Consider the following 287,600-nt stretch of genomic DNA (forward strand, 5'->3'; position numbering starts at 1 on the left):
GATGGAAATGTTTACACAGCCACAAAATTCTCAGTGTAAATTGGGTTCAATAAACATTTCATGGGATGCACGCACGCATGTGAGAAGAACACGTATACTTTTTAAAAATTCATTTTATTGAAGTCTGGTTGATTTACAGTGCGATAGTTCCTACTATTGGAGAAGGTGATGGCACCCCACTCCAGTACTCTTGCCTGGAAAATCCCATGGACGGAGGAGCCTGGTAGTCGGCAGTCCATGGGGTTGCGAAGAGTCGGACACGACTGAGCGACTTCACTTTCACTTTTCACTTTAATGCATTGGAGAAGGAAATGGCAACCCACTCCAGTGTTCTCGCCTGGAGAATCCCAGGGACGGGGAGCCTGGTGGGCTGCGGTCTATGGGGTCGCACAGAGTTGGACATGACAGAAGTGACTTAGCAGCAGCAGTTCCTACCATACGGCAAAGTGAGTCAGTCAGGTGTGTTCTTTTTCACGTCCTTTTCCGTTTTGGTTTGCCACAGGATATTGAGCATAGTTCCTGGTGCTGTAGAGTGAGATCAGTTCATTTTTAACTTAATGCTCTCAAGGTGTGTGTGATGGGCAAGGAAAACTACCAGCACAGTGTCTTCTAAAACTCAGACTTGGGGTCAGCAGTGGCTGAGTTTCATCTCATCTACTCACCTTCATCTTTCTGAGTTTTGTTCTCTTAAAAAAATTTTTTTTATTGGCATATAGTTCATTTACAATGTTGTGTTAGTTTCTGCTAAGTGGTTCAGTTATACGTATATTCTTTTTTAGATTGCTTTCCCATATCGGTCATTACAGAGTATTGGGTAGACTTCCCTGTGCTATACAGTAGGTCCCTCTTGATTATCTATTTGATGTATAGTAGTGTATGGGTGTTCAAGCTGGTTTTAGGAAAGGCAGAGGAACCAGAGATCAAATTGCCAACATCTGCTGGATCATGGAAAAAGCAAGAGAGTTCCAGAAAAACATCTATTTCTGCTTTATTGACTATGCCAAAGCCTTTGACTGTGTGGATCACAATAAACTGTGGGAAATTCTGAAAGAGATGGGAATACCAGACCACCTGATCTGCCTCTTGAGAAATTTGTATGCAGGTCAGGAAGCAACAGTTAGAACTGGATATGGAACAAATAGGAAAAGGAGTACGTCAAGGCTGTGTATTGTCACCTTGCTTATTTAACTTATATGCAGAGTACATCATGAGAAATGCTGGGCTGGAAGAAGCCCAAGCTGGAATCAAGATTGCTGGGAGAAATATCAATAACCTCAGATATGCAGATGACACCACCCTTATGGCAGAAAGTGAAGAGGAACTAAAAAGCCTCTTGATGAAAGTGAAAGTGGAGAGTGAAAAAGTTGGCTTAAAGCTCAACATTCAGAAAACGAAGATCATGGAATCTGGTCCCATCACTTCATGGGAAATAGATGGGGAAACAGTGGAAACAGTGTCAGACTTTATTTTTGGGGGCTCCAAAATCACTGCAGATGGTGACTGCATCCATGAAATTAAAAGACGCTTCTTCCTTGGAAGGAAAGTTATGACCAACCTAGATAGCATATTAAAAAGCAGAGACATTACTTTGCCAACAAAGGTCCATCTAGTCAAGGCTATGGTTTTTCCAGTGGTCATGTATGGATGTGAGAGCTGGAGTGTGAAGAAAGCTGAGTGCCAAAGAATTGATGCTTTTGATCTATGGTGCTGGAGAAGACTCTTGAGAGTCTCTTGGACTGCTAGGAGATCCAACCAGTCCATCGTAAAGGAGATCAGTCCTGAGTGTTCATTGGAAGGACTAATGCTGAGGCTGAAACTCCAATACTTTGGCCACCTGAGGCGAAGAGTTGACTCATTGGAAAAGACCCTGATGCTGGGAGGGATTGGGGGCAGGAGGAGAAGGGGACGACAGAGGATGAGATGGCTGGATGGCATCACCGACTCGATGCACATGAGTTTGGGTGAACTCCGGGAGTTGGTCATGGACAGGGAGGCCTGGCATGCTGCGATTCATGGGATTGCAGAGAGTCGGACATGACTGAGCAACTGAACTGAACTGAACTGAAGTGTATGGGTATCTTAATTCCAAACTTCGAGTTTATCCCTTTTGATAACTGTAACTTTGTTTTCAAAATCTGTGAATCTTTTTCTGTTTTGTAAATAAGTTCATTTATATCATTTTTTAACCTTTGGAAAATGTTAAGGATTATAGGTAGTCATACATTTTTTTAATATTCCTGAGGTCATCCAGAGGCACAGTGAGCATGAGTTTTGCCTTATTCCTGAAATGCACACACACACACACAAAATCAAAGCCAGCTCCTCACTCTTCAGCATTATCTGTAGATGCTGTCTTTCCTTTCCTGCGTTTGCATTAACGCGTATGTCAAAGCCATGCAAATGGTTCTGAAGAAATATTTGTTGGTTGAGCAATGGTCTGTACCTATAGAAGTGTTCACTAAACATTGAACAAGGTCAGTGAAAACTTAGGAATTACTCTTATCTTTTGGAAAAGACCCAGATGCTAGGAAAGATTGAGGGCAGGAGGGGAAGGGGGTGACAGAGGATGAGATGGTTGGACGGCATCACCGACTCAAATGGACATGAGTTTGAGCAAAGTCTAGAAGATAGCGAAGGACAGGGAAGCCTGGCCTGCTGCAGTCCTTGGGGTCTCAAAGAGTCAGACACGACTGAGCGACTGAACAACAACAACTTACCTTTTGGAAGGACGCCTAGAACCACAAGAGCTGTCCTACTTTTCTGGGGTTCAGCCTGGGACCACAGAAGACTTGCAACAGCACAGAGTCTTTGCCTATCCTGTGACAGAGATGAGGGATCAACCCACTTCCGTGCCCGACTGTGGGTGCCCCGCATGGCTTTTTCTTTGTCTTGAGGCATGCAGGATGGAGAAGCCCACAAAGCTTGGAGTTCATCCACAGCATGTGTTTTCTCCCTGATGACCTGCCAGATCCTTTCCAGACAGACCTTGGGAGGTGTCCAGAGACCTTCACTGAAAGCTGCAGGTGTCTCTTTGGAAGGGTTTTGACTCAAGCAAAACAGTGTTGGTTTTGTGGTTGATGCCAAGAGATAGATCACACTCCTTGAAATCAAGACTTAACAACAGAGCTATCATCGAGTTCTTTCTCTGAGGCTCACAGGCTCGCTGGTGAGGGAGAAACTGTCTTATCTGTGTAACACGTGCCTCAGGTGCACACTCGCTGATCCAAATATGTAATCCTGTCCCCGTATCTCAGGGTTACCATTCTCCTGTGTAGAATGGACTTCACTCTTGCCCGTTCATGATAAACCATGCTTTGCTGTTGTTTAGACACTAAGTTGTGTCCGCCTCTTTTGTGACCCCCTTGGACTGTAGCCCACCAGGCTTCTCTGTCCATGGGATTTCCCAGGCACAAATACTGGAGTGGGTTGCCATTTCCTTCTCCAGGGAATCTTCCCCACCCAGAGATCAAACCCGTGTCTCCTGCATTGGCAGGCGGATTCTTTACCACAGAGCCACCTGGGAAGCCCCCTAAACGATGCATGTGGATCTTTAAAATGATCATTGTTTTCTTAGTCAATTTAGGGTTTTTTGCCTTTCTTCCTCTCTGTTGGCTGGGTCCTAAGTTACATAAAGTCATCAGGAAATAGACAGGGAGGAGCCACTGGTTCTCAGACATCACCTGTGTTATGGATTGAATGTTTGCAACCACCTAAAATTCATATGTTGGAGTCCTAACCCCCAGTGAGATGGTATTTGGAGTTGGGGCCTTTGGGAGGTGATCAGTGAGAGATGAGGTCCTAAGGGTGGGGCTTCCATAATGGGATTCAGTTCAGTCACTCAGTTGTGTCTGACTCTTAGCGACCCCATGAATCACAGCACACCAGGCCTCCCTGTCCATCACCAACTCCCAGAGTTCACTCAAACTTACATCCATCGAATCGGTGATGCCATCGAGCCATCTCATCCTCTGTCGTCCCCTTTTCCTCCTGCCCCCAATCCCTCCCAGCATCAGAGTCTTTTCCAATGAGTCAATTCTTTGCATGAGGTGGCCGAAGTACTGGAGTTTCAGCTTTAGCATCATTCCTTCCAAAAAACACCCAGGGCTGATTCCCTTTAGAATGGACTGGTTGGATCTCCTTGCAGTCCAAGGGACTCTCAAGAGTCTTCTCCAACACCACAGTTCAAAAGCTCAATTCTTCCGCGCTCAGCTTTCTTCACAGATAATGGGATTAGTGTCCTTATAAGAAGAGGAGGAGACACCAGAACCATCTCTCCACCTTTTGAGGACACAGTGAGAAGTGACTCTTCATTCCAGGAAGAGAACCCATACCTGGAACCGAAACAGCTAGCACCCTGATCTTGGACTTCCAGGCTCTAGAATTTGAGAATTAACTTCTGTGGTTTAAGCCCCCAATCTGTGGAATTTTGTTACAGCAACCTGAGCTGACTGATACATCTGTTTATGTTGGCACTTGCATCATCCCATCTGGTTGCCAGGGTTTAGGGATGCAGGGAGGGGCTGAGGGATGGAGGGATGGAGGGAGTAACTATACAGGCTAACAATTCCAGGGACACCCTTAGGGTGATGAACCTGTCCTGTTATCGACTGCAGTGGTAGTTACACAAGTCTACACGTGTGATAAAATTACATAGAATTAACTACACACACACACAAATGCATATAAAACTGGTGAAATCTGAGCAAGTCTATGGGTTGGACCAATGACAGTTTCCCTGATTTTGACCTTATGCTATCATTATGTGAGATGTTACCAACAGAGAAGTCAAGTGGAAGGTACATGGACCCGATGTATTATTTTTACAACTTCCTGTGAATCCATAACTATCTCAAAACAAAAGTTTAAAAAGAAAGTTTATTGTATCCTACATCTTTGGGACTCTAGGTGGAGGAAGAGGTAGGGAGAGAAGGGAAGGTTTTTTCCTGCTGTTCATCTGTGTGTGTGGGGTGTGGTCATTTTGTACCTCCTTTTACCATTGAAAGTGAAACTCCCTCAGTCATGTCAGACTCTCTGCGACCCCATGAACTGTAGCCAGCCAGACTCCTCTGTCCGTGGGATCCTCCAAGTAAGAATATTGGAGTGGGTACCCATTTCCTTCTCCAGAGGATCTTCCCGACCAAGGGAAAGAACACAGGTCTGCTGCATTGCGGGCAGATTCTTTACCTCTGCGCCACCAGGGATGCTCCTCTCTGGCTGTAGTCACCACCTTTATTTTTGATCTTCGTTATCAAAAATGAACAAAATAATTCTTTCTTGGCTTACTCTTATCAATGAGGCATGACATCATATCTAATAGAGAACACTGTTGGCCAATGGAATCCTACTATACAGGGTCATTTCTCAGCTCTGCCACTGATTATGTCATTTATCTTTCTAGTGGAGTATCTTTAAAAAAAAAAAATATATATATATATATATATATATATATATATATATATATAGTCATGCTTTTACCATCATTTAAATGAAATACCAGTGTCATGCTAAGACTCATGATTCTATCATGATTCTATCATGAGTCTTGCTAAGATAACTTTGTAACTGAATTCAAGAGGTACAGCCAACTTGTCTCACTTAATGCAGCCACTTGCCAGTTGACGCTGAGTGTTGTACACATGGCTTCTTTCTTCCTCAGGGCAATCTCTAACACACAGATAAAAAAGTGACTTCAGGATGGTGAGGTCCTTCGCCAGGTGACAGAGTTGGAAATGGTGGAGCTAAGAAGTCATAAATCCATGACCATCTGACCCTCAGAACAGCTCCATAGCTGGTATTTCCTCACAAGGCTTCTGTGCTTTTGTTGACTATTCCACCTTGGAAGTGAAAGTGAAAGTCGGTCAGTCGTGTCCTACTCTTTGAGATCCCATGGACTACACAGTCTGTGGAATTCTCCAGGCCAGAATACTGGTGTGGGCAGCTGTTCCCTTCTCCAGGGGATCTTCCCAACCCAGGGATCGAACCCAGGTCTCCCAAATGGCAGGCAGATTCTTAACCAGCTGAGCCACAAGGAAAGCCATCTTTGCTACACTCTAAAATTTTAAAGTCATGAAATACATCATTGAAAATGCCACCAATTATGTAGTATGATCTTGGAATGGACTCTCCTTTTATTTTTATATTGCCATGATTTTACCATTTTTTCAATAGGAATACCATTATTATCCCCTTGTACCAAGACTCTTGTTGAGATAATGTCATCACCACAGGGAAGTATCATTTGCTATGATGGATTTGTATTACTGGAGAAGGAAATGGCAATCCACTCCGGTATTCTTGCCTTGAGAATCCTATGGACAGAGGAGTCCATGGGGTCACAAAGAGTCAGACATGACTGAGTGACCAACGCACGCATTTATATTACGCATCGATGATGTTTATCCCTGATGGATGCTCCGTGAGCATCTGGACTGGTTTCCTGTGGCTGCTGTGATAGATGACCACAAACTTAGTGGCTTTAATGGCGCAAATGCAGTCTCTTAAAGCTCTGAGAGTCTGAACAGGGGGGACAGGGCTGTATTTCTCCTGGGGCTGCGGGGGAGAATTGTTTCCTTGTCTTCTCCAGATTCCAGGGGTACACGGGGCTGCCCTGACTCACGGGCCCACATCCCTCCAGCCTCTGCTCCCAGCCTCATGCCTCCTCTCTGACCCTGACCCATCATCCTCCACTTTGTCTTACAGGGATCCCAGTGATCACCTTGGGTCTACTCAGATAACCTGGGATAATGTCCTCATCTCAAGATCACTTAATCTCGGCTGCAAAATCCCTTTTGCCAGGTAAGTTACACATTCACAGGTCCTGGGGATTCAGATCTGAAGATCTTTGGGGCTCTTATTTATCCTACCACACCATCAGAAGGCTTCCTTGGTACTCTCCCTGGTGGCTCAGCAGTAAAGAATCCATCTGCCAGTGCAGGCGACAGAGATTTGATCCATGGGTCAGAAGATCCCCTGGAGAAATAAATGGCGACCCACTCCAGTATTCTTGCCTGGAGAATCTCATGGACAGAGGACTGGCAAGCTCCAGTCCATGAGATCACAAAGAGTTGGACACAACTGAGTGACTGAAGAACAACAACAACCCAAAGCCTGTGCTTTTCACTTCCAAGGAGAGAGGAGAGACGTGTCTTCTACAAAGGCTCTTTCTGCAGACACCCCAAGATCAAGGACAAAATGATACATCGTACCATGCTGCAAGATGTGTGCTGCCCCGCGCGGGTCTTAGGGAGATGCATCCCCACCCCACTTCTGTGCCCTCTCAGCCATCACCTCCTCCAGGGCCGATGCTGGGAAGACTGAGGTCAGGGACCTCTTTGGGGAAGGTTGCTGGGGGTCTCTGGCACCTCCCCACCCCAAGAGGCTGGCTGAAGCCATCTATGAGGGGAGAGGGCAGACTGAGGGGTCAGCTATATGTGGTCCGTGCATGTGGGCACATTCTCAGGAGGTATGGGCATCCCTTGGAGGCGGCTGGCCTGGGATCACTTGCTTTCCATGCACGGAGAGACACTCAACAGGACCCAGTGGAGGGACCACAAGGCAGGAGGCCAGCAGTTGAGCCAGCCACTGAGCATCTTCAGACAGACAGGCCTCTGCCAAGGCACTTGCACCTGGAGGTAACCCCAGCGGAGTGCACGCTAAGTCACTTCAGTACTCTTGACTCTTTGCGACCCCATGGACTGTAGCCCGCCAGGCTCCCCTGTCCTTGGGCTTCTCCAGGCAAGAGGAGACTGGAGTGGGTAGCCATTTACTCTTCCAGGGGATCTTCCTGATCCAGGGATTAAACCTCAGTCTCTTATGTCTCCTGCATTGGCAGGCGAGTTCTTTACCATTAGTGCCACCTGGGAAGCCCCGGGAAAGCATGCCAGCAACCTATTCAGAAGGGAAACCAAACCAGCCCCCTCCCAGAGTTCTCCCCCCACCCCTGCCTCAGTCAGGATACTGGTGTATAGAAGGTATTTTCGTGAATGCCGCTTGCTCGACTGGCTGATTATTTATAGTACGTACTTATCCACTGTTTCCGTTTCATAAGTGCAGCTTCTGAATAAGACTTAGAAGTGAATCTGTCCTCTGTATTCATGAGTTTTATGTGTTGTATGTCGGAATCAGTAGTTTTAATGTGTGGTGAAGCCAGTGTTTTTGAAGGGAACGCTGCATCGTTGACTCTGGTTATATTAGGTGTGTGGCTATGCAATGCCACTAAAGTAGAGCTCCTGTGATTATTCTAGAATGATACAGGAGTTCCTGTCTACCTACTGCCTGGTCAATGTTTTACTTTAAAGTTCTTGGTCCCCTATTTTGCACAAGGACCATTTGGTTGTTGTCATTTAGTTGCTAGGTCATGTCTGACTCTTTTTTGACCTCATGGACAGGGGCCCACCAGGATTTTCTGTCCATGGGATTTCCCAGGCAAGAATACTGGAAGGGTTGCCATTTCCTTCTCCGGGGGATCTTCCTGGCCCAGGGATCGAACTTGTGTCTGTTGCATTGCAGGCAGATTCCTTACCGCTGGGCCATCAAGGAAACCCACAAAGACCATTGTTGTTGTTCAGTCACTCAGTCATGTTTGACTCATCTCACACGACTCTTCACCATCTCCCAGAGCTTACTCAAACTCATGTGCACTGAGTCGGTGATGCCATCCAACCATCCTGTCCTCTGTCATCCTCTTATCTTCCTGCCTTCAATCTTCCCCAGCATCAGTTCAGTCTCAGTCATTTCCAATTCTTTGTGACCCCATGGACTGCAGCATGCCAGGCTTCCCTGTCCATCACCAAGTCCTAAAGCTTGTTCAAACTCATGTCCATCAAGTCGATGATGCCATCCAACCATCTCATCTTCTGTCGTCCCCTTCTCTCGCCTTCAATCTTTCCCAGCATCAGGGTCTTTTCCAATAAGTCAGTTCTTCGCATCAGGTGGCCAAATTATTGGAGTTTCAGCCAAAGTCCTGGAGTTTCAGCCAATGACAAAGAATGTTCAAACTACCACACAATTGCACTCATCTCACACACTAGCAAAGTAATGCTCAAAATTCTCCAAGCAAGGCTTCAACAGTCTGTGAACCATGAACTTCCAGATGTTCAAGCTGGATTTAGAAAAGGCAGAGGAACCAGAGATCAAATTGCCAACATCCACTGGATCATTGAAAAAAGCGAGAGAGTTCCAGAAAAACAGCCACTTCTGCTTTATTGACTACGCCAAAGCCTTTGACTCTGTGGATCACAACAAACAGTGAAAAATTCTTAAAGAGATGGGAATACCAGACCACCTGACCTGCCTCCTGAGAAATCTGTATGTAGATCAAGAAGCAACAGTTAGAACTGGACATGGAACCACAGACTGATTCCAAATGGGGAAAGGAGTACGTCAAGGTTGTATATTGTCATCCTGCCTATTTAACTTATATGCAGAGTATATCATGTGAAATGCCGTGCTGGATGAAGCACAAGCTGGAATCAAGATTGTCAGGAGAAATATCAATAACCTCAGATATGCAGATGACACCACCCTTGTGGCAGAAAGTGAAGAATTAAAGAACCTCTTGATGAAAGTGAAAAAGTTGGCTTAAAACTCAACATTCAGAAAACTAAGATCTTGGCATCTGGTCTCATCACTTCATGGCAAATAGATGGGGAAACAATGGAAACAGTGAGAGACTTTATTTTGGGAGGCTCCAAAATCACTGCAGATGGTGACTTCAGCCATGAAATTAAAAGACACTTGCTCCTTGGAAGTAAAGCTATGACCAACCTAGACAGCATATTAAAAACCAGAGATTATTACTTTGCCAACAAAGGTCTGTCTAGTCAATATGGATGTGAGAGTTGGACTATAAAGAAAGCTGAATGCTGAAGAATTGATGCTTTTGAACTGTGGTATTGAAGAAGACTCTTGAGAGTCCTTTGAACTGCAAGGAGATCCATCCAGTCAATCCTAATAGAAATCAGTCCTGAATATTCGTCGGAAGGACTGATGCTGAAGCTGAAACTCCCAGCATCAGGGTCTTTTCTTACAAGTCAGCACTTCACATCAGGTGGCCAAAGTATTGGAGCTTCAGCTTCAGCATCAGTCCTTCCGATGAATATTCAGGATCGATTTCCTTTAGGATTGACTGGTTTGATCTCCTTGCAGTCCAGGGGAATCTCAAGAGTCTTCTCCAACAAGGATGGGTGTATCAGCTCAAAATAGGTGAGCACCTTGCGCCATCTAGTGGAGTTACACAAAAAACATTTCCAGTGATTTGTTCAATCGCTTAGCAGCGTCTGACTCCTTAGGACCCCATGGACTACAGCATGCCAGCCTTCCCTGTCCTCCACTATCTCCTGGAGTTTGATCAAATTCATGTCCATTGAGTCGGTGATGCTCTCTAACCATCTAATCCTCAGCCGCTCCCTTCTCCTTTTGCCTTCAATCTTTCCCAGCAGCAGGGGCTTTTCCAGTGATTTACTGACCTGGATTTGCAGACCCACACCATCTAAAAGCCACTTTGGATAAACTTAGGAATCACAGTAAAGACAGAAACTTTGAATAAAATCAGAATCTTTCCCCCACTAAGCAACAGCTCTAAAATCATTCTTGCAGACTCTCCCAGCCTGGTGTCCCCGATTCTGTACAGCAGCTTTGTATTGAAAATACTGCGCCCCCACCATGTGTCCTAGAAGAGACCACCCTGCTTATCATAGGATCTCAGAGATTTCCTTCCTTCACTATGTGATGCAGCGGCTTCTGGCAAAGTCAGCAGTGCTGCTGGCTGCCTAAGGGCAGCTGCAGGGCATGATGGAAAATGCAGATTCCTGAGGCCTGCTCTCCTCTTGTCCGCCGCACACTTTGCTGTTGACGTAGATGCTGTTGGAATGTGTGGTTCCATGCGTGGTACAAGAGCCTCCCCAAATTTCTGCAAATTCTATGTCTCATTCTTATGGTAGCATCTGCTTTTAATCTTGCTGAACCCCCAGTCTCGGTTCTACCTTTCCTCTGCTGGTTTTTTTGGTACCAAAACGCAGCTTCCTCCTACTTCCTGGCATAGAAAGTGAAAGTATTAGTCACTCAGTGGTGCCCAGATCTCTGTGACTCTACGGACTGGGGTCCGCTGTCCGTGGAATTTTCCAGGCAAGAATACTGGAGTGGGTAGCCATTCCCTTCTCCAGGGGATCTCCCCAGCCCAGGGACTGAACCCAGATCTCCTACATTGCAGGCATATTCTTTACCATCTGAGGCTTGAGAAAGACTGCCTTTCCCAGCCCCACTGAAATGAAGCCTGGCTGTGTGCCTACCTCTGGCCAGTGAACTGTGGACGGAAATGACATATGTCATTTCCAGACATAAACATCTAAATAATGTACTCTTCCTCACTTTTCCATTCTCTCCACCACAGCCTCCCAGCAGGGTTGGTCTTGTTCATTTTCCTGCCACAGAGACTGGCTGCCTGCCCGGCTCCATCCAGCTTACAGATTCTTTGCCTGGCTTCTGAATTTTCCCTCTGTTGTGCTTTGGTATCTACATAGAACTATAACCCCATAATGAACCTCCTCTTTGGCCAGGGGGCTTCAAACTTGGATGCTGTCATACCCATTCCACTTATCATTTTTGTGCAGCTCTTTTCCTAAATTATGTATAGCATTATGCTTCATATGACCCAGTTTTCAAATCTCTAACAATCCTGACTACCGTCCAGTAGTTTATCTCTAATTTCTTAGAGTCCGTCACGCTATCTTGTTCAGAATTGAATGCAATTTTCCAGGTAGAGTCTACACTGGAGAATGCCCTGATTTACTGCAATTTACTTTTGCCTGTCAAGATGTCTTTGAATTCTCAACCTGTCTTCCAAAATATTAGGCACCCTTTCCAACAACTTGTTGTCTGAAATTTCGTCCAGCATTTCATTCAAGTCTACTTCAAGTGTGTATTTGTTTGTTTTGTTTTTTCAATCAGCGTTATTACTGAGATATAACGTATACACAGGAGAAGGAAATGGCAACCCACTCCAGTGTTCTTGCCTGGGAACTCTCATGGATGAAGGAGCCTGTTGGGCTACAGTCCATGGGGTCGCAGAGAGTCGGAAATGACTGAGAGACTAAAGAACAACAGTGTGTATACAATACAATTCACCAATTTTAAGTGTGTAGTTGGATAAATTTTAACAAATATATAGAGTTGTATAATCATACCACGGTCATGACATAGTCATGATGTTTCCATGTCGTAAAGTTAGCACCCCCTTTGCTGCTAATCCCCTTCTACGTCAAGTTTCTTTTATTTGAACAGGTTCCGTGAGTTTTACAATTCTTTTTCTTGCCACAAAATCTATTCCTTCATGTTAACATGAATCTACTCATCAGAGCTTTTCTGCTTGGGTTTGTTCAGACAACAGGTTCCGTAATGAAGGCTTGGAAAGCTCATTCGTTTTCATTTTCCACCTCGTCCATGATAAGCATGTTAGAATCCATTTGTGCTTATAAGAACTCTGGGTCTCCAGTGTAGAAACATTGGGATAAAAAGAACTGAAGTTAGTTCAATCAAGCACTGTATAATCAGCGATCCTTTAGGCAGGGCAGGAAATGGCTCTTTGCCTTCCACGAACTCACAAATCAAGGGGGAGAGTTAGGCTATGATACATGATCGTGTTAATGGATTATGTGTGTGTTACCAGCCCCTGGCTCTGCTGACAGGAGGGATGGCCCTTCAGTGCTTGGCCAGGCTTGGGCCCTCGCCTCTGGTTTGGCCTCCAGCCAACGCCAGCACTCACCTGAAGGTGGCTTGGTCCCTCCTGCTTCCTGACCCTTGAGAATGTCTTTACAGCACTCATAACTTCCCATGGTCTTCAGATCCCCTTCTGCCTCCTGTGCACCTGCCTCCTAGGACTTCGGACCTCAGGCTGGCCTGCTTTGCCTTCTCTCGTCCATCCACCCCCTGAATCCCACTCTGATTCATCACCCCGTGTGCCTCCCGCCCTATTCCTGCCCTGCAGAATCTAGGGAGCCTTAGTCATCAAACCTCTTCCACACACATAGAACCTTGTCAGACTGCTCCCTTTTCTAGTTATTAAACCCTCGTTTGAATGGTTTCATTCACTCAGGCTTTTTTTTTTTTTTTTTTTTTCAAAATAAAATCAACCTCAAGGGGCTTCCCTGGTGGTCCAGTGGTTGAGACTTCATCTTCCAATCCTGGGGTTGCAGGTTTGATCCCTGGCTGGGGAACTAAGATCCCACATACCTCAAAAAACCAAAACATAAAACAGAAAGAGTATTGTAACAAATGCAGCAAAGACATTGAAAATGGTCCACACTGAAAAAAACTTTAATAAAATAAATAAATAAAAATAAAATCAACCTCAAGCTCCGAAACCTATAATGTATAGCATCTAAACGTCTTCTTTTTTGGAAATGGAGGGAACCCAATGGGAATCCTTTACAAGCTGTTTCTCTGAAACTTCTTTTGGTTCCCTTGGCCCTTAGTCTGGGCCAAGACATGGTTAATTTGAATTAGTGCAGTGCAGCCTTATTACCACCACATTCCTCCCGGGTTTATTTCCCTCTTAATCCATTGCTTGTGCTCCTCCTGGTTGATGGTCCCATTCTAAGGAAAAGCCAAGGTAAATAAACTCCTAGTTGACTTTACTCTATTTTCCCTGGCTTCAGGCCTAGTGTTCTTCATTTTTTCCCATGTGCTCCAGACATCGTTTTATTTTTATTTGATTTTACTTTTTAAACAAAGACTAATTTTTAGGGGAGAGGGGAGTGCAACATGTGGGATCTTAGTTCACTAACCAGGGATTGAACCCGAGCCTCCTGCATCAGAAGCACAGAGTCTTAACCAGTGAACCACTAGCGAAGTCCCCCAGACATAGTTTTAAAGGTCCATTTTGGTGTTGGGATCTCTTGATTTATTCCTACTGTATAGCACAGGGAACTCTACTCAGTACTCTGTAATAACTTTATGGAGAAAGAATCTGAAAAAGAATCAGATAACTGAATCCTTCTGCTGTGTACCTCCAACTAACACAACATCATTGTGTGAGAGTTGGACCATAAAGAAGGTTGAGCACCGAAGAACTGATGCTTTTGAACTGTGGTGTTGGAGAAGACTCTTGAGAAATCCTTGGCCTGCAAGGAGATCAAACCAGTCCGTCCTAAAGGAAATCAACTCTGAATGTTCATTGGAAGGACTTATGCTGAAGCTGAAGCTCCAATACTTTGGCCACCTGATGCCAAGAACTGGCTCATTGGAAAAGACCCTGATGCTGAGAAAGATTGAAGGCAGGAGGAGAAGGGGACGACAGAGGATGAGATGGTTGGATGGCATCACTGACTCAATGGACATGAGTTTGAGCAAACTCCAGGAGATGGTGAAGGACAGGGAAGCCTGGCATGCTGCAGTCCATGGGGTTGCAAAGAGCTGGACAGGACTGAGCAACTGAACAGCACAACACTGTAAATCAACTATACTCCAATATAAAATTAAAAAAATTTTTAAGTATGACGCGTCACACACTCTAACTTTGTATTTTTGGCTCATGCAAGCTCTATCCAATTTCTAACATTTTTCTTCTGAAATTTATGTTCTGTCCCCAAATTACAGTAACCCACACTTAGGCTTGTTGTTGTTCAGTCGCTCAGTCGTGTATGACTCTTTGCGACCCCAGGGACTGCAGCAATCTTGATTCCAGCTTGTGCTTCATTCAGCCTGGCATTTTGCATAATGTATTCTTCATATAAGTTAAATAAGCAGGGTGACAGTATACAGCCTTGACACACTCCTTTCTCAATTTAGAACCAGTCTGTTATTCCAAGTCCAGTTCTAACTGTTACTTCTTGACCTGGATACAGGTTTCTCAGGAGGCAGGTAAGGAGGTCTGGTATTCCCATCTCTTTAAGATTTTTTCACAGTTATGATCCACACAGTCAAAGGCTTTAGCATAGTCAATAAAGAAGCAATAGATGTTCTTCTGGAATTCTCTTGCTTTTTCTATGATCCAACAGGTGTTGGCAATTTGATCTCTGGTTCCTCTGCCTTTTCTAAATCCAGGTTGAACATCCGAAAGTTCTCAGTTCATGTACTGTTGAAGCCTTGCTTGGAGAATTTTGAGCATTATTTTGCTAGTGTGTGAGATGAGTGCAATTGTTGTGGTAGTTTGAGCATTCTTTGGCATTGCCTTTCTTTGGGATTGGAATGGAAACTGACCTTTTCCAGTCCTGTGGCCACTGCTGAGTTTTCCAAATTTGCTGGCATATTGAGTGCAGCACTTTCACAGCATCATCTTTCAGGATTTGAAAGAGCTCAGCTGGAGTTCCATCCCCTCCACCAGCTTTGTTATCCTTAGTGATGCTTCCTAAGGCCCACTTGACTTCGCACTCCAGGGTGTCTGGCTCTAGGTGAGTGTTCATACCATAGTGGTTATCTGGGCCATTAAGATCTTTTTTGTAGAGTTCTTCTGTGTATTCTTGCCACCGCTTCATAATATCTTCTTCTTCTGCCCTTCATTGTGCCCATCTTTGCATAAAATATTCTCTAGGTATCTCTAATTTTCTTGAAGAGATCTCTAGGCTTTCCCATTCTATTGTTTTCCTCTATTTCTTTGCATTATTCACTTAGGAAGGCTTTCTTATCTCTCCTTGCTATTCTTTGAACTCTGCATTCAGATGGGTGTATTTTTTGAGAAGAAAAAAGACCTGACAGAATGATATAGTAGCATCTTGAGAAATTTAAGAAAAATAATCCTTGAAGAACCTAATGCAAAATATCTTAACCTGACTATCATTAAAAAAGGCATCTAAGTTCAAAGACGTGTAGAAAGCAGACCTGGTCCATATCACACCCCATCTGAACAAGCAGGTAAGGATCAGATACAGCTATTTGTAAGGTATATCACCTTTTAACTTAAAGTGTACTCTTTCACAATGGTAGAAATAAAACTGGATTTTGTAATTGTGTGATGGTTATCGCGACACCATTATCTAAGCTACCAAAACTTACGCTCAGAGCCACAAACCCAAGTGTATCGATGTTCCTGAGAATTCTCATTGGGCAATAAATGAGTTATTCTTTTATTTAAACATTATTAAATGTACTGAATTTTTTTTCTCTTAGATTTCCTACCGATTCTTACATCTATGGAAGTGAATATTCCTGCAGCATTTGTGGTAGCGATTTCCATATAAATCCAGACTGTGTAAGGAACAATGGATACCTTCCATTCACCAGTGACAGCCACCCAGGCCCAAGGCTAGTGGAAGGAGCCCAGGTGCAGGACCCCATGACCTGTGTACACACCTGCCATGGTAGGGAACCTGGCACTTCTGGATGGCAAGAGAGAGCAAACGTGGTGAGTTTTTTTTCATGACCTTGGAATTTGGAGATAGGTCATCAGCATAAAAAGAGAAGCCTGGCTCAGGCTGCTCTTAGCTTGACTTGTCCTAAGGTCGTTCCAAATACCAGATTACAGTCATCAAGAGGAACTGATCGATGGAAGGGGCCAGAATTTTGGAACTCATACTTAACGTTTGCAAAACGTGCAGTAAGGTCTGAATAGTCATTATCTCAGCAGAGGATGCAAAGCTGTGATGGAACTTTTCCATGAGGGTCGGGTTGAGGCATACACTTGGCTGGGAGCTCCCCCAGCCCAGCCTGCACACAAGGGAGGGAAGGAGTGGTTTTCTCACTTCCAGCGTCCAGAAGATACATCTTCCCAGAAAGTATAGCACCGTGCAATTTCTAAGGCCGAAGGGAAAACCTGAGCAGAAAAATACAGGCAACTGTCAGCTGCATGCTCTGTGATTGTATTTTACGTTCCAGGCGGGTTTTCTTTGGCCGTTCACAACAGAAGCAGTAGCGATGCAAGCACAGGACAGCCTCTCGCTCTGTGCCAGCCCCGAATCGCGTTCATTCTTGGTCTGCTCTTCCTCCCTGCTGCGCTATGACATGACGGTATAGCCCCACTTTACCAGTGAAGAAACTGATTTACAGAGAGAGGAAATCTCCCGCTGCAGTCACTAATCTAGTAAGAGATAGACTCTAGATTTTGAAGATGGTGTCATGTCCCTTTGGGGCTTCCCATGTGGTTCAGCTTAAGAATCTGCCTGCTAATGCAGGAGACTTGGGTTCATTACCTGGGTCGGGAAAAATCCCCTCGAGGAGGAAATGGCAACCCACTCCAGTATTCCTGCCTGGGAAATCTCATGGATAGAGGAGCCTGGTGGGCTACAGGCCTTGGTGTCACAAAGAGTCGGACATGACTGAGCACATCATGTTCCATTATTGGGAACTAAATAGCTTGATGCAAAAATATTTTGAAAAGGACAACGTATGAAAGGAAAGAGTTATTACTTTGGGGCCAGATCACCTTCCAAGAGTGGTTCAAGTCAGTGTTGATCCTTAAGGGTCAGTTATGTTCAAAGGCACTGTGGTGACTGCTGTATAGAGTGCCAGGCACATAGTAGGCTATCTGTAAAGGCTGGGTTTTTTAGTTTATTGAAATATAGTTGATTTACAGTGTTGGGTTAGTTTCTGCTGTATGGCAAGGCGATTTAGTTACACACATATATATATTCTTTTTCCATTATGATTTATTACAGGATATTGAATATAGTTCCCCGTGCTCTACATAGGACCTTGATGTTTATCCATCCTATAGGTAATAGTTTGCATCTGCTGATCCCAAGCTCCCAATCCATCCCTCCCCCTCCTTTTCCCCCTTGGTAACCACAAGTCTGTTTTCTGTGTCTCTGAGTCAGTTTCTGTTTCATAGACAAGTTCATTTGTGTCACAGTTTAGATTCCACATATAAGTGATATCATATGGTATTTGTCTTTCTCCGTAAAGAGCAGTGGATGCAGGTGTGTGTGGTCTCTGCACTTGAGAAAATGTGGCAGGGCATGGAGTTGTGTGCTGCAGATATGGTGATGAATGTCAGCCAGAGGAATCCGTAGCATGTTGGTGACAGAAGTCGCAGTGAAGCTGACCTTTGAAAGGGGGATGTGATGCTGATAGAGGAACATTGGAGGAGAAGGTGGGAACTGCAGGCAAGGGAGCTGTGTCGGGGAAGCCCTTGGATGAACGGTTTGGAGCTGAGCAAACCGTCTGGCTTTGTGGGGTGTAGGGCTTCCCTGGTAGCTCAGTTGGTAAAGAATCCACCTGCAATGCAGGAGACCCCAGTTCGATTCCTGGGTGAGGAAGATCTGCTGGAGAAGGGATAGGCTACCCACTGCAGTATTCCTGGGCTTCCCTTATGGCTCAGCTGGTAAAGAATCTGCCTGCAGTGCTGGAGATCTGGGTTCAGTCCCTGGGTTGGGAAAATCCCCTGGAGAAGGAAACAGCTACCCACTCCGGTATTCTGGCCTGGAGAATTCCATGGACTATATAGTCCATAGGGTCGAAAAGAGTCGGACACGACTGAGTGACTTTCACTTTGTGGTGTGTAGGTCACCTGGAGATCAGGCTGAAGGTAGTGGATTGACCACTGTGAAGTCACTCTTGGCTGGATCTTCTATAGGAAGAGAGTGGAGACTCTGGAGCAGGGAGTAACTGCTTCAGAGCGGCACCTGGGTGCTGTGTTCAGCCATGGTGTGATGGTGATGGATTCAGAAACTGTAGCCAAGACATCCTCTAGAAAACACTGCTAGCATTCCAGAAAATTAGTGAATGTGATGACAGTGGGAATGGAGAGGAAGTGGAATCCAGATCAACTGGTACGTTCCCAGAAATGCTTACCACATCCACTCTTAGCTGAGACCAAGCATTTGCGGGGCGGGGAGCGGGGTGTGTGTGTAAATTCACTACCAAAGTCATGCAGTACATGCTTAACAAAACCAAATCAGTACTATCCGGGGTCTGACCCCACGTCATCTTCACTTATAGCAAACGCTGCTCCGTCTTCAACTAATAGATTTATCTGGTTAGCTTAGACCTCTATTTTACTTAAACAAAAATAGGTGGTGTGTAAAACAAGTGATTTTCTTTGTTCTGCCAAGGTTACCTGTATTCCTTGCTGAAAATATTTTAACTGACTTGGAATCAGTTTTCTTTGCTCTTTAAATTGTTTTTTAAATGTTTAATTGTGAAATATCACAGAGGAAAATTTAAAATATACTTGTTTAATGGAAGCAAGCCAAGTGTTCACGGCAGGATGAATGGATAAAGAAAATATGATATATACATACAGTAGATGATTATATTCAGCCTTTTTTTATGTGGACCATTTTTTTTTGACGTCTTTATTGAATTTGTTACAATATTGCTTCTGTTTGATGTTTTGTCTTTTTTTGGATCTTAGCTCCCTGACCATGGATCAAATCCGCTTTGAAAGGCGAAGTCTTAACCACTTGGACTGCCAGGGACGTCTGATAAATAAAGAAGGAAATCCTGATGTAAATGACAACATGAATACACCTTGAGGATGTTATGCTAAATTAAATAAGCCAGTCACAAAAGGACAAATACTGGATGATTCCACTTACGCGAGGTATGTAAGGAGATCGTACTCACAGGAAAAACAAGTAGTAGGTGGTTGCCAGGAGCTGGGGGCAGGCAGAATGGAGAATTACTGTTTACTGGGGACAGGGTTTTAGTTTTGCTAGATGAACAATTTCTAGAGAGAGGCACTTCACAACAATGTGCACGTAGTTAATAATCGTAGATTTAATTCTCTTCTTTCTTTTATTATTATTTGCTCTAACGTCTGTCTTAACCCAATACCATCTTTGTAACCCCCATTTTCAAGTATTTAGAAAAAATAAGATAGATTTTAATGCAATCTCAACTTTCAGTCTGCTTTTGTCCCTTGGAGATAAAATGTAAATCTTAGAGACAGCATAAAGTTGAACTTTTTTTTAAAAATCAGTAAATCTTCATAATCTTACAGATAAATTTAATCCATTTGCATTTATGGTACATTTGAAGCAACACTCCCAGTTATTTTGGGCACGTGCTTGGATTTAACAAATTTGTAGTTTTTTAAAGATCATCTTGTGTTATTTGAATGTCAGTTTATCTTCTTTGGCATGGTGTTTTATTTTCTCTTTCCTTGCCTTGTTTTTGAAATAAACTTTAAGCCATGTCCCTTTAAAGCAAACCAGAAGACAGTCTCAGAAAAGTGATCTGTTTTTCCTGGGTTCACTGCAATCCACGCGGTGAGTGTCAGGTCCATGGAAAGCAGATCTAGTAGAAACAGCCCTACATCACAGGTCACACGGGTCATCACAGACTTCCTGTTTTCATGGGGTGCAAGTTCCCTTGTGTTAGTGAACTTTTAGAGAAATTATTTCAGCAGCAGCTCCCTGACCAGGTGCTGGATCAAACAACTTTGGACAGAAAAGCGGTAGTTCCATCCTGGTAAAGGAAACTGCCAGAAAAGACATGGGAGCTGGCCAGACTGGGGTCCACAGCCTGGCTGTGTGCAAGCAGATGTCTGGAGTAGAGGCTCAGGAAAAAGTTTCATCAAATAGACTGGTCACCCAGCTTGGGGACCACAGGTAAACCTTAGTGTAAATTCACACCCGGAACCCCGATCCCAGGGAGGGAACCCAGGGCGCCTCTCCTGGCACTTACTGAACTTTGATTCTCAACCTTGAATCAAGTCCCCACTTGCTGACTGTGAGATGGGGAATCAATTACCAAATCTTCTTTTCCTCCATTGTGAATGGAGATAAATGAAGTACACACCTGATATGGCTCTTTTATAGTTGAAAAGTAAAGGGCTAAAGTTAATGCAAGTAAAAGAGACTGATACCACAGAGAACTTCATGAATCCTAGTTATCATTGTTACTAGGATTCCTGACCATGAGCAGGAAGGGATTCCAGGCTGGGCTGTCCCTGGTTCTGGGACTAGGGGGAGCTGATTTTCCACCGACCTGAGTGAGGCTGACGGGAAGCAGTGGGAACAGACTCTGTTCTCTTCATCAAAGATGTTCCCGAAGCTTCCTCGCTGCAGGGCGTGCCTCCCACACTGCTTCTCACCCAGTTCTTTCATGAAATAGGTTCTCGGTAATCAAAGGGAGAGGGAGAAAAGCATTGCTCATGAGTGCTTTGCTCAGAAACTCTGGGGTTTCTTCTCCTCCTTTCCCTAAATTCCTCCTGCTTTCACTTAAGGCTTTTGTTTCCAGAAACTTTCTAACTTTAGGTTTTTCCCATCTGACTCAATTTCTCGGGAAAGTTCCTCACCTGGTCTTTCAAAGAGGATGACACTGACCTTTAGATCTCTTTGATTTTAAGATGAACAGAAATCAGCAGAAAGGGGAAAAAAAAAATACTGCACATCCATCTGACCCTGACATACTCTCACAGCCCAGGGACTACCTCTGGCTTGGCTGTTTGAATAACCTCTGGGCATCTGATCCACCCCCAGAGCTTAAGTTTGAACTCCAGAACAAATATTTATCCTGTTTGGAGCAAAGTTTGAGAGCTCTCTTCTCTTTTCTTCTTTTTAAAGCCCAACTGTACTGCTCTGCTGTGCCTCTCTGATCGTGGTTCAGGGGACACTGGGCTCCCTCCCAGACCCCGTGCCTGAGAGCTGGGCAGAGACACCCAGCATGATGAAGGGGCTCGCGTGCTTTTTCCTCTGCTTCTTCCTTTCTGAATCGAGAGGCTTTGAAATCCCCACCAATGGAATTTCAGAAGTAAGTACTTCCAGAAGACTCCTTGCTGTAGGCTCCCTGTGTTAGTTTGGTAAATAGATTGTCGCTCAGTTGTGTCTTGACTCTTTGCGACCCCATGGACCGTGGCCCACCAGCCTCCTCTGTCCATGGGATTCTCCAGGACAGAATCCTGGAGTGGATAGCCATTCCCTTCTCCAGGGGATTTTCCTGACCCAGGGAATGAACCTGGGTCTCCTGCATTGCAGGTGAATTCTTTACCATCTGAGCCACCAGCAAAGCCTATTACCTGTTGCTGTTCAAGGACTGTATCCTGTGAGGGTTAGAAATTTATGATAAAGTTCATCTGAGTAGAAGTGTTCGCTGTTGAAATTACTCAAATGTGTATTTACCCTTTAAAGCATTAATGGGCTTTTCATGAGAATTGAGTTCATGGGCTGGCCCCATAGTGTAGCATTTATGGAGTACAGCTGCCTCTCCTTATCTCAGAAACTGGGGATATTAACTGATCTGATCCAAAGGATGGTTATAAGGTTTAAGTGACATTTGTAAACTACCCAGCACAGTGCGAACCTGAGCAAGAACTTGATAATTATTAGCTCTCATAACTATTATTATGAAATACCATTATTACTCTTTTACGTAAGAGTATAAGAAAAGCCATTTTCAAAGCACTGTGGTTGAGGGACTTCCCTGAATCACTGGAAAAGACCCTGATGCTGGGAAAGATTGAAGGCAAAAGGAGAAAGGGGCAGCAGAGGATGAGATGGTTGGATGGCACGACTGACTCAATGGACATCAATTTGAGCGAACTCCAGGAGATAGTAAAAGACAGGGAAGCCTGGTGTGCTGCAGTCCATGCAGTTGCAAAGAGTCGGACATGACTTGGTGACTGAACAACAACAAACAGCTGATGATCCAGTGGCTAAGATCCGAGCTCCCGATGCATGGGCCCTGGGTTCAATCCCTGGTCAGGGAACTAGATCTTCCATGCCACAGCTAAGAACCAGAACAGCCAAAAAATTAAAAAGGACTGTTGTTTGTCACACCTAAGTGAACAGTGATTTCCAAGTTAAGGGCATTTAATATTCCTGTTAAAGGGGAAGATGGATGAGGCAGCGGGCAGAGTATAGGAATTATTCCCAAGGAGCTCAAGGTCTTCCCTTCAGACCCTTGATCATCCTCAGCATGATGAAAGTCTTGGACTGAAAGTCATATAAGAGCTATTCTGATACTAGAAAAGCCACATGTATTCTGGGAATATCCTGGAAGATGCAGCAGCTTATGATACTTACAGGGTGGATTATGTATACAAATGCCAAAGAACAAGATGGCATATTTGCAAGAAAAAAAAAATCACTCTGTCTGCCTAGAAATTATCATATTTTCCAACACTTTAGAAACCACCAGAGTGTGTTGGAAGCCTCATTGATGGAGCCAGGAATTGGAGGCAAGATTTCCAAAGGTGCTTGTGCTTTTTCAGTCACTTACTGGTATTCCTTTCATATTGACATTTCTAACATCTTATTAGACATTTCTGATGCTGCTAAGATCGACGCAACTCTTCCCCCAGGTACCTCCTTGTCATCTTCAGGCAAAGTGAAAAATGAATTCCTGCATCCACCAAGTTTGGAGATATTAACTCCTAGTTACTCACCTCCGAGATATAACCAGCAAACAAATAGATTAAAGAAATCATTGTAACAGACAGAGAAAACAACTTTTGGTTACCAAAGGGAAAAGGGGAGAGGGATAAATTAGGGGTTGGGGATTAACAGATACACACTCCTATGTATAAAATACACACAAGGACCTACTGTATAGCATAAGAACTATATTCAATACATTGTAATATTCAACCTATAATCAGAGAAGGCAATGGCAACTCACTCCAGTACTCTTGCCTGGAAAATCCCATGGATGGAGGAGCCTGGTAGGCTGCAGTCCATGGGGTTGCAAAGAGTCCGACACAGCTGAGCGACTTCAGTTTTACTTTTCACTTTCCTGCATTGGAGAAGGAAATGGCAACCCTCTCCAGTGTTCTTGCCTGGAGAATCCCAGGGACGGGGGAGCCAGGCGGGCTGCCGTCTCTGGGGTCGCACAGAGTCGGACACGACTGAAGTGACTTAGCAGCAGCAGCAGCATATATAACTGAATCACTTTGTTGCACACCTGAAATGTTGTAAATCAGCTATTGATTTTTTTTTAAAAGACATTATATGAAAAAAAAAATGAGATTGCACAGAAATATAGAAAACAAGACAAAATAATATATTAAATACTTTTTGCCTGTCACCAGCTGCCTTTTTTTCATTGATGGAAATAAACATCCTGATTTGTTTTAAGTTCGCAGACTATGGAGACCATGCGGAGTTGGCTCCAGGCAAATTCCAGTTTGTGCCAGAGAATCGGAGGTATCAGGTACAGTAAACCTCAGTTCCGAAAGGGAAAATAAATGCAAGAGATCATGAATGAAAAAATAAGAAAAAGACTGAGATGCTTTTTGCTACATTTTCTCAAGAGCTTGTTTTTCTTAGCAGCAAAGAGTCCAGTAGTATTATACTCGGGAGAAACACATTTCCGCTGAAATGAAGGGAAACCTCCACATGACTGTCCATCTCTGAATGCAGTGGTCATGTTGTTTGCTTAAACAATACGTGGCTACATGTTCAAAGCTTAAGATTATGGGATGGTTTTACTGTCATATATGGAAGAATTTCCTCCTAGGAGGACATATTTTGTGGCTTCCTTGTGGGGCCACACATGCTCCCCCACTGGTCACGGTCACTACCATTTTGGGGAGCCGCTCAGAGAGCACAGGCAACCTAGCCACGCTGGAGGCCGTCTCCAGTTGTTAAGATCTCACCTTCCAGTACAGGGCGTGTGGCTTAATCCCTGGTCCAGGAGCTAAGACCCCACATGCCTTGCGGCCAAAAAATCAAAACGTAATACAGAAGAATATTATAACAAATTCAATAAAGACTTTAAAAGTGATCCACATCAAAAAGATTTAAGAGGAAAAAAAAAGAAACCTCATAGGTAAATCCTCATGTCAGGGTCTTCATCTAAAAGACAAAACTTAAAGAGCTGTTGAGAATTGCATTCAAAGATCTGAAAAAGACCCATGGACATAGAAAACAAACTCATAGTTACCAAAGAGAAAAGGGGGAAAGGGATAAGTTAGGAGGTTGGGAGTAACAGATACACACTACTGTATATAAGATAGATAACCAGGAATTCCCTGGCTGTCTACTGGTTAGCACTCTGTTCTTCCACTGCAGGGGGCACAGGTTCAATCCCTTGTTGGGGAACTAAGATCCTGGAAGCCGGGCAGCATGGCCAAAAAAGAAAATAGATAACCAACAAGGACTTATATAGCATAGAGAAATATACTCAGTGTTTTGTAATAACCTATGAGGGAAAATAATCTGACAAAAAATAGATATGTAGTAATAACTGAATCACTTTGCTGTACATCTGAAACTAACACAACATTGTAAATCAACCTTGCTTCAATTAAAAAAAGCCTAAAAGAAGGCAACTGTTGGCCTTACTATGTCATATAACACCCCCAAAAATTTCAGCTCACCCCAAAGCAGGCAAGCTAAGCTCTACTAACCCACATCTGAATTATTACTTTAAAATCCATCTGACATTAGATGCTCACCCATCGCTCTAAAGCCAGCCCGCTTTCCATGCCACAGGACAGTCATTCATGCGGATAAATCTCTAGCATGGCAGTTAGAATACAGGATTTTCCATCTGCCAGTTACCATGTTTAACTCAGGGGCTACGCCAAGGAGAAGATGCGTGTGTTACAGCTCCCATGTTGCTGCATCTAATGGAAGAGACAGACATGCCTTCCCACTGTCTGGGTTTGAAGGAATTTTGCTGCTATGAAAACACTCAGGCAAACAGATGTTTTTATTTGAATTAATGAGGTGGTTTTTACAGGATAAAGGTGATCTGTGCTACTCAGCATGAGCTCAGTTGAATATTTTCATTTAAAAACATTGGTTTTAACATTGTATCAGAGAATGATGGGCATGCCACCAAAAGACAGCCGAGACGCTGAGACACTTACTCAGGGAAGCACCCCAGGGGAAACTAGCATTCAAGAATATTTGATAGTTATGTCTCGGCTCCAGTGAATGAATCAGAGCTCAGTATGGAAGGAGAAAATGTTTCTTGACAGATAAAACAGTTTTTGCCCTCAAAGTAGTAAGCAACACGCTTCTGAAGAATGATTTTATCCAACTTCCTTCCACAGAGAAGTATTTCTGGAGGATCTGGAGAAAGGACGGTAAGTGTACTTTGATTTTGTTAAAAATTGATGTCTGAATGACTTTTCTGTTACCTATTATTGAGAAATCAATACGGCTGCCTTCTTTGTCTTCAGCACCAAGAGTGTTTACCTGACTTTCGAAATACCTGTTTGCCCAAATCTGTTTGGAAGTGTGTTTAAAATTCAGCATGAGAGGGTGGAGTGTGTAAGCAACCAGGAGAGATGTCCCCAGGAGCTGAAAATGTTCCTTTTCTTTACTTTGGCAAGTTTTGCCAACAACACAGGTTTTTGGGTGTTTTTTTTTTTTTTTTTTGGAATAAAAACTATATATTGATTGCAACATAATGGTTTTGATTTAAAATAGGACACCTAACAGCTTTCGTGAGTGTGGAAAAGGCACTCTTAAACACGAAATCAGAGAAGGCAATGGAACCCCACTCCAGTACTCTTGCCTGGAAAATCCCATGGACGGAGGAGCCTGGTGGGCTGCACTCCATGGGGTCGCTGGGAGTCGGACACGACTGAGCGACTTCACTTTGACTTTTCACTTTCCTGCATTGGAGAAGGAAATGGCAACCCACTCCAGTGTTCTTGCCTGGAGAATCCAAGGGACGAGGAAGCCTGGTGGGCTGCCGTCTATGGGGTCGCACAGAGTCAGACACGACTGAAGTGACTTAGCAGCAAACACGAAATGGCCCGATTCCCTGAGCCGTTTGATGTACCGAAAGTCCCCTACATACAAACAAGCCCCATTCCAAGAGTGAGTTTGTACGTCCAGCAAAGTTAACCTAAGTACACAACCAACACAACCAGCTGTATGTAGCTGCACTGTAATAGGTTTAGAATACTTTTCATACAAATAATACATAAAAAAAAAACTGACACAAAAAATAATGTTTTTAATCAGACGGTACAGTACCTTGAGAAGTACAGTGGTCCAGTACAACAGCTGGCATGCAGGGACTGGCATGGGGTGAACAGGACAGAGGCGTTACTGATGGAGGAGGGAGAGGAGGTGGGAGACGGTAGGGCTGAAGGGTCGTCAGCAACAGGAGACGGAGGGCAAGCTGCGGTTTCACTCATGCCTGATGTTGATGGCACACGTTCCGGTTCCTTGCTGGAACCAGATGCTCGTTCGCATCTTTGAAAATTTGCAGCTGCACCTCAAAGGTCTGTATGTATGTAGGGGCTTACTGTAGTTCCTCCTGTGGCAGGAAGACATCAAAAGGAAAGTTGTTTCCTTGGCTTCATGGTCTGAATGGACAGCAGCTGTGAGAAGCTCTGGGTTAAGGGGGAGGAAGGACAAACAGCTTAGCCTGGGTTTTATCTTTGCTTGAGGTGAGCTGGATGTTCACAAGTTGAAAGATTTAATCTTGGATGCGAAGTTTGGGGAAAATGATACCTAGTATTGAAATAAGTAAAACGCTTTGGAAAAAAAAAAAAAGCAGAAACCAGTGGGTCCCATCACTGCCACGATCCTAGCAGTTTAGAGGCACCTCCTAAAAGATGTGTGTTTTCAGTGCTTTGTCTTTGAGCATATGGATACTGGAACAGCCTTAAATCAATAGAGAAGGGTTGGGAACCAGGTCCACAGTGCTGGGCCAATCACCGCGTCAAAATGCCCTCTGCGAGATGTTCTGTTCTTCACTCATATCCATCAGCATTCTTGTGCGTGCTCAGTTGCTCAGTTGTGTCCAACTCTTTGTGACCCCATGGACTGTAGCCTGTCAGGCTCCTCTGTTCACAGGATTCTCCAGGCAAGAATACTGGAGTGGGTAGCCATTCTCTTCTCCAGGAGATCTTCCCGACCCAGATTGAACCTGGGTCTCCCACATTGCAGGCAGGTTCTTTACCGTCTGAGCCACCAGGGAAGCCTAGCTCTCCTGTTCAAACTATATCTCATAGCTTGTTTTGATTTGGGAAACAACAGGAAGACTGGGAAAAGGTGAAATTGCAATAGATGAGGTTCAAAAAGGTAGGTAGCAGTGTGGGGCTTTGGGGACCACCTGTGTGTTCCACCCCACTGTACCCCAGGAAGTGGCTGGGTCCCCTTTCTACACTGCACACCCGCATCCTTTCCTGCCCTCTGGCCCTGTATTCAGAGTTATTTCCTGCACTTTCATAATCCAATCTTGCTTCCCCACAACTATTTCCTCCTCATATTCCAACTTTCAGAATCATTGTTAATAGACTCACAGCGCTGGAGAGGCATCTCAAGATTTCTTAAAACAAGAGTGAGTTTCTGCCTGCAGGATATCCCAAGAATTTAGGAGAATGCTTAGTAAAAGCTGAGTTATATACTTAGTGATGCCTTAGAATCTTCTGTACTGTTATCATCAAATATGCAGTGAAGTTCTGTCATTTTTCTCCAAGTACAGTTGACTTTTCTTGCCGATTTCAGGAAGATGTTGATCAAGTGACTGTTCATAGTTATAAAGTCCAGTCTACTATTACTTCTCGAGTGGCCAACACTGTTATCCAGACCAAAGTGGTGAACCACTCTCCACAGCCTCAAAATGTCGTGTTTGACGTGCAGATCCCCAAAGGAGCCTTCATCTCCAACTTCTCCATGTGAGTAACTCCCACTCAGAACCGGAAACTGGATATGCTCTGCTCCCAGGATCAAACCCCTCTCAGAGTGGACCTTTAGTGCCTCAACTCTTCATGGCTCTATACCCAGCATCTTTGTGTTGTTTAATTGCTAAGTTTTATCTGACTCTCTGCTACCCTCTGGACTGTAACCCACCAGGCTTCTTTGTCCATGGGATTTCCCAGGCAAGAATACTGGAGCAGGTCTGCCATTTCCTCCTCCAGGGGATCTTCCTTAACTAAGGACTGAACCCGAGTCTCCTGCATTGGCAGGCGAATTCTTTACCACGTAAATCACCAGGGAAGCCCAGAGTGGACCCTGCTGGTCAGCAATTCCAGGGGTTCCCGCTTTTAGAGTTGTGGACCCACTGGACATGGAGTCATCTTGCTGCTGCTAAGTCACTTCAGTCGTGTCCAACTCTGTGCGACCCCAGAGACGGCAGCCCACCAGGCTCCCCCGTCCCTGGGATTCTCCAGGCAAGAACACTGGAGTGGGTTGCCATTTCCTTCTCCAATGCATGAAAGTGAAAAGTGAGAGTGAAGTCGCTCAGTCGTGTCCGACTCCCAGCGACCCCATGGACTGCAGCCTACCAGGCTCCTCCATCCATGGGATTTTCCAGGCAAGAGTACTGGAGTGGGATGCCATTGCCTTCTCCGGAGTCATCTTGGGGTGGGACCAAATAATTTGCTTCTGTTCAGAGTAACAGAATTTGCAAAGGATTTGCTTTTCTTTTCTAATGAGTGAAAACATCCTTAAGCCTGTCTCTATGACAGTAATCTCCCACTTCCTTAGGGAGAGGCCATATGTTCTATTTTGCTTCAAAAATTCTAATCGGATGGCTCTGACTAATCATTGCTGGGACAGATTAGGTGAAAGCAAGTGAAGAGTAAGGTAGGTAGGGACAGAGATAACAAGAGAGGACAGAGTTCCCCGGGGAGATGTTAGGAAGAGAAACACACACTTGGCAGGGATCGATCAGTGCTTTTCTCCATCTTTCTTTGCTCTTTTCCACCCTCGAAGGATCCTAAATACATGGAAGAATGACCCTATAAACCACATGGCAGCCAGATAGCTAGTGGTTTATCAATCACAGCCGTAGGCACATTTGTCATTTCAAAGGAATGCACAGGAGAACAACCCTTAATCCAAAGGGTAAACCTGGAAAATGAAGAAACATTTTTTAAAATTTTGCCTTGGAGGATAGTTGACCTACAATGCTGGGTTAGTTTCAGGTGTACAGCAAAATGATCCAGTTACACAACTATATATGTCCATCCTGTTGCAGATCCTTTTCCCATATAGGTTATTACAGAATATTGAGTAAAGTTCCCTGTGCTATACAGTAGGTTATTGTTACTTATTTTATATATAGTGGTGTGTGTGTGTTAATCCCAAACTCCTAATTTATCACTTCCCCTTCACATTTCCCCTTTGGTAACCATATGTTTGTTTTCAAAGTTTGTTTCTGTTTTGTAAATAAGTTCATTTGTATCAATTTTTGGGGGGGATTCCACTTATAAGTAATATTATGTGATGTTTGTCTTTCTCTGTCTGATTAATTTCACTTAGTTTGATAATTTCTGAGCCCATCCATATTGCTGCAAATGGCATTATATCATTCTTTTTTATGGCTAAGTAGTATTCCAGTGTGTATATGTACCACATCTTCTTTATCCATTCCTCTGTTGGTGGACACTTAGGTTGCTTCCATGTCTTGGCTGTTGTAAATAGTGCTGCCGTGAACGCTGGGGAAGAAGCATCTTAAACACAAGTAACAATATGGGAGAGAAAGCTTCTGGTACAGGAGCCTACCTCATCTATCTTAAATCACACTACCAGATAAAGAAACTCCTTTTATGAAACCTGCAAATGTCTCTCTACTTGAAGGTTCCTTCCAGGTGCAAAATGATAAATAATTCATTAAGTCCACCCGGTTGGGTTGTTAGCTTGTTTGTTCATTGTGCTTCTATTCAGACCAACTGTGGCCCTTCTGTCATTTTTTAGGACTGTGGATGGCACAACTTATACTAGTTCTATTAAGGAGAAAACTGTGGGCCGAGCTCTCTACGCACAGGCGAGAGCGAAAGGCAAGACGGCAGGACTGGTGAGGTAAGGGCAGGGTCCCCATCCATTGCTGCCTGTGCTCAAGCCTATTCCCTCCATGGCAAGCCAGCCCCCAGGAAGGCAAAGAAGCTTGTCCTTCTCTGCTAGGTTGCTTCTTCGTGGTACTTCCCTGATCCCACACAATCCAACTACCCACAATCTCACCTTGCTTGTTTACCATTTAAATTTTCTAAAAATTGCTGACTGTTTTTCCTAAGGCTCAAATCACCCTCATTTGACAACCCTGCTGTTTTCTCTTTAAAACCATAAACACTTCAAGATGAGTGATCACATTGGACTTGGTGCGTACGGGAGTAAATAAGGCATTAGTGCTGGAAATACATATTCAATTTGAAATAATAGATGTCTTCTTTATGAAGACTTTTAAAAATGCAAAGAATCCCTAGAATGAGTCTTACCAGCAGTAGGGGAAAGGTGTGCTGTCCTTTGGATCATCTAAACTGGGATTGAGTTTTGACCCTACAACTGACTCGCATGTGATCTCAAGTGGGTTACTTACCCTTTATGAACCTCATTTGTCATCACTTGCTAAATGAAGGTCTTGGTGTCCATCTTTTAGAGCGGCTATAATAGCAATGATATATGTCAAGTTCCTGGCAGGTAACAGGGGATCACTAACCAGTAGCTCTTTGCAGATGACTCTCAGATCTGTAAGAAGCTCTGCAAGAAAAAGATCAGGTAGGAGAGGGGAGAGGAATTCCAGGCTACTGGAAGGAAATTGATCTAGAAGTTGCTGTTATCTCTCCTGGACCTACCATTCGTTCTCCTAAGCAGTGAGCAGGTGGCTAGCCCAGGGCAGCCTGGACGCCCTCTGCGTCGATTCTACATGTGATGACTTACGTGGGCGGGCTCGCATCTTTAGGAGCAGAGCTCTCGATATGGAGGACTTCAAAACCGAAGTGAGCATCGCCCCTGGAGCAAAGGTGCAGTTTGAACTTCATTATCAGGAAGTGAAGTGGAGGAAGCTGGGGTCCTACGAGCACAGACTCCACCTGAAGCCAGGACGACTGGCCAAGCACCTGGAGGTGAGCTCTCCCCTCTAGAGCTGGATCCCCATCTGTGCTTTCTGTTCATCTTCTCTTCATGGTGTTCCACACCGCTTGACACTGCAGGACAGGGTGGTGTATGGAAATTGACTCTGGGTTTGGAGTAAGGAAGTGCCGCTTCCTTACACATTTCAAGGCTAGCTCATCTTACTTGCTGTGTCAATTTCCTGTGGCTGCTATAGCAAATGATTGCACACAGGGGGCTTATGACAACAGAGATGTCTTCTTACACAGTTCTCGGGGCACGGACTGAAGTCAAGGTATTGGCAGGGCTCTTGAGGAGGGTCTGTCCCACTGCTTCTGTGTTCTGGAAGCGGCTGGCATTCCTTGACTTGTGGCCTCGTGGCCCATCATTCTGACCTATGCCTCCCTGATCACATCACCTCCTCCTCTGAGTGTCTTAAATCTCCCTCTGCTCTTGTAAGAGCATTTGTCATTGGATTTCAGGCCCACCGGGTTGATCAGGATGATCAGGATCCTTTACTGTATCCACAAAGATCCTTTTTCCAAATCAGGTAGCAGTTTCAGCTTCCAAAGATTTAATGTAGACATGCCTTTGGTGGGGGGTGGGGGTGGGGGACGATTCAACCCTCTGACCTTCCAACTAATGCTGATCCTCAATTTTCTCATCTGTGAAGAGTCCCATCTTAGATTCCTTGGTTCCAAGTGCGATGAGAGGTCAGCGAAGGTTGAGTTCATTGTCTTTGTCTGTTCCACGTTCCCCCCGTTGCACCCCAAGTCTCATCACCTGGAGAGCAGTGCCTGTGCAGGGCAACTTGAACTCACTTCTGCTGTAGGCTTCACCTCTCGCCTTGAGCACTGAGCTTCTCTTTTCTTGGCTCTAAACTTGTTAACATCATGTGAACGTCTGTGTAAGAGGCAGAGGAGGGCTGGCTGGAAGACACCCAGGGAAGAACACAATTCACCTGGTCTCTGTTGGACACAGACGAGGGTGAAGCAGACAGGTTGTAAACTGTCTGTAGACAAAGAAGATTCAAGGGGATGAGTGGATCATGTATAATTTTCTTATAAATAAGAATGGAATGGCATGGCATGGAGTAGAAGGAGAATTAAATTCCAGAGAAACGAAGCAATAGAAAGGGAGCACTGAGTTGCCCATAGGGTCTTTCAGCCTCCCTGGTGAGCTGCATCATATCACACAGGATTTAAAGAACTTGCAGAAGGGATGGTGGAGCCATGATAGGTCATCTTTGGGAGATCCTAGAGAGGAAAAGAGCGGCAGAGGACTTAGAATTGATAATCGTACTTCTTGCTCAAAGTCTTGAAAGGTGTTTTAATGCTTTAAGTAACTTTCCCACTTCTAGGTAGATGTGTGGATTATTGAACCTCAAGGACTAAGATCTCTTCATGTTCTGGACACATTTGATGGGCATTTTGATGGCGTTCCCGTTGTATCTAAAGGACCCCAGAAGGTACCACAAGCCGTGATGTGACAGTCTGAGTGGCCACTGGTTCGCGGGTTTTCCTCTCCCTCTCTGCTCTAGGGGATGGAAGAGTTGTCAGGTGCTGAGCTCAGGGAACGTAGGAACTGTGATCCCTGAGCAGAGTCTAGGGCCTCCCACAGGACATACAGAACGAAACCAATTGTTTCATTGCATTGTGACCCGTGTCTGTCCATTTTGAAACCCATTTCCCCCAAGTCATCCGCTGGACTGGTAGCTAAAAGACAGTCTTCACATAATATATAGAAAATTTTCCTTAATCACTGCGAGAGCTACTCAGCTTAATTCTCTCTGCCTTAATGGCCAATACTAACCACCTCTGGAGGGGTCAAAGTCCTCAAGAACCTTTTGCCAACTCTTTCTAGAGGTGGTGGCCATTTCTTCCATGGGGTGGGGGTGAGGGGGAGGGAGGAATTCTTCGAATCTCTTATAAGGGACTGAAGCCTGGCCAACAGCGCTGAAGGCTGCTAGATGCCCCTCTGGTAGGACCATTGATGCTGCTTGGGTGCAGAGTGGCCCTGGGCCTTCCCCTGTGTGCATGAGAAGGTGTTCCCCCAGACAGGGAGGGGGCAGAGACCGGGCTCTGACACCACTGCTCTTTCCAGGCACACGTTGCCTTCAAGCCCACGGTGGCACAACAGAGAAAATGCCTCAACTGCTCAGAGACGATGGTCGACGGCGAGCTGGTGGTGATGTATGATGTGAACAGAGAGGAGAAGGTTGGGGAACTTCAGGTGGGTGCAAATAACTCTCAGGGGCCAGCCCTGCCTGAGCCAAAGATCTGTTTCTTGTTGAATAAACCCCCAGGGAAATGCCCTGGGAGGTAAACTGCGGAGAGGCTGGGTCCTTTCAGAAAAGGACGGAGTGGGCGCAGGAAGAAGGGAGAGATGGACGTAGCCAAGCCTCTGTTCCCTTCTTTACGACCATCATGCCTCCTGCTCCCCGTGGTCTCCTCTCCCCTCCCAGTCCCCAGACCCTCATCCTCCTACATGCCAAACACTGGTAATGGTTTGGCTCACAAGTATGTCCTGTTTTTCAGGTATTTAATGGATATTTTGTCCACTTCTTTGCTCCTGAGAACATGGACCCAATTCCCAAAAACATCCTGTTTGTCATCGACGTTAGTGGCTCAATGTGGGGAATTAAAATGAAACAGGTGAGTAGCCCTGGGTTGCAGTGGGACCCAGGACTCCACGCCTTCTCTGATCCTCTCGTGATGGTGCAGTTGTTCGAGGCCCCTTCCCGCTAGAGCTAGTCTTAGTTCAGGCTGCTCACAAAGGAACAGAGGCTGGGTGACTTCTGAACAGGAGAAATTTATCTCAAAACTTGACTTTTTGAAAAATTTCGCCTCCATATAACCTCACTCTGCTCAGGCTTCTGCTTCATATTCCTTTGGTTCTCCTGCATGACATTTTAGACTAATATCTTGCCATTGTGCATGAATAACTTTAAAAACGTTTAATGCACAGTTTTTCTAATTATGTTGTAATTCCTTGAGGGTGATCATTCCATCTCATGTCTTCCAGTTTGGAGTTCTTCACAGGCTCCTTCAGTGTTAATGGATTAGGTACAGTTGTGAACAAGGACATTCCTAGTGCACCCATTCAACTAGTGTGAACCAACCAGTGAATCTCTGTTCATTCAACAATCACTTATGACCACCCAAGTGTTCACTACTGTTCTAGGATCCTAGAGACGGAAAAGCATTGGCCCTGCCTACCTATATCACCAGGTTCTCAGCAGTGGCACTTGTGACATTTGGGGCTGATGAATCCGTGTCGTGGGGACCACACTGTACGTTGTAGGATGTTTAGCAACATCTATTCACTAGATGCCATGGAACTCATCCTCCTGGTCATGACAATCAAAGATGTCTACAGAGGGCTTCCCTGGTGGTCCAGTGGCTAAGAATGGCTAAGAATCGCCCTTGCAGTGCAGGAGACATGGGTTCGATCCCTGATCTGGGAAGATCGCAGGTGCCGTGAGGCAACTAAGCCTGCGAACTGCAACTAGAGAAAGCCTGCGCACAGCAGCAAAGGCACAGCATGGCTGAAAATAAATAAATAAAATTCAAAGTAAAAAAAAGAATGAGAAAGAAGGTGGTCTTCTCCCCCTCCACACTTACAAAAGTGTCTTCAGACATTGTGAAATGTCCCCTGGGGAGAAAATTATCCTCATTTGAGAACCACTGCCCTAATACAGTTTATTTGTTCTTTCCTTTCCTCATTTAACAAGTATTTATTAAGCACCTGTCTTGTGTCAGGCACTTAGTTCATCACTGAAGTCTGAGACGACTGTTACACACCCATGGACATGACACATAAAGCAGGCTATTGGCTCTCCAAGTCTGGTGTCAGAAGGTATTGAGTGAGACATGCACTTAGGAGCCACCAGAGTGTAGAAGGTACTCATAACAATGAGACCAGGCGAGAACACCGAGGAGGAAGTATAGATAAGAGAAGAAAACAGACAGCGAACCTTACACTATCCCAGTAACTAGAATAATGTGGGGAGAAGAGGAGGAATCAGCAAAGACGACTACACCAGCAACTCTCCTTGTGGCCCAGGGGCTAAGACTCCGTGTTCCCAGTGCAGGTGGCTGGGGTTCGATCCCTGGTCAGGGAACTATATCCTGCACACTGCAACTAAAGATCCCACATGCTGCAATGAAGACCTAAGGTCCCATGTGCTGCAACTAATACTCAGTGCAGCCGAAATAAATACATACATTTAAAAAGAAAAGAAAAGAAAAAGCAGCCAATGAGAGGAGGAGAAAACCCAGAGCGGCCGAGGCTCTGGAAGATGAGGAAGTTGTATGAGGATAGCGATGTGACCGGTTGGTCCAAATGCTGCTCAGATTGGGTCTGATGAGATGAGAAGAGTCCATTGGATTTAGCAACAGCCTTGATGAGCATAGTTTCAGTGGAGGGATGATGGTGAAAACCTGAACGGAGTGGGTTTCAGAGAGAACAGGAAAAGAAGATTTGGATGGAGACAGTGCGCTTACAATTCTTTTGAGGAATTTTATTGCAAAGGGAAACTGAGAAATGGGGGAAATGGGTACGTTCAAGGTTTCTAAAGGCATGAAAAATGACAGCGTTATTGTATGTATGGAGATGTACCAATAGAGTGAAATGTATGATATAGGAGAGGCAGAGGACAGATACCAGAGCCATGCATTTCAGTAGCCGAGAGAGAGCCCAACCTAGGTCACCAGCGGATGGATTTGCATTAGGCAGAAATGCTTCTCCTAGGTCTTCTGCATTACCAGGCATCAGGGAAAAGTGTATGGGCACAAATCCTGGCACGGGGGAGGTTTATGGTGGCAAGGGTTGTAGAAATCTTCTTCTGATGACTTCCATTTCTCAGTGAAGTAGGATTCCAGGTCATCAGCTGAGACAGGAAGAGGGAGGTGGTGGTTTGAAGATGAGAAGCAGGAATTAATGCATGAGAAGCCTGAGTAGAGGGACTTGAGAAATACATTTGATTTTCAGGCACCACAAATGGGACATCTGAGGCTCAGGATTCTCAGTGTAAAGTCAGGCTGGTGAGACTGGTCATGCATGACAAAACAAGACAGTAAAACTTTCAGTATCAAAATGCAGACAATACGTGTTTGGACGGAATAGGAGAGTGTTAGATCTGTGTTGACAGAGGTGGATTTATGAGGTTTGTGGGAGAACTATCACTCGAGCCAGTGCTTAAAATGATGAATGATTGAGCTTCCTCATTTTTTCTTAGGTTTAGAGAGTATATAGTAAGACCCTTCTCCATTCTCTCTCGAAATAGACGGTGGAAGCAATGAAGACCATTTTGGATGACCTGCGAACTGAAGACCATTTCTCTGTGGTTGATTTCAACCACAATGTTCGAACCTGGAGAAACGACTTAGTCTCAGCTACTAAAACACAGGTTGGAGATGCCAAGAATTACATTGAGAAAATCCAGCCCAGTGGAGGTGAGTGGGTTTAGCCTAAAGCCCAGTGAGAAACTCCCACAGGATTTAGCGGAGTCCTGAGAAATATGAGAATCACTTGAGAAATATGATTCCTTACCCCAGTGGTCTTTGCCTTAATAATACAGTTATTATTAAACAGTGCATACTAAGTTCATGGTGAAAGCATAATATGCATACCCCATCCCACACACATTTTTAACCATTCTGTCCTCAGAAAACGGTGTCAGTAAGTGACACTAGCTTTCTTATGACTCACACGGTAAGAGAAAGACAAATACCATGTGATATCACTAAAATATGACATAAATGAACTTATCTACAAAACAGACTCAGACATAGAGAAGAGACTTGTGATCGCCAAGGGGGAGCGGGGTGGGGCAGGGATGGATTGAGAGTTTGGCGTTAACAGATGCAAAGTGTTATCTAAAGAATGGATAAACAACAAGGCCTGTTGTATAGCACGGGGGACTATATTCAATATCCTGTGATAAGCCATAATGGAAAAGAACACAAAATATATTATATATATATATATATATATATAAAACTGAATTACTTTGCTCTACAGCATAAATTAACACAACACTGTATGTCAACTAAGCTTCAATTTGAAAAAGGGAAAAAAACACGTAGAATAACACACAATTGTCTGCAGAAGAGTATCCAAGTATATCAGCAAGGCTGAATAGGCAACTTCAAGTTGGTGGTTAACAAAATGACTGGTGCTTTGAAAGGGTTACTTCATCTCTAAGGGAACTGTTCACTGTTAATACAAAGTGAATATTTTACTCCACTGGGGGATCTGGACCAGCCTGGGTAAAATTTGGAAAGCAGTCGAATGATTTGGATGCTGAAAGAACGACACGTGAGTCATCACCAGACAGATGAACCTGGGCTCCAGACGTGGTTGTTTCTGCGGGAAGTCAGAGTATATAACAGAACAGCACGTTCTCTGGCTTTCCCAGGCACAAATATCAACGAAGCCCTGCTGCGAGCCATCTTTATTTTGAATGAAGCCAATAACTTGGGAATGTTGGACCCCAACTCTGTCTCGCTGATCATCTTGGTGTCTGATGGGGATCCAACAGTAGGTAAGCACCCCTTCCATTTTTAGTGATACGTATGTTTCCTGTTGTTTCTTGGGAACGTGATTGGCTTAAAATGCGAACTTGAATGGCATTTGCCTGAGTGTCTAAACCAGCTTGGGCTTCCCAAGTGGCACAGTGGTATAGAGTCCACCTGTCAATTCAGGAGATGCAAGAGACACAAGTTCAATCCCTGGGTTGGGAAGATCCCCTGGACCAGGAAATGGCAAACCCACCCTGCTATTCTTGCCTGGGAAATCCCATGGACAGAGGAGGCTGGCGGGCTACAGTCCGGGGGGTTGCAAAGAGTTGGACGCAACTTAGCAACTGAGCATACATGCAGCACTAAACCAGTTTAAACCCATGCTTCCTAAAGGAAGAGTTCGTTTGACCCTGAAACACTAACCCCACTTACAACAGCCTCTAGATGTTTGGAAGGGGGATGCTGAATGCCTCAGCCTCACCTCCACAATCTGGGGAAACTTGCATTTGAATTTGAGTCTAACCTATGCAGATTGCTGATACACACTAGTGCAGGGTCTTATCTCCTCAATGTAACTACGCTGAAGCTTAAGTGCATTTATAGTTTGGATGAATTTTTGCAGAAACCGCCTTCCATGGATGTTCCCAAAACTTTGTGCCATTGCCTCCTCACTCCTTTCCTTCCTGTCCACATCAACTTTAGGTGAACTGAAATTGTCAAAAATCCAGAAGAATGTGAAGCAGAACATACGAGACAACATCTCCTTGTTCAGTTTGGGGATAGGATTTGATGTGGACTATGACTTTTTGAAGAGACTCTCCAATGACAACCGTGGGATGGCACAAAGGATTTACGGAAACCAGGACACTTCTGCCCAACTCAAGGTGACTTTGTTTTCTGTGCCTTTTTTGGTCATTGTTCACTCAAAATCATTCAACTAGCAATATCTGATGCCTAAAAGAAGATGGCTGAATTCAAGTAAAAACTGTCATTATTTCAGCTATGTTAGTGTTCAGTCCCTTTCTCATGCGCCCCACCCCCACTTGTATATCTGCAGTAACAGTGAGATGAGAGGCAGTGGTTGATGGATACAAAGGTCCCTAGTCCCTGAACAGGTCTTGGGAAGCACCATCAAAGTTTCTTGAATCTCTCCAGTCCTGCTGCTTGTCACGGGAACTATTCTTCCTTGAAAGTACATTGGCATTGGGACTTCCCTGGTAGTCCAGGGCTTAAGACTCTGTGCTTTCAATGAAAGGGGTGCAAGTTCAATCCCTAGTTGGGGAACTAGCCAACATGCCAAGAAAAATTTTTTTTAAAAAAGGAAAAGTATATTGGCATTTTGGAAATCAACTTTTTTTAATGCAACACAAAACAAACTGTAGCCTGTTTGTTTCCTTAAATATAAAGGATATGTATGCATCATTTGTTTATTTTGACTAAATGGACCAAGAAAAGATTAAGGAGAAGAAGAATATATTTTACCCTTCCCTCTGTTGGTACCAAGTACCATGTATCAATAGGAGGTACTGTATATAAACCTGGGAACAGGTAAGAGACAGGTTCTAATTTAGGGATATCCACCCAGAGGACTTATTATGAGTGTCCATGAGCTTTTCATGCTCGTCATAACAGAAAGAAAAAGTGCTGGACTCTTGAACTCTTGTAATCTTCTTCACAAGCCCTGGTTGTCTCTATTTCAGTTCGTGTAATAACTGAGAATTTTCCGTAGCTTTCCACAGACATCTTGGAAGAATACTAAGCACTTGAAGAACCTCAGAGAAAAATGCTTCAGATTTGTAATGTGGTGTGAAATAATGATTTCTCTGTTTCTTTCTTTTTTTTTTTTTAATGAATTGTAGAAATTCTACAACCAGGTCTCAACTCCCTTGCTCCGGAATGTTCAGTTTAACTATCCCCAAACATCAGTCACAGACGTCACTCAGAACAGTTTCCATAACTATTTTGGAGGCTCAGAAATCGTGGTGGCTGGAAAAGTGGACCCTGAGAAATTGGGGCAGTTACAGAGCATCGTCACTGCAACTTCGGTACTTTTACTTTAATTCTAAAAATGTGAATTGTCTCCTGGGTACACCTTGTATATTAACAGGTTGATAGCAGAATTCCGAGAATCACTTAGGTCGAATAAAAGCAAAAAGTGAAAGGGAAGTTCCTGAGAACACCTGTGCCATCTTCCCAACTATGGTGTAAATCCTTACCTTTTTCTTCTGAAACCCAAGCCCAGACCCCAGAGGTTGGCACTGACTTCCTCTTGTGTGTTCTTTTGGATTATTCTGCATCCCCCTGCAAATGCCTGCTAGCCTGACTCACTCACAGTAGGCCCTTTAGAAAACGTGAACTGCTTAACTACAATTCCACTCCCCTGGTGTCCTTCCATCATCCAGGCCAACGCAGAGTTAGTCTTGGAAACCCTGGCCGAGATGGATGGCTTGGAGGATTTTCTATCCAAGGACAAGCATGCAGACCCTGATTTCACCAAGAAATTGTGGGCCTATCTGACCATCAACCAACTTCTAGCTGAACGGTAAGAAGACCATATGCCACAGGGATTTGCAAAAGGTTTGCTGAGGTTACTTGACATCACAGACAAAAAGAGTTTGGAACCAAGAAAGGCAGCAAATTATTTCAGGGTTTGGAGTATTCATTTCCACTGCTTTCAAGCACTTTTGGGGCTTCCCAGATGGCACCAGTGGTAAAGAACTCACATGTAAATGCAGGAGACATAAGAGATGTGGGTTCCATCTCTGGGTTGGCAACCCTCTCCAGTATTTTTGCCTGGAGAATCCCGTGGATAGAGGAGGACTGGCAGGACTACAGTCCCATGGACTGGCAGGCTACAGTCCACAGGGTCACAGAGTCGGACATGACTGAAGTAACTTGGCATGCGTGCATGCGAGCACTTTTAAGTAAAGCTGGGTTCACTCTCTTTTTTTCTTGATGGATAACAAGCATACAGTGAAGCGTGTGATGTGCATTCATTTTAAATGTACAGTTTAATGAATTTTAACTACGTCACCCATGTCATCAGTACTGGATCCAGCTCCAGAGCACTTCTTTCATCTCTGAAGTCTTCATTCTTCTTCACACTCAAGACCTACCTCTGGCCTTGAGTAGAAATCACTCTTCTGACATCTGTTACTGTTAATTGTCTATGACAAAATTTCTTATAATGATACAAACTGTATTCTTTTGTTTCTGGCTTTTTGCACTCCATATGATGTCTGTGAGGTTCATCCATCTCATTGCAGTGGGGATCATGAATTCATTTGCATTCACTCCTGAAAATAGTTAATGTCCAAAGAGAAATTTAAGGTTATGCAATTCTGATATCAACTGAGGGCTTCCTATAGATACTGTTTCATCTCTGGCTTCTCAGCTGATTGGTGTTTAAATGCTCCAATACAAAAGCTACGTTTCTAGAGCAATGTATGGTTCTTTGACCACCATCAGGATTATGGGGTGGGGTTGGGGCCGGTCTTTGGAGAGGAACTGACTGCTCCTCAGTCCCCTCCACCTATTTGATCAGATTCTTGGGAAGGGGGAGCATACTGGTCTGAATGGAGTTGGGAAAAATGAAATAAGCTGTATAACCATATTCAGAAAATCCTTGATATCAGTAAGATTATAAAACAGACACAAGATTGTAAGCTGTGGCTTTAGAGTGAGTGAGCAATGTCTCCTCCCCTTTACAAAGGCAACTGGGTAATTTAAAGGTATATAGCAAATTGGTGCTGAAGTTAAATATTGATTTTTTTAAAGAACAATCCCTTAAACAAATCAGTGGTTGTCAGCACGTGGGGAGCAGGAAGGTTGCATGGGGGTTGGGAGGGTTAGGACACTGAAACTACTCTGCTTGACACTGTAATGATGGATACCTGTTGCTATGCATTTGTCCAAATCCACAGAAAGCACAGCACGAGCATGAACCCTAATGTCAGCAGTGGACTTTGGGTGATGATGACGTGTAGATGTAGATGTATCGATCTGACACATGTACCACTTCTAATGGGAGATGCTGAGAAGGGGGAGGCTGTTGGGTGGGGGACGGGCAGGGAGTAAATATAAAATCTCTACGTTCTGCTCAGTTTCACTGTGAGTATAAAACTGCTCTGAAAAATAGTCTGCTTGGATGTGTGGTTACCAAGGGGGGTTGAGGGGGTGGGGACGGAGGAGGAGTTTGGGAGGTGGGGGCTAGCAGATGCAACCTGTTCCATATAGAATGGATAAACAACAAGGTCCGACTGTATGTGGCAGAGAACTATATTCAGGATCCTACAATAAACCATCATGGAAAAGAATATTTTAAAAAAGAATGTATACATATATATGTATATTTGTATGTATAACTGAATCACTTTGCTGTACAGCAGAAACTAACTCAACATTATAAAGCAATCATACGCCAGTTAAAAAGTACGTTTAAAAAAAGAATAAAAATAAATAATTTCCAGAAAACTCAAAAAAGAAAAAAAAAATGACTGTCATAAGGACAAGTCTTGTTAATTAAAAAAAAACATATATTTTTGTTGTAATTGCTAATTCAATGAGGAACACTCATAAAAATAAATTTGAGATCCATCAAAAAAAGAAAATAACAATGTAAATCAACTGTACTTCACTAAAAAAAATAATAATCATAATCTGTTTAAAAAGTTCCAAGAGGGAGGCTCAAAAGGTAGGGGATATATATACATATATATATATATATATATATTAATATCATTATGACTGATTCTCATTGCTGTATGCAGTAACAAATGCAGCATAGTAAAGCAATTTTTCACCAATTAAAAAATAAAAGAAGAAATTTTTAAAAATTCCTTAAGGGTACATAACTAGGTAAAATACCAAGCTTCACGAAGCCAGCTCGTTCTGTTTTCCCTCGTGGCCCCCAGAGTCCTCGTTGACCCCAGAAGTGGCAGAGTTCGGTCTTGTGATGCTGTCCAATGTCTCTGTTTCCTGAACACAGGAGCCTGGCTCCTACAGCTGCCATGAAAAGGAAAATTACAAAGACGATCCTGCAGATGTCTCTGGATCACCACATAGTGACCCCCCTCACGGCGATGGTGATTGAGAACGAGGCCGGGGACGAACGCATGCTGGCAGACTCCCCTCCGCAGGACCATTCCTGCTGTTCAGGCAAGTCTCCCTATCTGGACAAGAAGTATTCCGGTCGGTTTTCTTATCCTGCAGCAAGGTCCTCCATCCCCTCCTCTCTCTTCCCAGTCCTGTGTCCCCAGCTGACCTTCCTGCCAATTGACCTCGGCGACAGTTTCTCGCTGCCATCTTCAAACATGTTTGCTCACTTGTCTTCCAAAGGAATTCTGAAAATCTGTGTATTCCCCTCACACATTATTTAAATCAACATTAAAAAATCTTCACCTTCTTTAAATAGTGATAACAAATTTCATTCATGATGACACATGGAGCTGAAAGAGAACTCAGGAATAAAAATAATTCTAGAAAAACCTAGCTGAGAATCGCTGGTGTTGGTCAGCATAAACCCGATTCTTAAAATTATAAGCAGCTTCTATGGAAAAGTAAACCCAGAAACTAATGGATACCGTGTTCTCCACGCAGGCGCCCTGTATCACGGCAGCAAAGTGAGCCCAAATTCAGTCCCATCTTGGGTCAAGCCTTCGCCAGCGCCAGGGCTCCCAATGCCTGCTGTCGGCGCTCAGGTGCTTGAGTCAACCCCTCCTCCACATGTGATGAGAGGTAAGAGGATGAACTCTCTGGGATGGAACAAAGGCACCTCTCGTGTGGGGAGGGCCGACAGGTATCCGTGGAAAGGACATTCTCTTTGGAGGTTGTTCACGACACTCACGTGAACGTGCATTACTTAACAGTCTGCACATCACTTCCTTTATTGGGAAAACAGGCATCATGATTCTATACATGACTGGGTTGTTGGTGAAATGTGAAACCATCTGTAAAGAGCTAGCACTCCATAAACAGGTGTTATTATCAAAGATGATCCATCTTAGGATCAAAAATACTTGAATGTTATTTCCTGTAGAATTGCACTGTTGTTACTGTTTAGTGGCTAAATCGTGTCCACTGTTTGCAGCCCCATGGAGTATAACCCGCCAGGCCCCTCTGTCTATGGGATTTCCCACGCAAGAATACTGGAGGGGGTTGCTATTTCCTTCTCCAGGGGATCTTCTTGACTGTGAGGTGGAACCTGCATCTCCTGCCTCTCCTCCATCGGCAGGCACATTCTTTACCACTGAGCCACCTGTTCAGTTCAGTTCAGTCGCTCAGTCATGTCCGACTCTTTGCGACCCTATGAACTGCGGCACGCCAGGCCTCCCTGTCCATCACCAACTCCCGGAGTTCACCCAAACTCATGTCCATCGAGTCGGTGATGCCATCCAACCATCTCATCCTCTGTCGTCCCCTTCTCCTCCTGCCTTCAAACTTTCCCAGCATCAGAGTCTTTTCAAATGAGTCAGCTCTTCGCATCAGGTGGCCAAAGTATTGGAGTTTCAGCTTCAACATCAGTCCTTCCAGTGAATATTCAGGACTGATCTCCTTTAGGATTGACTGGTTTGATCTTCTTGCAGTCCAAGGGACTTGCAAGAGTCTTCTCCAACGCCACAGTTCAAAAGCATCAATTCTTCAGCGCTCAGCTTTCTTTATAGTCCAACTCTCACATCCATACATGGCTACTGGAAGCCACCTGAGAAGCCCATAAAACTGCATTATCATCACATTATTTGCAGGACTGTTTATTAATTTGCTTCCTCAATTTTAAGTGTATTTGAAAATTCTAGTTTTGCTCAGTGTTTAAAAATCTAGAGCTAGGGACCTTGGTTCTGTGTTTTAATGATGCCCTCTTGTGCCCAGCTCCTACACAAAATCAATTAACCAAGTGTTTACTGCCGACAGAGCATGGGCTTGATGGTGTGAGGAGTGCAGAGCAGGCCAAGACTCTGTCTGTGCTCTGCTTGAGTTGACCCTGCACATCTTGCTCCCATACACACTTGAAGGAGCACATCGGGATGGCTGGGAGAATCAGTTTGTAATCAGACAGTGCTGCTTTAAGTCATAGCTGTGCCACTGACTAACTCTGTGACCTTGGGCAAGTCACTTGTCCTCTGCAGGACCACAGTGAGTCTTAGTTAATATTTGCAGAGAGCTTTGTCACAGTATCTGGAAAACAGTGGCCTTTCACTGGATGTACCCTGCTCTTCTGATTTTATTCTGGAGAACACAACTACTGCTGCTGCTAAGTCGCTTCAGTCATGTCCGACTCTGTGCGACCCCATAGACGGCAGCCCACCAGGCTCCCCCGTCCCTGGGATTCTCCAGGCAAGAACACTGGAGTGGGTTGCCATTGCCTTCTCCAAACACAACCACTGCAGCTCCTAATGCAGACCTTCCTCTTCAGTCCCTTCAGTTCTGAGGCTCAAAGCCTGACAGTGTGAAATTACTCCTCTCCACTCAGTCACCAGATACTGTGGCTTCTACCAGATGTCTCTTGAATTTCTCCCCCGACCCCTCCCCAAACCAATTCACATAGCTAGTTCCTGCATTTAACATTTCTTGCTCGAAAGACTGCTGTCTTAGCTAGTAAATGATCTTCCTGTGTGTACTTTCTGATACTTAATTCATACTGAGACCAGTAATTGTAATATTGGGTTGGCCAAAAAGTTCGTTTGGGTTTTCCTGTAATATCGTACAAAACACCTGAATGAACGTTTTGGCCAACCCACTTAAATGGGGTCAAATCATATTACATTTATTCTCCAAAACCTTTAAAAGCTCCCCAACAGAATAAAGGTCTGTTCTGTAGCGTGGCGGTTCATGGTCTCTATGACCTACATTCTTGGTCTTATCAAAAACCCATTCTCCAGGTACCTTGAGTTACTATCCAAACAAATCATCAACTTCTCTCCCGCCATACCTTTCCCCATTCTGTCCACTCAAGGATAAAATCTCTCTCTCTCTCTTGTGTCTTTTACCTACTGGTCTTCCCCTACCTTCAAGACTTAGTTCAGAAGCCAACTCTTTCAATTGTTTTCTCTTTTTGGCCACACCATGGTATGCAGGATCTTAGTACCCCCACCCACTGCCACCAACCAGGGATCAAATCCACGCCCCCTGCAGTGGAAGCAAAGACTCTCAACCACTCACCCACCAGGGAAGTCTCCGCCCACCCTTTCATAAGGTCCTTCTCCACTTGCCTGAGTGGAATTGATCATCCTTTCATCTTCATTCCCAGAGCGTTGTGCTTGGGTCATTTTTCTATCATTTACTTTATTCCATCTCATATGAGTGCTTGGTTCTGCCTTCATGAAAGAAAAAATGATATTCTGTTAAAGGAAACAGATTATTCATGACATTTGTGAAAGCATGGTAAGGAAGATTTTATTCAAGGGGATGTAGGTACCACTACATTGGGGTATGGAGATTGGACTCAGTCTGAACAAACCGTGGGAAAGTGGGCATTTATACACAAAAACAGGCTGGGGTCAGTGGATGGAAGATTACTAAGAGGAAGCATCAGTGGAAAAGGGGAGGTCTGGTTAAACTTACCTAACAGGGCCTCCCTGATAGCTCAGTTGGTAAAGAATCCGCCTGCAATGCAGAAGATGCCAGTTCAATTTCCTGGGTCAGGAAGATCTGTTGGAGAAGGGATAGGCTACCCACTCCAGTATTCTTGGGCTTCCCTTGTGGCTCAGCTGGTAAAGAATCTGCCTGCAATGCTGGAGACCTGGGTTTGACCCTTGGGTTGGGAAGATCCCCTGGAGAAGGGAAAGGCTACCCACTCCAGTATTCTGGCCTAGAGAATTCCATGGACTGTATAGTCCATGGGGTTGCAAAGAGTCAGACACCACTGAGCGACTTTCACTTCACTTCAGCAGGATTCTTGCTGAAGGTAGGCCGAGTGATCAGACCCCACCTAGTGGGGGACAGAGGAGGGGAGGAACCTGATGAAGATACAAAGGTGATCAGATTTGGAGGGTGGAGGATTCTAGCTAAACCTCCTTAGTAGGATTTTTGCTAAAATTGGACAATGCAGAGATGAACACAGAGGTCCAGAATTTGAGGTTGAACTTGAAGAGTTCAGGGAAACCTGAGTTTATTCAAAGAGAGAATCTTTGTCATGCCATTAAATTGTTCCTCTCTTGAAGGTAGGGACCACGACTTTTATAGCTACACCACACATTGCCTAATTCAAAGCTTTGCACGTAATTTGTTTTTTTCTCACTAAATATTTGTTGAGTGGTTAAACAAACAAACAAAAAAGATCAGCCAAAATAATGGTGTCTGGTAACAAAGGAGTACTTTCTTGGGAATAGCTTGATCCTTGATTGCTCTTGGAATTGATCAATACTAATTTGTATGCCGACAGGTAATGTCTTTTTTATTTTTATGCACTGTGTGCTGCTGCTGCTAAGTCGCTTCAGTCGTGTCCGACTCTGTGCGACCCCATAGACGGCAGCCCACCAGGCTCCCCCGTCCCTGGGATTCTCCAGGCAAGAACACTGGAGTGGGTTGCTATTTCCTTCTCCAATGCATGAAAGTGACAAGTGGAAGTGAAGTCGCTCAGTCGTGTCTGACTCTTAGCGACCCCATGGACTGCAGCCCACCAGGCTCCTCCGTCCATGGGATTTTCCAGGCAAGAGTATTGGAGTGGGGTGCCATTGCCTTCTCCGTATGCACTGTGTAAAACTATTTAAAAATACAGGTACTTTATCTATATAAACGTTCAGTGTATACACACATATGTTGCTCTTCAGTTGCTAAGTCATGTCCAACTCTTTGTGGCCCCATGGACTATAGCCTGCCAGGCTCCTCTGTCCTTCACTATCTCCTGGAGTTTGCTTAAATTCATGTCTGTTGAGTTGGTGATGCTATCTAACCATCTCATCCTCTGCCACCTCCTTCTCCTATGCATATATATGTAGAATATATATAGTGTATGTGTGTGTGCTTGGGTTTCTTCTTCCTTATGTCTTTTTAAATATTTTATTTATTTATTTGGCTGTACAGGGTCTCAGTTGCAGCATGTGGAATCTAGTTTCCTGAGCAAGGATAGAACCCGGGTCCCCTGCATTGGGAGGGCAGAGTCTTAGTCACTGGATCACCAGGAAAGTCCCCCTTATGTCTTTCTTATTCATTTTTCTCTCTAGCCAAGCACATATGGCGTGGCTACAGAATGAGTATCCACTCTGTACATAACCTAAAACCTGATGGCAGCTCCATGAGGAGGGGACAGTGCTTGGACCCTGGGTCCCTGGTGCCTGGAAGAGTACCTGGCATATAATAGGAGCCCAATACACATTTGTTCTTGTGAGATGTTTGGCAATAAAATACTGTTCAAAATAATCTTTTCTATGATTTTGCTTAGTTGCATTTTCTTTGTATATTTTCCAGTTGAAAATGACCCACACTTCATCATCTACCTGCCAAAAAGCCAAAAGAATATTTGCTTCAATATTGACTCAGAACCTGGAAAAATCCTCAACCTTGTTTCTGATCCAGAATTAGGTAAGATTAAGATATACTATATTTGAATTCGACTACTAGGTCATAGTCATTCTGTCCTATTGTTTTTATCTGGATTACTTTCTTTCCCACCTTAATAAAAATGTTTTATATATTATATATAGGACTTCCTGGGTGGTGCAGTGGTAAAGAACCCATCTGCCAATGCAAGAGACTCGGGTTTGATCCCTGGGTCAGGGAGATCCCCTAGAGGAGGAAATGGTAACTCACTCCAGTATTCTTGCCTGGAAAATTCCACGGACAGAGGATCCTGGAGTGCTATAGTCCATAGGGTTGCAGAGAGTTGGACATGACTGAGTATAGCACAGCATATTTTTCAAGCTCTGATAGTAAGAAATTAAATATATTCTTGTTTGAACTATTATAGATACAATACACTGAGTATAAACTAGCAGAACTTGTAATATAATTCATTTAAACCATAAAAAAATTATAAAATGAAAATTACAAAGGAAAAATGGTGTGTAAATCCTGAAGCAAAATAAAACAATAATTTCCCATGTTGTCACGTTTTATAAGTTTGAGTTATCGTGCCCACATGGGCCAAAAAAAAAAAAAGAAATAGCACATGGGACAGAAAAAAACTTGTGTCTTTTCCTGCAGGGATTTTGGTCAACGGACAGCTTGTTGGTGCCAAGAAGCCCAAGAATAAAAAACTCAGCACCTATTTTGGGAAACTGGGATTTTATTTCCAACGTGAAGATGTGAAGGTAGAAATCAGCACGGAGACCATCTCCCTGAGTGGGGGCTCCCGAACATCCATCTTGTCCTGGTCTGACACGGCCCACGTGCTTAATCAGAGGCAAGTACTGTTACATCCGGATTCAGATGTGACCTCGACCCATGATCCCATCAACAAAGCCAGACGTCTGTGACACAGAGAACGAAAAATCATCATTTTAAATGTGAGGAAGTCGAGGTTCAGAAAAAATTGTGTTCCTTCCTTCCCCTGCTCCTGGCAGTAGAGTCTGGGTGTTTTGGTCACCGAGTGTCTCATAGCCTAGCACCTGGTGCACAGTAGGGATTCAATAAGGACATGTTGGACAAGTGAATGAAGCCATCAGCTGAAAGCCAGTCAGCCGTGTCAGAGTGTGCTCAGAAACACAGGGTCGTTGTCTTAGAGTAATATCTTCCCATGAGTATCTGTTCATTGTTGATACAGAAACATATACACTGACAGAATTCCAGTGCTAGGAGATACATCAACATTCTGTGATGAAAACGTTTTAAGGCTCTTAGAAAACTGGGGTGGGGATGGGGGGTTGTACTGGGCAGAGTGAAGTCATGTTAGGAGTGGGAGGGGAATGATTTGATAAATGAGTCAGTTCTAGGGACTTCACACTCCCCATGCAGGGGGTGTTGAGTTCGATCCCTGGTTGGGGAACTAGAGGCTACATGCGGCAACTGAGAGATTCCACATACCACAACAGAGATCTCAGATCCTGCAAGCTGTAACTAAGACCCAGTGCAGCCAAATATTAGTGTTTAAAAAAAAAACAAAAACAATAAAAAATAAAGCAAATCAGTTCTAGAAACATTCATTCCTTTTTTAAAATTTTTGAGTGAAGTGAAAGTCACTCCGTTGTGTCTGACTCGTTGCTACCGCATGGACTGTAGCCTACCAGGGTCCTCTGTCCATGGAATTCCCCAGGCAAGAATACTGGAGTGTGTGAACATTTCCTTTTCCAGGGGATCTTCCTGACCCAGGATGGAACCAGGGATTGTAGGATAATTGTTTTACAATGTTGGGTCATTAATTCCTTTTTGCCTTCCCACTAGGCTGCTTGTCTCTGTGAAGAAAGAGAAAACTTTGACTATCACCCTGGATAAAGAGATGTTCTTCTCTGTTTTACTTCATCGCGTTTGGAAGAAGCACCCGATCAATGTCGACTTTTTGGGGATCTACATCCCCCCCACAAACAAGTTTTCTCCTAACGTGCATGGGCTGATAGGTAAAGTGTCCCTGGACCGTCTGGCTGGTGTGGGACTGACCACCCTAGGTCTTAAGCAACTTTGCCTCAAGGTTAGAACGTTTGGGTAGAATGTGGAAAAGTGACAGGTGTGGAGTGGAGGCTTCAGGGGGACCCACACTCGCACCTGAGTCTTAATTTCTGAAGGTGCCTGAGTGACACAGAAAGAGTTCAGTGTCATTGACAGAGTGTAATGTTACTGTTCAGTTTCCATAGAAATACAAAGTGCATCTTGCCATGCAGGGCCATGGGGAGAAAGCCAGATTTGGGTCAGGAATCAGAAGCAGAAACAAAGTCTGGGCTAGGACCTTTACTCTGAGGCAGAGACAAGACAGAGCAGGTGGTGTGGGGTTGGTTGGCTTGGTAACTGCAGCAGGCATTAAGCTACAGGACGTCTTTCCTTGCGTGGTGCCTTGCCCAGGAATGATTCCTCTGGGTCTCACAGGCCAGAGAGAAGAGGTCTGGCTCGGTTCATTTGAAGATTCCAGCCGGGCTCCTGGCTGAGTTCTTTGTTATCTTTCATAGTTGGCTTTCCCAGGGAGGGGTAGGTGTAGTGTTTAAGATATCAAACATCATAAGATAAACATATAATTTTAAGATATCAAACATCATAAGATAAACACATAAAACACATGATTCCTCTAACAAAGCAGTGCAGGGCGACTCAGTCATGCTACAGGCAGGAGTGTTTGCTGCTCCAGACAAGGTTTTCCCAGGGCTGGGCTTTCATCACCACTGGGCAGATAAAGAGAACAGATGAACACACTTTAAGTTTTATGCTGAAGATTTTTTTCTCACTGAAGAGAAGTGAACTGGCTTAGGAAGTCTCTGATAATGAACAGGGCTTCCAGGTAAACCTTCCCTACTTTGTAAAGAACTATGGCAATTTAAGCGTATAGTAGCATCGCTACTTTGGCCACCTGGTGCGAGCTGACTCATTGGAAAAGACCCCGATGCCGGGAAGGACTGAGGGCAAGAGGAAAAGGAGAGCGTCAGAGGAGGAGATGGTTGGATGGCATCACCGGCTCCATGGACATGAGCAAACTCCAGGAGATAGTGAGGGACAGGGAGGCCTGGCGTGCTGCAGTCCACGGGGTCACAGAGTCGGACACGACTGAGTGACTGAACAACAAATAGCATCACGAACCAACTTTGTTTTTTCAGTTTGAGCAGTGCTCTCAGGTGCTCACCTTCAGGACATTCACATTTACTTAGGGTCCATTTGATCAGCCTCATTGTCTAATGACAGCAAGGTAAGCAGCATGGGTCTGCCCTCAGGAAGGACCCACCCCTTTCCATCTGAATCTTTTTCCTCTCAACACATCTTTCTATCCCAGAAAGTCTGAGAAGGACCCCAATGCAGCTCGGATCACGTGACCAGCTTGCCCTTTTGTCGCCCCTTGAGTTGCATGTAAATAAACATCTAGACCTTGTCTCATAGGCCAGTTCATGAATGAGCCAAAGATTCATGTCTTCAATGAGCGACCGGGAAAGGACCCTGAGAAGCCAGAGGCAAGCATGGAGGTGAAGGGACAAAAGCTGGTTGTCACCAGGTAGGTCTCAGATGCGTCTTCCAGGATCAGAAGGGGCTTCTGTGAGGATTGGACTCATAGGGCAAAATGGAAAAGGTAAACACACTAGTTGTGTTTATCTGAAATTCAAATTTAACTGGCATCCTGTTTATATTTATCCCTTTTTTGGCCATGCCCCACAGCACGCGGGGTCTTAGTTCCCTCACCAGGATGGAAACTGCGCCCCCTGCATGAGGGCACGAGGGAAGTCCCTAACATCCTGGGTTCTTATTTGCTAAATCTGGCAGCTTCTTCCTTGCTTTGAGCTAATCTAGAGACTATACCAGCCCTAACTGACCTTGAGAACACAGCCGCCAGCCAGTTCTCACTGCTTCCTTGCCCTCTGTGTGCCCCATGACCAGAAAGAAGACTGGCCCTGAATCCTTGGGCCTCCCCTCTGCCAAGGTAGAAGGTGCAAAACGAGAAAAAAAGAAAGTGAATTTGCACTCCTTACCTTCCTGGGACTATATTGGTCAATCTCTATACAGGTTATTTGAATTTCTAAGGACACACTGCTTATTCTCTTTCTAAACCAAGTCCCAGACTCTGTTATTTTGTACAACTTGGGGAATGGGGATGGGAGGGTTGTTAGCAGATACAGTGCTACGTGCGAACTCAGGTGTGTCCGACTCTTTGTGACCCCATAGATGTAGCCAGCCAGGCTCCTCTGTCCACGGAATTTTCCAGGCAGGGATATTGGAGTGGTTGCCATTTCCCTGGGATCTTTCCGACCCAGGGATGGAACCTGAGTCTCCAGTATCTCCTGCATTGGCAGGTGGGTTCTTTACCACCAAGCCAACAGGGAAGCCCAGAGATGGTGCTAAAAGGGGGCAGAAAAAAGAGAGGGAGAGCCTGTCTCTTTTCTGGATGTGCAGGCTGCCCCCCCCCCGGTCTGTTTCCTAACCACGCTCACGCTCTCTTGCAGGGGCCTGCAGAAGGACTACCGGACGGATCGAGTGTTTGGAACGGATGTTCCCTGTTGGTTTGTGCACAACAGCGGGAAAGGCTTCATTGACGGGCATTACAAAGATTACTTTGTGCCTCAGCTCTATAGCTTCCTCAGACGGCCTTAAAAGTTTATAGCTGGGGAAATTCTCGGTAAAAAAATAAAGTTTTTTTTTTTTCCTGCCACCTTTGTAGTCATTCTTTGTAATCAAAACCTACCAGACACCAAGGTGGTTGATAAAACCTATTAACACAGCTGAAGAAAATAAATAACTTTGCCAAGAAGTTTTAGGATGTTGCTGTTTGCAGATGCAAAGTTGTGTCAATTGAGGCGCAGAGGAAAGCTGCTTTGGTGAGTCAAGCCACCATCTGGACAGAGTCCTGGGTTCGGCATTTACTGGGAGGACGTCACTATGGTTGAGTGTCAGGTCCTCGGCTTTACAACTGAATATATTTTTAGGTGGTCAGTTACACAGCAAGTTCAATTATGAGGTTATCTGGTGAACTTTGAACAAGAAGTCACTCACCTTAATTGTTTTGTAATAATATATCTATCTATCTATCTATCTATCTATCTGTCACCCAACCTTGCTAAGATACCTATGATGGTTCATCATGCTTAATCAAAATTCCCTCCTTGGTACTGGCCTCAGAGACCCTTTTTAGTCCAGGAAGACTATTAGTCAGGGCTCTGCTGAGAAAGAGAACTGGTGGGATGGCTGTATCATATATACATATATACACACACTATACACACACATACATACACAGTTGGCCCTTGAACAATGTGGAGCTTGGGGCTGCCAAAATCCCACAGTCAAAAACCTACAAACTTTTATCTCTGTCTCAAAAACAAAGGAATTGACATCCAATGACTCACCCAAGGGCAGGAGATGGAAACAGTCTGGAATGAACCAGGACTCAAACACTAGTTCTTTTGATTCCATGTAGTGTGATCTCTAATCTGACACAAACTTCTCCCCAGACTTACTTCATTTAAAGATCTGTAAATTGAAATTGTAAGTACTATATTTGGTTTTTTAAAAATCCATGCAGTTCATACCCGTGTTGCTCAAGGCTCAACTTGAAGAGCTGTTATTAGGAATTGGCTCATGTGATTATGGAGGCTGGTCCAAGTCTGATCTATAGTTATTCTGTACTTTCCTTTGCTTATAATCTTCCTTTAAATCTATTCTGAAAATGGGTATGTGTTCAAAGACCAAAGTGATAAAATTGCACTTTAGAAAAAAATTTAAATCTACATTTTTATGAAGCTTTCTCTGCATAATTTGACAAAAACCAGTTTTCATTTTAGAAGGCAGACAAAGCTACCTTTTTGGAGATACAAAACCAGTATTTGAGAAAGCAGGTGATTATCTTTGGACATAATTGCAAAATATGAAATGTATGTGATTATTTCTGTAACCTAAAGATAACCTCAGTGCTGAAGAGGTAAACAGCATTGCCTTTTAGTTCGTCTATAAAAATTGGTCACCTGTGATTTTTAAAAAAAATCTACTACATCTTTTCCATTCCATTTCAAAAGTATGAATCTTAAAATGCTAATATTCAACACAAACTTCAAAAGTGGGTTCTTATCATGGCTACTTTGTAAAACATTTTTGCTCTAAAACCACTACTTTAGCTACATAAGGTTACTTCTAGTCCTAGTATTTTACATGTGCTCAGTAGTTTTACAAATAATTATGAAAATCTTAGGGTATAAATTTACATGCAGTGTATTTAGCAACACAGTCCTAGCAAAAGAAACTAGATTTAAAATTGAACCCATGTGATTAAAAACTTAAAAGTTATCAAAACTTATATTAATAGCTGGTATTTTAAAATTAATTGCCTATAATCTTATTAATACTATTCATGTGACCCTCTTGAGACTAGAAAAATGCCTTCTCTATATAATTAATTTTGAATTATAATCATGTTTTGAATTTCAAATGAAGAAACCAAATAAATGAGAATCGTTGGAAAGAAAGGAACTATGTCACTACCTCTTGACTAGTCTCTGAAAGTATACTGTGCTCAGCGATGAAGAAAAACAACTTGGTAATTATCTATGTTTGTTTATTCACTGAAGCACCTTGGAACCCATTGGTAACTGGTCAATATTTAATTTTGTATGTGGCTTGGTGGTAAAGAATCTTCCTGCCAATGCAGGTGATCCAGAAGATGCAGGTTTGATCCCTAGGTCAGGAAGATCCCCTGGAGGAGAGCATGGCAGCCCGCTCCAGAATTCTTGCCTGGGAAATCCCATGGACAGAGGAGCCTGACGGGCTACAGCCTATGGGGTCACAAGAGTTGGACACAACTTAGCGACTAAACCACCACAACAGAGCTAGGGCACGACAGGGCTCTGTGTGTGCACGCCAAGTTGCTTGTTATGTCCACCTCCTGACCTCATGAACTGCAGCCCACCAGGCTCATCTGTCCATGAGATTCTCTAGGCCAGAATACTGGAGTGGGTTGCCATGCTTTCCTCCAGGGGATCTTCCCAACCTAGGGATTGAACCTGTGTCTCTTGCATCTCCTGCATCGGCAGGCAGGTTCTTGACCACTAGTGCCACCTGAGAAGCCCAATACAGGGCTAGTATTTGTCAGATTTATTCATCTTTCAGACAAAGGTAGCCTGTCTTCAATGCTTTTCCTAAGTATCAACCTAGTTACCATTAAACCAACTAGATACTGATGTCTTATTGTCAGAACCGAAACCCTTTGAGAAAAAGTGGACACTGGGTTCAGATCATACCTGTCGTAAGTTTGGGTTGTTCAATTACTGAAAATTAAACAAGGTTTCTTAGAGTTGGAATATTGATAATCCAAAGAAACAACTTTTTAAAAGGGGGGAGGGGAATTAAAGTGTCTCAGTGTGTAGTAAAAATGAACAATGAATCAGTAAGTTATTTTAGTACCTAAGGGTATGAGGTCTTATGCAAATCCTTCTATTTCCTTTAAAGGATCACTTAATACCATAAAGGGCATCTTCTCTTCAGCCTTATCCCAACTGAAAGACATATAAATGACCTCAAAGACCCCTGTAAGAGCGAAGTAGAAGTTTACCTGGCTGCCTAGATACACAAAAAATGCCTATATGCTGTAAGAGTATTTTTTATTCTTTCCTTAACACTTTTTCAGAGAATTCCATGGTGGTCCAGAGGTTTAGACTTGTCTCCTGGGGCCTGGGTTTGATTCCTGGTCAGGCAAACAAAAAAACACCAAAAACAAACAAACAAAACAAATATTTTTTCCCACTGGCAAAGTCTACAGTGGAGAAGGCGATGGCACCCCACTCCAGTACTCTTGCCTGGAAAATCCCATGGACGGAGGAGCCTGGTAGGCTGCAGTCCATGGGGTCGCTAAGAGTCGGACACGACTGAATGACTTCACTTTCACTTTTCACTTTCATGCACTGGAGAAGGAAATGGCAACCCACTCCAGTGTTCTTGCCTGGAGAATCCCAGGGACGGCGAGGCCTGGTGGGCTGCCGTCTGTGGGGTCGCACAGAGTCGGACACGACTGGAGCGACTTAGCAGCAGCAGCAAAGTCTATATGGGTGCTGTAGTTGTGTCCGACTCTGTGCGACCCCACAGACGGAAGCCCACCAGGCTCCCCCGTCCCTGGGATTCTCCAGGCAAGAACACTGGAGTGGGTTGCCATTTCCTCCTCCAATGCATGAAAGTGAAAAGTGAAAGGGAAGTCGCTCAGTCGTGTCCGACTCTTAGCGACCCCATGGACTGCAGCTTACCAGGCTCCGCCGTCCATGGGATTTTCCAGGCAAGAGTACTGGAGTGGGGTGCCATTGCCTTCTCCACTACATGGGTGACCTTTTTCTGAAATAACCACTGTAAGAGGAAGGAATATCAGGGATGCTTCCTTTAATGGCATAATGATTCAGTTACTCAGTTAACATTTCAGGGGCACTTCAGCCTACCTAATGGTGACCTTACAATGAAAGCTGCCCCATATTTGAATCCGGGGACCCCATTTTACCAGAGTAGGAACTGAGGTGTATGCTGGCAGCGGTTATAGGTTTCTCACTGAGGGACAGCAAAGTCAGGGTGGGTTTTTAAGCAGCTATTCCTGATTAGCTCATTTCCGTCAGCCAATCGTTTCATTTGAGTATCAATTCATTGAACACTGTCAGTTCCTACGCTACACCCACCTTGGGCCTATACCTGCTTCTCACCCTTTTATCTCCAGCACTTATGGCAATGGTTTACTTCTAGAGGCACTTAGTAAATGTTTGTTGAATGAATTTACTCAAAGATATCAGCAAAAACTGATAGGCAGTTAAAAGCACATAAGGCGAGGAAACTTCCTTAGTGGCCCAGTGGTTAGGACTCAGCTCTTCCAATGCAGGGGACCCGGGTTCCATCTCTGGTTGGGGAACTAAGATCCCACAAGCCACGGGGCACACACAAAAAAGCAAAGTAAATAAGTAATAAAATAAAAGAAGTACGTAAGGGGAAAATGAGCAAATAGAGCAATGGGACCCAATGGCATTCCTAATGAAGAAACCTCAAGGAATTAGGTTTCCTAAGATACCAATGCCAATAATTTTATCTGACCTCAAGTAAGCCTGTGAAAAAGAACAGCTTTCCAGAAACTGAGAAGCCAAAAACTGAGAGAAAGTACTTTAAAAAGACATATCTGGTATAAGACTATCATCCAAAATATACAAAGAACTCTTGAAACTCAACAGTAAGGAAGTGAATGACTCAATTTAAAAATGGCAGAAGACTTGACTAGACAACTCACCAAAGGAGACATACAGATGGCAAATAAACATACAGAAAGATGTTCAACATCATATGTCATTCAGTTCAGTTCAATTCAGTCGCTCAGTCATGTCCGACTCCTTGCAACCCCATGAATCGCAGCATGCCAGGCCTCCCTGTCCATCACCAACTCCCGGAGTTCACTCAGACTCACGTCCATCGAGTCAGTGATGCCATCCAGCCACCTCATCCTCTGTCGTCTCCTTCTCCTCCTGCCCCCAATCCCTCCCAGCATCAGAGTCTTTTCCAATGAGTCAACTCTTTGCATGAGGTGGCCAAAGTACTGGAGTTTCAGCCTTAGCATCATTCCTTCCAAAGAAATCCCAGGGCTGATCTCCTTTAGAATGGACTGGTTGGATCTCCTTAGGGATTGCAAATTAAAACAATGAAATACTACTACACACCTATTAGAATGGCCAAAATCAAGACAATACCAAATGTGGGTGAGGCTGTGGAGCAACAGAACTCTCTCATTCGTTGCCTGTAGGACTGCAGACTGCAACAGAGACTTTGGAAGTCACTCTTACCATTCAATCCAGTAACCACGCTCCTTGGTATTTACCCAAATGAACTGAAAACTTGTGTTTACACAAAAATCTACACGTGGAAGTTTACAGCATCTTTATTCATAGTTGACAAAACTTGGAAGCAACCCAGATGTCCTTCAGGCTAAGTAAATGAATGGCTAAGTAAACTGTGGTGCATCCAGATAATGTGATATTATTCAGCACTAAAAAGAAATGAGCCGTCGTGTTGTGAGAAGATGCATAGAGGAAACTTAAACACATATTACTAAGTAAAAGAAGCCAGTCTGCAAAGGCTCACACACTGTATGAGCCCAACCACAGCATTTTGGAGAGGTCAAAACCATGCAGACAGTAAAAAGATCAGTGACTGATGTGGAGGGAGGGGTGGGAGGGAAACGAGGAGGTGGATTTTTAGACAATGAAACCATTTCGTACGATCCCATAGTGGTGGATAAATGTCATCATAAACTTGTCCAAGCCGACAGAATGTTCAACACCAAGAGGGAACCCTAATGGAAACCATGGACTTTCAGTGACGATGACCGGTCAGTGGAGGTTCATCAATTCTGCTGCAAACCTGAAACTGCTCTAAAAAATAAAGTCTGTTTTTTAAAAAGAATAATAGCTTACAATGTTTTAAAAAGAAAAGTCAGGGAATTCCCTGGTGGTCCAGTGGTCAGGACTCTGTACTTCCACTGCATGGGGCTAGGGTTTGATTTCTGGTCGGGGAACTAAGATTTTGCAAGCTGTCTGGTGCAGCCAAAGAAAAAAAAGAAAGAAAAAAGGTCAATATAAGGCTTGATTTTAGGTGTCTGCAGTTAACTCTGCTTAATATAACCATATTGGCCTCTAAAACCTTATAGGGAAAACAATTCTATAGTATAGAATCATATTTTTATGCTTGATTTTTTAAAAATTAAACCTAACCTCAATAATGCTACTTTATTTTGCGATAATTTCAGGAAGATGTTGGAGAAAAGAATGTGAGAGGTAGGGATGAAACTTTTTTCTGTGAAGAAAACTACTGAGTTGATTCCAAAGTTACAGATTTGGGGGAGGCCTGTGGAAAGCATCATGTTTTATTTCTGCACCACAATCAGGGAGAGCCATTCCTTATGGAAATGGCTCTTCAAATGTTAGACACGGTATAACATGAGTGAGTTACTGTGCCCCAGGATCTGAAAATGCATGACCACAAAAAGTCTTGTGCATGCATGCTCACAGCAGCATTATTCATCATAGCCTCAAAGTGAAGCAATCCAATTCCATCAACTCATGAATAGTTTTTAAAAAATGCGTTATATATCCATACAAAAGATTACCGTTGAATGAAAATGAGGTAGTAACCTATGCTACAACATGGATAACCCTTGAAAACACTATGCTTTGTGTAAGAAGCTGGTCATAAAAGACCATATACCGTATGATTCCACTTCTATGAAATGTCCACGACAGGCAAATTCACAGAGATGGAAAGCAGATTAGTAGTTGCCAGTAGTCTGGAGTGACTATAGATCCAGGGTTACTTTTGGGGAGATGAAAATTCTCAAATTAGACAATGGTGATTTTCAAACAACTTTGTAAATATTCTAAAAACCACTGAAATGTCCACTTAAAATGGGTGAAATTGTATGGTGTGTGGATTACATCTCAATAAAGCTATTCTATTTATAGTTTGACTCTTAAAAATGTAATTATATTACATCCAACTTTACTACTTTACTGATGAAAATATAAATTTAGAGTATATGAAAGATTTGCTCTACAATAGTTCTACATTGTCCTATATACAACACTTTACAATAATATTCTTTTAATGTAGATTAAAAAATCAAGGAAGTATTACAAAGGCAACAAAAACAACAAGGACATAATTACATAATTCTGATACTTCACGAGACATAATTCAATTTTTCTATAAGTTAGACTAAACAACTACAGTAATATTTAAATAAATCCATTTGTTTTATACAAAAGAAACACCCTAACACAGTAGAGTCTTGTAATGTCTTGGTGAACACCAATTTGATGCTTTAAGATTTTAATGTGATGCTAACAAATTTTCAAACTCAGGCAAGTTTAGAAATGTCTTCGTATTGAATTCCTTCAACTCTGCGTCCTTTTAAAGGGCCCTACAAATTAAAATAATTGAAGAAGTGGTTAAAAACACACATGCACTTACAAGACAAGGACATATGCTTCTGGATGCCAATGTGCCTTTTCACATCCCTAAGACACCATTAAGGTGGCTAACAGTTCTTCGTGACTCTGAATTTTAAAAAAGTACCCTATGGTGTCCTCGTCAGGAACTGGTTGTGTTTTCTTCATACTGGGTGGGATGCGTTACCACCAGATGCTGTGCCGGAGACCTGCTGGCTGGTGAGTACCTCCTGTTCCCCACCCGCTCCCCCTGGTCAGGCGCGGTGTGAGACGGTGCTCCGGCCCACAGAACGGACGGGTGGCGCAGGGCTCGCCCAGGCCACGCACCCTCCACACGCATCCTCCACACGAAGCCCATGGTCGGGGTGGTGCGGGGCTTGTGCAGGCCACGCACCCTCCACACGCATCCTCCACAGGCAGCCCACGGACAGGGGTGGCGCGGGGTTTGCCCAGCCCATGCACCCTCTACACGCAGCCCATGGACAGGGGTGTCGCGGGGCTTGCCCAGGCCACGCACCCTCCACATGTACCCTCCACACGCATCCTCCACACGCAGCCCATGGTCAGGGGTGGCACGGGGCTCACGCAGGCCACGCACCCTCCACACGCGGCCCGTCACGCTGCCCGTGATAACGATGACACGGTGCAGCAGTGCGAGGATCTGAAGCCCGTCTCAGATCCTTCCTTTGAAGACAGGTCAGGTCTCACTCTTGGGAGCAGAACTGTCAGTGGACCAACTCTAAATGAATCGGCAATTTTACTTAAATATCAGATTCCTGAAATGAATTACTTTATTGATGTCACCTACCTTAAATCCTTTATGAAAGAAGGAAGAACACTGAAAAATTATTGATTTCTGTGGCTTTCCTCCATTAATCATGACTATTCATTCCTCACTAATTACACTCTGGCAGATTAGGTTTATATTAGATATGAGGGGGAAAAAACTGAGATACAAAACTATACATGTTATACACAATTTTATAAAATACAAAGATGGGGGAAAAACAGACTAAAATATTAATGGAGCTTACCTTTTGCCTGGAGGCTTATGGGCAATTTTTTAAAGTATTTATAGTAAATTGTAATTTTCAGCTTTTATATAAGAGTATTGCTGCAGACTGAATGTTTGTGTCCTGCCCCAAACTGATTCAATACGTTAAAATGTGATGGTGTTAGGAGGTGATGAGGTCACAAGGGCAGAGCCCTTGAGGATGGGATTAGTGCCCCTAAAAAGGGACCCCAGAGAGCTCCCCGCCCCTTCCAGCACACGAGAGAACACAGATCAGGACACAGACCCTCAGCAGACACCCAGCTCTGCCTGCACCTTGGTGTTAGACTTCCGGCCTCCAGAATGTGAGCAGTCAATTTCTGTTGTTTCTAAAGTCACCCTGTCTATGGTATTTTGCTATAGGAGCGTGAACAGATAAAGACAAGTATGTACGGCATTTCTTTTGTAATCAGAAGATAAATTGCTTCAGCAATGTCAGTTATTAAAGAAAACAGGCTTATACAGGAGCTTCCTTGGTGGTCCAGTGGTCAAGAAACCCTCTTCCAAGGCAGGGGCTGTGGGTCTGATCCCTGGCTGGGGAGCTAAGACCCTACATGAAGTGAAATTCATTCAGTCAAGTCTGACTCTTTGAGACCCCATGGACTAGTCCATGGAATTCTCCAGGCCAGAATACTGGAATGGCTAGCCTTTCCCTTCTCCAGGGTATCTTCTCAACTCAGTGATCAAACTCAGGTCTCTGACACTGCAGGCGGATTCTTTACCAGCTGAGCCACAAGGGAAGCCCAAGAATACTGGAGTGGGTAGTGTTGGTTGCTCAGTCATGTCTGACTCTTTGCAATCCCATGGACTGTAGCCCAACAGGCTCCTCTGTCCATGGGATTCTCCAGGCAAGAATACCGGAGTGGACTGCCACTCCCTTCTAAAGAGGATCTTCCCGACCTAGGGATCGAACCCAGGTCTCCTGCGTTGCAGGCAGATTCTTTACTATTTGAGCTGGAGTGGGTAGCCTATCCCTTCTCTAGGGGATCTTCCCAACCCAGGAATTGAACTGGGGTCTCCTGCATTGCCACCAGGACTTCCCTCGTGGCTCAGACGGTAAAGTGTCTGCCTACAATGTGAGACCTGGGTTCAATCCCTGGGTCAGGAAGATCTCCTGCAGAAGGAAATGGCAACCCACTCCAATATTCTTGCCTGGAAAATCCCATGGACGAAGGAGCCTGGTAGGCTACTGTCCATGGGGTCGCAAAGAGTCAGATACAACTGAGCAACTTCACTTTCACTCCTGCACAGGTGGATTCTTTACCAACTGAGCTATCAGGGAAGCCTGGATCCCACATGCCTTGTAGCCAAAAAACCAAAATATAAAACAGAAACAATAGTGCAACAAATTCAGTAAAGACTTTTAAAAATGTTCCACTTCAAAAAAACTCTTAAAAATAAGGGGCGGGGCAGCGGGGGTGGGGGAACCTTACAGATTTCCAAACAGGAGCGAATACAAACAGAACACCCAAACTCATATAACACCAAATCAATGACAAAAACCATAGCACATTTTAAAAGCATTTTGAAATTTGTCTTTCTGTAAATATACTTACAGTTTCAATGACTATAGTAGCAGAAAAAGTCTTCTCATTGATGGATTCTAGGGTGCCTTCATTTCCTCTGTAGCCTCCATTTAAAACGAGGATTCTTTTTCCTGCAACAGAAAAAGAGTTAACACTTAATACAAAAAAAATGCCACTTTCTTACAGCCAAATATAACTGCTCTGCATCAACACAATGCAAGTTCTTAATCATTTATTATCTGTATGATTCTAAAGTACAGTTTGTAGATACTTTGATCACCATCACATTATAAGACTCCTCATTTTTTCCACTTATTTGTTAAGGGATGTTTTAATTTAAGACCAAAAAGCATAAGGTTCTTGGAGGGGATGCAGAGCCCGTAAGTAACCAGAAAAAAATTCAGCTTACTTTGTCTCTTTTTAAAATCACAAGATGGTTGTTAGTTTCATAAAAATGTAAACGTATGCCTACTGAACCATTCTATCTCTAAGAATTTTCTCAGAAAAGAAATCTTATATCTATATAAAGATCTGTACATGAATGTTCATATAGCAGTTTTATTTATAATGGCCAAGAACTTTAAACAACCCCAGTGTCCATCGGTGGGTGACTGGATAGAGGCTGGCATGTCCACATAATGAAATACTCAGCAGTAAAAAGGAATAGAGTACAGATGCACACAACATTATTCTGGATTCATCCAGAATAATGTAGATGAATCCAGAATAATGGATGAATGTGCTTAGTGAGAGAAGCCAGACACAAACACAGGACACACGATATGATTTTATTTATATAAAATTCTAGAAAAATAGGAGCTAATCTGTATGATGGAATGCAGACTAGTGGCTGCCTGGGGGAGAGGGGAGACAGAGCAGGGAGCAAAGGGTTGTCAAGGAAATGGGGAAACTCTGCGGGGGTGATGGACACATTCATCAACCTGATGGTAGCAATGGTTTTCATGGGAGTAGGTATGTGCTGTAACTTATCAATTTCTATACCTTATACACAGATGCAGTTTATGTCAGTTACACCTCACTAAAGCTTTTGAAAAAAAAGTCCACAATTCCTAATCCATAAAATGAATTTTGTTTTAGGGAGAAAGAATAACAGGATCTGATCTGATAAATGCAAGTTTGAGAGACTAACATTATCACTGTGCCGGCAATGATAATACCATGAAGGGTTTTGGGTCAGAGGCAGACAACCTAACCACAGTGGCATTTACATTAGAAATGTGTAAGATGGTTAAGGAACAGAAAAAGCAAAATAATACTAACTTTTACTTTACTACCTCAAATGGCTAAACAAAGGCATTAATAAGCATCCTAACATGATTGATTTTATCCAGATATGTCTATGATTTGCTTCTGGGGGAATAAAAAAATAGATTCTAGGAAGGGAAAATTTATTCATGCCACAAAATAGCTTCCTCAGAGGACTGGTAAACATCCACATCACCAAGTCAAACAGGAGCTGGTTATAATAGGCGATTACATTTTTCTAAAGAGGAAACTCATATCTTGAATTATTGAGTAATGTCCAGTAGGAATGGAATCCCTTATTTCCATGGTATATGTATTAAACGGTCTGCAGAGTGATTTACCTGGTGCTGGAATGACTGTCTCTAAATGAGTCTGGTCAAGTTTCAGCTTGTCTCCAGAGTCAATCATCTTTACCACAGCTGTGTATTTGTCAATTACTTCCTGTCATGTAAAACCAACACTTTAATAACAGAAGAGACATGCCAATATGAAGTCCAAGGACACAAATAAATAAATGAAAACAAATGAAATTCTAATCAAAGAGTAAGAGCAACTTGTTTTAAGAGTAACTCCTTCTATTAATATCACTGGAGTTTACTTTCTAGAAGCCATATTTGATCAGGCTATGACCATGAACTCCTTATTGCCAAATTCAGACTTAAATTGAAGAAAATAGGGAAAACCACTAGACCATTCAGGTATGACCTAAATCAAATCCCTTATGATTATACAGTGGAAGTGAGAAATAGATTTAAGGGCCTAGATCTGATAGATAGAGTGCCTGATGAACTATGGAATGAGGTTCGTGACATTGTACAGGAGACAGGGATCAAGACCATCCCCATGGAAAAGAAATGCAAAAAAGCAAAATGGCTGTCTGGGGAGGCCTTACAAATAGCTGTGAAAAGAAGAGAAGTGAAAAGCAAAGGAGAAAAGGAAAGATATAAACATCTGAATGCAGAGTTCCAAAGAATAGCAAGAAGAGATAAGAAAGCCTTCTTCAGCGATCAATGCAAAGAAATAGAGGAAAACAACACAATGGGAAAGACTAGGGATCTCTTCAAGAAAATCAGAGATATCAAAGGAACATTTCATGCAAAGATGGGCTCGATAAAGGACAGAAATGGTATGGACCTAACAGAAGCAGAAAATATTAAGAAGAGATGGCAAGAATACACATAAGAACTGTACAAAAAAGAGCTTCACGACCCAGATAATCACTATGGTGTGATCACTGACCTAGAGCCAGACATCCTGGAATGTGAAGTCAAGTGGGCCTTAGAAAGCATCACTATGAACAAAGCTACTGGAGGTGATGGAATTCCAGCTGAGCTATTCCAAATCCTGAAAGATGATGCTGTGCAAGTGCTGCACTCAATCTGCCAGCAAATTTGGAAAACTCAGCAGTGGCCACAGGACTGGAAAAGGTCAGTTTTCATTCCAATCCCAAAGAAAGGCAATGCCAAAGAATGCTCAAACTACCGCATAATTGCACTCATCTCACATGCTAGTAAAGTAATGCTCAAAATTCTCCAAGCCAGGCTTCAACAATATGTGAACCGTGAACTTCCTGATGTTCAAGCTGGTTTCAGAAAAGGCAGAGGAACCAGAGATCAAATTGCCAACATCTTCTGGATCATGGAAAAAGAAAGAGAGTTCCAGAAAAACATCTATTTCTGCTTTCTTGACTATGCCAAAGCCTTTGACTGTGTGGATCACAATAAACTGTGGAAAATCCTGAAAGAGATGGGAATACCAGACCACCTGATCTGCCTCTTGAGAAATTTGTATGGAGGTCAGGAAGCAACAGTTAAAACTGGACATGGAACAACAGACTGGTTCCAAATAGGAAAAGGAGTTCGTCAAGGCTGCATATTGTCACCCTGTTTATTTAACTTATATGCAGAGTACATCATGAGAAACGCTGGACTGGAAGAAGCACAAGCTGGAATCAAGATTGCCAGGAGAAATATCAATAACCTCAGATATGCAGATGACACCACCCTTATGGCAGAAAGTGAAGAGGAAGTAAAAAGCCTCTTGATGAAAGTGAAAAAGGAGAGTGAAAAAGTTGGCTTAAAGCTCAACATTCAGAAAACAAAGATCATGGCATCTGGTCCCATCACCTCATGGGAAATAGATGGGGAAACAGTGTCAGACTTTATTTTTTGGGGCTCCAAAATCACTGCAGATGGTGACTGCAGCCATGAAGTCAGAAGACACTTACTCCTTGGAAGGAAAGTTATGACCAACCTAGATAGCATACTCAAAAGCAGAGACATTACTTTGCCAACAAAGGTTCGTCTAGTCAAGGCTATGGTTTTTCCTGTGGTCATGTATGGATGTGAGAGTTGGACTGTGAAGAAGGCTGAGCGCCGAAGAATTGATGCTTTTGATCTATGGTGTTGGAGAAGACTCTTGAGAGTCCCTTGGACTGCAGGGAGATCCAACCAGTCCATTCTGAAGGAGATCAGCCCTGGGATTTCTTTGGAAGGAATGATGCTGAAGCTGAAACTCCAGTACTTTGGCCACCTCATGCGAAGAGTTGACTCATTGGAAAAGATTCTGATGCGGGGAGGGATTGGGGGCAGGAGGAGAAGGGGACGACAGAGGATGAGATGGCTGGATGGCATCACTGACTCGATGGATGTGAATCTGAGTGAACTCCGGGAGTTTGTGATGGACAGGGAGGCCTGGTGTGCTGTGATTCATGGGGTCGCAAAGAGTCGAACACGACTGAGTGACTGATCTGATCTGATTTGATGGTCCTTAAAGAGTTCAATTCAAAGTTTAGTTGAGGTTTTCACATGGAAGGAAAAGGCTGGCGATCTTAGAATAAGTCTTTAAGACATATAGCGAGAGAACAATTCTGCCTGGTTTAAATATATTAGGAGGGTAATTTATGCAGGCACAAGGGCTGGCTGCTAGCATGAAACTATACTTAGGAAAAGCAGAAGAAAGAAAAAGACTAGAGAGCTGATTTTTAAATTTTAAAATCCTACGGCAATCAAGATAAGCCTCTCAGGTTAAACACAAGGAAGTCCCCCTTAGAACTCCGGGGCATCATTTCATTGCCTGTCAACAACAATGGGAGTGCATAAGGTGTACTTGCTGAAGTTTTTTAAGACATGGCCATGGACACCTATACTATTTGCTCCAGTAAGAAAGCAAACCACAGTTTATACTATGGCTGGAAACAGAATATTTCTCCAACCATTGTGCAGTCAGCCATCAAAATCCTTAGACACACTGCTTCTGCTGCTAGGACTTGGTTTTTGAGGAGTATCATGATGGCTTTCAGAGACGGCGATGGCACCCCACTCCAGTACTCTTGCCTGGAAAATCCCATGGACGGAGGAGCCTGGTAGGCTGCAGTCCATGGGGTCGCTAAGAGTCGGACACAACTGAGCGACTTCACTTTCACTTTTTACCTTCATGCATTGGAGAAGGAAATGGCAACCCACTCCAGTGTTCTTGCCTGGAGAATCCCAGGGACAGCTGGAGCCTGGTGGGCTGCCGTCTATGGGGTCGCACAGAGTCGGACACGACTGAAGCGACTTAGCAGCAGCAGCAGCAACAAGATGGCTTTACTCAGCCCCCCACCAGCTCCTTTCCCAAATTCCATCCCTAACTTCACAGTCCTACCTTTACAATCCCCTTCTTCTTATGATACTTCTCTCCAAGTTTTTTGGTTATAATTTTCACTATGATTTCCTAGGGAAAAAAAAAGATGGAAGGAACAATATAAGTTACCTTTCCTCTTTTGATACTATATTTTAAACCATTTTCACCAAAAAAATCATAGTAAAATGTTACCTGTTGTCTAAATAAGACCCTTTGGAGTTGGAAGCCTTCCTAGCACAATGGCAAGACATTTTCTTAGTAATCTTTTATTTCTTCTTTCTCTTTTTAACTCAACACAGTTGGTTACCAAGAGAAAAAATGCATATCTCATGGCTGATTTCCACAGTGAAGGTTTCCTGAAATCTAGCACTTCTACCTACCAGTCTCAACTAGTCTAGGTCTTTCACAGATGGCTAAAACAGAAAATAATTCTAGACTTAAATTCAAGGGGTCCTTACAAAAATTTGGCACTAAACTCAAGGCACATTACTGGTTCAGGAACAGGAAGTCACCTCCCAACAAAAGTACAATCAGGACTTTACAGAGCAGATGCACAGATGAGTCATTAAAGTTATAAATGTATCTCCAGAAGTGACAGATATTTAAGAAATTTAGCCATTTATATCAAAGACCATTTAAATCATTCACTTAAGAACACTGGGCTCAGCAGTAAAGAATCCACCTGCAATTCAGGAGACACAGGAGAAGTGGGTTTGATCCCTGGGTTAGGAAGATACCTTGGAGGAGGGCATGGCAGCCCACTCCAGTATTCTTGCCTGGAGAATCCCATGGACAGAGGAGCCTGGCAGGTTACCATCCATGGGGTCTCAAAGAGTTGGACACAACTGTATCAACTTAGCACACATGTAAGAGCACACTTAGATGTAAGAAGGCCCAGTGGGATACGTACAGGCTGCAGCCAGTAATCTGTCCGTGCAGTTCTTTTCTTCTCCTCTTCAATCTGAAGGACACATGAGACATTCCAACAATTGCCTCTTTAAAATATTCTGTTTATTTCTAATAACATTCTATGTAGCAAAAGAACTCCATAAAACACACTTCACAGAAGACTGATATAATGTGTAAGCTCTGGTAAACATTTTCTGCAATTTATTTTTGATTGAAAAAAAGCAACTCTAAGAAAATAAGCAACAGGCAAATCAACTGACCAAGAAGATAAACAGCTTCTATCAAGTCAAACTGCGAGGCTGCCTGCCAACATCACACAGTCCCACCACTCCTTCCTTCCCCAGACTGTCATGAGACGGAAAACAGGTGATATTTTCAGGGGTAAAAAATGTAACTCTTATGGACCAATCTAGCACAGTGTACTTGGGTATACAGTTTGATGGCAAAAAGGAGCTTCCCTGTTTGACAAGGATGGTAAAGCTGTCAAATGAAGGAGAAGGAAAACACATCCAAGAGAGATGTAAACGAAAGGGTGACCAAAAGGAAACATGCTAACCACCAGCAGAACTACATCTCACACCTTTTTCTTTCTCAAATGCTTAGTTAACCCTAAGTACCAACTGTCAAAGGGAATGAACAATGCCATTCTTTGGTTGATCTGAAATTTCATTTTAATTCTGCCGACTTCCCAATATGAACAAAGAATACCCTATAAACTTGGCATGTTATATTCTAAGCAGGTAGATCCAGCTTTCTGTTTCACTTAATTATATTCCAAATGGGCTCTAAGACTACTGCGGGGCTGCCCCTTCTCTAACGTCAGATGCCCCCACTCCAGTGCTCATTGGGCTCCAGCCACGTGGATCTTCCCTTCGGAGACTGAAGTAGCGATCTTCCCCGCCTCGGCTAGGGAACAAACTATCTCCCCACTCCCTGCCTTCAGACCTCCTTAGGGCTTCGCATTTTGTGAATACTCATCCACTGGTTCACTCTGTCTGGGATATCTCCTTTGCTAGAGCAAAAGCTCCATGACACGCAGGGTCCGTGTTTTTCTCCCTACTCTACACATGCAGGACCTTGCATGATGCCCAGCACATAACAGCAACTCTGCATGGCCTGAATGCTAGAATGAACACATCTCACAGTGTACACGCAATATGTTATACTTTAAGCTGTTCTGACTGCCCTGCATTTTCTGTTTTTCCAATAATAGGGAAGACCAGTTTCCTCCTATCTCTTTGCAAATGAAGGAAAAAGGTTGAGGAGCCCAGAGGAAATGATGTTAAGAGGGAAAATAATCAGTCTCTTGTACCCATTTATTCTTTCTCTTCATAAATAACTTGAAGATTTCATAAATTTATTGATCAGGGAAGGTGATGGGGTGAAAGGGAGAAATGTATATTTAAGGATATATTAAGAACCTTCTGCAGAATGACTCCAGAATTTCAGGTAAATTTAAAGCAGAGGTATAGCTCTACGTCAGATAATCACAGGTTTTCAATGATGTCACATAAATTTGGCTATCTGGTTTAATCAAATTAAAAATATGTCTAAATGTTCTCTTCCCAGCTAGGAGGTGTTAAGTGGAAGTTAAGAGGCCACAGAAGAGATCCCTGAAGGATGCCAATTTTCTGAGCCACCAAAGGTGAGCAGAGCTTTTATTTCTGGCGTCAATCACCACAATGGTCCTTCTAAACGAAATCTACTGACCACAATTTCAGGAAGAGTTCTGCAGACAGCAGTTGAGGCACCTATCTAGGGAGGTTCTGGCTCCACTCAGATGGAACTGCATCTGGGCTCTTCGCCCCTAATCTGGCCTGAGCACATTTTCCTCCCTTTGTATTAATCTCATAATTGGAGAAACTGTTTAACTCTCCTTGGTTGGAATCACATCGTTCACCGAATAGCTAGAGTGGACAAGCAGTTCATAAAGCTCACCTCCATGATTTCATCGAGGGCAGACTTCTTCTTCTTCTCCTTTGACGGAGCCGAGCTCTGGGAGGACTCCTTCCGCTTCACTGATGCTGTGGTCCCAATCGTTTTCAGGGCACTGGGTCCCAAAGAACTGAGGGGAAGAGGAATGCGCTGTTAACAAAAACTGTGCAAACGTGCAGGCTTTATAATGGGTGAAAGGAACAACACAGAAGGAGCCTGTTAAACACGGTTAACTACAGATTAGTCAAAACAATGACGGGCATGTCCCTCACGTATAGGACTGGGAGCACACAGCCCTTCTTGTCCCCGCCCCAAGTCAGCGCCACTCTACCCGTGTGACCCAGTCATGGACGAACGCATCAGCCTCAGGGCTGGGGCCACGAGGGTTTCTTTCTACTTCTGCTAGGACCCTCAGCAAGTTTCCCTACATCCCAGTTCCCCAGCTATAAACGGGGATTGTAATGTGGCCCAACTCTAGCTGGACCGCAAGGATCAACCAGGTGAGAGGGTTGTAAAACAGCCATCAGAAGTCCAGCACAGTGCTGTTGCTTTCACTTCTTTAAAACAAAGATTTCAACCTTCAGTGTGAATTTTTTTATTATTTCTGATTGCCTGAGGTCTTCACAGCGCACATTCTCAACTTTTGAGTGCTACTATACAACCGTCACCACTGGCACCAGAATACCATCCCCGATTTACTATGTATACTTATCATTCTGAACAATTTGCTATTGATTGAGCCATGCCTGTCCAAGCCTCTGTAATTCTGCACATGCCTCTCTGTACCTAAAATAGTCTCTCCATTTATTTCCATATGTCGAAATTCTTTAAGATCCATTCTTCATGAGACTTCATGGACCGTGTCCTTTTTTGAACTGCCAGAGCACTTTGGGGCAGGCACCCGACTCCACCTCATATAAAACCCTTTGTATATATGAGTCCTCTCTCATAGGAGGGGAGAGACTACATATATCCATATATATATATATATTTTTTTTTTTTCCTCCCTGTAAAGTAGCAGTAACTATCTTGTGACTCAAATACATGCTCCATTAATATCTGCTGACTCACTGAACCCTACCAGTCTAATTAATTATTTTGTCATATTTACAAAATATGAAACTGAGTTGTACTAAAGCTGTTACTTTTACTTAAAACTAAGCTGAATAATAAACAAACCTAGTTTAAAAATGGGCAATAAGTGATTCTCCAAAGATTATAAACGGCCAAAAAGCACATGAAAAGATCCTTACCATCACAAATCATTAGGGAAATGCAAATCAAAACCAAAATGAAACACCCTCATTAGGCTGCTACTATTAAAAAAACACAGAAAATAACAAATGTTCGCAAGGATGTGGAGAAACTGGAGCCCCCTGTGCAAATGCTGGTGGGAATGTAAAATGGTACAGCTGTTGTGGAAAACCTTTTAAAAATTAAACACAGAATGACCATATAATCCAGCAAATCCACATCTAGATAAACACCCAAAGGAACTGAAAGCAGGAATGTGAACAGATATTTGTACACTGATGTTCAGAAGAGCATCGACCACAAGCACCAAAAGGCGAAAACCACTCAAACGCTCACGATGGATGACTGGATAAACAAAGCGTGGTCTACATGTACAAGGGGACATTTCCATTGAGACTAAAGAAGAAAGAAATGCTGATCCAAGCCAAGACATGGATATACCTTGAAGATGTTGTGCTAAGTGAAAGAAGCCAGACACAAATGGACAAATACTGTATGATTCTGCTCAGATTCATTAAGACAGATGAGCAGAACAGAGGTAACCAGGGACTGAGGGGAGGGGCAGTGGGGAGTTATTTTTTAGAGTGCAGAGTTTCAGTTTGGGGTGATGAAAAGTCATGGAGATTGGTGGTGGTGATGGTTGTACCAGTGTGAATCTACTTAATGCCGCTGAATTATATACCATTGTGATTAACCAAAAAAACAAAACAACAAACAACAACACCAAAAAACCCTCTCCCCAGACAAAATTGAGTTAGGTTAAATAAGCATTGGGCTTCCCTGGTGATTCAGCTGGGAAAGAATCTGCCTGCAATGAGGGAAACCTGGGTTTGATCGCTGGGTTGGGAAGATCCCCTGGAGAAGGAAATGGCAACCCACTGCAATATTCTTGTGTGGAGAATCCCCATGGACAGAGGAGCCTGGGGGCTACAGTCGATGGGGTCGCAAAGAGTCAGACATGACTGAGTGACTAAGCACAGCACAGAAATAAGCATCATGTAGAATATGAAGGAAAATAGCAAATATGACCCAGCTCAAAAAATAAATTCCACCAGATATCGGTGTCCTCCTGAACACCTATCCATGTTGAAACCTCCATGACTAAAACCGAGTGCACCGCACATGACAAGCAGCACGTGCATATTTGACGGAAGAACACGAGGCCCTCGAGAAAAGAGAACACGAAGGGTAGACACAAACACCCGACCACGGGCCATCCCAGGGCTTGACACACTGCAGCCTGAGGGCCAGACCCAGTCTACTGCCTGCTTTCATAAATGAGATAGAACTGGAACACAGCCGGGCTCATTCGCTTACGTACTGTCTGTGGCTGCTTCCTCAGTCCAATAGCACAGTTAAGCGAAGTGGTGACAGACACATGGCCAACAAAGTCTAAAATACTCACTATGTGGCCCTTTACAGAAAAGGCTGGTCAGCTCTGGCTCAGTACCACACCCTTTAGAAGGGAAGGCAGTTGCTACTGAGTGCCTACTAACGCACTTATACTTTACCAGGTACTAAGGAGATAGCTGGAGAAGTTAAGTCTCTCTTCTCAGAAAATCATAACAGAGCAGGTAAAACAAAAAGTGTATACCCCAGCTAACACAGTGGGCTATGATAGAAAAATAAATACTGCCATAGCATAGAAAGAACCACTGAGTGGAGAAGGAGTCAGGGAGTAGTAAATGTTTACCAGGTGAAGCATTTTAATAAAACATGAGCTTTCCTCAAAAAACAGAATCAGTTCATCACAGACAAATAAGAAAAAAACAGTTTCTAAGAAAAAAAATCAATTAACCATTAAACAAAACAAAAAGAGATGAAAATGACAACTAGAAAAAATAACTCACAATCCTGCATCTTTTAAGATAGACATCAACATTCCACCCAAACTCTCAAGTTCTAAGATACCTGTCCATGTGGCTCACCTTGATTTGGAAGATGCTGCTCCTGAACTACAGGCTCCTTTATTCAGATTAAATGTAACTGGAAGAAAAAAACTGGTATTAGATATATATTTGGGGAAAATTCTAGCAAAACATCAGGTAAAAACCACAAAGAAGCCACACAGAAATTCATGGATATTCTGAACAAATGAGAGCTGGAATGTTCCTACCCAGAGATCATAAACTCCCGTAAAATATACTGAAGTGGTGCTTACAGAGTAGGGAGAGATATTCACTGATAGAGCATATGGCCTTGACCCCTTCCCTGCTCCGCTTCCCCTCTCCCTTTGGTAACAGGAATCCCATTTTGTTTGGGTGTCTGAAGGCCTCACACATGGCTTGGAGGATGCTATGGTCTGAAGGGGTGTGTCCCCTCCCAAATCTAAACGTTGAAAACCTAACACCCAAGGGGATGGGACTAGGAGGTGGGACCTGTGGGAGGGGATAAGTATGGCTCTTTGGTCTAAACCAATCAAAATCATTCCATTTCCTTTTCTAGTGACTGTTTTTGAGGGGGGACACAAGATACAGTCTGACCAATGACATTCAAAAGGAAACCTGCTGCTAGGAAGAAGGTCCTCTAGGAAAAGCTTACTTGCTCATAGGGGACTCCAGAAGAGAAACAGGCTCTCTGTTTTCCTCTGGACAGGCTGGGTCTGCATATGATGGCTGGAGTGCTGGCAGCCACCTTGTGTCCAGCTGCTGACAGTGTGACATCCAGGACCACCCTATCTCTGGGAGTCGAAGTCTTGGTGTGGCAAAGTATTTCCTTACTGTTTAGGCTAATTTTACTCAGTCTGATTATTCGTTGCTGAAGGCATTCCATCTAATTCATTGTTATCACCTTTTCATTTGACTAATAAGAATAAAGCAGTCCAGGTAGATAATATGTCCTATTCCCAAACATGTTGCTAGTTTTTGGCAGGGCCAATATAAAAGCATCCATTTTCAAACAGGTAGAAAAGTACCTTTTTCTTCGTCATTTTCTCTGCTTAATTCCGTAAAAACAGGGACTTCCTTTAAAAAAAAAAAAAAGAGTTTGGATGTTTGGTTCACAGTGCATTTACTAACAATATTCAAGGGCTCTAAATTATAACTCACTATCTAAAACAATTAAGGTATTATATAAGAGATTACATGTATTGTAAACATCTTCCAATAAAGACATCCTATGGTGGGTGTGGGAGGAGCTGGAAACAAGCCACATGCTTCTCAATAGGAGAATGGATAAACACTGTTATGGTCATAAAATGAAATGTTATACATCAATCAAAAAGAAGAGCAGCACTAATGGGAAAGGACATGGTGAACGACATGCACAGAATGTTATGTTGAGCTAAGGAAGCCAGACACAAAGAGAACATACCATCAATAAAAATAAATGAATGCATGAATACATAAATAAACAAGACAGCATACTGGGTGATTCAATTCTTACAGAGTTCAAGGACAGGTTAAACTAACCAACAATTAATAATAGTGTGTTGGAACAGTGCTTCCTTCTCTGGGGACAAGGGGTCCTGGTTAGGAATGGGCATGAGGGAACCTTCTAGGATACTGGAAATGTTTAATATGTTCATCTGGGTCGTAGCCACATGGACTATCTCCTTATCTATAGTTCAATCAGCCCATCCATTCATCTAAAGACACATACATACGTAAAAGTTGGTGCAAGTGTAACCGTAAGATTCACGCATGCCATACACTTTATGCATGCTGCATCACAATAAGCTTTTAACAATACTCAACGGCTAGTAGTTCCACATACACACTAGGCTGTATTTTCCTACTCTCACACACATCTAGTATACAAGCTCCTCGAAGGCAGGGATTTTCATCTTCTCCCCACTACTGGATCCCCAGTGCCTATAAGAACGCCTGGCACACAGAGGTGACCAATAACTATCTACTGAAATAAGTTCCTTGATCTAGTTATTCTAACGCCTGAAACAATTTTATCATGTCTTCCCTCCCCATTCACCTGGGTTTGGCCCAGTGACTCCTCAAGACTCCTCAGCCTGGGGGCTATATCTGCTTTTAAATATTCTCGCGTCACCCCAGGCTGGGGCAGGTGCCCGCTCTCTGTATTCCCACACACTGTGGTCTTCCCCAGCACTGCATTAGCTACAATTAGTTGAACTGACTTGTTCACATTTTCATCTTTAGGTACTGACTCTATTTTAGGGATGAGGAAACAGGTTTAGAAGATTACACAGTTACATAAGCATGTGAAGTCAGGAAGTGACCCAGCTTTGTCTCCACTCCACAACCTGGGCTTTTATACCAGACCATGCGCTTTCTCCTACAAAACGTGGTTCAAGGCATAAACAAATAAGTGATTGTGTTTCTTCAGACCTTTGTCTGTTGCATCTCTGGATGATGCCCACCTGCTCTTTTCCTTCCAGACCTCTTCTCACTTGTTCTTGAATAAATTTGGCGGTTTTTTCTTCATCATCGAGGTCCTGCTTCTTCTTTTTCTCTAGTTCCAGCTGCCGGCGGATTGTTTCAGGGTCCCTATCTATATACTGAATATACCAGCCTTTTGGTGTCTCATCCACTTTGCACAAACCTTTAAAAAAGTAACTGATACTATTAATTTTGTACACAATCAAAGCTGAAAGCAAATATAAATGTGATATGTCTACAGTAATTACTCATTCATTCAAGTACACTCATTCAAACATGTTCAAATACACAAATTCATACATTATGTGAATTTTCCATATTTACAGTTACTGACATTTAGATTTTAATTGGAATACGTTCTAGTATTTTTAAAAAGAAAAAAATATTATTTTGGTTTTTGACTAGGTTGCGCCAACACATTGAAACAAGGGAAACATTAAAAAATGGATTATCCTGCTTAGTAATTATTCAACTGTCTCTAAGCATTTAACATCCACTGAGTACATGATATTCCTGCTGACTTCACTAGCAGAAAACTTCCCCCCAAAATGGAATAAAGAAACACACTGAATAAGTAATACAATAATAAAAAAAATTTCTTCATCTTTTCTTTTCCCAAACTTTTTATCCTATTAGAAATGGGAAAGGAGGCAGCAAATTTAAAAACTGCCTTAACAAGAGTTTGTGAAAGTGAAATGAGTGTGGGGGGGAAAAAACTGGAAGAGGATAGGTACCTCTTGGTTGATATTCAACCTAACGACTGGATGCTTCAGTGATAAACCTTGGCAACATCAAGAGAATGGCTCCAGACGCCCTTACACACCCGCAGTGTGCAAAAGCAACCCTGCAGGAGGCACTCCTCTCCACCAGTTTCTAACTGACCTACTCAACCTCTTTCCCGTAAATTTACACAGAAGGTGGACAGAGTCTGGCGGGCTTCCATCCACAGGGTCACAGAGTCGGACACAACTGAGCAGAATACAGGACTGTCTTCTCCCCTCCCACGTGCAGCCATGGAACAGCCGCTCACATCACGTCTTGTTCTCACCTTCTCTGCCCAGCCACTTGGTAAAATCTGTCAGTGTCTCCCACTGTGTGGCGTTCATGTGGATGTGTTCCCGGTGGCTAATGTACTCATTGTAAACAATGTTGTTGTGAACCCTCTTGGTGCCTGAGAACAAAATACAACACGGCAGACCCTGAGCACATTACAAGATTACAAAGTCACTGTGTGCACAAGACTTAAGGTGCTTACCAAAGCGTCTCCTGAGAAGTTCTAGGAAGTCATTTCGGAATTCCCTAATAAAGCAAGAAGGGAAAGCATTAAGGTAATTTCTACAAATATACAGCATCATCTTCCTGAAATTTAAGCCATCATACAGTTTGCATGAGCAAATGATACGTGAAATATCTAGGTGAACATCGGTTGTGAACCTTTAAACATTGAAAGAGGGAAGAATCCTAAAAGATTTTAGCTTTCAACAATTAAAGTTAAAAGTTGGTTTGGAGTTGAAACTTTGTCTTGGTGAAGCAGGCACAAGGTGACCATGGGTCTCTGGAGAGGGTTCTTCATGAAGTTTCACGCTTCATGAACTCTCAGTAAATGTGGCATAATAACCCCATTCTATCAATAACAAAACTGCCTTTTCCATGTGAAGTTGGCACTTAATGTGTCCCTCTGAGCTATGCACAATGTTAAGTGCCAGATAAACATAGGTGAGTAAGATACAAATCCTCACTGAGGTCACAACCTAGCAGAACCATCATAACCATAACAGAAGCTAAACTGCTGCTTGGCTAAGCTAACCTGAAAAAGAGATGCAATAAGACATCATGTGAACCTTGAGGGAGATACCAAGAGGCAGAGGCAATCTTTAATCTGGGTGGTGAAGTACAAATAGAATTTTTACAGATGAAAAGGAAAAAAAGGCTGTTCCCAACCCCAACCAGCACAGAAACATGAAAGCATCACTTGGTATTTGAGAAATGACAGACAGGTAGACAACAGTTATTTCAAATTAAATATTCAGTACCTATTCTTCTCAAAAATAAACAAATGAGCCTGTGATGTCAAGGAAAACAATTGACAATATTTGTTGCCAATATAAAATCTGAGCTTCCAAGTGAAAACAGAAATTTGGTAAACTAGTATCCACCACCATGATTTGACACGCTTCCTAATACTTAAAGGTGTTTCTGAAGCACTGACTTGCATTAATGAGTAAGATGTTATGACTCTGCCTAGTAAAACGTATCACTGTTCAGAATTTCAGAATACCTCTCTACCGAAATAATAATCATAATAATTAACGGCTAATATTAATCAAGTACTGGGTACTCTTCTAAACGCTTAAAAATATTAACTCATTTAATCTTCACCTATGTGAGAGTTGGACCATAAAGAAAGCTGAGCACCGAAAAATTAATGCTTTTGAAAAAGACCCTGATGCTGGAAAGATTGAAGGCAGGAGAAGGGGACGACAGAGGATGAGATGGTTGGATGGCATCACCAACTCGATGGACGTGAGTTTAAGCAGGCTCTGGGAGTTGGTGAAGGACAGGGAAGCCTGGCATGCTGCAGTCCATGGGGTCACAAAGAGTTGGACACGACTAAGCAACTGACCTGAACTGAATCTTCACATAAACCCTATGAAGGAAAGACAATACTTGAGAAGATACAATGTCTATAGATAAACTCTGGAAGCTCAGCCAAAGTCACTCAGCTCCTAAGTGGAGAACCTAGGTTTGAAGGACTTAAAAGTCAGGCAGTCTGATTCCAGAGCTGTGCTCTCAGCCACAGCTATTTTAGAATGAAAGACAGTTTTTCATTATGCTTGATGTGGAAGGAAGGAAAGACTGAATCATGAGAAATACTTTTTTTTTTTAACAATTCCACACAATGATGTTGTCAAAAGAAGACAAAAATGGAGCACCAAGTTAATGCAGCTATCACATTAATTTGTAAGGAATAAACAGAGCCTCTAATATATAAAATATTAAGCATCTCTTAAATGTCCAACTGAATAAAGCTTATGAGATAAAGATGGTGTTGAGTTACTTACTCGGAAAAATAATCCATAAACTGCTGAGGATTTTCTGAAGCCAGCAACAGCTGTCTCTGATGAGATTCAGACATACAATGACACTTAAAGCCATTCTATAAAAATACAAAGGCAGTAGTTAAATTCTGATTTAGATCATTAAAAGTCTTTAATTAAATTAATAATAAATAATAATAATTTAATAAATAGAAAATAATAATTTAATAAGTAACATTAATACACTTATTAATAAATCAATAAGCAATTAAACCATAGATAACTGCTCTTTGATGATAAATTATAAAAAATAATCAAGTCACTGGCTGTAGCACCCTGTTGTTTTTTTTTTTTTTTTTAACTTTATAAAACTGAGTTTTGCAACCTTGCTAATCAAAGAAGAATCCCAGAAGGTTAAAGAGACAGAAAAATGGCGCTTTAGAAAACAGACATTAGCAAGAAAGATTACAGGGCACAGTAACGAAGAGTGATTTCATGTTTTGACTCTAACAAATTGCTATTGGGCACCTACTTCATACAAAGTGTTAAGCAAGCATTTCGAGGAATATAATGAAGTAAAATGGGTTATTAGTGAATTTCCATTAGGGAAACTATTATATTTTCACTCACTTTCCTATACTTTACTCCTATACTTTAGCTCATTACCCAAAAGACACTACTTCGTATTATACATAATCTTTATCATACTAAATCTGTATAGTCTTCAGATGATTTAAAAAAAAAAGGCAAGTTTTGGCTTCGTATCTATGCTGCTTAGCATCTGAACCTAACTCGTCACCAGTAAGAGACATAAGAAAGTGCTTCTCCTGCGTCTCCCCGTCTCAGAAACGGCTGTCCTGACCCTGCACCCAGTCCAGGACGCAGGATGCTGCACCCCAGAGGCCTCCACCTCCATAGCACTCTGTCAGCTCAGCCCTCCTAATGACTCACCCTCTGCTCAATCCCCTTCCCACTGTCCTGAGTCCAATTTCAATCTTGCTTAGAGTAGCTTCCTCATCTTTAGTCATCCACAGACGCCTACACAATTTTTGCCAGGACCCAGTTTACAGAAACTACAAGGGTTAGAGAAAGAGGGCAAAAGACAACCACAAGCAAATGTAATGGTTAAAAGGGAGTCCTCCAGGATCACTGCCGGCCTGGTCTCTTCAAGTCAGTGTCAATAAAAACAAATGGGGGAAGGAAAGGTGCTCCATCTCAAACTGAAAACTGAGAGAGAATTAAAAGTCCTAATATACCACACCACTGAGACTTTTAGGGCAGTGAAACTATTCTGTATGACACTATAATGGTGGATATTAGTCACTATACATTTGTCCAAACCCACAGAACGCTCAACACCAAGAGTGAACTCTAATACAAACTATGCACTTCAGTGCTAATGATGCACGAATCGCCTCGTTGACTGTCACAAAAGTACTATTCTGTTGCACCATGCTGACGGTTTGGAAGGCTGTACATATTGAGGGCAGGGTGGGTAAGACAGATCTTTGTACCTTTCAAAAAATGGACTTCATTTTTGCTATGAACCTAAAACTGCTCTAAAAATAAGTCTGTTTTTTTAAAAAAGTTCTAATAACTAAATCCAATGTATTGCTTTTGACTGGATCTTGGTTTAAAAAATAACTGGTTTTTTTTTGTTTGTTTTTATTTTTATTTTATTGAGTACAGTTGATTCACCATGTGTTAATTGCCACTGTGTAGCAAAGTGATTCAGTTATACATACACTTACATTCTTTTCCATTATGGTTTATCACAGGACACTGAATACAGTTCCTTATGCCAAAAAAAAGTTTTATACAGCATTCATGAGAATAATTGAGAAAATGTGACTATGCAGTATATACGAGGTGATATGAAGAAATTATTTGACTGCACTGGGTCTTAGAGTTGCAGCATATGGGATATATTTTTCCATGTGGCTCATGGACTCTCTAATCACAGGTGTGTGGACTCCAGGGCTTGGGGGCTCAGTGATTGTGGTGCATGGGTTTAGCTGCTCCGTGGCACGTGGGATGTTAGTCCCCCAACCAGGGATTGAACCTGTGTACCCTGCATTGAAAGGAGGATTCCCTACCACTGGGCTACCAAAGAAGTCTCCAAGAAATTTTCATTAATTTGGTTATGGTCATGACATATATTGTGACTATGTAGAAAAATATCCTAATATTTTAGAGAAACATATTTAAACATTTCTGGAGTTTAAATGGATGAAGCACAAACTGGAATCAAGACTGTCGGGAGAAATATCAATAACCTCAGATATGCAGATGACACCACCCTTATGTAGATGACATCACCCTTTGCACAAAGTGAAGAACTAAAGAGCCCCTTGATGAAAGTGAAAGAGGAGAGTGAAAAAGCTGACTTAAAAACTCAACATTCAAAAAACGAAGATCATGGCATCTGGTCCCTTCACTGCATGGCAAATAGATGGGCAAACAGTGGAAACAGTGGCTGACTTTATTTTGGGGGGGCTCCAAAATCACTGCAGATGGTGACTGCAGCCATGAAATTAAAAGATGCTTTCTCCTTGGAAGAAAAGTTATGACCAACCTAGACACCATATTAAAAAGCAGAGACATTACTTTGCCAACAAAGGTCTGTCTAGTCAAAGCTATTCTTTTTCCAGTAGTCGTATATGGATGTGAGAGTTGGACTATAAAGAAAGCCGAGCGCCAAAGAATTGATGCTTTTGAACTGTGGAGTTGGAGAAGACTCTTGAGAGTCCCTTGGACTGCAAGGAGATCCAACCAGTCCATCCTAAAGGAAATCAGTCCTGAATATTCATTGGAAGGACTGATGCTGAAGCTGAAACTCCAATACTTTGGCCACCGGTGGGAAGATCTGACTCATTGGAAAAGACCCTGAAGCTGGGAAAGATTGAAGGCAGGAGAAGGGGATGACAGAGGATGAGATGGTTGGATGGCATCACTGACTCAATGGACAGAGTTTGAGTAAACCCTGGGAGTTGGCGATGGACAGGGAGGCCTGGCGTGCTGCAGTCCATGGGGCCGCAAAGAGTTGGACATGACTAAGTGACTGAACTGAACTGATTTAAACTGATTTTAAGTGAAATATCCTGATGTTTGTAATTTACCTTAAAATATTTCAGGGAAAAGGACACAGCAAAATACTTCAAATGTTAAATCTGGGTAAAGGGTATACGGATTTCCCTGTACTAGTTTTCTGTGTGAGAATTTTACTGTGAGTAGTAGTAAAGAGAACCAAAGAGAAATGAAAGAGAAAAACTGTTATCAGTGTCATTCAACATTGAGTCCCATCTAAAGTATCTCATCCCTCACTTGCAGAAACACTGGATTACATTATTCCAAGTGTCCACTGTTCTTCCTTTCCTACCCAATTCAACATCCAGAGAAAAATAGGATCCCGTCACTAGCCTGCAGTCAATTTTTCCAGGTGCTTTTATCATCCACCTAAATAATGGGGAAAAAGTGCTCCACAGCACAGTCTACAAAGCTTCTCAATATCTGCCCCTCAGCCACTTTGCACATAATTTACTCATTTAAAACTCAGTCTCATGAGAACGGACAATTACTAGTCTCACTTTTCAGATAAGTAAACAGGTGGAGAGACAGCAAGTAACTTGTAAGGGAACACAGCTCCGCCTCCTGGTTCTGACTCCTGAGTCCACAAGCCACCCGCAGAAAACATCCCAGACCTGGCATGTTGCAGGCGCTCGACAAAGGCTTGTTAGGTGATTAGCTTGCAAGGGCTTAGTTCTGGTCTGTACCCTGATTATGTCTAAGAGCCAAGCCAAGTCTGAGAAGGTGTTGTTATTCCAGGGCGTCCAGCGCCGCACGGCTCATCCCGCGTTTCTTGACAGCCTGACTGACGTCGCTTCTCAAGGGGGATGCAAAACCTTTTCATTCTTTATTCCTTTTGGGGTTATAACCTTTTCATTCTTTATTCCTTTGGGGGTGATCACACTGAGGAGGAAGGAGGTGTCCAAACCCGGCTTCTCCGCCAGGACGGGCGGTTGAAGGGAAGTACAGCCCTACTGAGTGGAGTCCCGGGCTCGCCCTGCGCAGCCCCCATGCCTGGGGGCGGGAGACCCAGGCGGTCGCCGCGGCGTCTGGCACCTCAGCCTGCATCCCCAGTGGGGTACCGCCGGAGAGGCGCGGGGGTGCGCGCGGGGCCACCCCGCGCCCGCTTACCTCGTCCCGGCACTGCTTCTGGCACATCTGGCAATACCAGCGCAGCTTCTGAAGCCCCTTGGACTTGATCCTGTTGGCGATAGCCTTCGGGGTGAGGAAATCTGACTTCCCCATCGCGACCACCACAACAACCTTCCGGAGCCAGCGCCTAGACGACCGGAAGCGGAACAGGGCAAGCGGGAGTGGGAGGGACAAATACCACCCGCCAGTAGGAAGGAGGCGGGGCCTCGGGAAGCTGGGCGCCGGACGCTCGCGAGGCTTCCTTCAGTCCGGCGGGAAGAAGCGAGGCTCAGGGAGACAGCGGGGTGGGCGGGACGCGTAACGCAGCTTCCGCGCACGCGCGGTGAGGCCTGTCTGACCGACCTTCAGCAGGGCCGGCGTCACCATGTTCTCTCGGGCGGGCGTCGCTGGCCTCTCGGCCTGGACCGTGCAGCCACAATGGTAATGGCAGGTCGCAGCGGGGATGAGAGGGTTGCGAGGGGTGGGAGAGCTCGGGTAGGGGAAGCAAGTGGGGAGGCGACTCGGACTGAACCGGGGTCTCAGGGCTGGCCAGGCCCCGGTCTCGCGGAGGCCGGCTGCAAGAGGCGCTCGGAACAGAAGGGCGCGCGAGGGCAGCGGAGACGGCGAGGTCGCGCCTCGTCTCCTGAGACGGGCCGGGGCGGGGTGAGGGCCGAGCGGAGTGGTCGTCAGGGACCTCGGTAGTGGACCTTGGGCCCAGTCAATTGCAGAGCGGCCTTGGATCTCCTCAGCGACTAATTAGACGCCTCGGAAGCCTCTGCTGCTCGCCAGGGCGACGGGCCTCGGGGAGGCCTTTGGAGGGCCCCAGGGAAGGTCCAACGGAAGGTTAAGGAGTGCTTTTGTCCTTGACGCCGTTTGAAACCCTGCGGTGCAGAGGGCAGTGAACTCCCAGCCCGTGTTGAGCACCGATTCTGCAGCAGGAGCCTTGCTGGGCACTGGTGAATGAAATAAGTGCCCTCGTGGGCAGCAAAAGAGACCTTAAAAATATTAAGGCGAGGAAGGGAAAGATACCTTAACTATCTCGAAACCGTTGTGCTGAAACAGTAGCCCTGCAAGGTCATGACATCATCATAAGGTCCCGAGGAGGAGGAGATAGACAGACTTGTAAGCGACATCTGTCCATTGCTATGCAAGTTTTAGGGATTTAAGTAAACGTTGGTTTCTCCTCCATCCCCAGAAAAAGTCATGTTACAAGGCCTGGCAATAGGCAGATAAATGTTGGTTTGTGGTGGTGCTCTGTAATAGGATGAAATATTTTGAAGCTAGGCAGTCTGGAAGGATTGCAGATAGGGTGCTAAGGGGATTGTTAGCTGTCGACTGGGTGTTTTAGCAATTACTTGGTTTTACAGTATAGGAGAATTCTAAGAAGCCACAGCACTAGATGTGTGTATCCTAATTTATGAGAAGGGACTCTAATACATTAATTAAAATAGGTATGTTTTCATTAAGCAGATAACTGATAAAAGATTTTCAGGGTAATGAAGAAACTAAATTTGATGTGAAAAACCTACACACAGATGTTAGTGGGTTTGCCGTGGAAGTCAAATTTTCTTTCCCCTAATGTTGAAAAGAGTATTCATGGGGATGAAGTCAGCTTAGCTGGAGTCTCACTCATAGGTTGCCCCATTTCTTCATCACTCGGCACACATTTGTTGGGTGCTTGCCCAGCACCAAGTTGACACTGGGCAAAGTGCTGAAATGTGAAGAACAGACAGACATGGTCCTGATGAAGTTTGTAGGACAGCGTGTCTGACATGCAGCAGTGGTCTGCAAATGTCAGCTCTCCTTCCTTCTTTCCCATCTTGCTGTGCATGAATGTAACCTGTAAATATTTTTAGAACTTTAAGTCAGCCAAGTTGATCTTTTAAAAATGGACAGTTTCTGAAATGAGTACAAAATATTTTACCTTTAACTGTACAAAATCACTTTTTAAAAACCTGTAATCATTTGAGGATCCTTTAGTAAAGGATCATTTGAGCGTGCTCTCTGTCTGCAATGGAGAAGGCAATGGCAACCCACTCCAGGACTCGTGCCTGGAAAATCCCATGGACGGAGGAGTGTGGTAGGTCCCTGGGGTCGCAAAGAATCGGTTGCGACTGAACGACTTCACTTTCACTTTCTGTCTAAGATAACTACTGTGGGGGGCAGGGAGCTTAAACTGGAACCCCAGTGAGCAAATACATGTGGAAGTCCTGACCTTCATCAAATTGGTAGGTTGTGAATATTCATCAGACATCAGTGTTCCACCTTGGAGAGTAGACTCTGTCCTCTTCCTTTTTTTGGATGGACATATTCCATCATTCTGCGTGCCTGGTGTCTGTTTTGCTCCTGCCACTTCCTAGTCACTGTAATCGCCTTTTGAATTCAGCAATTAAAGCCGTCTTAATGTTTCATACTCCACAGAATTAATCTGAAAAGGAAGTACACCTTTGCCTTTATAGAACCAGGAAGAGGCATGTCCTTGGTTCTGTTTAGGTTAATGTGCAGTTTGTTATTGTTCCAGAGACGTTAGCATACTAATATTAACTGAATGGTAGGTTAAAATTATTTTAATTGTTTAGGGTGTCAGTAAAATAACAACTAAATTTTTGAAAATTAAACCTTTTTTTAAAAGCTCATTTAAGAGAATGGAAATAAGAAATTTGGTTGGGGAGGGAGTTTTTGATTTTTCTGCGTCAGAGGGAAAATATGTTTCTATTTCTCAGTGTTGCACCTTCTCTAAGATGGAACTGTTTTATATTAGGAAACCAATGGCCATAAGTGGACATGTAGATGTTGGAAAGGAAGGGAGAAGGCGTTTCAGAGGAGAGAAGGCAGGCCTTCATCTGAAACTGAGATAGCAGACACTTACTTTTAAATGTAAAAGCATGAGGCAGCAGTGTATAGCATGCCAGGCGGAGCGGTGCCAAACTGCCCGGTTGCAGTCTTGGCCACCCTCAGGCTTGAATCCTGACTGCCTCGCTGTGCGGCCTTGTGCAGCTTACTCAGTGTCTTTATCATTTCCCCATCTGTTACATGGGGGTAATGGAGTGCCCCATTAATTGGATTGGTGTGAGGATTAAATGAGTATTTGTAAAGAAGTGAGGGTAGGGGGAGAAATGCTTGTGGGGACCCAGATGTATCCACTGAAAAATGAAAATGAATTTGTACGTACATGTTTTATCTATATAAACTAATGTGAGAAGGTAGAAGCCTAATGAGGATGGATCGTGGATGGTAGTAAAGTTCTGGAAGTCATTTGATGGAGAGCCAGGGGTTGGACTTCCACCCCGGCATTCAGTATTCAGATTGCAGATACTTCATAATTTTCTTTTCCTCAGGAATTAGTGGATGCTGCTTCTTCCTTAATTTTTATGTTCACATCAGATCAGATCAGATCAGTTGCTCAGTCGTGCTTGACTCTTTGCGACCCCATGAATCGCAGCACACCAGGCTTCCCTGTCCATCACCAACTCCCGGAGTTCACTCAGACTCACGTCCATTGAGTCAGTGATGCCATCCAACCATCTCATCCTCTGTCGTCCCCTTCTCCTCCTGCTCCCAATCCCTCCCAGCATCAGAATCTTTTCCAATGAGTCAACTCTTCACATGAGGTGGCTAAAGTACTGGAGTTTCAGCTTCAGCATCATTCCTTCCAAAGAAATCCCAGGGCTGATCTCCTTCAGAATGGACTGGTTGGATCTCCTTGCAGTCCAAGGGACTCTCAAGAGTCTTCTCCAACACCACAGTTCAAAAGCATCAATTCTTCGGCGCTCAGCCTTCTTCACAGTCCAACTCTCACACCCATACATGACCACAGGAGAAACCATAGCCTTGACTAGACGAACCTTTGTTGGCAAAGTAATGTTTCTGCTTTTGAATATGCTGTCTAGGTTGGTCATAACTTTCCTTCCAGGGAGTAAGCGTCTTCTAATTTCATGGCTGCAGTCACCATCTGCAGTGATTTTGGAGCCCAAAAAAATAAAGTCGGACACTGTTTCCACTGTTTCCCCATCTATTTCCCATGAAGTGACGGGACCAGATGCCATGATCTTCGTTTTCTGAATGTTGAGCTTTAAGCCAACTTTTCACTCTCCACTTTCACTTTCATCAAGAGGCTTTTTACTTCCTCTTCACTTTCTGCCATAAGGGTGGTGTCATGTGCATATCTGAGGTTATTGATATTTCTCCCGGCAATCTTGATTCCAGCTTGTGTTTCTTCCAGTCCAGCGTTTCTCATGATGTACTCTGCATATAAGTTAAATAAACAGGGTGACAATATGCAGCCTTGACGAACTCCTTTTCCTATTTGGAACCAGTCTGTTGTTCCATGTCCAGTTTTAACTGTTGCTTCCTGACCTGCATACAAATTTCTCAAGAGGCAGATCAGGTGGTCTGGTATTCCCATCTCTTTCAGAATTTCCCACAGTTTATTGTGATCCACACAGTCAAAGGCTTTGGCATAGTCAAGAAAGCAGAAATAGATGTTTTTCTGGAACTCTCTTGCTTTTTCAATGATCCAGCGGATGTTGGCAATTTGATCTCTGGTTCCTCTGCCTTTTCTAAAACCAGCTTGAACATCAGGAACATCACATATTGCTGAAGCCTGGCTTGGAGAATTTTGAGCATTACTTTACTAGCATGTGAGATGAGTGCAATTGTGCCGTAGTTTGAGCATTCTTTGGCATTGCCTTTCTTTGGGGTTGGAATGAAAACTGACCTTTTCCAGTCCTGTGGCCACTGCTGAGTTTTCCAAATTTACTGGCATATTGAGTGCAGCACTTTCACAGCATCATCTTTCAGGATCTGGAATAACTCCACTGGAATTCTATCACCTCCAGTAGCTTTGTTCATAGTGATGCTTTCTAAGGCCCACTTGACTTCACATTCCAGGATGTCTGGCTCTAGGTCAGTGATCACACCATTGTGATTATCTGGGTCGTGACGCTCTTTTTTGTACAGTTCTTCTGTGTATTCTTGCCATGTCTCTTTAATATCTTCTGCTTCTGTTAGGTCCATACCATTTCTGTCCTTTATCAAGCCCATCTTTGCATGAAATGTTCCTCAGCATTATACGCTCCTTAAAATTCTTCCAAGCTGTCTGCAGTGAATCTCGCAGACCCCATCCTGTACTGGCTCCTTCGGTTTTTCTCACACTGCCATGTGATCATAGGAGATCATGGCAGTCCACTATCTGTGCAATTTGCCCTCCATTGTACTGGGTAAGCTTCCGGTTTCTTGGATAATCTCCCGACGATTTCTCAGGACATAAGACAATTTTCTGGGACACACAGCTGATTCAGAACTTCCTTTATCTTCTCATTTGCAAAAACTATATTCAGTAGAGCAAGCTCTCCCTAAAGAGAGCTCAGATCAGCTCTTTTTGTTTTGTTTTTCTATTTTAATTTTTTTTTTTTTTTTTTGCATCAACCATCATGTCTGTTGATAGTTACAAATCTGTCTCTAATCTCAAAATACCTCGTATTTTCCACAGACCCAGATCACATTTCCACCTGGTCCCATAGTACAATATCGCATTCAAAACTCATTGTCACAAGTGAGAATCCCCCCTACCTAGCTTTTCTGTCTTGGTTAAATGACAACACTGTCCACTCAGGTCTTAAGTTAGAAACCTTTGGGTCCGCTTGGTCTTAGATCTAGGCTCCCCTTGCTTTGCCAGCCTCTCGGTCCAGGGTCTTGCCTTCTCTTGTCTGGAAACTGCAAGCAGCTGCCCCTGTGGCCTCTGTGTCATCAAGATTCAGTATCATTCTGTGCTTTTCCTTGCCATCTGAGGTACTTTACTGAACAACTAAAGTTTCATCATTTCCCCACTACCTATAAAATAATATTTAAACTTACTAATGCAGGCCGTGTCTCCAGCTTCAAAACTGCAAACAGTTCCTTGGAATGCCCTAAGGCCCTCCTTTATGTACAATGTATGCTGCTGCTAAGGCGCTTCAGTCATGTCCGACTCTGTGCGACCCCATAGACGGCAGCCCACCAGGCTCCCCTGTCCCTGGGATTCTCCAGGCAAGATGTATAGATTCCTCAGTTCTTCCTTGGCGATTTCCAGGCCAACAGGTGCTTGATGGATTTAAGAGCTGAAAGATGATGTATGTTCTATAACATGTTGTCTTCACCAGTAAGGGGAAGAGCCTCTCATATTTATCTTTAACTGTTACTATTTTTGACTTTTATGTGTTAGCGCTTTAAAGACTAGAAAAATATTTAATGTAAAATTTATGTAAATCTTAAGTTTGCATGAATCTTGTTTATGAGATAATAGTATGCTTATTGGGAGAAGGCAATGGCACGCCACTCCAGTACTCTTGCCTGGAAAATCCCATGGACAGAGGAGCCTGGTAGGCTGCAGTCCATGGGGTCGCTAAGAGTCGGACATGACTGAAGCGACTTAGCAGCAGCAGCAGTATGCTTATTGTGGTCAGAGACCAAGTCCTGGAGTAGAGTATCTGCTCCATAAAAGCTCACTGGATTGAGTTGGAACAGTTAAGAATTGGTTTTTAAATTCTGCTTTGACACATGTGGTCATGTTAGAATGTATGATTGACCCTAAAGTGTTATGTTATTTATTGGTGAAATGAGGAAGTCAGGAGCTTGCTTGGGAACTGAGCAATCGTTTTTAGAAGTGGCTGACCTTGAGTTTAAGAATAACTGGATAGCCTGACAAGGGGAAGGACTGTCTGTCATGGAAACAATATAGGCTAAGACATGGAGTTGGAAATAGAGCCTGTGTGAATGCCATGTGACCTCAGTGGAAGCTTTATGTTAGGGCAACTAGAAACAGACCTTTCAAACAGGGCTTGATATCCATATTAGGGGGTTTATATATATCCATATATATTGAGAGTCTTATTATTTGATAGATTGTTTCTTTATGGGCCACTCTTTAAGTCCATATATTAACTTTGGAAGTTTCTGGAGCTTTTTCCCAAAAAACTAAAAAAAAATTTTTGCCATCTTTATTTTCAGGATCCAAGTTCGAAATATGGCAACTTTGAAAGATAGTAAGTACTTTATCTCAATATGCGAATTAAGAAAAACTAAATTTTGCCAAATAAAAATACTTCTGAAAGTGTGCTGCTTTAGCCCGTTTACGTACTTGGTTAAAATGGACAGTGAATCTATGTCATGTGTCTGTGGCGTTGGAAGAAACCGCTGTGACGTAACACATGGTGGCTGTGCTTCTGTTGTCTGTAGAATGATAATCAGAAAAAACTGTACTCTGTGTGGCGGGTAAAATGTTATGGGACTTGTTTTTGGTTGAAAGCCATTTTCAATGCCATTTAATGTTTTACATGCATAATTTAATGTTACATTGCTGTTCTTGCTTGCTGTCCAGATAGCGCAAGGTCTGACTTACTGGTACTCGACTGTTAACTCTAATATGAAGCCTAGTTTGGCAGATGGTCTAACTGCTAGTTATTCTACCTTGCAGTTTAGGACAATATTTCCATAAATTCACAAATGAAATCATAATTCCTTTATCTTAACACAGCACTTATGTTTTTCAGTTACCAGGCGACTAAAATCAATCAAAAACATCCAGAAGATTACCAAGTCTATGAAAATGGTAGCAGCAGCGAAATACGCCCGAGCTGAGAGGGAGCTAAAACCCGCCCGAGTGTATGGAGTGGGGTCCTTGGGTAAGAGGGGCGTGCAGTCAGATTACAAAGACCTTTTAAGCTAGAGATCGCGGTCCTGAGCACTTACAGGCACTCACGGTCATGGCAGCCCTGTGCAGGCGGGCACTATTGGAGCCCCAGCTTTGCAGAGGAGAAAACCCAAGTCCAGTACAGTCGTGACTTTACCTGCATGGCTTGGCATCCAAGCCTGTCTCTATTCATCACTGTATGTGTTCATCTCCCTTTTAAAGTACTCTGAAAGATTGTTCCTAGATTATTAAATATGCCATCAAAAGATCATGGGGTTTAGTGCATCAGACTCAGATGCTTGATTTTATCCTGTTACAATATGATGTGATCTTTTAGGACTGCAGGTTGGGGTGGGGGTACCCTGCAGTGGAATTTGACTCAACAGTCATGGCTATGATTGAGTATATGGACAGAGTGTTGAAAGAGCAGCTGTAAAGGAGGAAAAAAGATATATCTGTATTATCTGTATTAATCTGTTAGAAATTAACTTTCTGCAGGAGTTTTCTTGTGTTCATATTTCTTGAGCATGCATTCATACTGCTACCGAAAGTTTTGTATGAGAAAATGATAGCGTTCCATGCTTCAGTTGAAATGACTCCTTGCTTTGAAAATGCCATACTGGGACCTCCCTGGCAGTCTACTGGTTAAGACTTCACCTTCTGTGCAAGGGGTGCACGTTCAGTCCCTGGTCAGGGAGCTTAGATCCCACATGCCTCATGGCCAAGAAACCAAAACATTGGACAGAAACAATATTGTAACAAAATCAATGAAGACTTTTTTAAAAATAAAAATACTGTATTTAGTTTCACTTAGCAGTGTAGGAGAGACTTGTTCCATTAGGTTTTAGCCATCTTTAACAACACCAGCTGTTTGCTCTTATGAGTCCTGTTCTCTGCTGGGCTTAATGAAGAAATTGACTTGGATATCTGATTAGAATATTTGTGGTATAATATTAAAAATTCATCTTTCTTTTTTTTTTTAATTTTATTTTTAAACTTTACAATATCGTATTGGTTTTGCCAAATATCAAAATGAATCCGCCACAGGTATACATGTGTTCCCCATCCTGAACTCCCCTCCCTCCTCCCTCCCCATACCATCCTTCTGGGTCGTCCCAGTGCACCAGCGCCAAGCATCCAGTATCGTGCATCGAACCTGGACTGGCGACTCGTTTCATACATGATATTATACATGTTTCAATGCCATTCTCCCAAATCTTCCCACCATCTCCCTCTCCCACAGAGTCCATAAGACTGTTCTATACATCAGTGTCTCTTTTGCTGTCTCGTATACAGGGTTATTGTTACCATCTTTCTAAATTCCATATATATGTGTTAGTATACTGTATTGGTGTTTTTCTTTCTGGCTTACTTCACTGTGTATAATAGGCTCCAGTTTCATCCACCTCATTAGAACTGATTCAAGTGTATTCTTTTTAATGGCTGAGTAATACTCCATTGTGTATATGTACCACAGCTTTCTTATCCATTCATCTGCTGATGGACATCTAGGTTGCTTCCATGTCCTGGCTATTATAAACAGTGCTGTGATGAACATTGGGGTACATGTGTCTCTTTCCCTTCTGGTTTCCTCAGTGTGTATGCCCAGCAGTGGGATTGCTGGATCATAAGGCAGTTCTATTTCCAGTTTTTTAAGGAATCTCCACACTGTTCTCCATAGTGGCTATACTAGTTTGCATTCCCACCAACAGTGTAAGAGGGTTGCCTTTTCTCCACACCCTCTCCAGCATTTATTGCTTGTAGACTTTTGGATCACAGCCATTCTGACTGGCGTGAAATGGTACCTCATAGTGGTTTTGATTTGCATTTCTCTGATAATGAGTGATGTTGAGCATCTTTTCATGTGTTTGTTAGCCATCTGTATGTCTTCTTTGGAGAATTGTCTATTTAGTTCTTTGGCCCATTTTTTGATTGGGTCATTAAAAATTCAAGTCAAGGCTGCCAGTCAACTTCTAAGTCCTTCAAACTGAAAAAATGTTAACTGCTGGATATTAAATGGCTAATCTTTAAAATATTTAAGAACTTTAAATAGGAATTTTATTTTTTATGCTGTACAATATAAAAGATAAAAAGAAACTTAAAAGGAATATTCTCTTCACTTCCCTGAACTTTAGAGTTAATATGTACCTTTCTCCACCTTTTATGGAGGGTTCTCAGGTATTGAAATTTGAGAGTCCTGCTCTAATTGAAGAAGGGTAATAGGAATTTCGTTGAAGTGGGGGCATGTGGCAGCCATGAGGATGCAGTTTCCAACTAGAGAGACAGCTGCTGAAACCATCCTGTGTTTGCACCCGAGACATGCTTCCCACGAGCTCCTCCTGACAGATGGGGTGCTCAGGCTGCATGTTCTGTGGAGACCTGGGGCTCCCTGGCAGCCTTGCTGAGCTTTCCCTCGACTGCTCTGCAGGCCAGGAAGCTGCCTCCTCACCTTTCTTCCCACTGGTCAGACAGGCATCGCAATGTGATGGCTCTTCTGACCTCCTTCCTGTGTCTTCTCTCAGGCATTTTCCCAGTAAAATCCATGTGTATTGAACCCTATTTGAATCCCTCTTGGCTTCTGCTTCTTCGAAGATCAGACCAACAAAGTGAGGCTGTAAAAGTAACACCCAAAGTAAAATGGCATCCATTATTTTAATGTCAGTAGTTTTCATAAAAGCTCGCTGTGCAGATATATGAATAGTTCAGTAAATATTTACTCCCTGCTTTCTTGGTTGTACTCTGAAGATTTTAATTATTTAAAAATTTGGTAAGTCTAGATAAGTCGTCACTTCTCTAAGTCTGGCCTCTTTACAAGCTGATTGTACTAGTGATTTCTTTTAGTCAGTGCTTAGATAACTTTGTGTCTAGAGACCTCTTAACAGAGATTTAGACCTTTATGGTTTTCAACCTCTTTGTAAATGAAATAAGTGCAAAGATACTTGATAAGTAAAGGCATCGTTTTGTGAATTAGGGGTTATTGCTGTATTTAGTGTAATTACACCTTTTTTTTTGAAGCTCTGTATGAAAAGGCTGATATTAAGACTCCTGAAGACAAGAAGAAGCACCTCATCATCGGTGTGTCCTCGGACCGAGGGCTCTGTGGTGCTATTCACTCCTCGGTTGCTAAACAGATGAAAAGCGAGGCGGCCAACCTTGCAGCAGCTGGGAAAGAAGTTAAGATTATTGGAGTTGGTGATAAAATCAGGAGTATACTTCACAGGTAATATAAATACATATTGTTTATGCAGAAGGCTGCAGGTGTGAGTAAAGGGCATTTTCTTTAATAGTTGATTTAAGCAAGGTGTCTTTTTGGTTGCCATTTTATACACACGGAGAAGCTTTGTTTTGTTTCAAGTTTTGTTCCAGGATATCTTAGAATGTGTAGATTTCCCTTGTTTTTTACTTGTCATTTGCTTCTCCTTCTTCCAAACCATAAATGGAATACAATAGGAGTGTCAGAAGCTAAGGGCTTTTTTTTTTTTTTAATGAGGACTCTGAGGAGTTGTCATGGCCTGGAAATGCCAGAAATGAGTAACAGTTAATTAGAATTGGCAGGAGAGGAGTAAAGGCAGAGAGAGAGATAAGGCGAGAAAAGGTGATTGTGAGTCCTCAGTTCTGGGCAGGCTCTGAAGGATGGGTGATCATAATAACGTAGGGGGTACCTTAATTCAGTGAACACCGCATTCTCCACTCAAAATACACTTGATTCATAGAGTATTTTTGCCTTGTTCCTTGCGCAGAAGTATTCCGCTCAGCTGTTACATATGATCTCTTCGTTTTCTCATAGGACTCATTCTGACCAGTTTCTGGTGACATTCAAAGAAGTGGGGAGGAGGCCCCCTACCTTTGGGGATGCGTCAGTCATTGCCCTTGAGCTGTTAAATTCTGGATACGAATTTGATGAAGGGTCTATCATCTTTAACCGATTCAGGCAAGAAAAATGTTGGAATCCAAGCTTTTTTATGTTCAGATTTTTTTCAGTTGAGTAAATGTCTCCTTAATAGTGTGAAATTATAATCTTGGAATTTACATTAGTTTTTGCCATTTCTAGGTCTGTCATCTCCTACAAGACAGAAGAAAAGCCCATCTTTTCCCTTGACACCATTTCAAGTGCTGGTAAGTATATTTTGTATGACAAGTATTTTTCCTATGAAACGAGAGATTTGCAGATTGAGGAAAACAGTATTTGTCAGGGTGGCTTTTTTTCAGCAGTAACAAAAATGTTGAGTTGTTTCTATCACCATCTATTAGCAGCTTCCATGAAACCATAAAACATTCATTGTATAAATAAATATCCATTGGGGTCAACATTATATATGAAAGTCACCATTGCTCAGTGAAGCATTCTGGAAATAATACTCGGGAATCAATTTCATTTTCCTCTCCTATATATTATATTTCTTCTATTCTAAGAGGTACACTTTTTAATGTCTCTAAAATTGAGGTGCTTCTACCAGTCAGTAACACATCATTTTTAATTGGCTGTGTTACTTTATTTCTTCATGGTATATAAAATAGGAGTTACATGATCCTCTGCATCTTAAGTCAACGAAATGCAGCCCTGTCTCATTTTACCCTAATGAAGACTTTTTGAATGCGCTGCTAAATTTCTGCTGCCTAATTGCTGAAATGCAGAGCAGCCTCTAACTCTTTGACTCATATTCTCAGAAAAACTTTCCCTCCCTCATTGTCTTGACACTGTCAAATTTCTCCAATAACCACATGATTGAGTTGGGATTTCTATATCACAGTATACAAGTCTCATTTCTCTCCTTAATTTCTCTATTGAAAAACTCGGTCCCGGACTGTGCTGGCTTAGTCCAGGGCACTCTGCTAGATGCTCTCCAGAGGCTCTATACCCGTGAAATGTAGGGCTGTTACTTTAAATGTCAGCCTCTTGAGTTTTATGAAGTTAAGCATTTCAAGTAGAATACCAAGTGCTTTGTTTACACATCATGTTTTACTGAAAATCTGCTATAATCTGTAGTATGAAAATAGATGAAGCTTTTAGAACTGTGTCTTTTAACCAGTCTCACATTGACTTCTCTGTGATTATAAAGGATTTTTGCACCAGGAAGCTTCTTGATTAAATCAGTTTTTGCATTTCAACAGAGAGCATGAGTATCTACGATGACATTGATGCTGATGTGCTGCGGAATTACCAGGAATACAGCCTGGCCAACATCATCTACTACTCCCTGAAGGAATCCACCACGAGTGAACAGAGCGCCAGGATGACGGCCATGGACAATGCCAGCAAGAATGCTTGTAAGTGCCCGGCACAGTCTGAGGGCTTCCCTTTGCTGAGGCTGCATGGAGGCCCTCGCTCATATCAAAGGGTGTTAGCAATTCTGGAAGAGGAGCAGGAGAGCTGGGGTCTGGTCCTGGGCTCTGCCACTGATCCTGTGAGGATAGAAAAGTTATATTCTTCTCCTTAAAGGAAGTAACGTCTTACTTGGTAGGAAGTAAGTGTGCAAGTACTTTAATTCTTGGAAGATACAAAAAAAATATGTCTCCATAACATTTTTCAAGAGGCCAGTTCTACTACCTGAAAAGAGACAGAATCTTATTTTTTAATTAAACAACTTACATCTCATGAATGAGTTAGTGAGCAAGGTATTCTTTTCTGGTTTTAGATCTTGTTGTCTAATCTTCTGTTTTGTTTGTAGCTGAAATGATTGACAAATTGACTCTGACATTCAATCGCACCCGCCAAGCTGTCATCACCAAAGAGCTGATAGAAATCATCTCTGGTGCTGCGGCTCTGTAAGTAACTGAGCGTTGCCTTCAGCATTCTTGTCTCATAGTGCCTGCTCGTTTATCCTTGGCTCGTTTATGTCCCCTTCTCCCCTTTTTTGGTCTGTTACAGCAAAAAAATGATCTATTGCTTAATCTTGTTTGCTTACTCTTAGAATATAAAGATTTGATGAAAATGAGATCTCTAGAGTATTTTTGATTGTTTCAGCTGAAACATTCAGGCTTAGTTTATGAGTTACTGGTTTTCGGTTTGTTTTTTTTAAAATCTGTAAATTATTGAATGGTGGTAGGGTCAGGAAGTTTTTAAGTAAGTTTTCTGTATCAGTACTGTCCTTCGATAGTTCTTAAAATACCGCTGTCCTTAAGAAAATGTCTTGGTTGTTTAGCTAGATATGTTAATGTTTGTAACCAGGGTTACAGTAATGGGAAATCTATAAAAAAGGATTACGTTGAACACCCATTACATGCCTCATATAGTGCTAAAGGGTGGGATCCTTTGTCCCAAGGCGTTTACATCCTAATAGGATAAGAAAACATAGACAATTGTAGACAATTGTGCTGAAAGATAAAATGTGTATTAAGTAATCTTTGACTCATTCTCTCACCTCCTGCTAATTGGTCACCACGTTCTCTAAATCTTACCTTCTTCTAAATATCCCTTGACTTTCTCCCCTTTATGCCCTCTGAATGCATCTTTGTCATTTCTCTCCCAAATTAGGAAATATATTTTTTAAGTGGCACATGCTTTTTCCTGAAATGTCATTCTTTTTTTCCCCTGCACCCTTAATCCTCCACCTGACTGACTTCTGTTTGTCCTTCATAACGGAGCTGGGGGACTCCTTTCCCCCAGAAAACCCTCCTTTGTGGTGTGAGTGGGGCTATTTCCCGTGTTTCCCTCCATCACAGTACTTACACCATTTTATTAGGAACTGCCCTTAGGTTTGTCTGTGTCCTGTGGCTTGAGAGGGGCCATGTCTCGTTCACTTTTGTAGCTTCATCACCTGGCATGCACTTCCTTAGTAAATATTTGTGGAGTGAATGAATGGTGAGCCATGAGTGTATTAAGAACTGGAATTTTAGAAGAGACAGAAATAACACTTTGCTGAGTATATGAGTATGTGGGTCCAGGTTTAAGACTCAGGGAAAGGTTCATCGCTAAGGTGACATAGAAGTTGGTCCTTTTTGTCTCTGGAGGATGGAAATGGGCAGGATTCCAGAGACACACACAAACTGGTTGAGACCATTCTGTCAGTGTTGGTTGGCTCCATCAGCTCTGCTGTCCTAAACAGCCTTCCTTCTCTTATTTTGCTTTCAAGCCTGCGTTTGAACCATCTGTCCTCCTGGTCACTACTGCTCTGTTAGCATCAGCGTCCAGGCAGTGATGAGTGGTCCTGCCACTTTCCAGCTTGACAGAGACAGTTAAGATGCTCTCCCTGCAACACAGTTGTTTTCTATGACATGCGAGCTAGGATGGGGTTAAGCAGGTGTATTATTCGTGTCCTCCTTGCTGTACATTCTACTGCTTCTCCGGTGGCGAGTGTGCCTAGGCCTGGGGGAAAGAACTGCACTCTGAAGGTCTGGGGGCTGTGAGATGCAGAGAGCCAGGGGAAAGAGGAATGGATGCTCGGAATAAATGGAGGCTACAGCCTCTGCAGAGTGGAGGACCCAGCTCTTGATTAGGAATATGGGGACCTGACTGAAAGTAGCAAATGCAGAGAAATGAGAAGGAGATTGGGACATGAAGAATGAGACTTTTAATAACAGTTCAAATAACTGGAAATTGACTATTCAGTTTTCACTTTCTAGAAAGGCAGGCTAAATCCTTTATTAAAGGTTAGCTATGCAGACCTTAATAATCCTCATGATGGATTATTTATATGAAATGAACTTGCATGCTCTGTAACCTGTCAGCTCTTCTGCTTAAAGGCTAGTATTTAATACAAACACATTTCGCTATTTGGTAATAAAAGGCATGAGTAAACCATATTTGAGGTGCCAAGTGTTAGTTGCTAGCTTAAATTAAAAAAAAAAAATTATATACTACTTATAGCAAAGTTGTGGTTTAAAGTATGCTTTCATAGTCCTGCCTACTTGCATGAACATGGTTTTATTACTTTAACCAGATTCAGGTCTGTAATGTTTCCTAACAATTAGTGACTCTGTTTCAAGGAACTCTTTTGGTAAGTATTTATGTGATATACTCAAGGTAGTGAATGAGGAAATGGGCTTTTCTAGTTGGAAATTGTACATGATTAACCAGCATGGATTGCTTCCTGACCTGCTTGTTTTCTGTTTGTGTTTTCCTTCTAATATAATAACCCAGGGACTAATGAAAATCAAGTTTCATCCTCAGACAAGAGGTAAAGTGGTAATTCACACCCTCCCCCCATCCCATCAGAAAACAAACCCAGTCAGAGAGAATTGAAACTAATTCAGCAACAGGGAAACTGATTTCTTGGGAGATGAGACTGGCCGGCTATTAGGGCAGCAGTCAGATTGTGGGAGCACATGGCTGATGCTAGGGGTCTTTTTTTTTTCTTCTTAAATATATTAAAACTACAAGGATAAAGAATCAGCATTCCTTTGCAGTACTAAAAGCAGGCTGGTGAAGAACAGTGGTTCTCAGACTTCCTGGTCTCAGAACCCCTTGAAGTCTGAGTCTGCAAAAGATAGCTCAGTCCTCTCCACTTCTCTATTCATTCTGTTCTGACATTGCAGGTCATGTAGGTTCTGGAAAACTCCACCATGTACTCTTAAGAATGAGAATAAAACAGGCAAGCAGCATTGTTACAGAAATTAGTTTTGCCCTCACAGACCCCATGAAAAGGTCCCCACACCAAAACTTGAGAACCACTAGTGTATAGAGGAACAGTTTATTATGTAGAGTCAGTTCAAGTCCCACTTTAGATACATATTATCTCTTGATATGTTTAATTTCCAAAAAAAAAAAATTGTTTGATTTTTATTTGTTGTATACTTTTATTTTTCAGGTAAAGAAGAATTCAGCAAGCTGATTTTGTTTTTAGCTTACTGCTGTCCTTGTCAGAAGAATATATTGGTCCATTGTTCAGATTACTAAAGACAGCAAGATATTTGTAAATTATCTTACAATAAATGACTCAACATAAAATCACTGCTTTTTTTTTTTTTTTTTTTTACTATTTTTATATAAGAACAACCATTTTCAAACTGAGATCTTACAACACTTCAAAATATTAACGTACTTGTATTAAAATTTCTTAGTAAGAAGCTAGTTGAAGAGGCTATTGTGATTTTTTGGTTTCTTAACAGCCATGGAAAGCCTGGCTTCTGAGGGGTCACAGAGTGGAAGGAAGAGGTGCCAGCCACAACCCCAAGCCAGGCCTCCCTGCCTGTCACCCTCAGAAGACCACCAGCGCAAGGCAACAGTGCCATGTCCGAGTCATTCACTGTTGTATAGAGGGTGGAGAATTCCAGGGACGCACTGACTCTAAATAAATGTTTAAATCTTTTCCAAGGACTGAGAACCATTTCAGTAGGGTATTCACTTCACATTCACATTTAGATAGCCATTAACTTTGGGCACGTGAGCTATTCTACAGAACGAGCTGGCCCTGCCAAAATGTTGGGATTTTTTTTTCCTATTTAAGAGGATTTAGGGCTACAGTCCATGGGGTTGCAAAGAGTCAGACATGACTTGAGTGACTAACACTTAACTTTTTTAGGGGTTTTTTTATTGCAAAAGTAATACAGGAATTACAAAAGACTACATAACTATAAAAAATATACATAAAACCCATCGTCAACACTTTATATTACTCTTAAAACCATTAAGAAGAAGGTTGCCAGAGGAAGGTAAACTGAACAGAATCTCAGTGTCATTTTCTAGCTTCCCTGAAATGATTTAAGAGCCATTTTGATTTCTGAGTTTTTGTGACACTTGTTTTCCTCTGAAAACTTAGGTCTCTACCTGCGTTGCTCTGAAATGTTGCCACGATGATTGTTAATAAGCATCTTTGGGCAAGTCTCTGCACATTTGGATGAATACTTCTGTGTACTTAATTGATCAGTGACTCAGACTATGTGTTGGGTTGGCCAAAAAAGTTCATTTGGGTTTTTCCATAAGCTCTTAACATGGAGCATAAACTTTGGGGCAAATTGGGTTAGAATCCTAGTTCAGCCCTTACCAGCTGTGTGACCTTGGGTGAGTTAATCTTTCAGTTTTATCATCTGTAAAATGATTAAAATAGGACTTATCTTATAGGGTTGTTATGAGGACTACATGAATCAATATTTGCAAAATACTTAGAATCTGACATGGGATGAGTGCTGTAGCTGTTTAAATGTTACCCGATACACTTAAGTGATCATCATGTTTACTGATCTTGTGTGTGTTGCTGCTGCTGCGTCGCTTCAGTCGTGTCTGACTCTGTGCAACCCCATAGACGGCAGCCTACCAGGCTCCTCCGTCCATGGGATTTTCTAGGCTTAAAAGTACTGGAGTGGGGTGCCATTGCCTTCTCAGCTTCTCTGTGTTAGCACTCTTAAATTCTGAAGATATAATAATTACAGTCCTCTATATGTCTGGTTCAAAGACATAATAAAAATGTAAGCCTTTTGGGTATAGTGAAAGTGTTTGTCACTCAGTCGTGTCCAACTCTCTGCAACCCCATGGACTATAGCCTGCCAGGCTCCTCTGTCCATGGAATTCTCCAGGCAAGAATATTGGAGTGGGTTGCCATTCCCTTTTCCAGGGGATCTTCCCAACCTAGGAATCGAACCCAGGTCTCCTTCATTGCAGGCAGATTCTTTACCATCTGAGGCAGCAGGTAAAAAAATCCCCCAATGAGGAGGACTTGTCTGGCAGTCCAGAGGTTAAGACCTACATGGTTCCACTGCAGGGGACCACGGTTCCATACCTGGTTGGGGAACTAAGATCCCATATGTCCCATGGCAAAAAAAAAAAAATATATATATATATATATATATATATAATTTTAAAAAGTCTTGACAATCGGGCTTTATTAAAATTATCGAAATACTGAGGGAAGACATTTGCAATACAAATAAAATTTGAATATAGTTGTATTTTTTTAAACATCCACAAATCAGACAAAACCCACTTTTAAAAGAATGAGGTGAAAAACCTTAGTTTACAGTAACTTAGATGAATGTCCAGGGAATTATGGTGGGAATTCTGAAAGGTACACTCTATGATTCCATGTATGTAGCATTTTTTTATATGACAAAACTTTAAAAGTGGAGAATAGACTAGTGGTTGTCAGAGATTAGAGACAGGGGAGCAACAGGAAGGCTGGGATGGGTATCAAAGGGCAGTGAGGAAGATCCTTGTATTAGACAAATAAAAGACTGGACATCCTATTAAGATAACTGTCCTGGACTTTGCAAAAAAGTAAACGTCATGAAAGACCAAACAAAAAACCAACAAGCAAAAGACAAACAACTGGTGGGATTGGCCTACCAAGAGAGGAAAACGAATTTGCTGGTGGGCCAGTGGTTAGGACTCCAGCGGCTTTCACTGCCTTGGAACTGGGTTTGATTCCTGCTTGGGACTGACTAACCTGTAAGGCGCTTGGCACAACCAAAAAAAAAAAAAAAAAAAAACCTAAGTGCAATGAATGAGTCTTGAATAGGTCAGAGATTAAAAAAAAAAAAAAAAGCTATAAAAGACATTTGGGAACAATGGTAAAATTTAAGAATGCTACTTCACATTGGGTCAGGGTGACTGTTATCAATCTTGTGTTTGCTTTATGTGATTGTTTGGATGGTGGGGTAATGGAAGTTGAGATACACTTCAAGGATCCTCCCTTCAGCTGGACGGAAGGAAGTATTCCCTTAGCTTCCGAGAATTCTGGACGCACACAGCCCTCAGCTGACAAAGCTCATTGGAACTGCCTCAGCTGGAGACCACCTTGCCCACGGTCATGGCTCCACTCCTGGGCAGCCCACACCCATGGCCTGATCACCGTGGGAGTAAAGCCATGCCCCCTTGCCTGAGCTCAGGATAGTTCTAAAGCTCTCTGTGGGGTTTGCTGAGATCTTTCCTGAGGATGGGCTGCAGCTCAGCATCTCCCTCCCCAGCTGGACTCCTTCCCTTTATCCAGGCAGTGATCTCAAGAGCACCCCTTCGCTAGTCTCCATCTCAGACCCTGCGTCTGAGATCTGTCTCAGAACACACCTTGGGGGCGGGTCTGATTTGGGACGGTGCTCACAGGAAGGGTTTGAGGGAGTGGATGCTAGGACAGGACTTGGGAGCTGGCTCAGCCCCTCGGCCACTACAAAGACTGCCTTGGGAGTGGCAGATGGAACACAGAGCCCCAGGCATGAGGTGGATCCCGAACGTGCAGGTTGGTACAACCCCCACGCTGGTTCCCTGGCTTCTGGGTAAGAACTGTGGCAGTGGGAAGGCAGAGGACAACTTTTTCAGACTGGTTAAACTGACTTAACAGGGCTTCCCTGATGGCTCAGTTGGTAAAGAATCTGCCTGCAATGCAGGAGACTCCAGTTTGATTCCTGGGTTGAGAAAATGTGCCGGAGAAGGGATAGACTACCCACTCCAGTATTCTCGGGCTTCCCTTGTGGTTCAGCTGATAAAAGAATCAAGCTGGAATGTGGGAGACCTGGGTTTGATCCCTGGGTTGGGAAGATCCCCTGGAGAAGGGAAAGGCTACCCACTCCAGTATTCTGGCCTGGAGAATTCCATGGACTATACAGTCCATGGGGTTGCTAGGAGTCGGACATGACTGAACTTTCACTTCCATTGGGGGTCGGGGGAGGTAGAAGTCAGTGGTACACTTAAAGACTTAAAGAAGTTGGTGTGTGTGCACACTCAGTCGCTCACTTGTGTCCAACTCTGCCATCGCTTGGACAGTAGCCTGCCAGGCTTCTCTGTCCATGGCATTTCCTAGGCAAGAATACAGAAGTGGGTTGCCATTTCCTTCTCCAGGAAGGAAATTCAATCCCAACCCAGGGATTGAATCCGTGTCTCCTTTATCGGCAGGTGGGTTCTTTATCGCTGGGCCACCCGGGAAGCCCAGGGGTTGGGGGAGGGGCAAAATAGGGGAAAGGGATTCAGGGGGACAAACTGCTATTATGAAATAAAACACAAAGATGTGATACAAAGCACAGAGAATGCAGCCAATATTTTACAATAACTGATGCCCAGTGTGACGGTGTTATAAGGTGGGGACTTGGGGAAGGTCCGGAGAGTGTAGCCCTCATTAATGAGATTAATGCTGTAATAAAAGAGATCCAACAGAACTCCCCGGCTCCTCCCACCTTGTGAGGATACAACCTGAAAATTCTGTGCCCCAGGAGAGGGCCCTCACCAGACAATGCTGATCTCAGATTTCCAGCCTCCAGAACTGTGAGAAATAAATGTTGATAAATGACCCAGTCTGAGTTACAGCAGTCAGAAGGGACTAACACAGTACAGGCTATCTTAATGCACTGCCCACTCCCCTGAAGGACTGAAGGCTTCCATGTTCCCTGGAATTGTCTCATATCATATGCTCTCCTCAGGTAATGATTTGCTAAAATGGGAATATAAAGGTCCAGCCCCTTTGTTCCAACTCAGGACAGAGGTGAAGGGTCAATCCCGAGTTAGAGCTCCCTATGGGATTGCCTGAGGTCCCTCTGAAAAGTGCATTGGAAACCCCTTTCCTTGTACAGGCGTAGACCCTAGGAGCACTTGATAAACCTGCAGGTCAATCTCCACCTCAGAATTGGAGAACTGAAGCCATGACACACGGTTATGGAGGGGAATGTCCTTCTCTGGGGAGATACATGCTGGAGTATTTCTGGGTTAAATGTCAAGATGTTTGCAATTTATTTTCATACTTCTGAAAAAAAAGTTCTATATGTATGGATGTATATAGTAAATGTGGCAAAATATTTATAATTGGTGAATCTAGGTGATGTGTGTACCTGTGTTTGTACTTCTGTTTCAATGTTTCTGTAGGTTTGAAAATCTCCAAAATAAAAGATTAAGGGGTTGAAACACACAGAGAGGCGATATAAGAGATGTAAAAGGAATTTCCAGAAGTATTAACAGAACATAAGAGGGTGTCATGAGATCCAAGAGTTTCAAAATGAAGATGAGTGTTCAACATTATCAAATGGCTACAAAATGGTCAAGCTAGGATAGGACTGAAGTGTCCTAGAGATTTAGCACCCAGAAGGTCCTTGATAATCTTGGGGACAGAACTGTCAGTGGAGAAAAACAAAGGCAGCCTGCCGCCTACTAAATTGCTCATTGTCTGCAGCTTGTCATTTAGCTGCAGTATCATATTTTCCATTCTGTTGGTTTACTGGGACTTAAAAAAAATTGAATATTAGGTTCAGAGTTCTGGAATGGTCCCTATAAGGAGAAGGTAGAGTCACGGAGCAACTCACAATTTATTGGGGAGGCACATTAACTCAAATACTAAAGGCACTGTGACGGGTGCAAGAACAGAGGGACACAGCGTAGAGGAGGGGAGGGGAGGAAGCAGCACTCCAGAAGCTCTTAGAAGAAAACAGCAAAAACGGGTCAAGACGGAGTAAGTGAGTCAATACAGCCTGGCTTCCTATAGGCTGAATCTAGCTTAAATGTAGGACTAGTTTGGCTTGCAAATGTATTCCCAGGACTTCCCTGGTGGCATGTACAGTGAATAAGAATTTGCCTGCCAATGCAGAGGACAGGGGTTTGATCCCTGATTCAGGAAGATTCCAGATGCCAAAAAGCAACTGAGCCCATGAGGACAACTACTGAGCCCACTCTCTGGAGCCCTAGAGTCACAACTACCGAAGCCAGTGCACCTAGAGCTGTGCTCTGCAACAAGAGAAGCCACCTCAACGAGAAGCCCACACACCACAATCAAGACCCAGCTTGGCCAAATAAGTAAATAGAATAAAAAAATTTTTTTAATGTATTCTCAATAGTTAAAAATATTGATCGAGCTACTGATCACAAAACCCCGATTCCTGCAGCTCCTTAAGATCTGGTAGCCCTTACCTGGAGCAGGGAATCTAGGGCAGGCAACAGTTCTTCATACACCCAGCTGGATTTTAGGACTTTCACCTCCGTAGGCAACTGAGTCCTCTGTTCTTCTGACAGATCCTAGACTCTGGTGAGAAGACAATGGCACCCCACTCCAGTACTCTTGCCTGGAAAATCCCATGGACGGAGGAGCCTGGTAGGCTGCAGTCCATGGGGTCGCTAAGAGTCGGACACGACTGAGCGGCTTCACTTTCACTTTTCACTTTCATGCATTGGAGAAGGAAATGGCAACCCACTCCAGTGTTCTTGCCTGGAGAATCCCAGGGACGGGGGAAGCTGGTGGGCTGCCGTCTCTGGGGTCGCACAGAGTCGGACACGACTGAAGCGACTTAGCAGCAGCAGCAGACGCTGGTGAAGGGAACACTGGCAAACTCTCGCCCAGCAGCATGCCACCCGTTTTTGTAAATAACATTTTATTGGAACCAGGGCTCCGATTTGAAAGAGGTAACCCGAGACAGGAAAGGGGCAGGGTAGTAGCTCGGATTTTTAAATAACTGTTAAAATACTAGTAATTTTCATTACGTTTTCTGCTGTCCCCTTAAATTGAAACCGGTGGTCAGCGCCACACAGGCCACACCTTACACCCCGCCCTATTGTGAAGAGTTGCCAATGACATGATTAACAGCTTGGACCTGATTTAATCTATACACTGGTAAACAGATTTTTTTTTTTTTTTAGCAGAGGCTTGATTAGATCCGCAACTGGAAGTTTCCACGCCCCTAAAGCCCACCCTTGCACTCACAGCCTCTCGGGTTCTCACTACTCTCTAACACCCACATCCTGGTTCCTTCTTCGGGCCCTGAACCACTGACGGTGCCCTCCCTGGTCCCCTCCGAGCGAGTACCCCAGGAGGCCCCAGGCACCTGCCTCCTCTGGCGCATCCCTCACCTGCTCCCCGCGCCGCCGTTTCCTGCATCCTTCCAGGCCCCAGAGTCAACACCGGGACCATCGCTCTGCTACAACGGGGCGGAGCTTCCGCATCGGCCCGCTCCGCACTCGGCTAGTGCTGCCTCGCCCCGGCGACCATCCAGCGGGAGGCGGAGCAAGCCCAAAATGGCGGCTCTCAGGCTGGCGCGCTCCGTGCTGCTGAGGCTTTGAGGTGGTCGCCGGGGGTCGGGGGGGGACGATTTCCCCGCCGCGGAGGCCCTGGAGGATGAATCGGGGGCCCTGCTAAGACTAGGCGGCGGAGGTGGAGAGAAGTGGCGGCACGGACTGCGTTGGAGTCCACGGAGCGGGATGTGCGAGAGTTACTCCAGGTCGTTGTTGAGGGTCTCGGTGGCGCAGATCTGCCAGGCGCTGGGCTGGGACTCGGTGCAACTGAGCGCCTGCCACCTTCTCACGGACGTGCTGCAGCGCTACCTGCAGCAGCTGGGACGGGGCTGCCACCGGTACTCGGAGCTGTGTGAGTACCGGGCTGGGGACGGGAGGCTGCCTGGCCAGTCACGAGTGACACCTCCGCGCTCCCCTGTGCTCTCCCGGCGTCCGGGAGGTGTTAGTCCTTCGCCCTCACCCCGCGATCGGGTGTCTTCTCGGCCCCTGACGCTCCTCCGCTCCCACTGCCCCTGGAAACTCGAGTCATCCCTCTGCTGCCTCTTCGCCAGCCGCTAACTTATCCCGCGTGCAGCAGGAGCCGGGTCCCCGCTCCCAGCTCCACACCCTCTGCCCTCCTCTCTGATCTGAACATCGGCCTTAATCATCGTCTCCTTTGGCAGCGTGCAGAACCCCCTGCAGAACGCCTTACAGCCTCTGTTAGTTTGGTCCTTTCCCTCCCCTTGCCCGCAAACTACTACAACTAGTTGTCACAGGCGCTCCGTCTACCGGCCGTTTCTTACAAGCCTGGCCGTTCTTCAGCTCCTGACAACACAGACTCGTTGACAGCTCTGCTGCGTTAGGGACACTGCCTCTTCTTTCTGCTTCTGTTCGTTTCAGGGGCAGCATCTCTGCGAACTTGGTCAGTTTCACTTATGTTCACTTTCACTTACATCTCAATTGATTTCCTCCTCCTCTGTATTTTTATGTCAGTGGTTATCAGAGTGTGCAAGAGAGATCATAGGCAGTTTACAAGGTTACCCAGGTAGTCTGGGCTACAGCAGATGGTTTTTAAGTGAATATCTGGTAGTATCTGCTCTTTAGTGGCTAAGTCGTGTCTGACTCTTTTGCGACTCCATGGGCTGCATCCCACCAAACTCTGCTGTCCATGGGGTTTCCCGGGCAAGAAGACTGACGTGGTTTGCCATTTCCTTCTCCAGGGGATCTTCCCCGGCGCAGTGACAGTCTGGCAGTCTCCTGCCTTAGCTGGCGGATTCTTTACCACGGGGCCAGGAGTATCTATAGCTGGTGGCATTTACAAAGTTGGAATGTTTAATAGGTGCAACACATCATCTCATTGATGGGAAGTCTGTGTGTGGAGAGGGAACTGACCCTCATTGAAGTTTTAGGGCATTATTTTTCAAGTGGTAAGCTGGAGAACTGGGTGAAGTGTTTCATGGAACATTTTGTTTTGTTAAGGTGGTTACCTCACTGAAAAATTGACACCCATGGATACACTTTACTTCTTAGGTCCCAATTTCCATTCCAACTTCCATGCTGCTGCTGCTAAGTCGCTTCAGTCGTGTCCGACTCTGCGACCCCAGAGACAGCAGCCCACCAGGCTCCCCCGTCCCATAGTGCTATCAAAATGACCTGTCAGTCACGCTATAACACAAATCTGACTGTGTCATTCTTAAAAATATTCCACTTAGTTACAGGCTGGGAATCCGAGCTCTCCAGCAGCACGCGCTTGCCTTTGTGAGCTCACATTTTCTTAGTCCAGTACTCTTGCCTGGAAAATCCCATGGACGGAGGAACCTGGTAGGCTGCAGTCCATGGGGTCCCTAGAGTTGGACACGACTGAGCGACTTCACTTTCACTTGTCACTTTCATGCATTGGAGAAGGAAATGGCACCCCACTCCAGTGTTCTTGCCTGGAGAACCCCAGGGACGGGGGAGCCTGGTGGGCTGCCGTCTGTGGTGTCGCACAGAGTCGGACACGACTGAAGCGACTTAGCAGCAGCAGCAGCAGCTGTCCTGTCACCCTTAGTCTGCAGCCATGCTGCTTGCTTTTCCTGAAACGCTTTAAGCCTGCCCTTCCTGCCTGCGTGCTGTTTGCTGGCATGTCCGTCACCCCCTGCCCACGGATAGTATGACTTCTGTTTTGAGATTCACTTAGGAAACTCATAATATCTCTTCTCATAATTCTGTGCATATTTCTGCCATGTTAACTGAACATCTTGTTTTTTTTTTTTAATATATTTATTTGGCTGTGCTGAGTCTTAGTGGTGGCACGCGGGGTCTTGGATCTTCATTGAGGCTTTTGGGACCTAGTTCCCTAATCAAGGATGGAACCTGGGCCCCCTGCATTAGGAGCTCGGAGTCTTAGTCACTGAACCACCAGGGAAGTCCCTGAATACCTATTTTGTAATCATCTGTGTATGACTCTCACCATCTCCTCTTCCCTCCCCAGGAGACAAATGTATTATATTTGTATTCAGTAACCTAGTATAGTGCCATAATATCATAGGCAGCCAGGAGATACTTGTTGAATAAATAACTGAACTGATAAGCCACCACCATGATAACTATTTAGTCGTTTAACTTTTTGAGTTTTAAAAATGTGTATCTTTGGACCGCTTGATTCACAGCCGTGTCAGATCTGCACTTGAAGCTGCCGAGTGGCTCGTTCACGGTTGTCTTGCATGCGCACCACCAGCGCATTGCTCTCTGCTCTTGCTTCATTTTCCTCCCTCCTCCCTTCCTGGCCCTTGAGTGAGTTTACTGTTACGGTGTGCGTGCTCCCGGTTATATTTTTTTCTCCCAAATTCCCTAAATGAGGATGGCTGTTCTGTACCTTTAGGTCAAAATATCCGCAGAATACATAGTTTCCTTTCCTGACACACAGAAACAGATGGGTGCTGGCGCTGCACGCAGCCAGGCGTCCTGGAGTCATGGGCTGAGCCTTGTTTTGCCTGCATGTGAACCTCGTGGGTAATTGCCCAGTCTCTGTAATGATTGTCTTACTTTTAGTGAGAATAGGATGATCCGGTTCATTACTCCCCATTGTGATCTGGTGACTTTTCAAAAATGCTACTTCCTGGTATACTTAACTGGTTACAGACTTTTCTAGGTTTTTTTTTTTTCTCCACTATTCTTATTTCAGACTGGAATTAGGTCCCCACTATGCAATCTTGTCTTCTGTTTCTGTATTTCTTTTGTCTTTCTGACACAATGTTTATTGAGCACCACTTATATATGTGCTACCTGATGGAGACGTAGGATTACTTAGGCATAATCCCTGCCCATAAGATGTGTTCAAGGGTGTCGAAATGTCAGTAAAAACAAAAGGATGGTATTTGTTCCTTTTACAAAAGATGCTCTTTCAGTAAAGCAAGTATCGGAAGTTACCATTAATTCAACAAATAGTACCTTTAAAAATTTCCCAAAGGTAACAATTTACCAAAGCACTCAGGAGCAGAAGTTTCCCTATGCACTCTATTGTACATTAAACAATGTGTCAGTTCAGTTCAGTTGCTCAGTCGTGTCTGACTCTTTGCGACCCCATGAATTGCAGCACACCAGGCCTCCCTGTCCATCACCAACTCCTGGAGTTCACTCAGACTCACGTCCATCGAGTCTGTGATGCCATCCAGCCATCTCATCCTCTGTCGTCCCCTCCTCCTCCTGCCCCCAATCCCTCCCAGCATCAGAATCTTTTCCAATGAGTCAACTCTTCGCATGAGGTGGCCAAAGTACTGGAGTTTCAGCTTCAGCATCATTCCTTCCAAAGAAATCCCAGGACTGATCTCCTTCAGAATGGACTGGTTGGATCTCCCTGCAGTCCAAGGGACTCTCAAGTCTTCTCCAACACCACAGTTCAAAAGCATCAATTCTTTGGCGCTCAGCCTTCTTCACAGTCCAACTCTCACATCCATACATGACCACAGGAAAAAGCATAGCCTTGACTAGACGGACCTTTGTTGGCAAAGGAATGTCTCTGCTTTTGAATATGCTATCTAGGTTGGTCATAACTTTCCTTCCAAGGAGTAAGCGTCTTTTAATTTCATGGCTGCAGTCACCATCTGCAGTGATTTTGGAGCCCAGAAAAATAAAGTCTGACACTGTTTCCACTGAAAGTAGTGCACGGTATCGGCAGTAACTGCAGAAGATATACAGAGACGGAGAGACGCATGCGCAATCTGGGTTCCAGGGCCGGCTTCACACCGAAGACGAGATTTAAGTTGAAGCGTGACACACAGTGGTGCGAGGTGGGGAGCACGCCAAGTAGAAGAAAAGCATAACCTGAGATAACAAAGTGGGATTCAGTGAGGCGGCCAGCTTGGCATATGTAACCACTTCATTTGGAAGGTGCTAGAGAGAAGTGTTCGGAGAAGGCAATGGCACTCCACTCCAGTACTCTTGCCTGGAAAATCCCATGGACGGAGGAGCCTGGTAGGCTGCAGTCCATGGGGTCGCTAGGAGTTGGACACAACTGAGCGCCTTCACTTTCACTTTTCACTTTCATGCATTGGAGAAGGAAATGGCAACCCACTCCAGTGTTCTTGCCTGGAGAACCCCAGGGACGGGGGAGCCTGGTGGGCTGCCGTCTCTGGGGTCGCACAGAATCGGACACGACTGAAACGACTTAGCAGCAGCAGCAGCAGCAGCAGAGAGAAGTGTTAAATGGAGAAAAATCAGGTGAGGGAGGGACTTCACAGATAGAGGCAGGAAACACTGCACACTGTGCAGGGGGAGGATGCTGAAAGTGATACTTGAAGACAGTTGCGCTGTCGGTGAAATGCACTAGAGATGCACTGGGGAGGGCTTGAAGCTGTAATGAGATGGGAGAGTGGGGATGGAGTGAGAGGGGAAGTGCCGAAAGCCAGGGCCCACAAGGATGGTGCAGGGGGAAGGACTGGAAGGACTTGGGCTGAAACTGCACAAATGTGGAGGAATTCAAGAGGATCACATTTTTTTAGAGTGAGAAAAGAATAGTGCTTTTAATAAGGATCAAAAAGTTGAAAATGCCTGCCTGTCATTAAGGGGAAGAACAAGTATTCATTTTATGTATTCTCTCTTTTTTATACATCCTAAAAGTAACCTGTACTTGTACAGAAATTCAGACTACAACATTCTTGAAGTTAGATGCGAGTCTCATGCTTCAGTTCTTCCCTTCCCCGTCTGCTGCTTTCAGCCCTGTAACCTGTTAAAGTTGAATGTGTATCTTTCCAGAAGTTTTCTGAGTGGGTGTTAGCAAACATGCCTAGTTTTTGCAAACTGTGTATTATTATTTTCCATTTTACATCATGATTTAATTTCAGGTAAACTGAATTTGATATGATTATAGGAGATTATAGTAAAAAAAAAAAGAATATCAGAAATCTGGAACTGGAATTTTCATAGGAGTTTTAAAAAATGTAGAGACCTTAAGTTCTGCTAAGAGCAGGCAGAGAAGGAACCTCCTTTTCTAAAGAGAATCTCACTATATCTAATGCTTTATCGGTTTATCTCTACCCATTTTATATAGTATCTTCTAAATACATTTAAAATGTATATTTATATTGCCTGTATGGTCTAAGTCGTGTCAACACATTTTCTTAGATTTAAAAAAATTTGATTCAGTGGTATAATCATTCAGCAGATGTTTATGGAGTGCCAGCTGTATGCCAACCACTGTTGTAGTTTCCAGCATTGTATCACTAACAGAGAGAAAATGGAATGGACATTTACCTAGCTCAGCATTCTACATATTTGATAAAAAATTATAACAAACATTTACTTTGTGTCAGCCAGTGTTCCAGGTGCCCTTGACCATCTTGAGTTACTTTTGAATTTAGTTCTGTACTGGCTGGTTGTTAGTGTGAATTGTCTGTGGTGTTCTGGCTGGTCATCAGATTGTATTTAAATTGATTTTCAGAGTCAGCTTTCTAATATTTAAACAATATGATGTTCTGTTGAAACTCTATTCAACTCTTTCCAATAACTGAGTCCTAAGTATATAGTATATTTGTTTCTGAGCTGCATATTTACCTAATACTTTTTATCTTAATGCCTTAAAAGATATTCATGGAATTTTCTTAAAATTATTTGCTCTGCTTTTGACTTTGTTTCAGATGGCCGGACAGACCCAATTTTGGATGATGTTGGTGAAGCTTTCCAACTCATGGGGGTTAGTCTTCATGAACTAGAAGACTACATCCACAATATTGAACCTGTCACTTTCCCACACCAGATCCCTTCATTTCCTGTTAGCAAGAACAACGTCCTTCAGTTTCCTCAACCCGGAAGTAAAGATGCAGAGGAGAGAAAAGAGTACATCCCCGATTACATGCCACCCATTGTGTCTTCTCAAGAAGGTTTGTGGGGGGTTTTGTTTCTTGCTCATGTATTTGTAACTATTTTAATGGGTGTTTAATCTGCTTAGGTTTTCTAACTGAATTATATAAAACGTTATGCTAACATATAAATTCTGGAAATGCGATAAAAATATTTTAATATTACTTACAAATTGTTCTAACCTTTAAGGCAACAAACTTGCAGCCGGCCTCAGCAGGCAGAGGCCTGGAATCATCAAGGCATTCATTTCCTTTGTAAACTTTAAGTAGGGGAGAACCAAAGGTGACCTCAGAGAGAAGCCTGTCAGGAGACATAGTAAATGAGAATGGGATATTCAGTAAATGAGAAAAGCTTTGAAGCATAAAATTGGGGTGGTTCTCCCCATTTACTGTAGACGTGAGTTGGATGATACTGGAAACAGTGTGTGAACATTCGCTAATATTATGTAGATTTATCTGTATCTTTATGATGAGTAGAAATATTTACGTTTGGTCACACAGAATTTTTATTGCAAAATAATACCTACTCAGGCATAGTCAATCCTTGAAGAGTTTCTTTTTTCCTGCATGATTTTACATGTTGATCTTCTAGTTTCACTAAGATTCTAAAGAGATACATATGTAATTTGTGGTCTGTAATGCAGGTACAAAACATTTTTTCTTGTTAAAAAATGGAAAAGTTGCAATTTTTTTATTTTTTAAAATTCTAAAACCATAGATGTGCTTCAGGATAATGCAAATGATGGCAGAAATAGCTTTATAACTTTTTTTATTAATGTGCAGTTCAGTGGCTTTAAGTGCATCGACCTGTTATTGCACCAGCACCACTGTTCACCTCCAGAACGTTTTCGTCTCTAACGCTGTAACCATTGAACAATAACTGCTCATTGCCCCCTCCCCTCAGCCCTTGGCAGCCACCATTCTATTTTCTGTCTACAAATTTGACTGCTCTAGGTATTTCATGTAAGTGGAATTCTGCATATCTTTATCTGGCTTGCTTCACTTGGCATAATGTCTTCAAGATTCATCCATGTTGTAGCAAGTGTCAAAATTTCCCTCCTTAATTTTAAAGGCTGAACTATACCTCATTGTGCATATGAAGCCACATTTGTTTTCCATCCATTTTTTGATGGCTGCTTGGGTTGTTTCTACCTTTTGGCTGTTGTGAATAATACTGCTATGAAGATTGCAAATACTTGATGCCCTGCTTTTCAGTTCTTTGGGGTCTATACTCAGAAGAGGAATTGCTGGATCATATGGTAATTCTAGATTGTTTGAGGAACAGTTTAGACATGGAAAACTATCATAGCTTTCTGGTTTGAGTCCCTTGGAAAAAGACTCTACTTGACAGCTTAGCGCTTGTCTACTTAAAGTTCTTAGAGATTCAGTCCTGACTGAAGGCAGCAGTCAGTTTCATCAGTAAAAGTGATACAAAGCATGCCTTCAGTAGGTGTTCTTGAACCAAGTTCAATTAAGCGTCGTTTGTAGGGTCTTGCCTATAGAAGTTCCTTGTTTGTCCTCCTTTCCTGACTAATGGTACATTAACAGCACGGCTTGGAAATCTTCACACTTGGAAATCAGTCATTCCCAGTGTTCCTCAGTAGCTGCTAAGAATCTGTCTCCTCCACACCTTTGAATTTATTTGTATTTGTAACCTTTATTACCTTGGAGGCTGTCTTACTGTTTGTAACCCCCTGTGTAAAGGCGTTCTGTTTAAACCCCTCATTCCCTAATGTCTGTGTTCTTGATCTTAGAAACTTATATTTGTTACAGCTTCTCTAAGCACATATTTATTTTAATAACAAATGAATTTCAGTATTAACATCATCAAAGGAGGGTTTCTTGGGCTGAGGCCTGGTACTAACTGTGTTGAAAAGAACCCCTCTTCATGAAAGTAGCATTAAGTTAGTCTGTGATGTGTCCTCTTGTACTTTAAGAATAGCCTTTGTATGGCTCTGAAATTTTTTTTAGATGAAATGCCACTTAGAAGTATACAAGTATGCTTAAAATGCTACTTAGAATACACAAAATTTGAAATTGTGCTCAGAAAACATGAATGGTCATCAAATAATGGGAGAAAACGGAAGGCATTACGTAGGAGGAAGCTGAAGGGAAGACACTGTTGTGAGTCAGTGGCACATTAGTGATTCTCAGAGTGATTCGTGTATCATCAGGGAGTTAGACACTGCTCAAGTGTAACAGCAAGACTGTGTGTGTTATCAATTGGTATGTGTTTGAGCTGGAACTACTGTCTTCTCCATATAAAGAGTTATATAGTCCATTTTCTCTGTGTACTTTGGAGCTTTCTAAGTCTGTTTTGTAGTTTTCATATCATTTTGCCTCCCGTTCAACCTCCTGTTTAGTAGTTAGATTGTTTAAATTGTTTTCTTTTTTTTTTTTTTAATTTGAATTCAGGTTCAATTAATCTCACTTCCTGGTTCACACACAGATTCCTCTCTGGTCATTGCATGGCCTGCATTTATTAATTTGGAGAGTTAATTATTTTTAATATTGTAATAAACCCTAATAAGCTCACTACTCAGAACCAAAGCTGCTGCTGCTGCTGCTAAGTCACTTCAGTCGTGTCCAACTCTGTGTGACCCCATAGACGTCAGCCCACCAGGCTCTCCCGCCCCTGGGGTTCCCCAGGCAAGAACACTGGAGTGGGTTGCCATTTCCTTCTCCAATGCATGAAAGTGAAAAGTGAAAGTGAAGGCGCTCAGTCAGTTCCGACTCTTAGCGACCCCATGGACTGCACCCTACCAGGCTCCTCCGTCCATGGGATTCTCCAGGCAAGAGTACTGGAGTGGGGTGCCATTGCCTTCTAGGACTTTGATTATAGTCTGTGCTTACCTTCTTGTTTCGTTTTTATGACACTCAAATTATATACAATGAAATTCTCTCAAAGTGATATGGTTATCATGTTTAAATACTGCCAAGGAAATGTAGTTAAGATAGCAGATTTGTACTGGGTAGTGAAGGAGAGTGAAAAATGATTCAGTGGTTTTAGCTACTGACTGCTCTCTGAAATTACAATAGTAAATTTTTGAGTTTCTCTTCTGGATTATTTGAAGCAAATGAAGAATCTTATGTTATTTGAAGTTTCTGCAATAGAAATTATAAACATTCTAGGAGGAAAATAATGTAAGCCTTGACCACTTCTTTTTCCAGCTAACACTTGTGGATTTTCTAAGGAGCAGAAATATTGCTGAATCATATAATGTGCATATTACTCATAAGGATATAGTAATGATAGGCAGTGCAATAAGGTGCTTATTTAAAACCTTTTATTCAGGGAAAAGAACATAAAATACAGTCTTGGTTACTCAGTTTTTAATACAGCCACACAAGTCAACTTAGTAAGTCATTTACAACCTGAAGTCTTTTTCTTCCACTGCACAGCACATTGGAAGGTATCTAGTATTCTGGTTAGTGGTGCACAGTGTGCTACAGATGTGAACAACTTTGATAATAACATCTGTTCACCAAGTTTTTTGTTTTATTTTCCTAAGAGCCACAGGTATGGTCAGACTTTGGTCATAAAATCTTACTAGCAAAGTTCTGTCATGGGGCTACCCTCTTATCAATCTTTCAACCTGCTTCATGTTAAAAAAAGAGTGTGGGGACTCCCTCTGGTGATCCAGTGGTTAAGACTTTGCCTTCCAATGCAGAGGGTGTGGGTTCAGTCCCTGGTTGGGGAACTGTAGAAGAAACCTGGGCTTCATGGAGCCATTTAGCTGTGATTCAGTTTGTTACTGAGTTTACAGTCTCACAAAGTCACTTTGCCTTTCCCAATGTCATTTCCATCATCTGTAAGGCAGGTATATAATACCTGCCACGAGAGTGATGGTGAGGACTGAGGGAGAGATTCTGTAAGACATTTACATAAAATAGGACAGTGCGTAACACGTAATAACGCATGTTGGTCCCCTTCCCATCTTGCTACTTCACTCTTGAGGAATTTCCTTTTCCCTTGAAGGACAATATACATTTGAGGAAGTGACTCAACAATAAGAATAAATCTAAAACAGTGTTAAGCACATGCTTAGAGGCTAAGGAGACACAGACTTAATAGCTGGGTTGGGGTGTGTGCTTGATGGAGGAGCTCTCTGACTGTCAGCTGTGTGAAGATGGGGTGGGAGAAGATGAGAGACGAATTCCTACCTGTTATAACTGATTATGTGTTTACAAGTGAAACCTCTTTGAAAGGATATTATAAATGTACATCCTGCACACACTGTTACAGTTCTGATGGCCAGTACCCAGTGTGTTTTACCCAAGAACACTACCCACCTGCCAGCCCACCATATGTATTTTCAGATTCACAACAGTAACATATTTTTCTTTTCCTGTTTTATTTGCCAAGGAATGTGTGAAAAATAGCATTCTCTTTCAGAGTCATTGTTTGGTTCTCAAAAGTATGGTCAATAAATCACTGGTCTTCTAGGTGATCTGTTGATTGGTACATAATATTTGAGAAGGAAAAAAGAAATAGAAACCATTTACTCTGCTTTACTTATTGCAAGAAACTTAACAACCTCAAACTAGGAAACTTGGTCAAGATACTGTGATGTTGCTACTTTTAGGGCTTTAAAAAATTTTTAAGTTAACTTTCTTTGAATAGATTTAGATTTATAGGAAAATCCGGTACCCAGTTTCATGTAATATTAATATATTACTGTGGGATGTTTGTTATGGTTAATGAACCAACGTTGATACATTATTATTATGCATTATTAATGTCCATTATCTTTAGTTTTTACCTAATACCCTTTTTCTGTTCCATCTGTATCATATGCCGTGTCTTCTTAGGCTCTTGTTGACTCTGACAGATTTCAAACTTTCCGTTTCTGATGACCATGACAGTTTTGAGGAGTATTGGTCAGAGGTATATAGGTGCCCCTCTGTTGGAATTTGTCAGGCTTTTCTCATGATTGCACTGGAGTGGCAGGTTTTGGGTGAGGAAGACCACAGTTGTGAACTGCCATTTTCATCGTATTAATGGTACATCCTATCAACACGAGTGATCACAGTTGATGCTGACCTTGGTCGTGTGGCAGAGGTAGTGTTTCTCGGTATGTCCATTCTGAAGGTGCCCTCTTTTCTCTCTTCCCACATTGTCACCTTTGGAAAGAATCCCCTGTGCTTAGACCGCTGTTAAGGAGTAGGAAGTTATACTTTCCCCCTTTAAAGGTGGAGTATTTCCACAAATTAAACTCTTCTGCAGAAATTGTTTGAAATTCTTATGCATTTGTCTCTTCTCTCCCAGGGCTTATTTTATGAAGCACTTTCAAAAATAAACATTTATAGGTTCAGAATAATTTTTAAAAGTAACACAAGCATGTTGGGAAAAAAAAATACTGTCCAAGTATATTCAGTATAAAACGAAAGGTCTTCCTCATCTTCCTCATACTCTCATTCGCCAAGAGTAATGTGTTTAAGGTATGAATCCTTCTATGTCTCTTAATAGGAAATGTTGTGACTCAAGGGTATGTGTCCAGTTCAGTTCCTACCATTTGTCTCTCAAGCTGTTGCTATCTGACTTCCTCCATCCTTCTCATGAAGTCGCTCTCATTGAGATCACCAAGTACCACCTGACTGGTTGACTTAAAGGCAGTGTTTATCCTTATTTACTGATGTATTTTTTTTGAGGAGTGGGTATAGCTTAGTGAATTATTACAAAGCAAATACCTTTATAAAGGGCTTCCCTGGTGGCTCAGTGGTAAAGAATCTGCGTGCCAATTCAGGAGATGCAGGTTCGGTTGCTGGGTTGGGAAGATCCCCTGGAGAAGGGAGTGGCTACTCACTCTAGTATTCTTGCCTGGAGAATCCCATGGACAGAGGAGCCTGGCGGGCTATAGTCCATGGGGTCGCAAAGAGTCGGCTTAGTCAGCTTAGCAACTAAACAACAAGCAAATACCTTTTAACCACCTCCCATTTCAGTGCCCAGAACTTTACCAGCCACTCCAGAGCCCCGCCGTGTGCCCACCCCTCTCTTTTCCACTTTTCTCGCTTTATTATAGGGAATGCTGCTGCTGCTGCTGCTAAGTCGCTTCAGTTGTGTCCGACTCTGCGCGACCCCAGAGACGGCAGCCTACCAGGCTCCCCCGTCCCTGGGGTTCTCCAGGCAAGAACACTGGAGTGGGTTGCCATTTCCTTCTCCAATGCATGAAAGTGACAAGTGAAAGTGAAGGCGCTCAGTTGTGTCCGACTCTAGCGACCCCATGGACTGCAGCCTTCCAGGCTCCTCCGTCCATGGGATTTTCCAGGCAAAATTACTGGAGTGGGGTGCCATTGAATACTGCTTTGTTTTTCTTAATAGTTTTATCAGTCGAATGTGTATCCCTAGATGCTTTAATTTCCTTTCACATCCACCACGGTTTTTTTTTTTAACTTCTCGTATCTTTTAGGTTTCTTTTAATCTACAGGCCCACTTCTAATTCCCTGCCCCCGCCTACTCCCTTTTCCCCCTTACAATGTATTGTATTTGTTGAGGAGCCTGGAGTGTTGGACTTTAGGATTTCCCACGGTCTGGATTTGCTATGTACTCTGTACTATCAGTGGTGCAGTTCACTGTGTTCTTTGAAATTGGCAGCAAGGATCTATAAGGACTGATAAGACTTCGTTTCCCTGCCTCTGGCAAGACAGATGTGGGTTTGTATCTATAGTGTAAGTTTTTGAGTTAGAGTTTTAAAATACATGGGTGTCTCCAGCTTTGCATTCAGCCCTTAAGTAGAGGTACATATATTTCAGAGCGGAGAGTAGAGGTTCCAGCACACACAGCTGTGATGGACTCTACTTTACACTGGACCAGGCCAGGATTCTAACGGAGAAGGCAATGGCACCCCACTCCAGTACTCTTGCCTGGAAAATCCCATGGATGGAGGAGCCTGGTGGGCTGCAGTCTATGGGGTCGCTAGGAGTCGGACACGACTGAGTGACTTCACTTTCACTTTTCACTTTCATGCATTGGAGAAGGAAATGGCAACCCACTCCAGTGTTCTTGCCTGGAGAATCCCAGGGGTGGGGGAGCCTGGTGGGCTGCCGTCTATGGGGTCACACAGAGTCGGATATGACTGAAGCGACTTAGCAGCAGCAGCAGGCCAGGATTCTCTTCCTGGTTGGAATGTTTTTCCTTTAATCTTTCGGGATTTATGAAAGTAAGAGCACACTTGCAATGTTAAAGTAGTTTGTGTGCTTCTAAATAAGCAAAGTATCTAATGCCTTAGGAAAGTATCTAATTAAGTATTAATTAGATTCTTAATTAGAAAGTATCTAATTAAGTATCTAATTAAGCATTTGGTATTTTACATACCTTAACCACCACATTTGTCTGTTTCTCCCTTCCATGATAGAAAAATATTTTGTTGATTTTAATAAAATTTTAGAAATTTCAGAAGTTTCTAATATCCACAGTTAGATTTCTTGGAAAATTTCCCATACGTAGCAGAGGGAAAGCTTGAGAGGTGAATAGGGCAATAGATGTTACACGGCTGACTTGGACTAAGACCCCAGTGTGAGTGCTTTTGTTGTATATTAGGATTTATTCTCTCTTGCTTTGTTGAATTTGAATCTTATCTGGAACAGTGCAGTAATTGCATTTTATTTAACTAATTAGCTGCTATGGCTGCATGGAGCTTTTCTGTTTCAGATAGAATAATACCAAGTTATTTGCTTCACTTACAATGGTGGTGTATCGATCTTGTGCCATTGGTGCTAAAGAAAATTCAGAATCGTATTTTCATTTATTTATCAAATAGCTATGAAGAGCCTACTGTCTGCCAGGCACACTGGTTATTTCGGGAGATACAGGGGTGTGTCTCCAGAAAGGGCCAACTTTGCCTTCCTAGAGTTTCTAATCTAAGAGGGTGTGGGAGAAAGACTAGAGTAATATTTATGTATGATTTCAAATTATGATTTAAATTATGATTTCAAATTATGCTGTTAAGGAATGAAGGACTTGATGACTGTGTTTTAAGTGGCCAGGATACGGTGATGGTGAGGGCGGAGGGTGGCTTTGAGAGAGAAGAGTCTGGGTGGAACTTGGTCATCCAAGGGGGAAGTGATGGGGCCTGGATTCTGACTGGTGACTCCATCAGAGGAAGGACCATTTTATTTCTGGTGGAGACTTTAAACTCTGCAGTCTAAATAAGAATATTGATTTCTTTTTTCCTGTGAAAGGGATTACAGTTCAGTAGGTGGCACTCTTTCCTTTTCTGTAAGTGTTTGATATCCAATTAAATGCCCCCCAAAGTTTTTAAAGTCTTAAGAAAAAGCATATAACTTAAACCATAGGTGGCTTGTTTTAGAAAGAAAGACAATAGCATTGTTAATAATTTATTGTCTCTGGAACTTTGTTAGAGCAGTTATACATTAATATATTTACTATTTGTTTTCTTTAAGGAAACTTTTGTATTTGGCCAACATTCCTTTTTATCATTTAGCAAAGACCTATATTATCCTTCCTGAAACTCCAGCTTTTCTTTTCAAAAATTTTAAATTATCTGTATCTATCTACCTTTCCTTCTGTTTTGATTTTTAAACATCTTCAAAGTCCCATTAGTAGATACTTTTAGTGTGGGCTTATTTTCCCCATTTTCACTTTCCCCTTATGTGTCCACCCATTTTCCATTTATGAAGAGAAGTTTTGGTTAATTGACATAGTTAATACAATTTGTATCCTACTGTGGTTTGAAAATTGTATAAATCTTAATTATGTTGAATTGGTTCACAGTGCTTTTCAGGTTTACTGTATGCTTCTACTTCTCTATATATTCATTCTGTTAATTTTGGAAGTTTGATATTAAAACTCCAACTAAAAATCTTAATTTATGTACTTAAAAATAATTGTTAATATAGAGTGGAACTATATGTAACCTTGTTCTGTATTTTCCAAGTCTCCTGTAAATGTGTTATCATACTTTCATAATTTAAAAAAATAAAAATTAAAGCTCTCTAATAGAGACCTGAAAAAAACTTCTTAATTCAACATTATTTATATTCTGCTTTTAAACTTAACATTCTGTTATCTTTTTTCCTAGTTCCTATTTTTATATTTACTTTTTTTTTTTTAAAGAATGTACCATAATTTACTCAACCAATCTCTTTAATTTTAGAGACTTTTACTGTTTTTAAGTATTATAATTTTGTCTCAAGTGTCTTTGTACATATTTTTCTTGTATATTATTTTTTATGATAAATTCCCAAGGGAGGAGTTCTTAGATCAAAGGTATGCACACATGTATGGCTTTTGGTATTGCACACTGCTTTCCAAAAGAAGTTACCATTTTATGATACTTTTATGATCATCATTTTATGATGATTTTTGTGGTTTGACCATACCAGTATGCTAGACGTCTCACTGGAATTGAATTTCAAAGTCTATTTTTAGAAATCTAGATTAAAATACATTTGTATTAATATATTTAAAATGGTGGGGAACACTTCTGTTTTTAGGTAAAAATTGGGAACTAAAAAAAATAGTCTCGGACTGGAGCGTGGCTATGTAACATGTTACCAACTGTCACTGTGATGGAGTCCTCCAAGTGTGTGTGTGTGTTTACCTGTGCCATTTAACGTAGCTTAATTACAGCACGAAGTTTTATATACTGTCCTTTCTCATTTAATAATTCACCTACTATGTGCTAGCCATCCAATAGTTTTTATTTGGAAACGGTGGCAGATGTCGGCGTGAACAGGAAATGTATACGATAGATTCAGAGGACTTGGTGTGGGTTTGTCATTCTGTCGTTGTGTTAGAAGGATGGGGGTGTGGAGATGCTGCGGGTTTGTTAGAGATTTTGATTTGTGGTGCTTACTTGGTGAATATCTTTGAGTATCTGCCCCATAGCAGTTATCTGTTCAGCTGTAGAGTGATGGTTGAGAGGTCTCGTCTGAGATGAAAGATGAAGAGTATTACTTATTCCATGTTGCTGGATAGTCTTTATAACCATCATTTTATTTTATTTATAAATTTTTTTGGCTGCACCACAGGCTTGTGGGATTTTTAGTTCCCCAACCAGAGATCGAACCCAGGCCCTACTCGGTAAGGGCGTGGAGCCCTAACCACTGGACCACCTGGGAGTTCCCTTTAACTGTCATTTTAAGTGACTGTGTGATGGGACACCCCTTAGTCTTGAAGATTCAGGCCTCTTCTAAGTTTTAACTTACATGAATATCACTGTAATACATGGTTTTATTCATACAGTTTTCGCAGTATTTCAGATTATTTCTGATTGACTTTTGAAAATTTGATTACTGAGTTAAGACTACGAAGTTAAAAAATTTTGATGAAATTCCTCTAAAAATATTGTATTAATTTACAGTACTACTAGTAATATGAAATATCCATTTTATTCCATCTTTCATTTAAAACAGTGTTTCTAACTTAATAGGTGATATTATTTACATTTAAAATTTTAAATTATTCTGGTATTAACATTTAACACAATTTGAGAAAAAGTGTTCTTAACCTTTGGGGTATTTTTAGAATTGATTAGCTCCAATTTTTGGTTTTGAATTTTGAGCAGTTCTTTTTATTTGCAAGGATTGGCATTTCATGGTTTTTATTCTTTCTTAGAGGTTGTCAAAAGCACAAAGAGAAAATTTATTTAATTTTTTAGTTGAATAAAACGCCTTCTGCCTTGCCATTACCATATGGGTCCATTGCACCCTTATATAAATTTAAGTTACAATATGGGATCTTATGGATCATATTTTCTGTATCTTGAAACATCTTGCTATTTAGTCATCATAGGTATTATTTTTTATGACTCATCATTACTCATCAGTTATTCCAAAATATGCTTAAAAATGGAGGAATATGAAATGCAAATATGCGAGTAAAATGGAAGAATGATGAAATCACCTAGATAAGGATGATCCAATAGTGAAATAAGTTGTCACTTTTCATTTTTCTAATTTTGGGGCCATTTTCTAATTCTGTATTCTGTTTCAAGAATGTGATTAAGAAGACTGGAAGCATCGTTCTAGCCGACTTTCAGGTTTAATTGAACACAGTTCAAAGTGCAAAATTTTTCATTTTCCATTTGGAAAAGAAGAAACTAACATTTCATAATTATTAGACAAATCAGAAATAAATGCAGGGCTAGCAACATTTTTTGCCTTGTTTTCGTTCTCCTTTTACTTATATTTCTGCAAATTATGTATAAAATGGCTTAAAAATATGAAGGTTCCACTGAGCCAAGATGTCAAATGGTAATTGTTATTTTTCCTGCTATCCTGAGGGTGAAAGTAAGAAACATTTGTCGGATTTAATGGTGCTATTATATTTGAACACTTCTCTTTAGTGTACGGCCCTAATTATGTCTTGACAGACACAATTGGGAATAGTTAGAAGGAACCAGTAGTTCTGGGCCAATCAGCAATGGAAAGGAAATCTCAGGAAGTCCCAGGGCCACAGTAGAGGAGAAAACTCACTTTTCATTTCCTCTCCTGTACAGCGTGTTCAGATTAACTTTAAAGGGGCCTGAGCTGTAGGTGGGAAGATTCTGTCCGCAGTCGAGTGTTACCTGTGTGTTGGGGCCCCTCTCAGCAGGCATCGAGTCGTCAGTGCACAGACCTTGCCAGGTCCCCTGAGAACTGCTTCATATCCTATTGCATTCAGTATGAAACAGGGATACACTTAGTTTTGCATTTAAAGGGTTTCTGAAAGTTCAACCTCCAGTGAAGGCTGGCAGTGAATTCATTATTATTAAAGCTGCTTTGTTGGGAAGAAAAGGATTGTTTAGAACTGTCCTCTTTGGTGTTACCAAAAATGCTCTGGGAAATTTTTTTTTTTAATGGCAAAGAATTCTGTATCTTTACATGTCTATATGGTACACATCGTATGTCTTCTTACAAATACTGTGCAATTGTTGCACCCACCAAAGTGGTGTTTAACCCGCCATGGCCGCGGAACTATCAGTATACACGTGTTTATAGTTTAACAATGGAGAAGGCAATGGCACCCCACTCCAGTACTCTTGCCTGGAAAATCCCATGGATGGAGGAGCCTGGAGGGCTGCAGTCCATGGGGTCGCTGAGGGTCGGACACGACTGAGCGACTTCACTTTCACTTTTCACTTTCATGTATTGGAGAAGGAAATGGCAACCCACTCCAGTGTTCTTGCCTGGAGAATCCCAGGGATGGGGAAGCCTAGTGGGCTGCCGTCTATGGGGTCGCACAGAGTTGGACATGACTGAGGTGACTTAGCAGCATAGTTTAACAAATGTTCAAGGTTTCCACAGATGTTCATGGCAGGGATTGTTCTTTCTTGAGACCTTTTTTTTTCAACCTTGTCTTTCTAAATTTTAGTAGCAAAAAGGTGAAACACATGGTGAGTTTATATCAGACTTTGAAGGACAAGGGCGTGAAGGCTGGATTTGATGGAACTTGGCGAGAAACAGCAGCACTTAGATGCCCTGAGTGAGGTGCCACACACTCTTCTGAGGATCTTCCACATACTGCCTTACTTCATCCTCATCATAGCCCTGCCTGAGGATTAAGAGCTGGTGTTGGTCCTTCTTCTGCAGACGAGCAAACCGAGGTATAAGGGTGGTAGGGAACTTTTAAGATCACACACTAGCAACTGGGGGATCCAAAGTCTGACTCCAAAGGACTAGTTTTTTGTTTGTTTCTTTAAGTTATTTGAGCTCATTTTTTTATGCTTAAATTGTATTACTGTGATGTTCCCATTTATAAGGTTCAAATATCCATAATGAAGCTTTTGGTTACTTTATGCCACTGATTTAACCCTGTTGATTGTGGACTTCTGGGAAGACTTGAGGTTATTGTCTGAGTTGCCTGAAGCATCCTATGTAGGCTAAGTAAAAGAACTTATATGAACATATAATGTAACTCTATTTCTAGTGTGTAGAACAGTTGTTGTGGTTAATAGCATACAATTTCATTTAGTTCATAGTCTTTTATTATTATGTCCCTAAGTGGGCTCTCCAGGTGGCTCAGTGGTTTAGAATCTACCTGCAGTGCAGGAGATGTAGGAAATGTAAGTTCAATCCCTGGATTGGGAAGATGCCCTGGAGTAGGAATAGTAACCCGCTCCAGTATTCCTGCCTGGAGAATCCCATGGACAGGAGCCTGGTGGGCCACAGTCCACGGGGTTGCAGAGAGGCAGACACGACTGAACACGTATGCAAGTATTTCCCTAAGTAGTGTATGCTAACATTACAGCTATGTTGTTGTGGGCATTCATGATACCTTTGTTGTTAAAAAGGAGGGCGTTATTTAGACATGATTGGGAACCATCAAGCGACTGCCTTCAGGATCCACATCTCCTGATGAGTCCTGCCTGGGCCAGGGTGAATTGCTTAGCTGACAGTGAAACCGGGTGTTATTTTCTGTTTGCAGGGATGTACCTGTAGATTACATCTTTACAATGTTTTAGTTGAGAAGTACACCTGATGGTTACTACTCCTTTCATTGATTTGCTCTCATGAATGAGAACATTCATTATATTTGGGAATTGTAGGGCAACTCATGCTATTAATTTAGGGAAATCACGTTGGAGGCAATATCCATACCAGACATTAATTTAAAGTTAAAAATGGATACTATTTAAAATATTGACCTTGTAATACATATTCACTTATTGAATTCATTCAGCATGTACTTAGTGATTGTGTGTGCCAGTGAACAAAGAAAATACATATGAGCAGAACAGACAGCAGTTTTCGTCCTTGTAGATTTTATACTTTCAGTTCAGTCCAGTCGCTCAGCTGTGTCCGACTGTTTGCTACCCCATGGACTGCAGCACGCCAGGCCTCCCTGTCCATCACCAACTCCCGGAGCTTACTCAAACTCATGTCCATTGAGTCGGTGATGCCATCCAATCATCTCATCTTCTGTCATCCCCTTCTCCTCCCTCCTTCAATCTTTCCCAGCATCAGGGTATTTTCAAATGAGTCGGTTCTTCGCATCAGTTTTCAGCTTCAACATCAGTCCTTCCAGTGAACACCCAGGACTGATTTCCTTTAGGATTGACTGCTTTGATCTTCTTGCAGTCCAAGGGACCTCTCAAGAGTCTTCTCCAACACCACTGTTCAAAAGCATCAATTATTCCACGCTCAGCTTTCTTTATAGTCCAATTCTCATATCCATACATGACTACTGGAAAAACCAGAGCCTTAACTAAATGGACCTTAGTTGGCAAAGTAATGTCTCTGCTTTTTAATACGCTGCCTAGGTTGTTCATAACTTTTCTCCTGAGGAGCAAACGTCTTTTAATTTCATGGCTGCAGTCACCATCTGCAGTGATTTTGGAGCCCCCAAAAATAAAGTCTGTCACTGTTTCCCCATCTATTTGCCATAAAGTGATGGGACCAGATACCATGATCTTAGTTTTCTCAATGTTGAGCTTTAAGCCAACTTTTTCACTCTTCATCTTTTACTTTCACCAACAGGCTCTTTAGTTCTTTGCTTTCTGCCATGAGGATGGTGTCATCTGCACATCTGAGGTTATTGATATTTCTTCCAGCAATCTTGATTCCAGCTTGTGCTTCCTCCAGCCCAGCATTTCTCATGATGTACTCTGCGTATAAGTTAAATAAGCATGGTGACCATATACAGCCTTGAGGTACTCCTTTCCCAATTTGGAACCAGTCTGTTGTTCCATGTCTAGTTCTAACTGTTGCTTCCTGACCTGCATACAGGTTTCTCAGGATGCAGGTCAGGTGGTCTGGTATTCCCATCTCTTGAAGAATTTTCCACAGTTTGTTGTGATCCACACAGTCAGAGTTTTTGGCATAGTCAATAAAGCAGAAATAGATGTTTTTCTGGAACTCTCTTGGATTTTCAGTGATCCAGCAGATGTTGGCAATTTGATCCCTGGTTCCTTAGCCTTTTCTAAATCCAGCTTGAACATCTGGAAGTTCATGGTTCATGTACTGTTGAAGCCTAGCTTGGGGAATTTTGAGTTTTACTTGACTAGCATTTGAAATGAGTGCAATTGTGTGGTAGTTTGAGCATTCTTTGGCATTGCCTTTTTTGGGACTGGAATGAAAACTGACCTTTTCCAGTCTTGTGGCCACTGCTGAGTTTTCCAAATTTGCTGGCATATTGAGTACGGCACTTTCATAGCATCATCTTTTAGGATTTGAAATAGCTCAACTGGAATTCCATCACTTCCACTAGCTTTGTTCGTAGTGATGCTTTCTAAGGCCCACTTGACTTCACATTCCAGGATGTCTGGCTCTAGGTGAATGATCATACCATCATGATTATCTGGATCATGAAGATCTGTTTTGTACAGTTTTTCTGTGTATTCTTGCCACCTCTTCTTAATATCTTCTGCTTCTGTTAGGTCCATACCATTTCTGTCCTTTATTGAGCCCATCTTTGCATGAAATGTTCCCTTGGTATCTCTGATTTTCTTGAAGAGATCTCTAGTCTTTCCCATTCTATTGTTTTCCTCTATTTCTTTGCCCTGATCACTTAGGAAGGCTTTCTTATCTATCCTTGCTATTCTTTGGAACTCTGCATTCAAATGGGTATATGTTTCCTTTTCTCCTTTGCTTTTTGCTTCTCTTCTATTCACAGCTATTTCTAAGGCCTCCTCAGACAGCCATTTTGCTTTTTTGCATGTCTTTTTCTTGGGGATGGTCTTGATCCCTGTCTCCTGTACAATGTCATGAACCTCTGTCTGTAGTTCATCAGGCACTCTGTCTGTCAGAGCTAATCCCTTGAATCTATTTCTCACTTCCACTGTATAATCATAAGGGATTTGATTTTATACTTTAGTGGATAGAATAGAGAGGAAATAAGAAAAACAAATTATATAGTATTCTTGAAAGGGGATAAGTACTATGAGAGAAAAATAGGGCATTATGACGAGTAATGAAAATGACAGGGCTGGGAAGACAGTTGCAAGTGAAACTATGGTAGCCAGGTAGACATCACTGAGAAAGGGACATCGGAGCAAAAATGTTAAAGAAGCGAGGGAGGTAGCTGTGCAGGACATCTGGGGAAAGAGCCTTCAGCAGAGAATTAGTGCAAAGCCCTCCAAGGAGTGCATGTCTGGTGGGTTTGCCCTGGCAGTGAGTATGACTGGTATGGAATGGTGATGGAGGGGTAGAGGCAGGGAGAGGAGGTTGGGTAGGGAACTCTGGAAAGGAGCATCCTGGGAGGCTTCTGGTGGAGTCTCTGAAAGCCAGCCAGGGTGCTTCAGATAAATGGGTATTTCTGAGTCTGGGACAGTAAGTCTACAGAGCAGCCTGGAACATTATATAGTTGGCAACAAGTTCTCAAAGATGGCTGGAATTAGAAGGGCTCAGAGGCCAGCTTAGAGACGGTCCCACTAACTGGTGTTCTGGTAGATGTTTCATAACCTCTTCCAAAAACAGAAAGGAAGGAAGGAAGAGGAAAAGAAAAGAATGCATATATATGCGTTCACAGATTTATCATACATTTTCCTAACATAAAAATGTGTAGTACACCATTTGCAAATAATAATAAAAAATAAGACTCTTAGTTGTAAGTTCTATATAATCATCTAGTTTTATAGAATGCTCTTGATTTTTGCTAAACTTTCATATCCATAACCAAGCTATGGGTGCAGCTGCCCAGTGGGTATAGTTCCAACATGCATGGTTGATGTTTTCCCTTATATTAACAAGGAAGACAAAAGTGAAGCAAATAATATGTGTTGAAACTTGGCTCATTTGTTAGTAACAGGAAAGACTCCTTTGCTGTTTTTATGCTGGTTTTTAAATGCTGGAAGAATATTTCCCCATTTGTTTGTGCTAATCTGCATTTTCAGCACTTTCTCCATCATCTTCCTTAGTCTAGACAATTAACAAAAATCCTTCTGTGTTTTATGATGTTTACCCATTTCCATGATGGAGACCTGGGTTTGATCCCTGGTTTAGAAAGATCCTCTGGAGAAGGGAACGGCTACCCACTCCAGTATTCTTGCCGGGAGAGTTCCATGGACAGAGGAGCCTGGCAGGCTACAGTCCATGGAGTTGCAAAGAGTCAGACACGACTGAGCAACTTTCACTTTCACACCTGATGTAAATACTCCCACCATGGCTGGGTTTCAAGCACTAAAGCGATGTGATGTTGGGAAAGAGAGCTGGTGACTAATGTTATTAATAATGTTTTCATCATGCAGGTGCAGTAGATGTAAATAACTCAAAGAACAACGTGATTCGGAGTGATGAATTTTAAGTCATTCATTACTTTTGTTTTTATATAATTTAATCAGTCACAAGTCTATATGATCTGATTTTAATTTAATTAATTTAATTTTCTCCCTTTTTCCAAGAGGTGTATATCTGGGAAAAAAATGTCACTCAAATTTTTAAAAATAGAATTTAAAATAAAGCCAGAATGTTTCCTACTTAAAGGATACTTGTCCCTAATCCTTTGTAAAGTGATAAATCCTTCTGAAAACCAAGTGACCATCTCACTTTCAGACTGAGAGACATTGATCTATATGTGTGTGTGTGTGTGTGTGTGTGTGTGTGTGTGTGTGTATATATATATATGTATAAAATAAAGGCTCTAAAACCCAAAAGAACTCTTTTGAACTTTTATCTCCCTGGAAGGAAGATAGATCCTGCTTTGTATTTAGTATATTATGATAACGATATTACAGTTCCATCCCAAAAGGACTATGAGAACTAGAAATTCCCCTGTTAATGTTCTAAAATTTCTTTTGAATTTACTTCTTAATGGAATCAGATCCACTCCTCTTTCTCTTTGAGTAACAATCAGAGCAAGTAGGCACTTTGTTTCTAAGGTGGTATTATTTGGGTGGTCATGCTGGTGCCTAAAATAAGTAAATGTGGAAGAAAGGAAGGAAGATAAAGAAAAAAAAAAACAAACAAGGATTAATGAAAATGTAGGCTCTTCAGCAAGCCGCCTAAACTCCCTTCTGAAATGGTGTCTCTCCTATCATGGGTACGTCACTTTATCCCATTAGCAGACTTGAGCTGCTTCTCACCACTGCTCTCACAGGCAGTGTATCCGGGAGCAAGTTCTGTGGAATCGGAGGAGAAGCTGGCAGGGTGCCTGCGGGGCAGCGCCGAGTACTCCCAGAGAGTCAGCGCCTTGGTGCCGGCGAGTCTTCGGGACGTCCAAGTGGACACTGGATAGGGTATCATTTGGGGGACCGTCACAGGACTCCACTCAGACTAGTTCTAGAGTTTTAAAAGGCATTTTGATTTTATGTTGCTTGAATTCTTCATCCTATTTGTGAGTTATTTCATGAAAGGGGAATTGTATTTTGATTTGAGGGGAATAATGACTTGTTTTTCTTTCACACGGGTATAAATATCATCCAAGGAAAGCTCTGAGCTTTCTCATAGCTTTTTTACACGACTGTTTACTTCAGCACCTTAAGCCATGTTTTGTTAAGGTTAAGAAAGAAAACCTAGGTGAAAATGAGAGAAATTACAAAACTACTATTAGTTTTCTAAATTCATTAGGGGAATATTCTGATTTTCAGCCATACTGCACCCCCGCGGCCTTTTCAGCATTTCTGAAATATGTTTTTTTTTTTTTTCCTACCAATCTTAGGGATTTTTCAGAAACTTTATCTACTTGTCAGTTGACTTATTTGAGGGGGAAGGTGGGAGTAGGGAAGAGTGGAATTTGAGGATTTATGGGGTTGACACGTTACAAATAGGTTTAAATGGCCTCAGTAGCGTATTAACTGTTGAGCTCTATTTTATTACAAATGGGGATGTGAGATAATATAACTGCCTTATATCCTGTCGCCTCATAGAAGAACTCCTCTTTCAATAGTAACTGACCTGGCTGTTAGAAGCAGTCTTTCCCCAGAGAATTTTAATGGTAGAATCATGAACTCTTTATCTTTATCCTAAAGGTGCTGGTTTACAAATCATCAAAGAAATGAATGATATTACTAGAGATTTCCAGTAATTCTGTATAATTTGGACTTGGATTCTAGTTCTTTCACTGAGTTTACATTCAGTTTTTCTTCCTGGCACTTGGTACCTTAGACCCTCTCGCATAACCTAATCATTTATGTCAGATTTTCTGAGGACTTAAACCTGGAAAACAGCTTCTCTGATTGCTCTGAGCAACCTTTCCTAAGAGGTAAGGGAGGATCCAAGATATGTAGGTAATGCAGACATCAAAAGATGTCAATAAAGGAAACCAGACATCTCGAGTTCAGAGAAGGCAATGGCACCCCACTCCAGTACTCTTGGCCTAGAAAATCCCATGGCCAGAGGAGCCTGGTGGGCTATAGTCCACGGGGTCGCTAGGAGTCGGACACGACTGAACAACTTCACTTTCACTTTTCACTTTCATGCATTGGAGAAGGAAATGGCAACCCACTCTAGTGTTCTTGCTTGGAGAATCCCGGGGACGGGGGAGCCTGGTGGGCTGCTGTCTCTGGGGTCGCACAGAGTCGAACACGACTGAAGTGACTTAGCAGCAGCAGACATCTCGAGTTAATAAATTTAGTGCTTTTCTGTGTATGGGAAGGTGCGAGAGTCTGGGCTCTTTGAAATCATTCCTTTGAAGGTGCGCCTTGACTGTCTAGGGCCAGCATCCTGCTTTCTCCATCCTGAAGGATCACCTCGAGGTGCATGGTCAGGCCACCAGAGTGGCTGATGGCTTGGCAGCTGCAGCATCCTTGTTTTGCTGATGTGGCAGGTGACATTTTTTCTCCCACATCAGCTGGGCTACAGTTAATATCATTAACAACATTGATTTATTCTTGGATATATACTTAACTAGTTTTTCACAAGCTCTGGTCGTTCCTGACTATTTAGGATCACTCCAGACTTTCTTTTTCCAGTGTTTTGCAGACTGGAACATGGAACTAGGAGTCCGAAGGTTCTCACATGGGCTTCTTAATTCCTCACTGCGTTATGTTGAAAAGTCTTAGCTTATTAACTGAGTTCGGTCTTTTTGTTTCTTTTGACCCTCAGATACATCTTTGGTTAATAGAAGTTACTGTAGGGTTATTGTGAGTTTAATGCAGGTAACATAATGAGAATAGGGCTTAGAACCTAGTCAAGCACCCAGCTCTTTCGTTGTTTTAATATCAACATCATCATCCTCCTCCTCCTCAGATGCGCTGATACATTACAGCATTTCTTCATTTTTGTTTGTCTGTTGGCTTGATTAGATCATCCAAGATACAGCTTTGCTTGTAGGACAGAAAGTGGAAAAGCGTATGCGGAGTTACGGCCCTGGCTCTGCTGCTTGTCTGGAAGCAGTTCTCTTCAGGATGGAGAGAGGTGGAAAGCTGGGTGTCCTCAGATAGAAAGAGGTGAGCCCTGAGCAGCCTCTTCTCCGCCTCCCCAAACAACGAAAACAGGCTGCAGTTACTGACTTCACAGAGAAGCAGATTTACCCCCTGCCTTCCTTGTGTCTTCTACTGAAAATACTGTCTGACCGACGGTGGCCGAAGCCTTCCAGCCCGCTTGTTTCGCGAGAGGTGACGGCAGAGCAGCAGCAGTCTCGTGGGCCTCACACAGTCGCTTGTGGTCTGTGGTAGTAAGACTCTGACCTGCTGGGCCTTCAGGTGCTTGAGCATGAGGCGTGGTCTCTCGGTTTCCGACCGAGGCAGCGTCACCTTGTTGCGGCACTGCTTTTTGTGTGTCTGCTTTGTGAGTGGAGCCGGAAGTCGAGCTTCTGTTGGACAGTTAGGAACCAGCCAGCTTGTTCTGATCATCTGCTCTGTGTTCACGGTGCTCATCCCCTCAAATACAGCATCTATTTAATCCTCAGAGCCTCACTCTAAGGTAGGTCTTCAGTCCTCATTTTAGATGGAAAACTGAGGCCCAGAGAAGTTAGATCCTTTCTCAAGTGGCAGAGCCAAGTTTGAAAGCTGGGCTTACGGGACTCAGGATGTGTCTGTTTTTAACCGTCTCTTAATTAATCTCGTATCAAACAAGTGTACATGATTAGTCAGGGATGCAGAGGGATTCTGAAAGTCTGAAATTTGCCGTGCTTTCACTCCTGTTTAAAGTCAGTGACCTGAGGCTTGTCGGTGGGGATGACACCAGAGCCTTGCTATGTGTGTATGTGTGAATGTGTGTGACTGTGTGTGTATACGCGACTGTGTGTGTGTGTGTCCCACTCGCATCCTCACCTTCTTCAGTCTTCATTCACATGTCACCTCCGCAAGACTTTCTGGAACACCACGTTGAAAGTCAGAGCCCTTTTCCATCCACACACGTCCTGTCTTCAGGTCCTGCCGTGTGGTTTCTGGGTTCCGAGAGGGCAGCTGTGATTACGGGCTTTTCCTGCAGCCCCTCCCAGATTGGGCTGTGAGAATAACAGGACCCATATTCCGACTTCCCCACTTCCTGATCCCACGTCCGTGGTGAGACTGCCTGCTGTTCACCTCATTCATTCACTCATTCATTCCTCCTGCCATGCCTTTGCCCTTGAGAGAGACAGGAACTTATTAAGGCCATCCTCAGTTGAGAATGAGGTAAGCAGACAGAAGGAAATTCATTTGCCACTTGTGTTTCATTCCATTTTTAAAATTTTTCTTGGTTGAAAGTAGAGTAGCATTTCAGATGCTTTATAGTACTCGACAGTAGACTTTCTTGCTTTCCCATATGAAATTCAGGACCAGCCTGTAAATTTCTACATGAAACACTGCTGAAATTTGTGTTGGGACTGCATCAGGTCTGTAGACCAGTTTGGAGAGAATCGAAACCTTAACCCTGTTGAGCTTTCTGATCAATGGACATGGGTTAGTTCTTCTTTTATTAGACCTTCTTTAGTTTTTCTCAGTGGTGTTTTGTAGTTTTCAGTGTACAGCTCTTATACATATTTTGTAAACTTGTGTTTATAAAAGTGAATAAGTATTTCACATATTTGATGCTGTTTTACACGGCCTTGGAAAAAAAAAAAAAAGGCTTTGTTTTTTAAAACAGTTTTAGGTTCACAGTGAAATTGAGCAGAAAATAGAGTCCCCAGCTGTTACCTGGGGAAGTCTGGTCTGGCTCATGCTGTTTTGCCATTCCTGGAAGCTGAACTCCAATCAGCAGTTTTTCCCTTTGGAAATGATATTTCAGAACCATAGTCTGCGCACTGGAGTGCTCCTTGCTCTTCGTTAGCCTGTCAATTCTGGTCTTGTATTTTCCTTTTTAAAAATATTTTGTTCTTTTTACTTAGACACTCAAAGGATTTCTTTTTTTGTTGTTGTTTTTCTAAGAAGTCTCCCGATTTTATCAGAATATCTTGGCATTGGTTGTTCTGGTTGATGTTCTCAGGTACATCTTGTCCTCTTTAAATATGTAGTTAAAATCTTCAGGAAATTTTTCTTGAAGTATTGCCTTTCTGTTGTTTCTATTCCTTTAGTTTGGTTTTCTTTTTTAGGACTTACTGTTAGCTGTATGTTGGGGCTTTTTTGCCTTTCACCATTTTTTTTTTTTTTTCTTCTTAATTCTTTCTAACCTTTTAACTACTTGATTTTACAATTTTCCTTTTCACTTTCTATTTCTCTTCAGACATCAGAGTTTATTTGCTCTTCTTTTTTTTGGTCTTTATTTCTAAAATTTTTTAAAAATTTTGAAGTATCTATCATCTTGTTTCTGAATTTTTTCTAATTCTCCTTTATGTTTTTATTTTCATAGCTTATATAATTTTCCAAACAATCCTTAGCTTGTTTTTAAATAGTATGTTTCAGTGCTGAACCGGAGAAGGCAATGGCACCCCACTCCAGTACTCTTGACTGGAAATCCCATGGACAGAGGAGCCTGGTGGGCTGCAGTCCATGGGGTCGCTAAGAGTCGGACACGACTGAGCGACTTCACTTTCACTTTTCACTTTCATGCATCGGAGAAGGAAATGGCAACCCACTCCAGTGTTCTTGCCTGGAGAATCCCAGGGACAGGGGAGCCTGGTGGGCTGCCATCTCTGGGGTCGAACAGAGTCAGACACGACTGAAGCGACTTAGCAGCAGCAGCAGCAGTACTGAACTGTTTGTTTTTTTTCCGTATGTTTTCCAGTTTTTCTTTCATTTTCAATTGAGTGTTAATCTCTTTCTCCCTTTTCTGCCATAGTAGCTTTGCGTGGGTTTTGACCTTGGTACTTCTTGGATGCTCATTTTTGTTGAGGTTCGTTTTCTTAGGAGAGGGCTTGGTTCAGATGGCTTTTCTGTCTTCCCAGGGCGCCCTCTTTTGGTCTGTGCATGTAGTGTTCAGAAATACTGCAGCTTGACTTCTGAGCTCCCCTTGCTGCTTCTCCTTGTCCACTTTGTCTGACTTCGTCTTTCTTTCATCTCTGTTGTCCCTGTTCTGTTCCAGTTCTGGTACCAGCCCCAGGAGGTTCTCCTGATTTCAGGGCCCTGTGCTGGGAGGGTGCCCCGACCTTCGCCAGCCCTCGCGGACTTCACCGCAGGGCTCGGGGCCTGGTCTGGTCTGGAGTGACCAGCGCCCCTGCAGTTTTAGCCGCTGTTCTCAGCGCGGCCCCTGCACTTTCCCGCGAATGTGTGTTGGTTATTTCTCAGGTTAAGTCCAAGGCTCTGTTGCTTGCTTCTACTTTTTCCATAACATGCTGATGATAAATAGGTCTTGTGTTTCTTGTATTCTTGTCCACATCTGCTTGTATTTTGGAATTGTTGGGGATACCCCTTAGTTTTCTTGTAAATATTATTCATGGGTTTCTGATTTTGCTATCTCATGGTTCTGCTGTTCTCATGTGGAGGTTCAGAGAGATCCCAAAATTATGCTGCTACTGTGTATGACCATTTCCCCAGAGTTTTCAAGATAATTTTTTAAAAAATGCAAATCATCCCAGTAAGTTTCTTGTATCGCTTTGTAATTTCCTCCCTTCCTTCCAAACCCCACCCTAGCATCCCTCCCTACCGTCGCTGCCCTGTGTTCTAGTCCTGTGATTTTTCCTTTTCTAGAACATCATACATGGAATAGTGCACTGTGTAACCTTTTGGGTCTGTCTTCTTTTACTTGGCATAATGCTGTTGTGATTCATCCCTTTTATATTTACCAGTAGCCATATTTTTATTGCTGAGTTGTATTCCTTATAATGAATATGTCGCCATTTATTTGTCCATTCACCAATTGACGGACCCTTTAGAAAAGGTTTTGGTAAGTATGAATAGAGCTGTTACAAACATCCGTGTGTAGGTTTTTGTGTAGGGACATGAACATTTTGGAGGACATATATTTTCTCTCAGCCTCTGTTTTGTCTTTTCATTTTATTAACCATGTCTGTCAGGGAGCAGGCATTTCAAATTTTGATGAAGTCCATCTTATCTTTTTTTGAAAAATGATTTGTACTTTTTCTGTCTTGTGAAGTCCTTGCCTATCTCAGATCTCAAAGATTTTTTCATGTTTCCTTCTACAGGTTTTATAGATTTAGGTTTTACTTTTAGGTTTATGATCCATTTTGAGTTAATTTTTGTGTGTAGAGTGAAAATAGGTTGAGATAGTTTGGTTTTGTTTTGTGGGGTTTTTTCCCCTGGGGCATATAGATATCCTATTTTATTGCATCATTTGTTGAAAAGTAACCCATTCTTTATTGAATTGCCTCAAGTGCTTTGTTGAAAATCAGCTGACCATGGATGTGTGGAGATAAGACCTTTGATAAGACTTCCCTCCCCTGTTACAGGAGGGTCTGGTAGAAACGCAGGGAGATTCCTAGGTCTGAAGAGGGGTTGGCGGGGAGGCCCCAGTCATGAGCTTCTGAGTGATGAGCAGAGACTGGAGGGTCGGGCGCAAGAGTCAGAAGGCAGAGCAGGGTGGAGGAGGTGTGACCAGTGGTTCAGAGAGGGAGAGCGGGCCGGCCAGAAGGCACGGCTCGGCGGCTGAGCTGGCGCCCGGCCTGGTTGGAGACTGGTGGTAGGATAGGCCTGCCTGCGCTGTCTCGCTTTCGCTGTGCCTCACAGTTCTGTTGCAAGTCCGTGGAAAGTGGCGACGCGGTTCACCTAGACTGAGGGCTTTTCACAGGCAAGAGTGAGAAACGAATAGAAAGGTTAGCAAAGGTGTTTGTCTTGAACAGGCGAGCCTTTCAGTTAGCTCAAAAATCAGAACTCAAGACAGCACACCCTGAGTAGGGCTCTCGGCTGGCTTCCTCTCCATTTCATTCCCTTCTGCTCGCTGTAGGGCCTCACTTTTATGTCTCTTCACAGCGCTTGTTTATGCAGATGAAAGCAACTGTGACACTGTTTACCCCCCCATTTCCTGCACAGGTGCTGCCTTCAGCGCCCACCACCCCGCGCCCTGCCTCGACTTTCCCTCACAGCACAGCCTCTCGCTCCTTCCCAGTTTCTAGCTCAGAACTCCTGAGTCCTCCTCGTGATGGACATGCCAAAATAGCAATAGCAGTTTTGTTTGGAATGTAAAATCATTTTTGAAATGTCCCTCTGTATTTTCTAAGTTCCTGCAGTGTGCATGCTGCTGCTGCTGCTGCTGCTTAGTCACTCAGTCATGTCCAACTCCGTGCCACCCTGTGGACTGCAGCCTGCCAGGCTCCTCTGTCCATGGGATCCTCTAGGCAAACGAGCTTCCAGGGGATCTTCCCGACCCAGGGATCGAGCCCCGGTCTCCTGCATTGCAGGCAGATTCTTTATCACTGAGCCACCAGGGAAGCCCGCACTGTGTATATGTCACGTTTACGATTAATGAACTTGGAAAACTAAACATAGTTTTTTACCAGACATCTCCTCCACACCATCACCATGCTGAACACTGGGCATGTGGCAGCAAATGGAACAGGCGGAGGGTCCCACGTCCTGGTGCTGGGGTTCCACCTCATGTGTGCTGACAGCATGGGAAAAAAGAGGTGCAACGCACATGTTCTCTGTGCAGAGATTTAAAGGAAGAGGTGTGACTGAGGCACCCTGGGGCGTCAGGCGGCTTCCTCCACGTGGGGCACGTCTCGGCTGATGGCTCCCTGGTGATGGTCAGGGAAGAAGGTGCAGGTAGGAGCGAGCTGCTGCCAGAGGGCGGAAGTAAGACTGGGGTTGTTTTCCAGACCCAGGAATGAGGCCAGTGCCTCTGAGAGGGAGCAGGCTAGAACATGCGGCCAGGGTCAGTCCCAATGTGGTATGCGTGGAGAAGAAACAGGACTTTAACTGCAGTGGGAACCCATCAAAGAGTTCCAAGTTATTAGAAAGAAAGCAGAGCTATAGAGAAGGCTGGAGTTGACAGATGAGTTGGAGGAGAACCTGGAAAGCCCATTTGGAAGCGATTTTGAAGAAAACCCTGCAGCGTTCAAGGCAGCAGGCTGATGCCAAGGAGGAGGGCCAGAAAGAGTTATTAATTGTGTGCTGTAAGATGTAATCTGCCCAAGATGGGAACTCCAGATCTCAGAGATAAATTCGGGTTTAGATCAGTATACAGTCTAAATCCCAAAGAGAGGAATGCAGTTTAGAGATATGATTTCAAGTGTGCATTTAAAAGCTATTTTATATTTTAGAGTAAGGAACTAGTTCTTAGTCCCTTCTTCAAGAATTATTCTGCTGATGCTAAGGCTGAAATCCAGTGTTTAAATTTGACCTTAAAAACAAGTATTTCCTGACTCATTTAAAAATCACACCCTTGTTCTGAATCAGCCGGGAAATGGATTTACCATTACCAGATCCATGGTGTTCGAGAATACATAGAGAATTTGAAGAACACGCTCATTCCACTTGGAGGAGGAAGGGTGGCTACTGGAAGTTTAAAGGTCAGGGGTACGGTCTTGCACAGCTCTGAACAGGGGGGAAGTTTGGTGTGTTAGTCACAGCAAAGAGTTGGAGTTTTATTATATTGTTTGACAAGTGAACTATTCTGAAATAAAATAATAGGAAATGTCAGTTCAGCAGAAGGAGTAAAAACAGCAGTAGCACAGCTCGCGTGATGGGGGAGTGGAGGCACGCAACACGGGAGTTAAAACCATAAGCTTTGTAGGCACAAGTCTTGGGTTCAAATTCTAGAGCAGATCTTCATAGCCATTTCACTGGATGGGTTGCTTTAGTGTTCCAAGTCTCATTTCCTCATACGTGAAATACACATCACAAATAGTTCCTACCTCGCGGGAAGTGGAGAAGAGGAAATGATGTAGTCTGTGTAAAGGTCTTAGTGCCTAATGTAGTTAATAATCACTATAATTTTGTTATCTGTTTACTCATAATCCATAGTGTTAGTCGCTCAGTCGTGTCCAACTCTATGTGATCCCATGGACTCTAGTCCGCCAGGCTCCTCTGTCCGTGGAATTCTCTAGGCCAGAATACTGGAGCGGGTAGCCATTCCCTTCTCCCGGGGATCTTCCCAACTCAGGGGTCAAACCCAGGTCTCCTGCATCTCAGGCAGATTCTTTACCTTTTGAACTACCATGGAAGCCATAATAATAAAATCCATAAGGAAAGTATTAATATTCTTATTTTGCAGATGAAAAATAAACTTTGAGAACTTTAAGAAATTGTCCTAAGATCACACAGCTAGGAAATGCAGAGGTAGGATGTAAATCAAAGAAGATCTGAGTTCAGAATTCATGCATTTCAATCTTAACCCCGTATCATCTTCTGTAAAGATCCTTCCAAGATTAGAATTCAGAGCACTGGTTTTAGAGTATAAACCAGCACATCGTAGAATGACGCCCCTATTTTGTTTGTTAATCTGAAGATTTCACACACTACTCTAATGTCCTACTTGTATTTTAAAAATAAAAACTTTATTATATAAGAAAGACACTAATTTTAGAAAAAATTTAAAATCCACATAAGAAAAAGAGGCATCACTTACAATCACATTTCATGATGGGAGCGGCCTGGCTTTTCCCCCCGGGTGTGTGTATATGTGTGTAGTCCTTCCTGGTTCCTTTTTCCCCAGAGTAGGATCGCACCATGTGTCCTGAGTTCTGATTCGGTTTCCCTCCCACTCTCTTACTTTATGAAGCACGTCTTTCCGTGTCTGTGGCTGTATTCTGGTGGCAGCTGACATTATTGCAGTATTGCCCAGTATAGGTGTGCCATCAGTCCTTGTGGTAACCCTTCTGTTGTTTAGGATTTTTCACCATCTTAACAGTGCTTTCAGGAACATCTTTGGTCATATATCTTGTCTGCACTTTCTAATAATTTCCTGAAGAGAAATTTCTAGAGCAGCATCCCTGGATCAATTAAAGGATTGCCACACTTTTAAGGATACATGTTCCAAATTGCCCTCCAGTGAGGTAACCCCAGTGTCTCCTCTTAGCACGGGTCCGCTTCTTCCCTGTCACGTGGCCTCCATCGTGGGAGTTACTTTTGCTCTTTGCCAGAGTGGTGAAAAATGGCTGTATCTTACATGCCTTTGATTAACAGTGGCTGTGTTTATGACCTGTTTGTCTTCTTTTCATCGTAAATTGCCTCTTTTTATCTGTGCCTGACTTCTGAGTTTTGGTCAGCTCAAAGAAATAATTTTCAGGAATTTAAATTCTTGGGTAGATGGTGTTTGACTGCACTTTACAAATGTTTAAATTTAGGGATTTCATATGCACATCCTTTTTTCTTTTTTAAAGATCATGGGGGAAAATGGCAGATAGTCTGTAGTATTATACACATAGTAATACAGGTATCAGAAAAGGGCAACTTGCTCTTTTCTCCTGCATGTTAAATGAGGCATAACTTTGAACTCAGGAGTAGGAACTGTAAAACTCTGATCCCAGGAATGATGGACTGGGTCCTTTCCTTTTTGTAACCCATACCTCTTTCTTTAACTGTGAAGGTCTTAGTAGTCATCACTGTACTGCTGTGCTTTAAGGACAGACAGTTCTGACTCTTTCAGGAAGTATATCCTTTAAAAAACCCTCAGATCCTTCAGGATATGCTCCATTTTCACATCTAATGTAAGTCTCTGCTGCTTTCATAATTATTTCTGTTTCTTCTTTTCCAGTAGTCAGTTTGAATACAGTTTCTTTCCTAATTGAACATACTTCCTGGTAGTTGATTATAAAAGCGATGCTTATAAAGTAAATTGTAGTTTTTCTGTTGACGACCATTATAAAATTCAAAATTAACTGCTGCTGAGACATGCGGGTCTTTTGTTGAAGAAGAGTCAGGATGGTAACTGGTTAAACCACCAACCAAACCCTTTTCACTTGGAGTTTTAACCCCTGTCCAGCAGCAGAACTTGACACATTTCTGCCTTTTCCTCCTTTCCTCCAAGTCTGTTTCTTGGACCTCTCAACAACCCTCCCTGCCGCCCCCACCAAAAGCTTTACCGCCACCTGCCAGTTTCCTGAGTGTAGCTGCCTCGTTCTGACCCTGCCTGTGTCCCGTCCCGCTGCTGGCCGAATTTAAGTTGCTGAAAGACTGTATCCTGGGCATCACCTTTCTTGAAGCTCAGAGTTTCGTGTTATGTAAAACAAGTCAGTTTCCTATACAGTTAGAAGTTCTTGCTTGAACTGCTTTTTAAAGTACAGTTTCCACAACTTAGATTGTATGTGTCTGTGATGGAAATAAGCTGTTTAAAAGGAAAGACAACAGGAAAGCTTCTTCAGTTCTAGACACAAGGGATAGTTTATTTCTGCTAGAGATTAAAGTTGTAATATTAATACACTTAGGCAGGTTGAATGTGCTTGTCCTTAAACTTTATTTTTTAAGGTTTTCTATCTTCCAAATGTAAGATTTGTAAAATCTTACATCTTATAAAATCTAAGATTCAAAAATTTTAAAGAACCGTGTAACTTTAAGTCTCATAATCTGGTTTCTTGGAAATCAGATTTCATACATGGTTGAGTTTTTACTTCAAACACAAGAACTGTAATAGTAACGATATTTTGTTATTGAGAGCCATGTGCTAAGTAAACATAGGTTGTTAATTGTTGCTGAAACCCAGGGTATTCTTACAGAAACAGTAGCTGGTTAAAAGAAATAACTATAAGAATAAATATTTTCTGACGATAAGTTTATTACATATAACTTATAAGTTTATGACAAATAAGTATTACAAATAATTATGCTATCTTGATATTACAACATTTTATCCTTGATGGACAGAGTTAGGTAAAATTTATACAGTTAATGAGTGAAAATTTAGTTTCTTTTACTAAATATACAAGTTTTACATTAAGAAATATTATTTATGAATGATCCAAATATTTTGTTTTGTTTTTTACTTTTATTTGGCTATGCTGAGTCTTACTTCCCCTGGCATGTGGAATCTAGTTCCCTGACCAGGGGTTGAACCCAGGCCCCCTACACTGGTAGAGCAGTCTTAACCACTGGATCAACAGAGAAGTCCCCACATATTTTTAATATTTATTCATCATTAAAAAAAAAAATTGTCTTTTACTCAAATGGTATCGTTGTAAACCATACTTCTTAAATTTAGTTATTTTAAAACTCTAAATCTCATTAAGAAGCTTTTAAAATATAAAGTTAAATATTGATGTGTCACAAATAGAACTTATTTATGTTAAAGCAGCAAAATTTTCAGGAATCAGTCTGTTCTCGTATGGCTTTAGTTTTTGAGTAAAATGTTTTTTTCTTTGCAAAGTTCAGCACATACCAGTAGAGGGCACTGTTGTACTGCAGTAGAGGTGTTTTATTGATTCACTAACTCCCCCATCTGCTTTTGCAGTTTGGAAAGTGTTTTTAAAAGCAATGTTCTCTGTGTAATTAAAATCAGTTCCCTGTATAATTAGCAATGGAGCCTTATTCTTTGTGGCAGAGTTTGCAGATGGTTTTTTTTTTTTTTTTAAAGTCTGTACTGTTCTATAAGCCAGTGCCAAAAACTGTCGCCTATTAAAACACAGAAAGTTGTATTGTGGTTTATCAGCACCAAGCAATATTGTAGATGGAAATATATAAAATCACAGTGTTGTATTTAGGTGCTCAGAGCAAATTGTTCGATAGGGAACGTTTAAAATTCCTGGTTCTGTCTTGAGAAATAGCAGAGTTAATGTGCCATAGTAATGATGTCTTAGGTTCAGGTGCTCTGAATAATAATAGAGGACAAGGAATTCTTACAGGGTTTTAAAAAATGTATCAGCATTACTGTACTACTTTAAGAAACCACTGATCTACTTAGCCAATTCTCTATGTAATTTCTTTTTCGTTCCTCCTTAAAATGAAACACTATTGATGTAGATATTTAGCTGGAAAAATAGTGAATATTAAAGCACAATTAAAGTTACTCCTCTCTTTCTTAAAGGAACATAAATGTTACATAAAATGATAGTAAGTGTGCATTTGCTGCCTGGCTGCCTATGGGGGCAGAGAGGTTAGAGGAAACCCAAGACTGAATTTGAAGTTGTGTCAGGGCTGTGATTCATAAAATCATAATTTATCCATAATCCTAAAGTTGCTTAAAAAGGGACCTTATTTGAAATCAAATTATAGATTACTAGAGGTATATTTTTCAGGAACTTAAAAAAGTAGTAAAAATTTCATGTGCTTGAAATTAATTTCATTCTATACTTTAATGTTTGTAAAAGGAAAGTATTTGAGAATTAGAAATCTTAACGGTTTAGTTTATTTTTAAGTCTCTAATTGGCAGCCATGTGATATTCTGGAATTAACTAGCATTTTTTTCAAGAAGTTTTTTTGTATTTTTTTAAGCTTTATGTAATACTCTAGTTAAGGGTGTAATCGACTGTTGAAATTGTGTTTAATCTCAAAACAGGCCTCTATTTTAAAAGGTGAAAAAGGACTTGCATTGGCTTACTTTGTGTATCACAGACTTTGAAAAACTGAGTAGGTGATTTAGTGTTGACTTAGGCATTCACCCTGACAGTAAAATTGCAGGGGTAAAATTTGAGAGAGGAGGAAGATGGTTGAGGGGAGCTACCATGTAATTAAAAAAAATTTAAAGATACGTTTTATTCATTGGTCACTGCATTAGAATTTTAGAATATTTTGGTGGAATTGGAATCAAGTGTGAGCTGAAAATTGAAATGCCCCTTGACCAGGCTCTCTGTCATTTCCCCTAAATTTCTCTGACATCATAGAAGTCGGCAGAGGAGGACTTTGTAGTTTTCTCCCTTCCTCCCATCAGTCCCAAGCTCTGTGCTTTAGGTGCGTCATGAGGCAGACTGGATCAGGTATTTTGAAAGAGCAGTCACATGATGGAAGAATATATAGAGACTGTACTAGATTCTTGCTAGGAAACTAAAATATGTCAAGTCAGTTAAAGAAAGTAACTCAGTGCTTAATTATTCGTAGATACAGAGCTATTGTTTTCTCATTTCTTAGGACCACAGTGAGAGTAAAGCAAGTTTGCATTTTGTGGAAGCGTTTGTATGGCGCGCTCGAAGCTCCGGTATCCTCTCGGTAATGATTATCGCTGTGTTTTCCCCCAGAGAGGCCATCACAGGTTTTAGTCGAGGCTATTTGTATTCAGCAAGGTCAAGATAAGTTTTATCTCTCCAGATAAGTCAAGTGCATTAGGATCAATATGTAATAGTAAAATGCTCTGAAAATATTATTGCCAAGCTCTTAATGAATTTTTAAAGCTTGTGAGCTTGTCATATAAAATATACCTCTTACTATTTTTATTTATTTGTATGGAGCTCAGGAGTGCAATTAATTTTATAGGCATTTTAAAGGAAAGAAACTGAGAACAGATTAATGTTTTTAGAAATCCTTAATTGCCCTACATTTAAACCTGTACTGATGAAGTTTTAGAGGCTAATTTTTTTTTAAGAAATGCAAAAGAATAAATATTACAATCCATTTATAAACTATGAGTATTAATTGGGTTTACCTGTTAAGATAATCGTTTTTATGAAGTTATATGTACCTTACCCCTGGGCTTTCCTATATACATCAGATGTCTGGTTGCTTGGTGGTAGGGGAAAAAAAACCTTACCTTATCAAGAGGTGATGGTATTTCATGATTTTGACACTTCTTTTCACACCTGGATATGAGCTCACATGTTGAAAGACAAAAAGTATTATTTTGTTTTCTGTGTTACTCGGAGGAATAGTTTTATGTCATGTGTTCATGAATATATTAGAAAATGTAGGCTCTAAAAGGATATGTTTTGTCTTAATGCTTTTTTCAATTATTTTTCTGTGGAAACAGCACCACAGTGTTAGGAGAAATGCTGGTTGAGGTAGTTTTCTTCCAAGGTGCAGATTTCTCAAAAATTTCCCCCAGATTGCTTGCCTACAAATGCCCGATAACTGCTGAGGCCACACCTGCCAAAGAAGCTGTATAGACCGGGCTCTGGTTCGTCTTCCTCGTCAGTAACTGCCTGGGTTTCATAGGCTGGAATTACGCCGTTCCTGCTTGTGTTTATATTTCTTAGTTCTCCAAAATGCACTGTTTTTCCTTTAGCCCTCAATTAAAGGTACAGATTTGTAAGTATTCCTTGTTTTAAATGACGCTTGCTTATCTGAGCCGTTAATTGAAATAAGGAGACTGAAAACAGTCTTCCTGCTGGTTTTAGGTATTATTTATCCGTCGGTATTTACACGGTAGTAAATAAAACACGCTGCTGCTGTCATAATCGGCCCCGCTTACCTTTTCCCCCTTCTCCGTACTTCACACACTGTTTATTTATTTAACCATTTAAATTGAAGGTAATATAAACATCTGGCACCGTTTCTGGAAACTGTAACCGTTTTCTTTGAAAGTTCCTATAAATGATGGTCTTGAAGCTTCACGTGTATTAATCTCTCTAATATAGGTCTACATTTCCACCTACTTAGCCATTTCTCTTTCTGGCTGAAGAATGACACGTTTCCATCAACGGTAGGTCAATTTATTTTATTGCTGGCTGATGCAGATTGTGTTATAACAGAGAGAAGGCCCAGCCGAGTGGAGGGAGCTTTGGCCATCTCCACCGAGGGCTCGCTGGGAGGCTCGGTGGAAGCAGGACAGTGCTGGCGTTCAGGCTGGGAGTGGGGGCGGGGGCAGCACGTGAGATAGAAGTTGACGGCTCTTCAACAGTTACCTTTGTAGGGTGGTCCGAATGCATTATTAACAAAGTCAGAGCCTTAAGAAATAGAACAATGGTCCTTTTTAAATATATCTAATTTAGTGAATTTGCCCACTCTCCCCCCACCTCTGGTGTCTAATTACTCCAAACAGAAGAGAGAAAAGAAATCCTTATCTACTGGCAGAAAAGTGCACCGCAAAAAGCACAGGTTTTTACTTCTCTTCGTGGAGAACCCTGTGTGAATTCTGCTTTAATCAGGAGGCAGTAAAAGCAAACTTGGTTTTAAAAGCAAATAAATTCCCCTCCCCCATAGGACTGTTTTAGGGACAGAATATAGTCAAACTCCAAACAAGCAATAGTAATCTCCTATTCCTCTTAAACTTTCAAATCTGTATTTACAAATAGAAAGCATTCTTTCTTTCCCTTCCTTCTTATTTATGGTTTGTGTCTTCTGTATCACAAGGGAGACCCCTAATGACTAAAAGGTAAATGTTACACGTGTATAAGTTAGTTGGTGAAATGATTGATAGTTTTCTTTTCTTTGTTCCCTTATAGTCAAAACATAGAAAATTTCAATAAGAGAAAGAGGAGACTGTTGTTCAGGGTTAATTTTCCAAAATAATGTAAAGTGTTTTATTTCTAATTCAAAAAGATTGTTACCAAAAAAATGTGCCTTGCCTGCACTGTTCAGGGGTCTGCATGTTCCTGACTGTGGACTTCGTCGTCTCTAATTTAATCATAAACTGTCATCTAGAGGTATTTTACTTTTGAATGAAATGGGTATTTTAAAGTGCAGATCACTTTGGGAGAGTTTTCCTGTTGGTTTCATAAGGATTGTGTTTGAAGGAACAGCGTGTTTATGGTCACCGTCGCCTCTGAAATGCTGTTGCCAGAAGTGCGTTAATTGTGCCCTTGGGAGAGAGAAGCCAGTGAGGTCTCACACGTCCCTGTGTGTGGGGGCTGGGCACGAGGTCATGGGCATTATTAACTGTTACGTCACGTTCTGTGCAGTTAGTTTTAATTAGCTCATTTGTAAATATCAATGTATTGTCTTAAAAGTCATAGAGCCTGTTGGTTACTTTCTTTACCTTTAAAATATAGAGCCAAAATCGGTTATTTTACTGAAATCTTTATCCACGTTTTAACTTTTCTGCCACCTATTAAAACTATTTTTCTCACCTCCTTCATAGATGTTTAAACTTCAGAGTGTACCCAGTTCTTCGTCCAGACTTTTTCTTGTGCTAGAAATAGGACAGTGTGGCTCACCTATCACTTCTGCTTTGGCTTGCTTCCTTTATCTTTAGCAAATCTAAATAAAACTGTCACCCTGATTTTCAAATCTCTCTTTGAACTTCCTTTACCCAAATTGCTCACTTTCCTGTCTGCTCACTATGTTTTTGTTTTTTGTTTTTGTTTTTTTTTTATGGAGACTCCACATCTGATGTTTATTTTCTCCTCTTTTGCTATCTCTGTTGTTTTTTTTTTTACAGCTTACTGCTTGTTGTTCCCTTTTTGTAACTGCAAACTTTGTTGAGAATCTTGTAGAAAAATGAGAAAATTGTCAGTCTTTAAGAGTCTTTAGGAGTAATTAATACTGAATTTATAAATTTTTTAAAGACACCTGAATTTGTAACTTTAGAATTCATCAGTAGGGATTGAGTGGGTAGTAAGGGTATAGATATCTAGGAGGTCTTTTTCTTTTTTTCCACCTTGGAATGTTTTTTACATGATTAATTTCTTGATTTAAAAAACTTTCAGTACAGTTGGTAGACACACTTACTAGCCCAGAATTGTCAGCAAAAGTTTTTAAGTTGGAATTTCTTGCTCCGTTCTTTAGACACATAGAAAAAAATTAAACTGCTTGTTTACTTAATTCCTAAATATTCAGAATATGAATGAGAATACAATATTATACCATAATGTATTATTCAGTTCAGTTCAGTCGCTCAGTCATATCCTACTCTTTGCGACCCCATGAATCGCAGCATGCCAGGCCTCCCTGTCCATCAGCAACTCTCAGAGTCCACCCAAACCCGTGTCCATTGAGTTGGTGATGCCATCCAACCATCTCATCCTCTGTTGTCCCCTTCTCCTCAATCTTTATTAGAATTTTCAAATACTCTTTTAATTAAAAAATAGAAATATATTTCATTTATTCTTATTATCTTACAGTGAGCGTGTCTAAGAATCGTAGAGCTGAAGAGACTCTGAGATTATAGTCCTTCAATGTAAGAAAATAAGGTGGTTCAGGCCCATAGTAATGAAGTCTTAAAAGCTAGTGACAAATAGAGATAATAGAATGAGGTTTCGTGGTTCTTATTTCACTTTTTAAAACTACATGATAAATTCAGTGTCCCTCTCTCCCCTTCAGGTGCCTTTTATACACCGGGTATGTTGTTTGAGAAGGTACTAGCTAGAGAGGTAGTTCCCATAGTGTGCTGACAATTCAAATATGAAATATATCTGAGCTAATGTTTTTGTCATCTTGTCACAGTTTCCCTTCAGTGACTTTTACTGTACTTTCCACTGTGGCATTTATTCAGTAGACATGCGTGCATACTACCTACCACTGGACTGCAAGACGGTAGGTCCCAGGTATCATGCTTCTGACTTTCCCAGGCTATCTGTTATTCTAAAACATTCCTTTTAAAAAGAATGTAAGACATTTCATCTTGTGGAGGTACCCAGGAGCAGATCTTGGTTTTGTGAAGCACAGGGCTTCTACAACTCTAGGAGTCTTCTATAAGAAAGTAATATAAAATAACAAATACAAAAAAGCAGATTCGAAGTCCTACTGGCAGGGAATGGATAAATATAGTGTGGAATATTATATAGCAATGAAAACGATCTCTAACTACACACAGTGTAGAAAGCTCTCTCAAGCAGAGAGGCCATGAAAGAAGCCAGACCAAACACAGCACTGCTTCTGCTCTTAGAAGAGTGTGTGGTGGTGCCTCGTGGAGGCTGGGAGGAACTGAAGCGTAGGACGCTGGTCATGCCCTTCTCTTGATCTGAGTGTTGTGAAAATCCATCAAGCCATATGCTGTAATATATGTATTTTGTGTATGCTTATTATATTTTAATAAAAAGTTTTAAAAAATTAGATACAGAAGCCTTAAAGTGAAAGTGAAGTCTGACTCTTTGTGACCCCATGAACTGTAGCCTACCGGGGTCTTCTGTCCATGGGATTTTCCAGGCAAGAATACTAGAGTGGGCTGCCATTTCCTTCTCCAGGGGATCTTCCCGACCCCAGGGATCGAACCCAGGTCTTCCGCATTGAGGGAAGATTCTTTACCATCTGAGCCACCAGGGAAGCCCTTAGAAGCCTTAGTGGAACCCCAAATATTTTTATATACAGATTGATTAGAAAATACTTATTTGGTGATAAAACTTGAACTTTACATCTTTTATATCAGATATTTGTTTATACATTTTATAAATAAAAAGAACAAGACAACGCCCAGTTACTAGAGAGGTCTTTCAAAGCATTACAGACTAACAACTGGGTGTTTAAATGTAAATGAAAAACTTATCCTCGAGGAAGCATTCCAGGGTCAGGTTGGCAGAGAGATGAGATACGGATGAGATATGGCAGAAGGAACTCTGACGTGGGTGCCTTAGGCTTGAGTTCTAGTTTGGGCTTTAAATCTAATTCACTGTGTAACTCCTCTGCCCTAGTTGACTACTTTTTTTGTTTGTTTTTAATTACAGAACAGCATTTTGTGATTCTTAAGCAGAAATAACATCACTAGGGACTGTATATATTAGATGTTGATAGTCTTTCCTATGGGCTGTTCCTGTAACTTAACAGGTGTGCCATAGGTTGAATAATGGAAAGAAATAGTGAGGTCAGTTGAACAGCCATCGATTGGGTAATTACAGTGTGCTCAAAACTGGAAATCAAGCAGGTTGATTAATCCCCAAGTTTTCACAGACACAGCTGTTTCCTAAAGCGGTTGTTTTTCAGTCACTAAGTCGTGTCCAACTGTTGTGACCCCATGGACTGCAGCACGCCAGGCTTCCCTGTTCTTCACCGTCTCCTGGAGTTTGCTCAAACTCATTGCGTCGGTCCATTGAGTCAGCGATGCTATGCTACCATCTCATCCTCTGTTGCTCCCTTCTCTTGCCCTCAATTTCTCCCAGCAGATCCTAAAGTGGTGGGTGCATTATATATTTTGCTGGGTTTCAGGGAAGCAATTAAACATTTATAGGTGTTTTTGTATTTAGCTTTTGAAAAATTAGATACAGTTGGCATTGTGCAGAGATCTACTTACCAGAGCTTGTCAACCAACCATTGGTCTCAGCATGTTGGGTTTGATGGTTTGTCTGGTCCAACACGTGCATCACACTTACCACATATCAGTGCCAGGCACACTGCACAGCCCTTGCTCTAAGAAATTCACAGTCTTGTGATAGGATCTGACACATCTAGTCCATCTACTTCATTTTGTAATAGAAGAAATAATATTATTAAGAGACTGAGAAAAAAATCTTCAGAAGCAAGAAAATGAGAGTAAGAAGTTTGGTCTTTACATGGTACCATTAAAGATGGTACCTAAAGATGGTAGAAAGCCTTTGAAATGATTTAGGGGAAAAAGATTGTAACCACAGGGAAAGGCACGTAGGTTTGAGGGGTGAAAAATACCCGGGGCATAGACTGTGTCTCAGTGTAAGGAGGAATTGTCTAACAGGTACAGTTGTCTGAAGAGGCAGTGGTTCATATCCCAGGCTGGTAGGAGGAGCAGGGGGCCACTGGTGGGTCCAGGAACTGCCCAAGAGAGCACTTGAGGTTCTTGCAAAAATATTAAGCAGCAGCTGATTCAATATGTGAGATGATTTTGTTTTACTTTCTGCTTGGAGATCATTTCAGACTTACAGAAACTTGTAAGAACAACACAAAGAATCCCTTGTATTCTTCACTCATATTCCTAAAACATTAACATCTTAGCTCATTTACTCCATCATTCTGTTTGTGCTGCGATTCATGGGGTCACAAAGAGTCGGACACGACTGAGTGACTGATCTGATCTGATACAAACACACACATACACGTTTTCTTTTGTCTTTTCCTGAACCATTTGAAAGTAGGGTGCCAACAAGATGCCCTTTTACCAGTAAATATTTTGGTGTGTATTTCCTAAAAAAAGAAGGGGTTTCTGATACGTAACCACAATTCAGTCATCAGAATCCAGAAATTAACATTGATATAATGATATCATCTGATTTATAGGCCGTATATTAAAATTATATCACTTGTCCCAGCAATATCCCCTGTAGCAAAACGAAAGGAGAATGTCTGGTCCAGCATCCAGTTAGGAATCACGGTTTCCTTATGAGGTTCCAGTGATGTGTTTTTGTCTGGAATCCCATGGAAGTAGTGCTGTGTTCTTCTTGTGGGCCGTGTGAAAAGCCCAGCAGTGTTGATTCCATTTTGATTTTCCTTGATTTTCCAGGTCTCTCCACTGTCAAGTTATTAATTTTTTCTCCGTTGTCGCTAACACTCTTGTGGGGAGATGCTTTGAGATGATGCAGATATTCTATCCACCACTTCTGGTGCCCACTGATGATTTTCACCCGGACCAGTTATTACCGTCAGAGTTGCTAGATGGTAAATTTCTAATCCATCCTTCTACATTTATTAGTTGGCATTCTATGCTAAGGGAGATTTTTCCTTCTTTCCCACTTATTTATTCATGTATTTATATCAGTGTACACTTGTGAATTTCTATTTTAGTCAGTGGTTATTTATTTTGGTGCTTAAATCTTCTCTGGTTTGGCCCATGCAAGCCCCTCAAGCTGCCTTGGTGTTCTTTAATATGTTCCCATCATTCTCGGAGGACTTCCCTCATAGCTCAGTTGGTAAAGAATCTGCCTGCAATGCAGGAGACCTGGGTTCAATTCTTGAGTTGGGAAGATCCCCTGGAGGAGGAAATGGCAATCCTCTCCAGTATTGTTGCCTGGAAAATCCCATGGACAGAGGAGCCTGGCAGGCTACAGTCCATGGGGTGGCGAAGAGTCAGATGCAACTGAGCGATTTAGCACAGCTATATGAAAAACAGTCCTCCTAACTAGATTTCAGTTTTCATTCACAGTTACTTCACTTGTTTAATATTTCGTTTGAAGGTATATAGTCAAGAGTTTGTGTTCAGAAGTTCTTTGGAGGGGCTGGAGGGTTATTGTTTAGCAGCCACGGGGAGGCTCTTTGAGCTGAGCACCTTCATGGGCGCTGCCCCGGTGGTTGTATTTGATGACCTGTCATCGGGCTTTTAGCTTTGAAGAACCCCTTCTAGGCCAGATCTTCTGCGTGTTGGTGCTTTGGGACAAGTCGGCCACTTTCCATGCGACCAACCGTCCTTCCCACCCTACGCTGTCCGCTTCCCTCCCCATATCCTGGGGTCTTGGCGTCACCTGGAGCTCTGGTCTCTCTTCTGTTTCTCAAGTGGATTCTTTTCTTTCTCCTGCCTCTTTCCTTGATCACAACCTTCCGTAGAATCCTGTTAATTTTTGTTTTATCCTGAAAATAAATATTTCCTCACCATATGTCATAACCAAAGAAAAGTGTGGGCTTGGCACTTGGAGAGGTCTATGAGAATCCTGACCTGGCCCCTCAGTAGCTGGATGACTCTCTCAACCCCTGTGAACTCGTTTCCTTATCAGCAAGATGAGGGTCATCGGGTCTCAAGGGGTGGCCATAAAAGCGAAACGAGGCCTCACATCTCCACTGTAGCACACAGCAGACAGCCAGTAAGTGTTCATCCCCATCTTACCCCCAGTATTCTCTGTACTTCCAACACTTACAGCCTGCTCTCTGCTCTCAGTAACTTCTTCAATCAGGAAGCGAAACTTACATTCCTGACATGAATAGGAAAATAATATACAGACCGGAGTCATCTCACATTGAAATTATTTTAAATACCTTCTTTAGGAGCATCTTTAAATTTTGCCTGAAACGTTCTCTTTCGTGTCAGGAAGACAAGCTGGTGGAGGAAATGGTCAGGGGAACAGGATCTAAAGCCATTTCTGGACAGTTCCCGCTGTGAAGGGGGTGCTGGAAAAATGAAGGTCCCCTGGGACATGCTGTCCTGTGTCGGGCAGTGCAGCTCCGAGGCCGGCGTGGAACTGCGCTTACAAACTGTGGCAGGTGTGGAGAGAACTTTTTGTGATCGCGCAGAGTCAAGAAAGGCTTTCTCCTCATGGTGAAAAGACTGCGTGTATAGCTCTTCTTCCTCTTCCCGTCTCTCTTTTCTTTTTTCTTTCCCCACTTCTGCTGCTCATAGGGAAAGGAAGCAGGAGGATCAGAGAGCAGAGCAGATGAAAATGCAACCTAAGACTTTTCCTGGCGATGACTGTGAACTGTTTAGGAAGATGAATTGACTGCCTGGGACTGAAACAGATAAGAACCCCAGGAGTGTTTTGATGCTGAATCATCTGAAGCCTGAGAACAAACCTCAAGAAAGGCTTTTCAGTCCACCCTAGAATTGGGGTGATAAACGTGGAGTTAAGGATTAGAGAGGAAGATACCTGATTGTACCTTTAGATTATTAAGATTCTTTATAATTTTAATTGGCCATTTAAAACAGAATGCCAGAGGAAATGATCGAGTTGAAAACAGAGCTTTGAAGTCTTTCATGCAAGCTCTTGGCCAGTGGTTCCAACTCCATTCCACAGAGCAACAATAGAATAACTTGGGGAGCTTTTTAAACTAGAGGTTTCTAGGCCTCCGAGTCCATATTGTAGAATGCCCCTGCCGTCGCGGTGAACTGGCCCACCTGGCCAGCGTTGGGTCCATTGCTCTGCATCTCATCACCTTGTGTTTCTAGCTCCTTCTCACCCTGCTTCCCCTGCCTGCAGACACGCTCAGATCTCTCCCATTTTAAGACAGACATTTAAAGCCCTTCTTTAACTTCCTCCAGGCCAAGGAGCACACCCCTTCTTTCTGGGTCTCCCCACATGTCCATGCTTCAAGGGCCACCATCTTCTATCTCATTCCCCTGGTAGATGCCTGTGGGGTCCTCTGGCAACTTTTTTTTTTCACTGTTCTCATCACCTCTCTCTCTTGAATTCTTATCAGTTCAGCCTCCTCAACATTAAGTCCACATTCTTCTCTGACCCCAAGGGCCCAGTTCTGATTTCGCAGTTACCCTTCCTGCTTCCTCTGTCCACCATACTGGGCCCGAGCAGTATTTCTGTAACAGAGATCTAGTTACTGCTCTACTTACAGTTCTTCAGATTATTTTGCCTTCCTGATAAAAATCACAGGCTTGTCCACGGCAGGTAGGACCAGCCTCGCTCTCCGCACCCATCCTCTGCCCTTTACTTGCCAGCCTGCAATGCTCAGGGGTCTCTCACCTGCCCGCCTTGGTTTCTTATGCTTCAGAGACCGCCTCCTCTGCCTATCTGCCTGCTGAACTTCTATATCCTTTTTAGGATTTAACCCCTTTCAAGTTCTCTTTGACCTCTCCTTGCTGGCCAGGCCTGGCTGGGAGCTGGGAGCATCCTGTCCCCGTGTCTGTGCTGGTCCCTTATCGCTTGCAAGCGAGCTTCTGCGTCTGCACTCCTGGTCCCAGCTGAGCCTAGAGAAGCTCTTATCAGACCTCAGTTGGTCAGTTCATCACAGAAAAGAAGTCAAAGCAGAGAATTGTTTAAAAGACAAGATTGACATGTGAGAACCTTAGCACTCGATATTCAGCTGAGACATGTAAATGTCCCTCCACCTGTCTCTCTCAGTGGGGGTCAAGGCTCATCGACTGTTGGTTTTCTGGTTGGAATTTAACATGTCTTTTTGTGCATCAAACCCCCTCTGGTACATCATCGGTGATCTCCACTGTCACTTTCTTTAAACTGAAGTTAGAACTTTAAAAACTTACAAAGTAATCTGTGTAGAATCCATCTAGATTTTTAACTTCTAATCCGTCCAGTTTATTTTTTAAATCTCTGCCCACACTTAAATCAACAGACATTTCCCCTCCAGTGGTGAGTCTATATTGAGTCTTTCTGAACCATTTTGATTTAATTTTCATTAGAAACATGTCACTTTTTTGCATTCATATCTCCTTGGTTAATATTTAATTAAGTAACCTAGCTGCAATAACAAGTATAACTGGTGGGCACTAGTTTGAGAACAGCACAACTGATTTTGATAAACACATAGGTCAGCTAGTGGGGGCTAATATTTGTAAACATTGTAAGTGACGGGTGGAGAGTAGCTCCAGGCTTTACTCGCTGCGTGCTCTCTGCAGACTGGGAGTGTCAGCGGATACAGTTTAGAGAAAAAAATGAAGAGCATTAGTTAATCTAGTGAGTCACTTAAATGAAGGTTGAAGACTTTTGATATGAACGGAGTGATCTTTCTTTGGTTGGTTGCTGGTCATAATTTGTGCTTTTTTAGCCGCTTTTATGGTTTTGCCTATTTTGATACATGGGAGTAATTTTTTGAATGAATTTTAAGCTTTCATCATTTATTTATTTATTATTTGTACCCCAAGTTATTTTCAGCCAAGATCGGAAGATGCTTATTGTAAAAGACACAGATACAGATTACATTTTGTACACGTAACGATTAAAAAATCAGCAAATTGTATCAATTTCAAAAAACTTAGTATAAGTTTAGTTATTTCTGATTATCTGTGAGCTAACTGCCCCATGCTGTGAACTAACCAGTAAATGTATTGAAAGGCATTGTTGATTCTTATGGTATACTACTTACAGAAGTAGTTAGAAAAACAATTTTTTCCCCTAAAAATAGCAGTAAGCTTAAAAAAATATTTTCTTCCCCTCTTTTTTTCCTCTTCACCCTCTTCTCTGTATTTTTGTTAGAAAGTTTTCTCCTTAAGATATTTGATTATGGTATATGGCAGCTAATTCAAGCATCTGTTTATCACTGCCTGGCTAGACTGAATGTAAAATTTCAATTGAATTACCTCCCCAGAGGGCTTTGAGCTCTTAGGGTAAAACACATCATTTTCTCTTTTCTCCCTGGGGACTGTCAGCAGAAAGAATTCATCTAAATAGTTTACATGCATTTTGAAAATGTTGTATCTGCTGGACTTAGCTCTGTTGTTTGTGGAACATTGCCAATATAAATGGAATAGCTACTTTGCTTGTTAACTCAAGCACAATGGTGTTATGTGGTCTTACAGTATGCGTATAAATTGTAACAGTAAATGACTTTTGCTGATAGTTAACTTATAACCAATTTTCATATTAACAAAGAGATTTTCATCTTTTAACAATTTAATTTCAAAACCTGGATGTTTAATCATTCAGTCATTAAATATTTATTAAGCAATTTCCATGTATACAACTTTATTTATTAACAAAATTCAGATATACATTGTAAATGCTTATTTTGTCCCTTTTCTCTGGAAGAGTTTTGGGTTTTCTGTGGACCTTAATGTATTTTGTAAGGGCTTGCTTGGCTAAGAACTAATTAATTGAGCTGAACTAAATATATCAGTAATCAAATTCAGCATATTCTGTCTGTAAGCATCTGTAGTACAGACAGTGTGTATCAGCTCCTGAGTTTTCAACTTGGACTTTTCACTCATTTTTCAGATACCACTTTTATAAGAAAACACCGTTAATTTTTTTTATTCTGCTGCTGCTGCTGCTGCTAAGTTGCTTCAGTCGTGTCCGACTCTGTGAGACCCCATAGGCGGCAGCCCACCAGGCTCCCCTGTCCCTGGGATTCTCCAGGCAAGAACACAGCAGTGGGTTGCCATTTCCTTCTCCAATGCACAAAAGTAAAAAGTGAAAGTGAAGTCACCCAGCCGTGTCTGACTCCCAGCGACCCCTTGGACTGCAGCCTACCAGGCTCCTCCGTCCATGGGACTCTCTTCTTTATTCTACTTGATTGCAAAAAATTTACAAATATAAAATAAGATGAAAAAAGCAGAAGAAAACTTAATTGCTTTAGTTTTTCTTCAGCTACAATAAAAAGTGATGTTTTTTTAAAAGCAGCACAAAATATTTCATAATTTTTAAAACTATGTTAAAATATTAAATCTTGCTGCTGCTGCTGCTAAGTCGCTTCAGTCATGTCCAACTCTGTGCGACCCCATAGACGGCAGCCCACCAGGCTCCTCTGTCCATGGGATTCTCCAGGCAAGAACACTGGAGTGGGTTGCCATTTCCTCCTCCAATGCATGAAAGTGAAAGGTCAAAGTGAAGTCGCTCAGTCCTGTCTGACTTTTAGCGACCCCATGGACTGCAGCCTACCAGGCTCCTCCGTCCATGGGGTTTTCCAGGCAAGAGTACTGGAGTGGGGTGCCACTGCCTTCTCCATATTAAATCTTAACATGGTAAAATAGAATATATTGTCAGATTATTAAAACAAAAAAATTTTCACCTGTAATTATCAGTTCTGCTATAAAATTTAGGTTCTTTTGAGAAGAATCCCAACAGCCTGTGTGTCTGTTGGGTGATCCTTCAGTTGGTCAGTTACCCATCTTTTCTTTGAAACATCTAAGAACCTAAAATGGAAATAATTCATCGTTATATTATTTCAATATATTAAATTTTATTTTATGAATAGGCTTTAAAATACAGTCTTGGAGCACCTGAGATGTATATTGAGAAAGTTGCTAATTACTTTCAGAGAAAAGCATTAAGGCCTAAATTACAGAAAGAAAGTTTTGTTGCTTAACACTGAAGGTGGTTCAGATGGTAAAGAATCTGCCTGCAATGCAGGAGACTCGACCCCTGGGCCAGGAAGATTCCCCTGGAGAAGGAAATGACAACCCACTCCAGTGTTCTTGCCTGGAGAATCCCATGGACACAGGAGCCTGGTGGACTACAGGCCATAGGGTCGCAAAGAGTCAGACACGACTGAGCGATTAACACTTCACTTCCATGGGGAGAAGTGTTTTATCTATAGCTTTGAATTTGTCACTTGAAAGGTCTGTGCTCTTTAAGACCTGATAAACGTGAGAAGTAGGGAGGAGCCACACGGTGTGTGGGTTGCCGCAGGTTGTCCTGTGAGGTGACCCATCAGAACCCCTACAGAGCCAGGACCTGGCTTTACTAGACCGAACTTTGACCTTCTCAGGTACCTTCCTCTGTGCTTTGGTATCTCATCTGGCTTTTGTGCCTCAGCTGCTTGTTTCTCTTCATATCATTGATTGCATTTGTCACTTCTTTCTCACTCCCGTGGCGACCTCTTTCCTGGTCATCTTCTGCTCCAGTTGCTGCCATTTCCTTCTCATCGATGCCCTGACTTCCAGCATCAGATCCAGCCTATCTGATGTGTGTATACAAGGTTATCTCCACCTCCTCCTCGTCCAGCTTCAGCTTCCTACCTCTCTTTTGCCCAGGTCAACTTTTTATCAGATAGTGTTACTCCTTAATAGGAGTTTTCTTATATAAATTCCTTCTCATAATTAAAATATCACCTCTTTTAATATTTCTGTATACACCATATCTCTTTAATCATCCTTCTCAAAGAAACCCTTGAAGAAAAACAGAAGGAAGCAAGGGTTAGTCTTCCTCTATCTGTAACTGAATGCTATTGCCAGCCGAGTAGGTACTAAGCTCAAAATACATATCTTCTCTCCAGCCATAATCTCCTCGCCTGTATTACCAAAGGAATTGCACAGTTAATTTTACTAGGCCTAAAATCATCCTTTCCCTTTTCCATTTTTATGTTGTCTTGTAAACTCTCAATTGATGATTAGCTGTTCTAATGAAGGCAGTGGAATGCAATCCACAGCTGTGATTACTCTCGATATTTGACTTGGGAATGTTGCATATCTCACAAACTTCTTCTTCACCTAACCAGTATACACTGTTCAGTGTTATAAATAGTGTCCCTACTGTCCTTAGAGGCCTTAGCCCTCAAGGAATGTATTTGATCATAAGAGCAAAGAAGAAGAAAACGGCCACAGAGGTAGAAAATGGTAGAAAAGTAGAAAATGACAAGACAGAAAAACAAAAACAACTGGGTCGTTGTTGCCTGTGTGTTGCATCTCAGCGCTGCCTGGTGTTGGATGTGGGAGAAGAGGTGTCCCGTCTCCCTAGCAGGAGCGGTGTGCTGGTCCCTGGATGGGCAGTGGACACTGAACTAGTGGCCACGGAGACACGGTTTGCTGTTGGTCAGTGTTTTACAGTGGAGTTCATTTCTTGGAAACCTGTTTTCTATTCATTTATTCAATCAGTTAATGTTTATTGAGCCTAATGAGCGTCCCTTGGACAGCAAGGAGATCAAACCAATCAATCCTAAAGGAAATCAACCCTGAATATTCACTGGAAGGACTAGTGCTGAAGCTCTAATACTTTGGCCATCTGATGCAAAGATTCAACTCTCTGGAAAAGACCCTGAAGCTGGGAAAGATTGAGGGCAGGAGGAGGAGGGGACAGACGATGAGATGGTTGGATGGCATCACCGATTCAATGGACAGGAGTTTGAGCAAACTCTGGGAGATAGAGGAGGACAGAGGAGCCTGGTGTACTGCAGTCCGTGGGGTCGGAAAGAGTCAGACACAACTCAGCGGCTGAACAACAGCAACAATTAGTATCAGTTCAGTTCAGTCGCTCAGTATAAATATGTCAAATTAATCTATGATTTTAATACCTTTGGTGGGGGCAGGAGAATTGGATATGGACAAAAATGAATCCCTCTTTAATTTTTCCATCTTGATTCAGAGATTCTGCCTTTGATTGTTCAGTCATGAGTGTTGATCTTGCTTCCACTGTAAAGCTCAGTTTTTTGTCACAGAGGACCAGGTTACAGCGTGGTTCCTTTCTAAGCCAACAAACGTAAATGTCTGTTCCATGTGCAGTAGTGTGCTAACTCTGGGGAGCCAGACTGGAGGGGCAATCTGTGGCCTCAGGATGCTCCCCAGTTCTGCTGATGTTGAACACTAAGAAACAGAGATAAAAAATGGAGGGAGAACTAAACATCCAGTGGTAGGAACATGCTCTGGGCTGTAATGTTAAGTAAAAATAGTGTGCAAACTCTTTAGTATGATTTCAGTTAAATATGTGTAGAAAATAGTAAAAGAAAATGAAAACCCTAATTATATTAACAGTGATCGTCCCCCTGCTGGCAGATTGTGGAATTTTAGTTATTTTATTTTAAACTTTTTATTTTGTATAGGAGTGTAGCTGTTTAACAATGTTGTGATAGTTTCACGTGGACAGCTAAGGCACCGAGCCATACATATTCGTAGATCCATTCTCCCCTAAGCTCCCCTCCCATCCAGGCTGCCACATAACACTGAGCAGAGTTCCATGTGCTGCACAAGAGGTCCTTGTTGGTTATCCATTTTAAAGATAGGAGTGTGTACATGTCCATCCCAAACTCCCTAACTATCCTTTCCCTCCGTCCCTTCCCACTCCCCAGCAGCCATAAGCTCGTTCTCGTAAGTCTGTGATTCTGTTTCTGTTTGTAGGTAAGGTCATTTGTATCCTATCTTTTTAGATGGAGTTTTGGTAATCTTAAAAGAAAAGTACCTATAATTAGGGTTGCCTTTTCCATTCATTTTCTTCAATTGACATAAAAACTAGCATCTACTTATATCACTGCTTCTTTGTTTGCCTCCCCATTAATTGTTGGAATATTTTGGAGAGGAGTAGATAGTATTTGCATAATGGTGTTAAGTTTATCGTTGTTTCGTCACTAAGTTGTTCCAACTCTTTGTGACCCTATGGACTGTAGCCCACCAGACTCCTCTGTCCATGGGGATTCTCCAGGCAAGAATACTGGAGTGGGTTGCCATTTCCTTCTCAAGGGATCTTCCCGACCCAGGAATCTGACCCACATCTCCTGCGTGGGCAGACAGATTCTTTACTCCTGAGCCACTGGGGATGCCAGAGTAAAAAATCCACGGATGGGGTAACTTGGCTAATCATCTCTGCACTCTTGCCTTTACCTAAGGGCTTTAATTTAGCCACTGCTTCCCGTTCCCCCCATTATTTCTAATGGCTAAAGTAAGCCTTCTAAGCTTTAAAAGAAAAAAAGCCCAGAAAACATGAAGAGTCCAATAGCTTCATATACAGGTGTTGATGGATTACACTTTTAATAGAGGTTTTTGTTTCACAGTCATGTGAGTGACGAAATACCTAGAATACTGCATCATTTCTAGGGGTTTTGATTGATTTGGGGAGCTAGGATGTTACAGATAAGATGGATGACTGTTTTATATGCAACCACCCGGATGGCTGAACAGCGAGGTGGTCAGCCAGCTGCTCTCGTGTGACTCTTAAGAGGAACCAGGAAACAGGCACAAACATTACAGCGCTGGCACCTGAAAACGTGCTGTGTCGGCTGAGGTTCCGTCTCAGAAAACAGAAACTTACGAGATGGTTCAGGTCCTTTGAGTTACTACAACAGAAAAACATTTTTGTAGAAATGGTCACGCATAGGATGTATTTAAGAAGCAGTGACCCCAATTTTTAGGGAGATTTCATAGGGAAGGTACATCTACTTGTCGTAGGGTCTTGTTTGTTTTTAACTTATTCTGTTTTTACAGAAGTTCTTTTTCTCTTCAGAATTAATATTAACAAAAAAAAGATTTTGATTGGGAGCATGTGAATTTTATCCTCAGTTAGGAAGAAATCATAATTTTTTAAATCATAGCAAATTCATCGCAAAATAATTCACATTTAGGATCCCTGTTAATCTTTAAAATGATTTCTTAAAGTCATGCTTCATAAAGTAGTAGTGTATATAAATATTTATAATTTCTTTCAACAGGCTTATGGAAACTTTCCAGATGTTCACATTTTTTTTTTAAGACCCAGACCAATCATCCCCAAATGAATTTTTGGCTTGCACATTTAAAGTTACTAAGATTGTTACATTTGATTATAATTCACTTAAGAATGCCTCATATTCTAAAACCTGTTTTCTTTATGGGGATTTACTTAGGCGTGTACTGTCAGTGATATTATTAAAGCTATTTGTAATGGAGTCTGAATACTACACCAAATGTATAGCCTTAAGGTAAAGGAGAAAAAATACTAGAAGACACAAAATTTTGAAAATAAACCATCCTTGGAGTGTTGCCACACTGAGGCATAGCCCATGCCTCAGAAGTGAGAAGTCTGTTTGAGTGAAGTTAATTACCCACAGGGTGCATGTTGGTCACTCTTTAAAATTCTTATAAAAACAAAGAAATTAATTATCCAGCATAAAAAACGAGCCATACTCTTTCTGGCAAACATTCAATTAACTTTTTAGTGCTTGCTACTTAATGTTGTTTTTGACCAGCCAACCATTGAGAACGACTTTCCTTTGAAATTGGGCTTGAGTGGAAAACAGCGTTGCGAGTAGCTGTTCAGATGGGAGGTATCACTGGCTCGTCAGCTTCTTTCCCATAATCTGTGCATTCAGGGGCTAAGGTTATATGTTAGCCTCACTGTGCCGTGTGCCTGGAGCCCAGTTATTTTGAGTGTTTAGTGTTTAACAGAGTTAACCTGTCAGATCTACTGGGAATAATCAGAAAAATTCCTAAATTAATATTTCATATTAGAACATTCCAAACATGTCATAGCTTGAAAAAATTTTCCACCTGATCAACTAAGGCTGGTAACAGTTACATTAATTTTTTTTTTTTTTTGGAAAGTAAGTACTTGCATTGCCTTTCTTCTTTTGTCAAATTCCTCTTTCCACTCAACTCTCCTTCAACTTTTCCTTCTGAAGTTACTGTTTCAGTGTCTTGTCTTTAATTTGCATATTGGGTGGTAACATTCCTCTCTATCACGGGCACATAACCCAGAGGTAGAACACACACAACATCCAATAATGCCCACGTTTAAAGAGAGCAGGCCTGGTTCAGTCGATATCCTTTCTGACAGAGTCGTCAGAGACAAGTTTAACCACGGCTACACGATTCCTGGTCAATGGGAGAACTTGATGTTTGCCCATTAAGATTACCACTCTGAAGCTCCCTTCTCCTTTCAGAGGTAAACTTTGAAAAAACCAGTAAAATGTTGAAGGATTTAGGAAGGTGGCTGTTTTGGGAAAACCTAAAGATTTCTGCTGCATTGCTGTTGATTTGCCGTGTGAAACCAGGGTGGCACCGACGAGGACATTGTATTCTTCTGTTGATCTCTTGTGGCTGTTTGCACCTCCAGCCTGACAGCGTGTTTCAAATCTGACACTGCTCATGTGCCATCCAGCCTTTCTGCGACTCTGGGCTTTTCTCCCATGCATATTGGGCTAGAGTTTAGGTGACTGTCTCTGGGCAGAAAAGTGCTCCTTGGGCCAACCGGCTTAGCCTTCTGTAGACTCGAATAGCTTGAGTAGCTGTTCGCAGTCTTTGTGCTCCCAACCCAGGCTCTGGCACACGGGGGTACCAGCGCATGTGAAAGCTCTGGGGATAAAGCGGTGGGAGGCATGTCCACATCTCTGGCTGTTGTGTCGCCTTAGTGCTTGGGACACCAGAAGGCCCGGGGTCCTTCCGGGGTCTGTTGCTGGGACCCCACTTAGAGGACAGTTACCATGCTCCTGAGATTGCCTGAATCCAGTGCTTCAGAGTGTGTGTGTACATCCCTGCTGGCAAGCGAGGTGATGTCAGGTGACAAATGAATGTTTAGGTTTTTTTTTTTTATTTTAACGCATACTACAAAAATAGTGGTATTGCCATTCTTCCCTGGAGAAGGAAATGGCATCCCACTCCAGTATTCTTGCCTGGAGAATCTCATGGACGGAGGAGCCTGGTAGGCTACAGTCCATGGGGTCGCAGAGTCAGACACGACTGAGCGACTTCACTTCACTTCACAAAAATATAATTAACACAGGATTGGGTGATTTCACAGGTGTTATTGTTTATAACAAGGATAAAATGGGTACATAAGTTCGGGCACTACTGGTAAAGAACCCGCCTGCCAATGCAGGAGACGTGAGAGATGCAGGTTCCACCACTGGGTCAGATCTGCTGAAGAAGGGAATGACAACCCACTCACCCCAGTATTCTTGCCTGGAGAGTCCCGTGGATAGAAGACCCTGGTAGGTTACAGTCCGTGGGGTCACAAAGAGTCGAACACAACTGAGCACACACACAAGTCAAATATTAGCCAAATTTTGAGAGAAATAAAGGGATAGTAATTCACGTGTCATACCAATACTATAGAAGAATTATAAAGGTAATGTACAAGTACCAGAAGTTTGGGAAATACTGACTCAGCTGAACCACAGGTAAAAAGAAAAAATGAAATGGTTTTCCCCAAGTCAGGTGGACAGTTTGTATTATAACCCTGTAGTGTCTTATCCTGTGTGTTGGCTTTTATGAACTGATTGTGCCTCAGGGGGGAATGCAGTAAGCTCCTGGAGCTGCCCGCTCTCTTCCAGAGCTGCTGTTTCAGGTGGCTGCCAGGTCTCCCTCTGCCTCTCTGCAGGGAGGGAATTCTGCTTTTCTGCTCCCCACACTTGCTCCATGTGGTTGGATTCTGCGTTGCTTTATGTTTTAAAATCAGAAAATAAATCGCAGTCAGCCTAACTCCTAGCTGGGAAGGAAACCCTGTGAGTATCTTTCTTCTACCAACTCCGTTTCCTTTTCCAGAATATTCAGCAGGTTAATTATTTTTGTGAGTTTGGGTATACAGGTGGGTTGTATTAGTGTTTTCTAACTTTGGGGATCATAGAATATTTTTTTTAGAACCTAGGACTTTGAGTTTTCATTGACTTGTTTTCTAAAAGGGTTGGAAGTCTATGTTAGAAAAAAAACACATATCAAATTGTATTCATTAAGGTTAAGCTGCAGTCATAAAAAGGCCAAATAAACAGTGGCTTAAATAAGACAGGAGTTCAGTCCCCGCCACTCCCAGCGTGGCTGGTCTAGGCCCACAGGACAGCTGTCTTCCCCAAAATCCTTGGGGAACTTGGGTTCTTGCCACCGTGTCACTGGGTCATCTGCTAGGAGAAGTGCCCCAGTCCACAAGGCGGGGGAAGCTGGGTCACTGCCCTCGGGGTGTCCCCGAGTCCAGCGGGGCTGCTTTGACTCGGCAGTGACCCTGACGGTACCACCCTGCCATTCACACCACTCAGCCCTCTCCTCCACCCGGCTTCCCCAGAGGTTGCGAGGTGGCATCTCCAGCTGGACCACTGCAGGTGCCTGGGAAGAAGGTGAGAATGAAGTTGTAAGGGACAATTAGAGCTGTTCCACATGCATCCTTTTAATACACTTATCTCCCCGGTACACTTTCTCATCACAGAGACGGTTCTGAATCTTAGTGTGAAAGCAGATGTTGTAACAATGTGGAGCCGTGAAGGGTTTTGGGCAAGAAGGCAAAATGATGAGATTTGTGTTTTAGAAAGAGTGCTCTGAAGGCAGAGCAGAGGTTGGATTGAAGCTGGAAAAGATTGCAGGGAGGGAGCCGGTGAAGTGAGCTCTGTTGTAATCAGAAGTTGGAGGAGCACCTGCTAGAAGGCGAGGGCTCAGCAGATAGTTGGGGCTTAGCAAGGCCAGTGAGCCAGCGTCATCTGGATTTGCCCTGTGCCCGCACGTGTAGGTGAGTCCCTGTCAAAGCCTTTCCCCGTTTCCAGCCTTAATTCCACTCTTCCCTTTGCTTCGCCATCCCATAGCAATATACCTTTTTTCCCCAAAGCAGGTGCCACAGACTCCTGCCTTTCTGGACCAGGAGTTGAGGACTTGGGGAAGGAGCCTGTGGGTGGGGGGCAGGACCTTTGAACCCGAGGGTGCCTTTCCTGTCAAAGACAGCGGGCAGCCACTGCTCAGCCCAGCTGATTATCCTCAGGCAGGAATGCAAGCCCTGCATCGCCAAGTTTTTCAGTTTTAAAAACAGAAACCAGAAATGTCCTGGTTTTTAAGTGTTGGTAGCTTTCAATACTCTAAATTCTCACAATAGCTATTTCATGGGGTGGCCATGAAGATTAAATGGGTTCATAAATGAAAAGGTCTTTTAGAGTAGTACTTGATAAATGTCATCTGTACACCACAATTGTCTTCATCCCCAAATTCACGTCGACCTTCTTTTCTACTTCTGCATTGCCAAGAGCTACCGAAGGAAAATAGCCATGAAGCATCCAGACCTCACTGTGCTTCCAGAGTCACGGAGCACAGAACGAGACGGAAGCGAATATCAAACATTGTTCAAATCACAGGACCCTTTCTTCTGCGAACACTGACATGGAAACCTGAAATGTAAGAAGGATGAACTTGGAAGTATTCTGTTGGAAGTGGTTATAGGGAACTGAATAGAGCAGGGGTTCTTCCACTTTAGGTCAGAATCACTTAGAAGGCCTATTAGAGCTCAGATTTCTGGGGGCTAACCCCAGAGTTTATGAGTGAGTGGCTCTGGGATGGGCCCAAGAATTTTTGTTTCTAACAAGTTCATAGTGCTACTGGTACTGGGGTTGGGGAACCACAGCTGAGCCCTGTGCTTCGAGGTTACATTTTTACGTCACTTGTCTTGAATCTGAGCAGATGTGTTGTCAGTGCTTAGCCATGGCTGTGGGCTCCCCTCTTCCTCAGATGCCTGTTGTCTGGAATGTCCGGTGGTCTAGACAAAGCCTGGTCCACCTGCCAGCAGTAGCAGCATCACCTGGAGCTTTTTAGAAGTTCAAGTTCAAGGGCCTCCTTCCAGACCTACTGAACCAGAATCTCTTGGGAGTCCAGGATCTGTGCTTTTTAAAAGCGTTCTGATTACATGCTGAGGTTTGAGAACTGCTAGTCCTACTCAGGAGTTGAAGGTGGCTTACAAAAAGCCTGTGGGTAGAACTGTGTCCCACTTTCAGGACTTGGTCCCCCCCATTACTTCCCACCCCTTGGAGCCACAAATGAACAGCCGCAGATGGTAAATGAAAAGCTCTGGTTCCACCAGGAGCTTCCCTGGCCTTCAGTGTTCTGTCATTGGATAAACTGCTGCATTGGCTAACAAATGAATTTTAAAAATGATTAAAATTATGGGAAATGAGATGGGATGACAGTCCAGTTATATAGAAAGGGTGATGAATTAAATTTTAGAAATATTTGTGGTTGATGACTGCAAATTTAGGGCAAAAGGAAACTAGTATGATTTAATACTCTAGCATATGCCAGGTGCTTTATTGGGTCACATTTAATTCTCTTAACAGTAAAGAGAATTACCATTGCAAAGCAGGCGAGGATGTCCTCATTTGAGAAGAGGAATCAACTGGGAATGGGCAGAGGCAGGATTTGAACCTAGGTCTTTATGACACTGGGCTTCCCTGGTGGCTCAGTGGTAAAGAATCGGCCTGCCAATGCAGGAGAGCGGGTTTGATCCTTGAATCAGAAAGGTCCCCTTGAAGAAGGAAATGGCAACTCACTCCAGTGTTCTTGCCTGGGCAATCCCATGGACAGAGGAGCCTGGCGGGCTACAGTCCATGGGGTCACGAGGTCGGACACAACTGAGTGACTAAGTCACAGCACCTTTAGGACACTAGAGCCTGTGCCCATTGCACTCTGTGATGGCAATCATTCCATTGAGCCCCCGGGGCCCTCATCTCCTCCTGATGCTGAGCATTTAGTTTGTACCCACTGAATTGTTTCTGCTTTACGTGGCAGAATGTATCTAATACAAAATATATATTGCATAGTATGACGTGCTGCAAATAGGTAGTAGTAACTACTGCAGCATAACAATGCCTGAATATCAGGAATTTTGAAATTCCTGCCATACTTGGTGAATTTTTAGCATGTTTCTGAGTATAATAACTCTGAGTATTAAGTTAAAATGACTTTTCAGGAACATTAACCTAACTACTAACCAAGAGCTAGGAATAATTTGGTGGATTCTGACCTGAATTTAAATATCTGTTTTTATGTGGAATCATGAGCCAGGTCAGAATTTTAAAAATATACCATCTGTTAGTTCAAACCAGGAATGATGCGTACTTTCTTAAGTGGGGCATAATTTTCATTCATCCCACAGATGTGTTTAGGTGGACTTACACGTATGTTTAAAAAATGTTTAAAAGTTCTTTTCTTTTGTTGCCAACATTTTTAAATTGGATAATTTTTTCCATACCACATAACTTTTTTTTAGATCTTTCCTTGAAGACTGGAAGATCAGAGCACATTGAGCTCCCATCCCAGGAAAGGCCACAGTTGCTCGCACTGTCACCCGTGAGTTCCTGTTAGGGTTTAGGATGACGACTTTTTAGGCTCCCGAAGTTCTGTGTCACCCTGAGTTTATGAATGTGGCGTAGCTTTTGAAGCCCCGGTCTCGTTGAGTGTCTGAGTACTGCTGTGTCAGAGTGAGTGACTAGTTCGTAAATCGTCCCAGTGGAGTCCTTTCACTTAACCCCAAAGTGTTTGGTCTGGACACTCCCCAGTAGGAACTTGTTAAAGCACCACACAGAATAGAAACCTGGCTCTCGGTCACCCAGCTATTAAAGTTTCCTCTGTTGATGGATTATTCCATGATGTCTTTTTCTTCAGGTAATTAGATACTCCAGTCTTGACCATGTTTTTCAGTTGCATACACACAGAAACTAAGTGTGGAATATTCAAAAACTTTAAAAAGGTTTTCGTTATGGGAAGTTTCAAGTAGAATAGTGTAATTAATTAACTTCATGGAACCATCACTCAGCTTCAGCCCATTAGTTTCATACGTGGACTGTAGCTATAAAATGTAATAAAAAGAAGACATTAATTAATTTTAAGAATATGAGAACTGGATTAATTCTGAAAATCTAAGTATATGTGTTGATATATCTACATGTATCTCAGTTTAGGTAGTTTGTTTTAATAATGAACACTATGTCTGTTACATAATTTTCTATTTAAAGTAACCTGTAAGCCAGCTGAGCTGGTGAAAGGCATGTCTTTCATATCAGGTGAGATTTTGCAGTATGCTAATTTAATTTGTGAATCTAAGTTTAACTGCAGTTAAAGGAATCTTTTAAAAATTCAGTTTTACTCTTGTGTTTATACATTCAAACTGTCATGTATCTCGTAGTTTTAAACCAACTCACGAGTGTGTGTAGTTTTCTGTTTTTCAAAACTCCTGCTTTCTATTTTGTTTACTATTTGAGACATATCCTGTATCTTAAAACATAATACATAGTTCTGAAGTAAGTTGAGTGACAAAAAGTAAGTGAATCGGGTTTATACTTATTTGTCTAATTTTCTTGAGAAATACAGGCAGTATGTTGTATCCTAGGAAACTCTTAGGCTTCCGAATGATAGGAGCCTGGGCTCTTGGCCCCCCGACTGCTGACCAAGTGCACCAACTCAGCGGATGCTCGCTGCATCCCCACTGTGTGCTCCACTCACAGAGAAGTGCATCAGCGAACAAAACATACCAGGGTCATGCACTAGTTCTGCCAGCATTTTAGTTGGCGAGATGGACTATACTAAAGTAACTAAAGAGACATTTGACAGAATTTCAGATAGTAGTATGGAGAAAGAAAATAAATGAGGACTAAGCATGATATGAACCCTAAAAAAAAAAAAAAAAAAAGAAAGAAAATGGCAATCCGCACCAGTGTTCTTGCCTGGGAAATCTCATGGACAGAGGAGCCTGGCAGGCTACAGTCCATGGGGTTGCAAAGAGTCGGACACGACTGAGGGACTAAACACCACCAGATAGTAGTAAGTACTGTGAAAAGAATGAAGCAAGGAAGGAAAGAGGGTGAGGACGGGGAATCCGGAGAGGCGGCACTTTGAATGGAGCCGTCGGGGTGGCATCAGAGCAGACCTGAGCAGACAGTCCCGGTGGATGTCCCCTCTCCCACTGCGTGTGCATTTGAGGTATAACATTTCAAGCAGAGGGTGCAGCACGGGTGCTTGCTGTGGCCTCACAAGAGACGGGCTTCACGCCTTCTAGGATAATGTGGTAGCCTGTGGCAGCGCAGGGCCTGCAGTGGCTGGTAGGAGCTGAGCGTGGAGAGGCTGGTAAGCCACCATCTAGAAGGGTTTACCCACGTGCTGAGTTGCATCTGACTCTTGCAGCCCCATGGACTGCCCACCAGACTCCTCTGTCCATGGGATTCTCCAGACAAGAATACAGGAGTGGGTTGCCATGCCTTCCTGCAGAGCATCTTCCTGACCCAGGATCGAACCCGAGTCTCCTGCAACTCCTGCATTGCAGGTGACTTCTCTACCGCTGAGCCACTGGGGAAGCCCCATGGAAGAGTCTGGATCTCTTCTAATCTAAAGGCAGTTTTGATCAAGGGAGGGGCATCATCTCATTTGTGCTTTGGTGAGATCACTCTGGCTGCTGTTAGGAGACTAGCAGGTGGGGTCAGATTAGGAGGCTGTTAGCAGGCAGCAGGAGAAGCAGTTGAGGTGGTGGAGTGGCCGGCTCATGGACTGAGTGAGGGTGTGAGGAGAAGACTCGGACGCCAAGGAGGAAAAAGGCATTTGGAAAGGACATACTTCTGAGAAATTACCTAAGATGAAAACTGAAAGTGGATCACTGGATTTGGCAGAACAGAGGCCATTGTTGGCCTTGACTAGAGTGGTTTGGGGGGAGGGGTGGGGATGAAAGTCTGATTGGAGGAGCTTGAAAAGCAGATGGGAGGTGAGTAGTAGAGAAGGCCAGCAGTGGGATTTCAAAGGGTGTAGACAGGACAGCAGACACATGGGAGGGGGCAGGCCCAAGGAAGGTCCTAATGTTAGTTTTATTTTGTGTTTCCGATTGGAGATGGCATAGTGTTTGCTCCTAGGAAAAATCTGCTGGAGAGAAGTCAGTTGGTGGTGGCAAGGGAGCGTAAGTGGAGGAGCGGAGTCTTGGAGCAAACCAGCTGGCTGGGGAAGAGGAGGTGCTGGTTGCTCCCCTAGCGACACAGCAGAGTGAGAGGCAGTGAGAGCCGGGGAGGGAGAAGGGGGATAGGGCAGTGTGAAGACACAGGCGAAGGCATGGCGCGCTCTCCAAGGCGGATGGGAGAGAGGGAGAGCTGGAGGAGTGTAGCAAGGCCAGGCAGTGCTGAGGGCCCATTTGCCACAAATGGGTCCATGTCCAGATAGAGTCCAGATGGAGCCAGCTGGTTAGAGGCTTGGGGTGAGTGAGGACCTGGGATGTAAGCAGGGATGGGGTTTGGCCAGGTGAGTGTGATGATGGCAACGGGCGCGAGGGAGTCAAGAGCCTCAGGTGTGGTCTGAGGCGGCAGGCCTGGGAAGCAGGGATGGAGAGGGTTGGTGGGGGTTACTAGTGAATCACTAGTGGGTCAGACTCCACCATCGTCCTTGGGTTACAGTAGGGTTACAGACGAGGCTCCATGCAGTTGGGCAACAGCCCGCCAGGATGGGGCGCATGGGGTGCCGCTCCTGTCATTCAGCCATTGAAACCATTACGTGGATGTTGCTTGGGTCACTTGAATAGAGGTGGAGATAATAAAGCAGGGACGAGACTCTCCCCAAAATGAGGAGGCCTAACTCCTTGGGCCGGAGATGAGCACTCTAGAAAGCGGTCATGATGCTGCCTGATGATGTTGCTCCGCGGGGAACGTGGCAGAGGGGGAGGATGGTGGGGAAGCAAGATGAGGAGAAGGGACCCAGCTCACCGGGGACAGCTGGCATGCGGTCCAGGGAGAGAAGACAGCACCAGTTGAAACTGCCATCATGGGCGTGGTGTCCCCTGAGATTCCACAGAAAGCTCGGGGAAGCCTTGGCAGAAGACCCTGGTCCCACAAGGGACTCTGCTCGTGACGCGGTGTGAGCCCAGAGCAGTTGGGGCAGATGGGGCCAGAGAGCCGCACGGGAGCGAGCAGCCAGGTGACGATGGATGGACATCCGGGGAGGCTCAGCTTCAGAGGTGAAAGGAGGCTGACATAATAGGGGTGTCCTGTGAGGTGTAAGCCATGCTTCCATCTGGAGCTGGGAGCCGATTGTCTTGCTTTACGACTACGGGCTCCTTATGGGGTTTGTCTCTTCTGCGCCCGGCCCCAGCGAGGTGGACGGTATTGAGTGTGGCGGCCGAGGGACGGCCCCACCAGGAACTCAGTGGTCCTGCTTCTGTCCCACAGAGTACGTGGACCTGCTGTTTCTTGGATTAACTGTACACGTGAGCAAGTCATAGGGCCTTCCCCAGCCTCAGTGTTTTCACCTGTAAAATGGGGATACGTCCAGGCTTGCCTGTACTTAAGATTTAGAGAGGATGCATACATAGAACCCGGCGGGGTTTGGAGTTAGAGCAGTGCTGCGTGACGTTTCCCCTGCATGTACAGAGAAAGGCATTGTAAGCATTGCTAGTCCTTGCTTGTACTTGATGATGGTTGGTTCATTTATTAACGTTATCCTAAATATATGCACATATTTAAATCATGTATATGCGTATATTCACACACACACACACACACACACACACACACGTATCTATGTAATACTTCGGTCATTTGTTGGGTTTGCCCCCGACCAGATGCATGCTGTGGGAATTGCATGATCCCAATCTCTGTTTACAATGTTGAGGTTTTCATGCTGTCCATTTTGTTCCGAGATATAAATGATAAAATGCATTCCTAGCCATCTTATCCCCAATAAAGTCATATTGATTTTTGTGTAGCGTATAATGAAATAGAAAATAATCTCCTGGTGTCTACTCTGTATTATTCACAGAAAGAATTTCTAAAGAACAAGTCTGCATTTGTACAATATAAATGCCTTATCTTGTTTACTTGACATAAACTGGCATTTTTGAAGGCAGAAGGGAGATAAAAATCACAGTTAATTGTTGTCCTTCTTTAACATAATACGGCTCAACCTGAAAAGCCTTTTGATTTGCAGGTAAAACATTTTTGAAATAAAGCTTATCGTTTCACCATATATTTTAAGGAAACACTGTGGCACTGAATCATAGTGCAACTGTTTTTGTCAATTTGGAAACTTAATAATTTTGTTAGCAGTGATTTATACTGTAGCTAAAAGGCTCTTGGTGGTTTCCCAAATCTTAAAGCTAACTGACCTTGCATTTGAACCCAGCTGTAATGTAAACATTTTCTTGAGATGGCAAGGGCTTGGGCCAGACAATCTGGAGGATATTAGTGGTATTCTGTTTGAGGGAAGTTGGAATCCCCAGATAATTCTCAGGAGCTCTTTTTTAGGTCAGAAGCTATCTTGGACATTCTGCATTTCTTCATTCTTTCTTGGTCTTGTTAATAATGCACACTGTTCCTCTTGGAAATCTAAACTAATAAAAGACATACCTTATTGAAGCAGGACAGTAAGTGTAGTTTTATTTATAAGGTAGTTTTTCTATCCTTTCCACATTACTTAGTTGCCTAAAATTAAGAGTATTCAGACTACCGCGCTTGAGGTTACTGCCCTACTGGCTTTAAAAATTCCCACTTAGTATTCTGTTACTTATCCAAAATATTCTGTTCAAAGCTAAAACCTACATCAATTCCCTTAGACACCAACCCCCTTTTAAAAAGCCTTTCTGAGACAAACTGAGCAGTTTTTCCAGCTTCAGGTCATGACTCATTAATGATTGTTAAGTTAGTTTAGTGGGTTGAAAACGCATTAAAATTTTTTATAGAATTCTGCACCCAGAGTGAGGGCAAGTATTGTCTCACGACACTTTTGCTGTACTTATACATAGATGTGTGTGTATAAGTGTGAAGATGTAGAATTTTTTTTACTGTGGCTTGCCGTCAAAGCTTGGAAACTTACTACCAAGAAGATTTCAGGTAAAGGTTTCATAGTTCTTTTTTTTTTTTTTTTTTTTTTTGTAAGTTTACATTTCAAGATGAAAACATCTTGAGTTTTCAGTTCTATGGCCAATACTATTGTTAGTTGAATATTTTAGAAGTTTAAAAGACAGAGACATTTTCTGTTATTTTGAAAGTGATTTTTATTTTCTAATTTGGACATTATCCTATGGATCAAGAACTGAAATGCCAGAGCTAAGCAAAGACCATGCTTCTCTTAATTCAAGAAACATTTAAAGATCTCATACCAGGTGATAGATGTACTGAACTGTATAAAGTATAGTTTTCCATCTCCCAGGAAATCACAGTCAAATTTTCGTCAAGCCTATGTTGAAATATATTTGTGTTCATATATGTTTTATTTTTTTATCTTTAAAAATGGTGATCTGTTTACTTAGTAAGTTCAACTCTTCACTCAAACTCAAATTTTTACAAGGAATATTTGTCCCTGGAACCTTGTCAGATTTCTCCAGGCTGTAATTGAGTATTGATACTTATTCCTGCTTGAATTTTTGTTCTGCTTATTAAATATACTGTCATTGAATTAATGTTAATTGTTGAATGGTTTTGGACTAGATTTGAATTGGGGTCCCAATATGGTGGATGTATTTGCCGCTTTTTCTGGAATCAGATGAGGATGATTTGTGAGTTTTAAACTTGTGCAATTTTTCAAGTGTGATAATTGTCCTATTTAATCTCATCCCTTAATTTCTCCAGACGTCTCTCCTCTTTAGGAGACAAGAGATGATAATCACGGAGAAGGCAGTGGCACCCCACTCCAGTACTCTTGCCTGGAAAATCCCATGGACGGAGGAGCCTGGTGGGCTGCAGTCCATGGGGTCGCGAAGAGTCGGACACGACTGAGCGACTTCACTTGCACTTTTCACTTTCATGCATTGGAGAAGGAAATGGCAACCCACTCCAGTGTTCTTGCCTGGAGAATCCCAGGGACTGGGGAGCCTGGTGGGCTGCCGTCTATGGGGTCGCACAGAGTTGGACATGACTGAAGCGACTTAGCAGCAGCAGCAGGTGATAATCAAGTAGTACTCCAGATAGCAAACAGATGCCTCAGTGTCCAATTTAAAATAATATAATATGCAAATCGCCAAGACATTATAAATGACAGTGGAGCGATTAGTAATAGCCGGCTTGGTGTTTTTATGTCAAGTACTTTGCGGATAAAAGTACAACATAACTGAGGTAATGACTGTGCCAGGCAAGTAAGACTTGTTGGTTCAAAGCACTTGTTCTCTATCCTCCCTTAAATAATCGCTTTTTAAAGCAGATGACTAGCAATCCCCTGATCATAGTTTATTACTTAGTTATTCCTGTTTCAGTGTATATTTTGATTACTTACTGTCCATAGTGAAGGACAGGGAAGGCTGGTGTGCTGCAGTCCATGGGGTCGCAGAGTCGGACACGACCTAGTGACCAAACAACTGCCAGTTTTATATACTGGTACATAAGAGAAGTTCTATTTTAAAGCAGTATTCTGGAATAATACTACTACTCCTTGAAACATTAAGAAACCAGTTCATTTTGTCTCAGCCATATATCACTTTAGAGAAAACAAAAGCAGATTAAAATTCCTAATTGGAGCAGTGTATTGTTCTGTCATAAATAATAGGTTTATTAGGAAACTTGTATCTCCTAGCATATACATTTAAACCACTTAGTAACATTAGGTTCTTTTAATATGTGTAAATCTTCCATATAAGATTTCTCGTCAGCCTATCCAACAGTTATTTCCTCATACTACCTTTATTAAAAGTTTTTTCTTTCTATGTGAGTAAACCCAAATCATTAAAATGAGCGTCTTTGTCTAAATCCTATTATGATTATGACAGAAATCTCCAACAGCAAAACAGTTCAGGTTGAAGGCTGACATTTTATATCCTTGATTCACGCTGTATGAACCAAAATAAAGAGTCTGCAAGAGCAGAGTATCAGATGTAATTGAAAATTGCTTTGTGTCACATCTTAAGTAATAATATATGGTTTATGTGTCTGTTTATTAACCTCTTTGTCATGGGTTCTGAGTGTGTATGTCATGAAAACGGACTCCTGTGTACTTTGGAGGAGGGCTTTGTTTATTACTGTAATCTGTAATATTACTTGCATGAAAACTAATTTTAATTTTTCTCGTGTTTACCACATCTTTATGTTTAAAGCAATCTGAATGAGCTTCATTCATTATTTTCTTCTGACTTTCTTCTTATTTTTGGAGTTAGTATTACTGTGTTTTCTGTGTAGTAAAAACAAATCTTGTCTTTTTCTTCCACCTTTAGTTGTCACATTAGTCCCTGTTGACTTAATGTTCATCCTGAATTAAATACAGTAGTTGATGCATGATAGTATATATTTTTAAGGAGTACCTTCCTACTTTAAATATAAATAAAATGTGGACCCTCTTCCCCAGTTTTTTGGATTCACTATACAAATACTACTATAGTTGATAGTTCATTGTATTTGAATAATTGGGAGGAGAATTAAATTTTTGCACATGTGATTGGTTCTTTATACAAAAGCCAAGGTTAGATATCTCAAACAAGAAATCTATATAAAGTTGACATTTAATGTAGTGTAATAACAAACTGTTTATTTTCATTTTAAAAATAAAGGACCACTCCAAGGTATAAAGTATATGCCATACTTGAAGTTTATGAAGTTTGATAGAAACATTAAAACTAGGACAGTTGAACTACGCAGTTCACAATATTTAGCTATAATTTTATTTTAAAAATTCCTTTCTCTGTCAGTGTGAGGAAGTTTGAGTAGCTCATGCTTAGTGTTTATTAATTACTATTTTGTACTTCGTGCCAGGGTGTTTGAGAGGCGAGGAGGGATGGAGAAGCTAAAGCTGGTTTTCTTGTACATGAAGTTTGTTTCATTTTGTGCTGACTTGATGAGAAAATATTTGGTATAAAAACACTGAAGAAAGTGACACTCTTCTGCTAGCATGTTCTGATTTTAAAGTACATCCAAGCAGTCTTAAGCACTTTGTCCTGTCAGGAAACTGGTCTGCCTTCGTGTCTGTGCTTCGTTTATCATTCAGGAATTTGAAGTTCCCTTCCAGCCTCGGTCGTTAAGCCCAGTGACCTGCCTGTCAAACCATAACAAACATAGAAGTCAAGCTTGTGGGTCATTCACACAGCTTCATGGGACTATGTCCACTTCCTTTCTCTTTAACCTTTTTCAACACCAAAGTCATTTGTTTTGGTAGAAGTGAAGAGTGTATTCTCTTGGTGGTGACCCTGTAAGTGATGAAGTATTCTTTAAAAATCTATTCAGGTTATTTTTTTCTTTTTTAAAAATGCACAGCATTAAAGAAAGATTGGAAGGTATAAAAGAAAACACCCATAACCTTGTACCCCAGTGCAGCTGTCTATGCTTTTGGAGGGGGCAAAGGGTGAAGAGGAGGGAAATCAGAATTAAAACTTTGAGGAGAAATCCTAGTTTTCTAGTTGTCTCGTTAGTTTCATACTATCAAAGGACACGAGTATGTCCAAATCTCACCGAAAAGGTAGGCTGTTGAGAAATCATAGCTTGCTAAAGAGTCTGTTTTTTGAGTAATCATGTCGATTTAGTTCTCTGCTGCTTATCTTACTACTGTTTCACTCAGACTAGATAAATAATTTTTTCAAAATTAACTTGTTTGAATGCACAGGGCACCCAGTTGTACCCCCGAGGAGACCACTGAGGTGTGAACTAATATTGGCAACCTAGCAAGCTTCCCGTGAACCTTGGGGTAAAGCACCTCTTATGTTGATTCATTTTAACTTCTTAAATGTATTATTAATTGCCGAGAATTGTAGTTCTTTATTGATCTTTGGAGGAATTGTGTTCTGCTCTCACAGTTGAACAGAGAAGTTCACATTTCCTCATGTATGACCCTGTGGGTCCCTGGCCAGTCAAGACTCCACGTGGTCCTTGACTTCTTTACAGGTCCCCAGCGCCTAGGACAGTGCCCGCCCAGGGTACAGGAAGCACTCAGTAGCTGTCAAATGAGCTAATTAAAACAGTTATACACAACAGAATTACCCTTGACCTGAATCTTAGGTATGGGGGGAGGCGTCCATAAATGGATTTTCCATGAAATTTTACTTTTGTATCAGAAATGCCATTTGAATGCATCATGGACATTTCCAAATTGTATTATGCCTTGTATTAATTAATACTGGAGTACTCCATCCAAAATACTTCACCTGCTGACTCAAGGATGCCATTATGAATAATAATTGGTGTAATTCCTATGTGGGCAAGCAAAGCTTGTGGGACTGCCTTTGTGTTAATAACCGTGACTTAGAACAGATAAAAACTAATATTCTAATGGCTTTTGTAGATCTGCCTACCCACAGTTATCTGGGTAATAGCCCAAGACTGGCTCCCTTTCTCTTATCAGGAAATGCAAATGATCTTTTGGGCAGGTAGTTATTATTTAGTAGCTTTTGTTTTCAGGTTCAGAGAACTGTCTGGAAAATCTAGAAAATCAGGATTTTTCTTTCTTTCTTTCTTTTTTTTTTTTTGGATGCTTGACCTCTAGAGAAGTTGACATATTATAAAATAGGTTACACCATGTAATTGAAGGCATGTGCTTATGATAAAATTTTCATCTCTAAAGGAGAATTGTTTTTTTAGAGTTTTCCATTTGTTTGCACTGTTTGCAGTGTTTAGTTATCATAAGCAGCCTTTAGTAACCATAAGCAAAATTCTCATAAACTTGAATTTAATGTAATAAAACTACATTTGTTCTGCAGTGCATAGTAAAGGGAGGCTTTTGGGGGGGGTTGCCTTTCAGATTTTTCTCTTTCTGCACTTTATTCCACTCAGAAGGAATTAATTTCTAAACATTAGAAGATGTTTTATACCAAGATAGGTCTTCCTGTAACTAGAACTACAAAAATGTCTTCATTTTCATTAATTGAGAGATGTAAGTTTTTTTCTGTTTTTGACCACCTTCTTCTACAATCTCTTATTGATTGGAAAATGTTTTATATTGAAACAGGTCTTTCTGTAACTAGAACTACAAGAATCTCTTCATTTTCATTAATTGAGAGATGTAAATTTCTTCTCTATTTTTGATCACATTCTTCCACAGTCTCTATTATTGTTATCAGTTCAGTCCTTTCCAGTTCAGGATGACTGTGAATTCAGACGAGCACGAGGAAGTGGTTCCTCTGGGATTCAGGATTATGTGTGGCATTTTGTTTTGCTTTGTTTTGTTTTGATGTTCCACATTGCTTATCTGTGTTTTCTACTTTTCTGAAATAATAAGCCTATATTATTTAAACAATACATTACCAATACATAAGAGTATAGAATACTGTTTATATTCATTTAAGAGTTGGGCTTAATTTCATAGTGGTCTAAAATAATAAGATGCAAATTTAAAAAATGACAAGAAAAGGGAAAAATAAACCCAATGTAAAAATATCACCCAGCATGATAAACCCAAGTAAGAAATTAAATTTCTGTGTAAATATAAAGGATATAGCTTAAGAGAAATCCTAAAAGGCTAACAGTTATATAGGCAAGATTTTTAGGTAGGAGTCAGTAGATAGAAAAGGAAAAAAATGGGCAAATATGTACCTATTTGAATTATGTGTAACTGATTCTTGACCATCAGTGAATGGGTTGTGAAGGTCACGTATTCACTAAGAAACAAAGTTCGTCTAGAAAAGTAAGTTTGAATAATTAATTTTATAGTTAGTAATACTATAAGTGTGCATAATGCTGATATCCATTTTCTTAATACTGTACAATTAGCATAGGAAAATATGGGGGTTGTATTTTTGTAGCACATGTAATACGTTAATATCTCTACCGGGGAAAGAAGTCTTTATCTTTAGAAATCTCACAACTTTCTGTTTCCAGAACTGTGTCCACCAAACCCGTGGTAGCACTACAGATACATTAATAACATGGAGAACCTGATGTGTCCATCACCAGCTCATATTAGCAGTAGCATCGCCTGGCTCTTCTGGTGGTTTTTGGTTTTCTTCTTTTTCTTTTTTTTTAAATTTAGGTGTTATGCTTGATTAATTCACCTAGTAACTCATGTAAGTTAAAAGGTATCAAGCATTTATTATGTATCATGCATTGTCTCATTTATTTTGCTTCTCACAGTAACTCATAGTTGGTTTTATTATCATTCCCATTTTACTGATGATGAACCAGAGCATGAAGAAGTCAGGTGCTGCTGCTAATCCGTGGCAGACTTGGGCCTCGATCCCCAAGAATTCTGTTCTTAATCACTATGCTGTTTATGTTTCTGTTGACTGTAAAGTTCATTTACGACAGAGTCCCCTTTCTCATCCTGGGAGAGACCTTCCGTGGATACTTGAAACTGTGATTCACTGTGGACTTGGGTCCAGGGAATTTCAGCTCCTAAGCTAAGTTCTCATAGACCATCAGAGCACACCCTCAGTTGTTCCACATTTCTAATTACAAGAAGACTTTATAAATAAACAGAACATGGATTATCATGGTGGTTCTAAAACATAAGATGTAATTATAACTTGAAGTCTTCAAAATGGAAGATTAAGAGCTCATGTTTTCAAATCTTAGATGATGACAACATTGTACATCCTGCAGTTTAATTTTGCCAACTGATCCTAGACCTTCAGGCACCAAGTCTAACACTGGATACTTATTTCCTTTGTTAACAAACCTTCACGGGCAGTTCGAGGTACAAGATACAGAGAGATTACTAGATAGTCCCCACCTTCTCAAAGAGGCTGCTAGATATAAATTAGTATTTGTTAAACTGAAGTTGAACTGAATATAACAAAAGAGAATTTCAGAAAAAAGGAAGCGTGATCAGCCTTTACTCATCTAGAGGGCAGGCAGGAAGAGGAGTCTTTGTAGTGAGAGGTGAGGAAGTTACAAGGAACCAGAGAAGGGCATTTCAGGCAAATGGTTGGGGCACTTAGGAAAGAGTTGAAGAGTAAATAAGTGGTGAACTGGAATAATCAGGGAAAAACTCCTTTTTTGGAGCGATTTGATGAAGGACTGGGCACCCTCTTCTGTACTCTGATGGTTCCCTAGCTGAGCTCTCATTTTCTTGTGTGTCTTCCCTGCTCGACTGAATTTCTTGGGGCTGGGAAATGCCGGTTGTCTGAGTTTTTGAGATCTTGGGTGTTTCGTGATCGAGAAGGATTGTGAATGTGTTTGTAAGCAGTGAAGAAGAAAGACAACAGTGTATGAGGAACGTGGCTCTGTGTTCCTGCTTTCTTAAATAACATTTAACTTGAGAACATTTTTTTGTTTTTAATAGGTCCATTTCAGTTACATCTTGTCACTTCCCCCAAAAGTGTCACATTGAGTATAGCTTCAAGGAGTCGGGAACATTTGTAGTGAGGTCAGTTTCTTCACACATGGGGTTGTGTCGTATGACTCCTCTTCAGTTATATTTCAAAAGGTGGCAGGTTGACATTTTTATTAAGTTCTGTGGTGTTCTATTAGTTACCTTCTTATAATTCATAATTCTGTTTTGGAAGAAATCCCTTTGAGAGTCAGAGAAAAGGAGTCAGCCTTAGACATCCATGGTGATACATACATTGCCTTTTATAGTTCTCTGTAGGGTTTCCCATATACAGTGAGTCAACAAATATTACTTATCTGAAGAGATACTTTAAGGTAAACATTTTATTATCAAATATATTTTTAATCCACTTGCTTTAATTGGATTTCATTGGCATATTTGTAAGACTCATCTCTGGGAGTTCAGGGATTTTTTTTCAGCCTAAAATTATAGCACTTATTTTTCAGCCAGGAACATTTTTTAGTGTATTTACGTGTTTGTATGATGTTGCTTCACATAGATAGCAGGACCGTGTTGATGTGAACAGGATATTCATTTTGATGTGCCTATAAACCCTAAGCTTTGTCTTTCTTTAGTTAAACCAGGTTCTAGAGAAAACTTCAAGGATTCTAACCAAGTCCTAGGTTATACCACCAGAGACTATCTTGGGGGCCAGTCTGTTCCAGACTTCCCAGTGGGGGCTGCAGGTGGAGATCCCGAGAGGAGCTGGGGATATGGTGACCATGAAGTGGCCCCATGGGGATGAGGCTATAGGGCTCTAAATCTGATGTTTTTGGAAAGGCAGAACATTTAGATCTTTAGGTTTTTATTTTCTTGGCATTTCTGGATTCTCAAATCCTGGCAGCTAACTGGAAATATTTAGAAACATTACGCACCCCCTTCCGTTTGCTGCCCCTACCCCCGCAAAAGACACTTCTAGAATCTTCTTCTCTCAACAGGACTGTGACCACCTGTCATGGTCTCCATCACCTGACTCAGGCCCCAGTCATTCCCCCACCCCTGGGCCACCACGATTGCCACAGCTTTTCTCTGTGCCCCTGTTTCCCCCCGTCCCCACCAAGTCTGTTCTCAACACAGTGGCTCTTGGGGTTCTGCTGAGACCACGTGTCAGGTTTTGTTCTTTTTGTCCCACGAGCCTGCTGAGTACTGTGCCCAGGCTCTGGACTGTGGCTTTTCTAGGCTCCTGGAGCCAAAAACCAAATGTCAGGCTCACCTTCTGGTTCTTCTTCTGGATCGCAGTCTGACAAATACAGGCTTCCAAGTAACTCTCTGATGGCTTCAGAGAGATGGAGAGAGTGGGAGGTGGGAGAAGCAGGGCTGGCAGGCAGGTCTTCTCTGCACGGGCTCACCGGCTGCAGCCTTGGTGGCCACTGCCCCAAGCAGATCTCCTCCCTCTGATTTGCTCACATTTACTTTCTGTTGGACAGTGCTGCTCTTACTGTTTGTTTCTGAGAGCCTTGGCACTCTGCTTAGTTTTTATTATTGCAAACTGTCTTATTTTAAATGATACATGTGTTTCCCTACTTGTAACTTTCCCATAGATGAGCATTTGGAAGGTCTTTTACTTCAGTCCTTAGCACTTGGTGCCCAGTGTATAGTAGGTACACAGCAGACTGGTGAATGGAAGCTCCCCTTTTGCTGAACTTTTCTACATGGCTTCCAAACCTTTCACCACTCTTCATGTCACCCAACACCCTGCTAGCTTACGGGGACATCTCTGAGCTGCCAAACTCAGACACTCTCCAGTTTTCTCTGAGCTCAAAGCTTGCAGATGGTAGGTGCTTGGTAAATTAAATGCATGATTTGTGCCTCTTGGGTTTTTTGTTTGTTTTTTTTCCTGGTGCCTACTAGAGTTCTAGAAGAAACTGTTGCTAAGCTGCTGCTAAGTTGCTTCAGTCATGTCTGACTCTGTGCGACCCCATAGATGGCAGCCCACCAGGCTCCCCTGTCCCTGGGATTCTCCAGGCAAGAATACTGGAGTGGGTTGCCATTTCCTTCTCCAATGCATGAAAGTGAAAAGTGAAAGTGAAGTCACTCAGTTGTGTCCAACTCTTAGCGACCCCATGGACTGCAGCCTATCAGGCTCCTCCATCCATGGGATTTTCCAGGCAAGAGTACCGAAGTGGGGTGCCATTGCCTTAAAGTAAGCAAACATGAGCTCTTAGGGTTTTCAGCTTTCTTCAGGATGCATGTATTCCAAAGCAGTTTCTAGTGAATTTGGAATCACTGTCTCTATCATTCCCATCTGTTAGTAAGGGTAATCAAGAGCTGACGTAACTGATGTGCTTTATTTGGAGGATAAGCAATGAAAAAAGACATATTCCCCCTTTGTAGACTATGTTTGAGTCTGTTGACCATCCTCAGGTTCTTTGTACTTTGAAAATTGGGTGGATTTTCTTGTTCTGTCTGCAGTTGATACTAAGGGGAGAACACAAGACTGTGAATCTATTCATGAAATATGCTTTTAAAGTTATTCACTTTTTTTTTTATGTTGCTGTATGTGAAAGAAAACAGAGGTAAAGAGAGAAACTAACTTATTTAGGCATGATTGTTAATTTTCTTTTTATTTTCTGTCTACTTATTGCTTTGGATAAATATACTGGAATACTGCCAAAAATTCAGGTGGCTGAATACTAATTTTGCTGAAATTAGATGGAACAGCCATCCCCTGCCAATTTTCTGTCTAAATTATGCAGAAATCTGACTCTTGCAAGACAGAAATCTGGTCAAAAATAGAGTCCTAATTTTCTATTTAGTCAGTAAGACCTTCAGCAGACTAATTGTTCTTGTTTAAGCTTTTCTTTTTCAGGTAGTGAAAGAAATCCAAGAAAAAGGAAATCCAGTCCAAGTTACTAGCCATTTCTCTCCTGTGACCCAAATGTAGATTTGTGGGTTAAAGAACATGACATTCACAATTTGTCTGGTGCAGAGCAGCAGTGAGCCTCAGAAAACAATTAGTGCATCTTTCAGACATATGGTAGTTACTGAATAATTACTCAAATAATGGTCAGTAATGGAATACAAAGGGTTATCTCTTAGCTAATCCTCGAGTAATGGAATTGGTGTATCTCTGATTTTTCTCTTGGCCTTCCAGGGTTCAGAAGAATGAGACAAAAGTGATTATGGGAACTAGAGGGAGCCACTGGAGGCCGGCAAGGAAAAGGAGACCTTATCTGAAGCAATTAATCAAGAAACTCATATTGTGGGACAATTATTCAGAGCTAATTCTAAAATAGCTTCAGAGCCCCAGGTCTTGGGATATTTCTTCCAGAATTTTGTCAAGGTCATTTAGAGCACAGGGACAACCCTGCGTTAGAATAAAGGTTTGGTTAAAAGCATGTATGCTCCCTGCCTAGAAGCCTGTGCGATGTAAAAGCATAGCGTCAATCATCAACTACTTAAATGTAGTTGTTATTTTTTACTTTATTTTTATGGTGGCAAACTGCAAAATAGAATGAGGTACCATCCCAAGGGTAAACGTCCTTTCCTGATGCACTTGCTTTAAGTACGTTGGCCTCTGGCACGTGCCTGTTTGCTTCACCGTGTAAACTGGGAAAGGAGGGCTGATGTGCAAGTTCAGTGACTTCTTACATGTGTGTAATTTCATATAATAATTGATTTTCTATTGAGCGTGGTTGTGTTAAATCTGACTAGTCCTTTAGCATTTTTCCCTCGAGTAGCTAGAGAACTGTTATTTTCTCAGGAATCTGGTCTCAGCCAATATGTCACTTCCTCAGTGAATGTTTTGCCTAAAATAGCCCTTTCCCTCCCCAGACCTGTGATCCTGTTTTATGAACTTCTGAGCACCTAATCACTATGAAATATTGTTTATACTTATTAGTTGCCTATCCACTCTACCGACATGTAAAGTCTCTGGGAAGGGAAACCTCATCTTTTGTTTACTTAGGTCTGTGTGGCCTGCTGTATATTGATCATAATAAACATTTGCTGGGTAAAGGAAGGAAGGAATGAATGAATGAAATGGCCTTTATCTTGTGACACTCTCCTTACCCTACTGCCCTTCCGCTTTCACCTCCGCCACCACTGTTTTTTTGGCCATTCATGGGCAGGTGCATGGCTAGCAGGAAGGACATTTGGGTTGTGCATGTTTCTGAGTCCAAACATGGGGACACCCTGCCTTCTTATTTCAACTCAGACTGTCGACAGGTGTGCTTTATCAGTCTATTTCTTGCCATGCTTCTCGCATTTTTGGCTTGTTGTTGGTGATTCTGCTCTCCAAAGTGGCCCCCAGGCAGGATGCTGGCTGGAGATCCTGAATGCAAGAAGGCTGTGCTGTGCTATATGGTGAGAACAGAGCAGCTCCATGCAGTCGTGGTTACAGAGCCATTGGCAGTGAGGTCACTGTGAGTGAATCCACATATATATTAAATGAGATGCCTTTAGACAGAAACACACATGAAACAAGATTACATATTGATCTGCTGTCAGAAATGTGACCAGAGCCTCTGAGGAACCTAGCCTTGTATTTCCTCTGGGAAGAGTGGTTCCGTTTTCACTAATTTAGTATTTGCAGCCCCTTTGTAGAACATAACCACCATGGATCACACAAATCTACTGTTCGTGTGAACACATAGTTAACATGTTGCTATGTGGCAAGCTACCTCCGGGATCAGTGGCTTAGAATTACAACTGTTTACTCACTCACAATTCTGCGAGTTGGCATTTGGGGTTGGCTCAGCAGTGCGGTTCTTCTGCTGGGCATGGATATACTTTTGCCATCAGCTGGTGATCAGTGGCCTCCTTTGTATGTCTGACGAGTGTGACCGGGGCTCTGAGTGATGCGTTTCTCACCTCCCAGAGTCTAACCGAGGCTCATTCGCACTAGGGGTTTGCAGGTCTCCCAGGAGCAGCAGGAGGGCAGGCCCTAGTCTGCAAGTGGTTTTCAGTCCTCCACTTGTGTCACTGTTGCCAACTCTGATTCATCAGCCAGAGCAAGTCACGCAGCCACCCAGATCAAGTAGGCTCCACATCCTGCCAAGACCTAGAGTCACCCATAGAAAGGGCATTGGGGCAGGGAGGAAGGGGTCCCTCTGATACTCAGAAGCCAAAGAGGCAGTGCTGACTGTTGCCTGGAGTGGGCAAGAAAGGAAACAGAAATTCAGAAAGACTAAGCAACCACACCACCAGTGGTGGGCAAAGGCAAGTCACACATGTCTGCATGATGGCAGAGTTTCTGTTCTCTATCTCTTCCCTTCTGATAGACCACTGGCTGATTTGCCTTGTTTGACTAGCTCTGGGGATGGAGAATCAGCAGTAAGATTAGCCTCATTGCTACAGGAGAGCAACAACTGCCGTCATCTGTCTTGGAAAGGATTCCATACCCTGTGCGTAGTCTTACTGTTGTGAGTATAAGAATGTCCTGGTGGGAGTGACTTGTGAATGTGTGGGGCTCGATCTTGGATTTGATCTGCACGAAAGGCTTACATCCTGGGATATGGAATCTTAGTTGTAATAGAATTTATTCTGAAAGACTTAAAGGCAGATGATTAAAATATTAGAGATATTGACGTTGTCTGAAGAGATCTCCTTGTATTTATTTCTTTCAAAAAAAAAAATGCACAATATCGCCATAGCTAGGCCCTATTATGCTGTTGTAATCATAGCTGCACCAAGAAGGTGATTAACGATAGCAATTTATTGTATCTGAGGAGGAGAGAAAATAGGAGATGTTGTCGTTATCATAAATCATATCATAAATAACCCAGAAGAAGCACTCAGAGCGCCTGTGTGGTGTCAGCAGCCAGCCCTCTCAGGCATTCTTGCCCAGGGTGTAGCCATAGAAACCCCAAAGTCATACTGTTATCTTGGCCTCGCTGCAGTTATGTGATACAACACTATTAACATATAGATTAGGCCATTTATAATACCAGGTGTCATTTGAGGTTGGCCTGCTTATATAGCATTTTAGTTTTTTATTGTACCAAATGTTAGTGAAAAAAATGCTTTTCTGCAGGTCAGTGTATATATAGGTATTTGTAATGCATCAGCTTCACTCTGCTGTTAATTTATTGTGTTATTGATTGGTTGTACTGTATGAATTGTCATGGCCTAATTGTCTTGTCTTTGCTAGTAATTTCATTTCTTTTTCAGGTAAATAGCTTGGTTTTGAAAATACCTACCCACTCATACATGTTGAGCTGTGTTTTAAAGGGTCTAATTTCAGTCACGTTATAGATAAGACAATTTTTAAAGTATCTTGTGAAGAGACAGATGGGATGCAAAAAATTTTTTGGCCTCATTTGGAACTAAGAGAGAAAATGTTGGCTGGACTGGGTGGTTTTAATGCTGCTGCTCTTCCTGCATTTCCAGGTGTCCCATGTCTGCCTGTCATTCTCCAGCTGCCCAAGGTCTTTGTCCTTGCCCCACAGCATCCTGCTAGAGCCTGGCCCTCCTCAGAGCACCCTGGGTACCAGACCCTCTCGATCCTCAGCATTCTATCAAATTGCTTCACTGAAGTTTCACTTACTCAGAGTCTCCTTACCTCAAAAAGTAGGGTAGACTCAATCATTTGTCAGGTTTACAGTCTTAAAAATATTCTGGCAGCAGCATTTTTAAAAATACAGCCCTTATCCAAGACATGAATCAAGTGGTCAGAATGCCAAGCTCTGAGGCATGTGATCAGAGAGATATTAGGGGCAGAAAGGGCTCTGTCCTGCCCTATAGAGCACCCCCCTGCATGTGGAGATGGCCCTAATATTAGAAATCTTCAGTTCTTCAAAGCAGGAGTCAGATGTCAATCTTATATTTTGCAGATGGGGAGACTCAGGTCTGAGAAAGTCAGTGGGCTGTGCTAGGTCAAGTTGTGGCTCTGGAAACAGGCCCCAGAGGCAGTTTCCATCAAGCTTCCTCTCTGGTGGGCCTTGGGGTTTCTGTTCCCATGTCCCTGGATGTGACAGCTTGTGTACCGTATGCCAGTGCCTGCCACGGCACTTGAATCAGTGGCCACACAATGTGGTGGCTTCTTCAGGATAGGAAATCATGTCTCATTTGACTGTGTGTTCCTAGGGCCTAACATGCTCTACTGGTGTTTACAAGGCACTCGAAACGAATAAATGAGTGATGAGTAAGGAGTGAATGAATGAATGTAAGTAGTTTTAAGTCACTCCAACTGGTTGTAATAAACATAATATATAGAAAGATGTTTTCTGAAAAGCATCCATTTTAAATCTTTTCATATCTATTATGAAAACATTAGTATGCATAATCTAATTAGTGGGAAAGTTTCTGTCATTGTTGCTAGAAATTAATTTCTGTGTGTACATTTCTGAAAAACTACATGAAATCTAGTTTTAAGTACATTTAGTTTTTGGTGAGATGGACAGGTAGCATTTTATTGTCCTTATAAAGTTCAGAAGCACAAGTATATTTTCTGCTTGAAATCATGCATCTGTATAGTTAATGAGATAAAAACCTTTCATGCCCATGCAAACAATTTCCTAACATCCATCATCTTTTAAGATTATAGTATTTCTTTAAAGGCATTTATTATTCTGGTTTAAAAGATTTTTCTTAAAAAAAAAAAAGATATTCTGAATCAATATTTTTAATAACTTAGAAGTGTGTTAGTCATTCAGTCATGTTAGGCTCTTGTGACTCTGTGGACTGTAGCCTGCCAGCCTCCTCTGCCCATGGAATTTCCCAGGCAAGAATACTGAAGTGGGTAACCATGCCCTACTCCAGGGCATCTTCCCAAACCAGGGATGGAACCCTGGTCTCCTGCATTGGCAGGCGGGTTCTTTACCACTGAGTCACCTGGGGAGCAGGTACCCTTGCACATGTTAGACCAAAAAGGAGGCTGCAGAGAAGTTTGGTGGAGAAGCATGTTTTGCTCGTCACTCCCGTGGGAAATGTAGGAAGTGTGGATTATTTATTTGTGTCATCAGTGAAGGAAGTTGGAGTGGTATTTGTAGTGTCTCCCCGACTCCTCTTAATATCTGTGGAATTTTTTAAACAATGGACATCAATATAGATCTTTTTCTTACATATCATTAAAAGAATCTGACAGTTGTTCTGCATTAGCAAAATATTGATTTGGTAAATATGGGTAAAAGCTATTTGTGAGTAATTTGTAGCACTTAGAACTTTTCTATCAGTTTGAAATTATTTCAAGTTGAAAAATTTTCACAATCAAATGTTGACTTGAGATCATTGATTGTTTAAAGAGATTAACTCCATCTTTTTCTGCATGTTGTAATCTTCTGCTACCAATTAAAAATATTTTAAGTGATATTTCTAACTGTGCAGATAAATTTGTGCTGAATCATTCATATGGTGCCTGCTGCTGCTACTGCTAAGTCGCTTCAGTCGTGTCCGACTCTGTGCGACCCCATAGATGGCAGCCCACCAGGCTTCCCCGTCCCTGGGATTCTCCAGGCAAGAACACTGGAGTGGGTTGCCATTGCCTTCTCCAATGCATGAAAGTGAAAAGTGGAAGTGAAGTCCCTCAGTCGTGTCCGACTCTAGCAATCCCATGGACTGCAGCCCACCAGGATCCTCCATCCATGGGATTTTCCGGGCAAGAGTACTGGAGTGGGGTGCCATTGCCTTCTCCATATGTTGCCTATTGTTCCCTTTTTGACAAATGAAAAAGTATTGTTATATATGGACAACGTTTGACAGAATGAGAAGTTACTTCTTAATATGTCAGGTTTTTACTTAGATTGGATTATAGTGTTCACACATTTTAATGAATTTATATGAAGAGTAAGGTTCTTGGTAGAGTAGACATGAATCTCTCCCAGTAATTTAACATTAAAGAAAAAAATACGGGTTCCTACCCTGGTTTCTGCGTTGTTCTTCATATGTCATCTTTTTTAATGGCCTTTTTTTCCTCTTAGAAGTGTAGGACTTACATCATAATTTATGGGAGTCCTTGATGAATGACAGTGCTAGCAGTCAATTATAACACACGTCGGCATTTTGAGTAAACCCTCTCACAGAGAAGAATCGGATCAAGAGTCATCACTGTTACCTTTAGCCAAATCTTAGCATAAGCAGGAAGGGAGACACCAGTTTTGTAAATAATTCTTAATTGTACCTTTGGCAGCATGACCGTAACACTTGTGCAGAACTAACCTGCTTGAGTAAAATTTCTGTTACCCTTCCAGAGTCTCCCCGGCAGCTCCAGACCGCTCTCACTGCAGGATAGTTGTTAGGGCAGATGGCTGCAGTGGTGGCCACTTGACCTGTAGCTGCTAACTCCAGCCGTGCCCTGTTACGTGGTCTTAGAGAGATTGTAGTGAGGAGAGCTGGTTTTTTTTAAATCTTCTCAAAAAGGATTGTAAAGTCAATTTTAAAAGGTGTATCTCTATTATTGGTCATTGTTATTATTTAGTAGTTTGAATACTTACCCAACTCTAATTAGCAATTATTTTTCACTGTCCTCACAAGATAAGCAATACTAGGGTGTCCCCATCTTCTGGATCAAGGACCTGAAGCACTGAGAAGTCAAAAAGAACTTATTTTAAATGTCACAGTAATTTTCCTTGAACTGTTTCTTCCCCCCAATATTTGTTTGTCACATGAATACGGAAGAGTCTTTCCCTCTATTTTAAACATTTTTAAACAGTAGAAAGTGAGTTCTCAGTTCTCTGGAAATAATCTTTAAAATACTTCTCATATCAAGTAACATCACCTGTTTGACTTTAGAGCACAGCTTCTGTTCTTGTATCTATATTTGTGTTATATTAGAAAGAGTTGTGACTCAAATTTTTTATACTATTTTTTATACCTTTGTGTAGTAACATGTCAAAAGATCAGGTATCTTGTAATATTAAACTTCTGTTAACCGAATTATATGCTATTTTATAATACAGCTGTTTTCATGGATAAGTATAGGAAAATGCTAAAAACCACTTTTAGGGTATTTTCCAGATTTTTTGTGAATTGTGCTCATTACACACATACACACAATGAGTACTTCATTGCCATTCACCTGTATTCAAGCCGAAATTAACCTGCAAGAGGGGGTTTGGGTGACAGTAGAGAATAAACCATTCAGTAGCTATTATATATTTGTCTTATTCCAAACTCTTAGACCACAGAATTAAAATAACTCATGTAATAGAAAACCAGACACTAATTATGCAGAATCATCAATTAAGTCTGTTTGAACAAGCATAAGCTAAATCAGTTGTATTCATTTATTTGAACTTTGTAATATTTAAAAAATAAAATATATTTGCTCAAGTGGAAAACTTTCAATACCAGAAGAATGGATAAATAAGCATGGTACATTTTTACAACAGTGAAAATGAACTGACTACATCTACCTGCATGGACATAAGAGATGCCCAGAAACATAATGTTAGGGGGGAAAAAAAGCTGAAAGGTATTGTAGTATGATACCACTTACATAAAGTTCAAAAACAAGTCACTGCATACAAAAGTGGTAAAACTGTACAGGAAACAAGGGAAGGATAGTAAAAAGAAGAGGAGTTACCTGGAATGGGGCGGAGAGGAGAGGGGAGAGCATCCATCAGAAAGTAACCAAGGGGCGTCTCGATGGCGCTGCTAGGGTTGTCTTCTTGAAGTTGGGTGGTGGTTTTACAGGTATTCATTCATCGTTATGCTTTATGCCTTGCATGCAGTCACACTCTCTGTTATGTATCTGTTTCTAATTCAGAAAACTGTTATAAATATTTTCACACTTTCCTGTTCTTATTAAAGCTTAAGTCTTTCTCTTCCAGCAAAATCCCCTCTTCCATTTTGATTAATTTTGATGCCACCATTGATGCTTTCTTATAAAATCTTTAAGCACAAAATATTTGTAAATTAAATTAATAAAAAGAAGCATTTGTGTTTTTAAGTATTTTTATAATTCATTTATATTCCTCTAAACCACATAAAACTTCTAGATGCATACAAGTTATTAGGGACTTGAAATAAAAAAAAGAAAATTAAACATTAAAAATAAAATAACAGAACTGGAATGATCCTCCCTAGCTTGTAGAGACCCACTTTGAATCAAGCATTATGTTAAAAAATTTTTTTCACTTAAATGTAAGCAGCCATCATAAATTATTCTAATACTTTCTGAGGTTCTTATACAGTTTCCTTGTGGCCCCCTCCATCTCTGTGTCATCTGTTCCTTCATCCTCTACTTCTCCATTCGCAGTCTCCAAATACCCAAAACGCTCCCTCATTCGTCAGGTCTTTTCCAGGTCTTTGACACGGAGGTAGTCTGTTTCTCCTTTGAGCTGCTATGAGGCTTTGTCTTATGGTCCTGATCACTTTCTACGGGCGGTCCACCTACATGGTGTCTCCTGCTGAACTGTAAGGGCTTTTAGGTCGTGGTTTATTCCTGACTTCCTCCAGCAGCCCTTTCAGCCTTTATCATCGTGCATGGTAGATGCTTGGTTAATATGTGCAGAAGGAAAGAATCTGACCCCACAATAACTTGGTCAGGTTGGCAGGGCAGGTAACATTAGCCCCTTTTGAGAGGTCAGAAAACAGCCTCCAAGAGGTTGAGAGACTGCCTCAGGCCTATTGCTCTGCGATGCCTGGATGCCTGTGGAAACACCGTATCTCTAAGGCCAAGCCAAGTGTCTTCCATATCGCCACACTACTTCTCAAAGTGGCTGTCCCTAAGTCAGCAGACGGGAGGAAGAAGTAGCATATGAACTATTAAAAAGTATTCTTTTCTGTCATTTCTGAGGTTAGTAGTTTACATGCTAGCCTATCTCTTGGTTTTTAGAAGGGTGTGTGTTGGGGGGGCATGTACACAAGAGGAAGAGAAAAAAAAGAGAAAGGGAAAAGTCAAGTTGGGAAAAGAATTAAGGAAGCAGAGGGCAAACAAGAAATCTTTAGCAGACTTCAGATCCTGCATTTAGGGCCACGTTGCTCAAAAGGAAAACAGTTCGTGTGTCTCCTGTCGTGGGTTGCCACTCCTCAAACAAAGACGGCATGCGTGTTTGGAAGGTCCTAGAAAACTTAACAGCTCTACTCTCTAACAACTGTCAATAATTTCCTTTCTTTCCTAGAAATCATGTTTGAAGCATTGTTTTTTTTCCCCCCTTAGGGTATTTTTTTTAATATATATATCCTAATAACACTTCTTTTTTCTTCCTTCCCCAGAAGAAGAAGAAGAGCAGGTGCCCACAGATGGAGGCACGTCAGCTGAAGCCATGCAGGTTCCCCTGGAAGAAGATGACGAGCTGGAGGAGGAGGAGATTATTAATGATGAGAACTTCTTGGGTAAGAGGCCTCTGGACAGTCCGGAAGCTGAAGAAATGCCCGCGATGAAGCGGCCACGCCTGCTAAGCACCAAGGGGGACGCCCTGGACGTGGTGTTACTGGAGGCTCGAGAGCCACTCAGCTCGCTGAACCCCCAGAAGATCCCTCCCATGCTGTCCCCCGTCCACACCCAGGACAGCACGGACCCAGCTCCTCCATCACCAGAGCCGCCAATGTTAGCTCCGGTGGCAAAATCACAGATGCCAACCACAAAACCATTGGAAGCAAAGTCGTTTACACCCAAAACAAAGACTAAAACCAGTTCTCCAGGACAGAAGACGAAATCACCCAAAATGATTCCGTCACCAGCCATGGTTGGAAGTCCTATTCGGTCTCCAAAAACCATATCCAAAGAAAAGAAATCTCCTGGACGTTCCAAGAGCCCCAAGAGCCCTAAGAGCCCCAAGGTCATGAGTCACATTCCCCAAGTACCTGTCAGACCTGACACACCCAACAGGACTCCTTCAGCCACAATAAGTGAGAAAATCAGTAAAGAGACTGTTCAGGTGAAACAGATACAGACACTGCCTGATGCTGGGAGACTGAACAGTGAGAGTCAGCTCAGAAAGGCTGTCGTCACCGACAAGACCATCGACGACTCCATTGATGCTGTGATCGCACGGGCTTGTGCGGAACGCGAGCCCGATCCTTTCGAGTTCTCTTCTGGGTCTGAATCAGAAGGAGACATTTTTACCAGCCCTAAGAGAATTTCAGGTTCAGACTCTGCTACCCCCAAAGCCTCCACCTCCTCCAATAATTTCCCCAAGTCTGGATCCACCCCTCTGCCTCTTTCAGGCGGAACTTCAAGTTCGGACAATTCGTGGACAATGGACGCATCCATCGACGAGGTGGTTCGGAAGGCCAAGATGGGGACCCCTCCCAGCATGCCCCCCAGCTTCCCTTACATTTCCTCCCCTTCGGTCTCTCCTCCCACCCCCGAGCCCGCGCACAAGGTGTATGAGGAGAAACCCAAACCGCCGGCCTCCTTGGACGTTAAAAAGAAGTTGAAAAAGGAACTGAAGACGAAGATGAAGAAGAAAGAGAAGCAGCGAGATAAGGAGAGGGACCGGGACAAAAGCAAGGAGAAAAGCAAAGAGAAGGAGAAAGGGAAGGAGAAGGAGAAAGACAGGGAGGCCAGCAAAGAGGCCAAGTATCCCTGGAAGGACTTTCTCAAAGACGAAGAGGCCGATCCCTACAAGTTTAAGATAAAAGAGTTCGAAGATGTGGATCCAAAAGCCAGGTTGAAAGATGGGATTGTAAGGAAGGAAAAGGAGAAGCACAAAGACAAGAAAAAAGACCGAGAAAAGGGCAAAAAGGACAAAGAGAAGCGGGACAAAGAGAAAGTGAAAGAGAAAGGCCGCGAGGAGAAGCTGAAGGCCCCCCCAGCCCCGCTGGTCCTGCCCCCCAAGGACGTGGCGCTGCCCCTGTTCAGCCCCACGGCCGCCATGCGCATCACGGCCGTGCTGCCCTCCCTGATGCCCGTGCTCCCCGAGAAGCTCTTTGAGGAGAAGGAGAAGCCCAAGGAGAAGGAGAGGAAGAAGGACAAAAAGGAGAAGAAGAAAAAGAAAGAGAAAGAAAAAGAGAAAGAGAAGAAGGAAAAGGAGAGGGAGAAAGAGAAGCGCGAGAGAGAGAAGAGGGAGAAGGAGAAGGAGAGACACAAGCATGAGAAAGTAAGCACTCTACCTTTGGGGCCCCGTTTGAACCCTGTCCTGGTGGAAAGTGCAGGTAGAGCCAGCAGCGGTCTGTCTGTTCTGGATGTAAATCACCCACGGCTTAACTGGAAGCTGGTCTGTAATGTGTTTACAAAATTTAATTTTAATTCTCAAACCCATAAACCTGTCATCAGCCTCCCCACTCCCCTGCCCTGCCCCCCATACACCAGAAAATGTTCAAAATTCATAAGCCTGAGAGGAATCTAATCCATAGGCCATCATATCTCTGTTAGCCACACTAATCTCTGGCCAGTTTAAAAAGATCCATACTCGTCAATTGTAAATAGTATTTTTTTTTTTTTTGTAATTATCAAGTCTGCTGCGTACCGATCTGTACCCAAATAGTAGATATCTGGAAAAAGCTGGACCTAGTTTTCTCAGAGCGGGCGAAACCATGGCCCTGCTCTCCTAAGAGGACAGCAAGGCCCACAGGTCCTCACTCCCTGACACGGCTCTCTAGTTGGTGAGCCGTTTTGCAAGTATTTAAGGTCATGCCTGTCTTCTGCTTTCTGTAACATGTCTTATCCTTCTGTTTTCTGCTTTAATAAGATGAGGACACGTCTCTTGAGTATCTAGCTCATCTGACAGCCTGGTTAGTGGGGAGAAACTAATGCTGAATATTTTCCATGTAAGTAGCTCAGGCTTCCATAGAACACAGTCTAAGAAACCGATGTATCCATACATCCTGCAGTTTGTAGCGGGAAGGACCTCGAGCCCTGTGGCACAGGGTGTGACCTCTGCCTTGATAGCTTTGCTCTCGCCCCACCATTCTTTGGATTACAGTGGTTGACTGGTTGATTAGACAATTTCTTTTAAACTTTCTTAAAAAGTGTCCAAGTATTCCTGCTGCCATACATGCAGACCCTCACAGATCCTCTCCCTGCCCTCTGGGAGCATCCCTCTTTGAGGCTGGCTACAAAATCATACCCAGTAATATTTCCCACATGGTAAAGTGTGCTGTATTTGACCTACAGCAGCTCCATAATCCATACTTTTGCACTGATTTTCATTTCAGACTTAACTGGGGAAATTAGTTTAGCTGATGAGCTAACCAGAATAATCGCAAATTTTCCTGCCTAACTTTATTCTTTCTCTGTTCCCCTTGGCTATTATTCTAAGATATAAAGAAGTAGAGTGGAAATTCTGAAATTAATAACTGAACATCAGCAGGTTAACAAGGCATAGAAATCCAACTCTTTTTTTGTCCATTTTTGAAATTGCTTTATTATTGCATTATTTTCCCATGGTACCTGGAAGTTTTAAAGCACTTCCACGTGCCTTAGTTTCTCCCCTGACACCCATGTGACATGGGTCCGGTGGGTATTGTTATAACATGTATGGATGAGACATAAACATGTCTCGTGTTTATGGATGTTTATGTTTATGGATGAGAAACAGCCTGAGTGACTTGTCCAGGATTGAGGTCACAGCCAGCAAGAACCAGGTCCTTTACACACAAACTTGACTTCCCATTTTGAAATGTTTACAGCAGTTAGCCGCTTGTCCGTTAGATACGTAGAAACTTGGCAGAAGAGCCCTTAGCAAATCAAGAGTACGGTTGCTTTCACCATCTCAAGCCTGGAAAGTCCATGGTGGGGGTTTCAGTGGCCACTGTGACTTGAATAAAGCGCATCAGGTTAGCTGGTAAAACGACTCCTGCCTTTGGGAAGGACCAGTCCCTCAGACCATCGTGGTTGGAGACTCAGCTACAAGCCACACAGATTTCACCTAACAGAGGTAATCAGGCCCTTGTATCAGTTTTGATGGTTATGGAGCAGTTTTTAAAGATAAAAACTTATCAAAATCAGCCATCAGGGCTTTAAAATTAATAAACGTTGCTGTCTCTGGAGGTCAGCCCGAGTTCCCACCCTGACCTTTCCAGCCTGTGAGCTTGGGCGCCTGGGCACATGGGTGAGAGTAGCTCTCCTCACCACGTCCCCTGGGGCAGCCTGCTGCGCCTCACTAGTCGTCTTACTTCTGCGCACATATAAGACTGAGTGGGGCGAGAGTGGTCTCCCCGGTTCGAGCCTCTTGACAAAAGGTCCCAGGTGTCTTTCTTTTCTGTGTTAAGTATACTGTTGACTCATTTCCATCATGTTCTCATCAGCTTTGACAATGAACTAGTGAAATGAGGGGCTTTCAGTAAATAAAATCTAACCTCAGTAAGAAGGGGGGGAATATTCCCTTCCTGTTTCTTGTAACTGTCTGTTCCACGAAGAAACTAGTAACTTCATGTTAAATGAGTCTGGTTGAGTTTATAGACGCTTCCTCAAGCCCATGCCCAAGGCTCTTGAGGCAAGAACTGAACTCTTACTGAGAGCCCGAATCCTGTTTCACTCTCCCCACTGGATCCCACTCGTTATATACCTGACCACAACCGTAAATCTTCTGACCATCTGTTTAATAGTTTAAACAGTTTATCAGTGTTGGCTGGACTATGTTTCTGAATGGAAATAATGTAAAGACCTTCATTGTTAAGAAAGACAGCAGAGTGGTTGCCAGTTGGAATACTTGAGCATCTAAAATTTTAGGTTATTAAATTCAGCTTTCCACCAGTACTATTTCGGGGTGTTTTTCTGATATATTAGCATAGATAGATATCTGAACCAGTTGCTGGCTGAGCTTGCTGCCAGTGGCACACATATATAGGTGTGTGTGTGTGTGTGTTTAACGAAAGAAGTTTAACATTAAAAAAATAGAAAGTAAAAACTTGGCCAGATTATATTGACAAAGCTGCCCATTACCTTTGCAGAAAGTCCCTGTCAGAAGATAAACTTTAAAGCTGGAATGCATGAAAGAGTTCCAAGATAGAATTTAAATTTAAACTGATTCTTTATAGATAAGCTTTTTAAAAATCCACCTCTTTGCTTCAAGTCAGGATTTTAAAAATAAATTTCCCCTTTAAATCTCTTGAGCGATTTTCATTTTTTGCAAGGCCGCACTGCTGGTGTCCTGGAAAAATGGAGAGTTAGAGCTTTATCAGTTGGTGCCCTGAGGTATGTGGCAAAGAAGCTAAATCCTTGAAGATTAGCAAAAAAAATGCAGCACATGGCAATAAGGGGCTTATATGACGACTAGTATTAGTTCAGGTGAAAGAAGTATTGCTTATACATAAAACTGGACAAATCCACTGACAATGTATTTTTAGTTAGCTACAAAGGAGTCTTATATTACTGGACTTTGCTTCTTTAGTGAATTGGGAAGCTTAGTAATCCACTGTAAATGCTCTTCCACCCGCCCCAATTCTCAGCATCAACTAAAGTACTCTTCTTTTATTTTAACCCTTACAAGCTCCTCTTTCCCCTGGATTTTGGCTTCATGCCATTAAAAGATGGTGTCAGTCTAACTGTTCAAGAAATTGAAGCCATTGTCATCCAGTGTTGATTGCCACGGGATGGGCACATGAGAAGTCATTGCATGATTGTAGGAAACGTCCCTGTGTTTTTATCTGGGTGGCTGCTCAGATAAAGTCAGTGTGAACAAAGGTCTGGAGAGAAATTTTTATTTAGAAAGTGTGCTTTCTCTATCGACATTGTTAGCATCCTTACTAGTCTTTTTCTATGCTTGCTTGAATTTTATCTTTCAGTTAAATCTACTTTAAGAATGAAATGAAATTATTTAACTGTTTTTCAGTAGGGTTGCCATATGTCCTGGCTTGCCTGGGACAGTCCAGTTTACACCTGTTACATGGTGTAAATAACAGCTCCTGCTTTCGCTGTCAAAGCTCTTTCTGGATGGGGTAGTCACCCTAATTACAGGGAAAACTTTGAACCGAGGTAACAGGTTCTGAGTCGTTCATTAATTTAGCAATTTTACTAAATATCTCTTGTCCTCAGGGCACATTTATACCATTTTTAATCTGACTTTTAAAATAGCCTGCATTTTTGTTTCCTTTTGCTTTTACATATTGTATCATTTAACTTTTTAAAATAGTAGGTTGTAAAAAGACCATGCCTTGATTCTTTTTGTCCTGCCAAGTCAATGCAGTCAGCCTCAAAAAGCCAGCAAGTTCAGTTGAATGGAGGTGAAGCCAACATTCATCTCAGTTTCCATGTAAGCTAGTTTGTTTTCCATAGGAGAAAAAACTGTATTTTACAGTCTACCCTAGCCATCTCACAAGTACGTGTCGCTCATCATAAAAGACATTGACAAAGAAACTGAATAGTTCCCTGTAGGGTATCAGCATCACCAGAAGAAAAAGACCCAAACTATGTGGCAAAGAGTCACAAATAGTGTGGTGAAACAGAGGATGAATTTGGGGGCAGAGAACTGAATTTTGGTCATTTACTTACTATGTAACTCTGGCCAAACCACTCAATCTTTCTGAGCCCTCAGTTACATGTGAGTAATAATCCCATCCACACACCTTAGAGAGTTATGGAGATCACGTGGGATTGTGTGTATGAGACACACTTGGTGGAGTGCTGTGCAAGTAAATTGGAATTATTGTGCAGTGTGGTAATAGGAATGGACCCGAGTAAAGTGAGAAGCATAATGATACTAAAGAAGATTTTTTAAAAGGGCAAACAGCTTTATTTTTTTAATAAAGCTTAAGGGGCTTTAATAATAGTATTGTGGGTTGAAGGAATATGGAATATTGCTTCTAATACTAGCATCACTTACAAGTGTATGTGTGAGACCCGAAAATATTTTAGAATTGAAGACATTTAGGAACTTTATATAATTTTTCATTCTCTGAATTAAAAAAAAGAAAAACTGTATTCAGTCCTAGTTTTGCCGTTTTTGTGACCTTAAAATAGAAAAGGAAAAGGAAACAGAAAGAACGGGAAAATGGTTGCTTCACGTATGATCATTCTGTCTGTAAAATGGAAACCATAACACCTGCCCCACCTGTTTGTTAAAGAACCTGAATGAGAACATCTGAAAAAGAACCAGACGTAATGCCTGGCAAGCATTAAGTGTTTTAAAACTGTTTGTTTGCTTGGGACATACTTATTTTCCCAGAGGTAACAGAATGGTGAGAAAAATATAGAAACCTTAGTAGTTTACAAAATAGGCTAGACCATTGGTTCTCAGGTTTGGGTTAGATATAGACGTCTGTGTTCAAAGAATCAGAGAAAGTGAATTCAGAGGTTTTTCTGTGGGTCTCTCTCTGCCCCCGCCCCAGTGACCCTTGGTCCCCGAAACCTCGAGGAAACGACTGGATTAAGAATCGGCCAAAAGTGAGACCATTTAGAGGAGCAGGTTTTTGTGGGGAGACTGATAAGATTTAGATGTGGTGAAATCTTTATAGAGTATTTAGTTGAAAATGTCCAGCAGACAGCATTATATTCTGGTGTTACTTCCAGTCAGTGCTGGTCTAGAGAGGGTGATTTTGAAGACATGACATATTGAAAACTTTTACGACGGAATCCATGAATGTGAGTGAAGTTGGTGTCGGGTGACAAGAGGAGAGGACCCAGCGAGCAAAGAAGGACTTTGTTTGGGTCAGGGAAGGAGCATGGTGAAGATCTCAGTGGAGCAATAGGCAGGAACAGAGAGAGTGTCTAGAAAGAGTGGCTTTAGTTGGGCCAGAAAGGAGAGTGAAGTTGGGTGAGGAGTGGATTTATGGAGGTGGTGAAGTCAAGACTAGAACATGTGAGAGGTCATCAGCTGGAGGGTAAAGGGGAGGTAAGTGTTTGAAATGAGAGTTGAGCCCATTAGAAAGCTGGAGGAAGATAATGGAACCGAGAAGGCAGAGATGCCGCAAATAAGGAGGAAGTTTCTTTCACAGACTGGAGGAGACGGACTCTAGTGTAATTGTGGGTGCAGACATTTGTAGGGAATGGAAGGAGTTGTGCCCAGTGGTTTCAGCATTTTTTCCTGTGGGGTTTGATAAGCAGAAGGGGAAGGAAATACATGGGATGGGTCTTAAAAGCTGTAAATGTTTGAAATCATTGCTTCCGATCAATTCTTAAAATATATCTTAGGCACTTCTGTGTCAGACCCTACAACAGGCACTGGGAAATAGCAATGCACAGAGCAGGCATGGTCTCCACTCTTATCTAGTTTAGCAGAGAATCCAAATAGGCAGACAGTCTTAAAGGCACAGATGAAATTCGAGTTTTGATGGCAGAAGCTGGAGCAGTTTTACATTTTTTCTTTGGAATTAGTGCTCTGGGGAATGATTTCAGATTGGTCCTGGACAAATGGTGAAATGACTGAGAGGCAAGGAGTTGAGGGTGCTTGCAGGATAAGTGGTCATTCAGCAGAGGTTGGTTGAGTACCTCCTGTGTGTCATGCACTGCTCAAGAGAATGAACGAAGTCATAGGTCTTGATGGGACCGTGGATTTACAGAAAACAAACAAAATTCAAGAAGGGGACAGGTTAAACATACAAAAAATGGTAGATTTGATCAATGTGCAATATATTGGTTCTGTGAGATACTATTGGGTTGACCCAGAAGTTCCTTTGGGTTTTTCCTTAATATCGTAGGAAAAAAACCATGATGAACTTTTTGGCCAAAGGCAATATATTGAGCACTGTGTTATAAACTCCTTCCCCTTTAGAACCATTGCACAATTTCTTTTCTTAATTTCTCTTGAGCTTGAAATACATAAATCAGAGGTTGGACCAGTTGTCGCAGTGATTCGCGGCGTCCTCCTGCCAAGCCAGGGATGTTGATGCCTGGCAGTGCCTGGGACATCTCCTCAACAACAAACCACCCCACTGAGAATGCCAGTGAAAACCCTGTCAAAAAACTGTGGTGCAGGTGGTCATTTGAACTGCAGGGCTTTTTCTCATTTTGTTCATTTAAAACACTGATTTTACTATAGAGGATCTTCAAGTCAGAAATTGGGAAGAAGCCCTTTCAATACCATAGTTGATTTGTATGTTCCTTTTCTGATTATTAGCTCAACTATTTGAGCTGGTATCTTCAACTTACTCAGCAGTCACTGCCTTCACCATGAATCGTTTCTAAGTAAATATGTTTTGTCTCTTACAGTATTTTAGATCACTTTTCTACTAGCAGCCAAAAAATGAAGCAGTTCAGTGCTGTAATCACGCTGGGTGGGTCAGTTCTCTTATATGGCATGATAAACATAAGATGAGCTTAATGTTTTTCAAGACCCATAAATTTTATCTTATAATGAAGCTCTTTCTCCAGTTTTTTGCCATTATATATTAAGTCTGGCAGTCACATAAATGTTGCACTGAATGACCAAGGCAACAATTCTTATTTAAAAATTCTGACAATAAAATCCAAGAAATTAATCAAAATTAAGCAAATACAGAAATAGCTCCCATATTTAAAGTGTTTAAAATTGGGGGAATTTCTCATGATGCCTGAGTGTTTGAGAAATGAAAACTAAAGAGCCCCAGGTTAGCTTTACCTCTAGCACCTCAGCCACATTTGAAACTCAAAAGCCTATCAAGTTTGTGGGGATGAGGAAGTAGGGGAAAAGGGAGGTGGTACTTCTGTTGAGAAATGTGTAATTGACTCTAATGTACTGTCTTCGACAGATCAAAGTGGAGCCCGTGGTCCCAGCCCCAAGCCCCGTCATCCCCAGACTGACTCTCCGAGTTGGAGCCGGCCAGGACAAGATGTAAGTACTGGCGTTGCGGTGTAGAGGGCACGAGTTGGAACTTAACGTTCATTCCTCTTCCCTAACGGGTTAGAACTCTACGGATCTTTCCAATGTGAACATGTACAATCAGGCTTCATTCTGAGAAGTCTTCATTCTCAAATGTTTATTGGTTTCTTTCTCAGAGTAAATGCTTACTGCTTTATTCAACATATAGGAGCCTTTCTGCCCACCCCCCACACCCCCCCACCAAGCCCCTCACCCCAGTTCTTCTCTTCTTTTAAAGACTAATACAGGACATTGTTTCTGCTTAGTTTGTGAGGCCCCGATTATCTGAAAAATAAGAAACTGTATTGAATGGACTGACTGCCCACATTACATCCAGGTGGATGTAGTATTAAACCTTCTCAAACGTGTGTTCTCTGTCACCAGGACGAAGAATGAAGATTCTCTTCCTGCTCAGATGGCACATGGTTTTATTCTGTGTGTGCATATAAAACAAGGATAATGCCAAAAGCTTGGTCAAGCACTGTATCAGTGACAACTGAAGTCTAAATTATCCACCCTTTTTTTTTAAGAGAGAACTGGAAATGTAGACCTGGTGCTTACTGTTTTTTTTCTTGATTTCATGGAATCATCACATCGGCCTATCCTTCTTCAAAGTAAATTTGTTGGCTGTGTTTCTTTTATTCATTTTTGTGATATGAATTAAGGCTTACAATGCTCTTATGTGATCCTCATAAGGTGATGAACAAATTTACAACCGTATTTTTTACCAGTAAAGCCTAAAGATGGATTAGTTTACATCACAAGCAATCAAATGTTATATAGAAAATAGGTTTACAAAGCATTTAACTTTCATTCAATTTTTAACCATAAAGATCAAAGTAGGAGCCATGAACTTATTTGTTTAGTAGGTAGAGTAGACAACAGCAAGTTTGCTTTGCATTCTCATCATTCGTTCCATCTTAGAGTTTGTGTGTTGGACAAGGCAATGGCACCCCACTCCAGTACTCTTGCCTGGAAAATCCCATGGACGGAGGGGCCTGGTGGGCTGCAGTCCATGGGGTCGTGAAGAGTTGGACACGGCTGAGTGTCATTTTCACTTTTCACTTTCATGCATTGGAGGAGGAAATGGCAACCCACTCCGGTGTTCTTGCCTGGAGAATCCCAGGGACGGGGGAGCCTGGTGGGCTGCCGTCTACGGGGTCACACAGAGTCGGACACGACTGACGCGACTTAGCAGCAGCAGCAGAGTTTGTGTGCGGCGTGTATTTTATGCAGCCACTGCTTCTGTTAATTCCAAATGTAATACCGAGAAAAAGTCCAGCGTCATTCCTATGAATGATGGTGTAGGGCAAACATGGCCTTCTAGGAGAGTGTGTATTCTTCTGAAGATTGAAAGAAGAAAATCTGGTTAGCGCTTTTCTTGACTAAATTATCTACGTAATTTCCACATTGCTTGTTCTGGTTGTGCCAGCAGAGACCCAGACAGTAGGCTGTAGTATTAATGACAAGCTTAGAAAATGGACCAAAAGTACCATAGATTGAGCTCTTTTTAAACCAAATACTGTGCTGGTGCCCTGCTATCTTCCCTACAAAAATTGTAATCATGTCCTTATCCCTCAGCCATTAGCTAGTTAGCACAGGGACCCAACCAAAGCACCTGTACCTGCCATCTCCTTAGAAATCCTGTCTTGGGTTCATTTCTCTGAAGGAAAGATACTCTTACCTATCTCTGGACAAATACTCTTCTCCTCTCCATTCATATTTTATTCCAGTTTTGTCCTAAATCACCATTACTTCACCTTTCCTTACACATACAAGTTCAGCTTGCTTATTTGTTTAGAGGAATAAGGTTTTTAGAAAGGCATTAATAGTAGTAATCTTCACATCTGCCTTTAAGCATCTTTCAGTTATTCGGTTGACTAATTCCTTTCCCTCACAATAAATCACTCATATACCTAAGGTATTGGAAGTTGTGAGAAATAGATCCTGTGACTCTGGAACAGAATGTCCAGTATTAGGGAAATTATAGTACCCAGACAGTCTAGACAAATTGTTCTTGAAAGTATAACATGTAATGTGAACTTTCTGATATTTAGGAAATAACTCCCATATCATATGAATAATCAATCATTTGACCAAAGTCAGACCCAAGGAAATATATACTTATAATAAACAAAGGACACGACTGAGCGACTTCACTTTGACTTTTCACTTTCATGCATTGGAGGAGGAAATGGCAACCCACTCCAGTGTTCTTGCCTGGAGAATCCCATGGACAGAGGAGCCTGGTGGGCTGCCGTCTATGGGGTCACACAGAGTCGGACACGACTGAAGTGACTTAGCAGCAATGAACAAAGGAATAAATTAAGTGGAATATATTACATTTTAAACTTGAAAGAAAAAGAGGCCCAAGTCACATATTGTTGTTCAGTTGCTATGTCCCGCCTGACTCTTTGTGACCCCTTGGACTGCAGCACACCAGGTTCCTCTGTCCTCCACTGTCTCCTGGAGTTTGCTCATGTTCTTGTTCATTGAGTCAATGATACAATCCAACCATCTCACCCTTTGCTTACCTCTTCTCCTTTTGCCTTCAATCTTTCTCAGCATCAGGGTCTTCCAGAGTCGATTCTCTGCATCAGGTGGCCAAAGTACTGGAGCTTCAGCTTCGGCATCAGTCCTTCCAGTGAATATTCAGGGTTGATCTCCTTGCAGTCCAAGGGACTCTTAAGTCTTCTCCAACACTGAAATTCGAAAGCATCAGTTCTTCAGCACTCAGCCTTTTTTATGGTCCAGCTCTCACATCCATACATGACTACAGGAAAAACCATACCTTTGACTCTATGGACCTTTGTCAGCAAAGTGAGGTTTCTGCTTTTAAATATGTTGTCTAGGTTTGTCACAGCTTTCCTTTCAAGGAGCAAGAGTCTTTTAATTTTATGGCTGCAGTGACCATCCGTGGTGATTTTGGAGGCCAAGAAAAGAAAATCTGTCACTGCTTCTATTTTTTCCCCTTCTATTTGCCCTGAAGTGATGGGATTGGATGCCATGATCTTAGTTTTTTGAATGTTGAGTTTCAAGCCATCTTTTTCACTTTCCTCTTTCACCCTCATCAAGAGGCTCTTTAGTTCCTCTTCGCTTTCTGCCATTAGAGTGGTATTATCTGCATATCTGAGGTTATTGATATTTCTGCTGGTAGTCTCAATTCCAGCTTGTGATTCATCAAGCCTGGCATTTCGTATGATGTACTCTGCATAGAAGTTAAATAAGCAGGGTGACAGTATACAGCCTTGATGTACTCCTTTCCCAATTTTGAACTAGTCCATTGTTCCATGTAAGGTTCTAACTATTGTTTTCTGACCCACATACAAGTTTCTCATGAGACTGGTAAGGTTTTCTGGTATTTTCTTTTCTTTAAGAATTTCTACAGTTTTTTTGAGATCCACACAAAGACTTTGGCAGAGTCAGTGAAGTGTAGTCAGTTAAGCTAAAGTAGATGTTTTCCTGGAATCCCCTTGCTTTCTCCATGATCCAAAGAATGTTAACAATTTGATCTCTGGTTCCTCTACCTTTCCTTTTTTTGTTTTTTTCATTTTTGGCATTTAGTTCAGAAGAAATTCAAAGAATCGAGTGTCCCTACTAAAACAAATCACTTTTCATTTCTGTTTGCTTATTTATGTGAACAAGATTTCTCAGTGTTTCCACTCATCAATATTAGAAATAGAAATTGATATTGATAACACAACATTGTAAATAAACTATACCCTAATAAAAACATTTTGGGGGGTGGATTTTTATCTTTTTTAATTAATTTATTTTAATTGGAGGCTTGACTTTACAATATTGTAGTGGTTTTTGCCATACATTGACATGAATCAACCATGGGTGTACATGTGTCCCCCATCCTGAACCCACCTCCCTCCCCACCCCATCCCTCAGGGTGATCCCAGTGCACCGGTCCTGAGCACCCTGTCTCATGCATCGAACCTGGACTGACGATCTATTTCACATATGGTAATATACATGGTTCAGTGCTGTTCTCCCAAATCATCCCACCCTCTCCCTCTCCCACAGAGTCCAAAAGTCTGTTCTTTATCTCTGTGTCTCTTTTGCTGTCTGGCATATAGTGTCATCATTACCATCTTTCTAAATTCCATATATATGCGTTAGTATACTGTATTGGTGTTTTTCTTTCTGGCTTACTTCACTCTGCATAATAGGCTCCAGTTTCATCCACCTCATTAGAACTGATTCAAATGCATTCTTTGTAATAGCTGAGTTAATGTTCCATTGTGTATATGTACCACAGCTTTCTTATCCATTTGTCTGCCGATGGACATCCAGGTTGCTTCCATGTCCTAGCTATTGTAAATAGTGCTTCGATGAACATTGGGGTACACGTGTCTCTTTCACTTCTGGTTTCCTTGGTGTGTATGCCCAGCAGTGGGATTGCTGGGTCGTATGGCAGTTCTATTTCCAGTTTGTTAAGGAATCTCCACATTGTCCTCCGTAGTGGCTGTACTAGTTTGCATTCCCACCAACAGTGTAAGAGGGTTCCCTTTTCTCCACACCCTCTCCAGCATTTATTGTTTTTAGATTTTTTGATAGCAGCCATTCTGACCAGCGTGAGATGGTACCTCATTACGGTTTTGATTTGCATTTCTCTGATAATGAGTGATGTTGAGCATCTTTTCATGTGTTTGATAGCCATCTGTATGTCTTCTTTGGAGAAATGTCTGTTTAGTTCTTTGGCCCATTTTTTAACGGGTAGTTTATTTTTCTGGTATTGAGCTGCTTGAGCTGCTTATATATTTTTGAGATTAATTCTTTGTCAGTTGCTTCGCTTGCTTCTTCTGCCTTTTCTAAACCCAGCTTGTACATCTGGAGGGTCTCAGTTCACATACTGCTGAAGCATAGGCATAGCTTGAAGGATTTTGAGCATTACCTTGTGAAATGTGAAATTAGCATGTGAAATGAGTGCAGTCGTATGGTAGTTTGTACATTCTTTGGCATTGCCCTTCTTTGGGATTGGAATGAAAACTGACCTTTTGCAGGCTTGTGAGCACTGCTGAGTTTTCCAAATTTGCTCACATATTGAGGGCAATACCTTAACAACTTCAGCTTTTAGGATTTGAAATAGCTCATCTGGAATTCCATCACCTCCATTAACTTTGTTTGTAGTAATGCTTCCTAAGGCCCACTTGACTTCACACTCCAGGATGTCTGGCTCTAGGTGAGTGACCACACAATCATAGTTATCCTGGTCATTAAGATATATTTTTTGTATAGTTCTTCTGTGTATTCTCACCACCTCTTCTTAATCTCTTCTGCTTCTTGAAGAAATCTCTAATTTTTCACATTTTATTGATTTCCTCTATTTCTTTGCATTGTTCATTGAAGAAGGCCTCTTACCTCTCCTTGCTGTTCTCTGAAACTGTGTATCCAGTTGGTGAGCTCTTTCCCTTTCTCCCTTGCTTTTCACTTCTCTTCTTTCCTCAGCTATTTGTGAGGCTTACTCAGTCAATCACTTTGCCTTCTTGCATTTCTTTTTCCTTGGGATGGTTTTGATCACTACCCCCTGTACGGTGTTACAAACCTCTGTCCATAGTTCTTCAGGCACTCTCTTTACCAGATCTAATCTCTTGAATCTATTTGTCACCCCCACTATATAATCATAAGGGATTTGATTTAGGTCATACCTGAATTGGCCTAGTGGTTTTCCCTGCATTCTTCAATTTAAGCCTGAATTTTGCAATAAGGAGCTCATGATCTGAGCCACAGTCAGCCCCAGGTCTTATTTTTGCTAACTGTATAGAGCCTCCCCATCTTTGGCTGCAAAGATGCAAAATAATCCAGGGGTTGGTGATGGACAGGGAAGCCTGGTGTGCTGCAGTCTGTGGGGGTTGCAAAGAGTCGGACACAACTGAGTGACTGAACTGACTACTGATGCAGAATGATCAATCTGCTTTAACTATTGACCATCTGATGATGTTCACGTGTAAAGTAGTCTCTTGTGTTGTTGGAAGTTGTTTGCTATGACCAGGGTGTTCTCTTGGCAAAATTGTTAGCCTTCGCTCTTCTTCATTTTGTATTCCAATGCCAAACTTGCCTGTTATTCCAGTTATCTCTTAACTTCCTACTTTTGCATTCCAGTCCCGTATGATGAAAAGGACATCTTAGAAGATCTTGTAGGTCTTCAGAGAACCGGTCTACTTGAGGTTCTTCAGCATCAGAGATTGGGGCACAGACTTGGATTACTATGTTGAATGGTTTGCCCTGGAAACAAACCAAGATCATTCTGTCACTTTTGAAATTGCACCCAGATACTGTATTTTGGACTCTTTGATGGACTATGAGGGTTACTCCATTTCTTTTAAGGGATTCTTGCCCACAGTAGTAGATATAATGGTCATCTGAATTAAATTCACCCATTCTCATCCATTTTAGTTCACAGATTCCTAAGATATGGATGTTCACTCTTGCCATCTCTTGCTTGACCATATCCAGCTTACCTTGATTCATGGGCCTAACATTCCAGGTTCCTCTGCAATATTGTTCTTTAAGGCATCAGACTTTACTTTCACCACCAGGCACATCCACAACTGGGCGTTGCTTCTGCTTTGGCCCAGCCTCTTCATTCTTTCTGGAGCTGTTAGTAATTGCCCTCCACTCTTCCCCATAGCATATTGAACGCCTTCCCACCTGGGGGTTCATCTTCCGGTGTCATATTTTTTGCCTTTTTATGCTGTCCACGGGACCCTCGAGGCAAGCATCCTGGAGCGGTTTGCCATTCCCTCCTCCAGAGGACCACGTTTTGTCAGAACTCTCCACTGTGACCTGTTTTGTATGGCCCTACACGGCAAGGCTCATAGCTTCATTGAGTTATGCAAGCCCCATTGCTATGAGCAATAGGATTTTATATAAAATACAACATAATCAGTAAAGCAGGGTCTTTTTGTTTGTTTTTTGTTTTTTTAAATCTAAATCCGTGATCAACAACCTACAGCCATGGGTCAGTCCATCCCACTGTGTGTTTTTATGGCTCGGCTGAAAGAAATTAAAAGAAGGATAACACTTTATGACACTTGAAAATTATATGAAATTAAAAGTAATCTTTTATTATTGTAGTATAGGGATCATGGCTTATTCCTTGGCAGTAATGATGGAAAAGAGACAGTAGATTCATATAAACATGCCTTTATGTAGTTTGTATTCACCTGGGGCTGTAATGATGCTCTTTTGAAGTGGAATTAATGAGTAGACTAGGACTCAAAGGGGGGTTTGAATAGTCTAGGGGGAGGAGTTTATTTCTGAAGAACAGGCAGGGAGTAGAGTCTTTTGAAACCATAGGAAAAAGAAAACACTTTACAGGGTTCAAATTATACCCTCTTGTTGGAAGATCTCTAGGACAATATTTAGTTTCTAAATCTTATATAAAGAAATGATGCCTCTGACCCGTGATCCAGGAAAGTGCTTTGAGGTTGGACTGTTTCCTGTCTTCTCTGTTATTGTTCCTGGAAGCCAGACAGAGGGCCCTTGTCCCCCTTGATTGAACACTCCTGCCGAGTGTGGTTTGAAGGGTCTGTGGGGATCCAGTGCCACCTCCTGATTGTATTAAAGTTCAAGGTGACTCCAAGCACCTCAGATGTCTTTAACAGGTATCCCAGGAATGAGGACCCAGAGTTCCCCTTAGTCTATATTGAAGAGGAAACCAAAATACTGATCCTGAAGTTACAGACTCAGCATCTGTAGCTTGCAGGGGTGGTGTGAATGGGAAGAAAGAATGCATTCAAATAAATCAGTGAATAACTGGGTCTGGCCTGATGGCCAAGCTTTGCCGTGATGCCGAGAGAGCAGGTAGGTTTAGCTGGCCTGGGACCAGCGCCTAATGTCATATTGGTCAGGTCAATATGGATGCTTTTGAGGTCCCCCTGGACTTATGTGCCCGAAGGGACGGTGAGTGTCCCTTGTGATCAGAGGCGCTATGGGCTGGCCGAGTGGCAGCTCAGTCACCATGTTACTTATTGTCCCAGGCTTGTCATTTATGAGTCAGTTTATTTTGAGTAAGCCTAGGAAAATTGGGCTAACTTTTAGTGTCTGTGCATTTTGTCATTTCTGTGAAGGATATAAACAGAAGACAGTGGTGTAAGCCAGGGAGCATCTGAGGGGTGGGACTGCTGAGACAGGATTGTCAGAAGAGACATGCGGAGCATTAACTGTGTGGTTATATTTATAAAGCTTAAAATTCTATTAAAGGAGCATCTCATTTAAAAAGGCAACTTGAAGTATTGGTAGAGTATTAAGAGGAAAGGCCCTTGTATGTAGATTTGAGGATAACAGTGGTGGTTGGGGGTTACGGTCTTCCCCTCCTCACGTTTCTCCATGTCTCTTTAGGCTCTCCTCTTGCTGGCGCTGGGGAGGTGGGTCTGTCCTTTTCTCTGTCTGTCCTGTGGCTCTTTTGGGGGCGCGGGGCCGAGTGGCTGTCCTGCCACAGTATCGTTTGGTCTGGTTGGTGGGGCTGCTATACTGGAGAATTTTGGAGCTGGTCCTGCTCTCAGGGCACTGCTGCCCTGGCTCAGAGAGCTCACCAGGGACGGGTAATGAGTTGGGCCCCTCCACACATCCAGCCGGCTTCCCAAGTGGTGCTAGTGGTAAAGAACCAATGCAGAAGACATAAGGGACACAGGTTCAATCCCTGGGTCAGGAAGATCCCTTGCAGGAGGAAATGGCAACCCACTCTAGTACTCTTGCCTAGAGAATCCCAAGGACAGAGGAGCCTGGTGGGCTACAGTCCAAAGGGTCGCAAGGCGTCGGACACGACTGAGTGACTTAGCATACACATATCTGGCCATGCTCAGTCATTGTTCCAGGTAATACCCGATATTGTATTTGGTCAAGTGACCCAGAATTGTTTTGTGTCACTTTCATGAAAACAATATCATTACCATTAATAATTCTAAATTTTCTTTTGGCTGAGAGGACACAATAGATACTCTCTGTTACAAGTTTAATCCTTTTCCCCAAATGCGCACACTTTGCCAAAGTACTTTTCATTGACCACTTTACTGCTGGCAACTAGAGTTTTCCTTCTGCAAATACTTTGTCACCATAGCCATGAGTATTATCAGATTTCTTACAATTCAGGAAATTCTTTCATTAATCAGACCTCTCTTAGCAGAGGTGCTGAACATTGGATGCTTTCCTTTTCCTGTAAGTAATTCAGTTTTTTGTTGCAGTTTATAGAGTTTAGTTTATGCCTGGGAGGAGGCTTCTTTTTAAAAAATTTATTTATTTTTAATTAAAGGATAATTGCTTTACAATATTGTGTTGGTTTCTGCCATACATCAACCTGAATCAGCCAAAGATACATATGTCCCCTTTCTCTTGAACCGAGGCTGCTTAATAGATGTAATTTCTAAATTATCTATATATACCATAAAAATGGAAGCTAAAACTTTTTGCTCATTAATCCTGAAAAATAAATGGTTAACCTTTAAAAATGTAAAGCAAGTATAGATATTTGCTGTCTTTTCTGTGATCCAAACTTTTCTGATTAACTCTTTTTGACAGTACAACCAGAAATAGAGGATAACTATGCACAATTACAAAAGTAACCATTTAAAATATTTTTAAAGAAGGTAAGCATTTTATGTTCTTATGTAACCAGATTTAACTGAAAGACATTTAATAGGTAAAATATGTATAGTGGTATTTTAGTGGCAAGTTCTTTAGAAAAATAATAGCAAATTATTTTTATTTCACTTTCTGCATATTTTCCTACACTTAAAATGTTGTTTATTCGTATGTAGCTTTTTTCTAGTTTAAATAAATTTAAGAGTGACTTAGAGAACATAAAATAAAGATACTGGAAAATACAAGGAAACCAAGAACAAGGTAAGGAAAAAGAAAATTTGTACATCAGATATGATCACAACTTCCTAGCAATAAGGGCAGAGTGAGATATATTTTTTTAAAAAGAAGGTACCCCTTAGTTTCTCAGGAGAGAACATTTTTCAAGATGCTAAATTTGAAGTTTTATTTCCATAGGAACCTAATGGCAAAATAGCCGTCTTCCATAGCAGCTTTTACAGCAGATAAAAGGTGTTTTTTTCTTTGACTGTTTCTTAGACCAACCCCTAGTCCATGGATGTAGCCTCGGAGCACACGCAGTGCAGGTGCTTCATAAAGAGTCCTCCCTTCTCCAGCTGAAACACTTCTCATGCGTTCTATTAGTCAGGACTCTGGGCGCAGTAACAGAAACCCTAATCAAACTAGCTCAAACCATGGTTAAAGTGATTTATTTGACTTTAGGCAAGGTGACTTTAACCAAGGTTCAAAAAGTGTCATTAAGACTCTGCTCACTTTCTTTTTCTCTCTCTGGCTTCTGTGTGGAGGCAGAGATGGTCCCAGTTGCTCTTGGCCGGCGTGGTTGTTTCTGTTCTCATAGGCTGAACCCCCCCAACTTGACAGCACCCCTTGTTGGGTCCCATCCTGGAGCCAGCCAGCCCCAGTGGGGGGGGGGGGTGGAGCCCTGTTGGAGAGGGCTGGTAGGTTCCAGAAGCAGAGAAGGGCGCTCCCACTGGGATAAGGGGGAGGGGCAGGCAGAAACGATTGATATGCTTTACTTTTATGTAGAGAAAGGCAGTCAAGTTCATGTTTTAATAAAAGCATGCTGAAGAGGCAGAGCAAGGGAGCTTGTTGTTTAAAAAAAAAAAGATGATTCTTTAGAAATAAAGTTCAAGAACATTTCAGACCATCGTCCCGTCAGACTTGGAAGGCCTTTTGTTCTTCTATTTTTAATTTGTTTCCCTTGCAGTAAAACTGTCTGCTTTGATTTTAAAAAAAAAAAGACTGAAAAGTGTTGATAGTTTTCTTTGTTTTGCCTTGGTTAACTTGCCGCTGACACAGAAACATTTCATAGGTATTTTGCCTGTATGAGAAGCTATCTAACAAGAACAGTGACCCCCCAAAAAATTAATAAATAAGAACAAAAAACTTAAGAATGACTGTATTTAAAATCTATGGCAAATAACTTATGTTTAATGCTAGTGAAATATGGTACCATGACAAATGAAATTTCTTAGCCGCTGAACAATGAGAACACAAATTGTGGGTGGTAGCCATTATTCTTGCTACTTTTTGTACTTATATTGATAAATTCAACAGACCCAAACCCATATATCTCAGTTATAATTCCAAGAGGAAGCAGGTCATTAACATTTTTCTTGCTGGGGTCTTCAGCCCTTTTCTGATATTTTCCAGACTGGGAGGATCTTGACCTTCTTAGAGCACTCTCTCTTTTTTTACCCAGCTAACCTTTAGATGAAATCCCCAAGTTTGATTTCTTCCCCTGACACATGGTAGTTTGTCGACTATCGCCAAAGATACAGTGTATCCAAGAGGAAAAAAAAATAGTATGCTGTCAGAAAAACTGGCTTCAGGTTTTGGGAAATGTTTTTACTACCCAGTAAAACAAGTGGAAAGATTATAATCAAAGCATTTCCATCTTACTTGCAAACAATTACAGCAGTCCTTACACGGATGCCACATTAGAAGACGGGGGAAAATTTACTGGATTCCATTCTAATGCAATTAGAGCTAATTTTGTTCTTTAAATGAATAAAAGGTCAGCTAGTAAATCTAGCTTATCTTGCGTCCAGACTTCAATAAATTGTTTTATTTAATTTGTTGTAAAAGATCTTATCCTTAATGGGTCTAGGTCTTATTTAGTTCACTTAGGTTTTAAAATATTTATGACCACCTTTTTAGATATGATTTGAATGATAGTTGGAAAGTTCCTCCCTGCCGTGTTATCAAGGCCCGGGATCACTAATTGAGTGAATATAGGAAGGTACTTAAGATTTGTTATCTAGAAAAAGCTGATGTGAGCTTCCAGAATTTAAATGTTCTTTAACCTGTGACAGGCAGAGGTAATTTAGCTATATCATGGTAACCTTTTGGATACTGTCTTACCTATAATTTCCCCTAAAGATCAAACTACTTGCACTTCTAGTGTTTAAAGAGAATGTATCCCTCCTAATGAGAACATTCTTATTATTACTGATGACAACACAGAAAATTTAAATCCTTCGCATCCTGTCCTTCCTGTCGTTTTATAGGGCTGGCTCAGATGGTAAAAAATCTGCCTGCTATGCAGAAGAGTTTTGATCTGGGTTTGATCCCTGGGTTGGGAAAATCCCCCTGGACAAGGGAATGGCAACCCACTCCACAATTCTTGCCTGGAGAATCCCATGGACAGAGGATCCTGGCCGGCTACAGTCGTGGAGTTGCAAAGAGTTGGACACGACTGAGCAACTGAGACTTTCACTTCAATATTAAAATATTTCCGTAGGGACTTTAGGGGCACAGTGCGATGTTTCTTCCTCTCTGTCCCCGCCCTGGCCTCCTTGTGAGATGAACACTCGCGTCCCAGCCTGACCTCTGTGTCGGAGAACCCACACGGGTTGGGTTCAGGGACTTGTCCCTGCAGGGACTGACTGGCTGCATCACCCCTGTTTGGATTCACTCTTCCGGGTTCCGGAGCCCTTCCCCCCCCCCCCCCCCCCCCCCCGCTCCCCCCGCCCCCGGCCTCCTTTGTTACCTCCTCCCCTCTGTATCTTCTTCTCTTCCCTTCTCCAGTCTTCCCTTGGGTTCTGCCATCCTGACCCTCACACACACACACGCCCACTAGCCTCCCCTCCAGGTGAGGGAAAAGTCATGTAGATGCCTCTTCTCATTTTCACTTTTCAAAACGTATTCCTTATATGGACTTTCTTCGAATTCCTCCCCTCCCTCCCCCACCCCCCAATTTTATTCCTCAACTCACCACATCCTGGTTTCTGCTCTGGAAACTTTCCTGAAGCTTCTCATTAAGATGATTAAATGCATCCTGAGACAAATGCCGCAGCCCTGAGACTTCATCCTTCCTGTTCTTCCAATACCTTCTTCCCCCCACGCCCTTTTTGAAAACCTCTAGTCCTTGTTTTCCATGACAGGATGCTCTCTTTCTCCATCATTGCTTCTGTTTTTCTTTGATCACTTTCTCTTCTTGCCCTTGATCCACCACTGTGTTATTTCTCCCTAAATTTTCTTTTTTGTTCTTTTCAAAGTTAGGCGATGATGATTGCCAAATCTTTCCTTCCAGCTCAGATTTCTCCTTAAGATGCGGCCTAGTCTGCCCAGTTACCTGCTAAAAAGCCCAAGTGGGAGGACCAGAGAGGCATTTCAAACATGTGCTTAGAATCTTAATCATTTCTGCTTCTTTAGCCCACAAAGGTGGAAGTATATATATATATGTGTGTGTGTGTGTGTGTGTGTGTATTTATTTCTCTGGGCTTCCCTGCTGGCTCAGGCTAAAGAATCTGCCTGCCAAGCAAGAGATGTAGGTTTGATCCCTGGGTTAGGATGATCCCTGGAGGAGGAAATGGCAACCCACACAGTATTCTTACCGAGATAGTCCCATGGACAGAGGAGCCTGGTGGCTGCAGTCCATGGAGTCACAAAAGAGACATGACTTGGTGACTAAAAGAGCAACAGCAGCATCTCCATATGTAGCACAAGCTATAAATGTATGTTTTTTTCATGCTGTTTACAGAGGAAGGTAAAAGTTCATGTAAAGCATGATTATTTTGGATAAAGACACAACAGCTGTTGTCAAAGTTTAATATATTTTAAAGTAGTATCGTTGGGTTTTCCAAGCACAACCTCAGTCATAACTGAATATTATAACACTACAGTGAGACACAGACCTTAATCACAATCTTATTCATTTTTCTAGTTCACTGAATATCATCTTCCTGCTTTTAATGTTTTCATATAACCGGGATGTTATTTAACCCTACAATGAATGAATGAACGAATGAATGGGTGCTTGCTCATCTTTTATAGTTAACTTGCATACTTTCATGTATAAGCACCTCATCCTCCTCTGTAGACTCCTGGCCCAGAAAGTATTAAAAGTGAGGTTTCATCAGTCCCGACTGTTCAGTTTCATTTGGTTTGGCTTTTTCTTATTGAAGGCACCCTTTCTTTGCTGGAGAGAAGCAGAAGCTTTTCTAACATCACAAAATCTTTTACAAGTTCTGACTCCGGGGAATTTGTTTTCTTCCAAAAGAACCCTGGCCTTGTCCTGGAAAACACCTTCATGGTCTTACATGTTTTAAAAATTATTTTGCATTTGAAAAATACTAATTTTGATTATATACATAGTAAAACTGTCAGAAATACACTTGTGCAAGCAGCAAATTTGGATCAGATGTTGTGTCTTCTCTCAGGAACATAGATATAAACAATCATCACAGAAGGTAGAAAGTGTGAAAGTCTGTAAGAGATACATCTCAACTGATCCAGATGTTCAAGTTGATTACTTCCAGCCCAGAAGGATCAGAAAAGACTTGGGTGGAGCTGAATTTGAGGAGAGTCTCAAGTGCTGTCCTCCTGAAGTCACCTGAAGTCAGTGTGTATGTGTGTGTGTGTGTGTGGCTGGTTGTGTCACCAACAAGATATACATTGAGGTTCATTCTTTTCTGTTTATTTTTTACTTGTAGGCAGTTTTATAACTTAAAATTTCTGGATGTGTAAGACATATCCTTGCCTCCAAAGTTGAGACTGTATAATAAGATGTATTCAGAGAAGTCTTGCTTTCCATCCTATCCCTCCGCTTTTATCCTCATGGCCCTACACCTTACCATTTTTGTTTCTTTTTTAAATTATCTTCTTGTCTATCTTTCTGAAAATACTGTGAAGAAGTATACATTTTTATTTATCGAAGCACTCTTGTCCTTCTAGGCCATTTTACAGATTTTGAACATCTGACAATAGAAGTCTAATCACTTGGGGATCTCCTTTGGAAAGGAACACTCTACAGTGGCTATATTTTCCTCTAATTACTTCATGCAATCTGTTTCATTTTTCAAATAGGTCATGCCTGAATTAAAAGATAAAATGTTTGCCACTTGGTATGTACTTGGGCTATGACAAGATAAGATGATGTAAATATTCAAGAGGCAAGCCATGAGCTTGAGGAATTAACTGCATTTGCAGTTATGTGCTAATTATATGAGCACTCAGAGTTGAGCTGTAAGGATCAAGAAGAAGAAGGATAATGACTGATTTGAAGAATCAACATAACACCAATTCTCATAATTGTCTTTGAGTATTTGTTCCTTTTGATCACATGTGAAATATGGAAATGACTGTGTTACAGTTCGTTGTTTTAAGTCCTGATGCTCTCAAATATAATTTCTCCTAAATTCTAGGTACTTATTTTTGTTCCTAATTGAGATGAATTAAATACTAATTAAATACTTGGTATATTAATTTTCTATTTCCACATAACTAATGACCCCAAAACTTAACAGCTAAAGCCATAAACATGTATTACTTCCCAGTTTCCCGTGGGTCAGGAATTTGGGGTGGTTTTGACTCCAGTCTCCATCAAGCCACTGCCCTGGGCCTCGGTCACTGGAAGGCCTCCCCAGGGCTGGAGAATGGCCTGTGGGCTCACAGGGTGCTGTGGGCAGGAGGCCCCACTGGCCGGTCACATGGGCCTCTTCCTAAGGCAGATTCAGCATCGTCATGACTTAGCCTCGGGCTTCCCCAGAGCTCTTGATCCGAAAGAGAGCAAGACAGGCGCTGCAGTGTCTCTTGTGACCTAGGTGGACGTCACGTGTAGCTGTTTTACAAGAGCCCGTTAGCAGCCGTCCAAGTCAGAGCCCACCCAGGCTGTGAGGAGACTACCCCAGGGCGGGAGGGGCTGCTGCGGGCAGCCTACCGCTCTTGGGCCTAGTATTTCTGGGACTTTTAAAAGAAAAGTAAGAATGCAAAACTGTGATGTCTTATAACCACTGATGCAACAGCGCTGGTACGGCAACCACACTAATACACAGCGAAAGCTCAGGGGTCTCTTTTTGGTGAGGAGGCTTAGTTTACAGTACACCATGGGAATCTGTTTCATGTGTGTCCAAAAGATGCACAGAATTGCTGAGATTGATCAGAGGTTTCAATATGAAGAAGAAAAGCAAGTTAGAATCCCAGGGACGGGGGAGCCTGCTGGGCTGCCATCTATAGGGTCCCACAGAGTCGGACACGACTGAAGCGACTTAGCAGCAGCAGCAGCAGCTTTATCAAAGTGAGTTTTCTCCAAAACATCGAACAACTTCCCTGTTGAAAAACTGATGTAAAATTCACGGAGGCACTTACAGTAGATTTTACCTATGGCATCATTTTGTTGCCATTTTAAAATGGCTCTTGGCTTCTAAGGGCGAGTAAGTGAGCCATTGTGAGGGAACCTGTGAACTTCGAGCAGTGAGTAACCTCCTATTTGGACTTTGATTCTGATGGCTGGCCTCACAGTGTTTGTGCACAATTGCTGACTGGTGAGGATCTTTAAACTCCCCCTGGTAGAGTTCCGGGGTGGGAAGAACAGAGAAGGCAATGTCTGAAAGTAGGAAACAACAAAGGTTGACGGTGAAGACCAGTGGGAACCCAAAATTATTTTTACAATGATCAGATTAGGTTGAGGGATGACAGTTTCTGTTACAACTGAGGAGAAGTTATATCATGTGATACCGTTAGCTATTTTTTGATAATGTTCAAAACTAAAGCCATAATAAAAGAGTTGTTCTTAAAACTCTGCCTCCAGTTACCTCAAAAGTAATGGAGCAGCTGGAATCAACAATAGCTTTCAAATTCTCATCAGTTTTCTTGTGGATTTCAAAAGAGTTGGGAAAGGCAGGTCCCCTTAGAGCCTGTGTAACACCAGTCTGTATGCAGGTCAGGAAGCAACAGTTAGAACTGGACTTGAAACAACAGACTGATTTCAAATAGGGAAAGGAATACATCAAGGCTGTATATTGTCACCCTGCTTATTTAACTTATATGCAGAGTACATCATGAGAAACGCTGGGCTGGGTGAAGCACCAGCTGGAATCAAGGTTGCCGGGAGAAATATCAATAACCTCACATACGCAGATGACACCACCCATGGCAGAAAGTGAAGAAGAACTAAAGAGCCTCTTGATGAAAGTGAAAGAGGAGAGTGAAAAAGTTGGCTTAAAACTCAGCATGCAGAAAACTAAGATCATAGCATCTGGTCCCATCACTTCATGGCAAATAGATAGGGAAACAGTGGAAAAAGTGAGAGACTTTATTTTCTTGGGCTGTAAAATCACTGCAGGTGGTGACTGCAGCCATGAAATTAAAAGATGCTTGCTCCTTGGAAGAAAGGTTATGACCAACCTAGACAGCATATTAAAAAGCAGAGGCATTACTTTGCCGACAAAGGTCTATCTACTCAAAGCTATGGTTCTTCCAGTAGTCATGCATGGATGTGAGAGTTGGATTATAAAGAAAGCTGAGTGGCAAATAATTGATGCTTTTAAACTGTAGTGTTGGAGAAGACTCTTGAGAGTCCTTTGGACTGCAAGGTGATCCAACCAATCCATCCTAAAGGAAATCAGTCCTGAATATTCATTGGAAGGACTGATGCTGAAGCTGAAACTCCAATACTTTGGCCACCTGATGCGAAGAACTGACTGATTTGAAAAGACCCTGATGCTGGAAAAGATTGAAGGTGGGCCGAGAAGGGGACGACAGAGGATGAGATGGTTGGATGGCATCACTGACTCAATGGACATGAGTTTGAGTAAACTCTGGGAGTTGGTGATGGACAGGGAGGCCTAGAGTGCTGCAGTCCATGGGGTCACAAAGAGTTGGACACAACTGAGCACCTGAACTGAACTCCAGTCTGCTCTCCTGGAGGCAAAAAATTAGTACATATTTTGTCTCATCAACACTGAGTACCCACTGTAGTGTTTTTTCTTTTGCTATTCAGAAAATTTGAATGAGAAATATATATATATATATATATATATATCTTTCTCAATATGTGCCATATTAAAGGAGTAATTAATTGAACTAGAATAATTCAATTGAATTGGAGGAACAGGCATTTGGAAGGATTATCTTTATTAGTTATTTTCATGAAAGTGCCATTTCTCTAAATTGGAAAATAAGCAGATTTATTCTGGTAGGTATTTCTGAGACCTCAGGTATTGCCCCATAAACTGATCAGCAGTCTGTTTACATCCATTGGCTTCACTGCTAATGCTAAACCATTTTCATGGGTACCATTCACAAGCCTTGAAGGTAAGGGAGACACTAGATCTTAACTCTCCTTTTCAGAAAAAAAGAAATGATAATTACATGACATGACGTGTTAAAGGTATTAGCTGAAGCCACGGCAGTAATCAGATTGGAATATACGAGTGTGTCAAACTGATGCATTGTGCAGTCAGACTTACATGAGGTGACCTGTTGATTGGATCTCAGTTACAAAAAACTGAGGAAAGCTTGTTACCAATGATAAATATAATGTGAATTGTTTATATACTTGAAATGCCTAAAACAGCAGTGGGGTGCACTGTTTATGGGTATCTGCAGAAAAAACTCAAAGAACAAAAACATGGAAACACACCTGCTAGCCGGGGGACAGTGGACCCTTCTGGAGGAGAGAAGGGGAGAGACCAGAAATAAATACACTTTCTCTATAGTTGATATATACTGCCCCCTGCCAAATAAAGGAACTTTGTATAGACAAAAGAAGAAGAAATAGTTTGAGGACCAAATGGGCAGGCCTCAGTTCAAAGCCTGCCACTCATTTGCCCAAACTCCTTTCTCTCTCTACTCCTGTTTCCTTGTTTATAAAACAAGGGTCACTGCAGCTTCTTTGAAGTTGCCCTGAGGACTGAATGGGGTAATGTGTGGGAAGTACCTAGTATAACACCTAACTGCTTAGAGGTGCTCAGCAGCTAGTGCTTTTAAATGACTTGCGTAAGGTCACACCCCAGCTTGTGGAAGACATAGGGTTTGACCTCAGACCTCCTGGTTCTGAGTCTAGTTCTTCTTCCCCGGCTTGGGTTCTCTGAAGAAGGCAGTGTTGATGCAGAAACAGAGCAGTGGGCAGCTCTGACCACGGAAAGGAGCTGGAGCCCCTGCCTGTTTCCCGCTGCCCAGCCTGTCTCCCTGCCCTGATCGTGGAGAAGCCGCTTGGGCAAGAGCCTTGCAGCCTGAGCTCAGCCTGTCTCTGAACTCTCTGAGACGTGTTTCGCTGCTAGAAGAATCAAGTGATTGTGCCATCCTGTTTGTAGCTACCTGGCTTGACTAAACTGTGTGTTTTGATTTTTCCGTTTCTCTCTTGTTGACAGTGTCATCAGCAAAGTGGTCCCAGCCCCCGAGGCTAAGCCGGCGCCTTCTCTGAACAGACCCAAGACGCCGCCACCCGCCCCAGCCCCCGCCCCGGCCCCCATGCACGTCACCCCTGCCCCGGTGCCTTTGCCCCTCCTGGCCCCGGCCAGCACGCCCCTCGCCGGGATGCCCGCCCCAGCCCCTGCTGCTTCGGGAGCCGCCAGCTCCAAAGCCCCCGTCCGCAGTGTGGTCACGGAGACGGTCAGCACTTACGTGGTGAGCTGCTTTCTGTTTTGGGGAGTATTTAAGAGAAAGTCACTTAAGAGCTCACTCTTTGCTCATGAAAATGTTTCCAATTAAAAAAGCAGTGTCAGATGTATCATCATTGAATTTCAGAAGCAACTCTTCATGACTGGAAAGGCATGTTCATTGCATTTTCAAGCCTTTGGCTGAAAAGTATTGTGTTAGGATGTTTGCATAGTTAGTCTCCATAAATAATGTCAGAGCATTGTTTTTGTTACTCATCATTGTTTTGGAATATAACTATATATATATAGATATACACATACACACAAACATATATACAGCACAATCAGTGTATAAATATAGAGGTGAATAGTGACAGTCAAACTCCTCATTGACTTTCTTGATCAAGCAGTGATTCACTTCAGAGAATTAGCATGACATGCACACATCTCATGGGCCAGCCGCTCTTTCTGAGCAGGAGCACTAATTATAGTATCTCCCTGGCTGAGGTCCAGGACATATCAGGGCCTGCAGAGTGAATGAAAATGAACCTGTCAACCACAGAACTTCCTGAGTCCCAGGAAGTCTTCAGGTGGAAAAACTCACCTTGACAAATGTGTTCACACGGTTGTCATGAGGTCGTTTTCCCGTTTCATGCCTCCTCAGTACTGTCAGGTCTAAGTCAAGCCCTGGATTCAGCTGAGTAGTACAGAGGCTCTTTGGGCTCTGTAGTGCGGCGCGCACGGCGCACAGATTCAGGAGCGGGGCGGTCCTCAGTGAGCTGCCACCGCGAGACCACGGAGTGTGTGGCCTGAGATGCGTCTGCCTGGTGGTGGCGCGGATCTTCTAGAATAGATGTGCCTGGGAGGCGACAGGCTCGGACTCCTTCCGTTGTCGTTAAAAATCGTGCAAGTATTACATTTCTATACGGGCATTTTGAAAGGAAATTTCAATGAATCATTAAGTGTTTGAGGCACTATCATGATACAGAGGATAAGAAGAAAGTCTCAGAAATCTTCAGAAAGGATATAAAGACATGAAATATTAAGGAGAAAATATTAAATTGGCAATTCAAGACAACAATGGAGACATGATACAAGTATCTGCGGTCATTAAATCAGTGCATTCAAGGACCAGCTGCCACAGGTGTTTAATTGAGGCCACGTCACCCCAAGATGGGTAAATCGAGGAGGACTTTATGCTTGATCTCCTTGACCTCCATTTCTTCAGCTGTAACCAGGGATTGTTAGACTAGGTGATTGCTGTGGTGTGTTCTAGCTCTAAAATCTGATTCTCCAGTGGATTTTTGAGTCAACTCCCTGGAGATAGATCAGACTTGCATAAACAGCGTAGACGAAAAGCCTCTGTCCCCTCAGAGACACTCTGTAGACAGAAGACAAACTGTGTGATTTGAAGGAAGGACACAGGCTGATTTTGTTGCTGCCCAATCTGTGACACTGGAACTGGCACTGACATTCCTTCAGCTCCAGTCTCCCCATTTCTAACCTACCCAAACATTGTTTTAGGAGGATGAAACCAAGTCAGGTGTTTTCAAAAGAGCCTAGTGAACTGCAAGGGGCTGGGCGCTGTAGCACATTTCTCATGTCGCAGGGTCACGGCCTCCTAACTTCAAGAGTCAGCAGCAGGACATGGCATGCATGGCAGCTTCAGGGTGCAGGGTACTGGGATGGCCTTCACCCCAGACAGCTGGCACAGGCTGACTGGTGGTCTCTCTGCTTGAAACTGGAGACGAGGCCCGAGTCGGGGATGTGGCTGCCCACAGATTTGTTCAGGAAACCTTTACAGCCTTGTCTGCTCTTGCAGAGATTTTCCAGAATGGCAGACCTTAAAATAGTTAGAATTCCGTGAGTTAGAATGAACCGTCTCTGCCCCCCATACACCTATCACACAAACACAAAAAACCGTTTTTCTTCTGCACATCCAGTCAGTGTTGTATCTGAATGTACCAGGAGAGACTACAGCGTGCAAAATCAACTGAATGAAATTATATGCTGTGTGATCAGCAAAACTTTAAAAAATTAACTCTTAGTTATTGCTGGCTTTGAAAGCCTGTCATAGAATTGTCTCTTCCAGATTGGTCTTGTTCATGTGGAATTTGAGGAGGTGGTTCAGTTGGGAATGCTTCTTATTTGGAACTGCTAAGTCAAGTCCAGAGCACAGCATATTTTTGCAAAATAACGTGAAAACGTGTGGCTCTTTGGCCTCCTGCGTCCCTTATTTCATTTGCCCTTTAGTTGATTGTACTTTGCTGAAAATGTCATAAAGGGAATGGAAAGTTACTTAGTAACAACTCTTTTATATCCTTGATCTTATCAGCCAGTTCAGGAGGAGGGTTTGGCTAATAAGTAATAAGGCGATATATGCACATCGGCCGTATTTATTAATCCCAGACCTGTGAATGCAGTGGAGGGAACAACACAGAGCTGAGCTAGGGAGCTTTCAGGAGTATCAGGCATTAGTAGTCATTCGGAACCTACGTGTTTGAGTATTTTTTTAGATAAAGGTGACTGTAGGTCACATGGCTCACAGAAATGATTATCAAATGTTTTGTTTTTATGACTTTCAAAAGACAGTTTACAATAGCCATTAGAAATGTCTTGGGGGTTCCCTGACGGCCTTGTGATTAGGACTCGGCACTTCCGTTGCCAGGGCCCAGGTTCAATCCCTGGTCAGGGAACTAAGGTCTTGCAAGCCATGCAACATGGCAAAAAAAAAAAAAAGTAGAAGAAAGGTCTTATCATTGAACTCTTAGTAGCATTTTTTTTCCCATGTGATGCCAGGATAGTGAGGACCACGATCACAGCTTTAATAAATAGCTCCTGGGTTGTTTGGTCTGTTCATTTAGTCTGTCAATTTATTAGCTGCACAGGGTGCAGTAATCCTTGTAATGCCCTTTTGGGGATTTCTTTTTTCTCAATGCCTCTCTGGTTTCCTTCTCCCCCACCCCCACCCCCACCCCAGATCCGAGACGAGTGGGGAAACCAGATCTGGATCTGTCCCGGCTGCAACAAGCCCGACGATGGGAGCCCCATGATCGGCTGTGACGAATGTGATGACTGGTACCACTGGTGAGTCCCCTGCGGGACACGGGGGCAGAGGCTCAGCACACGTGTGGCCCCAGCCCGTGCAGGCTCTTGTCCCAGGGCAGCTCGTCTCCCAGGAAGAGCATGTGGAGCAGAATCCCTGTGCCAAGAGAATGGCGTTCGTATTGTTTCCAAAAATGAGTCTTTAGACTGTGGCTCTTCAGCCTAAATTCAATGTGTCTCTTAGCGCACGTATTCTTTAGAAAGGGAAAAGGAGATACAGGGGGTTGGTTCCCTTCCCTTTCTTGTCAGTCATTTTCTGTAGCAGCTGCAGAAACACTGAGGAACCCCGTAAACACTGCCATAAAGTGTAGGGGTACAGGGGCAGCGTGGGTGGCTTCCCCGGCTCCTCAGCGCCCTCCCCAAACTGAAGGCGCAGCATCAGGACGCATGCAGACCTCGCTGTGTTATCTTGAAAATATCAGATATGAAAAGATAGGCATCCACTTAGTCACACGCTATACGATGTGTGAGATAAAAACAAAGCCGTGGCTCAGAACAATTAGACTATTTCTGGATGAAAGGATGAATGAGCTAATTAATGTCTCCAGCAGGGCCTGGGGAAGGGGCTCGTGTAAGGTGATCACCCACATGCCCAGCAGGAGTGCAGCAGCGTCTGTCCGCCAGAGCTGGTGACTTGGGTGTCCGGTAAATGCACCTTGAAAGTGAAAGTCGCTCAGTCGTGTCCGACTCTTTGTGACCCCATGGACTATACAATCTGTGGAATTCTCCAGGCCAGAATACTGGAGTGGGTAGCATTTCCCTCTTTTAGGGGATCTTCCCAGCCCAGGGATCGAAGCCATAAACCTAACAGATTACTGAATGATGTGAAATTCCTGAAGAATGCAGGACAGGAAGATGTGTGTCGCTGAAATCTGTTTGTCTGAAATGCCTTTTGCTTGGTTCCCGTGTAGGCCCTGCGTGGGGATCATGGCCGCGCCCCCGGAAGAGATGCAGTGGTTCTGCCCCAAGTGCTGCAACAGGAAGAAGGATAAAAAGCACAAGAAGCGGAAGCACCGGGCACACTGATGCCTGGAGCGGGGGTGCCCCCCCCCACCCCCCACCGCATCGCCCCGGACGCTGAGCCCGGCCAGACTGAGGACAGAACACGCGCCCCCCCCACCCCCGGGGGCTCTGCGAGGGCCCCCGCCGAGGGCCACGTGGTCGCCCCCGGACAAAGACTCTCATGCACGGGGCGGGGGGGGCCTCGCCTCCGTTTCCTATTACCAGTGACAAGTATTATTAATAAAAAGACTATAATCTTCCCTTTCGATTTTCCTCAATTCTCTCCAGGGCCTTTTCCTTAAAGGTGTTAGCTGAGAAGATGGCGTGTGGCCCGCCCTGACCGTGCCCGAGGGTGACGTGGGTCGGCTATATGTGTCTCCAGCCTCCTCCCCTCTGTAGTCAGATAATCGTAATCACATGAAAGAAAACTCCAGGGGGAGTGTCAGTAAATATTTTTGTGATGAAAAATATATGAAGCTTTCCCCACCGCACCCCCTGTTTTTAGTACTAACATGTAAAATGTTCAGGCTTTTTGTGAAATACCTTATATTTTTTAAGAAAAAGGTTTCTATCATGTCCTGTTGGCTCTTCTGCGGTTTGTTTTTGTTGACTCTCCCACCTGTCCTCTCTCTCTGTCGTCCCCCAACTCTGCCCTTTCCTCCAAACTGCTGGTGGTCTTCTCATGGCTTACCCATCTCATCAGCTTGTAGGAAAACTCTGCACACCAGGAGATCTCCCCTAATGTAAATAATAAATATTTATGAAGTAGTTATTTTTAAAATTTTTTTATCGTGTTTAATTCTGGCTTTCTGTGAAACGCGCTGCGGTTTCAGCCCCGTCTGTAATTACTGCTGTACATAAGCAAAGAAGGCTGGAAAAAGCCATACGTACGTTCAGAGTTACCTACCTTGAGCTGAACCCTCGCAGAACACTGGGGGGAGGACCTGAGCAGTTGGAAGGAAAACAAGGCGATTTAAATCTATGGCTTATGATTTGAAATTGTTTTGTTATCTCTTCTATTTCTGTAAATTTCTTTGACTTCCTTTTGTTTCAAAGGACATGTAGATTCCCCGAAAGTAAAAAAAAAAAAATACTGTAGCATTTTGTGTTTATATTGTTTTATTTCTGCAAATCTGTTCATTGATATTGTGGTTTAAGGCTGAAATGAAGTATATTATGCAATTTTTTTTTAAAAGAAAACTCATCAAATTTCAGGGTATCACAAAACTTTATTATATTACTATACTGCCCACTATTTATTATATGTTAATAGATGTCTGAGAGATAAACCAAATATTTTATTTTTAATGTAAAACATCAAATTTAATTTTATTAGCATATTTTAGCAACTTTTGAATAAATATGGACTTTTACTTGATTTTGAAATAACCCCAACTTGGGCCAGTGTTAATGGATATCTTGAATGCTAGAATATGGGCTTTGAACCTAATACAAATATATTAATAGAACTTGTGATTTTTTTTTCAAATGCCAAGTAAATTGATATTAGTGTATGAATTAATCATATTTTAAAACATATTATGTGGTTAGAGAAATGAGGTTTTCTGCTGTGAATGTTAAATTGCAGAGCGTCACCCTCTTGAGTGCAGTATCTCATTGCCCTCCTTGTTCTAGAAGCCAACATTTTTCTATGCCTACAAAGAAAGCATCTATGTTGAGATACGTGGTTTTGTTCTATTAATTTGAGATCATCCTAAATACTTTATACAATATTTTCACATGCACAGAATCTACCCCATTAGTGCTTTTTGGAGAGGGATGAGGGTGGGGAAGTGCAAAATAAAGGATTATTGGCTATTTCATAGTTTGCTTTTCCATTTTCTTTACTTAGGATTTAGTTCCTCAAGGCATGGTCAGTGGATCTGACCTTGCCACATCTAAGTGAGCTGGTCACGCCACTGAAATCAGAATGCAGTGCCGATATAGAACTTTCCCCCAGTCCCGCTGTCTGAGAGACCTCAGCCCACAGGACACTGAAGGAATTTCAATCAGTTCGTTGTCTTTTGCTATTTCATGGTTGCTTTCCTAAATCCAGTTCATGATTTTATAAATGGCCTTTGCAATAATAAAACCAAAGAATCACTTTCAGGGGGCCGAAGAGCTCGGGGGATTAGTAATGGAATACAGAGCCTTTCACCTCTGGGCCAGTGAGCTGAATCCAGTCCAGGCCACCAGAGACTCGGAGTTGTTACCGTCTTCTGACTGTTCAGCGGCCTGTGTGAAATGGGCTGGTGGTCTCCGTCTCTACCAGATGGCTAGCCATACACCAACCAAAAGGGGTCCAAGAAACTGCAAAAGGAAATGTAGATTAGAGAATAAAACCCCGGTGTTCCGAAGCAGAGTTAGAAAGCTGGGCTGAATCACCCCGCATAAAGTTGCACTGAAGAAAGAGTTTTACGGACGTCACGAAGAAGATGGGGAGGAATTCACTCACCCTAATGCAGTCGAACTAAATAGGGAAATGAAAAGCCTGTATTGGACGAGAGGAGAAGGGTTATGTTGGGAAAGATGATGGTTTTAATCAGAAAACCTTGAGGGGACCCATGCAGTACAGAGTGGGTTTTGAGGGGTGGGGCGGGGTGGGGGGGTTGGACTGGAAAATTCAAGGCATTTTGGGGGTCTTTTTTAAAAAAACTTTATTTTGTATTGGGGCATAGCTGATTAACAACGTTGTGGAAGTTTCAGGTGTACAGCAAAGGGACTCAGCCATACATATGCATGTACCCATTCTCCCCGGGCTTCCTCCCATCTGGGCTGCCATGTAGCACTGAGCAGAGTCCCCCGGGCTTTACAGTGAGTCCTCGTTGGCTACTCACCTTCAGTACAGCCGTGTGTGGCATGTCCATCCCAAACTCCCTAACCGGCCCTTTTCCCCCACCCTCTACAACCATAAGTTCATTCTCTGTGAGTCTCTGTTTCGTAAGTCCATTTGTATCATTTCTTTTTAGAGTCCACATATAAGGGATGTCATATGGTATTTCTCCCTCTCTGTTTGACTTACTTGACTCAGTATGACACTCACTAGGTCCATGCATGTTGCTGCAAATGACATTATTTCATTCTTTTTAATGGCTGAATAGTATTCCATTTCCATATATACATGAAATATATATATACATACACACCACGTCTTCTTTATCCATTCATCTACTGATGGACATTTAGGTTGCTTCCGTGTTCTGGCTGTTGTCAACAGTGCTGCATTGAACACTGGGCTGCAGGTATCCTTTCGGATCATGTTTTTCTCTGGATGTGTGCCCAGGAGTGCGACTGCAGTGTCATACGGTGGCTCTGTTTTTAGTGTGTTAAGGAGCCTCCCTACTGTTCTCCACAGTGGCTGTGCCAATTTACATTTCCACCCACAGTGGAGGAGGGTTGAAAGAGAGTGGGTTTTGACTTTTGAGGGATAAGAAGATCACAGAGCAGCAAGCATTGGAAAAACTGCCAGGACTGAGCAAATGTGATGCAAAAGCACAGAGGGTGTTTCCTGTGGGAGTGGGACACGTTCCCCTCCCCCAGGGGGGTCAAGGAGCTCATTTCTCTGACTGGCAAGCTGCTTGTCTTCTGAAGGTGTCTGCACCAAAGCGCAGCGAGGAGCCCTACCCTCCAGATAACTTGTGGCTCCAAACGTCCTGCAGAAAATCAGAGGGCATCGGAGCACTCGGGCCCCGTCGGGCTTTTCGCAAAGATAAAACATAGTGCCTCGCTCCGCGGTATCACCTCAACCGCCTTTGTTCTCCCCTGAATAGGACGATTCAACAAAGACCCTGGTAACCAAATTAAAGTATAAAATGAACACTGAGATATGGAAACCTGGCCGGTGAGAATGCTAATGAATGAAGTCCACTAAAGACACGCGGGCTAAGTTTTCAATACAAATAGTTTTATGGCCAGTCTCTCCAGATTATAGCAGTCTTCTTTAGAAGTCCAAGTCTAGAAGTAGATAGTCGTCCCAACTGAAGAATGAAACAGATAATGCTCTGAATAACGTCTCTCCACAATAGTATCTGTCATTCTCTTAGGAAACTGTCTTTGTGAACCCTGCATTTGTCGTGGCCCAAAATATCTAAAGAAAGTATTAATCCCCAAGTGCCGGCCAGGAGGTGACACTGGGAATCAGATATTCCAGCGGATAGCTGAACCTTTTCTTCTTCCTATCAGGCAAACACAACATTTAGTTTACATGTGAGGTAGTCAAACAACCACTGGTTACCTTGTTTCATTCCAGACCACTCAGCTTGTAGGTTGATTTCTAGGACAGTTAGGAACACTTTGATTTGTTTGTTCAACGTTAGCTGGACACACTTCATGGAAACCGCAAACATGCAGAAAGGGGCAAATGTGTGTTAGACCCAAGTTCAGTTTTCCTCCACCATCAGGCCTCCACCGTTTTGTGCTTGTTCCCACAATATTCCATGTATTAACTTGCACTTCACGGACTCCCAAAGCCCCTTCTGTATTCTTTCTCTACTTCTCTCCACATCACCTTGCTATCATCTTAGACCACAGTGGCTTTTCATATGGATATGCTTCGAAATGTTTATATTTAGAATTTATACTTTGAAATGTTTATATTTAGAACAAAATATTGAAAAGCTTAGCGAACAGTTAACTATTCTGGGAACTAGCAGAGTTGACAAGATATGAAAAAATTCATTTCTTTGTGAAGAGATGGATGCCACAAGACATAAAGGTGTGGGGGTTTCAGAACTGAATCATTTTAGATATTTCCCCCTTAGCAATTATCTCCTACTCTATCCTTGGAACCTAGTCAAGATTTTGTTAATCTTTTGAAGTTTTGAGGGAGTTTGTTTTTTTTTTTTTTTAGCTTGGTCTTATTTTTGATTGGTGAAACGTTTTAGAATGGAACTATCTTAAGCAAAACTACACAAAACTGAAGACTCGTTGGCCTTAATTAGTTAACTACTGCCAAATTCAATGATTTGAAGAAAATGTTTGTGCTGATTCTAGGGTCTCATTTAAATCTATGATAAAAGTAGTCATCAGTAGTCATTCAGTTACAGATCTAAACACAATTTGAAAAAAGACACATAAAGAAGATATAAATTTAATGCATGCAGCTCATCAACCAGCCTGTAAGCACTCCAATGGGGGGCCGTGGATATGGCCAATTCTATTCAATTTCTAAATTCAATTCCGTTTCTAAACATTGGTAAGAATATGGTAAGTCAAATATATTGTTATCATACTTCCAACAAAATTTGACTTGGGTTGTTCTTCTGGAAGTGAGCTTGATTCCTAGGAGTCAGGGAGGTAACCTGCCCATATCATAAGGAAGATCACCGTGTGGTCCACCTAAATGTTTTCAGATTCAGATTTTTACAGCTCTGTGCTATGCTCTGCCCAAAGTGAAAACAAAATACTAATAACCTCACCCATGGCCTGTTTCCACGTGGGGTGTTTGTGGAGAATGACATTGGAGAGGTTGTTAGCCGAGCTTCGGGAAAGTCGCGTTCCACACGTTCTGCGGCAGCTTCCTTGGGAAGCTCTGATTGCCTCCCTGAGTGTTCAAAGTTCAGGAAAAAAAGTTTTTCCTCATACTTTTTAAAAAACTATATAGGTGTTTATAAATGTTTTTTCCTCTCTTATCATACTTCCTTGGTGAGACCACATTGCTGCTGCTGCTGCTGCTAAGTCACTTCAGTCGTGTCTGACTCTGTGAGACCCCATAGACGGCAGCCCACCAGGCTCCGCTGTCCCTGGGATTCTCCAGGCAAGAACACTGGAGTGGGTTGCCATTTCCTTCTCCAATGCATGAAAGTGAAAAGTGAAAGTGAAGTCGCTCAGTCGTGTCTGACTCTTCGTGACCCCACAGACTGCAGCCTGCCAGGCTCCTCCATCCATGGGATTTTTCCAAGTAAGTGTACTGGAGTGGGAGGCCACGTTAGTGCTCCTTTAAGCAAAACTTTTCTCTGGGCATTTAGCATGACAGGATGAACAAAAAGTTGATCTGCACATATTATATTAGGAATATATTTATACTCATTCTAATATATTCATTAGATTGATTTTTCTTGAAAGGTTCCATCGTTTGAGTTTATTCAATTTTAGATTTAATCTTTGTTCCTGCTGCTGTTAAGTCGTGTCAGTCGTGTCCGACTCTGTGCGACCCCATAGACGGCAGCCCACCAGGCTCCCCCATTCCTGGGACTCTCCAGGCAAGACCACTGGAGTGGCTTGCCATGGAGTGGGTTTCCATTTCCTTCTCCAATGCATCATAGTTCCTGGGAAGGTTGTAATTTTGTCAACTTACAGCTTTTTTTTTCCAATTCAGATTTTTTTTTTCTTTAATTCTAGAGAGGAACAAGCACAATAATACTTAAAACTTATGTAGAGTTTTAACAAATGACAATAAAGTGGTGTCAGGATGACTACCTCCCAGATCAGGAATAAGGCTTTTACAGAGATTCAGGAGATGAGGGTTCGATCCCTGGGTTGGGAGGATTCCCTGGAGGAGGAAATGGCAACCCAGTCCAGTGTTCTAGCCTGGAGAATCCCATGGACAGAGGAGCCTGGTGGGCTACCGTCCGTGGGGTCACAGAGAGTTGGTCGTGACTGAGCTAAACAACAGTGCGGTACTTGAGGCACCTGAGTCTCTGCTGCCATTCCCACATCCACACCGCTCTCTCCTGACAGAGGAGCCACCATCCTTGGCTTTATCAGGGTCTCTCCTGACTGTCCCACCTTTGTGTTCATCCCATTTACTCGATGCCATTTTTCCTTTTTGAGGATTTTATATACAAGGACTCATGCTATACATAGTCCGATGTCTGTGTTGGTTTACAGCGTCTTATGGTATGATGTTCCTTGGTCTCGTGGACCTGAAATTGAAACTTGGTCAAACAGGAGTCAGGACTGGCCATCTTTCTGTGCACTGTGGCTTGGATCCATTTCTGAGGTGTGGAGCACGTCTCTAATGTAATTCTCTGTCGTCTCTCTCTGCAATGCTGGGGACACGTCTCAGGGCACGTCTCAGGGCATCTCTGTATTCACACAATACGGGGAGATACCTAATGGTGTTTTGGGGGATGTGTGTGGATGTGGCTACATGCAGGACATTCTGGGCCCCTTCTTAGTTTTTGTGAATGTTGACATTTGTTGTTGTTCAGTTACTAAGTTGTGTTTGACTCTTTGCAACCCCATGGACTGTATAGCCCATCAGGCTCCTCCATCCATGGTATTTCCCAGGCAAGAATACTGGAGTGGGTTGCCATTCCCTTCTCCAGGGGATCTTCCTGACCCAGGGATTGCCTGCATTTGGCAGGCAGGTTCTCTACCACTGAGCCACCAGGGAAGCCTGGATGTTGTAAATAGCCATGTCAGAAGTAACAGAATGAAGGAGAGAAGAGGAACTGGTCATTCAGAAACCTCCTTCTAGAGAATTCACTTTCTAAAAGCTAGAACCCAAACAGTGTATGAAAAGAAATAATCAAAATATAACCTGATGAAATTTTTGGAGGATTTGAACTCCTTCCACATGGTGAACTTCCTTGTAATACAGGCAGGTTACCTCCCTGACTCCCAGGAATCAAGCTCACTTCCAGGAAGAACAATCCAAGTCAAATATTGTTGGAAATATGATAACAATATTTTTGACTTACTGTATTTTTACCAATGTTTAGAAATGAAATTGAATTTAGAAATTGAATAGAATTGGCCAGACCTATGGCCCCCCAATTGGAGTGCTTATAGGATGGCTGATGAGCTGCATGCATTGAATTCATATTTTCTGCTTTATGTGTCTGTTTTCAAATTGTGTTTAGCCCTTTAACTGAATTTTAAGGAATCTAGGCAGCATGATGGTAGCCAAGAGCACATTTTTTTTTTTTTTTTTTTGGTCAGAACCTGGATCTGAATCCTGGCTGTGTTGCTCAACTGCTAAATGAACTAGAATAAAATATTTAATTTCTCTAAATCTCAGCTTCCTTCTCTGTCAAAGGAGAATGAGAATGTCTTCTTTTGATAATCGCAAAAATTGAACGAGATCTGATGCAAAGCATTTAACACATGGAAAGAGCTCAACAAATGGGAGCCATAGTATCTACTGTAGGAATTCTTTTTTAATCTGTTACTAGGTATTATCTTGCTCTTCCAGTAATTTTTCAGTGCTCTATGAATTCTGGATTTACTATGAGACTCAGATTCTGGATTTTGATATCCCATTAAAGCGTGGTCTTGGCCAGCAACCCCACTCCTGGGCATGTACCCTGTAAACATGAGGGCTTTAATTCAAAAAGATACATGCACCCCTGTGTTCACAGGAGCGCTGTTCACAACAGCCCAGACACAGAAGCAACCTAGACACCCATCAAGAGAGGAATAGATAAAGAGATATGGTACACATGTTCAGTCACTAAGTCGAGTCCAACTCTTTGGGACCCCACGGACTGCAGCACACCAGGCCTCCTTGTCCTTCACCACCTCCTGGAGCTTGCTCAAACTCATGTCCATTGAGTCGATGATGCCATCCACCCATCTCATCCTCTGACGTCCCCCTCTCCTCTGGCCTTCAATCTTTCCCAGCTTCAGGGTCTTTTCCAGTGAGTCCGTTTTTCGCATCAGGTGGCCAAAGTGTTGGAGCTTCAGTTTCAGCATCAGTCCTGCCAATGAATATTCAGGGCTGATTTCCTTTAGGACAGACTGGTTGGATCTCCTTGCAGTCCAAGGGACTCTCAAGAGTCTTCTCCAACACCACAGTTCAAAAGTGTCAATTCTTCAGCACTCAGCTTTCTTTATGGTTCAACTCTCACATCCATACATGACCACTGGAAAAACCATAGCTTTGACTAGATGGACCTTTGTTGACAAAGTAATGTCTCTGCTTTTTAATATGCTATCTAGGTTGGTCATAGCTTTTCTTCCAAAGAGCAAGTGTCTTTTAACTTCATGGCTGCAGTCACCGTCTGCAGTGATTTTGGAGCCCCAAAATATAATCTCTCACTCTTTCCATTGTTTCCCCATCTATTTGCCATGAAGTGATGGGACCGGATGCCTTGATCTTCGTTTTTTGAATGTTTAGTTTTAAGCCAACTTTTTCATTCTCTTCTTTCACTTTCAGCACGAGACTCTTTAGTTCTTCTTCACTTTCTGCCTTAAGGGTGGTGTCACCTGCATATACAATGCAATATTACTCAGCCATAAAAGAAAGAATGAATAACGCTATTTCAAGCAACATGGTTGGACCCTGAGATGATCATACTAAGTGAAATAAGTCAGAGAAAGACAAGTATTATATGATATCACTTATATGTGGAATCTAAAAATAGTACAAATGAACTTGTTTACAAAACAGAATCAGATTCACAGATAGAAAACAAACTTATGGCTACCAAAGGGGAAGGAAAGGGAAGACTAAAATAAGAATTTGGGATTAACATGTACACACAGTACTATATAAAAATTTATAAACAGCAAGAACCTACTGTATAGCACAGGGAATTCTACTCAATATCTTCTGATAAACTATAATCAGTTCAATTCAGTCGCTCAGTCGTGTCCGACTCTTGGCGACCCCATGAATCGCAGCACGCCAGGCCTCCCTGTCCATCACCAATTCCCGGAGTTCACTCAAACTCACGTCCATCAAGTCAGTGATGCCATCCAGCCATCTCATCCTCTGTCGTCCCCTTCTCCTCCTGCCCCCAATCCCTCCCAGCATCAGAGTCTTTTCCAATGAGTCAACTCTTCGCATGAGGTGGCCAAAGTTAGAACTGGACATGGAAAAACAGACTGGTTCCAAATAGGAAAAGGAGTATGTCAAGGCTGTATGTTGTCACCCTGCTTATTTAACTTATATGCAGAGTATATCACAAGAAACGCTGGGCTGGAAGAAGCACAAGCTGGAATCAAGATTGCTGGGAGAAATATCAATAACTTCAGATACGCAGATGACACAACCCTTACGGCAGAAAGTGAAGAAGAACTAAAGAGCATCTTGATGAAAGTGAAAGAGGAGAGTGAAAAAGCTGGCTTAAAAACTCAGCATTCAAAAAATGAAGATCATGGCATCTGGTCCCATCACTTCATGGCAAATAGATGGGGAAACAATGAAAACAGTGTGAGACTTTACATTTTGGGGCTCCAAAATCAATGCAGATGGTGACAGTAGCCATGAAATTAAAAGACACTTGCTCCTTGGAAGAAAAGCTATGACCAACCTAGATAGCATATTAAAAAGCAGAGACATTACTTTACCAACAAAGGTACATCTAGTCAAAGCTATGGTTTTTCCAGTGATCATGTATGGATGTGAGAGTTGAACCATTAAGGTGGGCGCTGAAGAACTGATGCTTCTGAACTGTGGTGTTGGAGAAGACTCTTGAGAGTCCCTTGGACTGCAAGGAGATCCAACCAGTTAATCCTAACGGAAATCAGCCCTGAATATTCATTGGAAGGACTGATGCTAAAGCTGAAGCTCCAACACTTTGGCCACCTGATTCGAAGAATGGACTCACTGGAAAAGACCCTGAAGCTGGGAAAGATTGAAGGCCAGAGGAGAAGGGGACGACAGAGGATGAGACGGCTGGATGGCATCACTGACTCAATGGACATGAGTTTGAGTAGGCTCGGGGAGTTGGTGATGGACAGGGAAGCCTGGCATGCTGCAGTACATGGGGTCGCAAAGAATTGGACAGGACTGAGCAACGGAACTGAACTGAAATTAAGGAAACCCAACTTTCTGTTAACCAAGAGGAATTTCTCAGCACCCTCTGAATGTGCTCCAGACGGAAGAGTGTGCTGGTGTCTAGAGCACCCCCTAGTGGAGGATCTGCCATTGCACCCTTTCCCCATGTGGTTAGGAATCTCCCACACACAAGCGTTTCTGTTCTAGGGTCACTGCATTCAGCTCTCTGCTCAGACCTTGAAGATGGATACGTCTTTCTTTTCACTTCTGCTCTGTCCAATGTAGGGGCCACCGCACATGAGTTGTGGAGCATTTGAGACACAGCTACTGCAGCTAATAAACGGAATGTTTAATTTTGCTTAATTTTAAAATAACATTTATTTAGTAAAAATTTTGCTTATTTGTCTGAGCCGAGTCTTAGTTGTGGTGTGTGGGATTTTTAGTTGAGGCATGCACTTGGGATCTAGTTCCCCAACCAGGGATTGAACCCAGGCCCCCTGCTCTGAGAACACAAAGTCTTAGCCACTGACTGGACCACCACGGAATCCCTAGTTTTAATTCTAACTAATTGAAATAAAATAGATATATTAATTTTAACAAAAAATGTTACAGTAATTTTTAAAGTAACATTTAAGTTTTAAAGTAATTTTAGCCAGTTGAAATGTAGATGAGCACAGGCGGCCAGTCGCTAGCGCGTCACTGCAGCTTTGGAACACGCATGACTGTGGGCGCTGTTGGCTCCTTCAACAGAGCTCTGACCGTCTACACAGCCAGGAAGCTCTGACATCATTGCCTCGTTTTCTGAGCGTGTGCCCAACTCTCCCCAAGGCCTCAGCCCCATCAATTTGAAACAAAGAGGTCCCATGAGATCTACCTGCTCCTTGTAGCTCTCACATTGGGCTCGAGACTTGAAATATTATAAATAAATTAGTTCCGTTTCAGAGGTAGTGATACATCAAATCTATCCACTGTCTGTTACAATGTCAGGTCCATACGTGTTGTATGCAAGGAACCCCATCAGAAACGCTGACTTGCCCTCAGCATTAAAAAAAAAAAAAGTATTTATTTATTTATTTGACTGCATTGGCTGTTAGTTGCGGCATATGGGATCCAGTACCCTCAGCATTTTAAAAGTGTGGATTTATTTTAAAAAACATTAAAAAAAAACATGGGCTTACAGTTAAAAAATTGAAATAAAACCAGGATACAAAAAATAAGCACTGTCTTCCAATTAAAAATAAATTTTAAAAAAGTAAAGCAATGATCCTCCAATTAAAAATAAATTAAAAAAAATAAGCACATTGTTTTCAGGCTGTTTACGTCTCACAAGAGCACATTTTTAGGAAGAACAGCAGAGAGCATGTCTTTAGCAGGCATAACGGCTGTACAGCGGAGGGGTGGCAGAGTGCTACTGCCCGGGTGCGTATATTCCCTAACATTTCCTGCACGGGAGGATATTCTTCAAGGTATAGAGGCATTTATGTAGCTTTACTGTCAATAGACGGGAAAAGGCAAGAAAACATAAAGAGTTTAATGTTTTCAACTTAGTAACAATTTCTCATTGAGTCCATACTTTATGTATCCAGGAATCTTCTCCTATGTTCAAAATGGCAGTTCTCAGTGGTTTGTATAAGATTGAAGGGAACTTTTTCTACTACACTGATTCAACCATTAACAGGAACATAGCTGTTCATACGTGTACACTGAATCCATGGATGTGTGAACTGCTTCCATGTTGCCTCTAGCATCTTGAGGATAATACAGAACCTTTTAACAGTTACTTCATTTGTTGGATGGTTAGTTATTTGTTGGAATGTTTTTACAGACAAACCACTGTCACTGAATTTTCTTTCAAATCACTAAAAACAACAGAGAAGTTTTGCTTATCAATTACAAAATACTCAGCCCTCTTGGAGGGCTTCAAATTACCCAGACTGCCCAAACCAAGCTAGCCCATGTTTCAGTTCGTGGTCACAGACAATACAGCAATTTAATGCAGCAGAAATCCTGACCGAATTCAAAAGACAGTATTTCTGCCATAAGAAGTTTATTCACCTCCTTTCCCAAAGAACTGGCTAATGCTGAGAACACCCCACGTTGTCTCTCAGAGGTCTATGGATACAGACTCATCTGAAGGATGTTTATATAAAGATATATGGTGTGATTACAACCTACAGCTCACAACTCTTCCTACATCAACTTTCATGTGTAATTTTCAAAACTGTGGCGTGTACAGACAAAAAAGTCACATCACACGGCCATCAATTTGAATATGCATCATGCAGTTGGAAATAAGAATCTGGCTTCATTAAGCTGTTACTCATGTTTTGCTGGTGCTCAAAGGTCAGAAAGAAAAGCAATAATTTGGGGAAATAGTAAGCGAAGGCCCAGGAGAGCTGTCTGGTGCAGGCACTGTTCAGGTGCAATGGCAGCTCGGGTCACTAAAACAAACTCAGCCCAACCATTTGATGGTCTTGGCTGGCACTGTCTGAATTTTTTTTTCCCACAAGAAAAGCTGGTCTTTCATATTAAGTAGAGTCATGTCAGAAACTGGGCAAACAATCTATTCAAAGTTCAAGTGGAGACGGTGCCCCTTAGGTAAAGAAGTGGCAGAAGTTTAAAAAAGTGTGCCATGGCTTCAGAAACTTGACTGTTGAAACTCAGGTGAGGGTACCATCACTTTGAGCCAGAAAGAAAGGAAGAAAGATTAATCATGTTGTACCTAAGCCAACCCACTAATCACGAATACAAAATAGAGTGCTAAGATATGAAGGCTCTATAGACCTGCCACTGAAAGCTGGATGTAACGGTAAACATTCAGAATTCCCTCCCCCTGTCTCACACCTAATCTGATGGAGCCACCCAATGGCTTTACACCAGGGTAAAGGGAGCCGGCTGCCTCGGAGTCTGGACAGGCTTTGAAACGGCCTTCTATTAGAAACCCGCGGGAAGTATCTCCTGGGATCTCTGGGGTGCTTAGTTGCTTCAGGACGGCTGCTTGCAGCCACCCTTCAGTGAACCCCATGGTAATGGAAAGCACCACGTGACCCTCAGGTCCACCCCGTCTCTGTTTTCAAGGTCTTTCCTGAAAGTTGGCCACACAGATAACCTGGTTTCCATGCTATTTATTGCCCAGGAAGGAGGAAGGGTTGAGCCCAAGCCCTTGGGGATGTGAACTCGCGGTTCCAGGGAGTCTAGGGCATCAAATCTGATGCTTTCAGGACCGAGCTGCCCCAGAGAGTGAGCCCAACCAGAGCTTTCTCTTAGAACCAAAAACGGGCCTGAATTACAATAGCTCTTTCTTATTTGTGACACATCAGGGGAAAAAAAAGACACACAGAAAGCTTTCCCTAGTACCTTAGGACATATTTAACCTGTGGCTTTTGCAGTCATTTTTCTACATTAGAACAAATTCCACTTCATATTCTTTTTATTAAAAGAAACATCATTTCATCTGAGATCTCCATTTACTGGTGGCAAATTTGGGTCACTTTAGAGACCCAGAGTCGCTTCTTCCATCAAATTTGTTTAGTTTGCAGGTTGAGGAAGATTATTCAATCAGGTCAGACGCCTCACTCCTCCTAGCATTTTAGCAAAGATAAAATTCAAATGATGCTTTTTAGTAAAAAAAAAAAAAAGATTTCAAGAAAGGTAACAGTGGGATGATCATTTTTTCCAATAGCACACAAGTTTGGTCTCTTTGGAAGCAGGTTTATGAAATAGCTGCCTTCCACGCACTTGTAGGATTTCATTTGGGGTGAGTTCTGGACACAGCCTGACTTGGGGACCCATCGATCTCTGGGTCAGGAAGAGTCCCTGGAGGAAGAAATGGCAACCCACTCCAGTACTCTTTCCTGGAGAATCCCTTGGACAGAGGAGCCTGGTGGGTTACAGTCCATAGGGTCGCAAAGAGTCAGACACTAGGTAAAACATGATGTATCAAGACATCGTTTAAGACAGTGAGAAACCTACCTCTTTAGCTTTGAAAAGTAAACCTTTATGCAGCCATCAGTTTTGGATAAGACTTTGCAACTTCCAATATGTTGACAGATGGGCCATCTCTGGCCACCATATTCCTAACAAATACTGAGGAATATTTTTGAAAATATTGAAGCATTTTCACCTGTTTGTAGCTGCTCCAAAAACATTTGCGTTGATTTCCCAAGGTTCTGCCACTTTTTGGTACTAGATTTCATTCTGTAAAATCCAGTTCCTCCCTCAGGCCTGTTCCACTTGCGTGAGGTTGAAATACAGCAAACCCTGAAAAAGTATCAAAGGTCAACTTGGTTCAGGGGTTCAGCCGATGATTTAAATTATTTAGTGAAAATTGGGCACGGGTGTACTATCACATAGGTGGCCTCACACTCAGAAAATACTTCCTCTTCATTCAAAAGAGCTAAAAATGTAGGTCCCATTTCTGGCACTTTAAATAAAGTTCCCCGTCGCAGGATTATTTATCATGGTTAGCGGTTGCCATCAGTCATGAAAAGTTAACGAAGACCTATTGGGTTTATCTATAGGCAGCTAAACAAACATATCTTGCTCTCCTGTTATCTTCTTGTTAACAAAGCCCTATCAGGGTGTTCTCAACATCAGCATTTACTGCACAGGGGCCCTTTATCTAGGATGATATATAGGGAGCCCATCAATTAGCGTGAGGGTTTGTAGATACCTGCCATATATTCATGAGGGCAGCGGCTTCCCCGTCTCTTGCCATCACAGTCACGGCGCAGCGTGGTGTTCCAGGCGGTGTCACCGCTTGCCTTCCGGGCTCTGGTTGATTTCTGTCGCGGCCGTGAAACTGTCAGAGTGCCTTTGGTCCAGGCAGGGATGTGCCTGCGTCGTAGCCAGCGACCAGAGCTGCTGCTCTCAACACACTCACAAGAGCCCAGGGGACCAGGGTCCCTAGCAGCCATCGTGAGAAAATGCACAGAAACACAGGAGCCTTGGTGTAAGTGTTGCTTTTGCCTAAGCATTTGGGGGTGGGGGGAAGTATTACTCAGTTGCTGTATACAATTTGAAATTATTGAGGCAAACACTTTAGTTCCGGGCATGTGGCTGTGTCGGGGGTGGGCAGGGGGAGACCTGTCATCAGAATGGCACGTGGAATCTCTAACTCCATTCATTCTGATGTCGCTGCTCCTCTGCGTGAACCATCACTGGTTCCCCAGTGCCCACCAGATAAAGCCACTTAGCTGGACTCCACAGTTCACTGGCCTGAGTTTTGACCCTCCCACTCCTCCCCTGCTCACGTGTGTTAAGCTGATTCAGTTGTGTCTGGCTTTTTGCGACCCTATGGACTATAGTCTGCCAGGCCTCTCTGTCCAAGGGATTCACCAGGCAAGAATACTGGAGTGGGTTGCCATGCCCTCCTCCAGGGGATCTTCCTGATCCCAGAATCAAACCTGATCTCTTACGTCTCCTGCATTGACAGGCAGGTTCTTTACTGCAAGCGTCACCTGGGAACACCCCCCACCCAACACCTTTCTCATCCTTTCTCCAACCCTCCAGGCCCTTTCCCCACCCCACCCCACCCCCATCCCAGTGCTATTGAACTTGCCTGTTTACTTCTGGAAAATCTCTTCCTTGCCCGCCCTGCACTGTGAGCATCCCAAGAGACAGATCCAGCTTCCCAATTGGGTGAACATGTGGGGACACGCCCAAGCCTTCTGTCTTCTGTTCTCACACAGCAGGCTTTTTACAGACTGCTTATTGCATCTCAAGTGATGCATTTGCTTGTCCTTCCCCGTCCCTCTACCTGGGCACAGGGACAGTTTCCTCTGTCTCAGAGCTTAGCAGGGTGCCCACCAGGCAAACACAAGGTTACAGGAAGGAAGGATGAAGACACAGAAATACTCCAGTAACCCCACAGACATTCCCCAGCATACACTGAGGTCTCCTGGAAGAAATGAAGCCCCAGTGATGAGGGCTGGCGTCGTGACCAGACAGGCTGGGTCACCTGTGAAACGGGGATAAACCTATCTTACAGGGGGATCGGAGTTTAATAAGCATTACTTCATAACCGATGTATTTTACGATGGATGCAGATGCTGTTGTAACATCTCCGGATTGCTGCGGCCTTTGGTGTAAGTGGCCCGGCTTCCTATAACCTGGAGGGCCCTTTCCTTAGAACAGTTTTGTCAGTTTGGTTTCCCCCGAGATAACTCAGGTGGGTGATGAGTTTGTGTGGCGTGCGGTGCCTTCCAACCCGCAGAGATCAGGTGGCCAGACCTAAAGCCAACCCCTCAGCCAAGACCCCCAGGGCCACCGAGCATGCTGGCACACTCGTCACCTCCATGACCAGCCTGAGTGCACTGGGGTCTAGCCCCCGAGGCCTGTGGACCTGCAGTCCTTCTCCTCCCCTTCCTCAGGTGCCTCGAGCCCGAGCCAACCCTCACCCAGACTCAGGCTTCTACCACCCTCCCGCCAACACCAGGCACAGTTCAGAGGGGGGACGTGTGACCTGGCTGTGACCCTCGGAGCCCCGTGCGGAGCAGCCAGGACAGGAACTCTTTCTGCTTCCTCCTGGCTCCGATCCCAGCCCCCCAAAATGCACTTTCCGTGGCTGGGATCTCCTTGTAAAAAGTGAGACCAGCTGCCTACACACAGCCCACTTCCTGCAGGCTCCGCTGGGCCACTGCCGCCCACCCAGCCGCGTCTCAGTTCCCCAACCTGGCGCCCTCTGCCCGGGGCTCTAGATTCCGGGACCCCCACACCCCCTGGGAAGGCTGTGGCTGAGTTTCCCCTCTCCAGATGCCTTTACTGGGGAGGTCTGATCCAGGATGAGCCGGCTGACCCCCGGGGAAGGGTCCCTCCTCACCCCTTCCCCAGCACCCCCGTCCCGCCAGATCACAAGCCTGGTTCGGGCGCCCCCCACCCCAGCCAGGTGCATTCCCCACGGAACAGGTGATGTCACCTCTGAGGCTGAACAAAGCAATCCCTCTCTCTGGGGACAGAATGGAGTTGGGGGGCACCAGCGCAGATGGCATCCCCTCCAGCCTTCAGCATCGCCTGTGGGATCTTGACAGAAGGTGGGCAACGCCGGGCTTGGGGAGGGACGTTGACCCTTGCAGCCCTCTGGAGGCCCTGCTGCATGCTGAGCTGGGAGCCGGCCCCCCAGACCTTTGCCTGCCTCCAGGTCTGTGCTCCCTGCTGGCGCCTTCAGTGCAGGGAGCCATCCCCCAGCCAGCCGGTCCTGGCGGGGGAGAAGGATAGGGACAGGCTCCAGGGGACAACCCCGGCTGTGGGTGAGGCAGGTGCATCCTCTGGGGGGACCTCAGGGAGCTGGGGTTCAGGTGGGGAAGGCAGTGAGGGGGCCTGGGGCTGGTGGAGGCCTGTTTCCTCCCATCAGGTAGAGACGCACTCCCTAGGGCCCCTGTGGGTCTACTCCCATAAAAAATAAAGACTGGGAGGGGCCAAAGGGAAGCAAAAGAAAGGGAGGGAGGAAGTGGGAGAAGATGCAAGCAGTGGCCACGGATCCAGGGCCCTCTCAGCTGCCCTGTGGCTCTGGGGAACTCCCGCACAAGGAAGACAGGTGTTTGCTGTGTTTGCCTTAACCCAGAAGGGGCTGGGGTAATAATGCTCTTGACTGACCGCACCAGACAGTCCGGGTCTTCCACTCCCCTCCCACCAGCCCCAACCCCCGGCCAGAAGTCTGGGGACCCAACCACTCCTGTTCCTGGCGCCCCCGACGTGCGGGGCCAGGCCGGAGCCTGGGCGCCTCGCCTGCCCTTTTCGTGGCCAGAATGGGTACAGAAACCCACGAACCTCCGGGCAGCTAGCTTTGGCGCCCCGGCAAGCCCAGGTCCCCAGGCGGGGAGGAGAAAGGGGATGTCGGCAAGGAGGGACTCCAAGAAAGGGGGGCGCCTGCATAGGAAGGCAGATGAAGTCCCCGCCTCCCCGGTGGAGGTCGTGCGGCCAGAGAGGCCGGTTCCGGCTGCACTGAGACGCTGCCCCTGCCTCTTCTTATCCCCGAGGTCCCAGAAGTGGCGTCAGAGAAGACTCAAAAGGCAGATGGGGAAGTAGGGGGACCTTTGACCCCCGCGCGGTGGTGGCGGGTGCTGAGTGTCCACGAGGGGCCCGCGCCCTCAAGAGCAGTGGCTGCCAACGCGGGGCCGGACAATGATACCTCACTCCCCCGTACAAGGGCAAACTAATTTCTGTGTTGGGGGGGAAAAAGAGAATAAAAGTTTAATAAACGTGTGTGCTGTGTTGTGAATGACTTTGCGACGACCTCTGTTGCAAATGGCCTATGCATGCGGAATAATGGTCTCCTTGCAGAGAGGGAAATAGCTTAGCGCTATCGTGGTTGCCTCGGTAACCATCAGAGTCCCCATCTAGCAAGAGAGAAATGAGTTATGAAAAGGCTTGAGTGAAGAAGGGATTAACACATGATCCCAGGGACAGTGTGTCAATCAAAATCAACTGAGAAATTACACTGCTCTATTGGAGAATTTCTCTCCACAACCCGAACGCTAGTGGAGTTGGGCGCGCATTTCTCTCTCTCTCTCTCCCTTTTTAATTTGAGAAAGAAGGGGGAAAGTAGCATCGCGATTAGTCTTCATGACTATCGCTGAGAATTACACCGAGGAGAGGGACTCACCAAGAGAAGGGTTATTTAAGTAGACAGCGCCACCCCTCCCCGGCCAGCCCACCCGGCACTTCCCGGCACCTCGCTCGTGGTTAGCCACTCCCCCCCTACCCCGCGCACAGACCCCCAACCCTCAGGCACCGTACTGGACAGCCAGGGTCCAGGCGCTCGGCCTCGGACAGACCCCGAACTGCGCCCGAGGGGTGGGAGGTGGGGGTCTGGGGGAGTTGATGGGGTCGGGGGGTGAGGCCGAAAGGATAATGGAGACCTGGGTGCCAGTCCTGAAGCCTGAGCAGCCTCCGAAGCAACGTCTTGCCGCCTGCCTACTGTCTCCACCCGATATTCCACTCAGGGTTCGGGAAAGTAAATCATCAAATCATCAAGTCTGGTGCCCATACTCCCCGCCCCACCCCACCCCACCGCGGCCGCGGTCTCCTCCCCGTCCCCCCTTCGCAGCTTCGGAGCACAGGCTGCGACGCCCGCGCACAAAGATCGGCGCACGTGCAAACGTCCCCCCTCCCCCGCTTGCGCACGGAAACCCGGGTTTCAAAACTAAAGGGGAAAAAAAAAAGACACCGTGAAATCCTAAGGAGCGGGCTTGGGTTAATCGATTACTAACCCGGCGCGCGGTGCAGCTGAAGACTGCGTCCGCTTGGACTTCCGCTCTGGCTCTGGAGTTGGGAACTTTGAAAGAAACCTCAATTCGCAACCACCCCCCCACCCCCACTCCGCCTTTCCTCCCCCAAAAGAGGATGCTCTCTTGCAAACACTCAAGAGGCGCAAGACTGCGCAGAGCGCGCCTAAGGAGTCTTGGTGGACAGAGGAAGGACGAGCCGGACTTCCCTAGACGGCGAGCCCGAGAATAATCGAATAATCGAGAACAAGTGCTGTTGCTCCAGGCGGCCAAGCTCGGGGTGGGAGTAGGGTGGAGGGGGGCACCCTGCAGTTGCACTGGGCGAGTCGCTGCTGGAAGTCTGTCTGGTTAGCGCCTGTGGCCCAGACTGGGGTGGGGGGCAGTGCTGGGGTCTCCAGGACGCATTGGGGTTGCGGATCTGATCCCCTTTCCCCGCACCCCCCCCCCCCTCCACCGCCATTAACCTCCCAGGGCCCGCAGCCTGCTTTTTCAAAGCAGGAAGAAGGGACCGTGACCATCCTCTGGTCTTGCCCCATCAATTTGGCAGACGGCGACCCTGAAGCCTTGAGGCAATACAATGATAGAAGGTACACGTTGAAGGGCCGGACAAGAGCCCGATGGCTTGGCTTCGCTTTAGAAAATTGGCCTCATTACACAAAAAAATTAAAGTTTTTTTAAGGAACTTTTCTCCAACCGAGAACGTTGCTTTTTGCCCTGCGGCGGAGAGGAAGTGCGTGGAGGCGCTCTCAGCCCCACGAGTGCCTGCGTGTCCTTTCCACTAAGTCTTCATTCACTCATCAAGTTCATCGTCATTCATTCATTCACCAGCCCTCCCTCCGCCTGTCTTACTCCCTCTGGAGTCCCATACAAGTTTCAAGTCCCGAGCGCCCCGCGCGGTTAACTAAATCGCCTTGACCCCGGCGCTATTTGATATTCGTCTCCTTGACACTCATTTGGGGGCTTGGAGCAGCGACGCAGACATTGGACAAGCCCAGCCTGAAACCGAAGCCTCACGGAAGGGGGGACGGAGAGAACCTGAGAGCTGGAAACTCGTTTCTCCAAAGGCTTTCGGGACATTTTAGCTCGGCTCCAGGTCCTCGGAGCGCCAAGGCGCCGCCAGTGCGGGTGTAAACGTTAAATGTTAGCTATTTGTTCCGATGATTGGCATGGAAATCGACTCTTTCTTGTCTTCTTTTTTACCCCCTCCGTCTGCCTCTTTCCTTTCCTTTCTCCCTCTCCCCTCCGGATTCCCACAAATACTAATTCAACCAGTGGCTCCTCTAATCCTCCCGCCCTCCCACCCTGCTGCCACCCAAGTCAGAAGACTCTTGGTTTGGGGGAAAAGAACACAACAATGACTGCCCAGGCAAGGGGCCACTTTTCTGGTTTCGCTCCACTTCTGGAGTCGACGCTATTCAGTGCGACCGACTTCCCCCTCTCCTTAACCCCTTGTGTCATTTTTATTTTCATTTTCCCCCTTTTCTTAATTTTTTTTTTTTTTGCTGGGCTTTCATTTCTTTTAAACAGCGCTGGAGGGAATGAAGTATTAGTGGTGTATTAGAAATTCAGGAGTGCCCTGGTCTCTATTAACAGAGACAAACAGATGAGCAGATAAAGGTGTCGCCTGGTTTCAAAAGCTCCAGTTTCTGCTTGAAGGGAGCAACCCACCAGAGCGTCCTACTCGGACCCCGGATGGGCAGTGACTGGTTTCCCAGAAAGGGAGGAAGGGCCATACCCTTTGAGGCTGGATGCCAACCGCAGTCCCCTACCTATGTTCCAGATCTCAGCCCAGCCCCCAAACCGCACTCTTGCGTTCTCTAAATAAACCTATTCATTCCAGACTCCCCCATTTCCAGAGGCTCATCCTAACCCTCCCACCCACCCCCATGGTTCTCCGTTTCTCTCATTTGTTCTGTCAGTACCTATACCTTCTACCATCATAACCTTTTCCAACTGTGATTAGTGAGGCTTCATTTGCCCCACTCAGCCTTCTCCCTACACCCTCCCTCTGCACCACCCCCACCATCCTTCTTAAAAGATTTTGGAGCCCAGGAGATAAGATATGCAGTCCTCTATCGGGAATCCTATATTATTAAAGATCAAACGTAGCATCAATGGAAGACCAAATGCAGACAGAAACAAAAGGAGGAGACTAGGAGATGCTCATCAGCTAATTACAGCTGCAAATATTATGCAAATTTATCTTGGCACAGAAACGGAGAAAGCGAGTTTAAGTGCGGAGATAATGCCGGAAAATTGAATGTTCATCTGGCCATGGGAATCGGCCCAGCAGGCTCCACTGGTCTGTTTCATCTAGGGAAGCACCATTTTTATACTCCTATCAGATTATCTGCTGTTCACTGGTTAGGGTCGAGAAATTAATATTACTTATAATTGATACTTGAAATTCTTGGAGTGATGTGTCCTAAAGAGAGGGAAAAGAGAGCAAAAGGAAGAGGGGGAAGGGATGAAGAGGGGGTCGGGAAGGAGAGAGAGGGGGGAAGGAGAGGCAATCCCAAAGTATTGGATACAGAATCCGGACCTAGTGGACCTAGTGCGGTCTAGGTCCACTGAACTAAGGCCGGCCGAGGTGAAGGGAAAGAGAAAATATCAGAAAGTCAGGTCTCTCTCTGGGACCACCTGCCTAAAACCTGAAATATCTTTATAATCAAGCTTCAAGCTTTTAATGATTTGAGTGTGTGGGGTCACGTTCAGGAATGGAGACTTGACTTCAGAGCTGAGAACCTAGCCTACATGACGAAGTGACACAGCAGGACACTTTGCAGATCCGAGCAGAGAAAGAGAAGTGGTTCTGGCTCCACAGACACTCACCCCTGCTTCTGCCCCAACTGTATCCCCATTTCCTCCATCTTTACCAGCCTGTCTTCAACTTTCTTCAATCTACTCAAGAACTGTCTAGGAAATTATATTCCCAAGAAACAAACTTCCATATCCTCACACTTCATAAGCAACTATTCTTAAGTGTAGGGTAGGAAGGGAGAGAGCAGAAACTTCAGTGCACAGAAAAGAATTCTTAAAAAAAAAAAATCAATTCCTCCTCCCTGCCCCCCCCACTCCCAGCACAAAATCTAGTACAACCCAGAGCAAACGTGGAGAATGTCAGATGCGCATTATTCGGGTGCAAGCCATCCAATTACCAAGAAATTATGATCTGACGTCAGGAGGAACAATTGGAGAGCGAATATGTATGAATTGCCTTTCACTGGTTTGCATATTTGCAACGATTGTTTAATCCAAGCAACCAGAAAGTAATCAACAGGCACAAAAAGCTTAAAGAGCAAATTACTAGTGACTCCTGCCCCTTCTTACTTCCTGAAGCCAGGAGGTGGCTAGTGCTGTCTGGGGTAGGGAGGGGACGCTGGTGTAGCCTTGGATTCTGAAATCAGTCCTGAAAGAAGCACAGAGGAAAGCCTGTTGCGTTGGGATGGCTTTTGTTCCTTGGGCTAGGGCAAAAGACAAAAGAAACAAAAATGCCAATTATTGTAACTAATTAACCATTAAATGAGATAGATGTGTGTCCTCCTCTCTCTAACTCAAAAATGGAAGGAAGATGGTGAGGGTAGGTGGAAGAGAGAGCAGGCGATCCACCCAGCCCACTGCTCTGAGGAGGGAAGGAAGCCTGTAAAATTCTGCATGTGTTAACAGACAAAGCCAGAAGAGCTGACAATATATAAAAATATATACCCTTAAAAGAAAGATCAGTGAATACCAAAGAGGAATCTGGAGTTGATTTTTTTTTTTTTTCTTATTTACTAAGAATGGGGCTGGAGTGGCCAGAGGTCAGGGTGGGAGCTGAGTGGGGGCAGGAGATGGCAAGGAGTGAAGAAATCTCTGAAAAATTAACATTATTGGTATCTCTCTATATAAAGATGCAAATGGCATTTTATCTCAACTCGGCTCTGTGCTCTCCTCAGTGTTTATGATTAATTATCTCCTTTTTCATAAAAATAAATCATGTTAAAAATTAGGATCTAGGTGCTGGGGAGAAACTAAGCCCGGGTTTCAGGTCGATCTTGTTAATTTCAGCCTGAAATTGACACACTAATTAAAGAGCACCGTGGTAAAGCCGGAGCAGGCAAGATTATACCCAGCTCTTTTTTTTTTTTTTTTATCAGATCTACCTTATATTTTCCCAATTAAAAACTGCAAAAAGCAGTTTCATTGCCCCGGGATAAAAAATAAGGGCCCCCTTTCACAACGTCGGCCATCACTTTCTACCATCAGATTCATTGTGATGTATTAGATGCAATAAATTATCCCATGTAACAAAACATTGGGAGCTGAAAGGCAGATAATCTGGAAAGCAGAGATAAGGATTCATTATTCCAAATCATTATGAATCCAACGTTGCCTCTGACTTCTTTCTTAATCAGCTCCTCTGATCCTGGATATGTGAGCAGTACAGATAAGGAAAGAGTCGTTTATAATTCTCCACCTCGTCTAATATTTTAAAATAAAGTCAGAGGCAAGAAAACGCCATAAAACACTGGTGAGCAGGCAAGCGCCGAATGAAAAATCACTTCCATGTTATTATATCCACAGTAAGATTTAATTAAAATTCTCCACGTTCACGTGCTTTATTTTCAGATAGGATTTTTTCCCATCACGTAATAATTGATAGGAATTTGCAAACGGGGCTATTTATTTAGGGCGCCTGGGTGGAATAGTTCTTTTTTTTTTTTTTTTTTAAAGATTTCCAGTCATTGCTTTGTGAAACTTTCATTTGAGACATCCATGTTCTATACCATCCAGGCCCCCACCACCTACTCACCCCCCAACCAGGCTGAGTTTTGGTCAAAGAACATAGGCAAAGTACCAGACCAGAAAGTTGAGTTTAATAAAAATGTTCTGTTGAAAAAGAAAAATGAAAGAACTGACTGTCCCCACGCTAGACATCTGTTTACTCCCTCCCAACACCCCACCGTACACATTTATAATAAAATAAATGTCAATGAATGGGCTTGAAAGAGTGGAACTTTTAAACCAAGGCTAATATTGAGTGTGTGTTTTCATCTGGCAGAGAGTGAACTTAGGTGAACTAAGCCAGTCTAAGGGTATACACAGGAAGGTAGACTAATGGAGAAGGGGAATGATGCTGTAGGCTGATAGGCAGGAGGAGAAAAGATTTTCTGTGTTTTAGGGAAAAGAAATGGGATGTGGGAAACCTGGAAGAATAAATATATGGTTCCTCCAGCCCTGCTCGGAACAACTCTAAGTGGTGGCACGTTCTTAGAAAGACTGGAGATTCTGCCAGCGATTATTTCTTCCTACGGGGTCTCCTTTTTCTTCATCCAACAGGTGAAGTTCCTATCTGTGCGGCCATCGCTGAGATCCGGGGACATAGTGTTTCCATTATCTGTTAGTCATTTACTGATCCATCTTCCACCGCCACATGCCCAGCGACTTCCCTTTATGTTTAAAATCCAATCAAATGCCTTAGCTTGTGGGGTTGTGGTCCAACCCACCACGGAATTGAAAGCAGTTGATGCTGGTGCCAATTAGAATGGCATGGTTGCCTCCAGGAAGAACCCCAGACCCAGCACAGTCCCCAGGCCCTGGAGCCACACAGAACACTTCTCCTCCTAGTTCAGCCTCTGAATGCCAACTCCAGGAAGGAGGATCACCTGCCCTGGGTTAACGGGCTAAAAGGCCGGTGGTATGTGCTGGGGGTGGATTGGGATGGTGAAGAGACAGGGGTGCAGGCACAGGTGAGCTGCCCCTGAGTGCCCTCTGTATGTGCCAGGGAGCTGGGTTCCTGCCTTCCAGTCCTGGGTACTCACCAAGCAAGGACATGTCAATAAAAAGGCTCATTTTTGAGTTCTGAAACCTTGGGAGGGAAGTCACTCTCTCTCCTTGGACTTGTTAAGATGGAGCCTCTCCCAAGCACCTGGGGATCCGAGGCCCCTCAGCTTTTAACACTGGCAGTTGCTCCCTGAATAAGGGAGGGTCTTTTTTTCTGTCTCTCATGAGCACAAGTATACACACACACACACACACACAAGCACAGAGACCTGAACCACAAATCAGCAAGCCAGGGTGGCAGCTTTTAAAATTCAGAAAGTGACTTGTAGCTTCATTAAAGTCACATCTTTACCGTGTGCAGGGGCCAGTGTCCTCGAATCTCAAATTAATCTTTAGCCCCTCTGGATAAGTGACCAGCGTCTTTCCTTCACTTTGTTTACTTCTCAGGATAAATTGTACCCTTTCTTCACTGGCTGCCCACTCCCCCCAACATCAAATTTCACCCAGCCATCCTGGAATAATTCTCTCCTGGATTCCTAATTAGCAGCACTTTCCACTGCTAAGTCCATCAAGATGACAAGAAATGCCCAGCTGGTATTCTCAAAATCTTGCCCCTTACTGGACATTGAATTCAAAATCGGTTATATTTTAATTAAGTCCTTTGGATTTTTTTTTTTTTAAGCCCCAGTATCTTTGGCAGTCGAGTGTCCTTAAATTAAACCTTCTTTTGCTAAAGGTAGAATTGGGGCGACGGGGGTGATGTGTGCAAGCGGTCAGGTTTCTCCTTCCCTTAACCAGAGAGTCACTTTAAACCGGAGACGAGCAAGTGCCCGCGTCAGCAGAAAAGGAACACGGGCAGGGGCCGTCAGACCGGCCGGAACCAGGCGGAGGGTGGCAGGCGCCCCCCAGGGACAGGGTGACGAGCGTGTGGGTGCTAGGGGTGACGGAGAGAGCGCGAGCCTGGGGTCGGCGGGGGCGTGGGTGGTGTTGCAGGGCGGGGATCCAGATGCTAAAGGTAAAAGGCTGGCAGGTTGGAGGTGACTCTGTGATGGGGAAGGGAGGAGATGAAGGGAGGAGACCCTCGAAAGGGCGCAGAAGTTAGAGGGGAGATGCAGAAACAGGCGAGATGGGGGGCACAGCTGACATCCAAGTCAAGGAGACAGATGTCGCCATCTGGGTGGCCGATGACCCTCCCGGGCCCGGGGCGGGGGGGGGCGGGTCTTGTTGCCCACAAGGCAGGAGTGAAGAGGAGCGAGTGGCCGGGGAACCCTGAAGGGCTCCACCCTCGGCCGCCCTCCGGGAACAGCCCGCGGTTCCCTGACTCCCGCCGGGGCAACAGGTTGGGGGAAGGAGTGACCTCTCCCTGACGCCCTCGAAAGGCGCAGCCGTGCCGACTCCGCGCCTCGGCGCCAGAGAACGTGGCTCTGCCGCTGGGTGGCGGCAGGCAGGAGGGCCAGGGCCGCCGGCGGGGGAGGGGCTGAGCCGTGACGCGAGGTGGACCTCGGAGCTTCCTCGGGGGCAGGGGGGCTCCCGGCTTGTCTCCTGGCCATCTGTGCAAACGATAAGACACCCCGCGCCCATCCCGCATGTGGCTTAAACCTGGACCCCGGAGGATGCTGAGCGAGGCGCAAAGCGGGGCGTGCTGTGTCCAGGTCCGGGGGCCTTGAGCGGCTGCAGGCAGGCTAGGATCCGAGGCGCAGGCAGTTGCCCTTCCCGGATCCGGCCGCCGGCCGCCGGGGCAGCGCTGGGCACCTGCCCGCCTCGGCGCCGCCCCACCTCTGCCCACTCATTCTGGCCCCGCTGACCAATGGCCTCGTCCTCGCCGTGGGGAACACTCACCCATGAACACTTGGAACCGTCACATCATGCCACTCCCTCCTACCGAACTGGTTCCAGCCCAAGAAACTTCTTGACTTCCTGGCCCAGCGGTGGACACATTTTCTTTTTTATTTCTCCCCAAAGATTGATTTATTTTTAAAGTCAGTCTCCATATTCCTGTTGTATAAATATTGTGAAGGGAAAACTCTACCTGTCAAAACAAATGGACGCTGACCTTTCTACCCCAATGTTTATGGAGTTTCGTTTTACTCTTGCAGAAATTTTATTCATGGCAGACTCCCTCTGTGGATTATTTTGATCTCCACCCCCCAGCCCCCTGCAGAAGTAGGGATGGTATAGGAGGGGGGCTCCTGAGGCTGAGGGCGGGAGCTTGTTCCCTCTGGTGGGTAGACGAATAAGATCATTTTCCTTCTAACATTTTATCTTCAGAGTGACCTCTGATTCTTGCTCCTTTGTCTCACTTTTCTAGAAGGTTAATTTCTCCCAGAAGTCTTTTTGGAAAGAATTGGGACCCCTCGGGAGACTCTCCCCAAACTTTTACTTAGTGGGTGCACAAGTGCCGCTACTTCACATGTTTTCTGGCCTCCATGAAGAGCTAAGTTGTAGCCAGCAAGCCCAGAGTGAAGTCACTGACCTTCCTGCTTTTCCTAACTTTCCCTGGCCAGCTGTGGCTAGAGGTAGTGGAAAGTGGATTGTATTCATTTTTGAAGCGTCAGCCTATACAGAGCCTGGTGGAACAGTCAGATGGAGGGGTGGCGGGTAGGGTCTGGGAGGCTGAGACCATGGCCTAAATGTGGCCATGAGGTTTACCTCCAGATGCTTTCTCTGGGTCTCCACTTCCAAAGTGGGAGGGAAACTCTTCGAAAGCTTTTCTACCTATGGTTGCTGGTGACCCAGTCCACACTCCTAGTGACATTTACAGTGTTAATTCCAGCCCCGCCAGAGACAGTGGACTTTGTAGGCACCAGGGGGCTGGTCACATTTCAAACAGTCTTTCCTCATTCCCCCAGCTCTGCCGGTGTCACTTACTCCTGATGTGCGGCGTGCCTGTTTGCAGAAGGGGGGTGAAATTCATTCCTCCCTCAGCCTCTCTCCCTCCCTTTCCCTCTTCGCAACCCGGAAGAGCTCTGCTCTCTACAGTGAGCAGGAGGCGGGGGGAGGGGGGTTCCTAGGAAGGATGCACATCACCCTGGTTTTAGTTCTCGCTGGAAGCCTGCGTGAGATGCCGTAAGCAGCTGGGGCGGCGAGGACCGCGGCAGCGACAACAGTGGTCAGGTCTGCCTATCATTTCTGCCTTCAGATCTCCAGCAAGTCAGGAAAAAAACAAAACAAAACAAAACAGCTGGCGGCGGAGAGCAAGCTACCCAGGTTAGTGAATATCACTATCTTCTGTCTCTCGCTCTGCATGGGCTTTCCTTGCTTCACGTGGAGAGAATTAACAGGCAGTCTCCGCTCCAGAAGAACAGCTGCCCCTTGAAGAAAATGAACTAGACCCCAGTCCTTGTTCTTTCTGGTCCCTGGAAATCTTTGACTTTCTGCAATGACCTTGGGAGAGTGTGGTGTGTGCATGTGTGCCTGTCCATGTTTGGAGGAAAGAGCCAGTAGAACTAGGCATGTGGAGAAAAAATTAAACAGAAAAATAGGAGAGGATGGTAAGTCTCGGGAAGGGATGGATATGTTTTCCTCTTCAGGGAGGGCAGAGGGTTGAGGAAAGAACCAGTCTGAATGAGCAGCTCAGCCTTCTCCCCAAGGTGGCTGTGGAGTGTCAATTTCATGTTTATTTCCCTCTGCCCACAAGTGCCCCATTAGGCTCATTGTCTTTGAATACAATTAAAGAAACAGCTGTGGCTGTGGGTTGAAAGTTGGAACCCAGATGTGTGAGCATCTGACATCCCCTGGGGAGCTAGTGGCTGGCAGGCACCTTTGATTCCAGAAGCACCCTAAGGTGGGTGAGAAAACCGAAGCCTGGAGAGGGTGCTAGGGAACTGAAGAATGGCAGGGGCAGAGGGAACTAGGATTCTACTTTCTCCAGGGACATTGGACCAACAGACCTCCAAGAAGTCACTCGTTGGGAAGCAGTTCCCAGTGAAGACAGATAACGTTACAATGCAAGGGAAGTTGCATTCTCAGAAAGTATCTGAACAGGAGAGTATCTGAGCACAAGAGTTGCTTTTATTCACCTTTCTTTCCTCTCAGACACTGTGGGGTGCTTGGGAAGTGGACATGGGTAAGTCTGTCCTGAGCAGGGATGGAAAGGAGTCTAACCTTCAGGATCTCCGCTCCGCTGGGTTCCCAGTTCACCTGTGCTTTTTGTCTTCTTGCGTCACCCACATTAACTCGAGTGCTGGGGTTCTAGGTGGGGGTTGAGGAACTTTAAAGGGACAAATAATAATAAAGTAACATTTGTAGCCCTTTCATCCCTTAGTGCTTGTGGCAGAAAAGGTGCGGGGAGGGCGGCTGTCGGTTGCATGACAGGCTTGAGGTAGTGGGGTACCAGCCAGGCTGGTAGAGTCAATCCAGGAAGGGTCCTGGTTAGGAGATGCTTGCAGGACCAAATGGCTGGTCATGGGGAGTAGGCTCACCATTAAACCTTTAAAATGTGTGATCCTGAGGAAATGAATTGTTTGCTGCCCATCTGAATCTGGGGTGGGATTCAGCGCCCAGGGCAGACAAATCAAGACCCAGGTGGGTGTAGGGTCTTAGGGGCCCCCGTACCAATTTCCTGGGGCCAGGCAGGAGGCCCAGCCCTCAGCGTTGTCCCGCCAGGCCTCAGGTTCCTAGCTGGAGAAGTCAGCTGGGGTCTGAGAATCTGGCTGAATGGCTCTCTGGACACAAGCCCCACACCGCACCCCGCCCCTCCATGCACATCCTCCCATCTACACTAGAATCTCCACCAGTCCTGGGGAATCAGAATTGGGGTTGGTCTTTTCCTGCCAAAAGCCGGAGACAGGGAAGCTGCCTTTTGCTTTATTTGATGTGGCCATCCTGCCTTTTGCCAACGATATATGAGGTGTGGGTGAGTCCGGGGGTGCAGTAAAGAAAGGGGAGTGGGCGCCTCTAGGGCGCATCAGCGGAGCCTCTCTAAGGCGACGCCCAGCAGCGCAGGGCCACCCAGAGAGGTCGGGAATGCGGCAGGGAGCCGGGTGGCTGAGAGCCGCTTTCTCGGAGGTTAAGGCAGTACATGCCGGGAACCGCGGGAGGTCCTGAGAAGGCCGTGGGGCTGAGTCCGAAGGCCCAGCCCTGTCCCGCAGCAGGCTATTCTAACCATTTCTGGGCTGCGTTCAGGTGTGGACTCCTAGTCCGAAGGCTTTCGCGCAGAAAAGTGCATCCTTTTGTGGTACGTCTTTGTGTGCGGACCAAATATTTCTGATCAACTCTTTTTCTTAATGGTGGGAGTAACTAGTGATTGCTTTACCCACTGCAGGGAGCGGGCCAGGGGAGCCCCAGATTTGAAGTCCGGATCTCCCTTTTTGCTTCGGGCAGCTGGGACTAGAGGTGGTGGCGGGGATGCGGCTGTTGGAAGGACCAGAAAGAAACGTGGCCCAAGGCGCTGGAGCGGAGTTCTCCCTGGGTGTCCGTCGCTGCGGGTGTGCTGGTACACGTGTGCGGTTGCAGTTTTGTTTTATATAACAAATTGCTTGGGGTCCGCGAGGTGGGGGCAGCGGAGAGCCTAGCGCGAGCCGGGCCCGGAGGGGAGAGGCGGCGACTGGGTGAAGTGTGAACCCCTGAGAGCCGGGGAGCCCCCCAGATTTTACCCGGAGGTCTCTAGCGTGTCCAAGGAAGACGCGGACACTTGGTGCGTTTAGAAGCTCGCCTCTGCTGACTCCTGGTCGGCACAGATTACCTTTCTCCATTTCCCTGTCCGGGTCATGACGTCCCCAGCCCTCAAAGCGCACTGTCATTGTTCAGCAATCAACACCCCAGTTTTCTGGCAACTCTACAAAAGTAAAAAACACAGCAGCCCCAAGAGAAAGCCCTCCTCTTCCTGAAATGTCAAAATGAAGTGTTCGGAGGAGAGTTGGCCGAGGCTAGCGCCGGGTTCGGGGCTGGCCCGGGGCTTCTAAAGGTGCGGGGCGGTGAGGCAGCTGCGACAAAGCGGGGACACTGGGAGGCGAAGGGAGATGGAGCCGGCGCCCCCCAAATGCGAGGACCTGGAGTTGACGTGGGTGGATGCCTCACGCTGACTCCTTCCTCGCCTGCGGGGCGGCTGCTCCCTTCCCTGGGTGTCTCGAAGGCTTCAGCCGTAACCTGAGGACGCCACACCGTGAGAGCTTGGGTTTAGGCGCTGCGGGCGCTTTAGAAAGTCACTGGTGGTGCTGGGTGGGACACGCGGCCTGTGCCCGCGGACACACCGCGGGGACCTGCTGGAGCACCCCCCATCCTTTCCCTTCTCTCTTGGTTCCACCTGTCTTCTAGACCCCTAAAGCCAGGAGGGAGGGAGTGGTCGGAGGTGCCCCCTTCCTGCCGGGTGACTCGCAGGCCTTTCGATCCACCCCATCAAGGGGAAATCTTTCTCACCCATCCAGCCTGGGGGCTCCCCCCGTGGCCAACCCCTCTGACATGTGCATTGGTAAACTCGAAAAGAGAAATCCCCTCTCCTCCCCCCCTTTCCTCTACACCCCTACCCACCCAATTTTTATCTAGCTACCATCAGGGTTTTTCTCAACCGGGGAGAAAAGCGTAGCTTCACAAGGAGGGTCAGGATCCCTCGAAGCTGGAGGGCCCGGCCTGGCGCTGGGGGCGGGTTCTAGGGGGGCGGGTAATCTTCTGGCTTATCTTCTCTCGGACTTCTCTGGTAGCCCGTTCTGGCCCAGGCGGGTTTCTTTCGAGTTTTAAACGGTGATAGATGAATAAGCGAGGAAAAAAAAAAAAAAAAGTAAATCTAAACCACATACCATCCCCAAAGGGCTGGCTCATTTTCCTGGGCTTCCTGGGCCTGGGCGGGTGGGCGTTGGAGCCGGGAGAAGCAATGCGCGAGCCGCGAGCGCTTTTCGCCTGCGTTCTCGCGGGTTTCCCCCTTGCTGCTTCTACTTCTAGCATCTTTCCTTTGCCAGTCTATTTTGGGATCCCCTTTATTCTGCGTCCCTGCTGGCTAGCTGTATTTCATTTGAACAGCACCGTCAGCACTGCCCACCGCCTGCTTCTCTCCATCATCCTGTGACCCCACTGTCCACTTTCTGCATTTCAGTTCATGCGGGAAAGAGAAAGGGGGCTTGAGAGGCGGCAGAGCTGGAGATGTCGTGTAATATGTGTTTAGCCTGCGCTGTCTCGGACGCGGCGCCCGAGCGGGCTCCCCCGCCGTTTCGCTCGCGCAGCCGGGCCTGGCGGTGGCGCCTTGAGCCGTGTCCCCCGCGTAACCCTCTCGCCCGGCAGCCGGAGAGCTGTTTATACAGCTTTACCTGTGCTATTCTCGTATCCAGTAGAAATCCTCGCTCGGCCACGGTAACCTAATCCGAGGGCCGAGGCAGGGAAGGGGGTGGCGAGGCGTGCTCGGTGAAGAGCGAGGTGTGTACGCGCGAGAAGGGGGTTCTCTCCTTTGCCCCTCCTTCCCCGATGGGGATGGAAACTGGGATGGTTCGGGTGATCGAGATGGGGGTCCGAGGGCTAAGAAGGAAGGAGGCCGTTTTCCACGTCCCTGTCCTGTTTGCTTTTCTCCCTCTAACAGGTAATCGGGGACCCAAGCCGGACGCGTGCTGCCTGTAGGCGCGGCGGTTCCGGGGGCGCCCCGCGGGGCTAGCGAGACCCGGGACGGGATCCTCCCAGTCCAGGACTAGGGTGAAAGCTCTCACTCCGCTTTCAACTTGCCCCTGGAGAACTCCCACATCTAAGGCTAGACTGGCAAGGCAGGGAGCCGGCACTTAACCAGATCTTCCCTGCAGGGCCAGCCACTTCTTCCAGAGCGCCGCAGCCGGCGCACGGAATCGAATTAAACGCCTCTTGGCGCTTATTGTCTCTCGCTAATTGCTCCAACAATGGCCACTATAAAAATGGAGACACCCAATTAAAGGCCTTGCCGGACCGCGCTGGGCTCCCGGCGACGAACTGGCCACCGGCCTGGGGCTTGCAGACCTCCTGGGCGCGAACGGGACTGGTGAGGGGCGCTGGCGCCAGCCTCGGCACCTCTGGCCTCCACTTCCTCCCCAGACGCACAACGATCGCGGTCGGTTCACACCATTTTTATTGACCGATCGCAGCCCAGGAAGATTGATCGAGCTGGAAGGGACTTCTCCTCCCCCAGCCCCAGCTCGCCAGGGCCTAGGGGCTGCACTGCAGTTTTTGGCCTTTGCTGTGGCTCTGCGCCCTCCCTGCCCCCCAGCCCCGCAGGTTCCCGGCCTCATTTCTGTCTTCAGCGGCGCGGCCGGGTCCGCCCAAGCCGGCGCCGCGGCTCCGGGGGGAGGGACGCGGCGGCGCGGCCGGGCTCCGCTTCTTTCTCTCGCTTGCAAATATTTGCTGCCTCGCTGGAAATCCGACTATATCGCGCGCGCTCCGCTTGCAAAGTCCTTAAGTAAACACGCTCAAATGACCGCCCCAGGCGGCCCGAGGCACGCTCACTCCCCCTGCACGGGATTAGTAACTTTATGACTTCGACCCCGAGGCTGGCTTTTCTGGTTACCCTCGGTGGGCCGCGCGCGGGCGCCCGGGGCCGCTCTCCAGACACCTCGGCCCCGCGGAGCTCGCCTGGACGCGCCTGTCGCCAGGCTCGGGTGGGTGACGCTGGCCACGTGGATCTCCGCTCTCTGGGTCCTGCGACCCCAGGGGTGAGCCTGGGGCGGGGGGCACGCTCCTCCTCTCTACGCTACGGGCTCTGGCTCCTTTGCGGGATTGGGTTCCCCACTTGGATCCGATGAGAGCGTCTGAGCTCCCGGGAGGGCGGGTGGGAGGGACCTCAGCTGGAGGGCATGTGTTTGGGAGTGTGTGTGTGTGTGTGTGTGTGTGTGTTGGGGGGGGGGTCCCAGCTTACCCCGACCGAGGAGAGAAAGGAAGGCTCCATTTCTTACCCTTTCCCCAAGAGGGCACACACACCCCGCTCAACTTGACGCCTGAAGCAGCCGCTTCGAGGCCTGGCGTTTCAGATAGGCCAACCGGCTCCCGCCGCCCCACGCTCAGCCCGGGTACCGGTTCCGGGCGACCGGGGATGGACGGTAGACGCGCGGTCGCCGTCTCGGCTCCGGGATGCTCGCCCTAGGGGTCCCAGGCATCCAGACCTCGGCCAGCCCCTTGCCCTGGAGAGGGAGGCCTAGCGCCCTGCAGGAGCCCAGGGCCCTGCTGCGGCGGCGGCGGCGGCGGCGGCGGCGGCAGCATCCTTCTAGGTCTCCACCTCGCTTCCCTGACCCGAGCTCCGCCGGCCGCTCCCGGGGAGGAGAGGAGGGACGGGGGCTCTCTAGACCGGTCCGGGCCGGGGTCCTGGATAGGAGCCCGGGACGGGGAGCAGGGGGGGCTTCAGATCTGCAGGAGGGCGCTGAGGCGTTTCCGCAGGAGGCTGGGATTAGCTTTGCGGGCTAGGGCAGAGGGGGGCTCAGTACCACCTTTTCTTCCCTTCACCGGGCCTCGAGCCCCCACGCTCCCCCCGTCCGCCCTCAGAGGAGGAAGCCCGGCCTGCATTTGCCCGCGAGGCAGGTCAGGCAGGCGCCGGGCCTGGCCTAGACTCCCGCAGCCCGGGTCTCCGCCTCAGGCCACGCGCCGCAGCCTCTCTCCCGCCTGGCTCCCTTCCCCCTTCCTTCCGCGTGGGTCCTGGGGCCGACCTCGGCCCTCCCTGCTCGGTAGACCCCTCCTCTCCTTTTCCCTCCCCCCAGCTCTGTGCTCCTGGCTCTGGGGTTGGGCCCGTGACGTCAAACCCAGTGTGGCGTCGGCGAGACTGGCCGGCGCGGGCCATCAAAAGAGCAACGTCCTCTTTCCCAATTACCCACTGTCAGTCCGGGAACAGGGGCGGACCGGCTGGGAATTAAATGTTAAATACCCCCTACAGGCTGGCTCCATTACACCGGGCACCCAGCCGCAGGCCCCCACTCCTCTCTGCCAGCTCCAAACCACCCAGACCAAGAAGGGGCCTTCGAGATCTTTTATTTTTCCAAGGGTTGGGGGTGGCTCTTCAGGTCAGTGCAGCCAGACTTGGTGCTCGTGATTTAATTAAAATGAATAATACCTCCCCCCAAAGTTTGAGCATTATCAGAGGCGCCACTACACCGGAAGGCCTCCTTCTCAGGGATATTTTCTCTTTGTCTTTTAAAATCGGCTTTAGCCTCTGAAGTTAACGTTTTCAAGTCCTGGCGTCAGCAGCGTCTCTTTCCGAGGATGGGTCCCTTTTATTTCCTGGACTTTCAGGTCTTGGCGCAGAGGACCAAAGAGCTCCGTTTGGTATTTTCCGCGTCGCTTTGAACTGGGGTCCGGCTAGTGTCGGCGGGTCCTAGATCAACGCGCAAAGATGCCCTTTTCTTTTCTTTTTTTCCGCCTCTGCAGCCATCCTTAAGCTGAATCTCGGGACTTTTAGCAACAATGTGTATGAGTCCGTTGTCCTTGTTTATGGAGCGGTTTCCGGTGAATGTTAGACAGAAACTAAATAATTAAAAGGTTTGGAGAGCGCGGTGAGCAGGAGAGGCTGCCAGCTTGACTGGCCCTAGAGAGACGTGGTCAGAATGAAGGAAAATCGATGCTCCTTTACTGGGCCGCCCTAATAAGCAGGGACTAAGTGGGCTCAGGAGAAACATGGGGAGGGGGGTTAATTTAGGGACTTTCTTACCGTTTCGTGTCTAGAAACTCAAGCTGATGTTTCTAACAAACATCTAACAAACGTCAGCTTTAAGAAAATGGAGACTCAAGAAAACTTCCACGTCAGGAAGAGCCACGTTTCCACTATTTCTTCCAAATGAAATTTGTTAGTCTTTCTACGAGGATTGTATATTAAAAGCAGGACAGCCCCCCCCCCCACCCCCGCCCCATACACACACCGAGTTAAGGTTGAATATGGATGGTTTTCTTTCACCGCAAGGAAGGAATCCTCTAGCACTTACTTTCAGGGATGGTCTCTTCTATGTTGACTTTTTTAGGTGTATTTGTAGGGAATTGTCACGGGGTGGGGTAGAGAAGCGAAGAGGGAATAATGCCTTCCAATTGAACCCCAAATCAAACTGTCAGTACCGTCCGTGGGAAAGCCTGCGGGAGAACCCACGCTCTCTCCTTGCACACATTGCCCTGAGGGGAGCCGCGGGTGGAACCTTGAGACTTCGCTTCCCGCCCGACTCTAGCACACCCGGGCCGCTTTCTGGGGCCAGACGGCTGCAGCAGCCTGAGCGCCGCTAGGGGATGCAGTGGCTCAAAGCACCGAGACCGGCCGGGGAGGTTGCAGCCCGCGGGGCCGTCCAATCGCGGCCGCGCCGCAGCCTCGCGCGCTGATTGGCCCCTTCTCGGCCCCGCCCCGGGCGCCCCGCCCCTTCGCCGGGCTGTCTCTGATCTCTGCTGCCTCCGCCCGAGGCTGCGAGGCCGGACCCAGCGAGTCCCGCGAGCTGCGGGGCCCCGGGGAGGTCGCCGCAGTCCTGCCCGGCGGCCCGGGTGGGGGCCGCAGGAGGGGGCTGGGGAAAAACGCCGGGAGCGGGAGTAAATAGGGCTCTGGGCGGGGAAGAGGGAACAAGTTGGGTAACCGGAGCAAAGACCCGAGTGCTTGGGGAACCAGAGATTCTCGCCTCCCCCCCTTTTCATCCATCACTATTGTTACTCTGGTCAAAAGCACGCATTGATTACGAATATTAGGTCTGGAAGGGACAGCTGCAACAGCTGAGACATTCTTGCCAGGGGCTTGTGAACGCCAGAGGCTGGGCAATGTAGACCACGACCACCAAAAAGTTGCCACCGACATTTCAATCAAAGTCACATTCCGCCCCGCCCCCGACCCTCCCTTGACCCCCCAACTCTCCCCCGCCCCCCCCAGTTCCTCAATTTCTTAGGCAGTTCTCAAGAGACGCATATCTCCATGTATTCTGACATTACATTTTTTTTTTTCCTGACCACTTTTACTTGCAGAGACCTCACATCAATAAACGACCCAATACCTTGGAATGAATGCAAAAAAAAATGTTTGCTCATTTAAAAAGTCCGAAAAAGAAGGGCCGTCTGTAGAATAAACTTCATGAATGGGGCAGACCGGTGTCCCCGGTACGGAATAATCCATCGAGCCGGAATGAATTGGCAGGAGCCGGAGCCACATTTAAAGGGCCAGAGCGCGTATTCCCTCCTGCCCGCCCCCTCCGCCCCGAACCCCCTGGCGCGCCTAGCCCACCCTCCCCGCGGCCCCTCCGCCCGGGCTGCCCTCCGCGGCGCCCCTTTCCGGTCAGTGGAGGGGCGGGAGGAGAGGTGGGGGTGGGGGGGTGAAGTCCTGAGCGGGTTTGGGTTGCAGTTTCCTTGTACTGGGATCCTGTCCCCTCCTCGCCAGCGCCAGGCTCCTCCCCCGGCGGCGCGGATGACACTAGAACCTCCTTAAGTTCCGTCGCGCCACAGCTGTCTGCGAACACTGAGCTGCCTGGCGCCGTCTTGATACTTTCAGAAAGAATGCATTCCCTGTAAAAAAAAAAAAAAAAAAAAAAAAATAGAGAGGGAGAGAGAGAGGAAAAGAGAGAGAGAGGGACGGCGAGCGCGCGAGGCAGAGCGAGCCACGCAATCTGACCGGGCAGTTTCTGCTCTCCCGGTCGCACGCCTCCTTCTCTTCCTCTCTGCTCCTCGCTACCCAGGTTGGTACTGGCGACTTTTTTTTTTTTTTTTAAACTTTGATTTGTTTTCTCTCTCCATTTGGGAGAACTTTAAAGCACGGAAAACTCAACCCTCCTCTTTCGGGGAGTTTCTGGAGGCTGGAAAGTTGGTCCTGGGACCTGGGTCCCCGGAGGGAGGGAGCTGTCGTTCAAGTGGGAACCGCTCAGTCAGTCCCGGGATCCCGGGAGAGCCAGGCAGCTGGGGATGCGCTTGGGAGACGTCGGGTCCTTCGCTGCCTCCCGGTTTTCCGAGCTCCGGAGGGGGCGTGCGCGAGTGCGCGCGTGTTAGCGTGTCCCGGGGGCGCGGGCGCGGGGCAGGACGGCTTGGGGGGAGGAGATGCCACTTCATAAACTCAGGTGCTAAGTACTTAGGATCTCATCCAGGTCTCCCCTTCTCTCCTTTGCAGGTGGCCCAGAAAGACTCAGTCTTGGAGCCGCCGAGGAGCCCCCGGTGAACAGGAGCCTCACTTGCAGAATTCTAGCCAGTCCTCGCTCCCCTTTTACAATTTGGCCCGTTTTTGTCCTCCCGTACCTAATTTTGGGAATTTCTTTTTTTTTTTTTTTTTCTTCCTCTTCTTCTCTTTGCTAAACTACCCCGCAAAGATTTATTTTTTAAAAAAAATCTCACTTACTCACCTTTCCTTCCCAGCTTTCCCATTCCCCCACTGAAAACAAATCCTTAAACGACCCCCGCCCCTCCGACGGCAGGAGCACCTGCGGAGCCTCGGAGCCCCCGACCGCCCTCTCTCTCCGCGCGCGGGTTCCGGGCCCGGCGAGAGGGCGCGAGCGCAGCCGGGGCCATGGAGGTGACGGCGGACCAGCCTCGCTGGGTGAGCCATCACCACCCCGCGGTCCTCAACGGGCAGCACCCGGACACTCACCACCCGGGCCTCGGCCACTCCTACATGGACCCGGCGCAGTACCCTCTGCCCGAGGAGGTGGATGTACTTTTTAACATCGACGGTCAAGGCAACCACGTCCCGTCCTACTACGGAAACTCGGTGAGGGCCACTGTGCAGAGGTATCCTCCGACCCACCATGGTGAGTGCGCCCTGAGTGCGAGGACCACCCCTCCCCCGACCGGCTGTCCCGGCTCCCCGAGTCGGGGAGACAGGGAGGGACCAGGGGGTGGGGAGAGCCGGCCAAAGCGCCCCCCAAGTGCCGCTGCTGCTCCATTTAAAAAACTGGGGCCCGGAAATGGGCGAGGAAGGCGTCTCGATCGTCGCTAGAGTCTGTTTTTCAAAACAGTCGCAGCAGGCGCCTTTGCGCGGCTGCGGCCCGGGGGCCTGGCGCTCACCTGGCGGGCGCCGCGCGGCAGCCCTCTCTCCCCGCGCGGCCGCGGCTTTTGGGGCCTGGGAGGTCCGGGGCGCCGGGAGAGCCGAACCTCCGCCTCCGCCGGTCACCGTTCCCCAGGCCGGGCCTCCGGCGCGGGCCAAACTTGGCTGGGGCTTAGTTCTTTCTAGGGGCTTCGCACCCCCATTTATCCAGTGGTTCTCTCTCGGGGGCTTCTGCCGGCGTGCCTCGGTGTGTTTCTCCAGCACATTTCCAGAAGGGCCCAAGGAATGTATTTATTCCCCTCGCTGTGTTTCGGCCTTTCCCTAAAACTAGTGCATTTGGTTTTTAGGCATATCTCCTGACTCCTAGGCTCCGAGGAAGGGGATTCTGGTGCTTGACCAGGTTTTGGTAGTAAAACTACCATTTTAAGTTTGAGATGTTTGGGATTTCCTAGATTCCCGCCTGCACAGAATTTTCCTGCGTCTATGCTTTTTGGTTGCCTCCTTGCCTGCTCCCGGCAACTCTTGCCTTTCTCTCTCCTCCTGCCTGCAACTGACCCATAGGGTCCCAAAGAAGATTTAGGATCCATCAGGGTTTCCTTCTATGAATGCAATTCCAGTATTTTCTTTTTTCTTTCTCTTTTCATCTTGAGAAGTTCGGGGGAATTCTGAAATGGTAAAGAGAAACCCAGCCCTATGTAGTTGAGGGGGAAAGCTTTCAAACTTTCCATCTGTAAGTGGGTTCCCAAAGAAAAAGTAAGAGCAACATTTTAGGTGGAGGAACTGTGCGTTGCTCTCCTGGAGATCCGCCCTGGCTGCCCTGCTTAGGTCGCAGGGCTGGGACTGATGACAGAGCCCCTGTGGGAGCCGGCGTTCTCACTCTGCTGTCACCAGGCTTTAAACAATTGTTTCTGCAGAGGGGGTGCTCTTTGCCCTCGTTCTGTGCACATCAGCAGTTAAGTGGAAATGAGGTAAATGCAGCCTTAATATTATTTACTATACGACTTCCTGCATAATGTGAAGCATGACCCTCAGTGTTCAGAGAACTCTCCTTCCCCCTCATCTCCCCTCCCCTTCCTCTCTCTGAAGATTTTAGTTTCAGTATTGTTCTTAATGGTTAAATAGAATGTCAAACGCTGAGACAGGTACTGGATTAAAAGATCAATAAGTGTGTGGATTTGCACTTGCCGTGTAGACTTACCCCTCTCAGAGTGTCTTTTGGTCTGAGTTAGGGCTGCCTTATGGCTCTGTATTTTAAAGGAGGGCTCAGTTTACTGCGTATGAGTGAAATAGACACAGAAACTGGAATTTTGTGTCTCTGGGGCTCAGGTGAAAATTCTTATATTACCCTGGTGGAATCACAACCTTAGGGTTGAGATGGGCCTGGTTTTTTTTTTTTTTTCAGTAGGATTTGGGAGGGTGACAAAGGCAGACAAAAGTGCCATCCCAGGGTCTAGCCTTGGAAACTTTCTCCAAAAGCCTGAGCAATTAATTTTCCTGCAAATCTCATTTCAGGCCTGGTCATTTATAAGCCAGCAGTGAAGTAGGGGTACATGGAAGTCACCCTAAAATGGTCCTTCCCCTCTCTTCCAAGCCTTATCCTTCCTGCTCTGGGCCTGGGCGGCTGGGTCTGAGTGTCCTTCTGGTTTTGAGTGGTCCTGCAGCCGGGCTCACCCCTTTAGGCCTCATCCCTCACAGCCCACCCTCTTATCAAGCTGCCTGGGATTAGGTCTAGGCTAGGGGCCGCTGGGTCATTGAAGGAAACCAATAAATCAAGTCAGGTTCCAGAGAGGGACCTCGGGGCTGTGATTTAGAAAGTGTATCTGGAGAGGCCAAGAAAGCCAGGGCCCCTTCTTGCTCCATCGCAGCAGGTCTCAAGGGTCAGATGTAGGCCCTTGATTCCCTGGATCTGGTGGGACCTTGGTGTAGGAGACAGGGGTGAAAGGGGTGTGCTGGCCCAGGTACTGCTGGGGCCAGTCTGTGTTGAGGTTGTCCTGCTGCCGGGGTGAGGGGGGGGCAGGGGTGGAGGGCACGAACGCCCCCCAGTGCCTTTGGGGGCTGCTCTCACCTGCCTGTGTCTCTCTCTGGCCCCTTCCCTCCCCTACAGGGAGCCAGGTGTGCCGGCCCCCTCTGCTGCACGGATCCCTGCCCTGGCTGGATGGTGGCAAGGCCCTGGGCAGCCATCACACCGCTTCGCCCTGGAACCTCAGCCCCTTCTCCAAGACGTCCATCCACCACGGCTCCCCGGGGCCCCTGTCGGTCTACCCGCCGGCCTCGTCCTCCTCCCTGTCGGCGGGGCACTCCAGCCCACACCTCTTCACCTTCCCGCCCACCCCGCCGAAGGACGTCTCCCCAGATCCATCCCTGTCCACCCCGGGCTCCGCCGGCTCGGGCCGCCAGGACGAGAAGGAGTGCATCAAGTACCAGGTGCCGCTGCCCGACAGCATGAAGCTGGAGTCGGCGCACCCCCGAGGCAGCATGGCCACCCTGGGAGGGGCTGCGGCCTCGGCCCACCACCCCATCACCACCTACCCACCCTACGTCCCCGAGTACAGCTCTGGACTCTTCCCGCCCAGCAGCCTCCTTGGGGGCTCCCCCACTGGCTTCGGGTGCAAGTCGAGGCCCAAGGCGAGATCCAGCACAGGTAGGAACCTTCTCTCCCCCAGAGACCCTTCCCCCCTTGCCCCCCAGCCCCCTTCACAATCTGAAATCCCAGGCAGGGACGAGAGAGCCGCCTTCCCAGTTCTTCCATGGGGAGAGAAGGATGTGTGTCTTGTCTCGGTCCTGTCTTCAGAGCAGAGGGCAAGTGGGATCTGGTTGAAAAGGCCCCCTTAGAGCTGGAGAAGGAAAAAGATAAACAAAAACAAAGCCCCATCTCCTGCTTGTCCTGTGGGGGTACTGGTGGGTGCTGGCGGTAACCTGTAGTCAGTTTGCAAGCCCAAATGGAAGGCGAGGGAATAAATCTTTAGTGTTTAATGCTAAAACGAAACCTCCTGAAACCCAAACAAAACAGGTCCCTCCTCTGACCCCCCTGGCCTCTGTGTCCTGGCTCTCTCCCTCTGCTCAGCTCAGAGGGGGTCAGGCAGTCACCGGAGGACAGCCCTTGACACAGACATGTATAAATAAAGTATGTGTATATTTTTCGTCGGGGGCGGGACCCTGGCAAAAGCAGGACACACATTCTCTGCGTGGCAAAGGGGGCTCGAATCCTGACTTCTGGGTAGAGAGGGGAGCTCCGCCCTGGGGAAGCGGTTCAGTGACGATCAGAAGGACTTGTTACCTGCAGTGTCTTCGGCTACTACGGGGAGCCCATTACTAGGCAGGGGCAGGAAGGTGTCTGACGACCTACTCCCCGATTGATCTGAAGCCAGAGGGGTTAGGAAGGACGGAAAAAGATTCCCCAGGTGCCTGTCTCTGCTTTCTCTGCTCATCTGCTTACAGAAGAGCACCCTTCCCGCCGCCCCCCCTAAAATTGAGCTGCATGTGTGGTGTAGAGGCTGGCATGAAAGGAAATGCAAAGCCCACACAAAATATTTTTTTTTTTGCTTTAAAAATAAAATAATCCACTACCCATGTCGAAGTGGCTGAATCAGAGTTGGGGGTTCTTTGAGATGCCTTTTCAACGTATTCCTTTTTTTCCAAGATGGTTTTGGGAAGATTGGCGTGTCTCTTTGGGAAATATCCATTTCAGAGTAGGTGTCTGTCCTGGTCTGTCCTAACTGGCTACCCTCCCCAGCCAGTCTCTCTACAGACTCTGTAGACACTGAAGTGGTGGAAATCGCTTGTCTTTTCTGGATGAGACAACCAGTCTTGAAACAGAGCTTGCAAAACCCGGGTTTAGAAAACTTCCGAGCGCGAGGGCTATGGGCGCCCCAGTGACCATGAGATCAGTTTCCAGGGTTTTTTTTTCCAGGGTGACATTCACTCCGACTGCCTGGGCAGGACTGTCTCTATTTAGTTGATATGTTTCAGCTAATCCAATTATTTTCAGACTGCTGCACGCGACAGTTGCATTGTTTATCCCGAGCCAGGAACTTCACTAGAGCCCGGATGCGGTTAGGCTGACAGAAAAACTCAGACCTGCATGTTCAGTACATGAAAGTCGGCCGAGGGAGAGGGAGGCGGCGGGAGGAAGGGAGGACAGGCAGGAAAGCGGGGAGCGGAGGGTCCCCCGAAGCGCAGAGGGGGAGGTTGTTGATCAAGGCTGGATGGCTGCTGGCAATAAGAGCCAAACCTGTGCAGTTTTGAGGTCAGGGTGGGATTTTTTTTTTTAAAGTTCTCTTTTCTGGTAGGGCTGAAAAGTTGGGGGGAAGATCGTGGTCTCTGAGGCTGGGGTGGTGGTTTGTGTGGGGGGGAGGGGACAGAGTGACTTTTCCAAATGCCTTTGGTCCTCTGCCCTCATTTTGGAGTTTGATTCCCCACCCCCCCACCCCCCACTCTGTTGTGCGCACCTTGAGCCTGTCTTTGTCACTTTCCTGGAGACTTGGGACATTGGGGAGTGGTGGGGGAGAGGGTTGTGGTTTCCCTAAACCAGAACCAGGGGCACCTATATACCTATTTTCTTTTTTTGGGTTGGGGAGAGAGGAGAGGAGCCGATTTAAATTTGGCTTTTGACTTCCTCCTCCCTATTGCTTTCTCACAGTTTGAGAAAAAAAAAAAAAAATCCTGGGCCGCACACCTGGGCAGCGAGGGAGTTGGGACTTTCGGGAGTGTGGTGCATGCAGGGGAAGTTTCCAGACTCCTAAGGAGGGTAGAAGGGGTGGGAATTCCTGAGAAGGGGACTCTCTTGGTTTTTAGTGGTTGCTTTTTTTTTTTTTTTTTTAATTTAACCTCTTCTTCACAATCGCCTGAAGGAGGAGCCCAGAGAAGAGAGGGTTGTCGCATTTTGGAGAAACGGTTGAGCTGTGGTTTAGAGCACCTATTGCTTCTAACGCCCGGGCTGTCGGGCTGGGATGTGTCTTTGCAAACACGAGACTATAAGCCGTTTTTCTTCAGCAGGGGAGGGGGGGACCAATTCTTAGCTCTCCCCGGCTCCCCTCCATCATGGGGCGTGCCACTCCCCCCTTTTTCCTCTGCAATATCCGTACCACTTTCCATCTAACTCCAGGCTCAGGCTTACAGTCAGAGGCAGAGGGGTGTCTGAAAATGGCTGTTGAATGCTAAGAGGCCTGCGGTTGTCACCTTAGCGCGAGGTGTCTGTCTGAGCTGCTCACACCAGGCACTGAGCGCGGAGAAAGAGAGCAGGAGACAGTCAGGGCCTCCCTAAGGAAAACTGGTTGTTTGCTGAAGTCACAGATTAGAGGCAACAAGGAGAGAAGGAAAAAAAAAATAATAAGAGAAAACCAACACGAGGCAATCGCGAACTTGCCGAGTGAATCAAGACAGAAAATTGCTCTAGTGTGCAGAGCCTCGCTGGAGAGGCAACCGTTGCTGGCTTTCAAAGTCCCTCAGAAAAGGAAGCTGTCATCCTCCCTGCCGCCTGACAAAGGAAAGGAAATCAGACTGATGGTGTCAGGCGGGGACATCCCCAGCCCAGGTGGCCCAGGTGCCTGGGAGTGGGGCAGTCCAGCCCAAGCTAATGGTGATGGAGGAGGCTTGGGGTCCAGGAGACACCCCCAAAGGTCTGGGGGGTGAGACAGCAGGGAGCCTGAGGCCCCTGTCTTTGCAGGTGGGGGAGTCAGTATGGGCTGGATAGTGGGCATGGCTACCCCCAGGAGAGGCTGAGTTGGGCCGGTGGGCATGGCTGCCCCCAGGAGAGGCTGGGCCTGCCCTGGGGCAGGCAGAAGGGCTGGGGGGCCCCTGGCTGCCTGTGGCCACTCCTCGCCCACTCGCCCTTCCCTTCTTCCTCTGCGCCTCCGCACCTTCAGCGGCCGCATCCCTCCAGTTTTGACCCCAGAGCAGAGGCGTCTGCTTGTGACTCAGCCCAGAGCCTGCTGGGTGCCTTGCAAGCCCTCCTGGCCGCTTAGGGCCATGCTCGTGTGGATCATCATGGGGCTGCTTGGAAGGCTCTCTGTAGACTCCGCGTTAAGAACCTTTTTGGTAGGGGGAACAAAATGTGAAATCTCGTTACTCCTTCACTTTTTTTTTTTTTGAGAAAAGCAAAGTGGATGAAACTCCTCAGAGTACCTCCAGCTTGTAAAAGGAGGCCACAGCCACTTTCATTTCCAAAAGTCCGTTTCCTTCCCCAGAGCCCGTTCCTGGAGAAGAGCCCAGGCTCTGGGGGTGTCCATTCCCTGCCACCCCTCATGCTGGGTCTGGGGCTTTCCTAAACCTGAGCAGGGCCCCGGGCCCTGGGCTGGCCTTGCCCTCCAGGGGCAGTTGGTTCCCTCCCCCACCCCCATCCCGTCTTCCTGGTAGTTTGGGGTCAGCTGATTAATCTTTAAAAACAACTGTTAGGGGCTCATCTTTCCCACCATCCCCAAGCCTCCCCCCAGCACCTGGGAGATCCTCCTGTTCTTGAAGGGACTGGCTCCGGTTGGCTCCGTCTGGGAGGGCTGTGAAGCTCGTGTGTCTTCCTCAGGGGAATGAGCCCCCTAGGAGTGGGGCAAGTTCTCCCAGAAACCTTCCTCGGCTTCCTCCCCCTGCAGAAGTTCAGAAGAGCTGGCAGGCAGCTCCTACAATAGCATCTGGAGGGCTTCCCTGTGGGGGCTTCCCCTCTGGGGGCTTCCCCTCCAAAGGTGGGCCCGGTCACTCTCCAACCCCTAGAGTGAGCGTTGTTCCAACCTGGCCTGGCCGGTTTTTTTGTTGATTTTGTTTGTTTGTTTTTTTGGAAAAAGAGCAACTGCAGGCAGGCCTTGGTTAACGAGCCGACGGAGGGCCTCCCTTCCCCCTCCCCAAACTGGCCCATCCTCCTGATCCACTCGTCACCTCTTAACACTTCCCTTGGTTCTGTCTCCCTTCCCCCATCTCCAGCTCCCTCGCCTTCAAGACGCCTCTGTGTGTCTCTCCAACCCTTCAGACTGGAGTCTCCGGGGCTGGAAACCCACAGAAAACCTGGGCCTTTTCTAGAAAGAGAGATGGTGGGGAAGGAGTGGGCCCTACGGGGTCTTCATCTTTTCCTTGCTAGCCAGGGACGTTTACAATTTCATTGGAAGTAAAACCTAAAGCCCTCGCTGCTAAAAATCAGTCAGCCAATTGATCCATCTGTTCATCTGTTTATTATCTGTTTTCTCGATCTAGCCATTGATGAATCTTTCCTTTGGCCTCATCCTGATAGTCATTATTTAATCAATCTGTATAGACAGACCTGGTGATGAGAATGGATCATCTTTGTTTTCCTCTGAGGGAAATGAAAGGGGTAGTTAGCTTTTGCCATTGTCCGGGGCTCAGGATTTTCCCAGGGAACTGTTTCAAGTTGAAATCCGCCTTCCTCCTGGGCTCTGCTTCATCTTTCCCATCGAGTGGGGCCAGCCCCGGACAGGTGTCTGTTGCTTCTGATTCCCGTGTCACTTCTTGGGCCAGGGAGCTCTGTGTGTGTGTGTACGTGTGTGTGTACATGTGTGTGCCTGTGAGTACATACATGCATGTATGAATACATGGGAATGGTCAGGCCATGAGAGGGCTGAACAGTCATTCTTTTTCAAGGGAGCTGGAGGTGAGAAAGTTCCGCAAAAGAAGAAAAAGAGGAAAAAAAAAAGTTGTCTATTTAGCTTTCTTTCCCTAATTCTGCTGGTAGCTTTTTCGTGTGTCTTCCGTAAGTGACTTATGTGTGATGTTGTTTTCAGAAGGCCGGGAGTGTGTGAACTGTGGGGCGACATCCACCCCGCTCTGGCGACGAGACGGAACCGGGCATTACCTGTGTAACGCCTGCGGGCTCTACCACAAGATGAACGGACAGAACCGGCCCCTCATCAAGCCCAAGCGAAGGCTGGTGAGTTGTCCCTGGGGCAGCCCTGACCTGACACTCTCCATTTTGTGTCTTTAATTTCCCCTCTTCAGGAACGAGAGCTTTCTGCAGGAAATTGGCAGGACGGCTCAAAATCGTGTCAGCTGGCTTGGGGTAGCTTTCCCCTTGTCTTTGTTTTTTCTTTTTTTCAAATTAAATATACAGGAAAGTGTTCTGTCTCTCTCTCTATCGCCCCCTCCATGGTTCTTAAGTCACTTACCACATTTTTAAGGATGCTGACTTCTGATTTATCCAATCTTAAATATCTTCGCTGATAGAATGGTTGCTTTAACGGGACCAGGGTGACGGATTGAAAGTGTGTTGATAGCCACAGTTTCACAGAGAAGGTTAGTAGGTGGGTGGAGGCTCCTAGGTGCCACCCAGAACTTGTTTTTGGAGTCACAGAAGGGGTCTCCCAGGAAGTGATGATGGTCTCAGTGCTGCCTTAGTGCCCCGGGTGAGATCTCATGTGGCCAGGGCTGTAAGATGAATGGGGCTCATTAACTGCATTGCACAAGCAGCAGCCAGTGGCCTTTGTGGAGTTTTTCTTCTTCCGTGGTCTGTAGAATTGAGGAATTGCCACAGGTAAACACAGGGGAAAACTGATTTCTGTCCGGCTCCCTGGTCTCTCCTAGCATCTAGTCTGATTTTCCCTTTGAACTCTCGCCAGCCCGGTGGCCGTTTCCTCTCTCCCCCTCTTTTTTCCCTTTCTTAAACCTCTTGACCCCTAGGGATACTTGAGAAAACCTGGCACAAGCAAGCACATATAAGGAAAACTAGCAGGAGAGGTTCGTTTGCAAACTTGTCTTTGGAACCTCAGGCCAGATTGAATAGCAAGTGTATGTAACAGACAAATAAAAGCAGGCTTGGCAAATGATAACTCTAACCACAGTCAAGAGATCAAAATGCTTTTTGTGGTGGTGACGTTCACCAGGTGGAGAGGGGAGGAGGGGAATTTCCCCTTGCCGATGAATGGATGAAGTAGCATCCCTCAGATTGTAAGGTGGACCCCTCCAAATCCTCTGCATTCTTTTAAAAGAATTATTTGTTTTCCTCATTAGATTTTAGTGCAAATCAACACCTTTCACATCCTCTTCAGAAGAATGAAAATCTTTCTAGGGATGGCCATGCCCACGTGACTTTAATTTTTGGCCATCCTAGGTCTCCAGGCTTTATTTTTTCTGATCTTTGCCCCCGTCTCCAGCTTTCTCAACCTTCCTCCGACTTGTCCCCATGCTCTTTGGTACTTTTTTTTTTTTTTCCTTTCTCTCATGTGCAAAGCTAACTTCCTAGGAAAAAGCTGCCGGATATCTGAGCTCTGGAGATAACTCATAAACAACAACTCAGCTTCCCTAACCTAAACATCAAGATGTTTGAACGTATCAGAACAAGACGTTGTTTGAAAAAAAAAAAAAAAAAAAAAATGACTGGAGGTGTTGGTGCAGAATGAATATGATCACACCACAAAAGAATGTTCTGAATCACTCCAAACCTGGCCTTAGGAAAAAAAGAGAGAAGGGGGGGAAAAAAGAAAAGAAAAAAAGGAAAGAAAACTAACAACAAAAACGTTCTTTTTAAAATAAACCATGATATCATGATAATCGGGCTCTTTTTAAAAGGTAAAGAAGAAATAGAGAGCAGTAAAGTCTCAGACCCCGTGGTTGTTTGGTTGATGAGCAAGAATGCATTTGACATTTTCTCGAGGTTTCTTCTGTCTGAGGTGGATTGCCTAGGAGGGCTAGACTTGCTAAAATGTTATATAGTTTTGTCCTCATTCATCTTTCGTAAGAAATCTCTAGAACTCTGAGTAATAATCGCTTTTAATTGTAGAGTTCCTTTGCTGTCACATGTGAAGCTGTCTTTTCTTTCTTACTCATCTCTTCTGGGTGGTTTTATATTTTTAGTTCCATAGAATTCATATGCTCCAGAGAGACACTGGGGGCCCATTCAGGATATATATGCATATATTTTTAGTGCTTAGATGTATTTGACTTCTGAGTATCTAGAACTTCTTTTTTTCTTTCCTATATTTCCCTGTCTCTCCTTCCCGGCTCTGTCTCTCCAGTTTGCAGTTTCTGCTTTGCACTGAAGACCACTCCACCCCTTGGTAGATGCATATCTAACACCAAATAAACTCAGGCCATGCTGGAAATAGGAGAAGGGAAGACCCATAGAAATTTTTATTCCTAGTGGTGGAGGATTTTCATAAATCTCTAGCTTGCTTTATCAATACACTTTGTCTTCTGCTAGTGAACCAAACAGTGTGACTTTCAGAGCTTCCGTATAAATTCACTGAAAGTCTGAGCTTGCTTAGATTCATGATATCGTCAAGACACTACAAAGGACTATACCACGAGGCTCGTTACTCGGAACTCTTATTTTGTTGGCTGATGTTTTGTGCTTGAACCATCCCTTTCCAGTTGTTGGGCTGAGAAATCCGGTGCTTGAGTAGATATTAGTCTGTTGTATCCAAGTATTTCTTTTAAAGTGTAGAAAACCAGTCCAGGATGATAATAATCATCGGATGGTAATGTAATTGTCAAAATCCTTAAGCATCAATTTCATAACTTCATTTTCTTCCCAAAAGTGTACAAGAACACCAGTTAAGTCTTAAACGATCATGTTTCATAAAGGCGGGTGGACAGAGGCTTGTGGAATGAGAGACAGCACTTTTGGACTGGGGTGAATTATTTTCCAAATGGACTACTCAAAAGTAGAACTTTCTCAGTTACGAGGGAGAAGGGCTGTGTTTCCTTTTTAGTTCCACAGAACACAGAAACTAAGAATTACTGGGGGGAAAAAAAAAAGCAAAAAAAAGTGCCATAGCTCTGGTATTTAAACCTGTAGAAAAGGGGAGCATCTTTGGGACAATTTAGTAGCTTTGAAAGGAAAGGAATCACCCTGGTTCATTCAGAATTTCCTCCGGGTTTTCCATATCTGGCCACTTTGAGTGTTTGGCTCAAGTTCTTGCTGGATAAAATATTGATGGAAAATCTCACCCTGATCCTTGTCATTTTGTTCCATGCTCTCATAACCATGCCAGAATTTTCTTGATCACAGATAAAGAGCAGCTAAATTCTTTCTCTTTCTCTTGCCTTTGATAATGTTTTTGAGTCCAGGGACAGAAATAATTTTCCAGTTGAAAATTTATTTTTATGTTACAGGGAGTAGTGAGGAGATGAGAGGGGTTACCAGGGACCCACCTTCATTTTCTTTCAAAAGTTTTTGAGCTTAAGTTTATTTTTTTTCTGAGTATGGGTGCAGGGAATAGTCCCCTGATGCATTTAAGTACGTCAAAAAGTGAAAGAAAAATCTCCCTTTTAAAGGAAATGAAGGCCGTGACACAATCAAATAATGAAAATTCAGCTTGGGACTGACATCTGACCTGTGACCATTTGGCTCTGTGAAGAGCGTATAGGAAACTTTCCAGGGAGTCAGATGAATTGAAGACAGAAGTGGGGCCCATGTTCCTGGTGGACTGCAGAAGTCGTTGTTCTTCTTAGTTTGTCTCATTAACTGAAAACCACTTAAAGAGGATGAAGATGGCTGTCACCATGAGTTGGCCGAATCTGAAAGCCTGAGCCGTGCACATTTAGGATAGCTGCAGATGGGCTGGGTCTGGCTCACTTATGGTGTTCTGGTTTGGTGCTCTCTCTGTGGCCCGCCCCATGTGTGTCAGTCACATGTGCACAGACATTCTCTCACACTGTCAGCACCCTGCTCTCCTTATCATCTAGCAGTTCTTGATTTGGGATCTAGAAGGCACTTCTGATGCTTGGGTTTCCTCTTCTTTGGCTGTTAGTCTCTTGTGATGACCAGTATCCTTGTTGAGAGCTGTTTTTCTGGGGAGTCACTCTTCGAAAGGACCTCCTAGAGGCCGGGTGAAGAAAGCCACAGAGAGCTTGGTACCCAAACATGTCTGGTTAATTCCAAAAATTATTGCAACCCATAAAAATGAAACATCTGGTAGACTTTGTAGGAGGTGGGGATAGCTTGTGATTTAGAGAGGTAGGGTCAGCTTTCTGATCCTCCCAAATTCTTCACCCCGGGGGACAGCAGGCTACCTACTGACCACCAGCCCATGGTCTGATCTACTCCTAGGCCAGTGGGTCAGCTCTAATTTTCCTCTTGACACAGCTTTTGGGGATCTTTATTACTTTCATGTGGGCCACTTGCTAGTTTTGATTTCAGTGATAATTTTTTTCTTTTTTTAAGTTGGTCTCCGTGGTTCTGCAAACCCATTTAACATGTGTTTTGATTTTTATCCTCCCCTGTCTACCCCCTCCCCAGTCGGCAGCAAGAAGGGCAGGTACGTCCTGTGCAAACTGTCAAACCACAACTACGACTCTGTGGAGAAGAAATGCCAATGGAGACCCTGTCTGCAATGCCTGTGGGCTCTACTATAAGCTGCACAATGTAAGTGTCCGGGGGTCCCACCCCCCAGACAGTCTCCTTCGGTTGATGCACAGTGCATGGCATTCCCCTTCTTGATTTAAAAAAAAAAAATTTTATTGGCATGTAGTTGATGTGCAATGTTGTGTTAGTTTCACATATTCAGGAAAGTGATTCAGTTATACGGATACATGTATCTGTTCTCTTTCAGTTTCTTTACCTGTATGGGTTATTACAGAGTTGATTCATGGGGTTGCAAAGAGTCGGACACTACTGAGCGACTGAACTGAACTGAACTGAGTAGAGTTCCCTGTGCTCTACAGTAGGTCCTTGTTGATGATCCATTTGAATCACACAATGAGGAGCCTCAGAAAAATCATTGCAGGAGGATCCAGTGTGGGAAAGGACTGGGCACAGCGAAGCCTTGTCAAGACTGAAGGGTTTAAAATAGGTCGATCCAACCTCTTAGTTTGTATTGGAAACAGAATGCGTGGTGGACCTCATCTGGGTTTTTAAGGGGGAAAAAAAAATCTTCCCCTTAGCAAACCAAAAAAAGTTGCCAGACATATTTTGATGTTTTCTTGCATTTTAAACTTTTTGCAAAAAAAAAAAAAGAGTGTGCCAGAGAGTGGAAGAGAAAGGTAAATAGGATTGTGATGCACGATGCAGGAGTTCAGGGTGATTCAGTTACTGAGTGGTAGAGAGCTTGGCATAACCTGTGCTGTGAATTTTAAACGGATTCTCTGTATAAAAGAGACGAGATGAAATGGCTGAGATACTTCATCTGCTGAGTTTGTCCTCCCCGGGAGAACTCCTGCAAGGCAGCCTGCGGAAGTTATCCTTTCCAGGGAAAAGAATGCCTTTTTCCTTATAGATCATATTAGCAGAATGATAATTGCCAGTCAGTTACGTGGATTTGGCCATGTCAGTTTTGATCTTTCGATTTGGGGATCCTCCCATTTTGTAATATCTCTACCTTTAAAAAAAATTCAGCTATTTTTTTTTCCCCCTCGTACAACTCTGGCTGACAGGCTGTGACCCTAATGATGCCTGATGTTTATGTTAATCCCAGAGAAAGAATTTGTTCTCTCTCTCTGTCTTTGTCTGTCTCTCCCTGTCTCTCTCATATCATCTCTATGGTTCCGTCTGGTTTTCCTGAAGTCTCTTGGCCAGTCTGACTGGCAGAGTCTGGGAGTGAACTGGGGACAGGCAGAGGGGTTTGCTCAGAGCCATCCTGGCAGTCAGCGAGTCTTACCCAGAGACACTTGCGAATTGTGGAGGAAGATTTGCTGGTTAGAGTTTTTGAATCTCAGGAGAACTTCCCAGGGTAACCTTAGCAATCTAGTCCTTTGGTACCTCTTGGGAATGAGTTGATTCCTGGGGACCCTGTAATACACCCCCCTGCCAGCATGTCATCTCTGCTTGATACTCAGGGCTTGGAGCTGATGGAATGAGGGTCTTTTTACAATCCATCATTTCTCTCTCTTGCATCCCTAGATTGTGGTCTGTGTACATTTATCAGTGATGAAACCCCAGGCCTGTTTTTGCTTTGGGGAATTTCCTTGCTCACTGCCATGGAGAGAAGCAGATTTGTGATTAGAACCTGGAAGGTTTGGGGCCATAGAGTTCCTGTGCTCACCCAATGGTAGTCAACAAAATGATTTTGGGGGTGTGATGTATGGTTTGCAAAGAACTCCTGTTGTTTGACAACATCTGAGCCTCAAAGAGTCCCATGATGTAGACAGGGCAGAAATTATTCTGATTTTGTTTTACTTGAAAAAATGATGATTCAGAGAAACAAGGATGAGGGTGATGAATCAGAAGGGCCCAATGGATTTCTGAATAGCGACAGACCTTCCAGGGAGATCAGGAGCTCAGGACCATTGGGGACAAGGGAAGAGTGAGCCCCTTCTTATTGTAGAATATACCAGAGATCTGTTGGGAGTAATGGCTTGTGTGTGTGTATGTACTTCTTTCTGATTTCCATAGAAGTATAGGAATTATGAGAAATGAACCAGCTATAAATTTCTTTGACCGCTCAGCCACAGTGAGATGTGATCTCAGTTGTATCTGATTGAAAAGCCATCTATTTCTGAAAGATATGCTTTTCTCATTAATCCAAGAGAAGTCAAGGGCCCTTCTGCACTGCTTACTCCCACTCTATTCTTTTTCTTTTTAAAATATTTATTCATTTATGTGGCTGTGTTGGGTCTTAGTTACATCGTGGGAGATCTCTCATTGTGGCTCACAGGTTTAGTCGGTTAGTTCTCCAACCAGGGCTCAAACCTGTGTCCCTTGAATTTCAAGGTGGATTCTTAACCACTGGACTACCATGGAAGTGCCCTCACCCTGTCCTGGGCCCCAGTGTCTGGGAGATAGACGCGTGCTCATCCTCCAGAGTGGTTTTTCTGCCTTCTCTGGTTTAGTAAGAATTCACAGAAGGAGGCGGATTTGTTGTGTATTTAACAATAAGAGATACTAATCTATGAACATTCTCATCTTGTTGTGTTTTGTTCTGCCCATCGAGATACCAGGCATGCCCTAAGTTAGCTCCTGTCTCCTTATCTAGGTGTGTAGATAACTACCTCTCAGTATCAGTGCTGGGACTAGTTATCTGGCTTTGTGTGGCTATCTGTGTAACTAGATATTATATTTAGATACCTGGCCCTGTATATCTAGATATCATCATGAAGAGCGTGTGTCTAGGTGATATCTCAGGGGAGATTTGATGTGACAGTAGATTCCTATCGCCTCTGTAGGCTGCATCTTTATCTTGATTATAACTTTGAGGAAGAAACCCTGAGATGTTCTCTGAGCAACAACCTTTCAAGTCCTCTGCCGTCACTCACTTGGCCTTCCTGTGCAAGGGGCAGAGCTGGGGTCAGCCCCACCCCGAGCAGGTCTGCACTCCTGTCCGGGTGACCAGCTCAGCCCCTAGAAGCCGTGAGTTTGCTGCTCCCAGAAGTGTTATCAGCAGCCTGGCCCTCTTGACTTCTGGGTTCTCACTTCCTTCACTATCTCTTTCTAGCTTTTGGAGCAAACAGGCAGATCTTTGAGTCGTGAAATCTTCTTTTCCTCCACTCTTGAGGACCCTGGAGGAGGAAGTGGTTTCTGCTCCAAGGAGTCAGGAATGACTAAGACCTTCCCCCCTTGAGTCCCTTTGCCCATTTCCCTGGAAATGGGACTGAATGTGTGGTTGGTTTGGTGTGTGGGGCAGGTGGCTGCTGTTGAGGTCAATCTGATTCTGACTCCTCGAGGGGAATGATCTTAGTTTGCTTTGTCAAGTTCCCCCACCCCCACCTTAAGCAAATGTGTATTCAAAACAAAACATGTGGGGCTTATCAGGAAGAGAGTGATGCTATGCTGCCCTGAAGACAAGAGCAGCGATCATGAGAGTAGGTGCTTGCCTTGGTCTTTTTCCTCAACTTCATGCTTGGTCTTTTTTTTTTTTTTCCTAAATCTTTTGTTTACCCTGGAATTGTATTTGTTTGTTTGTTTTTTTAGCCACTTGGAGTATGGGATGTTAGCTCCCCGCCCAGGGATCTAACTCTTACCCCCTGAATTGGAAGCTCAGAATCCTAACCACTGGACTGCCAGGGAAATCTTTCATGCCTAGGCTTTGCTTTTTAGGAGGAGAGTGCTTTCAGGCTAGCACAGGGCTTTGTACCCCCTAAGTGAATATTAAATTCTTGTGGACTGGTTGTTTCACTGCTCATCTAGTTAGAAGTGAGTCGTCAGGACCAGGTAGAAATTGCAACTTCATCATCACAGTTGCTATGGCGGGGGCAAGAGGTTCCCTTTTTCAAGACACGTTATGTTAAATTCCGGCCCCAGAATGTACAAATTTCAGGGGAAGATCTTTTTTTCCCCTGTGTTTAAAATGACTTAAAAAAATTTTATGTCTAATGGGAGGATAATTGCTTTACAGTGTTGTGTTGGTTTCTGCCATATAACGCCATGAATCAGCCATAAATACATACGCATGTCCGCTCCCTCTTGAACCGCTCTCCCACCTTCCGTCCCAGCCCGGGGTGGCCACAGAGCACTGGCTTGAGCTCCTTGTGCTATGCAGCAGCTTCCCACTTGCTGTCTATTTAGGGGGAGATTTTACATCACCTCTTGTTTCAAAAGGCCATTAGAAGACAGGCAAGCAAAAATTACTTTGAAGCAGTCTGGGCTTCTCAAGGCAGAGAGACAAAACCCTTAAGATCGATTGCCTAGTGGTGCCAGAGTTCTAAGTCAGATTTTGGACCAGTAGACCAGATATATTTCCCTCTTGAAAATCCCTCCCTTGCCTCTCTTCTCCTGAAATTGTGTAAGGCAATTCTAGGAAGAAGACAAGTTATTAGATTTTAGTGAAGCAGAGAAATACAGCCATCTTGGGTGGCTCAAGAGTATGGTCCTTGGGGACAGAAAGTTCCCTGAGACCAACTTTCCCCCCAGTGATTGGTGCAAATGAATAAAATGAATAAGCCCTGCTTGGAACATCTTACCTGGGGCCTCTTGGCTTTTGAAATTGATAGCAGCTGAGACCCGCCCCCCCCGCCCATCCCCCCATCGCAGAACCCTCACTTGCAGAACTCTGGGGTCTCTGGGAAGGAATCAGGGGGTGTGGGGAGGAAGAGGCCCCCTGAAAGCAGATCCCTGATCTGGGGTGGTCAGAGGAACCTGTGCCTGGGTGTGGAAGTCTGCCCCCTCTCAGAGCCAGCCAAAAAAAAGTAAAAAAAAAAATTGATCTCTGTTTAGATTAACAGACCGCTGACTATGAAGAAGGAAGGGATCCAGACCAGAAACCGAAAAATGTCTAGCAAATCCAAAAAGTGCAAAAAGGTGCACGACGCGCTGGAGGACTTCCCCAAGAGCAGCTCTTTCAACCCCGCCGCCCTCTCCAGACACATGTCTTCGCTCAGTCACATCTCACCCTTCAGCCACTCCAGCCACATGCTGACCACGCCCACGCCGATGCACCCGCCGTCCAGCCTCTCCTTCGGACCTCACCACCCTTCCAGTATGGTCACCGCCATGGGCTAGGGTCCCTGCTCGAGCACCACTCACAGGGCTCCAGGCGAGAGTCCCTCGGCCCCCCTTCCACGTGCATTTTCGCAGGAGCAGTATCATGAAACCGAAACTCGATGGATCTGTGTGTTTTTGCAGGCATCAAGCAACCTGATGTTGTGGCCACTCGGACAACGCAGCCTACCGTGGTGTCTGTGTTCTCACTCCCCGAATCTGGATCCCATTTGTGAATAAGCCATTCAGACTCACATTCCCTATTGAACAGGGTCTCTCTAGTGCTGTGAAAAAAAAAAAAAAAAAAAAAGTCACCGAACATTGCATATAACTTATATTGTAAGAAATACTGTGCATTGAAAGAAGAAGACTTGATTGCCTCTCGGTCGCTGTCAGGAAGGCACGGAGGACGCCATGCCTTTGAAGGACAATGGGGGGAAAATAAAGAGTGGCGATTAAGAAGAAACTAGGTCTGATATCCAAATGGACAAACTGCCAGTTTTGTTTCCTTTTCCTGGTTACAGTCGTTTGATGCATTAAAAGAAAAAAAAAAAAAAAGGAAAAAAAAAAGAAAAAATTTGTAGGCAAATCATTCGTTCAAAGCTGTGGGCCTCTGCGTAGGAAATTCTATTACTCTGGGCAACGTGTTCCACTCTCAGGTTGCCCTGGAGGGTTCAACTAGACTTTCCTGGGCCTTCATGCTTTGTGAACATGTCCCTGTAATTGTTGTTTGTATGTATAATTCAAAGCACCAAAATAAGAAAAGTTGTAGATTTATTTCATCATATTATACAGACTGAATTGTTGTATAAATTTATTTCCTGCTAGTGTTAAGTACTGCTTTTTTTTTTTTTTTTTTGGTTTTTTTGTTTCTATTTTAATATTTTCTTCTTCTCTCCATTTTTGGTTGAAAAAACTGGGTGACGTTCAGTTGACCTAAGGTGGTTGTGCTCCACGGGGCTGATTTTTTTTTTTTTTCCATTTTGTTTCTTGATGATATTTATTAAATAGCTTCTAAGGGTACAAGAGCATATGTCCTTTGTCCTTCTCCTGCAGCCTGTGCTATGAGGGTAGCAGTGTATGAGCTACCCGCGTGCATGTCAGCGGCTCAGGCCCGCCAGCCCTGGGTCCTGAGAGCAGCCTGGCTGAATGTTAGCGCCCGTTGTGTTCTGTGTTAGTGATCACTGCCTTTCATGCAGTCTGTTGGAATAATAATATAAAGAAATAATAAAGTTAAAATATTTAAGAAACAACCAAATAACATCGTATTAAGAGTGGTGGCCAAGCTCTTCTAGAATCTGGTAGCTCTAGGTAATTGAAGCAAAAGGAGTTTAAACAAGATAACAGAGCCCACTTGTGTTCAGCTACACACTGGGAGAGAATGCAAACCCCAGACAGGAACATCGATGTGTTTGGGAAACTGGGCATCTTGGGAGCTTGCGATGCAGCCCAGAGGAAGGCATCCCCCGGGGCTGGAGGAAGTTCTGTGGTCCGCTCTTGAGTTGCTCTTCCCTCCTCCTTGTCTGGCCTCGAGGAGATCTTGCCAGAGAAATGGGAGGATTTCCTTGTTGAGATTCTCAGGCGGGCAGGTTGCAGCTGAGATTCCTCATGGTTCTCTGCAAGATGGAGAGGAGCTGGGCTGGGTCTTGAGATTATGTCTGTTTTGCTTTTCTACTGTTGAATCACACCACAGTGAAGGGTGGATTGGAATGTTTGCGAAACATGAAATAACCGTTTTGTAACTTACGCTGTACAGTTTCCTTTGACTCTGTTGACAGAATGTGTAACCCTGGCACACATTTGAAGAATCTCTGTTAATTGCCTCTCTGCTTTCTTAGCAAATATTTCAAAGCTAAAGCTCAATGTTGAAATAAAGAAGTAGAGAATTACTGACACGCATGTGAGGATCTGCCTGGCTCCTAATTCGGACGTGGTTTCCCGTGACTCCTGAAGCACCCAAGGCCGTGGGCCGTGGCCGCCTGTTGCCCTCGTAAACTTGGGAGCAGTTGTGGCTGGAGAGTTCCAGTGTCTCAGGGTTTGCCACTTTTTCTCTCCGTACAGATTTGAGCTGATGCCCTTTCACCTTAAGAACAGGGAGTTCAAATTCTTGACATTCTTGGGGGTGGGAGAAGGGCAGGCGAGAGTGGGGGGCACACATAGAAAATTCCCAAACTCAACAATCCAGTTACATTTTGTTTTAGGTGCTGCAGCCATAAAGGCACATTGGTTCCTCTTCCTTTTTCAGAGAAACATCATTTTATCATTCAATACCTGGATTTAACATTCTAAGATAGTTCTGGAAGATGATGCAGAAGATTTAAAAAAACTATATTCTCCAGTTTCTTGATCAGAATGTTATCATATGTTTTCATAGTTTTTAATTATTTTGTTCTTTCTTTTTTTTCACTTAAAAAAGACACACTAGAACAGTGACCCTGAGAGGGGGTTTCTTCTAGAAAAACAGAACAAGATTGTAGATCTAAAATCCTGCTCCAATATTCTTGAGTAAACTGTGCCCCTGATTAATTTTCCATCTGTTTCTCCCTCTCTTTTGAAATAGTTGCACTTAGCTCATCCATGGGAATATATGGGCACGTTTGGATTATTTCTTGAAAACATTTTCAGAGCCAACACAATACAAAAAAGACAAACTGCGTAGTTATTGAAAGATTTTGCTATGTATGAACTCTTCAAACACTGGACGTTCATGATGTAAACATTTTGAATGGAAGTACTTCTTTCATTGATTCAGCAGATACCTATTGAAGATCTAGGTTGAAGTCCATTTAAGAGATATTAAAAAAAAAAAAAAAAAGCAGTGTAGGAAATAGAGAAACCAAGGCTCCAGTGTCTCAGCCTTATGACATTTACAGGTTATTCCCCTTTGAAACGAATGACGAGCTGTGGTGAGGTTCCTGGCTGGGCCTCGGTGTTGGTCGCCAGGCAGGTAGAAGGCGTGACGCAGTGGGAACACCCAGAGTCTGCTTGCTGAGAGCAGTGTCTGTTTTCTAAACCTTTGAAATTAGAATTATTTTTAGTTTAAAAATATTTTTAAAGCTAACTCCTCATCAGGGGACATCATTTTAGGATTTCTTAGGTCTAAAAACAGTTTGAAAGCAGCCAGTTTTCCCCAGGTAGAAAAGGACATCAGACCCAATTTCAGGAAAACACCTGTTCCTTAAACTGAAACTCAGAAACACCAGTGGCATCCATTCCCGGCTGTGACATCTTCCTCACAGTGGTGAAACTGTCCCGTTTACCTTCCAAAAATTTAGAAGCATCACAACTCCACATTCTCCTGCATTCCATCCTCTGTCCTCAACCCCGAATCCATCCTGAAATCCTCGAACCTTTTTGTGATCCTTCACAGACAAGCAGGCATTACTAATACCCCTTCCATTTCCAAGCTGAGCAGAGATTAAAGTCTTTTTT

The 287,600-nt window shown here is 43.9% G+C and overlaps 5 protein-coding genes and 1 long non-coding RNA gene across 20 annotated transcripts; 4 read left to right on the top strand and 2 right to left on the bottom strand.

Annotated features, from left to right (window-relative positions):
• Positions 1 to 20,887: 20,887 nt before the first annotated feature.
• ITIH2 (inter-alpha-trypsin inhibitor heavy chain 2) lies at positions 20,888 to 53,284 on the top strand. The gene is made up of 21 exons (XM_055543513.1): positions 20,888 to 21,624; positions 23,947 to 24,021; positions 25,871 to 25,903; positions 28,287 to 28,456; positions 30,480 to 30,584; positions 31,462 to 31,624; positions 32,971 to 33,078; positions 33,714 to 33,842; positions 34,148 to 34,264; positions 36,898 to 37,066; positions 38,032 to 38,157; positions 38,837 to 39,018; positions 39,994 to 40,179; positions 40,537 to 40,676; positions 43,122 to 43,291; positions 43,733 to 43,870; positions 48,539 to 48,652; positions 49,274 to 49,472; positions 50,450 to 50,622; positions 52,082 to 52,193; positions 53,137 to 53,284. The coding sequence occupies exons 1-21, from the start codon at positions 21,538 to 21,540 to the stop codon at positions 53,282 to 53,284; spliced, it is 2,844 nt and encodes a 947-aa protein (XP_055399488.1). The 5' UTR covers positions 20,888 to 21,537.
• Positions 49,414 to 84,076, bottom strand: KIN (Kin17 DNA and RNA binding protein). Of its 3 annotated transcripts, none has more exons than XM_055543515.1 (13): positions 83,789 to 84,076; positions 79,616 to 79,710; positions 77,809 to 77,852; positions 77,602 to 77,724; positions 76,535 to 76,716; positions 75,116 to 75,164; positions 74,130 to 74,187; positions 70,951 to 71,077; positions 69,014 to 69,064; positions 68,125 to 68,193; positions 64,821 to 64,920; positions 63,244 to 63,344; positions 49,414 to 49,539 (listed from the first exon to the last, which is right to left on the bottom strand). In XM_055543515.1, exons 1-13 carry the CDS (start codon positions 83,900 to 83,902, stop codon positions 49,495 to 49,497), a joined length of 1,158 nt encoding a protein of 385 aa, XP_055399490.1. In that variant the 5' UTR covers positions 83,903 to 84,076; the 3' UTR covers positions 49,414 to 49,494. The 3 variants fall into 3 exon arrangements, with proteins under 3 accessions (XP_055399490.1, XP_055399489.1, XP_055399491.1); XM_055543514.1 differs by lacking the exon at positions 49,414 to 49,539 and adding an exon at positions 58,556 to 60,608; XM_055543516.1 differs by lacking the exons at positions 49,414 to 49,539; positions 77,602 to 77,724 and adding an exon at positions 58,556 to 60,608.
• Positions 84,062 to 100,344, top strand: ATP5F1C (ATP synthase F1 subunit gamma). 3 transcript variants are annotated; one of them, XM_055543517.1, is made up of 10 exons: positions 84,063 to 84,229; positions 90,776 to 90,810; positions 91,318 to 91,449; positions 94,473 to 94,677; positions 95,245 to 95,388; positions 95,509 to 95,573; positions 96,570 to 96,725; positions 97,127 to 97,223; positions 99,538 to 99,574; positions 100,205 to 100,344. In XM_055543517.1, exons 1-9 carry the CDS (start codon positions 84,174 to 84,176, stop codon positions 99,542 to 99,544), a joined length of 897 nt encoding a protein of 298 aa, XP_055399492.1. In that variant the 5' UTR covers positions 84,063 to 84,173; the 3' UTR covers positions 99,545 to 99,574; positions 100,205 to 100,344. The 3 variants fall into 3 exon arrangements, with proteins under 3 accessions (XP_055399493.1, XP_055399495.1, XP_055399492.1); XM_055543518.1 differs by lacking the exon at positions 99,538 to 99,574 and having other exon boundaries at positions 84,062 to 84,229; XM_055543520.1 differs by lacking the exons at positions 99,538 to 99,574; positions 100,205 to 100,344 and having other exon boundaries at positions 84,062 to 84,229; positions 97,127 to 97,227.
• Positions 100,345 to 107,285: 6,941 nt separating this feature from the next.
• On the top strand, positions 107,286 to 229,197 carry TAF3 (TATA-box binding protein associated factor 3). Of its 9 annotated transcripts, none has more exons than XM_055543508.1 (8): positions 113,501 to 113,642; positions 167,399 to 167,546; positions 169,411 to 169,490; positions 194,436 to 196,264; positions 203,772 to 203,854; positions 223,045 to 223,300; positions 226,253 to 226,359; positions 227,289 to 229,197. In XM_055543508.1, the coding sequence occupies exons 4-8, from the start codon at positions 194,486 to 194,488 to the stop codon at positions 227,401 to 227,403; spliced, it is 2,340 nt and encodes a 779-aa protein (XP_055399483.1). In that variant the 5' UTR covers positions 113,501 to 113,642; positions 167,399 to 167,546; positions 169,411 to 169,490; positions 194,436 to 194,485; the 3' UTR covers positions 227,404 to 229,197. The 9 variants fall into 9 exon arrangements, with proteins under 9 accessions (XP_055399479.1, XP_055399478.1, XP_055399481.1 ...); XM_055543510.1 differs by having other exon boundaries at positions 194,439 to 196,264; XM_055543504.1 differs by lacking the exons at positions 167,399 to 167,546; positions 169,411 to 169,490 and adding an exon at positions 107,286 to 107,656 and having other exon boundaries at positions 113,400 to 113,642; positions 194,439 to 196,264.
• A 36,069-nt stretch (positions 229,198 to 265,266) lies between these two features.
• Positions 265,267 to 286,067, top strand: GATA3 (GATA binding protein 3). 3 transcript variants are annotated; one of them, XM_055543521.1, is made up of 6 exons: positions 265,267 to 265,589; positions 266,015 to 266,648; positions 268,989 to 269,525; positions 274,606 to 274,751; positions 279,057 to 279,182; positions 283,905 to 286,067. In XM_055543521.1, exons 2-6 carry the CDS (start codon positions 266,408 to 266,410, stop codon positions 284,187 to 284,189), a joined length of 1,335 nt encoding a protein of 444 aa, XP_055399496.1. In that variant the 5' UTR covers positions 265,267 to 265,589; positions 266,015 to 266,407; the 3' UTR covers positions 284,190 to 286,067. The 3 variants fall into 3 exon arrangements, with proteins under 3 accessions (XP_055399496.1, XP_055399497.1, XP_055399498.1); XM_055543522.1 differs by having other exon boundaries at positions 274,609 to 274,751; XM_055543523.1 differs by lacking the exon at positions 279,057 to 279,182.
• On the bottom strand, positions 271,723 to 273,474 carry LOC129625347 (uncharacterized). The gene is made up of 3 exons (XR_008701358.1): positions 273,319 to 273,474; positions 272,743 to 272,913; positions 271,723 to 272,360 (listed from the first exon to the last, which is right to left on the bottom strand). It is a non-coding gene; the product is annotated as an uncharacterized LOC129625347 (long non-coding RNA).
• Positions 286,068 to 287,600: the final 1,533 nt, after the last annotated feature.

The sequence above is a fragment of the Bubalus kerabau genome, chromosome 13 (assembly GCF_029407905.1).
Source record: "Bubalus kerabau isolate K-KA32 ecotype Philippines breed swamp buffalo chromosome 13, PCC_UOA_SB_1v2, whole genome shotgun sequence".
Lineage (NCBI taxonomy): Eukaryota > Metazoa > Chordata > Mammalia > Artiodactyla > Bovidae > Bubalus > Bubalus kerabau.

Bases quoted from the DNA above. Each gene is read 5' to 3' on its own strand.
- ITIH2 (XM_055543513.1), top strand. From the start codon at position 21,538: ATGATGAAGGGGCTCGCGTGCTTTTTCCTCTGCTTCTTCCTTTCTGAA. The intron at 24,022-25,870 runs GTACAGTAAACC...TTCCTTCCACAG, and splicing joins CAGAGAATCGGAGGTATCAG to AGAAGTATTTCTGGAGGATC. The intron at 28,457-30,479 runs GTGAGTAACTCC...GTCATTTTTTAG, and splicing joins TTCATCTCCAACTTCTCCAT to GACTGTGGATGGCACAACTT.
- TAF3 (XM_055543503.1), top strand. From the start codon at position 107,491: ATGTGCGAGAGTTACTCCAGGTCGTTGTTGAGGGTCTCGGTGGCGCAG. The intron at 113,643-194,435 runs GTTTGTGGGGGG...TTCCTTCCCCAG, and splicing joins CATTGTGTCTTCTCAAGAAG to AAGAAGAAGAAGAGCAGGTG. The intron at 203,855-223,044 runs GTAAGTACTGGC...TCTTGTTGACAG, and splicing joins GGAGCCGGCCAGGACAAGAT to TGTCATCAGCAAAGTGGTCC.
- KIN (XM_055543514.1), bottom strand. From the start codon at position 83,902: ATGGGGAAGTCAGATTTCCTCACCCCGAAGGCTATCGCCAACAGGATC. The intron at 75,165-76,534 runs GTGGGCATCATC...TTTTTTTTAAAG, and splicing joins GTCTGGAAGGAAAAGAGCAG to GAAGTCCCTGTTTTTACGGA. The intron at 64,921-68,124 runs GTAGGACTGTGA...TTTACATGACAG, and splicing joins AGAAGAAGGGGATTGTAAAG to GAAGTAATTGACAAATACAC.
- ATP5F1C (XM_055543517.1), top strand. From the start codon at position 84,174: ATGTTCTCTCGGGCGGGCGTCGCTGGCCTCTCGGCCTGGACCGTGCAG. The intron at 90,811-91,317 runs GTAAGTACTTTA...TATGTTTTTCAG, and splicing joins TATGGCAACTTTGAAAGATA to TTACCAGGCGACTAAAATCA. The intron at 94,678-95,244 runs GTAATATAAATA...GTTTTCTCATAG, and splicing joins ATCAGGAGTATACTTCACAG to GACTCATTCTGACCAGTTTC.
- GATA3 (XM_055543521.1), top strand. From the start codon at position 266,408: ATGGAGGTGACGGCGGACCAGCCTCGCTGGGTGAGCCATCACCACCCC. The intron at 269,526-274,605 runs GTAGGAACCTTC...TGTTGTTTTCAG, and splicing joins CAAGGCGAGATCCAGCACAG to AAGGCCGGGAGTGTGTGAAC. The intron at 274,752-279,056 runs GTGAGTTGTCCC...CCCCCTCCCCAG, and splicing joins TCAAGCCCAAGCGAAGGCTG to TCGGCAGCAAGAAGGGCAGG.